Here is a 288,358-nt window from a genome sequence, read left to right as displayed (position 1 = left end):
TTATAGAATTAAGATGGACCAAGGAAATATCAGAAGGAACTGAAGAGTCTTGATATCATTGGAAAGGAAACTAATGGAAGCTTAGACGTACTTTTTAGATCCAGATGGAGACATGGAAGCAGAAACAAGGAGAAACTCTACAACCACCTAGATGGAAGACACTCCTATCAAACGCTGAGAGAGTGCAGATCGTCTTCAACCTCGAAATGAAATCAAGACCAGATCAGGGAGATTGGTCAAGGCACCACAGCAGCTAACCCTGTGAAGTCTGAGACTTTGTGGGGAGACGTAGGAGAATGTATATAGTTGGGACAAAGACTTGGGAGAGATGTAGAGTAAAGGATTAACATCAGGAGCACCTGATGCTGAAGTAACTACTGACGTAACCATGATGCAATGCCACATAACTAAGGGCAGAATTTTTAGGTCAGTGAATGGGCACGATTGGTGTCCCCTGGATCGGCCGGGGAACAGACTGCCAACCGCAATCGGTCCCTGACCACGATTTCGCTCTGGCTGGCCAATTAATGGCCAGCAAGCATGAAATGCACGTTGAGAAGCTCAGCGCTGCCGGGGTGGGGGCAGAAAGAGGGCGGGAGCTGACATCAACGCGGGCGAGGGCCAATGCTGACAGAAAGCTCCCTGAAGGCAGAGAGCTGCCTCAGGGAGCCGAAGACGTGAAAAATCAAAAATAAAGTTTTGAAAAGCAGAAAAAAATGTCCAAGCATCCCGATCAGGCACCTGAAAATATAGATGATAAAAATGCTGTCCACTGATTTTTATTTTTATTTTATTTCATCACGGAAACCTCATCCCGCCTTTGGATGAGGTTTGATGAAAAATGTAAAGGCTGCCTGGCCGATTCGTCCGTCCACCAACTGTAAGGTTGGACAGGCCACATAAAATTAAAGACAATTGTGCCATTACTGACCTTAATTGACCTCTTAATTGTCGGCGGGCATGCTTCCGACTTTTGTGCACACCCGCCGACTGAAATGTTGCGTGAGCGCAGGATGAGGTCGGGGCGCTTGCCCGACGTCATTTCGCACAATTTCACGCTGGCTCAGGCCAGGCACGCACCCGTCTTATCAGTGTAAAATTCTGCCCTAACAGACTGAGATCAAGTGGGAAGCAGAAGTGCAACCTCGCATAGAGTACTGGGATGTGCACAGATCTGTCAATAGACAAGAATGGTTTTTGCAAATAACAATCTTAGGGTAACAGGCAAACCCTAAAGAAGGCCCATCTAGACCCCAATCTCGAGATGAAACATTTACTTCATCCAAAAGATTTCTATAATTTATCATTAATTTATAAATTATTTAGAAAAATTGATTTAATATGAGAACGGGAGGGGCATACAAATCAAAATTATCAACAGTTAATCAGTGAATTACTTTCTCTGAGTAGGTTATACAAATACAGACTTCCAAACACTCATGTTGACATACTTAAGTCAAGGATGTACGCCTGAAATGCAGCATAAATCAAGCACCCAGAACAAGCAGTGAGTCAGCACCTTTTTACCACGCAACTTATTAATGAGTTAAATAGCTGATTATCCTGCTCCATCTGAGGCAGGCTAAGGGGTCAGCTAGTTATATTTAGTAAATTACCAATGTGACAGTCAAAATGCAGTTAAATTGCTAATGGAGAGACCTGATTATGGTGCATCTATCTACAGTGCTTTCTGCAGTGAATGATCATGAGCCAACCTCCTAATTTTTTTTTCAAATGCCAGATTTAAAATGTGAGGTATGAAGAGATTTTGTCAGCAACTGCCAGGTTGAAATCTTTCACTCAACTACCAATATTATACACATCAAAATATATCATCTTCTGGGACAATTTCTTGGCTGCTGGCATTCTCTATGTAGATATGCACAGGGCAAAGCCTAGAGGGATCTAATTCTTGTGTTTTTGTTAATTCAAATTATTCTTGAATGACTCCTACAGGAGTTGTCACTCACTATCAACTGGAGTGTACTTTATTTGCCCAGAATCTAGTTTGTAGAGAACCCAGATACCAAATAGAAAGCCTTCATCAATATAATTTGTCTTCTGGTAGGTATATCATGTGCCATTAAATGTCCTTTTTCCACTTTTGAAGGTGATAGAATAGACACTCTACTGGATCTTTACTTAGGCTATAACTTCCAACAGTTCTATTAAAAAGAAAACAGATAAGGGAATAATATCATTGACATATTTTAGATTTACAGTTGTTAGAGGCTTAACTGCCTCCTTGGAGGATAGAAAATACAGTTACATCTGCTATGCTAGATTTCAATGAGAACTGAACCTGGCCTCGGTAGTAATTGTCAATTTATTTCTGCTATTCCACATTGTCTCTCTGATCTATATTTCTCTCCAAAAGCTTCAGATGGACTATTGAAGGCAGGGTGATGTACACTTTGTTACAGACAGGAGGAGGCTGTAATTTAAACAGCCCTGACTTCTCCATTCATCACCAGAGCGTAAACAGAAAGGTGTTTTTGATTTTTGATTCCCCACACTATAAGCAGTGGCGTATTTCCCAACCTCTCAGCTTTGGTGTGATCCACCTTCTATTAATAACCCCAAAGCAAACTTGATATAGGGTAAACTTAGAGTGTTAGTTTATTCGTGCATACTCAAAACTCGAGAGGGGAGTGTTACTACGTAGCCCCCGGTGCATTCGTACAATAAAAAAGGGATAAAGAAATATTTACAGGGAATAGACCATAGAGCAAAGAATTATTGTTTGACGTGAGACCAGAGTCCAGAATCAAAAATCAATGGTTAATTCCTTCACAGAGAGAAAACTGATGCTGGATAATTCACTTTTCCAGTAGAGATAACCTCCCTGATAAGATAGGCATGCAGAGATTAATTATTCTTGTAGGCGATGATATAGAAGTTCTGAAGTCCCAGTAGAAACACAATAGATGGGGGGGCTGGCACCCACCTGGACAAAGCACTTTTTCTGAGCTGCTACTTGCTAGATGGAAGATGGCAGAATGTCTTGCAACCCAGCTAGACAGTAGAACTGGTTCTTCCAACTAGGCGGGGGGTCATGTCACATGACTCCCACAGCTGCACTCTGGCTTTTACAAAGGTGTATGTTCATTTGTCTGGGTTCCTGAGGTTATTAACGTTCCAACCATTAAGAATTTGAAAAGAGATGCAGGGTCCTTTGTCCTAGTAGACTAGGAGGCTCCAGTGGCCAGGCCTAGCTTATGAAATGTACATGGCCGTTGTATTATTCTCTTTGGTTTTGGTCTCTGCAGCCCACAGGGTCGTTAACATCTCTTCAGAGATAACAGGGCACAAATTTCTTTGATACTGCTGGATTAGTTCCTTTTTTTCAAAGGTCACAGCCAGACATAGATTCAATCGTTTTTAAAAAGTCATTCACAGAATCACAGTGCAGAAGAGGCCCTTCAGCCCATCGAGTCTGCACTGACACGTGAGAAACACTTGACCTACCTACCTAATCCCATTTACCAGCACTTGGCCCATTGCCTTGAATGTTATGACATGCCAAGTGCTCATCCAGGTACTTTTTAAAGGATGTGAAGCAACCCACCTCCACCACCCTCACAGGCAGTGCATTCCAGACTGCCACCACCCTCTGGGTAAATTGGTTTTTCCTCACATCCCCCCTAAACCTCCTGCCCCTCACCTTGAACTTATGTCCCCTTGTGACTGACCCTTCAACTAAGAGGAACAGCTGCTCCCTATCCACCCTGTCCATGCCCCTCATAATCTTATACACCTCGATCAGGTCACCCCTGTCTTCTCTGCTCCAATGAAAACAACCCAAATCTATCCAACCTCTCTTCATAACTTAAATGTTTCATCCCAGGCAACATCCTGGTGAATCTCCTCTGCACCCCCTCCAAGGCAATCACGTCCTTCCTATAATGTGGCGATCAGAACTGCACACAGTACTCCAGCTGTGGCCTCACCAAGGTTCTATACAACTCCAACATGACCTCCCTACTTTTGTAATCTATGCCTCGATTGATAAAGGCAAGTGTCCCATATGCCTTTTTCACCACCCCACTAACATTCCGCCCTCCGCCTTCAGAGATCTTCATTGTCCAGTTTTAAAATTTTAGTAAGTAGCCATGATGATAAATATAGCATTTTCTCATTCACACAGGCCAATTAGACAGACAGCTAGCAGGTGTAATGGCAGTTCCCTGCTGCATTTTCTTTTTTGAGGTTTAAAACTGGGTTATTGCATCAGCAAGGACACTATCCTGTCATAGAAACATAGAAAATAGGAGCAGGAGTAGCCCATTTGGCCCTTCGAGCCTGCTCCACCATTCATTATGACCATGGCTGATCATCCAACTCAATAGCCTGCTCCCGCTTTCTCCCCATATCCTTTTGCCCCAAGAGCTGTATCAAACTCCTTCTTGAAAACGTACAATGTTTTGGCCTCAACTGCTTTCTGTGGTGACGAATTCCACAGGCTCACCACTCTCTGGATGAAGAAATTTCTCCTCATCTCAGCCCTAAATGGCCTACCCTGTATTCTCAGACTGACCCCTGGTTCTGGACTCCCCAGCCATCGGGAACATCCTTCCTGCATGTACCCTGTCTAGTCCTGTTAGAATTTTATAGATTTCTATGAGATCCCCCCTCATTCTTCTGAACTCCAGTGAATATAATCCTAACCAACTCAATCTCTCCTCATATGTCGGTCCCACCATCCCAGGAATCAGTCGGGTAAACCTTCGCTGCACTCCTTTTATAGCTTCCTCAGATAAGGAGTCCAGAACTGCACACAATATTCCAGGTGTGGTCTCACCAAGGCCCTGTACAATTGTAGCAAGACATCCCTGCTCCTGTACTCAAATCCTCTCGCTATGCAGGCCAGCATACCATTTGCCTTCTTTACCACCTGCTGCACCTGCATGCTTACCCTCAGCGACTGGTGTATGAGGACACCCAAGTCTCGTTGCACATTCCCTTCTCTCAATTTATAGCCATTCAGATAATAATCTGCCTTCTTGTTTTTGCCACCAAAGTGGATAACCTCACATTTATCCACATTATACTGCATCTGCCATGTATTTGCTCACTCATTCAGCTTGCCCAAATCACGCTGAAGCACCTCTGCATCCTCCTCACAGCTCACCATCCCACCCAGCTTTGTGTCAGCTGCAAATTTGGAGAGATTACATTTAATTCCCTCATCTAAATCATTAATATAGATTGTGAATAACTGGGGTCCCAGCATGGATCCCTGCGCTATCCCATTAGTCACTGCCTGCCATACAGAAAAAGACCCGTTTATTCCTACTCTTTGTTTCCTGTCTGCCAATCAGTTTTCTATCCATCTCAATACACTACCCCCAATCCCACACGCATTAATTTTACACTCCAATCTCTTATGTTGGACTTTGTTGAAAACCTTCTGAAAGTCCAAATAAACCACATCCACTGGCTCTCCCTCATCAACTCTGCTAGTTACATCCTCGAAAAATTCCAGTAGATTTGTCAAGCTTGATTTCCCTTTCATAAATCCATGCTAACTCTGCCCGATTCTGCCACGGTTTTCCACGTGCTCAGCTATTAAATCCTTTATAATGGACTCTAGAATTTTCCCCACTACCAACGTCAGGCTGACTGGCCTATAGTTCCCTGTTTTCTCCCTAACCACCTTTTTAAATAGTTGGGTTACATTAGCTACCCTCCAATCTGTAGGAACTGTTCCAGAGTCTATAGAATCATGGACGATGACCACCAATGCATCCACTATTTCTAGGGCCACTTGCTTAAGTACTCTGGAATGTAGATTTATCGGCCTTCAATCCATCAATTTCTCCAACACCATTTCCCTACTGATGCTGATTTCTTTCAGTTCTCCCCTCTCACTAAACCCTGTGTTCCCCAACATTTCTGGTATATTATTTGTGTCCTCCTTTGTGAAGACAGAACCAAAGTATGTATTTAGTTGGTCAGCCATTCTTTTGTTCCCCATTATGAATTTCCGTTTCTGACTGTAAGGGACCTACATTTGTCTTCACCAATCTTTTTCTCTTCACATACCTAAACTTTTACAGTCAGTTTTTACGTTCCCCGCAAGCTTGCTCTTGTACTCTATTTTCCCCTTCTTAATCAATCCCTTGGTCCTCCTTTGCTGAATTCTAAACTGCTCCCAGTCCTCAGGCCTGTTGCTTTTTCTGGCCAATTTGTATGCCTCTTCCTTGCATCTAATACTAATGTCCTGGGCTATGGAGTTATTTAGCTGACTTGGGAAGATTCAAATCTGTCTTTCAGAGTTGGAATTCTCAACTTTCCTCTGTTGGGGATCAGGCTTAAGCAAAGGCATTGGTTTCAGAACTCTGCCTGTCTGACCCCTGATCAAGTGTCCTCTAAAGGATTTGGGGGGGGGCGTGTTTACAGAGTGGTTAGCACTCAGGGGGTGAGTGATGGTCAAGATGCTCTAGGCAATCTGCAGGAAATTGCTATCTCACTTTGTGAATGCCAGGTCTTTTGATCATAAGGCTGTGCTGCTCTTATCCAGCTTAACACATGCCTGTCCACTTTGGAGGCTTAGTTGTTCAAACCCAGGGACTGTGGTTAGACTGATTGTCATGAGATTGGGGTGTTTTAAAGAGATTTTGGCCTCTTTAGGGGATTCCAGTTCAGGCACTAGCACAACTGGGGTGTTCCAGCTTCTGTAGCTAGATGCTTCGTGTTGGCAAGGGAAATAGTGGACAGTTGGCTCCTGAACTTGGGCCAGCCTTTCTGGACCCAGAAGGAAGACAGCCTTCTGGCAGGGGCCTCCTCTGCATCCATTCCCGGTAGGGCTACAGTGCTGTAGCCTGGTGGGTTGTTATGGTTTATTTTAAGTGCAGGAGGTAACCCTGTCAGGTCACCTTCCAATTCTGCATTGAGGTGGGTGAGCATGTGGTCCAATCTAGTTGGGGTCCCTCTGCTGGTCAGTTTGGTGGTAGGCTCTATGTCCTTTGGGGCACTGCTGTCCTCTTGTGGATGCGCAGCTCTTTCTGTACCTCCTGGTGGCTTTTCCACTAAGTGAGGCATCACCCTCACTCTTTTTAGGCCAATTTTGGCTTCATCGCTGGGGTCTTTTGTTTTGGAGGGGGTGCTCTTCTAATTTGTTCCCTGTCCCCTGGAACATTTCTGCCCTCAAGTGGAGGGGCAGTTCCAGCTACACTCCTTTGTGATTTTTCAACTGGGTGAGGCCTCTCACTCCCTATCTGCTTATCTGTTTGAGGACTCCCTTTGTCCCTATTTAATATCGGAAAAAGGGTTTCTGCTAGCCATACCTCAGGGAATTCTTTAACCTTTTATTTTCTTGGTTTGAAAGCTGGCTTTCCTTCAGGTTCTTCAACTATGTGGGGCATCTCCCTCACTATCTCTTTCCCTGCTCTGGGACTTCTCTGGTCCCTATTTATTTCTGTGAATCTATTTTAGGCTCTAGTGGCCTTTCCTGGAACTTTTTTTAACTTTATTGGCCTGGCTTCGGCCTTGCAACCTTCAAGCAGCTCTTGGTCCATGTTTATGGGTGCTATTTAAAACTTTTGGGTCTCTTTTCTTTCGCTGGCTAGCGCCTTGCTGCCAGACAAATCGTTCCCAAGGAGGAATTCAACTCCTGCTCCTGGTAGCTCAGGGACAATTCTTACGGTAACAGGGCCTGAAACAAGGTCACACTCTAGGTGGGCCTTGTGGAGGGGTACAAACAAGGATCCTCCTCCTATTCCACTGATCAGTGCTTTGGCTTTCGGGGAGGACTCAGACAGTAGGTTTAAGCTTCCTCCCAACATTAAGGACTGAGTGGCCCCTGTGTTCTCGAACAGTACAACAGACTTGGTCACATCTTGGGACGAGTAGGGGAACACTCTTCCTGAAAACACAAAACTCCAGAAGCTCTCTTGACATTTGTCCAGCTCAGACACACATAGTGCCATACCTTCCAAGGGGTAAGTTTCTGCAGCGTGAGACTCAGCCTGCTCTGCTGCACAACCCATTCAGGGGACTACTTATGTGGAGCTCTAAAAGGCTTTCCTCACAATCTCCAACACTCAAGCCTGGAATGGCCTATTTTATTGCAATGTGAATGCACACCTTTCAGGCTGCAGGAGGGCTTCTTGCATCCTCCTTTGTGTTTTCTTTTCTGGGTGGGGGGGGCGTTTCCTATCTAGGTCAGCCTGTTTATTTATCCAATGCTCATGGGAATGGTGGAAAGGGTCTGCCTGAGTTCCCAGGCTTATGGGTGAGATCATAGCTCTCTGCTGTGATTGCTGATAGCTGTGAGGATTCTGTGTTCCTCCAAGTGTATTCACAGGTTGGAGTGTAAGCAATTTTTGAATTCCTCCAACAATACCAACTCACACAACCCCTCATAGGTGCATGGGATTCTAAGGGATCTTATCCATTACGAACACGATTTGCTTCAACCGTTCAAACTCGATGTAGGTTTGGGTGGGCTTCTCATGAGTGTGCTGGAATTGCTGGCAATATGCCTTCCAGTGTGCTGGAATTGCTGGCAATATGCCTCCCAGACTAACTCGTAGGCACTTAGGATGGCAGCCTTTGTCTGCTCATAATTCAGGGACACATCAGGAGTCAGCATGGAGTAGACCTATTGGACCCTCCCTGTAAGCTGCCCTTGAATTAAAAATGCCCAGATCTCCAATTTTAGCTATCCTGCTATTTTCTCAAAAGTGGCAAAAAATGACTCCACATCGCTCTCTTCAAATTTGGAAATGAATCTCGCATACTTGAAGGCCTCATAGTGGTTCAGGGTTAAAAGGGTAGGGGGTGCTACTGAGTAGAGAGAGCTTTTCCCTGGCAACCTCCAGCTGTCAGGTCTCTCAATTTCTTTGAGCTGCTAGCTCCATTTCCAATTTACGAAGCTGAAATTTTCTTTCTCTTTCTTGTTCCCTTTGCTCTCTTTTTCTCTCTCCTGAAATTCTAACTGCAATCTGAGTTTTTTTCCAGCTCAAAATTGGCTTGGAAAGGGGATTTGGAGTTATGGTACTCTATATCTAACTGCTCTACCAGTAATGTGAGATCCAGATGTTCCAACAGCTGGATCAATTCACTTCTCTCCATTTTATTGGGCAATTTTAACTGTATCTCCCTAGCTACAGCTTTCCGTTGTTCTGTGCTAAAGGCCACCAACGTTTTACCATTCAAATTCCCTTGCTAGACAAACATCTGGGCATCAAAAGTTGCCATTTTCTCAATGTTAGGGAAAAGGAATTTGCTGTGGTAAGCTACTTGTGTTTTAACCTTTGTTACAGCCACTGAGTTTTCACCTTTTGGCTTCCACTTGACTCTTTTATATCAGATTTGGCTCATCCCTTAACTTGGACTCTGGTCAAAATCAAATGGGTTATCCCATGACAGAGAGGATAATTTAACAGCCTTGACTTCTCTTCTCACCACCTGTCAGTAAACAGAAAGGCGTTTTGATTTTTGATTCCCCCCCTGCCCCACCGACCTTTGTAAGCAGCGGTGTATTTCCCAACCTCTTGGTTTTGGTGTAATCCATTTTTTATTAATAACCCCACAGCAAAATTGAGATGGCCAAATTTAGAGGGTTAGTTTATTTGCACACAGTCAAAACCTGAGAGGAGGTTGCTACACACGCCCTGGTGCATTCATACAATAAAAGAGGGATGGAGAAAGAAAGATGTACAGGACAATGACCACAGAGCAAAGAATTATTGTTTCACGTGAGTCCAGAGTCCAGAACAAAGTCCAATCCGTATTTCTTCACAGAGGCTGGCAGGTTGAAAACTGATGTTGGATAATTCACTTTTCCAGTGGAGATGACTTTCATGATGACATAGGTGCGCAGAGATGAATTATTCTTGTAAGTGATGTTATAGAAGTTCCAAAGGACCTGTAAAAACAGTGTAGATAGGAGCTAGGCATTCAACTAGACAGAGCTCTATTTTCTGAACAGCTGCTTGCTAGATGGAAGATGGCAGACTGCCTTGCGATCCAACAAAACAGTATAACTGGTTCTCCCAGCTCAGCGGGGGTGGGGGGGTTTTGCGGGGGTCATGTCACATGACTCTCACCTCTACTTTGGCTTTGACAAAGTATGTATATTCCTTTGTCTGAGTTCCTCAGGTTATTAATGTTCCAGCCATTAAGAATTTGAAAGGAGGTTGCAGGGCTCTTTATCCTAGCAGACTAGGAGGTTCCAGTGGCCAGGCCTGGCTTATGAAATGTCGGAAATGTTAGGTGGCCTTTGTATCATTCCCTTTGAATCTGCAGTCCATAAGGTCATTAGTGTCTCTTCAGAGATAACAAGGTGTAAATTTCTTCGATACTGCTAGATTAGCTCCTATTGTTCGAAGGTCATAGCCAGACATAGGTTCAATCACTTTTAAAGGGATCATTCCCTCCGGGACACCCTGGTCCACTCCTCCATCACCCCCTACACCTCAACCCCCTCCCACGGTACCTTCCCATGCAACTGCAGAAGGTGTTACACCTGCCCCTTTACTTCCCCCCTCCTCACCGTCCAAGGGCCCGAACACTCCTTTCAAGTGAAGCAGCACTTCACTTGCACTTCCCTAAATTTAGTCTACTGCATTCCCTGCCTCCAATCCTCTACATTGGAGAGACCAAACGCAAACTGGGTGACCGTTTTGCAGAACACCTTTGGTCTGTCCGCAAGCATGACCCAGACCTCCCTGTCGCTTGCCATTTCAACACACCACCTTGCTCTCAAGCCCACATGTCCATCCTTGGGCTGCTGCAATGTTCCAGTGAAGCTTAACACAAATTGGAGGAACAGCACCTCATCTTCCGACTAGGCACTCTACAGCCTTCCGGACTTAACATTGAGTTCAACAACTTCAGATCGTGAACTCTCTCCTCCATCCCCACTCCCTTTCCAATCCCCCTTTTTCCAAATTTATATTCTTAAAATATATTTTTCTTTTCCCACCTATTTTTAAACTTATTTCAATCTATTGTTTTATCTCCACCTTTTAGCCCATTTCAATCCCTTTCCCCCCACTCCACCCCCCACCAGGGCCATCTGCCACTTGTTTGTCCTGCTTTCTACCCTTAATGTCACCATTAGCACATTCCTTAGATAATATCACCACCGTCAACACCGCTTTGTCCTTTTGTCTATGACATCTTTGGCAATCTCTTCTTTGCCTCCACCTATCATTGGCCCTCTATCCAGCTCTACCTGTCCCACCACCCTCCCCCCTCAAACCAGCTCATATTTCACCACATTTCTATATCTCTAAGTTCTGATGAAGAGAATATCCCATCAATTCCATCCCTCTCATTAACTCATGTCTCAGGGTGAACTTGACAGTTTGCAACCTTGGCATACTATTTGACCCAGAACTGAGCTTCAGGTCCCATATTCTGCTTTAATCTCCAAACATCACCTGTCTTCACTCCTGTCTCAGTTCATCTTCTGCTCAAATTCTCATCCATGTGATTGTTACTTCCAGACTCCACTATCCCAATGCTGTTAAGGCTGGCCTCCCGTCTTTACCATAAACTTTACCTTATTTAAAACTTTACTGCCTGTACTCTAACTTGTGGAATGTTCTTTTCACCCATCAACCCTGTGCCCACTGACTTGTATTGATTCCCAGTGCACTGACACCTCAATTTTAAAATGCTCATCTCTGTGTTCAAATCCCTCCATCCCTTACTTCTTGCTATCTCTGTAACTTCCTCTGAAAACTCTTACCTATCCCCAATTTCCTGCATTGCACAATTGGAGGTCTTAACTCCAGTTCTGAAATTCCTTCCTAAACAATTCCAAACATTGACATGTCAGCAATTCATTCAAGGAAATATATATATATCAAATTCACTGAACGTTGGCTATTCTTGTTACTCCAGCATAAATTTTGACGATGATTCAAAAACTTCTTCATTGGCCGTAATGGCAAGATGATGAGGACAGGACCCAAGACCAACTCAAATGAAGCTCTGCCTGTCCCTTGACAAAGTTTATCAAATTCGTATGTTACCTAATGCAAAACTGGCAAATTTTCCCATCAGTAATCACTTGTACCTCCCAAAAATGCCTCAGTAGTAAGATGCTGATCCTCTTACATTGAATTAACTCTGTAATCTGTACCTTGTCTAACAGCAAGTGATGAAACTTTAATCTTTTCTTCCATGCTTAACCATTCCTGCTGAATAAACAAGCATTGCCACTATTAGAGAGCAGGCTATAAGTGACATGGCTCAAGCTCTAACATTATTTGGAGCAGGAATTCTTGTACTTAACAATATTCAATTCTTGCATATGTCATGTGACCCAATCATGGTTTTGAGTTTAATTTCTGCCATACAAACTTGCACTTCCCTCACTTGAACTCAAATCACAAACTAAATAACATTTTTCTAGTGTTTCTTTGTTACGTTTTGTAGTGTTTCTCTAGAGTTAATTTGTATTATGTCTGTTAATAAAGATTACTTTATTTGGGTACTGTTGTCTTCTGTTGCCTTGGTGCAATGCTCATTTCTCATCACTTATTTTGAAGTGTTACACATCATACTGATTTATAGATCTAACTTCTACTGCCAAATCTTGTAGACTCTGCACTCTACAGAGACTCCTTCTATCACAAATGAAACTTCACCAGAAGTATAGTAAGCTCTCTTTCAGCACCAGGGTGACTAAAAGGAGCTATGTATTGTGGAACTGTAGGATTCCCATCATGCTGTAACAAAGCGAGACTGAATTATATTTCTGTTAAAATTGAAAAGGTTATAAAACCAACATCTTCATGTCTTGCTTGGATCAGTCTTCTTTGCAACTTCAAGACAAATTATAATTACATGTTTCGAAATCTAGCATGTATTATGAAATAATGTTGATGTCTGTAACCTCCTCCAGCCCTACAACCATCCGACATCTCTGTACTCTTCCAGTTTAGGCTTTTTGTGCATCCTGGCTTTAATTGATACTACATTGGTGACTAGGCTCTGAACTTCCTTCACTTAGCTGTTGCACCTTCCAATCTCCTCCTTTAAGATGGTCCTTAAAATCTACCTCTTTAACCAAACTTTAGGTCTCTTACCCAATACATCCTCCATACATGTGTCAGTGTCGAATCTTGTTTAATAATGCGCCTGTGAAACGGGCAGCTTTACTGCACTAAAGGTGCTTTATTAGTGCAACTTGTTGGTGACGCTATATAATGCACTCTGGGCAATCAGTGGAGATATCCTAAAATATATACACATTCAGTAAACCCACCCTAACTGGCTGGTTCCGATGGAACCAGAATCACTGGGGGAGAAAATTTGTGGTGCTATGCAGGCATAGATTGATTTCCCAGGGGCTGACAGTGCCGCTAGCTTTTACCTGCACAATTTGTGCAGGTTTCCACGTTAAAATAGTTGAAGAAACCCACATGGGCAATGCAAATTACAGCCAGGGGCACTGTCTGCCCGCAGGGACTTAAAGTAAGTTTTTCTCCCATTGTTTTTTGTGTTTTGTGTTTCAGAAACCAGCCAGTACACCAGGGTTTTACAGAATCTTTCTTCTCATGCAGTGTATCTTCACTGATCCCTTGGTGTGCGGGATCGGTGGGATCAGCAGCGCACCGCAATCGTACGCCGGTGGGCCAATTAAGGCCCATCCAGTGTGAGACGCAGCCTGTGAATGAGCACGAAGGGGTGGGGCTTAATGTCCGTCGGGTCCATTGGCGACCCAGCAGCCGATTCAAATGTGGCCTCGGCAGCCCATGGAAGGCTGTCATCGGAGGACGCGGAATCCTCTGAATGAAGACCATAGTGGGTGGACACGACAGGCGGGAGGGCAGGTCAGCAGGGCAGTTAGCCCCGCATTTCTCAGATGAGTACCTTGATGCCCTCCTGGAGGAGGTGGCAGCGAGGAGAGAAACACGTGTCCCCAGAGACGGGAGGAGGAGGCCCCCCCACCTCACCAAAAAGGCCTGGGAGGAGGTGGCATCCAGGGTCAGCAGCCACGATGTGATAAGGCGCACATGAGTGCGTGCCAGAAGCACTTTAACAATCTCCTGCAATGGGGAAGGGTGAATTCTGTGTTGGGTCACTTTGCAGAACAGTTAAGAGCTGCCCATCCCCCCGTGGACTTCAGAGGTGTTAGAGTGTGAGTGTCAAATATCAATGAGACAGGATCTGGCCAAGAGGGGGAGGCCTGGCTGCTTGGACTGAGTGCCTTGTGGCTCCAGGGTCACGAATCGGCTGAGCCCTGCGAGGTGTTCCTCAGGTGGGGTTGTCCAGGCTGCAATGGCGCTGCAGGTAGAGAGTGGACTAATCAATGCTCCTCCATCCTTTCAGGAGAAAACATCCGATAACAATATTGAGAGTTTGCGGACTGGCAAGGGACCCCCACACCTCCTAATCATCAGTCGCTACGAGCAGGAAGCCTTGGGGCTGGATAGGCGCCATGCACCTTGGTCAAGCAGTCGCGGTGAAGTTGGGGTGCCAGACGGAGGTAAGAGTGCAGTGCCCTGAGGTGAGGATATGAGTTTTTGCAACCACTCCAATATATATTGATGTGAGACTCGAACCTGGAATCCTCATTGATAATGGTAAGATGAGGGCACCATGATACATATCTCTGTCTCATCAGGGTGCCAGGCATGCACACCGAAAGTCTAATCACTTAAAATAATGACATGTCCTTCTTCTCCCTTTAGGTTCACCAGCAGGCGGTCATTATGAGCAGCCTGAAGGCCCACTCCTGACCCCAGAGGACCAGCATGCTGAGCATGCACCTGCATCACACCCTGTCAAGCAGGCACCAATGCAGGTACCAGCACCTCGCGGGGCACAAGATCACCGCCTAGTATTTCGGTGCACACTGGTGAGGGCACTTCACACTTGCTTGAGGTGTGGGCGGAGGCAGAGAATGCCCAGGGCACTGGCAGTCGGAGGACTTCTGGGAATCAGGACAATGCTCAGTCGATGGCTGATGATGTGCCTCTGGAGTTGTTCATGAGGCAGCAGATGCTGGATGTCCAGCAGTGTGTGCAGGAGGATCTGTTGGAGATACATGAGGGAATGCGTGGTCTGGTCTCCGTAGTGGAGGGGTCCCTGCAGACCATAAGCACTGCATTGACCCTCATGGCCAAGCACATCATCCTCCTCCATGGAGAGAGTGATGACCCTCGTGGAGAGGCTCCTCCAGGGACTCAATCAGGGCTTCCTAGGGATGGGCACAGACCTGCAATTCCTCACACTGGTAATGACCTCAGCTGGTCAGTGTCAGTGTGGGAGATGGATTGGGTATCCCGTATCCCAGCTAGGTGCCCGTCCATCGATGGTGTGCAGGGAGGTCCACAGTGACCTCATGTTGGCGCGTGGTGAGCTACCTGTTTTCTCTGTGGGCTCCTCTCAGGGCACTCTGGATGATGGCAGCAACTCCTCCGCTGCTCTGCCAGTGAACGTGGCATCTGATGAGGCTGCGGCAACTGGGGAAATGCCAACCATGGCACTGGCTGCTCCTTCCCAGACAGGGCCAGCACAGGCTCCACTGGCCAGAGGATGCCCGCCAAGGCCATCAAGGCCAACAGGACAGCAGAGTCAGCAGGCTGTCTCCAATGCCGGGGCCAGCGAGGGGGGAGCACCTAGACGTAGCACCTGCAAGCGATAGCTTAAAGCACCTTACACACAACACAGTCTGATCATGGGTGATATTTGTTTCCCCCATTTTTGTGTTTTTTAATGGTATCATGGAAAACGCCAGTCAATGTTAATTTTTGCAATATTTGTCAGTCACCAGCAAATGATATGTTTTTTTTGTGCAACTGGCCTCTGGATGCTTCATTTGTTCTGTAGGTGCCGGGTAAGCCATGATGTTATGATGGACGTGTAACTCCTTACAATATGTGCCATTGCAATAAAGTGTATGTTGTTGGCCAAGGAACTGGTCCTGTCAGAGATCGAGTATGGAGCATGAAGTCTGGTTCTCTCTATCACAGCCCTTGTAGAGGCATGGCTTCTGTTGTACCGCTTCTCGGCCTCTGTTCTTGGGTGGTGGAGAGGCGTCATGAGCCACCTTTTGAGTGGATAGCCCTTGTCACCCAGCAGCCAACCATCCATTTGGGCTGGAGCACTGCAGTGCCTCAGCACCTGGGAGCGTCTGAGGATGTAGGCCTCATGGGAGCGGCCAGGGTACCTTGCACAGACTTGTAGAATCAGCATCCTGTGATCACACACTATCTGCATGTTCATGGAGTGGAAGCCCTTCCTGTTAACGAAGGCACCGGGCTCACCCGCTGGTGCCTGGATGGCCACACATGTGCAGTCTATTGCACCCTGGACGGTGGGGGTGGGGGGGGGGGCAGCAATCACTCTGAAGTCTCTGGCTCACTCTGCCTGGCTGGCTTCGTCTGTACAGTAATGAATGAAAGTCATTGCACATCTGACCAGAGCATCTGTCGCCAGTTTGACGCAACTATGGACAGCTGATTGGGACAGTCAACACAGATTTCCCCCACTGACCCCTGGTAGGAGCCAGTGGCATAGAAGTTGAGGGCCACCGTGACATTCAGTGCCACTGGCATGGGGTGTCTGCCCACACAGTCTCCGGGCCGATCCTCTGACAAATGGAGGTCACCATCTGCCTTAAGAGGCGGAGCCTCCTTCGGCACAACACCTCAGACATATTGAGGTAGCTGCATTGCCACCTGTAAACCCTGGCAGCAGGATATTGGCGTCTTCTGCAGGCCCTTCCACCTTGGACTTCCTGTTGGCCCTACGCCCCTTGTGCCTGCGCCTGTCCTCCCACAGGTTGCTCCCCTGGAGGCTGAATAGGGGTACCTGGCCTCCTCCCCCTTCTGGCCCTCTCTCCTCCTCAGAGGAGGTGCCTCCAGCAGAGATCACAATCCCCATTACCAGGGTAATGGAAGGCTGTCTGATACCTGAAAGGGTCCACAAGGTCTGAATCCCCCGGGGGCCTGGAAAACAACAGAGTCCTGAACTGAAGCCTCTAAGTTCTCTGAAGGCAGTGAAATGAAGCTGTTCTGTTCACAGAAGCAAGCAGCAGCAAGCGAAAAATCCTGCCCTATATCATAGTCTAACCATGTGAAAGACAATGCACACTGGCATGTAAACGCTGCAGTGTTAAACAAAATAGTTGGCTCAACATTTTCACCAAGGTATCCAATTTTTTTAGCTCAAATTGAACAACCGGGAAAGTATAATAATGGTGACATTGATTAGGACTGAAATTGTAATTTTACATCAATTTTTAATTCTAATTTTAAACAAATTTACACAATGCTCAGTTGAGATTTTCCTTAAAAACACTAGGTTCTTCAACTCAAGAATGTCATTGGCCCATGGTTGCTAAGGGCAATATTTGGCAGCATTTCTGCTGCTAATCTTCATTAGGTTAGGTGGTTACTGTATAAGGGTGCAGTCATTATTTGACGAAGTTTTTTTTAATTTGCTCTTGTATTGTCAGAATTCCTGGCAAGACCAGCATTTACTGATCATCTGATCATCTCTCATTGCCCTGGAGAAGGTAGCAGTGAGTCTTCTTGAATGGCTGCACTCCATGTGCTGAAGGTGCTCCCTGATGCTATTAGGCTGGATGTTCCAGGAATTTGATCTAACGACAATGAATTTAGTGTAATCATTCTATCATTCTATATTAAATTCATACATAAATATATATATGTATACACATACATTTTTATATATAAATGGATGTTAAAACCTTTTAAAAACAGATTTAGAAATAAAAATTAAGGGATGATGGTTTGAGTTTAAAGGGCTGATATCCCTCTTTGTTGCTTTTGAGAAAAACTTTTTTATTGTAAGCTGCTTATGTGTCATCTTTGACAACGATGCTTATAGGTGCAATTTGAACATCAACATATGAGAACTGTACATAGTATTTAATGCCTAGAAAATAGAGGTAGTTTACCTAATAGGTAATATCCTAATAGGGATAAGGATCTATGAAATGGCTTGGTACAAAGGAAGAGAATGTCAAATTTATGCCACATATTTCATCAGACATAATATTGTCCAAAATAACTGCATGTTTGTGCTTCATGAGCCTTGGAAATATGAAAAACAGCCAATGATATTGGCATGCTATCTTTCTGAACAGACTCAAATTCTAAAGGAAACAACTTGTGGAGGTGGGAATTAGTGTGCCCTGTACTATGATTGTTACTTATTATAAGATTTTCCACATGAATGTCTCAAGTGTGTAGGAGTTAAGATTTCAAGGTTGGATCTATAAAAAAAACTAATTTCTTCTGCTCTTAGTTGCTGCAGATAAAACAACTTAAAGAAAATTGAATCATCTGTGTCACTGCAGCAAAATGTCATTTTTTCTCATTAACTCTATTGAGTTTGAGAATGAATGTTGTGAAACTATTAGTGTTAATATCTGCAGGTTGAAGAACTGTGATTTTTTTTCTCTACCCCAAACAATATGGGAGACTGTTGAAGCTGTTAAACAGATGGTAAAAATGACCTTTTCATTCCTGTGCTATTGGCTGAACTAAAATTAAAATATCTTTTTTGTCTGATCCAATTCACCTAACCATGTATAGAAAAACCCTGGTTAGTTAAATAACTTTTCTTAAATGAATTACATTCATAAATACAAATTCATTCATTTTATAATCAGACTTGAATGTGCCATATAGTAGAAAAATTCATTGGAATATAATTTGGTGCTTTTACAAAAGCTGCTTGTTTAAGTTGCCAACATTTGTCTCACATATGGAAAGTAACTAAATTCAAGTTAAAATCAACAGTGCCCTAATTGATAATTTTCCATAAGTTTGATTGTATTCACTGAAATTAATGAAGGGGGAGTGGGTACAGTCCCCTTAAAACACGGGAGTAAAACTTTGCTCATCATTGAGTAAATATCAGAAAGGGGTCCTTTAATGAATGTTAGGTCTGAATTTATGTATTCAGGGGATCTAAGTCCTGTTTTAAGGCATCCACAGGGATGGCTAGAATGGGCCCCACAAATTTGGCAGTGGGACCACTACCTATGCAGATTAGGTGCAGGCTGTCCCACTGTTAAATTGGTGTGTGTTGCACCTGTTTTACGCTCGAAAAATGGGCACAATGCACTGGACCAACCAACTCCATTGCTTGACATCCTGGACAAACCAATGAGCTATATATTCCTGGTGCCAAATTGAGACAGGTAGGTACAGCCCATTCCAATTGAATATGTATTGTTTGATGATCAGTGTGAGTTGTGGTACCATACAAGTTATCTATGCTGAGTCAAAATGGCGGATGGTTTCTCTCCATTTTTACATTGTCAGGGTTCCAACAATCGTCTCTGTTGTCATCTCCAATGTGCAAATGGTAGTCTTCAAGCCTGGTACCTAATGTATCTGATGACCTCCTCTAACAGAGTGCATTAAAGGGGAGTATCAAATAGATCAAGCATTTTTAAATGCCTTCCAGCTGTCAAAAATGTACACTAATCATTCCACCTTATCCCACCTCATAGAAGGTCATCTTTAGCTCTGATTCTTTTATCAGCTAGTCCATTATGAAATACAAAATGTTATTGTGCCTCTGCGGAAAGGAAATCAGTATTCTGTACACACATGACATTGTCTTCTTAAGGGGCAAGCTCAACCATACTTACATGTCTTCACTGATCAGGTTTTGATCAGGTTTTTTTTTACAAATGTGGCTTTTCATTAAATTAGGCTCACTTTGTTTTGTGACCTCTTAGCCTGCTGACTCCCTTCAATGCCCTCATCACCTCTCAGGTGCAGCTCTCTATTCTTCCCCACAATCATACTGATTGCAAACTTGCAACAGAAATTCTTTTTCCACCTTTTTTCTCTCATCTCTCCCCCAACAACGCTAACTTGCATTTATGTAGTGCCTTTAACATAGCAAAACATCCCATAGTGCCCTGCAGGAACATTATCAAAGAAAATTTGACACGGAACCACACTTAGGAAATATCAGGGCAGATGACCAAAAGCTTGTTTGAAGAGGTAGGTTTTGAGGAGCATATTAAAGGAGGAAAGAGAAGTGGAGATGATTGGGGAAGGAATTCCAGAGCTTAAGGTCTTGGCAACTGAAGGCATGGCTGCCAATGGTGGAGCAATTAAAACAAGGGATGTGCAAGATGCCAGAATGGAGGAATGCATATCTCAGAGGGGTGTAGGGCTGAGGGGGTTGCAGAGTTAGTGAGGGACGAGGCCATGGAGGAATCTGAAAACAACGATGAGAATTTTAAAATCGAAGTGTTGCTTAACCAGGAGCCAATGTAGGTCAGTGAGCACAGGGCGGAGGGGGAGTTGGTGCAAGTTAGATACAAGCAGCAAAGGTTTAGATTATCTTAAGTTTATGAAGGGGGAAGATGGAAGGCTGGCCAGGAGTGTGTAGGAATGGTCAAGCCTAGAGGTAACAAAAGCATGGATGAGGGTTTCAACAGCAGATGACTTGAGGCAGGGTGGAGTTGGGCAATGTTAGAGAGGTAGGTGGTCTTAGTGATGGTGCAGAGAAGTGGTCAGAAGTTCATCTTGAGTTGAAATATACACTAAGGTAGGAAACAGTCTGCTTCAGCTTCAGACAGTTGGATGGAGTTGATGGCTAGGGAACAGAGTTTGCTGCAGGGACCAAAGACAGTGGCTGCAGTCTTCCAGATATTTGACTGGAGAGAATTTCTGCTCATTCGGTACTAGATGTTGAATAAGCAGTCTGACAACTTAGAGACAGTGGAGGTATTGAGAGAAGTGCTGGTAAGATAAAGCTGGCTGTTGTCAATGTACAAGTGGAACATGTCAGTGTGTCTTTGAATGATGCCACTTAGAGTCAGCATATAGATGGGAGGGGACCAAGGATAGATTCTCAGGGAACACCAGAGGTACTGGTGTAGGAGAGAGAAGAGAAGCTATTGAAGATGTTTCTCTGGCTACAACTGGACAGATTAAATTGGAACCAGGCAAGTTCCACTCAGCTGGAAAATAGAAGAACGGCATTGGAGAAGGATGGTGTAGTCAATTGTGTCAAATGCTGCAGAGAGGCCAAGAAGGATGATTAGGTGACAGTCACATAAGATGTAATTTGTGACTTTCGTAAGATCCTTTTCAGAAGAGTTGGAAACCTGATTGCAGGGATTCAAACATGGAGTTCTGGTAAAGGTGGGCATGGACTGGTGACATGACAGCACTTTCAAGGACTTTGGAAAGGAAAGTTGAATGTGAGGCAGTCGTTTGCAAGGGCAGAGATTGTTTTTGAGCAGGGATGATGATAGCAGAGTTCAAGGGAAGGGAGACAGTGCCCCAGGAGAGAGAACCATTAACAATGTCAGCTAACATGGTGGCCAGAAAGAAAGCTCCCAGCTTTATGGGAATAGAGTCGAGGGAATAGGAGGTCTCATGGATAAGATAAGCTTGGAGAGGGCATGAAGGGAGATTGGAGAGAAAGTAGAGAAAGATGCAAGTTCCAGGCTAGGACAGGGGGTAACCTTAGAAGAAAGATACCGCATTGAGTTAGGGGAAAGGGAGGGAAGTGGAAGAGATAGTTGAATGGATGGTCTCAATCTTAGTGACAAAGAAGTCCAGGAGCTCCTCACACTTGTGGGAGAGAAAGGGTACATGCCATGCCTAATTAACGTCCCCTCTCTCCTGACGACCACCCCCCCCACATAGATGCAAAACTTTACTCTCAATTTTTCACAACTTTGTCTGATCTCCTTCTTGTATCCCTTATATTCGTCCCCAAGCCCCACTGCACCAAAATTTTGCCTGATCTTTCCTTTTTCTTTCTTGTTGCAAACTTTCCCAGTCCTTCTCTTGATCAATCCCTCAATGAGTCATAACTCTTTTTAATCTCTCATTTTCCCACATGTTTCAGGTACCATTCAAATCCTCTCGATGCTTCTCCCTCCCCTCTATTCACAAACTGGCTGGTTTGTCGTCAACCTTCAACTTCAATGTTAGTGCTGCCTGGGCACTTCCCTGATTTGCACTTGGCCAGTATCCTTTTTGCTTCTCCTGCTGTCCAGGACCTTTGTCATCAAACACTACGAGACTGCATTTTATCAAGTTTGTAACTATTAAGGCACACAGACTGCATGCAGAGCCTATTCTAGTACAACTCTATTGAAAATGAAATTGCTTGAAACTATGACAACACCCTAGGCTTTCTTTGTATATTGTAGTGCTCAGAAGATAAAATACTGCTTTCATCTACAAACATCAAACACACCACACTGCAGGGAAGGAAAGGCCATTACTGCTGTAACTCTGATAGAGTTTATGATGCACATTCATCATTCTCTTCCATACCTGTTTATTTCTAAACTCCTCTATTTGTGACTGCTTACATCCAAGCAGTAGGAAACAGGAAAACCAAATAGTGCATACTTCATCAAAAAGGGGACAATGCAGTTTGTTTTTCCCGAGTCTTTTCATAGTTCTATACAGCAACTCAAATAGTTTACACTCTGAGTGGAATTGTCGCAGGTTTGCACTAAGTGCGGTGGAGGGCGGGTAAAACGATATTTTACCTGCCGGCCGCAACGGCGGCTTTTTATGCCATATCATCCTAAACCCGCCGCATTAATTACGCATTCCTGGGAAGCACGTCGTTTCCATGGCAGGCAAGCTCTCTTTCGCCCGCCATGCCATTGCCACGCTGCTTCAGTATGCCATATTTAAAGTGCAGCCACACGCATATCTCTGTGCTCCCAGCCCAGGGCTGCCACACAGAAGACAGGATGGCTCTGAAAGCCAAAAGACTGCAGCTCCCAGGTTCAATGATGCATCCCTCGAGCGCCTTTTGGGAGCAGTGGAGGCTCGCCATGATGTCCTCTACCCCGACTCTGGCCGCAGGATGGGCAGGTGCATCACCAGTACAGCATGGGAGGCAATGGCAGCCGTGGTCAGCGTCAATGCCCTGCAAAAGAGGACAGCCATCCCAGTGCCCCTGCAGGATGAATGGTCTCATCCGTTCCGTCAGGGTAACTCACTCTTCTCATCACTCTCAACTCACACACTCACAAACCCAACACACATCCACAGGGATCTCACATCTCAAGGGACAACACTGCTAACTCTCACACACACTCACATCTCCATCAGGCTCATATCCCCTCGAGCTCGTGTCCTCATCATGTCCATGGCTCCGCTCACCACACAAACATTCCACGCGGTGCCATGTGTCCTGCTCCCACTCTCTCCATCCGTTTTCATGCAGGAGAAGGTTGCTCACAACAGCAGACTGTGGGTGGAGTGGCCACATTAGGCCCCTCACTCACTTTGAGGAGTGTGCCATCGTACTGACTGGTGAGGACATGGACCATGGCTGCAGCAACGGTGAGGTCAGCAGCGAACACCCTTGTGAGGATCCTGCACCACATCATCCCTCTCTCAATGCAAATGTAATTCCTTCTCTCCTGCTTTTGATTCTGCTGACATGCACTAATCATCTCTGGTTCACAGGGAGCTCTGCCAAGCAACCGACACCCTTAGCCAGCCAGACCCTCAGCTCCATCCAGGTCCTCACCCCCAGCTAAGAGGACACCTCCACCATTGAAGCGCTGGAAATAAGCAGCCTGGAAAACCTGTCACAGCACTTACCTATGCCCTCCACCAGCGCAGAGACCTAGATCTAGAGCAGGATCAGGTATGCAATCTGGTGGTCACTGCACGGACACGTATCCGCAGCAGGAGGAGGGAGGTTCAGCCAAGTTTCCGGTGCTCGGAGGACTGCTGAGGAAGAGGCATCTATGAGGCCCAAGCCTCTGGATTCAGCCTTCCAACTCATCCTGGAGAGTCAGCAGAAGGTGTGAGAACATCAGGCAGAGCTGTTGGAAGCCCTCAACAGAGTGGTACGCGAGTTAGAGGAGCACGTATGCCTGCTCTCTAATGAAGTGGTGCCCACATGTCCTCAAAAGGAGGTTTCCATGGGGAGGATGGCAGATGCCATGGAGCCCCTAGTCCAGTAGAACATGGAGATGTGTGCAGACCTGCACTCCATTGCAGGAACCATGGGTAGGTTCCTGCAGTGGCAATGCGAGAGGGAAATGGGGTACCCTGACATCCTGTCTCCCCAGGTGCTCCTTCCCCTAAAGGAGTCAGGCTGGGGCCCTGGGCACCTGAAGGGAAAAGGAGCAGCAGCTGGACACCTCTGGGTCATCCACTCAGTAACTTCAGAGGCTGCCCTCTCCCTCTGAGTGCCCTTTACTTGTGAGCCCCTCAACCTCGTCCTCTGTCACTGCAGAGGGAGCAGCTGGCCAATGAGTGATTCCGGAGGGAGAAGTGTGTGTGTGTGTGAGACAGGGCCTTTCGGAGCCTCGTGCAAGCACTCTCCCACGCACGTGGATCCTTCACGTATCACACTCACTTTAATGTCTTAAGCATTTTCAATTCTGCCTGCTGGGGTTTGCTTTTAATTGTCCATCTGAACATTCCTGCTTCTCCGCCCACCCACTGATCACATTACCATGCAGCACAAAAACAAAAATACCTGGAAAAACTCAACAGGTCTGACAACATCGGCAGAAAGGGATACAGTTGACATTTTGAGTCCGTATGACCCTTCATCAGAACTAAGACATATAGAAATGAGATGAAACATAAGCTGGTAGAAGGGGGTGGGACAGGAGAGCTTGATAGGGGGCCAGTGGTAGGTGGAGACCAAGAAGAGACTGCCAAGATGTCATAGACAAAAGGACAAGGGGGTATTGACGGTGGTATTAGCTAAGGAATGTGCTAATGGTGACATTAAGGGAAGCAAGCTAGTGGCAGATGGCCCTAATGCGGGTGGGGTGGGGGGGAAGGGATTGAAATAGGCTAAAAGGTAGAGATGAAACAATAGATCGAAATAAATTTTAAAATAGGAGGGAAGGGAAAAAAGTAGTTGTAAAAAAAATTATTTAAATTATTGAAAAATGGGGGATCGGAATGGGGGTGGGGTTAGAGGAGAGTTCACGATCTGAAATTGTTAAACTCAATGTTAAGTCCAGAAGGCTGTAGAGTGCATAGGCAGAAGATGAGGTGCTGTTCCTCCAGTTTCACTGGAACATTACAGCAGGCCAAGGACGGACATGTGGGCATGAGACCAGGGTGGTGTGTTGAAATGGCAAGCGACAGGGAGGTCTGGGTCTGATCTTGTCCACCAGGACTCTTGTTTCATTTTTGATTTAGACAGCATCGTCATGATTCAGATTTTCATTCGCTCCCCCTTCTTTTTCCCTCCCTCATTCACCCATTTCCTTTCCTCCAACACAGTTGACCCCTCCTGGCATCACCTTCCACCTCCCTTCTGTGACCTACCAGCCAAAAGCCTTTTCCTTCAGTGATGTCCAGGTGAACGTGCGCATTCCCCTCCTCCCCCAAAATCCCATCCCATCCATATTAACCTCCCTGACCTCCTCCTTCCACTTCCAGGGTATGTATCTTCCTCTGGGTCCCCATCAACCATCCTCGCCATCCATTCTGTCACTATTGTCGAATCCTCACCCAACCGCCTCACTCTGCCCTCAGTCATTCTCACCATTCCCTTGTTCTGCACCCACCCTCAGTTCATTCCCCAGTAGGCAATCATGGGCTCACCACCCAATGATCACACCCCCATGCAGCACTTGATCTCGCCCACCACGACTGTCATTTCACTTTGGACTTAGCATGGCCTTGATTCGCTTTTTTGTCAGGTCCCCCATCCTTTTCCCTCCCTCAGTCACCCATTTTCTTTCCCCCGTCACTGTTGACCCTCCTGGCATCACCTTCCACCTCCCCACCGTCACCTATCGGCCACAACCCTTTTCCTTTGGGGAGGTCCAGTGCACATTCCCTTCCTTCCCAAAAATCCCACTCCCGTCTACATTAACCTCCCAAACCTCCTTTTTCTGCCCCCAGGGTCCATGTCTGCCTCCGAGTCCTCACTGTCTCTCGCCGTCCCTCCTATCGATACCGTCAAACCCTCCCCCTCCCACCCTACTGCCTCATTCTGCCCTCAGTCATTCTCACCATTCCTTCGTTCCACACCCACCCTTATTGCCCTCCCCAGGAAGCAGTCATGGACAAATCAGAGCCCTCCCTTGCATGTTCACCTGGACATCCACCCCTCCCCAAGATCCCTCCCTGATTTGGAACCTCTTCCTTCCTTGGAACCCCCTCCTCCCCCCCAGACTCCCCCCCACCTGCATCCCCACTTGGTCCTCACACCTCCTTCCAGGACTTCAAACCTGCTTCTGACACTCCCTCTGACACCCTTACTTCTTCCGCTGCCCTTAGTTCTCCCCGCCTTCCGACTCTTTCCTCCACCCTCCTTCTTCCCCTGGACACCCTCCCCTCTCCGCATTCCTTCCCCCCTCCAAATACCTTCACTTACACCTTCCACCCCTCCTTACACTTACCTCCCAAGTTTCTGTCTACTTCCCTATTACCCCCTCCTCCCCCATACTACGTTCCCCCAGCCTCACCCCATCCTGACAACTTAATTGCCCCTTCCCAACCTCATCCTATCCTGACACCTTTGTTTCCCCCCTCCCAACCTCACCCCATCCTGACATCTTCTTTCCTCACCCCCCAGTACATCTTCCTCTCCCAAGCACAGGTGGACCTTTGTCTCCACCCTCCGACCATCATTCATTGTGAGCAGACCCTCAATGGTGACTTTGCAACTTCCATGAGCTCCTTTGCAGTACTGCCGCGTCCATGAGAATCCACCCAGCATGGCATGGACGTTCCTCCAGTGTGTCGATGCTGTCAGGCTCCAGCATCTTTTGCTCCTCGGATGACCACAATGTGTGCAAGGCCCTGGCAGTAAGTCCCGACCTCTGCACGTCACAGTTGGCAAGATTTTTTCTGCACCGGTGTGCAATCACGCCAACGTGGACGGACAATCCAGTGTTGGGGGAGGATTCCTGCGGGCTGGCTTTATAATGATATACAAATGTACTACAATGAGGTTCCTAACTTCTGATGGCAGGAAACGCAGCCCGCCATCAATGGGCTGAGCGAATGATTGCAAACTGGTTTCACAAATTGTGAAACCAATTTTTGGCCTTCTCGCCATATTGTCCGCTCACACCGCCAAACACACCCGACACCAGCGGGCACGGACGATTCTGCCCTCTGTCCACGTAAGATATTAAGGTCTCTCAACCTATCAACATCTTTTTTGGAGTCTCCATTGTTTTTCCGACATTTGCTGGATCATACTAGCTATGTATCTAAGACTGTGAAGTAGAAGTTATTGTAAGTGATTCTTCAACTTATGGAAAGCTCCTGCCAAGTCCAAAAATGGGTGGTGAATGTCTTCTATGATATAGAATCATCTACAATTTCCCAAACATTCCTACTAGATATGATGGGCATGTTTTGGTTATTGAGGTAATGGAGTCGTTGCTGAGCATCACACCAAATCTCTAGTTACGGCACCAACTCTAGCACCAGCCCACAGGTTTAAGTGAAGGACTGTAAAGGCAGCTTGGTTATGGAGTCAGTTCTCATCTTAAGGTGAATGCTCTTTGTGTTTGTCCAACTTCAGTGCATCAACACAGTCAGGTACCTTTAATTTGTCAAACCTCTTGAGGAAAGTGGCTAGGACATTGATAACCTCCTGGTGGTTCACATTCTTGACTGTCCCATCAAGCAGTTTATCTCTCTCCCAGCTCGTGAAATAAGCTCCATTGTGTGCTTGACCATAGGTGATTGATAGCTGTGTTCCAGAGGGCCTTTTATCTGGGCTATGTGCTGAAAGCTTCCTCACAATATCACAACTTCTATCTAAGAACCTTAACTCTGGAAAGAGAGCAAACACCACATTAGACTATTGCAACCAGGCTCAAACTAATTTATAAGGACACTAGCAATGAACTAAGGATTAAAATATCCGTTTCAGAATGTATTCCTTATATGGCTTGATAAGGATCAGGAATCTTGGATTCCAACTGTTGTTTCTGGATGATACAAATGACCAATCCACAGAGTTAAGGATTTCAGAGATTGTGATGGGTACCTCCTGTGCTCTGGAGAAGTCTGATGGATTTATGGGTGCATGTGTTGGTTATTAGGAAGCTTAATCTACTTATGAAAGATGCCCTTTTGCTGTGAATAAAAGACTAGAATTTAGAACAAAGCTTGAAAAGTAACAAATGTTTCTGACCTTAACAATCTTTACTCATTTTACCAATATCAGCCAGTTTTACAAACTTATTAAATCTACATTTTAGCAAAAGCAAAGATAAAAGTGCAAAATCTGTACTATGCAAGTGTGCTACAGCAGGTATAGTTTCTGTTTAAAGGAACATTTTCTCTGCCAGTTAATATGGAGCAGTTAATAAGAGCAGAGGGTTCCTGCATGCTCCAGGATCTGAAGTGCTCTAAAACTATCTCCCCATGCACCTTGTAAAAGCCACAGAGTCCATGAGGATGGAGAGAAGGTAGATATGTAATTCTCCTGTCCGAGTAACCATTCTTTATGCATGACTCTAATGGAGTTCCAGCAGATTGTTCAGTCATGGAACATTTACTGTCAGTTATCACCCTAATATACTATCTTGAGATGTACAGTTTCCAGCTACTTTAACCATTTCTAGTCTAAGATGTTGTGGTAAAGTGAGGAACTCTGTCGCTTTAAGAAAATGAAAGTGTACTGGTCATGTGATAGCACTGACAAATCACTGTACAGCACGGGCAACTGGGAACTATGGCCTGAATTTTCCCATCGGCAATTTGGGTGCGGGGCCTGCTCGCTGACGGGAAAATGTCACGGGACGACGTCGGGAGGAACCCCCAACGTCATCCCAGTCCCTTTAAATTTTTAGGAAGGCGGGCAGACAGCGAAATTAGCTGTCCGCCCACCGACCTGTCAATGGCCAAATAAGGCCATTGACAGATAATTAAAATAATTAAAGACCTGCCCATCCAACTTTAAGGCTGACGGGCAGGCCAGGAGCCCCAGCGGGCTTCTAATAATGCATGAAACCTCATCCACTGGCGAAGTGAGGTTTTATGTGATGTTTATTAACATGTCCCATCTCGTGTGACATTGTCACATGAGGGGGACATACTAATAATTTTTAAATGTTTCTATTTGTAAAATTTTTTGGACTGTCAGTAGTCTCCCTGAGACAGCACTTTGTCTCAGGGAGCAGTGGGCGAAAGAGTGCACTTTGACAGCTGGGGATTTTCCCCCCCCCCCCACCGGCACAGGAAGTGCATAGTGCTTCCTGTCAGGCAGGCCGCTGGGTGGGCCTTAATTGGCCCGCCCACTCAAAATGGCAGCGGGCCCTGTTTCGGTGGCAGGGGTCAGCTGTCCGCCTGCCACCGAGCTGATGGGCCTGCACGCCCAACAAGGGCAAAATTCTGCCCTATAAGTCTAGTTCTGGGGGTTTCTGAGTGAGCATGTATGGCCTGATGCTTTGCCCTATAAACCATCTGCCTCAATAAACTATCACTGTTTATTCTTGCATCAGTCTCTCCATATTATTGATTGTAAGTCGTAATTGGTGAGAACATGGGAAGGCGTGCAGTTAGAGATTGGTTGATCAACGAACTAATTTACTCAAGACATAAAAGGCGCTGAGGCCATTAGTAGAACCCTAAGATATCACCATTGGTCCCATTGATAAACATTTGGTAACCATGTAAAATTAAACCTGATAAAAAGAAATATTTGCATCATTTAGCATCTTATCAACTCTCAGAACCATCCAAAGCAGTTTGCATCCTAGTAATTGCTTTAAGGTGCATGATTATTTGCGTGATATAGATGACTGCAATAACTATTTTATTCACAGTACTGAGGAAAAGAATATTTGCGAACCCAGGATATCAAACACAAGACTAAGGTCATGGTTTACGGGTGAGCTGTGATCCTCGTGCTGCTTCGGAGACTTGGACAACTTACAACTTGCATCTTAAAGCACTGGAGAAGTACCACCAGCAGGGCCTTCGCAAGATCCTCCAGATCTGGTGGCAAGAACGGCAATCCAACAGCAGTCGCCTCTCCCAAGTCAACTTGCCCAGTATTGAGGCGCTAATCACTCAAAAACAGCCACGCTGGGTGGAACGTGTCATTTGTATGTCTGATACCAGATTCCTGAAGTAATTGCTCCATTCTAAAATCGGTTGTGGCAGAAGATGCCCAGGAGGAGAACGTAAACACTTTAGGGATGTCCTCAAAGCATCCTGGAAGTGGTCAAACATACCCGCTTACTCATGGCAGACCATGACTTGTGACCAACCAAAATGGGGAAGGCTCATTTGGAAAGGTACCGAACATATTGAGAGACTTCATTGGCAATGTGCAGAGGTAAAGTCAAGGCATCAGCGGGAGCACACAAGCATCCAAACAACCCACCTACCCACCCTTCAAGCACCACCTGCCCCACACGTGGCAGAGTATGCAAATGCACATTGGATTTATCAGCCATCTCAGAACCCATCAAAATGCGCTGGAAGCAAGTCATCCTCAATCCCGAGGGACTGTTTAAGAAGGGGAGAGATTAATAATGACTACAGTTTTTATTGTATTATATCTTAAACAGCAAGAGAGGTGTTGAGAGCGTACAGAGAGGCCCACTGGAATGATCAAGGAATATCATCTCTTATGATTGAAGTAGAAAATTCTGTAATTTATATAGTCGTAAATAGGATAAATCCAAATTAAGAAATGCACCAACGGTTTCATCTCAGATGTCAGTGTGAAATTTCTTCTCGTGTGTGACAAATTGATCTGTAGACCATAAAAATGCATCAGATATTTTTCAAACATTATTTCGATGTTGCATATCACTGTAGAGCTATCCAAAGCACAACTCCATTATAAGATCAATTTATGGGAATCTTGTGCTTACAGTTGTATAGTATATAAATTAATTCGTTAGTGTGTTGTAAAACCCAGTTGAGCTGGAAAGGTGTTTAAACCACTGAGACATGATTCAAAAGCCATTTATTGTTTGCTGTGATGGGGATCAGTTCAATTGTGGTTTGCTAAAGACAATCTTCAAAACAGACTAATTCTACAATAGAAGTATAACTCCTTTTCTTCAAAAGCACGGTGGACGTTAAGTAGATTGTGACAAGTGGCTCATTTTCTGACCTTCAAAGCCTATTCAGTATCCAAAAGGCTTAAGTCAGGAGTGTTTTTAAAAAAATCTTTCATTGGATGTGGGCATCGCTGACTAGGCCAGCATTTATTGCCCATCTCTATTGCCTTTGAGAAAGCGGTGGTGAGCCACCTTCTTGAACCGTTGAAGTTCATGTGGTGTAGGCATACATGTAGTGCTGTTAGGAAGGGAGTTCCAAAATTTTGACCCATGACATTGAAGGAACAGCGATACAGTTCCAAGTCAGGATGGTGTGTGGCTTGGAGGGGAACTTGCAGGTAGTAACGTTCCCATGTATCTACTGCCCTTGTCCTTCTTAGTGGTAGAGGTTGTGATTTTGGAAGGTGCTGTTGAAGGAGTCTTGGTAGGTTGCTGCAAAGCATTTTATAGATGGCACACATTGCTGCCAATGTGTGTTGGTGGTGGAGGGAGCTGATGTTGAAGGTGGTGTTTGGGGTGCCACTCAAGTGGGCTGCTTTGTCCTGGATGGTGATGAGATTCTTGAGTGTTGTTGGAGCTGCACTCATCCAGACAAGTGGAGAGTATTCCATCACACTCCTGACTTGTGCCTTGTAGGTGGTGGACAGGCTTCGGGGAGTAAGGACGTGAGTTACTCTCTACAGAATTCCCAGCCTCTGACCTGCTTCAGTATTTATATGGCTGCTCTAATTCAGTTTCTGGTCAATGGTAACCCCCAGGATGTTGACAGTGGAGGATTCAGTGATGGCAATGCCATTGGATGTCAAGAGAAGATGGGTGGATTCTCTCCTGTTGGAGATGTTAATTGCCTGGCACTTGTGTGTGCGAATGTTACTTGTCACTTATCAGCCTAAGCATGAATGTTGTCCAGATCTTGCTCAGATGGGCACAATCTGCTTTAGTATCTGAGGAGTCACAAGTAGTGTTGAACATTGTGCAATCATCAATGAACGTCTGCACTTCTGACCTAATGATGGAAGGAAGGCCATTGGTGAAGCAGCTGAAGATGGTTGGACCAAGGACACTACCCTGAAGAACTCTTGCAGTGATGTACTGGGGCTGAGGTGATTGACCTCCAACAACCACAATCATCTTCCTTTGTGCTAGGTATGACTCCAACCAGTGGAGAGTTTTCCCCGATTCCTATTGACTCAATTTTTATTAGGGCTCCTTGATGCCACACTCAGTTAAATGCTGCCTTGATGCCAAATGCAGTCACCATCAACTCACCTCTAAGTTCAGCTCTTTTGTCCATGTTTGGACCAAGGTTGTAATGAGCTCAAGAGCTGAGTGCAACTGGCGGATCCCAAACTGAGTGGCAGTGAGCAGGTTATTGCTTATTATTGATAGCACTGTCAATGACACCTTCCACTATTTTGCTGATGATCAAGAGTAGACTGATGGGGCAGTAACTGGCCGGGTTGGATTTGTCCTGCTTTTTGTGGACAGGACATACCTGAGCAAGTTTCCACATTGTCAGGTAGCTGCCAGTGTTGTAACTGTACTGGAACAGCTTGGCCAGGAGTGCAGCTAGTTCTGGAGCACGAACCTTCAGTACTAGTGCTGGAATATTGTCAGGCCCCATTGCCTTTGCAGTATCCAGTGCCTTCAGCTGTTACATGATAGCGCTCCTGGGCATGCCCTTGTGCACTCTTCATTGAACGAGGGTTGATCCCCTTGCTTGATGGTAATGGTAGAGTGAGTGATATGTTGGGCCATGAGGTTACAAGTTGTGGTTGTATACAATTATGCTCCTGTTAATGGCCCAAATCACCTCAGTGATGCCCAGGTTTGAGTTGCTAGATTTGTTTGAAATCTTTCCCAATTAGCATGGTGGTAGGGCCAACAACATGATAGAGCATGAATGATTGGATGTTCTCAACGTGAAGACAGGACTTTGTCTCCATGAGGACTGTGCAGTGGTCACTCCTACCAATACTGTCATGGGCAGATGCATCCACGATAGGTAGATTGGTAAGGACGAAGTCAAGTAGCTTTTTTCCAGACCCAGTATTGCAGCTATGTCCTTTAGGACTCAGCCAGCTTGTGAGATGGAATACTCATCAAAAGATGGTTGAAGCTCCTACAACAGGCCAAGATCATCCAAGATAGAATAGTTTGCTTGATTGGCGCTCCTGTCACTCACCTCCAGCATTGGGACTCCTGTTGCTGCAGTACGTTTGATCTATGGGCTGCACTGCACCAACTTGCCAAGTGTACTCCTTCCTCTGCAATCTCTTTGCCATCAAAAAAGTCAAGTACAGTTATATTGTGGAAGCAGCATCCTCTCTAAGTCACATACCATCCTGACATGAACTTATATCGCCCTTCCTTCATTGTCATTGGGTCATTGTCCTAAAGCTTTCTTACAGAAGCAAGATACTGCAGATGTTGGAAATTTCAAATGAAAACAGAAAATGCTGGCAATACTCAGCAGGTCAGGCAGCATCGTTGGAGAGAGACATCGAATTAACATTTCAAGTTAATGACCTTCCATAATTGAACTGCTGGTATATTGTCAATCTTGCTACTTCTGTACATTTTGATCTGTAAGCTATATTAGATGAGTGATGTTAGCCCGTAATGGCATGGTATTTGCTGCCTTTGAAGATAATATGAAAACGTGGTCAACATCCCATAAATTCTTCAGTGAGTGATTTACGACAGTTTTAGGTTATGTGGCCTGAACTATGCTTCCCATGCATTAGCAGAGAGCAGAGATACAGATTTTGGTTTACAAAGCATTTGCTTCAGAAATTGCAGTCTAGTTATGTAAGATGTTGGGAAAACGAGGAAAGCTTGGGTGTGGAAGGGCTGAATTTTATTTCCAGGCTGAATTCTGGATCAGGAAGTGGGCACGGTGGGATCCTGGAGGCGATGTTTCAGGAGGCAGCCAATTAAGAGGCAGCTGCCAGGAGACCTGTCCAATTAAGGATGATGGGAAGGCTTTGCAGCTGGGAGGGCCAAAGGGAATGCCCGAGGCTCTGGGTGGCTGGCAGCCCCACTGGGGGAAGTAGGAGGTGCCACATGGGTGGGGGAGCATGAAGGTGCCTCCTCTGAAGATATGGATGGTACAAAATGTGCTGCAACCACAGCTTTCAGACCATCATTGTGGAGGGAGTGGGGAGCCCAGCAATGGGTTCCTCTCCACAGAATGCCCTGAAGCTACAACTGTGGCGATCACAGACCTGCTGTTCCATGCTGTGCAGAATGCAGCTCTGGCAGCCTCTGGTCTGCCATTGGGAGAATGCTACCATTCCGTCTCTGGGATCCAGCCACATTCGGGGACTGACGGGAGGGGGACTGTACCTGTCTAAAAAATTCAGATGGCATGTGGAGTGCCCTTAATTGGCCTCCCACCATTGGCCAGTATATGGTAGCCAGCTCCCCCAACAGTGCCCTCTTTGGAAATAGGCCTTTGATGGGAACATGGGATCATGCCAGCAGATCGGCATGCCAACTGGCAGCAAGAAAGTGCCAGCATTCCCGTATTCAAACCTGCCTCTTCGTTGGGATGAAAACTCAGGCCAAAATATTTGGAAGATTATGAACTTAAGCTGGTGATAGGGAACCTATTTGAATAATTATTTTCTTTTGTTAATCCCTCCTAGGTGATGAAGTGCTCTTTGGAAATTGTGATGCGGCTAACAATATGCTGGAAATAGTAATGAAGACAATTCATATCAAGATGTCCCTGCACTGCACTATATCCAATTGCAAAGGATTTTTATTAACTAAGAATCTGGTCTATCTTCAAACAATCCCTGCAGAGATGTGAAATGTATTACTGCTCATTTTTCACGAAGAAGTGAATTAGTGGCACTTTCCACGTGACGATGGAGTGTAATAACACTCTTTTACAGAGCTGTGTCCCTGAGGTTTTGAATGCAACAAGTCCAACTGTGAATTCAGGCAAGACAAATCTTCCTATCATTGTAAGGATATTACTAGCAATAGTTATGATGTCAATGATTGCAGTTGGTTTCCTTGGTAATGCAATTGTGTGTTTAATTGTGTATCAGAAGCCTGCAATGCGCTCAGCAATCAACCTGCTCTTAGCAACCCTTGCATTTTCTGACATCATGCTGTCTTTGATATGCATGCCTTTTACCACGGTCACCATCATAACAGTTGAGTGGATCTTTGGAAGTTATTTTTGCCGGATATCTGCTATGCTTTACTGGTTCTTTGTCCTAGAAGGTGTGGCAATACTTCTGATAATCAGTGTTGATCGCTATTTAATCATTGTGCAGCGGCAAGACAAACTGAATCCTCATCGTGCCAAAATAATGATTATCATTTCATGGGCTGTTTCCTTCTGTATTTCATTTCCATCAGTGATTGGCTGGACTGTGGTGGAAGTGCCTACACGGGCACCCCAGTGCGTTCTGGGGTACACAGAGACTGAAGCTAACCGCATTTATGCAGTGCTCTTGCTGGTGACTATTTTTTTTGTTCCTTTTGGTGTGATGCTATACTCTTACCTCTGCATTCTGAACACAGTGCGAAGGAATGCTGTGCGGATCCACAACCATGCGGACAGCCTTTGCTTGAGCCAAGTGGGCTTGCAGCGCCCTCATCAAATAAATGTTGATATGAGTTTTAAAACCCGAGCCTTCACAACTATTTTAATCCTCTTCATTGGCTTTTCCATTTGCTGGTTGCCATACACAGTGTATAGTCTACTCTCCGTTTTCAGCAAGAACTTTTATCACAGTCAGTCCTTCTATACTGTTAGCATCTGGGTTTTGTGGCTCACTTACCTGAAATCAGTTTTCAATCCCATCATCTACTGCTGGCGTATTAAGAAATTTCGTGAGTCCTGTATGGAATTCATGCCAAAAACATTAAAAATTCTACCAAAGCTGCCTGGCAGGACGAGACGGAGAATCCGGCCCAGCACAATTTATGTTTGTAGTGAGCAACAGTCAGCTGTATAAATTAAAACTTTTGTTCAAAATGTCTTTTCAAACCGCCTTTAGAATATTTTGCTGTGATGTGCCATTCATTGTATGAAACTGGCTTTCTTTTATGGAAATTGATTGCTGCCAAAACATAATTTGTTAATATTGCAGACTTGTTTGTTACTGCCTAGAATGGATGTGTTAATGGGAAAATGATTCTTGTATTACCATGGTTTATGTATGATAGTGCAGCAGCATTGAAAACACTCTTTGCACTTTTAAAAATCCTCATTAAAACTGAAATAAATAAGACTTCATGTTTCATTCAAAATTGTCCCATGTAATTGTACAAGGAGAGTATGTAACAGTGGAAATAACATACTTAACGCCTCAAATGTTGTCACCTGTGATTTATAACCTCTTCCTCTTTTGTGAAATGGGCTGGGTTTTCACAATATTCTAATGTGTTGCTCCAACATAAATAGCATCAAACATGCTGTCTTGGTATAAAACTATTGTTGCAGATCAGCCACCCATTCCAGAAACTGCTCTATTTAAATTCCAATCGAAATTAATTAATAAATTGGGCAGTTTCTATAACCAGCAGCCAATCCGCAACAGTAGTAATGATTGTAATATTTAAAAATAAGGGTAGATAAAGAGCCTGTGGACTAGACACGAATCAATACATTCTATCACAGATTAATTGTCCCAGTGTTGAGTTCCAATCTGTTTACCTGCGCAGTGATCTTGAAAGCTAACAGTATTATTTAATTATATTGCTATGGGAAATACAGCAAATATAATTATATTAAAATCTTGACAATTATTAGTGCCAGTTGATGTTAGCTCCAATTTCTCTCAAATAAGCTGTAGTCCTTGTATATCTTAACACTCCAAATATCTGCTGCAGATGTTACTAGAACTGTGAGGCCTGAAAGTTCAATTCCATTTTACTGAGGTTATAGTGAGATGGCACCTTGAGTTGCCCTCCAACATTGACTCCAAAGGGCTTTGCAGAATCAGTGAGAGGGAAATTAACTGTTGATGCAAGGTCATTGAATTAATTTTCTATGCCCAACATTCCATTGCTGCCAGATACTTGAGCGTGCACCTATCCCTGGTAAATAAAGGTTACTAAGCTTCTGCCCCCACCTCACTACTAATCTCTCCCATCAATTTCAATCCCAACCTGAGCCATAGAGCCCAAGTCCCTGATAAAAGGCAATCTGTCCTTTTTTTGTTAAAATAAATCCTTCCTTGTGGTCTAAGCCATTTTCTGATCCTAGACTCCGCTGATAGAACCCTGTTACAAATACGAATCACAGTGCAGAAGAGGCCATTCGGCCCATCGAGTCTGCACCTACATGTGAGAAACATCTGACCTACCTACCTAATCCCATTTACCAGCACTTGGCCCATAGCCTTGAATGTTATGACGTGTCAAGTGCTCATCCAGGTACTTTTTCAAGGATGTGAGGCAACCCACTTCCACCACCCTCCAAGCAGTGCATTCCAGACTGTCACCACCCTCTGGGTAAAAAAGCTTTTCTTCACATACCTCATAAACCCCCTGCCCTTCATCTTGAACTTATGAGGTTTACAAGATTGTTTTTTGGGACTGTCTCTGTAATTTAGGATAAAAATGGAGGAACGGTCACGTGACCTGTTCTGAATTCTGCCAACGAATCTCAAGCAGGATGTTTTATTGAGAAGAAAGTGCAAGATATTCACGCTTGTAAACAATGACCCAGGCAGCTGGCTAACAGTGGATAGGCTGTTAAGCTCTAAGTCCCACAGATGTGTCAGGAAAGCCAAGTTTTGTAAACACTTGTATTTTAAACTGCCTATTTAATTCCAAGATAAAATGAAGTTGGGGGTCTGGAGAATAGCTAATTAGCATTTCTACCTGGATACAGGTTACATGTGATTCATATCGCCATGGAGATGGGCTTTGAGAAGGAAAGAGTTCATCGGGAACCATTTCCAGTCTGGCTACCAGGGCAGCACCACTGAATAATCTGCTGAAGAAGAAAGCAAAATGCGACTGGTCACAAGCCTGTCAGGAAAATTTCAAGGAACTCAAGCAAGAGCTCACTTCTGCTAAAGTCCTGTCACGTTTCAATGAAAAGTTATCTGTCAGCCTGGCTTGTGATGCATCTGGATATGGTATTGGATCTGTCATCTCCCACACATTTCCTGATGGCAGTGAAAGGCCCATTGCATATGCCTCATGCACATTGTCCAAGGCAGAACAAAATTATGCCCAAATTGAGAAGGAAGTCCTTGCGCTAATCTATGGTGTCAAGAAGTTTCACCAATATTTGTATGGGTGTAAATTCACATTAACCACAAGCCTTTAACCTGGTTGCTTAGCCCAAAGTCACAAACCCCGACACTTGCCGCTGCACGCTTACAAAGGTGGGCACTGATCTTATCTGCTTACCAGTATGAAATTACATTCTGCGCTACTGAGAATCATGGAAACGCAGACGCACTTTTCAGACTTCCGTTACACCACAGCTCCACAACCCGAAGTGAAGTCACTGCTTTCCATGTGAACCAGATAGATACGTTACCTGTTAAAGCGCATCAGATTTGACTTGAAATACAGAGGGATGCTTGGCTCTCCAAAGTTTACCTGTACACACAGAAGGGTTGGTGTGTAACTCAAGAAGTGACTACTGAGCTTAAACCTTACTACATGCATAGCTTTGAGCTGACTCTGCAAGATGGTTGTTTGTTATGGGGAATCAAAGTTGATGTGCCTCCAAAATTCCAAACATGATGTTAGAAGAACTTCACCTCAGTCACATGGTATCATCAAAATGAAAGCATTGGCTTGCCTACATGTATGATGGCCACACCTGGATAAAGACATCGAAAGCATGGTTGGTGATTGCCTTCCATGCCAAGAAATAAAGTCTTCTCCTGAACCTGCCCCATTACATCTGTCGGCTTGGCCTGACTATCCATGGCAGAGACTTCATGTGGACTTATTCAGGCCACTTCTTGGACATACGTCCCTGATTGTGGTGGATGCCCACACAAAGTGGCCTCATGTTATTCCCATGAAGTTGACTATTTCAGCAAAGATCATTGATGCTCTCCGAATGCGTTCACTACTTTTGGATTGACAAAGCAGATTATGTCTGACAAAGGCACACAGTTCACATCATGTGAATTTCGAACATTCCTGAAAAACAATGGGGATCAAGCAGATTCTTATCTCGCCTTACCACCCATCCTGAAATGGTAAAGTGGAGTGTTTTGTCCAGACATTCAAAATGGCCATATTGAAGGGGTGGACGCAAACAGATTGGAAGTTGAAGCTGAAGAACTTTTTGATGATGTATCGTAACATTCCGCATTCAACAACAGGCATATCTCCTGCTGAGCTGATGTTTGGAAGACGACTGCATACCAGAATGGATTTGCTGTGTCCAGATTTGAAAGGAAAGATTGGTTCAAGGCATCTTAATCAGAAAAGATCACATGACACAAGTAAACCAGCTTGTGAGTTTAATCTGGATCAGTCTGTTTGGGTCCAAAATTACTGTGAAACACCAAAGTGACTCCTGGGAAGAAACATCAAGCATCAAGGATAGCTGTCTATGATGCTGAATCTTCCTGTGGAATCTGGAAGAGACACACTGGCCAGATTAGAGAAGCCAAATTCAAGGAACCAAATTTCCAGGGATCTCCAGTCACAGTGGAAGGTTTCTGGGAAACATCCGCTCCAGTTAGTGAAACCCGGCTTGATTCAACTGACAAATCTGTAGCACCTGTAGCTGCAACTGTTGAACCTGAACAGAAACAAGTGGAACAGCAGAACCTTCCATTTCTAAGCAAACAAACGGAGATACCTAAGCCAAAACTCCTCTCTAGATCAAAGTGAATCTGCAAACTGCCTGACTGATTTGTTCCTAGCTAAAGGGGGAGGAGATGTGATGTTTGTGTTTAACGTTCATGATTTTTTGTAAAAGGACATTTTAGTTAAAGAGAAGTGTTATATAAAAACTGACTGTAGGGTGTGCTAAGTCCAGAATGTATTGCCTTCTGGTGTAGAATAAGGAATAGAGAAACCTTCTGGTTTTTTTTTCACACACAGGAAGTTGGGGTTCAGAAGCAGATAGCTGTGTGTGTGTATTATTAATTGGTAAGAAGTGACAAGACACTTAATTTAGTGTATAGATTGCCTACTAAAATAGTGTTTAGTCAATTCTGCTTTTAATTTGTCTGTAACAGTAAAAGTTTTAAAATCTGAAATCTTGCCGTGTGATCCTTTCAGTATTCACCGGAAGTTTGAATTTCTTTTTAAAAGTTAATCGGTGTCTACAGGGATCATCGTAAGTTGGGGACTTAACCAGGATTTTGAATCCACACCCTGGGACAAGTACACTGGGATTTGCTAGAGTTTAAATAAACCAGATTTCGCAGTGAAAGTGCCTTGCAACAGTTAATAAAGATTCTGAAGAAGAGTTATATTTAACTTGAAACATTAACTCTGTTTCTATCTCCTCAGTTACTGTCAGACCTGCTGAGTATTTTCAGCATTTTCTGTTTTTAAGATTTCACAGTGACTTTTGCTATATTAATTGAAAAGTTGTCATGGCTATGTGATTTGCTGAAGCATTCCTCGAAAGACAGGATCTGTCTTTCTGTGCTTTGCAGCAGTTAACAAAAGTTAATTTGAAGGTGATAGCAGAGAAGTTGGAAAAAGATTTAAGAGTAGGTGCGAAGAAAGCAGAGATAGTTGAGGTATTGGCTCAACATTTGAACCTTTAGGGAAGGAAAAGTAATCCAGGTAAAATGCAGGTTGAGTTGGCCAGGGTTCAGTTGCAAATGAAGCAACTTAAATTAGAATTACAAAGGGAAGAAAAAGAGAAAAATAAAGAGAAATGGGGAAAAAAAATCTTGAGCTGGAAAGAGAAGCATGAGTAAAAGACCAAGAAAGGGAAATTCCAAAGGGAAGACAAAGGAAAAGACAGGATTTCAAAAAGAGAGAGAGACACCAGAAAATTTGAATTGGACAGAACAGGCTTCAATTATGCAAACAGGGAATAGCAGCAAAACTTGACAATGAGTCAGCTTAAACTCCTGGTTTTGATTTGGCAAGGAAAAGTAAGTATTTTGGTAGGGAAAGAGCTGGAGGTTTATTTGACCCTTTAGGATGAACAGTCTGTGAGGTTATGAAATGGTTAAGACTGCTGTGCTTAATGCATGAGTTAATTCCAGAACGTCACAAACAAGAGTTTAGAAATCTGAGGAATAGACAGAATCAGACTGGAATTTACTAGAAAGAAAGAAATAGTATTTGATAGATGGTATAGAGTGGTGAAGCTTGAGCAAGATTTTGAAAACCTTCGATTTAGAGAGATAAAAAAAATTAAAAACAGTATCCCTTTAGGAAATAAGCTTTCATCTGGAAGACCATAAAGTTTTGAAAATAAGAGAAGCTGCTGTTATGGCTGATGATTACACATTATCCCACAAACACATCGGTGGCAGCAAACCTTTGTTTGCAAGCCCACACAGAAATTGGAGAGATATGAGAAGTGATCATGAACAGGATACTAATTACCATGAGGGGCATGGGAGAAATGAAAAGAAAGATGCTTCTGGAGGTAGTAAAAAAGTCAGCGTGGGAAATGAGTATGATTCAAAGGGACCAACGTTTACTTTTGTCATAAGGCAGGGCATGTAAAAGCAGATTTCTGGAAATTATAAGCTAAACTGGTGGCATTTGTAGGTGTGCCTAATGAATTTTCAGACTATGCTGTACCAGTGAGTGGAGCTTGTGACCAACCGATACCATCTAATGTATTCACAGTGGGTGTACATTGGAACATAAAACATAATGGGAGTTTAATATTTGAGAATAAAGTAACTCAATTTTTGTCTGAAATAGATTTAACGTTTTGAGTCTGTATGACTCCAGAGCTCTGTATTTTGCTTTTATCTTAATGCCAAATAGATTGTTATTCTTTGAGATACAGGGGTCAGTACAATCTCTGATGTTAGCAAAAGATCTGAATTTCTCTCTGGAAAGTTCACTAAATAAAAGTGGATTGATAGAGGACATTGATGGAAATTGTTTACCTGTACCATTGTGTAGGGTGATTTTAAACTGCACTTTAGTCAGTGGTTCTGTTATTATGGGAGTGGTGTCAAGATTGTCTATTAATTATATTGACTTTATCTTGGGAAACAATGTAACTAGAAACCATGTGCTGCCTCCAGACATTTTCACAAAATCCACTGAAGTTGTTAAAGACACAGATATATCAGCAAAATCAATGGACTTGGGAAAACATATGCATGTCTCTGTTGTAAAGAACAATGGTTCAACTTAAGAAGGGTCCGGAGATTCAAAAGCTCAGACTTCTGAGATTAAAAAGATACTGAAACCTCAGTCTAACAACAAAGTTAAATAGTTGACGTTTCGAGTCCTCATGACCCTTCGACAGAACTTCAAGTTCTGTCGAAGGGTCATGAGGACTCGAAACGTCAACTCTTTTCTTCTCCGCCGATGCTGCTAGACCTGCTGAGTTTTTCCAGGTAATTCTGTTTTTGTTTTGGATTTCCAGCATCCGCAGTTTTTTTGTTTTTAACAAAGTTAAATAAACTGGAAACAGACTGACTGTCTGAATTAAGCCTGCCTGCACACCCTAAGCCAAGGTGTCAATGCAGCAGCACTCCAGGCTGATGGAGAAATGCCGTGCTTTAGAACAATGACTTGGCTGTAAATCATGCTGATACTGTGGAACTAGGAGGGCAAATTCAAGTTTTAATTGGAACGTAATTTAAAACTTCAGAAGGATGAAGCTGTTGCTCTTATGAGAAAGGAGTTGAGCAAATTTGTGTTAATTGGGGAAAAGAATTGAAAATAATTCATGAACTGGCTAAAAAAAGAAAGTATCAGAATTTTTTGACTGATTATCGACATGACCCTAAGAAGATTCCTAAAGCCATGGAGGAGAACCATAATCCTGCATTTAAACAGGAAAAGGACACGTCAGTTGTTTGACTGGTTGAGACGTTTTTTTCACCCTGGGCAATAAAAAATTTACTATCATGAAAGAGAATGGAGATCCAGAGTTAAAAGCTGAACAAAGTGGTTCACTGACTGTGTTTAGAAGTCAACACCCTATTGACAATGTAATATCTAATTCTGAGGAAGAATAAAAGGACACACTGAAGCCACATGAGGAGGAGTTGTGACAGAGGATTTTGTCTCAATTTACAGTTAATGGAATTTGAAAATCGAAGGGACTGTCAGCAAGTAACAGTATGTTTCTTTACAAAGTTACCCAGACTGAACCAATTGTGCCATCTTTTAACCAATGACATAGGCACACTGAAATTTATTCAACATGAGAAAGGAGATTTACTGTGACACAAGACAGAAAGTGAAGCTACCAGTAGCAGCATGAGCTCCCATTCAGAGAGCTGAAGCTCTAAAAATCTACTTAAATTGAACTTGGACTCCTAACTGTTACATGCATTTGGCTGAAATAGGTTAAACATTGTGATGCTGCCAAGATGGACTATTTAAAACTGAAATTTGACAAGGAAGAGATTGATTAAGTATGCTGTGTGTAATAAGTTAGTTGTTAAAATGTATAGAATGTTATCAATTGAAATGTTTTGGATAGTGTTTTTTTTTTTAAAACTCATTGCTTTGATGATGACTTTTCAACTTTTAGATGGGAGATGTTACAAGTGCAAGAATTAATAAGATTGTTGTGTTTTGGAACTGTCTCTTTAATTTAGGGTAAAGTGAAGGGGGTCATGTGACTTACACTGAATTATGCTGACAAGAAACCTAGGTGGCTTGGTTAAAGTTGGGGGGGTGCTGGCTTCAGGTTTTAAGAAGGTGCAAGATATTCACACCTGTAAACAATAATCCGAGCAGCTGTGCTGATGGTAGATAGACTGTTATCCATCTGGAAAAGGAACTTTTGGACTGGTTCCTGGAAAATGAAGTATCCATTTCAGGGACACAGTAGCGGATTTTCGGTCGTTGTAAAAGTTAAATGTGGAATCTTTTCTGTAGTTTAGAAGTTGCCTACTAAAATAGTATTTAGTCATTGTTGCTTTTAATTTGTTTGTTATAGTAAAAGTCTTAAAACCTGAAATCTTCTTGTGGTGATCCTTTCAGTCAAATTTCTTTTTAAAGGTTATTAGTCTCTATGGAGACTATAACTAAGCCCATGTGTACTCATGGATACTCATACAATATGTGTCAACTGTGGCTCAGTGGGAACACTCTTGCCTCTGAGTCACAAGGTTCTGGCTTCAACTCTTCCTCTAGCACTTGAGAATAAAAATCAAGGCTGACACTCCAGTGTAGTACTAAAGGAGCGCTGCACTATGAGAGGTGCTGTCCTTTGGATGGGATATTAAACTGAGGTGCCATTTGCCTGTTCAGGTGGCTTTAAAGGATCCCATGGCACTATTTTCAAGAACAGCAGGGGAGATATCCCTGCTGCCCTGGCCAATATTTGTCCCTTAGGCAACATTACAAAAACAGAGTATCTGGTCAATGTCACATTGTTGTTTGTAGGAATTTGCTGTATACATATTGGCTGCTGTGCTTCCTACATGACAACAATGACTGCACTTCAAAAGCATTTCATTGGCTGTAAAGTGCTTTGAGATGTCTGGTGGTCATGTAAAGTGCTATAATAAATGAAAGTCTTTCTTAAATGCCAGCCTCCATATTTTTTGTCTTTATTCTTTCATGGGATTACTGGCAAGGCCAGCATTTGTTGCCCATCCCTTATCGACAGAAAACTGAACTGCTTGCTAGGCCATTTCATAGGGCAGCTAAGAGTCAACTACATCTTTATGGGTCTGGGGTCACATGTAGGCCAGACCAAGTAAGGACGGCAGATTTCCTTCCCTAAAGGGCATTAGTGAACCAGATGGGTTTTTACAACAATCTATGATAGTTTCATAGCTACCATTACTGAGACTAGCTTTTTATTCCAAATTTATTAATTAAATTTAAATTCCACCTGCTGCCATGGTGGGATTTGAACCCATGTCCCCAGAGCATTAGCCTGGGCCTCTGGATTACTAGCCTAGTGACATTACCACATCCCCAGACACACTAGGTCCCAGTGCTACTGGAAGAATGGAAACTCAGTGGTTGAATCTGCCCTTTGGTAGGCAATGGATAGTTAGAAGTTCTGCCATTACAAAACACATTCAGAAACTCCCTGAAATAGTGAAGGAATAAAACCCTGATAATTATGGGAACTTGATTGCATCAAAGGTTATTTCAAACAGATTCATTATTATTTATCTATCTCGAAAAAAAGGTGTTTAAAGCAATTTTGTTCTGGGGTCAATGCTTACATTTAAGTCCCAAAATTGCAATGGGATTCTTCAGGACTGACCTCACAACAAGTTGTGAATCTGGCCCTACAGACTGTAATAGGCTCCCAGCTCTTCTAAAAGTGGGGCAGTGGCTCTAAAAATCTGCTGCTCACCCTAAAAGGTGAATGTAATGGAGCCAATGGATAATGGAGGCTACATCCGATAGACCCCAAAAGTGGGTATAGTAATCATCCTGCAGGGTTAACCTGTGCCTGTTGCTTTCGATGCAGGTAGCATGCCAACTCCCTGCTAATTAATATAATTGCAGGGTGCAGCGGGCATTAGCCACAACGTTGAGTGGATGCATGCCTCAGTGGAAGGCCCAAAACTGTGAGAGGCCATCGCCAGTTAAAGCTGCACTACTTAAAGCCCCTGCTTAAAAGGGAGGTGCTTTGTTGCTAGAGCAGGTGCTAGAAGTCATAATGGAACTCATTCTGACATGGAAGATGTTGTAACAATGGCAGAGGGCGGGCTCCAAGATTTAATAATGCTGCATTAACGGCGGGTCAAGGAGGTAGAGAGCAGGGAAATTCTATCCACAGTGAATGAGGAGGCCCTCCAAACAATCCCTCAGAAGGCAGTAGGATCAGATAGCTGCAGTGGTCAATGCCAGGAATCAAGCCCCAAGGACCTGAATGCAGCACTGCGAAAAGTTCATTGGCCTCAACAAGAGTAGTCAATGTCTTATCCTACCATTCGCACCACACGTACTGCTCAATGTACCACACCCCCAACATTCATCTACCACCTATCTCTATCAATCAGGATTCACAACAAACATTCATTGCTTCATCTCACCCTCACAAACTTAGCATTTCTGCAAGCCTCACAACCATGTCTCACAACTTGCACACACAACCAGCTATTCAACCAAGATGGCCATATCACCCAATCATATTGCAGTATACTCACTGAGACACATCCCTTTCAGGATAAGATAATGTATAACTCACAGGCAAAAACACCTAACTGGTGGGGGACAGGTGCGACTGCATGCCCTCATTCCAATGGAGGAGACAGTGTTCACCATCACTAGAGTAGCCATTGTTGTGGCCAGTGACAGGTATGAGAGCATTGAAAATGCCTAATCGTCCTTCTCACATTCCATTTCCCCCTCATCCCACAATCTCTTCAGAGTTAGAATCTGCAGATGGTGTAAGCATGAAGCTTTGTGTGATTAAGAGATGGCTGGAGCATAGAGCTTCAAAATGTCTGTCCAGGCATCAAATTAGCATTATAGGCCTACTCTACATACTTTAGACAGATACTCACTGTGCACACCAGCCCCAACAACATGACATCTAGCGCCCTTGCACCATAAGTCTACGCATATGCTGCAGATGTCGTTTTGGACCTCCAACATCACTCTTAGTGTCCAAAAAACAGATGTTATGTATCCAAATTTTGCATTAAATTTGTGGAAATTGCTGCTATTCAAGCAGCATTGGATATACCCTTGCAGGATAGGCAAAGGAGGATGACATTCCTTGGAGCAGGGGGCTACCTTCCAATAAAAGCATTGCTAGCTAGCTGCCTGGATGGGGGTAGGGAAAGGGATTCATGGAGTGTTAAAAATCATAGAACCTGGATATAGTTCACCCAGATAAAGTTCATCAAGAATGTCAAAATATATGAGTAGATATACTTTAGTTAACATTTAGGCAAAAAACAAATTTGTGATTCGCAGTGCCTCAGTGGTTGCCTTGCAAAGTATCTAAACAAGTTTTCTCCTTTTCTATACAATTGCAGAAAATGCAAAGTGCAATATTTTTAAGCTGTGACAAAGAAATGTGAAAAAGTGTGCTCCAAACTTACATTACCAACAGATGCCACACATATACTGCTTAGGTTTCATTTGCACTGGAAGGGATGTGTGTGGTTCTCACAGGAATGATTATCTGGGTGACTCTCAATTTCTAACAACTGGATGGCTTGAGTGCACTTTCCGGAAAAGGCTGCTCATGACCACCATGAGTGAATGTATGGAGGTAGTGGATCACTACAACTGATCCAATTTTAGGAGGTGACCATAAACATATTTAACATTAAATCAATGAAGGAATGAGGGAAGGTATGTTTGGAAGGAGAATACATCTTTCCAACAAGTAGCCTTTACTTGCATTCATTATTCTTTGGCAGTGCCTTACAAACCCAGGATCTATACTGCTTAGAAGAACAAGGCAACAGACACATGGAAATGCCATTACCTGCAAGTTCCTCTCCAACCCACACACCCTCCTGACTTGAAAACATATCGCTGTTCCTTCATCACTGGGTCAAAATCCTGGAGCTCCCATTCTAACAGCAATGTGGGTGCACCTACACCATACAGCCTGCGGCATTTCCAGAAGACGACTGATCATCATCTTCTCAAGGACGATTAGGGATGGGCAATAAATGCCGGCTTCACCAGTGACACCCTCCTCCCGTGAACAAATAAAACAAAATTGTAACCTTTACTCTCTCACTTAGTAACATGGAGGTAAACACAGCACAACAGCAGCACAGTGCACATTACATTGGTATTTACATGTATTACATCCCAAATCCAAATATGCTTTTTTTCTCTTCCTGGCTTTTCCAAAAATTAGATTGAATCAGCTGGGGCACCAGGAACAAAATGCTTCACATCATGTTGCACCATACAAACACACCAGTTGCTGTAAGCACCATTACAGGTCCACGCACCCCATAGAATCTAAAGAGAGAGTTTAAGGCGGATTTAGTAGCTTGAAACACTGATCACAAGGAGCAGCAAGTGGAACTGGCAACTGAAGGACAGCAAACAACGGCCATTTAATATCCTACTGAACTACCAACAGACAACCACCTACAGCTACTTCAGAAGACAGTACATGGACGATCACAAACTCATTATGACATTCTTTGGTGCAGTGCCAAACAGCCTGCAAGGGGTGTTAGTGATATGCATGAAAATGAGAAAAGACTTTGGACAGAAATGCCAATGTGCTCTCACCTCCTTCTGCTTTTCCCGGGGCGACTTCTGTGCATCAACAGCAGCCCAAACGGCAGCAGCGGGAAATCAATTGAGTTGTTAATGATGCAATTAGAAGATATTGTGTGAGGGAAGTGGAATTGATATCAGTGGTGCACGGGGCCCCAGCTGTGTCTACAGCTTGTCAACTCACAGGAGATGACTGCATAGCGAAGGTTTGGAATACCATGAGAATAATATGCAATCTGCATGATAACGGTGCAAATCGGCAAGGCTGAGGCCATTCACAGGTAAAGGCATGATTATCACCTGGAGATTGATGTCCTTCATGGATATTTCCTCCAACTGTTTCGGCTCCTCATCATCCCATTCAACACTCTCACTGCAGACACACTGAAGGCTGACGGACACCTTAGCAACCGTGCATGCTGAATTATCCTCCCTCCCACTCAATCCAGCTGTTGTCCCGAATTGGTCAGCGATCCCAGAAGCTTGTACCGGCAGTTCCCCTGCTGCAGTGATCGGGTTTGCAACCTGAAAATAGTACAGAAAAATACTGAAGTGGGGAAATTCATCCCAATATGTGAAGGAATTGCACAGTGCGTGATTCCATTAATTGACAAGATGGTGACTACTTCGCAAGCAACAACGGACAAATATTGTGACTCACTACAGGAGACCTTGGGCTCTCACTTACAGACTGACCTGATCAATTGGTTTGAGAAAGACCTGACAGTAGGATTCACACACCTCAGGTAAACAGCTGCTGTAGACATGTCCAGAACCTGAGACATGGAGGAGAGAAACAACGAAGCTACTTTCTCTCAGGGAATTGTTAAGAGACCTATACTTCTCTTCGGGGGTCGGAAACTCCAGTTTCCGATGAACCTCAGGCCTTGTGCATGCACTGGCCGTGAAATGGCCGGACATGCGCAGTTCGTTAAAAAACCGTCGCTGACCGGCCCCGCGTGCTTGTGCAGAAGGGAAAAAAGAAAATGGCGTGAAGAAGGTCAGAAGAACTGATATGGATCACCATTGTAATCAGCGTGTCCCACGGAGCAGGCTATGGGAGGTGGGCAAGGAGACGGCCCCAACTAGGGAAGGGCGCAGTGAGAAGTCCCAAAAAGTAGTCCCAGGTAAGGTCCTGAAAGAAGTGATGAGTGAGATAGTTGATGCATTGCTTTTAATTTTCCAAAATTCCTTGGATTCAGGGAAGGTTCCATTACATTGGAAAATAGCTAATATAATCCTTTATTCAAAAAGGGAGACAGAAAGCAGAAAACTACAGGCCAGTTACCTTAACATCTATCAAAGAGAAAATATTAGAAGCTTTTATTAAAGATGTTACAGCAGGGCACTTAGAAAAATTTAAGACAACCAGGCAGAGTAAACATGGTTTTGTAAAAAGGAAACCATGTTTAACTAATTTATTGGAGTTCTTTGAAGGAAACACGTGCTGTGCGTAAAGGGGAACTGGTGGATGTACTGTACTTAGATTTCCAGAAGGCATTTGATAAGGTGCCAAATCAAAGGTTATTGTGGAAAATAAAAGCTCATGGTGTAACAGGGAACGTATTGGCATGGATAGAAGATTGGCTAGCTAACAGGAAGCAGAGAATTGACACAAATGCGTCGTTTTCAGGTTGGCAGGATGTGACAAGTGGTGTGCCACAGGGATCAGTGATGGGGCCTCAACTTTTTACAATTTATATAGATGGCTTGGAGAAAGGGACCAAAGGTATGGTTGCTAAATTTGCTAGTGCCACAAAGATAGATCAGAAAGTAAATTGTGAAGAGGACATAAGGAAGTTACAAAGGAACATAGATTAGTTAAGTGAGTGGGCAAAGATCTGGCAAATGGAGTATAATGTGGGCAAATATGAAATTCTCCATTTTGGCAGGAAGATTGAAAAGAAGCTTATCTAAATGGTGAGATATTGCAGGTCTTTGAAATTCAGAGGGATCTAGGTGTCCTAGTACAAGAGTCACAAAAGGCTAGTGTCCAGGTACAGCAAGTAATTAGGAAAGCTAAGAGAATGTTATTAAAAACAAAAAAAACTGCGGATGCTGGAAATCCAAAACAAAAACAGAATTACCTGGAAAAACTCAGCAGGTCTGGCAGCATCGGTGGAGAAGAAAAGAGTTGACGTTTTGAGTCCTCATGACCCTTCGACAGAACTTGAGTTCGAGTCCAAGAAAGAGTTGAAATATAAGCTGGTTTAAAGTGTGTGGGGAGCGGAGAGAGAGAAGTGGAGGAGGTTGGTGTGGTTGTAGGGACAAACAAGCAGTGATTGAAGCAGATCATCAAAAGATGTCACCAACAATAGAACAAAAGAACACATAGGTGTTAAAGTTGGTGATATTATCTAAACGAATGTGCTAATTAAGAATGGATGGTAGGGCACTCAAGGTATAGCTCTAGTGGGGGTGGGGAGAGCATAAAAGGTTTAAAAATATTTAAAAATAATGGAAATAGGTGGGAAAAGAAAAAATCTATATAATTTATTGGAAAAAAACAAAAGGAAGGGGGAAACAGAAAGGAGGTGGGGATGGAGGAGGGAGCTCAAGAGCTAAAGTTGTTGAATTCAATATTCAGTCCGGAAGGCTGTAAAGTGCCTAGTCGGAAGATGAGGTGTTGTTCCTCCAGTTTGCGTTGGGCTTCACTGGAACAATGCAGCAAGCCAAGGACAGACATGTGGGCAAGAGAGCAGGGTGGAGTGTTAAAATGGCAAGTGACAGGGAGGTTTGGGTCATTCTTGCGGACAGACCGCAGGTGTTCTGCAAAGCGGTCGCCCAGTTTACGTTTGGTCTCTCCAATATAGAGGAGACCACATTGGGAGCAACAAATGCAGTAGACTAAGTTGGGGGAAATGCAAGTGAAATGCTGCTTCACTTGAAAGGAGTGTTTGGGCCCTTGGACGGTGAGGAGAGAGGAAGTGAAGGGGCAGGTGTTGCATCTTTTGCATGGGCATGGGGTGGTGCCATAGGAGGGGTTTGAGGAGTAGGGGGTGATGGAGGAGTGGACCAGGGTGTCCCGGAGGGAGCGATCCCTACGGAATGCTGATGGGGGGGGGGTGAAGGGAAGATGTGTTTGGTGGTGGCATCATGCTGGAGTTGGCGGAAATGGCGGAGGATGATCCTTTGAAGGCGGAGGCTGGTGGGGTGATAAGTGAGGACAAGGGGGACCCTATCATGTTTCTGGGAGGGAGGAGAAGGCGTGAGGGTGGATGCGCGGGAGATGGGCCGGACACGGTTGAGGGCCCTGTCAATGACCATGGATGGAAAACCTCGGTTAAGGAAGAAGGAGGACATGTCAGAGGAACTGTTTTTGAAGGTAGCATCATCGGAACAGATGCGACGGAGGCGAAGGAACTGAGAGAATGGGATGGCGTCCTTACAGGAAGCGGGGTGTGAGGAGCTGTAGTCGAGGTAGCTGTGGGAGTTGGTGGGTTTGTAATGGATATTGATGGACAGTCTATCACCAGAGATTGAGACAGAGAGGTCAAGGAAGGGAAGGGAAGTGTCAGAGATGGACCACATGAAAATGATGGAGGGGTGGAGATTGGAAGCAAAATTAATAAATTTTTCCAAGTCCCGACGAGAGCATGAAGCAGCACCGAAGTAATCATCGATGTACCGGAGAAAGAGTTGTGGAAGGGGGCCGGAGTAGAACTGGAACAAGGAATGTTCCACATAGCCCATAAAGAGACAGGCATAGCTGGGGCCCATGCGGGTACCCATAGCCACATCTTTTATTTGGAGGAAGTGAGAGGAGTTGAAGGAGAAATTGTTCAGTGTGAGAACAAGTTCAGCCAGACGGAGGAGAGTAGTGGTGGATGGGGATTGTTCGGGCCTCTGTTCGAGAAAGAAGCTAAGGGCCCTCAGACCATCCTGGTGGGGGATGGAGGTGTAGAGGGATTGGACGTCCATGGTGAAGAGGAAGCGGTTGGGGCCAGGGAACTGGAAATTGTTGATGTGACGTAAGGTTTCAGAGGAATCATGGATGTAGGTGGGAAGGGACTGGACAAGGGGAGAGAGAAGGGAGTCAAGTAAACGAGAAATGAGTTCTGTGGGGCAGGAGCAAGCTGAGACGATCGGTCTACTGGGGCAGTTCTGTTTGTGGATTTTGGGTAGGAGGTAGAAGCGGGCCGTCCGAGGTTGGGCAACTATCAGGTTGGAAGCTGTGGGAGGGAGATCCCCAGAGGAGATGAGGTCAGTGACAGTCCTGGCTTGATGTTCAGTGGTGGGGTCATGGTCCAGGGAGAGGTAGGAGGAAGTGTCTGCGAGTTGACGCTCAGCCTCCGCGAGGTAGAGGTCAGTGCGCCAGACAACAACAGCACCACCCTTGTCAGCGGGTTTGATGACAGTGTCAGGGTTGGACCTGAGAGAATGGAGTGCAGTAAGTTCAGGGAGAGACAGGTTAGAATGGGTGAGAGGAGCAGAGAAATTGAGACGACTAATGTCGCGCTGACAGTTCTCAATGAAAAGATGAAGAGAAGGTAAGAATCCAGAGGGAGGGGTCCAGGTGGAGGGAGAATATTGGAGGTAGGTGAAAGGATCCATTGAATGGGGAGAGGACTCCTGCCCAAAGAAGTGAGCCCGGAGACGAAGACGGCGGAAGAAGAGTTCAGCATCATGCCGAGCCCGAAATTCATTGAGGTGAGGGCGTAAGGGTATGAAACTAAGTCCTTTGCTGCGCACTGAACGTTCAGCATCGGAGAGGGGAAGGTCAGGGGGTATAGTGAATACACGGCTGGGGCTGGGATTGGAAGATGGGGTGGGGACGGAGGGACAGGCAGGGGTGGAGGGTCCTAGATGGGTGTTGGTGTCGATGAGTTGTTGGAGCTTGCGTTCCTTAGCACTTGAGAGAAAGAGAAAAAGTTTCTTGTTGAGGTGTCGGATGAGCCAAAGAATAAAATGAAACTGGGGGCACGCGCAGCTTTGAAAAAGGGTACGGTGGTGCTGCTGGAGGGAGAGGTCGAGTGTGTTCGTATGGCGGCGCATGGCACTGAATGTGGATTTCAGAATGTGACGGGAACAGCAGTCCGAGAAACGTTTTATGTCCCGGAGATAGCTGTAATCCTGGGTGGGTTCGAAACATGAGGGGTGGAATTTCAGTTGAAATCCACGTGAGGTAAGTCGGAGACGGAGACAGTCACTGAGAAAGGAGATATGGTTGTGAAAGCGGGTTTTAGTAAACACCTTGTCAAACACCAGGAGGGAAATGGAAAGCAATGAAGGTGAGCAAGGCAAAAGAGAGGTACGGAAATCTTGTCACAGAGAAGAACAGAACTTCTTCAAGGAAGTAGGCATTTCTTGAAGAGCAGTGGCAGTCAATTAAACACAGAGATAAAAACAAAAAAACTGCGGATGCTGGAAATCCAAAACAAAAACAGAATTACCTTGAAAAACACATCTCCTCTGGGGATCTTCCTCCCACAGCTTTCAATCTGATAGTCGCCCAACCTCGGACGGACCGCTTCTATCTCCTACCCAAAATCCACAAACAGAACTGCCCCGGTAGACCGATCGTCTCAGCTTGCTCCTGCCCCACAGAACTCATTTCTCGTTATCTTGACTCCCTTCTCTCTCCCCTTGTCCAGTCCCTTCCCACCTACATCCGTGATTCCTCTGACACCTTACGTCACATCAACAATTTCCAGTTCCCTGGCCCAACCGCTTCCTCTTCACCATGGACATCCAATCCCTCCACACCTCCATCCCCCACCAGGATGGTCTGAGGGCCCTTAGCTTCTTCCTCGAACAGAGGCCCGAACAATCCCCATCCACCACTACTCTCCTCCATCTGGCTGAACTTGTTCTCACACTGAACAATTTCTCCTTCAACTCCTCTCACTTCCTCCAAATAAAAGGTGTGGCTATGGGTACCCGCATGGGCCCCAGCTATGCCTGTCTCTTTATGGGCTATGTGGAACATTCCTTGTTCCAGTTCTACTCCGGCCCCCTTCCACAACTCTTTCTCTGGTACATCGATGATTACTTCGGTGCTGCTTCATGCTCTCGTCGGGACTTGGAAAAATTTATTAATTTTGCTTCCAATCTCCACCCCTCCATCATTTTCACGTGGTCCATCTCTGACACTTCCCTTCCCTTCCTTGACCTCTCTGTCTCAATCTCTGGTGATAGACTGTCCACCAATATCCATTACAAAACCACCGACTCCCACAGCTACCTCGACTACAGCTCCTCACACCCTGCTTCCTGTAAGGACTCCATCCCATTCTCTCAGTTCCTTCGCCTCCGTCGCATCTGTTCCGATGATGCTACCTTCAAAAGCAGTTCCTCTGACATGTCCTCCTTCTTCCTTAACCGAGGTTTTCCACCCACGGTCGTTGACAGGGCCCTCAACTGTGTCCGGCCCATCTCCCGCACATCCGCCCTCATGCCTTCTCCTCCCTCCCAGAAACATGATAGGGTCCCCCTTGTCCTCACTTATCACCCCACCAGCCTCCGCCTTCAAAGGATCATCCTCCGCCATTTCTGCCAACTCCAGCATGATGCCACCACCAAACACATCTTCCCTTCACCCCCCTATCGGCATTCCGTAGGGATCGCTCCCTCCAGGACACCCTGGTCCACTCCTCCATCACCCCCTACTCCTCAACCCCCTCCTATGGCACCACCCCATGCCCACGCAAAAGATGCAACACCTGCTCCTTCACTTCCTCTCTCCTCACCGTCCAAGGGCCCAAACACTCCTTTCAAGTGAAGCAGCATTTCACTTGCATTTCCCCCGACTTAGTCTACTGCATTCGTTGCTCCCAATGTGGTCTCCTCTACGTTGGAGAGACCAAACGTAAACTGGGTGACCGCTTTGCAGAACACCTGCGGTCTGTTCACAAGAATGACCCAAACCTCCCTGTCGCTTGCCATTTTAACACTCCACCCTGCTCTCTTGCCCACATGTCTGTCCTTGGCTTGCTGCATTGTTCCAGTGAAGCCCTACGCAAACTGGAGGAACAACACCTCATCTTCCGACTAGGCACTTTACAGCCTTCCGGACTGAATATTGAATTCAACAACTTTAGGTCTTGAGCTCCCTCCTCCATCCCCACCCCCTTTCTGTTTCCCCCTTTCTTTTGTTTTTTTCCAATAAATTATATGGATTTTTCTTTTCCCACCTATTTCCATTATTTTTAAATATTTTTAAACCTTTTATGCTCTCCCCACCCCCACTAGAGCTATACCTTGAGTGCCCTACCATCCATTCTTAATTAGCACATTCGTTTAGATAATATCACCAACTTTAACACCTATGTGTTCTTTTGTTCTATTGTTGGTGACATCTTTTGATGATCTGCTTCAATCACTGCTTGTTTGTCCCTACAACCACACCAACCCCCTCCACTTCTCTCTCTCTCTCTCTCTCTCTCCGCCCCCCCCCCCCCCCCCCCCCCCACACACACACACACACACACACACACACACACACACACACACCTTAAACCAGCTTATATTTCAACTCTTTCTTGGACTCGAACTCAAGTTCTGTCGAAGGGTCATGAGGACTCGAAACGTCCACTCTTTTCTTCTCTGCCGATGATGCCAGACCTGCTGAGTTTTTCCTGGTAATTCTGTTTTTGTTGAAGAGAATGTTATTGTTTATTGTGAGAGGAATTGATTACAAAAGTAGGGAGGTTATGCTTCAGTTGTACGGATCACTGGTAAGACCACATGTGGAGTAGTGTGAATAGTATTGGTCTCCTTATTTAAGGAAAGATGTAAATGTGTTATCAGTTCAGAAAAGGTTTACTAGGCTAATATCAGGAACAAGTGGGTTGTCTTATGAGGAAAGGTTGGACAGGTTAAGCTCATATCCACTGGAATTTAAAAGAGTAAGGGGCAACTTGGTCAAAACCTTTAAACATCCTGAGGGGTCTTACAGGGTGGATGTGGAGAGGATGTTTCCTCTTGTGGGAGAATCTAGAACTAAGAGTCAATGTTTAAAAATAAGAGGTTGCTTATTTAAGTCAGAGATGAGGAGAATTTTTTTCTCTGAGGATCGTGAGTCTTTGAAACTTTCTTCCTTAAAACGTGGTGGAAGCAGAGTCTTCGAATATTTTTAAGGCAGAGCTAGATGGATTCTTGATTAACAAGGGAGTGAAAGGTTATCGGGGTAGGCAGGAATGTGGGATTGAGGTTACAATCAGTTCAGCCATGATCTTATTAAATGGTATAGTAGGTTCGAGGGGCCGAGTGGCCTACTCCTGCTCTTGATTCATATGTTCGTATGTATTTCCCAGGAAACGGATGATGACAGAGGATGGGAATAGGTCCCGTTAAGTAAAGTTATAAGAAACAAGCAGAGTAATAGGCTTCAAATTCAAGAGCAAGCTGCAGGGAGCAGGCTTTGAGCAAAATGGGCACGAAAGGAGCCCTTAAGATCAGAAAAGGCAGCCAAAGGTTGGTGATTCCATGCTGTGGGCCTTTAGCGTGAAGAAACAGTGGTGTTCTGCTTGGCACCACTGAAGATCTGAGATTGTGTATGGAAAGTGAAGCTTCATTGTACTCGGAGATCCAGGGGAAAACAATCTCAGAAGGTAAGATTGAAGCCAGGCGAGGTGGGTCATTGCTGAAGATGTCCGAGTGGTAGCAACTTTTGAAGAAAATTCCAAGGCAAGATCTTCAAATGTGGAGATTGGAAACCCTTGTGAGAAAGACGAAGTTTTAACAGATTGGTTGGCTCACAATGTGACAAACGTCTGAGTGGTTTGTTGGGAAATCCATGCTATCTATTTTGGTCGCATTTGTTAGCTATTGTGTAGTGTGGTGTGTCTAACCACTGTTCACCTGTTAATTCACATGTAAGTCATACTTCCCCTGTATGTTAGAGGATAAGATAAATATTGTAAATTGTTTTATCTTTCTGAACTTGGAAAGTTTATTTTTGTTTGTTCCAAACTCATGGAATCTTGTGGCTTTATTTACTTTAAGTGTCTTGACTCTCAAACTTAATCTACTTTAAACAAAGTGTTATTGATTTCCCTCCACGTCCACACCTGGCCAAGGATCATAACAAATCACATATCCAACAAAGCACAATGGTAGACAGTAGAAACATAGTTTTATTTAAATTTCAGCTGATAATTTTTGAGCACTTTGTTTATCTTTATGCTTCTGTCTGGTGGTAAGTTGTTGTAAAATGTTTTTTAAACTAGAGTATACACAAATGTACAACTTATTGTTTGAATGCACTTTATACTGCTTCATTCATTTACAATATTTGTAAAAGCTTCTAGAAATTACAGAAACAGCAAGCAACACCTGTGTACTAATCTTCCAGGTGTAATCTTCCTCTACTACTACTGTACCCTAGGCCAGTTCATCCTGTTTCATGCTGGCACCTCTTTGGTTTGCAAAGCTGTGTAACATGCAGCAGGTGACGTTTTTGTGGGCCAGCTTTGTACAGAGACAGAGAGGTCCACTCCTGACTTTTCTAAATAGCAAACTCTTTGCTTCAGCAATAGTGAACGCCCTACAATTTCTCGTTGAGGCACGCACTTCAATGCAGTCACATTTCATTGCTGTTCAGGAGTTTCAGTGTGATGGCAGTTAGCAGAGTTTCAAATATTAGGAAACTAATATTGGATTGGCTTGTCTTCCAGTGGTCCTCTATGACTCTTCATGTAATGCTGACATTGTTGGCTGCCTTATAATGAAGACATCATGGGTGTTGCCAGAATAACAAACAGACTTGCATTAGGATGTTTCTGTGGTCAGACACCACCTGCAGATTAATTGAATGAAAACACTTCCATGTCAGAAGTAGGTTTACTAATCTTTTTCTAAGTTATCCTTAGAAGTGTAAAGAAAAATGCAAAAGTGACATTTTAAAAGGTTACATTGCTTCAAATACTGGCTTTAAAGCTCAAAACCCATTGGCAGGATTTTCCCAAATGAGAGGAAGTCCCGAAACCAGGGCTAAATTCAGGTCCTGCAGCCGCGTGGCCGAGTACCAGGACATACTCCAGGATTTTCCCTGTCTGTAGCTAATTAACATCCGTCATGTGGGAGAGCCAGCTAATATCAGATGGCGGGCAGGAGAGAAGGGAGGCACCAAATTTAGTCAGCAGCATTCATCCAGGTGGCACACGGAGAGCAATGGAAGGGAATTTGAACAAGGGAGACTGAGAAGCAATGGCTAGAGTCAGAGGAAAGATGGTTCCAAGGTTCAGTGATGTCTCCCTGAAAGTGCTCCTGCTGGTGGCAAGAACACAATCAAGTGCTCTTCCCAGTGAATGGGAGGAGGAGGCTAGTAAGTCTCATGAAGAAGGCATACCTTGAGGTTGCTGAGAAAGTCAGCAGCCACGGGATGGTTGCAGAAACATGGGTGCAGTGCCAGAGGCATTTCAATGACTTTGTACAGTTTGGCCAGATGAGTGGTTTTTATGTTTATAAATTCACAGCCCTGCATGGCATAAATGGTACCTATGACACATGAGACAAGATGGCCAACCCATTCATTAGGCATAACCAGGGGCCAGTGCCCACAGTTAGATGCGGAGTTGACAAACACCAGAGGTCTGTGGTCAGTCAATCACTGCATTGACAATACTGAGTAGGCACTTGCAGTCGGCCTCCATGTGGCACAATTCTGGAATGGAAAGTGATAGGTTGATCGGTGCAGCTGGGCTAAGATATACATTGAAACAAGAGTGACACTATGTTTGCAGGAGAGGCATACTCACAATGTAATGGAGAAAAACTGGAGGAGGTGTGCAATTCATAGCATTGACTCTAATGGAGGAGGAAGCAATGGAACTAAGATGAGTTACAGAAGGGCACACTGTCAGTGAGGTCAAGGCAGGCGTGAACACCATAGAGAATAAGCAGCACGATGGATGCTGGCATCTTCTGATGAGCACTAACTATGGTGCACATGCGGGCCTTGAACACAAGGAACTCCAGTTCAAAGACCTGATCAAGGACAGCCAGCTGGGGTTAGTTGGAAGCACAGCATCCTAACATGACCAGTGCTTTCCGCAGGTCCAGTAGCGGATAAGGGAACCAGTAATTTCTCAAAAATCACAAAACCTCAGAGGAGAATCCCCTGTTTGAGGAGAAAGTGTCACATCAGTCCAGCACACCCTCCACAAGTACAGATACTTTCACGTCGGTGGGCTTTGATGTGCCATTAGAAAGTGCGGCGAGCACAACATAGATGCGCAAGGGCAGCTAACAGAGGCAGTGACAGCTGTGGCCACTCTCATTGGAGGACTGAGGAGGGTCCAGTGATGCTCAGCTTCACGTCGATGCCGAGTCTCGGGAGTCACCAGCAAAGTGGCGGATGCTGGAACAACAGCGTGAAATGTGTGGATATCTGTCAGCGTTTTGAGGCTGTTCACTCCCATGCACATAAAATGGAGGAGTCTCTGAGCACATGGCAGCCTCCATTGAGATAGTGGCAACTCTCATGAAGAGCCATGTGCAGCAAACTACCCTGTGGACATAGGACGTGTATGCTGATCTGCATACTATCAACTTATCCAGAGCTGTATTAAGCGATGAGTGGGTGAAATGGGCCTGAGACACTGAGCTCCATTGCCAGTTGCTCAAACAGTTCAAGTGCACAGGATAGGTCAGATGGGCCTCAAAGGGATGGAGGAGAGACTGCTTGAAGCCCATGGTGGCTCTTTGTATTGTTAGTGAGCCCTTGGGTCCTTAGATGGTGACACAAAAACTCCATGAAGCCACGTGACAATGGCAGCTCCTGAACAGGTGAAGATGGTCCCCCATGTGCTGGGGTGCTTTCGGGCACAGGTGCCCAATGACCATCCAAAATCATTCATCTCCAGCACCAGAGCAGAAAAGACAGCAGCCTGTCTCCAAATCAACCACAGGTGCCAGGAGATTATAGTATAGAGGCACACGGAAAGGTTTGTATAAATCTACCCACCTGTTCTTGGGGTCACACTGGATGGTAGTTTCTTGTTGAATGTCAAAACCATAGATTTACATGTCAATTTAAAGGTCAGTTATATAATATAAAGTCTAGTTTGCTCATTTCTGCATAGTGGACCCTTCTAGCTGATGAACACTTGACAAGGAGAGCCTGAAAAGAAATGCTCAGAATGAGGGCGATGGTGAATTATGTAATGACAGGGTCACTGAAATGGTTAGGGGATTTAATGAAAGACCACCAAAGTTACCTCAGGGAGATGACTGAATCATTTCCAGCGTCCGGAGAAATGTACACTTATCAGTGAAGTGCATATGTTCCCTGGTATGCACGTCAATGCTGTTGGCATCAAATTCATGGTTGTATTCCTATTGGCTACATGGTTTTGACCCATGTCCAACTGTTCCCCCTCCCAAGAAGAGGAGGTGGTGTGTTCAATGAGATTACCCTCTTCCAATGCTATTCCCTTCTAGAGCACCAGTTTGTGCAGAACACAGCATACCACAATGATATGCGAAACCCTCGCTGGGACATATTGCAGGGTTCCTCCAGATCTATCTAGGTATCTGAACCTCATTTTCAACAGATCAATGGTCTGTTAAATTGTGACTCTTGTAGCCACATGGCAGGTGTGTCTTCAGCCTGTGTTCGGATTCTGCACAGGTGTAAAATACCATGTCTTTATAGCATAGCCCTCGTCATCCAATATCCATCCACGAAGCTGAGGCATCTGGGACTATCTCATGATGGACGAGTTGTGGCAGCTTCCCAGGAACCCTGCATACACCTGCAGGATACTTTTTCCACCTGAACATTCAGAGAGTGGGACCCTTTCCTTTTGACAAAGTTCTTAATTACTCTTGGTGGCCACATATATGCAATCATTTCCCCCTTAATCTGGAGTAATCCTGTGATGGCCTTGAATCCCATCACTCCTGCAGTTGGCTGGCTTCATTCATCTGACACTTGATGTATTGCCCTCCCCTCTGGTACATGGCATCCTTTACCTGCTTGATGCAGCAATGTGTCGCTACTGGGAGATCCCACAGATGTCTCCAGAAGATCACTGGAAATGATCCTGAGGCATAAAAGCTGAATGCCACAGTCACCTTCACCACTACAGGCAGAGTGGCCACTACACCCTATTGACCTCAACACTGCATCCAACATTCCCATACAGGTCTGCTACCACTTGCCTGGACAGAGGCAGATTTTCAAGGTACTGGAACTCCAACATCTCCATGAAGCATAGCCTCTATATGTCAACCCTTTCTGGTGGGTAGAGTCTTCTGCATTCTAGGCCCTATGCACCCACCTTGATTGCAGACCCTAACCACCTCATGAGGCTAGTGCTCCTCTGGCTTTTGCAGCCTCACTCCATGTGGTTGAAGCTGTCTCTCTCCCTCTCACTGGGGTAGAAAATCTAGAGTGAATGCCACCCATTGAGAACTGAAGCCCTTAAGGGTCAAAGCCTCTCAATCCTCTTGTGCACTATAAGAAGTGAACCTTGAGGCACTCTTCCATAAGCAGCCCTTGATATGGGCTCACACTGTACAATCCCTCCAATTTATCAATCCTTGGTTGAATGAACTTTAGCCTGCCTGTTTCACAATGCAGCTGAACTCAATTGGATGTCAACTCAGCCAGCACTCACCTGCCACTGAGGCGAATGTGGTGTAGGTAAAGCACGTTGCAAGAGTAATAGAGAACTTTCCTCGTGATTTAGAGGTGAGGTTCGGCCCTTTCACCGCCGTGGCCCGGACTCGATTCCCGGCCAGGCAATGAAGGTTTATTGGTCTGGTACAAACTGTTAAAACAAGCCTGCCACTGCACTCTCGCCTCCTTTCAGCAGGCGAGCCACTAATGCTCGGTGGAACCTGTATGCCCCAGGGAAAATTAAAAATGCACCTCAAAATTGCAGTCAATTGGCTGATTAACAGCCCCAATTGTCTGCTCACAAATGCCCTGCACATTCGCAATCCCACTGCCTGAATGGCCCTGGTGTTATGATCTCCGTAGAGACCATTGACTTTTAAAAGGGGATTCAAATTTTCAGTTATTAGCTGAAAGAATGAATGATAGGATTTCACATTCTAAAACTTTTACTGTGACAAATAACAAAAAAAACACTAAACACTATTTTCTTTATGTAGATAACATACTTTAAACTAGAGAGAGGAAACACACTCAACAGAATTTCAATTTTACAGTTGCTCCCAGCTTCCAATGGGTTCTTGTACCTCAGCTTTGCCGAGTGGTAACTTTGAGTGACTGTTTCCAGGTGCATTACTCAGTTTTTGTAAAGTTTCTTAAACCCACAACCGGCAGTAAAGCCAGTTCCTATGATTCTTCTTACCCTAGCGATGCCAGGAAAAATCTCCCAAAATCCTTAGGTGGCTGCAGGATGCATCTCTTCCACCATTTTCCTCCCACATCTGACTGTGGTAGCTCATAAAGTCAAGCAGCCTTTTCTTTGCTGACCAGACAGAATCTATGCTGGGTTTCTATGATAATTATTGATTTGTATGGAAGCCTGCAATCTGATCTCAAAAAATGGCTTTCTCTGCCCTCTTCCCCATGGTAACATGGATCACATTACCCTTGCATCCAAGTAGAAATGTTAAATAGTTATCCTTGATACCAGCTCCCTTTCATCTTAGGCTTAAATGGACATCTTACAGCATAAGCGTTTTCAATCCAATAGCAAAACCACTTTTCTGGGACTTTGGGAGACTCAGCATCTATTCAATGCAAACACAGACTGTTGTCATTATCTCCGAGGGTAAAATACCTTGCACCACCTTCTCAGCAAAATGATCAAAACCTTCCTTTGATCTCTAATAATCAAGCCACCCAGTCTTACTATCAGGCAGACTTCAGAATAGGTCACATGACTCCCTTCATTTACAGGGTAATTGGGATACAGGGTAATTTGATAAGGTGGATTCAAAATTGGCTTAATTGTAGGAGAAAGAGGGTGATGACAGAAGGATGCTTTAGTGACTGGAAGCCAGTGTCCAGTGGCGTACCACAGGGATCTGTGCTAGGTCCCCTATTATTCGTCATTTATATAAACGACATCAATGACTATGTGGGGGGTAGGATTAGTAAATTTGCAGATGACACAAAGATTGGCCGGGTGGTTAACAGTGAGGTTGAGTGTCTTGGGCTACAGGAAGATATAGATGGGATGGTCAAATGGGCAGATAAGTGGCAGATGGAATTTAACCCTGGAAAGTGTGAGGTGATAACACTTTGGAAGGAGTAATTTGACAAGGAAGTATTCAATGAACGGCATGACAGCAGGAAGTTCTGAGGAACAAAGGGACCTTGGCATGTGTGTCATAGATCTCTGAAGGTGGAGGGGCATATTAGTGGGGTGGTGAAAAAGGCATATGTGACACTTGCCTTTGTCAATTGAGGCACAGATTACAAAGGTAGGGAGATCATGTTAGAACAAAAACAAAAATACCTGGAAAAACTCAGCAGGTCTGACAGCATCTGCGGAGAGGAATACAGTTGACGTTTAGAGTCCGTATGACTCTTCATCAGAACATTTTCGAGTCATGCAGACTCGAAACATCAACCGTATTCCTCACTGCAGATGCTGTCGGACCTGCTAAGTTTTTCAAGGTATTTTTGTTTTTGTTTCAGATTTCCAGCATCTGCAGCATTTTGCTTTTATCTTAGATCATGTTGGAGTTGTATAGAGCCTTGGTGAGGCCATAGCTGGAGTACTGTGTGCAGTTCTGGTCACCACCTTATAGGAAGGATGTGATTGCACTGGAGGGGGTGCAGAGGAGATTCACCAGGATGTTGCCTGGGATGAAACATTTAAGTTATGAAGAGGGATTGGATTGACTTGGGTTGTTTTCATTGGAGCAAAGACTGAGGGGTGACCTGATCGAGGTGTACGAGATTATGAGGGGCATGGACAGGCTGGATAGGGAGCAGCTGTTCCCCTTAGTTGAAGGGTTAGTCGTGAGGGGACATAAGTTCAAGGTGAAAGGCAGGAGGTTTAGGGGGGGATGTGAGGAAAAACTTTTTTACCCTGGGGGTGGTGATGGTCTGGAATGCAATGCCCGGGGCGGTGGTGGAGGCGGGTTGCCTCACATCCTTTAAAAAGTACCTGGATAAGCACATTATAACATTCAAGGCTATGGGCCAAGTGCTGGTAAATAGGATTAGGTAGGTCAGGTGTTTCTCACGTGTCAGTGCAGACTTGTTGGGCCAAAGGGCCTCTTCTGCACTCTGTGATTCTGTGATTTACCCTAAATTTAAAGCTACATTCTCAAAACATGATCTTATAAACCTCATTCATAACATTGGAAAATTTTCCTGGTGTTAGGAAGCTACTGTTCCTCTCCAATGCATTCTCCTGCCATTTTACTGACCCCCAACCCTTCCCCAAGTCTGTCACCAAGGTGTTGGTAAAATTCCATCCATTAATTCGACCAAATTTTCAGTCACCTCTCCTAATTTCTTGCACTATGCCACAAAGTCCATTCCTTTATTTTTATTGCTTGGGGACATTTTTCTATAGTGGAAAAGGTAAAAAAATGCAAGTTGTTATTGTTGTTGCCCTGTTCCATTTGAATTTGTATTTTGCTGATCCTGCATGTTATCATTTTACTGAAAAATGAAAAATCTAAATATTGTGAACTTCATGTGGTTGGAACCTTAAAATGCTGGATAGGTTAGCATCCACACAGAAATATAAAAGCATCACCGAAAAAGTTCCATTCACTGCAGCCACCCCCCACCCCCCAATACTCTAAATCACTATCTGCTGCTGATTATAAATTTAGTGAGTTTAAATGTTGTACAGAAAAAAGTAAAAGTATCTTACACATTACCGTCTAATCATTTAACAGCCCATCTTGACAGGAGCAAAGCAATGTCATGTTATCATGTAGGTTTATAGTGAGGTCAGGAAAGCAACTTTTATCTGCAACATTGTAAAATAACTATTTCAAATAGTTTTTTAAAAGGTTTTTTTAAAGCGGTGATACAGTAATGGGGTGATTACATTAATAGGGGCAAGAATTGGCAAAGCAGCATCGAGTTTCCAGTGGCTGAGGGGAGACCTGATAGAGGTATACAAAATTATGAGGAGGATAGATAGGAATAAATTTGTTCCCTTAGAGGGGGTGTCAATAACCAGGGGCATAGATTTAAGGCAAGGGGCAGGAGTTTAGAGTGGATTTGAAGAAAAATTTTTTCACCCAGAGAGCGGTTGCTATCTGGAACACACTGCCCAAGGGGGTGGTAGAGGCAGGAACCCTCACAACATTTAAGAAGTATTTAGATGAGCACTTAGAATGCAATAGCATAAAGGGCTACAGGCCAAGTGCTGGAAAATGGGATTATAATAGATAGATGCTGAATGGCTGGCATGGGCACGATGGGCTAAAGGTCTGTTTCTGTGCTGTATAACTCTATGACAATCTATGCCAGTGAGGCCTTGAAGAACAGCAAAGGTGACGCCTAAGTTGAACATCTTTCACCAGCTCTGTCTATGTAAGAAACTGGGCATCACATGGAGAGACAGCATAAATGAGGAAGTGCTATAGCAGACTGGTCAGAGGTGCCTGCAGGACATTGTGACGGAGAATTAACTGATGCTGGCAGTAGACATATTTTGCCTTCTGGACATACACCCCACCAGAGTGACAGTAGATTGGACACAACCAAATGGCAGAGGAAGATGACAGGGCTGGCCAAAGAAGACTTGGCAAAGTACATTTGAGGACGACCTTCAAGAGCAGGACATCACCTGGGCTGTAGTGAAAGAGATTGTGATGGACCTGGGCCGGAAGGAGTCCTGCTGCCCATTGTCCTGCAAAGGACCTGAGGAACTAAATCTAAGTCTAACTAAATATGTTAATGGACCAATAATCACAAAAAGCAGTTTGAGAACTTGAATTCAGTTTAAAAAAAAAAACAATCTGGAAGTAAAATTCTAGCAGCAGTAAGACTGACCAGAAAGCTGTTGGATTGTTTTATTCACATCGAGAATGAGAAAAAAGTGAAAAGGTAAAGGCATTATGTAAAAACTGTGTAGCTTAAAATGTTAAGCGATTTAAGGGCAATTTTTTTACATCATAACATTTGATTAAATAGTGCAATTGCTATTAAATATGTTTTATGAACTGAATTATAGTATATTAGCAATGCTAGACCATTTTATGTGTAAACAATTTACAATGCTGTGCTTTTGGACCCACTAGAGGTTTCAATCTCTGAAGATGTAGGTAGCGTATACTATTCCCTCTCCTTCCATTCTGCAATATTGCTGTGGTTACATTTAATAAACAAGGTGGTATGTTTTTGTCATCACCATCTGGACAGTAATCTGGCAGGGAAGATTGCTGGCTCTTTATAGATTTTCATTTTGGCAAATTAAAAACTTAGGTAGTAAACAAAAAACCAATTGTCTAAAAGAAGCACCAAGTGGGTCTTTCAGTATCAACTTATTTCATACAGTCCGTATTTTCCTTTAATTATAAATGGGAATCATTATTTTAAGTTTATCGACTAACATTCAGAGAATGCTTCAAGGAGCAGATGTTAGGCCCATTTGTTTTTAATCAGGTCCCTTACAAACACAAGAATCAGGAATGTTCTAATAGTGTGTTGGTTATGATGGAGTGAAAACAGCATTCTATATACACATACTTTTGCGGCCACATCATTCTAACAATACAGTTGGACCAAAATTTACTTAAAAAATAAGTACGACTTTAATTCTGCCCGCCGTTATTAGTATCTAAATCAGCGAGAAGTGTAGTGAGAGATACCCCCATGAGTTGCAAAATGCAATAAATTGCTGGATAATTTGAACTGCTCAGCTGTCAACTTTTTTGAAAACAGCACCTCACTGTGAACGTGCCCATGTGTTTCAAGAAATTTTCTGCATTTGCACATTAATTACCAATTAAACTTGCCGCATGTTAGGGCTAGTATGAAACAGAATTAAGTACCCTTTTAATGATAAAATTTGTGTTCATGCAGTGCCACTCAACCTCTCCAGCTCAGAAAGGGAACAAGTGAAACTGTGGAGTTTCATTCTACAGGTAATAAATTGTTCATAGAAACTTACAAATGTTACAATTTCTTCTTAATTTTCTTTGTCTCTCCTGGTCCAATCTTTAATTTCCTCTTTCTTTCTCTTTCTGTACCTGATTTGACTCTAATTCATCCTATTTCCTTCTGTTTCTTTCCCAATTCTTAAACTTATTTGCATAAGGAGACACATTGTTGGTCCTACCATTCACCTGTTGACCTTGTCATGCTGTTCCGTCTCGCACATCCAACAATTTGAGATGCAAAGATTTTTTGAGCTGAAGGATGAAAGAAAAAATCTAACAGGCTATGCTGTGAGATGCCCTGCTCTAGAAAATTCTGGGCTAATAAATAACAAATGGCTGAATGTTGGCTGTGCTGGAGTGATCCAAGGATGATGGAAATTCATCTATCTGAAGTGTTTCAACAATGGTACATTACACTATTTTAAATTTTTTCGAATATGAACTGTGCTTTTTGCTATTATGATTTTCTCTTCCGTAGTGTTCACTTTTTACTTCAACAGTTTGCTTCCTATGTATAAAAAACTTTGGGAAATCAGAAACAGCTAACAAGAAACCACATATGCAAGGCGTACCAGTAATCTTGTAAAAGTTCCGAGGGAGGTTGTTGGAACGCTTTGTTGAAAGTGAAGACTCCTGTGGCACAATTGGGCTGCCAGTCTTCCTTCTACAAAGCTTGCATTCTGTCCTACTTTTAGTGTAGAAAATTGAGTTGAGGAACTTCAGAGGCAAAAAAATATCGGTACTGAGTCAAGGAAAGAGATGTTAGGACAACATGACCAAAAGCTTTGTTGAAGATATAATGGAGGTTTGCGTGTACAAGTACAAGTTATTGTTGATGATGAGTTGGTAAGGCAGCACTGTACATTTAACTCATATCCAGATTGTCTGAATTACACATTACAGAAGACTGGGAATGATTGAGGAGCAGAAACTCAACCCATCACCAATTGAGAAATGCAGAGCTTTGGTGGCTGAGAGCGAGAGCAGTGCTTCAGGGAAAGAAAAGTGGCAGTACAGGGAATTGAAATGAATGCCCTTGGACCTGAATGCACGAAATGAAACCATGCCCTCAGAGAACAAAAGTAGGAGTCTAAGAGAAGAGTGACATCTCAGGCAATTGATATGGCAGCCCATGGGCAGACAAGCAGATGCTGTAGTCAAGGAACCATCAGGACAGAACAGATGTAGCCACAGGTAATTTGATGGTTTCTGGTTTGATTTTAATTTGGAAATATTTATCACCAGAAGGAAATCATTTTGGTCTCTCACAGAAGCACATTTGGAAATGGAATAACATGCTTAAATACTTAAACATAACAGGATAGTTTTGTTCTAGTGGGAATGTTTTTCAATGCAGTTCATCATTCAAAACTATGCAGTAGAATAGAATTTACACTGAAGTTACTGATACCATGTTATTTTTCAAACGGAATGCTTGAATGCTAACATAGGCAGTGTTATATAGATTTTAGTTACACTGCAATTTCTATAGTTTAAGTTCTTTTTGTACTAATAAAGGGATAGGTAGAATTCAGTGGCACAACAGTACTGTGAAACTATGAACCGATCAACAGGAAATACTACCACTAGGACTATAAAGCCATGTTTACGCCAAGAATACAAGACTTGCTGGACCTGCATGACAACATCATGTAATTCTGTACATTATATTGTTGTAGCATATTGTTCATAATTTATGTTTGTGGCACTCAATCCCAAACAATTATTTATTCAGTTAGTTAGCATAAGAAGCCTTGCTGTATTCATATTAAATAAGCAGTGCATCATTGCAATTAAAATACTCAGTCAGCTACCAATTCTGTACAGTATCAATGTTATTCCTTTTTGTTAAACTGGTATTACTTTGCCAAATTTGTCATCATTCTAATTTTAAGTCTGAACAAACCAGCTATCTGAAAATGTCCCCATAATTCTGCTATTTAGTAGAGAGATGCAAAATGAATATAGTGCATAGGATAATTGTCACGTGATTCAACAGTGGGACTGCATGAATCACAGTGATAGGGGACCAATCCTAGAAGGATCTATCAACAGTTGGTGCAATGTTAGCTTTTAATAAAATGTACTCCCATGTACATGTGGAATGCTAGAGGTAAAACGGCAGAACCTGTTTTAGAACCCCAACGTAACCAATTTGAGTACAGCTGGCCCTATTAACATGGGCTGTCACAGTGAGACAGTTTCACCAGCCTATTTAGCATATTAGGAAAAATGGCAGGTGTGATTTGTGCCCAACATCATCTTGCTGACCATTCTGTTGCCAGGCAACTTTGTTTAATGCCATGTTTCTATTGTAAAAACAATTAACTTCCAGAATCAAATACGCATAGAGTTGTGGAGAGGGATTTTCTGCACCAGCAGGCCTCTGGGAAAATGAGTCTGCTTGCCACCAATTTCACCACAGTTTGAATTATTGCTGCATTTAGTACCTTAGTTGAGAGCTGCCAAAATTGCCTGCCAACAGTGTGGCAAGTGACAGGCATTTCTAGAGCCCATGACAATCTGGTTCGGTGTCTCAAGGCAATTGTATTCAGGTTAGCCAGCAAGACGACAGTTGATTATTTTATCCCTTTTAAAAATTATTTTACAGAACATGGCCATACTGGCAAAGCCAGTATTTGTTACATCGTTCTAATATGTAATTCTATGAAGGTGGTTGTGAGCTGTTTCCTTGAACTGCTGCAATCCGTGTGATGAAGGCTATTAGGGAGGGAGTTCCAGGATTTTGACCCAAAGCTGAAGAAGGAACAGCAATGTATTTCCAAGCTAGAATTGTGTGTGACTTGGAGGGGAACTTGGAGATGGTGATATTCCCATGTACCTGCTGCATTTGTCTTTCTAGGTGGTAGACACCCTGGATTTGGGAGGTACTGTGAAGCAGCCTTGGCGAGTTGCTGCAGTGCGTTTTATAGATGGTACACACTGCTACACTGTGTGCTGGTGGTGGAGGGAGTAAATATTTAAGCTGGTGGATGGGGTGCCAATCCAACAGGCTATGAACAAAGAAAAGTACAGCACAGGAACAGGCCCTCCAAGCCTGCGCCGATCATATTGCCCATCAACTAAAACATTTTGCACTTCTGGGATCGGTATCCCTCTATTCCCATCCTGTTCATGTATTTGTTAAGCTGTCTCTTAAACACCACTATCGTACCTGCTTCCACCACCTCCTCTGGCAGCGAATTCCAGATACTCACTACCCTCTGTGTAAAAAAACTTGCCCCGCACATCTCCTCTATAGTTTTCTCCTCTCACCTTAAATCTATGTCCCCTAGTAATTGACTCTTCCACTCTGGGAAAAAGCTTCTGACTATCTACTCTGTCCCTGCCACTCATTATAAACTTCTATCAAGTCGCCCCTCAATCTCCATCGCTCTAGTGAGAATAATCCGAGTTTCTCCAACCTCTCCTCATAGCTAATAACCTCCAGAGCAGGCAGCATCCTGGTAAATCTCCTCTGCACCCTCTCCAATGCCTCCATATCCTTCTGATAATGTGGCGACCAAAATTGCACGCAATATTCCAATTATGACCTAACCAAGGTTCTATACAGCTGCAGCATGACTTCCCAGCTTTTATACTCAAAATCCCTGCCAATGAAGGCAAGCATGCCATATGACTTCCTGACAACTAATCCACCTACGTTGCCACTTTCAGTGACCTGTGGACCTGTGTACACCTAGATCCCTCTGCCCATCAATGCACTTAAGTGTTCTGCCATTTACTGTATAATTCCTGCCTGTATTAGATCTTCCAAAATGCATCACCTCGCACTTGTCCAGATTAAACTCCATCTGCCATTTCTCCGCCCAAGTCTCCAACCGATCTATATCCCTTTGTATCCTTTGACAATCTTCTTCACTATCTGCAACTCCTCAAACCTTAGTGTCATCTGCAAACTTACTAATTAGCCCAGTTACATTTTCCTCCAAATCATTTATGTATATACAAACAGCAAAGGTCCCAGCACTGATCCCTGCAGAACTCCACTAGTCACAGCTCTCCAATCAGAAAAGCACCCTTCCACTGCTACCCTCTGTCTTCTATGACCAAGCCAATTCTGTATCCATCTTGCCAGCTCACCTCTGATCCCATGCGACTTTACTTTCTGTACTAGTCTGCCATGAGGGACCTTGTCAAAGGCCTTACTGAAATCCATGTATATAACATCCACGCCCTTCCATCGTTGATCATCTTTGTCACTTCCTCGAAAAACTCGATCAAGTTAGTGAGCCATGACCTCCCCTTCACAAAACCATGCAGCCTCTCACTAATATGCCCATTTGCTTCCAAATGGTAGTAAATCCTATCACAAAGAATCTTCTCCATTAATTTCCCTACCACCCGCGTAAGGCTCACCAGCCTGTAATTTCCTGGATTATCCCTGCTACCCTTCTTAAACAATGGAACAACATTGGCCATTCTCCAGTCCTCTGGGACCTCACCCGTAGCCACTGAGGATGCAAAGATTTCTGTCAAGGCCCCAGCAATCTCCTCCCTTGCCTCCCTCAGTACTCTGGGGTAGGTCCCATCTGGCCCAGGGGACTTATCCTCCTTAATATTCTTCAAGACGCCTAACACCTCTTTTTTGATCTCAACATGATCCAGGCTATCTACACACACTTCCCTAGATAAATCGACCGCTAGGTCCTTCTCTTTGGTGAATACTGATGAGAAGTATTTATGGCCTGGATGTTGTCAAGTTTCTTGAGCATTATTAGAACTGCACTCATCCAGGCAAGTGGAGAGTATTTCATCACACTCCTGACTTCTTTGTAGATGGTAGAAAGGCATTGGGGAGGTGAGTCACTTGTGGTTACAAGAGCCAACACTTCCCATTAATTGTTTAGTTATCCACGAACATTCATGACTAGATATAGCAGTACTGTAAAACCTGATCTTTTGGCTGTGGGATTGCTTAGTTCTGTCCACAAAATGGTGCTCCTACTGTTTAGCATGCACGTAGTCCTGTGCTGTAGCTTCACCAGGTTGACACCTCATTTTTAGATATGGCCAGTGCTGCTCTTGGCATGCTCTTCCACTAGTCATTGAGCCAAAGGTTGGTCCTCTGGCTTAGTGGTAATGGCAGAATGAGGGATATGCCTGGCTATGAGGTTACAAATTGTGGTTGAGTACAGCTCTATTGCAGTTGATGGCCCACAATACCTCAAGGATGCCCAGTTTTGAGCTGCTAAAGCTGTTTTGAATCTATCCAATTTAACACAGTGGCGGTGTCACACAACACAATGGCAGATGTCTTTAGTATAAAAATGGGACATCACTACAAGAACTGTACAGTAGTCATTACCATTAATGCTGTCACCACAGATGCATTTGTGATAGGTAGATTGGTGAGGACGAGGTCAAGAAGGTTTTCTTTAAAACTCATGTTGGTTCTCCCACCACATGCTGCAAGCCCTCAAAGAAGATCCAAATAGCTGATATATAGAATTCTGACTCATAGCGTTCATCAAATCAGAGTGCACATTGTTATGGTCCCCGTGAAGAAACCATAAACCAGAGTAACAATTTATGGAATGACCTCCAAATGAAGAGATTCCCAACAAGATTCCACATTTTGTAGTTTTTACTTTAACACATCAGAACCAATGCAAATTACACATGAACTAATTGGCAACGATACTTCAAATACAACAGTTAATTTCACTTTGAATAGTTGGTACAATAAAGATATGTCTTACACAACCATAAACATCACTCCCTGCACAAATGTGGCACTAAGTACCTACATAGTTCCACAATATGATGTTCTTCATTCGTGCAGGATAGGTCAGGAGTCCTATCCAACAATAGCTATCACCTTTGAGCTTCATGGGTGCGATTATCATCAAGTACAAACTGTCTCTCCCTTGGGTCATGACAGCCCTGATGGTGTAGCTTTCCAGAGTGTCTTTTCAGCCGATCAACTAGTTACATCCCAGTTCACTGTTCGGCCACTTCTCGGAAAAGGCCCAATCCTTAAGGTAAAAGCAAAATTCTGCGGATGCTAGAAATCCAAAATAAAATCAGAAAATGCTGGAAAAGCGCGAGGCCTGGCAGCATCTGTAGAGAAAAAAAGTTAACATTCCAAGTCCGTGGCATTTCAAGTCCATATGACTCTGAAGAGGAGTCATATAGACTTGAAACATTAACTCTGTTTCTCTCTCCACAGATGCTGCCAGACCTGCTGAGTTTTTCCAGCTTTTCCTGTGCTTAACCCAGTTCTTCAGTATCTCAGAACTAAGCGCAGAAGCTTTCCAGGTTTTAGGCCTTTTCAGTCAACTGACAGTATCTCAAAGAACTGTCTCCTTTTCTGCCAAACAGAAAAACCGGCCTCTTCCTGAGAGTGATTTGCTTCTTCTCAAGAATTCTGTGTCCCTCTTTCTGGCTCTGCTGCTTTCTCGTTATCTGAATCTGTGCCTTCTCTGCTTGTCGATCTCCTTTGTGTCTGCCAGCCACATGACTTCTGGTCTTAACTTCCTTCCTGTTGGTACTAGGGCAAGGGTTGCCAGGTCACATTGACCAGTATTTATTATCTAAGAAAATTACTACTGATCTCTTTATAATTGATACAAACTCTTAAAAGTGCTTTCCAATCATTTTTAAAAACAATTACAAATTCCCATAGACATTTTAAAGAAATTACCAATTTTCCTTACCATACTGCTTCCAAGTCAAAGATCATCACAACATCTACTTTGAACTCAAAATGGTAGGATGATTTGCACTTGTTGCTATATTTACATTGTTACCAGCACTTTGTAACCCGAAGGGGTTTTCATCATGTCCGAATAAACTCAGGTCACTGAATTCAAAGACCAATATTCTAACTCAATTTCCACCCTACATCATACTTTAATCTACTGTTACCTCATCTAACCTAAATATTGCTGGGGTTCTCATTACAGCAATATTAAATGAAACTTGGAAAAAAATGTATTTTCTCTAGGAATAGTTAAAGTAAAAAAAAAAACCTGCTAAAACATATAGTTGAATGAGTGATATTTGGGCTTGTGGTCTAAGTAATTGGAAGCACATGTGATAATGCAAGGAATAGCTCAAATTCTGCAGCTTTTGTTAACTTGCATTTTAATGCTAACTACAGGTCTGACCTTAGGAACAACAGAACCAGGTGGAATTGTTGAGATTATGATTTATGTAGGATGTTCATTATAAAACATGGGGTAAACTGTAGAAAATTAAATTGATAGCTGATGCAGTTAACACTCTTGAAATTGAATAAGTTTATTTGGTCTAGGTTAGAACAAGAAATTTCAGTTTGTACTTAGTTTCTCACTACATTTCTCCTTCAATACAGTACTTGGGCATATCTGGCTGGATCTTACCAGGCTACAGGTCAGGACAAGTTATACTGATCGTGCACTAAGGGGAGACCAATTCTGGATTAGGGAGTGGAGTTTTGGTCATGGCACTTCAAAAGAAAAAGTTTCATCAAGTGAAGCTAAGGATGAATTTAGGCTTTAGGAAACTCGGTTTTGAAGACAAGATCTGGTGACTGCTTTCCTCGAGAAGGATACAAAGATGATCCAAATGTTAAAATACAAAAAGCTAAAGAAAAAAATCAACTAACATGAACAATAGACAAGAGAATACAAGATTCATAAGACCCAGGCAAACATTGGAGATGGAGGGTGGTATTTACATTATTTTTTCCCAGAAGAGATAGTGGAAAGAACTTAATGTTCTTTAAAATACAGAATCACTTGGTGGTGATAGTAACGTTGATGTTGGGTTCAAGAAGTAGGATTGTGCAGAGAAGTTCTCGTTCATTCTGATTAATAACTTGGCATGGGCCTCAAATATAGCTAACTTGATGGACTGAATGGTCTTCTCATTTCAGTTTACGTTCTTAACTTTCACAGTTTATTTCTAGCTTGCTGCAGAAATTCAATTAAATAGTTTTCAATTTCATCTCAACTGAAACATTTGTGCGGAAGTGGTACTATAACTTTTTAAATTTAGTATGCATGACAGGAATGCTACAAGAATGCAACATTTTAATTGTGTAGAAGGACTGCAAGAAACTGAAAGAATTCAGTAAATTGTGGAAGCCACAACTTAAATATGGAACTTTTAAGGTCAATGTGGGAGGATGAGCTCCAAGTTTAACATGAAAAACTAGTGAAAGTCATCAAGTGGAATTTTTTAAAAATTCTAATTATTTCATTATTGCACTGCTGCCATTATGGAATTTTTGGGGGCAAATGGCTGATTGCAAGCTTCTCCACAGATTCAGGGATGGTGTGGTGGGGGCTGACAGGGAAGGTGGCGAAATCAAATAGCACAACACTCATGCACCTCCTCAAAGCTGCTGAGGGCATTTGAGTGGGATAAGTTCTTATAAGCTACAATTATATAAAGGAATTATTTTAAAGAGTATCTGATATAAGTATTAAATGCAGGCATGAGTAATTGCAGCCAGGTTCTCTAATACTCTTAACAAAGGTCCTTAAACTGAACTGTTTCTCTCTCCATAGATGCTGCCAGATCTGCTGAGTACTTCCAGCATTTTGTTTTTAATACCTTCTATTTGGGCTGAATACAAAGGTCAGTTTACACAAGCAAGTTCCTATTAATTGTCAATGGTCTTCTGGGAAATGTAGCACATCTGAGATAGGGGACTTCCAGAGGACCTACCAGCCTTATCATTGAAGTGTGCTATGTATTGTAGATAATTAGATACCGCTGTATATTCCCAATTTCTCTACCTGACGAGAATCATATTGACAAAACTGCCAGCTCAGATGAAAATTCTTCATTTTTTTATTAATTGGTAGGATTAAGCAAAAGAACAAGTCAGAAAATTAACACCAAGTGCTTACTGGCCTAGATTTTGCTATGGTAGTGACAGTAAAACTGTCAGTGTTCGCCATCGTTACTTAACTGAAACAGACAAAAAAAAGTCTGGAAACTGCAAATGTGCAGAATGATGTGGAAATCCTGAAGTCACTGTCAGTGGTTCTACACTTTCCTAGAGGGTGCACTGTTAATGCAAGCCCCTGAATGCGATCAAACTAATGAGAACTTTCACTCTTGTTGTTCTCACTGTGAAAATTGTTCCTAACACATCAACATAAGCGGGTAGGGATATAGGTCCAATATCTTAGCAACTCTCTTCAGCAGCCAGAGAAGTCACCAAAAAAATTTGCTTGGAGAAATGAACATCATGAAGTCCCTCATTCAGCCCCCAAATCATTTAATGGCCATAACAAAGATGCTATGATATGGTAGGTGGTAATTGCTGGGCTGACCAAATCTCAAAGGTAAGCTTGGTCAAACTATCACAACGATTTGCAATTTGTATTTATTACAAGGAGGTGTGTATACTGAAGTCAGAAGTAAAGATTCCACTACCACTTTTGGAGATTTTAAATATTAAATTAAAACATTAAAAAGAAAACTTAAACAAGATTACAGTTACACAGTTAAATTTAGTCTTATAACATTTCCCAAAATATTTCTGCTTAGCTAGACTCAAATAAACATCCTTTTCCAGGCAACATTCTCTATAGATTAACCTAGAAAAAATCCAGTGATATTACTGCAAGGCACCCACTGTTTGCTATGGGGTAGATATTTCACAGGCTTCTCTCTCCCTCTCACCTGACAATGGAAATCCAAGGCTTGTAACAAAACCTTGCTTTCTGGACCAAAAAAAACCCACTTTTCTGGGGTGGCTAAAGGCTGCTTACTTCACAGGCTTGTCCTCGCACAGCTCACACTTCAATAACACATGGCCACACACCCCATACAGTTTTCAATCTTTCTTTAAATATATTTTTTTCTTTCATCTTTAAACCCACTGTCCTTAACTTTCTTTGGAAGTTACCTTTCCCAGAATAAAAAAATCTTTCATGTTGTCTTCATGGTCATTACTTTCGGGAAAAATAAACTTAACTTTACTTCACTCATTTATGATATTTGCCAGTTGTAAAACTTCATTTATGTCTCTTTGAAATTCAACAGCTAAAAATTCAATTCCTCATTTAACTTCTAATGCAAATTCCTATTCATGCTGTATTTACTGGTATCCCATCTTAGCTTGTTCATCTCTACTTCAAAATGCCTGCTTTTACACCTAACCTTTTGATGATTTAAACCTTGCAGTCTGACTGTCTTCAGTTTAATTAACTTAGTCACACACACAAATATACACAGTCCCCACATGCTTCACAGTATCTCACCGTAATATTAGAAAAAATGATATCCTCTTTAAAAAGAGGAGAAAATGGAAAACCTAGGACCACATAGCATTCTTCCTGTTGATCTTTTAAAAATCTGTAGTGTTGGTTTGGTAATCATTTCCCAATTAAAACTTTTGCCATAATAAAACAAGGGAGGCCCTTCAAATTCCTGACTTACTCAAACATTCAGGATTGCTTAAAAATAACTATTGACTCCCTTGCCAATCAAAAATCTGAATATATTCAAGGTTGAATTAGACAATGACCCAGTCTCCACTGCCCTCTATGGATGAGAATTCCAAAGATCAACAATCCTCGAAGAAATTCCTCCTCATATCCTTAATTGGGAGACACTATTTTTAAAATGTGCCCCCTCCAGTTATAGATTCCTCCATGAGAGGGAACATTCTCTCAGCATCTATCATGTCAAGCCCCCAAAATCTTATATATTTCAATGAGATCACCTCATTCTTCTAAACTCCAATGACTATAGGTTCAACGTGCTCAACCTTTCCTCATATGGCAACTCCTTCTTGCCAGGAATTAGCCTAGTGAACTTTCTCTGAACTGCTTCCAATGAAAGTATATGCCGCCTTAAGTAAGAGACCAAAACTGTACCAAGTTCTGCAGCCATAGTCTCACCCAATGCAGTGAACAGTTGTAGCAAAACTTCACTACTTTTATATTTAATTCCCCTTCCAATCAATGGCGAACATTTCAAAAATAAAAATACCTGGGGACATTTCGTTTGCTGCCTTAATCACCTGCATGCAAACTTTGAGATTCATATACAAGGACACCCAATTCCCTCTGCACCACAGCATTATGCTGTGTCTCTCCATTTTAGTAATATTCTGCCTTTCTATTCTCGCTGCCAAAGTGGACAACCTCACATTTCCACACATTTTACTCCTTCCAAATTTTTGCCCACTCACTTAATCTTTTTATATCCCTTTGCACTCCTCCTATTCTCCTCACAACTTGCTTTCCTACTTATCAGCAAAAATTTGACTAGAATACAGTCTCTGCCTTCATCCAAGTGATTACTACAGACAGTAAATAGTTGAGGCCCCAGCACTGATCCCTGCAGCACTCCACTACTTACAGTTTGCCAACCTGAAATTACTCATTTATTCTGACTCTCTGTATCCTATCTTTAGAGGATAGAACCAACCCTATATCCATTACTAATTCCCCAGTCTCACCCTCTAAGGCTAATCTTTTTCTTTACATTTTTAGAAGCCTTTATTGTTTGATTGCGTATTTCTTGCTAGTTTTTTTCTCTTACTCCAATTTCTCACTATTATTCTTTTAGTCTTTTGCTGGTTTCTAACATTTTCCCAATCTTTTGCGCTACTACTAATCTTTGCAGCACGTATCTTTTATTTTATTTTTATACATCCATAAATTAGTTAGCCATAGATGGTAAGCCTTCTCAGTCATTTTAATGGAATATATCTTTGTTATGAAATGTCTCCTTCAATGTCTGTCACTGCTTCTCTACCATCATACCTTTTAACCTGTTTTCCCATTTCACTTTAGCCCGCTCTGTCTTCATACGTTTGTAATTGCCTTTAAGACACAGTTTCAGATCCACATTTCTCACCCTTAAACTGAATTGTGAAATTCTATCATATGATGATCACTTTTACTTAGAGGATCATTTACTGTGAGGTCATTCATTAATCCCATCTCATTACACATTAGCAGGTCTAAAATAGCCTGTTCCCTGGTTGGCCACAGAATGTAATGTTCTAAGAAACTATCCCAAACACATTATGAACTCATCCACCAGGCTACTTTTGCCAATTTAATTTGTCCAATCAAAATGAGGAATAAAATCTCTCATGATTATTTCAGTATCTCTCTTACAAACCCCCATTATTTCTTGATTTATTATCTGTCCTACAGGTATTTTGCTTTGGTCTTCACTAAAGAGGACACAAGTAACATCCTGGAAATAGCTAAAAATCTGGAAATGAAAGGGGGGGAGGAACTCGGAAAAATTACAATCATTAGGGAAGTGGTATTAAATAAATTGTTGGGGCTGCGGGCTGACAAATCCCCAGGTCTGGATAGACTTCACCCTAAGGTCTTGAAAGGAGTGGCTAGTGAGATAGTTGATACACTGGTTTTAATTTTTCAAAATTCTTTAGGTTCGGAGAAGGTTCCATTAGATTGGAAAATAGCAAATGTAACTCCTTTGTTCAAAAAGGGAGACAGAAGGCAGGAAATTACAGGCCAGTTAGCCTAACTTCTGGCATAGGGAAAATGCTAGAAGCTATTAAAAATGTTTTAGCAGGGCACTTCGAAAAACTCAAGGCAATCAGGCAGAGTCAACATGGTTTTATAAAAAGGAAACCATGTTTAACCAATTTGTTGGAGTTCTTTGATGGAGTCACGTGCTGTGGATAAAGGAGAATCGGTGGATGTACTGTACTTAGATTTCCAAAAGGCATTTGATAAAGTGCCACATCAAAGTTTATTGCAGAAAATAAAAGCTCATGGTGTAGGGGGGTAACATGTTGGCATGGATAGAAGATTGGCTAGCTAACATGAAATAGAGTTGGCATAAATGGATCTTTTTCTGGTTGGCAGGATAAGATGAATGGTATGCCACAGGACCAAGCTGGGGCCTCAACTTTTTACAATTTATATAAATGACTTAGATGTAGGGACCGAATGGTTACTAAATTTGCTGAATACACATAGATAGGTAGGAAAATAAATTATGAAGAGGATGTAAGGAGGCTACAACATGTAATAGATAGGTTAAGTGCGTGGGCAAAGATCTGGCTAATGGAGTATAATGTGGGCAAATGTGAAATTGTTCATTTTGGCAGGAAGAATAAAAAACATTATCTAAATGGTGAGAGATCGCAGAGCTCTGCGATTCAGAAGGATTTGGGTGTCCTAGTGCATGAATCACAGGTTAGTATGCAGGTATAGCAGGTAATTAGGAAAGCTCATAGAATGTTATCATTTGTGAGGGGAATTGATTACAAAAGTAGGGAGGTTATATTTCAGTTATACAGGGCGTTGGTGAGACCACATGTGGAGTATTGCGTACAGTACTGGTCTCCTTATTTAAGGAAAGATGTAACTGTGTTAGCAGTTCAGGAGGTTTACTAGACTAATACCAGGAATGGACGGGCTGTCTTATGAGGAAAGGCTGGAAGGGTTAGGCTTGTATCCCCTGGAATGTAGGTGTGTAAGAGGCAACTTAATTGAAACCTTTAGGATCCTGAGGGGTCTTGACAAGGGTGGATGAGGACAGGATACTCCTTGTAGGATAATTTAGAACTTGGGGTTACTGTTTAAAAATAAGGGATTGCTCATTTAAGATGGAGGTAAGAATTTTTTTCTGAGGGTTGAGTGTCTTTGAAACTCTCTTCCTCAAAAGATGGTGGAAGCACAGTCTTTGAATATTTTTAAGACAGAGCTGGATAGATTTTTGATTAACAAGGGGTTGAAAGGTTATCCAGGTAGGCAGAAACGTGGGGTTGAGGTTTCATTCAGATCAATAAGATCACGATCTTATTGAATTGTGGAGCAGGATTGAGGGACCAAGTTGCCTACTCCTGGCTGCTGTTAGGGGCCCAATTAACTACTCCCACGAGTGACTTCTTTCCTTTGCTATTACCTCCATCCAAACTGATTCTACGTTTTGCTCTTCTGAACCAAGATAATTTCTCACTGCTTGACCAATCTCATCCTTTATTAAAAGAACTACCCCACCTCCTTTTCCTTTCTTCCAGTCCTTCTGAAATGCCAAATACCCATGAATATTCTGGTCCCCACGGTGGTCACTTGGCATCCATTTCTATGTAATGGCTATCATATCATACTCATTTATTTCTACTTGTTCAAGCAATTCATCCATCTTGTTGCAAATGCTGTGCGCACTGAAATAAAGAGCCTTTAATTGTTTTTTTTTACCATTTTTCCCTACTCTGACCTTATTGCCAGTACACTCTTATGTTTGTACGCTCTGTCCCTTCTTGGCCGACTCGAGTTGTCATTACCTGCATCATGACCCTGCACTATTGCCTTGTACTTCCTCTTTAACTTTCAAGATCTCCCCCTCATGTGAGCACCCTGCCCCCACTATTTAAAATCCTCTCAACAGCCCTAGTTAGATAATTCTCCAGTATGCTAGTTTGAGCATGGTTCAGGTGAAGTTGTCCCAAAAGTATAGCTCCCTCTTTCCTCAGTGCTGGTGCCACAAATTGAAACCCATTTCTTCCATACCAATCTTTAAGCCATACAATTCAACTCTATTTACCCTATGCCAATTTGTTCGTGGCTCAAGGAACAATCCAGAGATTGCCAGCTTTGTGATTCTGCTTTTTTAATTTAGCCCCTATCTGCTTATACTCCCACAGTTGAACCTCTTTCTTAGTCCTAGCTATATCATTTGTACACACGTAGACCATGACAACTGAATCCTCTCACACCAAGTTTTTCCCTAATACTGAGGGGATATCCTTAAACCTGGCAATGGGCAGGCAACTCATCCTTTGGGGCTCATGCACTTAGCTGCTTGGAACAATATCCACCCCCCTAGCTATACTGCTCTCTTCCTTTTTATGTCCTCCATTTGAATAGCCCCCTGCACCATGGTGTCATGGTCAGTTTGCTCATCCTCCCTGCAGTCCTTGCCTTTGTCCACACAAGATTCAAGAACATGGAATCTATCAAACAATTGCAAAGACTGAGGCTCCTCCAGTTCTACCTTCTAAGTCCCCATTCCTGCCTCAGTCATGGTCACACTCTGGTCCCTGACCATGGACCAAATCATAAGTACTTAGGCTGTCTCCTGGGAAAAAAAAAGTGACCAGGTAACTTTCCCCCTCCCTTATACATTGCAGTGTTCAAAGCTTGGGCTCCAGCTCATTAACTCACAGCCACGGTTCCTTGAGCTGCAGACATTTACTGTAGATGTGGTTGTTGTGGAATACACAGGGCCAACATGCAACAGCTGCAACACTTCACCGGATCTGCCATCTTTATTGTATTTTATCTAACTAGTTAGATTTCAAGTTTAGATAAATTACCTAACTGTAGTTATAGTTATATTAAGTAGCTTAACCTGTTATGCTAGAAATATAATTAATAGTTACATCTCCACAGTCCCAATTTAAATTACTGCCCCTGTTTAGAGGGATAAAATCTTAAAACTCACCAATCACCTACCAGTTCACCTATTTAATGCCTTCAAATACTCACCTGCTACTGGAGGCTGAAAGAATGTATTAAAAAAAATGCACCTCCTTTCCTCTCTGCACCAATTTCCCAAGTTCTCAAAATACTCAAATTGCATTTGCTAAATCAACTTCCCGCTACAGTAATTAACATCTATTCAGGCAACCACTTTCAACTGATTGACAGATAACTGCTTTTTTTAAAAACTAACTTTCAGTTTTAAAGTTCCAAGTCAGAGTCTGACTGTTAATCTAAACTATGGGGAGAATTTTCTCCCCGTCAGGGGGTTAAACGGGAGCAGGCGCGGAGACGATTTAAGCAACAGACAGTTATATCTTCCTCAGTACAGGGAATCAAGAAAATTTCTGGCAAAGTGAAATCATAGAAGCTATTTTAAAGTTGTCACTATACTGTTATAGCTACAAATTCCTATTAAATGTATAAAGGGGTCTTAAGATTTGAAACAAGAAGGATGGTCTATCAAAGCAACCTTATCAGCTTTGCAGGTTTATACCACATCCCATCATGGGACTGTTCATAAGGAAAAAATAGTGCTGATGGAGCAAACAGTTACTTTCCAACTGTAGCAGTCCAAGGGTAATTGCCTCCAGAATGATCCAATTGATAAACCTTTGGATTTTCCCATTTGCAATATTGCTTGTAATTAAACTAGTAGCAATCTTAAGTAGTGGTGCTTTTCCTTCAAACAGCAAAGAATACAGGCAGCTAAGGGCAAGCTGGAAAGAATGGGCAATACCAACAAAATCAGAATTCATCTCTGTCGGCACAGTGGAAAGCCATGCATGTCTGCAATCAAGCCCTACCGCCACATTAGAATGCACAACAGATGACACGACGCAGGCAAGAAATAGACATCTTCAAATATGAAGGGAAACCAATGACCAAACAAGTAGTTCAAAATTAGTCAAATTCAGACAACATCCCATAGAGAATCAGCTCGGTGCACATAAATATAACGGATCATCTTTATAAGGAAGTTTTCACTCAGTAACTTCAGTACAACAATTTTGAATATGAAAGTTAAATTTCCTTTCACGGGTTAACCAAGAAATAATAGTTTGAACAGGATTACTAATTAGGAGTGAAATGATATTTCAACAATTTTTACACCCCCAAATTTAAAAGGAAAATTGATGTCAGGGCAGCAATTAAGATGAAAGCTAGATGGTGACTTGAAGGCAAGATCAAAGTTAGAGAAATCAAGTTCACATTCCCAAGTTTATGGCAATTTTTAAAGGAAAACTGGGCACAATTAAAGTTCATTTTTCTTTAAGTTCATATATAGAAACTACATATGCAAGAAATTGCAAACTAAACATATGCTTCATTAACCCTTTCATTTTTTAAAAATTCATTCATGGGATGTGGGCATTACTGGCTAGGCCAGCATTTATTGCCCATCCCTAATTGTCCTTAAGGTGGTGGTGGTGGTAAGCTGCCTTTTTCAACTGCTGCAGTCCATATGATGTCAATACACCCACAGTGCTGTTAGGGAGTGACTTCCAGGATTTTGACCCAGCGACAATGGAAGAATGGCGATATATTTCTATGTCAGAATGATGAATGTCTTGGAGGGGAACTTCAAGTGTCTGCTGCCCTTGTCCTTCTAGGTGTTAGTGGTCTTGGGTTTGAAGGTGCCATCTAAGGAGCCTTGGTGAATTCCTGCAGTGCATCTTGCAGATGGTACACACTGCTGCCACTGTGCATTGGTGGTGGAGGGAGTGAATGTTTGTGGATGGGATGCCAGTCAAGCAGGCTGCTTTGTCCTGGATAATATCAAACTTCTTGAGTGTTTTTGGAGAGTATTCCATCACACTCCTGACTTGAACCTTGTAGATGGTGGACAGGTTTTGGGGAATCAGGAATCAGTTACGCCTTGCAGGATTCCCAGCATCTGACCTGCTCTTGTAGCTACAGTATTTATAGGGCTAGTCCAGTCCAGTTTCTGGTCAATGGTAAACTCCCAGGATGTTGATAGTGGAGGATTCGGCAATGGTAATTCAGCCATTGAATGTCAAGGAGTGATCGCTAGATCGTCTCTTGTCGGAAATGATCATTGCCTGGCACTTGTGTGATGCAAATGTTATTTGTCAGCCCAATCCTGAATATTGTCCAGGTCTTGTTGCATTTGGACATGGACTGCTTCAGTATCTGATGAATTGCAAATGTGCAGTCATCAGCAAACATCCCTGCTTTTGACCTCATGATGGAAAGAAGGTGATGAAGCAGCTGAAGATGCTTGGGCCTAGGATACTACACTGAGGAACTCCTGCAGTGATGTCCTGGAACCGAGATAATTGGCCTCTTTTTTGCGCTAGGTATTATAGTTTGTACTATTAAGGCTGGAACATACAAACAATATATATTTGAATCAATGACTCAAAAAATTATTGATCAAATGGATGTACTGAAACAATCATAATCCACATCTTATACTGCAGAATTTAATTTTTAAGCACTGGTCAGACTTAACGTTTCTTGATAATTTGGTGATGTCCATAAACCCATGTTCATCCAAAACCCTGTTGCCTTTATCCTAACCTACAGCACACTTGACTTGCTGGTGTACGCTGACTTACATAAGCTCTGGTTCACTAATGCCTTAATTTTAAAATTCTCATGCAATTCTATTTTCCCAATGAAAGAATTTATTAAAATTGCCATCTGTACATTTATACAATTAAGTGTGTCACCAAATATTTACAGTGCAAAGTTTAATAGAAGCAGAGCAGTTGAATACAACAATTAAAGTAGAAACTACTTCACCGCATTAGGCAATTTGCAAAGGTTAAAATGTTTCCACTTAGATGTCACCAGGCTTATGTGAGCACACAGAGGAAACAAAGTTTAGATCATAGTCCAACATATACATTACTGCTACAAGCACTAATGCATATGCGCACACACTACAAAACCACAGAAACAATAAGTGCATATCTGTGATTCAATAGTAAACATGCACTTTGGTTCAGTTTTTCACATTTGATTACATTGTCTAAAACTTACTGAAATTTTAAACTTGGTTGTTTGCTATTTGAAACAAAAGTTTTTATGTTTTCCCTTTTAAAATTGGTACAATTCACAAATTGTAAAAAATATGCACTTTTTAGTAGAAAATCTTTCACTAAGTTTAGAATACACCTTCTAAAGTATGATGTAACAGAACTGGAAGTTATCATTGATTAACATTTTTGAAATGTATATCAAACAAAATGTAATTGGAGATAGGAGGTGTTAATGAAGATTTAGTTGCAAAAAAATTGGAAGGATATGGAGGAAACACTGTAAAGAAAGTGCAAATCTTGATCTAATTATCAGTAATCAATATGTTCAAAACACTCTTATCCATTACTGCAAACATTTAAAAGGTGTAGTAGGGATGGAGTTAAACTGCATCAAATCTTTCATCCAATACTTAATAAATCCTTCAGCATTTGGTGATACAGAAACACCTGAAAAAGATACATCTGACCAGGGTGGAGGCTCTCTATAAACAAGATTTATAAATTAAATGTTTACTTACTATGGAAGTATAATCAATACAAAATGGAAGATTACTTAAACAAAACTCAGCCAGTTATAAGTTAATTGAGTTACGTTATTATGCTAATAAATTAATGGCATCATTGATAAATATATCGCTGTAGATTAAACAGATGGTTATTAACAGGGTCAAAGGGGTTATTTATTCTCATCTTTATAGACTTAATAGGCAAACATTTTGTTTCATGAAATAATGCTCCAGATCATTTAGATAAATCAACATTCTCAAAGTAGCCAAAATGCTATCTTTCTGAACTGAATAGAATTAGGTGAACTAAAGTCGAGTCAATCAGCTTCTCCCCATCCTTTCCCTTTAAAATTCTGTAGAAATTACATGCATATGTCAGAATATACAGATTCACAAGCTGAGCATATTGGAGATCAGACAATCATTATTCTCATGGGTTTTTTTATGTTCTCTCCACCCTCTTCCTCCACCCATTGTTCATCAACAGCCTGCAATATATCATCACTGGTGGGAAAATCAGATTAGAAGATGGATAAGAAGGAAAGTGTAATGCTTGCAAATTCATTATGTAAAACAGCTGGTCAGGACTAAGTTAGATACAAATAGGACATCATACCATTAGCCTGTAAATGGACTCACAACCCTCCCGCTATATACATACTGGCCCAAGTGTGACACATACATCTATAGTTCACCCCTATCAGTTATTCTACAAATGGTCAAAAAGTTGGAGTTCTTTCAGGAGCAGCACATATCCAACGGAAGGCCAAAATTCAAGGGATAATGTATGATACTTGCACATTCAAATAGAACAATATTCCCAAACCATCAAGAAGTACAGAACCGAAGTCTAAGTCATCATACTGTGAAGTTAAACATGGCCAGATCATCAGAAGATCAGTGTGTTTTCTGCATGTTGCATATTACTGCTAATAGCATCACCTTTAGTATTGGGGAATTTGAAAAGTTTAAGTAATTCTTGGCTGCATTTCCTTTGTAAATCAGTGCAGTCAGTTTCAAATAATGCAAGTTGTTGGAAATCTCTAGCAGATGCAGACTGGTTTCTTTTTCTTCTTCCTTCTTGATTAGCAGCATGTTCCTCTTCCTTACTGTGATCTTCAATAAGGTAGTTTTTAAACTGACCAACTGCCTGGTTGTGGCCAATATTTCATGGCTGATTTCTAGGGCTGGCAAAGTTCTGATCAGTGGCAGACAGGCTGTGGACTTTTGTAGCACACTGGATGTGAGCAAGACCACCATCTGGGTATCGCACAAAGACTGGCTCAGTGAAAAAGTCCCGGCATACTTGGCAAACTTTTTTATCTGAAAGTGTAATAATGTTTCCTCTTGATTTTACCTGAAAAGTGAGGAATAGAAAACAAAACAAAACAGGGGACTATGTTTCAGCTCATTTCAGTTTAAGATCTTAAAACTTGAACTGGAAAAGTATCTAATAAACTGTAGGATACAGTACAAGGCCAACTTGTGCGCCAAAATTGAAACAGTTAAAAATTTTCTAGTATTGTACTATACAAAACAAATATAGCAGGCATTATATTCGTTCGTCATGCCCTGGATTTTGAAAATTGACTTTTTGGGAGCTGTTGTATGTAAGTTTCAATTTAACTCATGCAAGCAGTTGCTGCACTCCCTGCTCAGTCTGTACCTGCTATTGAGGCTTGCCTATCTTAAGGCTGACAGAATTAGAATAAAATATACTTTGTGCAACATTAGGGCGCAGCCAAAGGCAACAGTATAACAGACAACATTTTATGGCTTTGTTCTGAATGAAATTTTATCCTGGCAGCACAGAGAGATATTTCTTAAAGTCTAATGTGTACTCCATACAGAGGTAAAGTCAAGACAAGGCCTCTCATATTGATGCCCAGAACAGACAAGTGTGAATTGTTGGTTATCCCACTGCTGCCACTGTGCACTGGTGGTGAAAGAAGTGAACATTTAAGACATATGAACATACAAATTGGGAGGAGTAGGCCACTCAGCCCCTCGAGCCTGCTCTGCTATTCAATAAGATCATGGCTGAATTGATTGTAACCTCAACTCCACATTCCCACCTACCCCTAATAACCTCTCACCGCCTCGCTTATCAAGAATCTGCCTTAAAAAATGTTCAAATACTCTGCTTCCACCAGGGTGCCAAAGACTCATGAACCTCTGAAAAAGTTTCTCATCTGGCCAAAATGTCACCCCAAGTTGTAGATACTGTCACAAGAGGAAAAATCTTCTCCACATCCACCTTGTCAAGATCCTTCAGGATCTTGTATAGTTCAATCAAGTCACTTCTAACTGTTCTAAACTCCAGTGGATACAAGTCTAACCTGTCCAAACTTTCCTCATTACACAGCCCGCCCATTCCAAGTAATAGTCTAGTAAACCTTCTCTGAACTACTCACAATGCATTTACATCTTTTATTAAATGAGACCAATACTGTACACAGTACTCTAGAAGTGGCCTTACCAATGCCCTGTACAACTGAAGGATAACCTCCCTATTTTTGCATTCAGTTCCCCTTGCAATAAACAATTACATTCTATTAGTTTTCGTAGTTACATGCTGTACCTGCATACTAACCTTTTGCGATTCATGCACCAGGACACCCAGATCATTCTTTATCTCAGAGCTCTGCAACCGCTCATCATTTAGATAATATGCTTTTTTATTCTTCCTGCCAAAATGGACAATTTCACATGTTCCACCATTATACTTCATTTGCCAGATCTTTGCCCACTCACTTAATGGATCTATATTTCTTTGTAGCCTCCGTATATCCTCTTCACAACTTACTTTCCTAGCTAAGTTTGTGTCAGCAGCAAATTAGCAGCCAAGCCTTTGGTTCCTTCATCCAAATCATTTATACAAATTGTAAAAAGTTGAGGCCCCTGCACTGACCCCTGTGGCACACCAGAGTGTGCCACACACTACTCACCACAGCCAACCAGAAAAAGACTCATTTATGGCTACCCTCTGTTTCCTGTTAGCTAACCAATCTTCTATCCATGCCAATATGTTACCCCATACACCATGAGCTTTTATTTTCACAATAACCTTTAATCTGACACCTTATCAAATGCCTTCTGGAAATCTATGTACAGTACACCCAGTACTTCCCTTCATTCACAACACGTTACTTCTTCAAATAACTCCAATAAATTGGTTAAACATGATTTCCCTCTCATAAAACCATGTTGACTGCCTGATTACCTTGGATTTTTCTAAGTGCCCTGGTATAATGTCTTTAATAACAGCTTCTGACATAACCCCTATGACACAAGTTAAGCTGTAATGAAGAGATTAATATCTATAATGTTATAGGAAATTATTTTAAAATTGGACTTGTAGTAGGGTCCGTGTCTGTGTGTCTGTTTTTTTTTGTTTTCTTTATTCATTCATGGGATGTGGGCTTTTATTGCCCATCCCTGGTTGCCCTTAAGGTAGTGGTGAGCTGCCTCCTTGAACCGCTGCAGTCCATGTGGTGTAGGTACACCCACAGTGCTGTTTGGGAGGGAGTTCCAAGATTTAGACTCAGCGACAGTGAAGGAATGGCAATATATTTCCAAGTCCGGATGGTGAGTGACATGGAAGGGAACTTCCAGGTGGTGGTGTTCCCATCTATCTACTGCCCTTGTCCTTCTAGATGGTAGTGCTCAAGGGTTTGGAAGTGCTGTTGAAGGAGCCTCGGTGAATTTCTGCAATGCGTCTTGTAGATGGTACACACTGCTGCTACTGTGCGTCAGTGGTGGAGGGAGTGAATGTTTGTGCATGTGGTGCCAATCAAGTGGGCTACTTTGTCCTGGACAGTGTCAAGCTTCTTGAGTGTTGTGGGAGCTGCACTCATCCAGGCAAGTGGGGAGTACTTCATCACACTCCTGACTTGTAGATGGTGTACAGGCTTTGGAGAGTCAGGAGGTGAGTTACTCATCGCAGGATTCCTAGCCTCTGACCTGCTCTTGAAGCCATAGTGTTTATATGGCTTGTTCAGTTCAGTTTCTGGTCAATGGTAACCCCCAGGATATTGATAGTGGGGGATTCAGTGATGGTAATGCCATTGAACATCAAAAGGCGATGGTTGGATTCTCTCTTGTTGGAGATGGCCATTGTCTGGCACTTGTGTGGAGTGAACGTTACTTGCCACTTGTCAGCCCAAGCCTGGATATTGTCCAGGTCTTGCTGCATTTGGGCACGGACTGCTTCAGTATCTGGGGAGTCACCAATGGTGCTGAACATTGTGCAATCAGCAGCGAACATCCCCACTTCTGACCTGATGGAAGGAAGATCATCAATGAAGCAGCTGAAGATGGTTGGGCCTAGGGCACTACCCTGAGGAACTTCTGCAGTGATGTCCTGGAGCCGAGATGACTGATCTCCAACAACCACAACCATAGTATTTATATGAGGATGAGATGGATCATCCACTCGGCACTTCTGGCTGAAGATTGTAGCAAATGCTTCAGCCTTACCTTTTGCAGTGATGTGCTGGGCTCCTTCATCATTGAGGATGAGGATATTTGTGGAGCCTCCTCCTCCAGTGAGTTGGTTAGTTGTCCACCAGCATTCACGACTGAGTGTGGCAGGACTGCAGACTTAGATCTGATCCGTTGGTTGTGGAATCGCTTAGTCCTATCACTTGCTGCTTATGCTGACTGGCATGCAAGTAGTCCTGTGTTATAACTTCACCAGGTTGACACCTCATTTTTAGGTGTGCCTGATGTTACGCCTGGCATGCCCTCCTGCACTCTTCACTGAACCAGGGTTGATCCCCTGGCTTGAAGGTAATGCTAGAGTGGGGGATATGCCGGGCCATGAGGTTACAGATTGTGTTCAAGTACAATTCTGCTGCTGCTGATGGCCCACAGTGCCTCATGGATGCCCAGTCGAGTTGCTAGATCTATTCAGAATTTATCCCATTTAGCATGGTGGTGTGCCACATAACACGATGGAGGGTATCCTCAATGAGAAGGCAGGACTTCATCTCCATAACGACTGTGCGCTGGTCACTCCTATCGATACTGTCATCGATAGATGATCTGCGGCAAGCAGGCTAGAGAGGATGAGGTTAAGTATGTTTTTGCCTTATGTTGGTTCCCTCACCACCTGCTGCAGACCCAGTCTAGCAGCTTAATTGCGTGGCTTAATTGGATTAAAGCCAACTAGTCTGGGTGCTTTGATATATAATAGTTTGGTATGTTAATTCGATAAATGTAAATTAAAAAGTAAAGAGTATATTTGCATTTGTTGAATAAACCATTCAAAAGAATGGGTAAAAGCTTGCGTCTAGCTGGGAGACACCAAGCAATGTGTTTATATTACTAATAAAGTTGGTGGAATAAAAGGATTATTGTTAGGAGAGGTAAAATATTTTTTTTAACTAGTAATGCAATGGAAAATTTACATTCAAGGGAAAGCTCGGTATAAATCAAAAGGAGGGTGTGTGTGAGAGTCAGAAGCATGTATGATCTAACCAGCCTGTAAGCCAACAACTGTCTGCAAAGGAACCAAATTGCAAGGGACCTCATTTTGAACTCGTAAGGTCAAATGTACTTTGCCTGGTGTCTGTTTAAAGTCTATGGGTTACTGTTGCCTTGGTGAAGATTTATCTGGGAGTGATTAATTTGGGGATTTGCTGAAAAGTTATTGTGGTAGTAGTTTGTTGACTGTATAGGTTTAATTTGTTGTTAAAATTAATAAATGTTTAACTTAGTTTTATATAAAAACCTCTTGAGGCTTGACGGTTTTACTCCTGAATTCAGAGCTGTATCTCAAACATGCTAATTGAAAGTATAGGTTATGCCATTTGTTCAAGTTTCCCGCTGGGACTTAACAACTCAGCCTTTATCAACTGCTGTGGCATTAAAAGCTAACTGGTCTATAGTTTCCTGCTTTCTGTCTCCCTCCATTTTTGAATAAAGGAGTTACATTCACTATTTTTCAATCTAATGGAACCTTCCCTGAATCTAGCAAATTTTGGAAAATTAAAACCAACACATCTCACTAGCCACTACTTTTAAGGCCCCAGCGTGAAGTCCATCAGGACTCGGGGACTTGTCAGTCCACAGCTCCAACAATTTGCTCAGTACCACTTCTCTGGTGATTGTAATACAATTAGGCAGAGTTAGCATTTTTTGAAAAAGAAATAGTGCTTGACAAGTTTATTAGAGTTCTTTGAAGATGTAATAAACAGGGTGGAGAAAGGGGGACCAGTAAATGCAGTATATTTGGATTTCCAAAGACATTCAATAAGATGCCACATAAAAGGTTATTACACAAGATAAGAGGTTATGGTATTGGGGCTGATATATTAGCTTAACTAACAGGAAACAGAGTAAGGATAAAAGAATAATTTTTAGGATGGGAAACTATAACTAATGGTGTGCAACTGGGATCAATGCTGGGGCCTCAACGATTTAGAAACTTAGAAAATAGGAGCAGGAATAGGTCATTTCGCCCTATGAGCCTGCTCCGCCATTCAATTAGGATCAAGGTTGATCCTCTATCTCAACATCATACTCATGCTCTCTCCCCATACCCCTTGGATGCCTTTAAAATCCAGAAATCCAACCATTTTGTTCTTAAACAGTGACTTGGAGTCCACAACCTTCTGCAGTAGAGAATTCCACATATTCACCAGCCTCTGAGTGAAGAAGTTCTCATCCCAGTCCTAAATGGCCTACCCCATATCCTGAGACTGTAACCCTTTGTTCTAGAGCACCCCCCCGCCAAGCCAGAGGAAACATCATCCCTGCATTCAGTCTGTCCATCCCTGTCAGAATTTTATACGTTTCAATGACATCCCCCTCTCATTCTTCAAAACTCCTGTAAATACAGACCCAGTCGTCCCAATCTCTCTTCATATGACAGTCCTGATTCCAAGAATCAGTCACGTGAACCCTTTCTGCACTCCCTCTATGACAGGTATATCCTCTTTTAGGTAAGAAGGCCAAATCTGCACACAATACTCCAGGTGTGGTCTCACCAAGGCCCTGTACAGCTGCAGTAAGACGTCCTTGCTCCTGAACTCAATTCCTCTTTTAACGAAGGCTAACAGACTATTTGCCTTAACTACTTGCTGCACCTGATTTCTTGCTTTCAGTGACTGGTGTATAAGGACACTCACATCCCTCCGCACAGCAACATTTCCCAATCTATCGCCATTTAAATAATACACTACCATTTTATTTTTCTGACCAAAGTGGATAACCTTACACTTATCCACGTTATGCTGCATCTGCTATGTATTTGCCCATTCAATCAACCTGTTTGAATCACCTTGAAGCCTCTTAACACACTCATCATCGCTCACATTCCCACCAAGTTTCATGGTATCAGCAAACTTGGAAATATTACATTTGGTTCCCTCATCCAAATCATTGATATATATCGTGAATAGCTGGGGCCCAAGCACTGATCCGTGTGGTGCCCCACTAGTCACTGCCTGCCACTGAAAAAGACAAGCTCATTCCTACTCTGTTTCCTGCCTGCTAAACAATTCTCAATCCATGCCAATATATCACCCTCAATCCCATGGGCTTTAATTTGACACTCTAACCATTTGTGGGACTTTATCAAAAGCTTTCTGAAAATGCATATACACCACATCCACTGGTTCACTCTTATCTATTCTGCTAGTAAAGTCCTCAAAAAACCCCAATAGGTTTGTCAAACATGATTTCCCTTTCATAAATCCATACTGACTTTGTATAATCCCGTTCATTTTTTCTAAGTGTCCTGTCATCACATCCTTTACAATGGACTCTAGCACTTTCCTTACTACTGATGTTAGGCTAACCGGTCTGTAATTCCCCGTTTTCTCTCTCCCTCCCTCCTTTTTAAATAGTGGGGTTACATTTGCCACCCTCCAATCTGCCTGGGCTGTTTCAGAATCTACAGAATTTTGGAAGATGAAAACCAACGCATCCATTATTTCCATGGCCAACTCCTTTAGTACCCTGGCATGTAGATCATCAGGCCTTGGAAATTTATCAGCTTTCAGTTCCATTAATTTCTCCAGCACTATTGTTTTAGTAATTCTAATTTCCTTCATTTCCTGCTTCTCAATAGACCCTTGGTTCCCTAGCACTTCTGTGAAGCAATTTGCACCTTCCTCCGTGAAGACAGAGCTGAAGTAGTTGTGTATATGCTCTGCCATTTCCATTCCAAATGGAATCCTTGTTCTCAATTATAAATTCTCCCGTTTGGGACAGTAAGGGACCTACAATTGCCTTAGACTGTAAGGGACCTACATATGCCTTCTTTTAGCATGTAAAAAGACAAAAAAAAATTAGTGAAACTTTTACAGTCCGCTTTTATGTTCCTTGCATGTTTACTCACGTACTCTATTTTCCCCATCTTTTGGTCCTCCTTTGCTGAATTCTAAACTGCTCCCAATCCTCAGAATTGCTACTTTTTCTAACAACTTTATATCACTCCTCTTTAAATCTAATACTACCCTTAATTTCTTTTGAGAGCCATAGTTGGGCCACATTTCCTATTGTGTTTTTGTGCCAGAAACGAATGCATAGCTGTTGCAATGCACACATTTGTTCCTTAAATATTAGCCATTGCCTAACCACCATCATGCCTTTTAATGAAATTCCCAATCTAGCTTAGCTAACTCTCGCCTCATACCTTCGTAGTTTCCTTTTATTTAGGGTGCCAGTTTCAGATCAGACTACTTCACTTTCCTTCCTAATGAAGAATTATGTTATGGTCACTGTTCCCTAAAGGACCCCGAACAACATGATTATTAATCCCTTCTCATTGCACAATACCAAATCTAGGATAGCCTGTTCACTAGTCGGTTACTCGACATACTGGTCCGCCATAGTATTATTGCCAATTTGGTTTGCCCAGTCTATATGTAGATTGAAGTCACCCGTGATTACTTTAACACCTTTGTTAGATGCATCTCTAATTTCCTGTTTAATGCCGTCCCCTACCTTACCACTGCTGTTTGGAGGCTTATAGATAACTCCCACTAATGTTTTCCGCCCTTGCTGCTTCTTAGCTCCATCCAGACTGATTGCACATTTAGATTTTCTAAGCCAATATCCCCTCTCACTATTGCACTGATTTCATCCTTAACCAACAAAGCCACCCCACCTCCTTTTCCTTTTTGTCTGTCCTTCCTAAAGAGTACCCTTGGATATTCAGGTTCCCTGCCTTAGTCACCCTGCACCCAGGTCTCTGTAATCACAATCATATCATACCCATTTACATCTATTTGTGTTAATTAATCTACCTTATTGCGAATGCTCCGTGCATTCAGATACAGTGCCTTCAGAGTTGTTTTTCTAATACTTTTACACATTTCTTTTGTACTATGACCCAATTTGCTGCCAGCCCTTGTTTCCCTTGCCTTTCACTTTTGCTTTCTACTCTTTTGTCTTTCATTCCTATCCCTGATTCCCTCTCGTGTCTCCCTGCTCAAGTTCCCACCCCCCCGCCAATCTAATTTAAGCCCTCCCCACAGTACTAGCAAAGAGCCCTGCAAGGATATTGGACCCAGTCCTGCTGGGGTGCAACCTGTCCAGTTTGTACAGGTCCCATCTTCCCCAGAATTGGTTCCAATGCCTCAGGAATCTAAATCCTTCCCTCCTACACCATCTCTCCAGCCATGCATTCATCGGGTTTATTCTCCTGTTCATGATCTCGCTAGCACCGAGATTTTGAGGCCCTGCTTTTTAATTTATTTCCTACCTCTTTTTATTCTATTTTCAGGACCTCATCCCTCTTTTTACCTATGTTGTTGGTACCGATATGGACCACGGCCTCTGGCTGTTCACCCTCCCCCATCAGTATGCCCTGCAGCTGCTCAGAGGCATCCTTGACTCTAGCACCAGGGAAGCAACATACCACCCTGGTGTCATGTCTGTGGCCACAGAAACTTCCATCTGTTCCCCTTATGATAGAATCTCCTAACACTATTGCTCTCCCACTCTTTTTATTCTCCTCCCCCCATGCAGCTGAGCCACTCGTGGTGCCACGCACTGGCTCTTGCTGCAATCCCGAGAAACCATCTCTCCCAGCAGTATCCAAAATGGAAAATCTGTTAGAGAGGGAGATGGACTCAGGGGACTCCTGCACTAACTACCTAGTGATTTTACTGTGTCTGGAGGTCACCCATTCCTTTTCTGCCTGTGCAATCTTTACCTATGGTGTGACCACCTCACTGTACATGCTATCCATGAAGATCTCATCCTTGCAGACGCACCACAGTGACTCCAGCCGCAGCTCCAACTCCGAATTGCGGGTTTCGAGTAGCCATAGCTGAAAACACTTCCTGCACACGTCGTCGCCCTGGACGTTGGAAGTGTCCCTGACTTCCCACGTCGCACAAAAGCAGCATTTCACTTGGCTGAGCTGCCCTGTCAAGGCTTACCCTTAAATTACTCCCTTTAGTTTTACATCCTCTAGTTTAGAGAATATTAAGGACAGAATACCCACCAGGTTCTACTTACCAAGGTCGCTGCTCTTCTTACTGAGGAAAGATAGAAAATGAAAGGATTCCTCCTTCCCTCTTCACCAAACTCCCTCTCTCACCAAACTCCAACTTAAGCACTCTATTGCAGCCCAAAGCAGACAAAAACAGCACTGTATATGGCTTGCTTTTATGCTGTCTGAAGCTAGCTTCTGAAAACCTGTTCAACTAGTTAACTAGCTGCAGCTGCAAGCAGAGCCTGTCTAATCCCATTTTTATAGATTGTCCAAAACTCACTTTCTCCCAACCCAAAGCGCAACTTTTAGTTAGTTGATAAATCAAAGAAAGATTAGGCTTGGATGATGGGGTCGAATGTATTATGACCAAATTTGATGCAGAAGTATGTGGGAAAGCAAGTTGTGAGGGATACAAAGCATTTGCAAAGGGACGTGGATAGGTGAAGTGAGTTTTTTTTATTCATTCACGGGATGTGGGCACCGCCGACTAGGCCAGCATTTATTACCTATCCCTAATTGCCCTTGTTCAGAGGGCATTTAAGAGTCAACCACATTGCTGTGGGTCTGGAGTCATATGTAGGCCAGACCAGGTAAGGACGGTAGATTTCCTTCCCTAAAGGACATTAGAGAACCAGATGGGTTTTTCTGACAATCGGCAATGGTTTCATGGTCATCAGACTTTTAATTCCAGATTTTTATTGAATTCAAATTTCACTATCTTCCATGGTGGGATTTGAACCCAGGTCTCCAGAGCATTTCCCTGGGTCTCTAGAATACTAGTTCAGTGACAATACCACTATGCCACCACTTCTGCAAAGATTTGGCAAATGGAGTATAAAATGGGAAAATGTGAGCTTGTCCACTTTGGCAGGAAAAACAGAAAAGCAGAACATTATTTAAATAGAGAGGGACTGCAGAATGCTGCAGTACAAAGGGACCTGGCTGTCCTATTACATGAATCCTGGAACACTGTCCCTAACAGCACTGTGGGTGTACCTAGACAATATGAACTGTAGTAGTTCAAGAAGGCAACTCACCACCACCTTCTCAAGGACAATTAGCAATGGGCAATAAATGCTGGCCCTGTCAGTAATGACTACATCCCATGAATGAATAATTTTTAAAAAAGTCAGCATGCAAGTACAGGAACTAATTATGGCGTCAAATGGAATATTAACCTTTATCACAAGAGGGGAGAGAATATAAAAATAGGGAAGGCATGTTACAACTGAGATCACACCTAGAATACTATGTACAGTTTTGATGTCTTTACTTAAAGAGGGACATACTTTCATTGGAAGCCGTTCTGAGAATGTTCACAAGGTCTATTCCTGGGATGAAGGAGCTGTATTACAAGGAGAGGTTGGGCCTATGTTCATTGGAGTTTAGGAAAAAGAAAGGTGACCTTATTGAAATGAGATTCTAAGGGGGCTTCAGAGGCTGTTTCCCTTCACGGGGGAATCTAGAGTTAGGTGCATGGTTTCAAAATAAGAATCTCCCATTTAAGATGGAGAGGGGAGGAATTTCTTCTCTCAGAGGGTCATTAGTCTTTGGAATTCTCTTCTCCAGTGAACGGTGGAGGCTGGGTCCTTGAATATATTCAAGGTTGAGTTGGACAGATTTTTGATCAAGGTAGTCAAGTGTTATGGGGAGACAGGTAGAAAATTAGAGTTAAGGCCACAGTCAGATCAGTCATGATCTTAGTGAATGGTGGAGCAGGCTCAAGAGGCCAAATGGCCTACTCTTGCTCCTATTTCTTATGCTCAGTTGACCAAACATAACCCTTAACCGACATCTCAAACAGATTATCTTGTTTGTGGCACCTAGGGTGCCAACTGGCTGCTGCATTTCCCTACATAACAACATAGAGAACACTTCTGAAGTAATTCAATAGCTATTAAGTGCTTAGTTCCAAGTGTGTGGAAGGTGCTATATGCAATGCAAATTCTCTATTTTTCTCCTTTATCATTTTAAACATTTTGATTACAGCATGATCTTGAACCTCTTCCAATAATTTAACCCTTTAAACCCAGGTATAATTTTACTGAATCTGCCTTACAACCTCTTACGAGGCCAATATATCCTTCCAGTGGTGAGATGTCCAAAACTGATTGTACTTCAGATGGGGTCTGACCAAAGCATGGCACAAACAAAGCACAACTTCTGCTTCTTTTTAAGGCTCCTTGGGATAATGGCCAATATTAAATTAGTCTTTTAAATTAATTTTGCACCTGTACATTTGCTTTTTGTGATTTGTGTATCTTGACAACTAAATTTCTTTGTTGCTCCTCAGTTGCTAGCCTCTAATGATCAAGAAAATATTCTGATTCATCTTTCTTGGATCCAAAGTTGATTGAACTGCACCTGCCAGTTTTCTTCAATCACTTAATCCATCAATGCTCCTTTGAAACATCCTGCTGCCACTTATGCAACTTACTGAGCCTCCTCATTTATTGTCAACTGCAAATTTGGATGAGCAACACTTGACCTCTAGCCAAACTGTTCCAGTACAGCTACAACAGTGTCATCTACCTGGCAATGTAGAAAATTTCCCAGGTATGTTCTGTCCAGAAAATGGTCAAATCCAACTCAGCCAATTACTACCCCATCAGTCTACTCTCGATTATCCAGCAAAGTGATGGAAGGTGTTGTGACCGTCTATCAAGTGGAACTTTCGAGCAATAACCTGTCCACTGATACTCAGTTTGGGTTCTGCCTAGGCCTGTCAGCTTCTGACCTCAATACAGCCTTGGTCCAAACATGGACAAATGAGCTGAGCTCAAGATTTTAGGTGACAGTGGCTGCCCTTGAAATCAAGGCAGCAGTTGGCCAAGTGTGGCTTTAAAAAGCCCTAGCCAAATTGGAGTTAATAGGAATCAGGGAGAAAACTCTACAGTGGCTGGAATCATACCTAGCATAAAGGAAGATGGTTGTGGTTGTTGGAGGTCAATCATCTCAGTCCCAGGACATCACTGCAGGAGTTCCTCAGAGGAGTGTCCAAGGCCCAACCATCTTCAGCTGCTTCATCAATGAACTCCCCTCCATCATATGGTCAGAAGTGGGAACGCTTGCAGATGATCGCACAAAGTTCAGCACCTTTCTCGACGACTCAGATACTGAAGCAGTCCGTGCCCATATGCAGCAAGTCCTGGACAACATTCAGGTCTGGACTGATAAATGACAAGTAACAGTCATGACACACAGGTGCCAGGTACTGACCATTTCCAACAAGAGAGAATCCAACCATCTCCCCATGACATTCAATGCCATTACCATCAGTGAATCCCCCACTATCAACATCCTGGGGTTACCATAGGCCAGAAACTGAACTGGACCAGCCATATAAATACTGTGGCTATAAGAGCAGGTTGAAGGCTGGGAATTCTGTGGAGATTAACTCACCTCCTGACTCCCCAAAGCCTGCCCACCGTCTACAAGGCACAAGTTAGGAGTGCAATGGAATACTCCCCACTTGCCAGGATGAGTGCGACTCTAACAACACTTAAGAAGCTCGACACCATCCAGGACAAAGCAACCCATTTAATTGGCAATCCATCCACCACCTTCAGCATTCATTCCCTCCACCACAGACACAGTGGCAGCAGTGTACACCATCTAAAAGATGCACTGCAGCAACTCACCAGGCTCCTTCGACAAGACCTGCCAAACCTGTGACCTCTACCACCTCAAAGGACAAGCACAGCAGATGCATGGGAACACTACCACCTGCAAGTTCCCCTCCAAGCTACACGCCATCCTGACTTGAAACCATATCGCCATTCCTTCACTGTCGCTAGATCAAAATCGTGGAACTAACTCCCTAACAGCACTGTGGGTGTACCTACACCACATGGACTGCAGCGGTTCAAGGCAGCGGCTCACCACCACCTTCTCAAGGACAATGAGGGATGGGCAATAAATGCTGGCTTAACATTTATCGCCCATGAAGGAATAAAAATTTCTCTTCATCTAAGTCATTGATATATGGTATAAAACTAATGGCCCAGTAAGATCCCTGGGGAATGCCGCTGGTCATATCCCTCCAATCAGATTATTCCTATTTCTGCCCCTAACTCCCAAATATAAAGCCTTGTTCACAAAATTACTTCCAATTGTTGTTTTACTAACAATTTCCTGTGGAACCTCATCAAATGCCTTCTGGAAGTCCATATAGACACTTTCCTACCCACTCTGTTAGTGACGGCTACAAAAAATTGAACTAAATTAGTTACACATGACTGACGCTTCATAAATCCATGCTGACTTTCTGAGTGCTCTAATAGTTCAGCTGAACAGAGGGCCAATATTGAGGTAGTTGAGAATTTCAATAAGTGATTTTGTGGGGAGCTTTTCTCAGGGCAACACAGAAAAAAGTGGGATATAAAATGGTGAGGGATTTAGGGAGGTGATCAGTGATAGTCCTGTCTGTGACTAAAATAATGGGAATACAGAGGACAAGATAGCAAGCTTGAGGCAATGGTTAGAAAAATGGGTGGGAGAGTTCAGGCGCAGGAAGAGGTTAAGGGAAGCCAAAAGAGTAAAATTAAAGGAGAGAGGGCAAGATGAGTTGACATGGATTAAAATTACAAACAAGCAATTGTTCAGAGTAGAAAGTAAGGAAATCATTAAAAAAAATTGTGGTGGGGCTTGGGTGGGCAGCAGAGAACAAAATTCTGTTCAAAATCTTTAGGGGTGGAACAAAGTGAGGTGCTCAAAATTGAAAGTGCATGAGCAAGAGGAGGATGAAACTGAGGTGAGACTTGATAAGGATCATGGCAGTGATTTGGGTGTGCGAGGTGCTGGAAAGTATCCAGGAGGATAGAGTTTAATAACAGTAATGATGTTGTCGCCTATAAGCCAAGTTTCCATTAATACAATTATGCATGCATGATGCCAATGCAATCATCAATTTTAAAAGGTGGTGAATGACAAAGACAAGTGACAAAGGGAGATGCAGAGGGGTGATAATTACTGATCAGCTGGCAGAGTCCATGAAATCAGTGGTGGAAGGGATCAGCAAGACGCAAAGGAGTTAGGCAAGATTAGCCCAAGTTCTTTGGGAACAATACAGAAGCATATCAACAAATAAAATATTACCTTTCAAATATATTGGTTCTGGAATTATATTAAAGCCACTATGGAAGAGTATAACTAAGATAAAGAGGACTACATTGGTATGTTATGTAGATATTGCAGCTTATTTTTAGTTATTACCTTAATACAGAAATTCAAATGCAAATTTAGAATAATCCTATTCATAGCATTTGTTATTTTAATTTTTTTCTAATTCACCTAACACATGGAAGATTGAAAAAATAGCAAGTAATTTAAGTGCAAGGTTTCCTTCTATTGGAAGCTACCCACCTTTGCATATTTATAATTTAAGTTTTCGGATCTTGCCAAGCCTGATGAAAGTTCTGCTGTGCATTTGGAATGGAAGCTCCCTCTCATCGCTCTAGTTAGGAATGGTGAAAGTAGTTGTATTGACCAATTTTCAGGGACCAGCTGTAAAACGCGAATTGCATCAAACTCAACAGCACGGTTATTTAGAAGGTCCACACCAGCCATTGCTAATGCATCACTGGTGACACCTGGGTGCAGGTAAAGTGCTAATAACATGTGGAAGAGCCTCTGCCGGCATGAAGGATCCTTTCCATGAGAATTCCACAAACAGTAGTCCTCAGCTGCTTGGAAATCCTTTAACTTGTGAACCAGGATTTCAAGAGCTTTCTCGTGCTCTTCCAGTTTTCCGTGTAAAATTGCACATTCCATGTAAAGGTCAGTGTCTTTAATTTTGCCTGCAAAGAGAGGAGGGGAGAACACATATTAGTTTCCAAGTTAAGAAATAAAATGCTGCTTCTATCCTTCTAGATGGCATAATGTAAAATGATCACTTTTCAAAACTATCTAAGTATACCCTTTTATTATACCGTCAGTTATAAAAATATGAATACAAAGTGCTGCACACAAGTCAAGTACAGGTCTCTGCTAAGAAATGCTCTACTGCTGCCAGCAGCTTGATAAAAATCCAATAGGTGGGACCACAGTGTGCACAGATTTCTCCTATTCAGGAATTTCCTGATCTATACTCAAGGGAAACCTAGATATCAGTCCATGCTTACCTATGTAAAGCTACTCGTTGGCCTTCCAGCTGTAGGCATCAGTTAATGTCATGAGGGTAGCTCACTACTGAAGGGATGTCTGAAAATTGTGGGTCGCCTTAGGTTTGAAAAACATGACTGGCTCTTGCCAAGATAGTTAGATAAATCTAGCATTTAGGTTGGAAGAAGCAAGGTTGTACATTGTAAGTATTTAGCCATTTTTTCCCTTCTTTTATGCAATGAAAGCACAGGTTATGTAAATAGATTTCTTTCAAGCCAATAAGACAAGTTTAAATATTACAAGTTTTATTTTGCATTGCTTTAAAGTGTTGAATGAAGAGCAATATGTTGGCAGGTATTACCTAGCAAAAGATGAACTCTATAGAGATTAGAGTGCTGAAGCAGGTTCTTGAGACTGTGACGTGCTGAAATTAGTTCCTCTGAAATGTTCCCTGCCTGGGAGTGTAATCCTAGAACCTTGTCCAGGTACAATACAGCCAAATGAGTGTGGTACTTCTCCTTCTGTAGATGTAAATATATCAAGGATAATTCACTCCAATGACAAAAACAAGAAATAAAAATTAACAGAAATTTGATGTACAGTTTGGGAGCTATCAAATAGCCAGATAGACCACCATTGTCTTTTATAGTCCATAAATTCCTAAATGCCTATCAAACCAGATTTAGACAACTAGAACCGTGGCCACAGCAACATATATAGCAACTGAAGATGGACTGTTAAATACAAGGAGGCAATTCTGGGAATAGAGTAGGAATTAGACAAAATAGGTAAGTGATTACATGGAGTCAGTTTAATAAATATTTGTTTAAGATTACTATTACAAAACAGGACAAAAAGGACACAAAAACACAAATTCAAACTAGTCAAGGGAATATTTCAGATTGATGTCAGATCTTTTTTCACACAAATGCTGAACAAATGGAATAGGCTTCCAAGGTGGAGTAATGCAGGTGATCCATTGAATGTTTAATCATTGGATTCTGTGACGGGATGGAGGGGAGAGACAAGCATGAGACTATGACCTTTCAGGGTGCATAAGGTATGCAGGGTCAAACTGTCTTCCTCTTCTAAAAATCAATCTTGTAGTCAACTATGCTAAAAAGCAATTTCCAGCATTAAATTTCTAAACTGAAGGAATACATTCCACTAAAAGTTACTTCAACAGTGACAGCTACTTAACTGGCACAAAGGGATAACTGTACAATTCAGTTTTCTATCAGGTGTTTGCATAGCTTAAATATTCCAGCAAAAACTATGGCCCACGTGGTTGGGGGTTGGGAGTTTGGGGAGGCTGACCCCCAATCTAGAAGCAAAGTCAGCGTGGAGTCCACTCCTCCACACCAGCCCAACCCACAGCCATAAACATGCTGTGGTGGGCTAAATAGGTGAAGTGTGGGACTTCTGCCCTTAATGGGGAGGGAGTCCCACTCTCAGGAGCTGCTACACAATCAGGCTTGCCGGCAGCTCCAGCAGTCCTGGCAGGACCAAGAGCACATTAGTGGGTGCTGCGTGGACTGCAATCAGGAACAAAGCGGAGGCAGCTCATGGATCTCAGAGCAAGGCAACCCCCCATCGTCTTTGGGGGGGGGTGCAGTTTAAGGAGTGGGGACGGGTTGGATGGGCATGGTGTGTTTAAAGAGCAGGAGCATAGGAAGAAAGGGAGGATACTATCTTGAGGAGCTGCCCCAATGCACAAAGTGCACCCTCTGAAGATAGTGCCCCCACTTCCTTTCTCACCCTTTTAAAAAGTTTTTTAAAAAGGCGGCTTGCCCATTTCCGCCCAACTGTCCATGCTGTGTTCTAGTGTGGGCAGCATGATTGGCTTGTTAACAAGCTCAACTGACCCTTGATTATTTAAATATGGCGGGCGGGCTGTCTTTCAGCACCCGCCCACCCCCCGTATTATGGGGTGAGCTCGGGGGTAGGTGGGAAAGTGGTGGTGATTGGTCCCTGCTATATTTTGTGTGTGTCCCCTCCCTCCACCTGCCGGAAACATGCCCAGAGTGGGCACGTAAAATCCAGCCTTAAGTTGCAAGTTGGGTTTTTTGATCTTGGGTTTTCCCAAATAAAGAACATTGTGCCCCATAAATACCGGGCAATATTTTTCAATTTCCCAGCTGCATATTCAAACTATAGGTTTGCTGAAGATTTACCTGAACATTTCTTTCAAATACCAAGTGTTCCAAGTATACAACAACAGCTTTCTTGTACTTGTGAAGGTAGTTGACAATGTCATCTGGATTCATACAGCTTGTCTGGTTTTCATCTAAAGGGCGCCTTGTGAAAATTTGTATGCCAACCTACACCGCAACAGCAAAACGATAACTATATCACTGCAGGGATCGTTAATTTACCTCATCCTGAAGACTTCCCACTATCAAGTTTCTGCTAACTTATCACAGAACATAAGCTTTGGGAATTTCTCAGTTAAACCATTAAAAATAAGCTTACAATTGCTTGACAGATGATGTGTTTACAGGGAATAAAAAACCCTCTTTCTTTCCACCCCAGTGTGCTAGCAGGCTTGCTTGGCTGGACAAAATTCACTCAGGAGTGGACTTAAATGACAGTCATAGGTTGAGTTCCCAGAGCTTGTCTATGTAGCTCAGAAGTATACAATCTCCAACTTGTTCAGGTAAATGAGTATTTTTTAAAAGAAAATATCTTCCAGAGATTTGTTCAGCACCAATTCTGAAGCCAGTTGGTACTTAATTATAAATTTTCTAATTCATAAACAGGTTGTGACTTTTAATTTAAACCTTGCCATACATTTTTATGAAACAGATTCACACATTGTGGAGAATATTGTTCTATTTTTCAATTTTCAAACTAAAGATAAACCATTATCTTTTTAGCCTCTATTTCGTTCATCCAATAGGTTCTTGCATTATTTTCTCCAATACACTGTTGGTGCTTACAATAGTAATTAATAAATATATCCTTCTATATAAGCTAAACCTGTGAATACAAGAAACTCAAGTTCAACTTGTGCTACAAGAAATTAATTCAGTGTTAGTTTTTTAAAAAAACATATATTACATATGTACACATTAAAATCAGTTGCATTTGTAAACTATTATGGGGCAGTTGCTCTTTGTAAATTATGCATTCAAATTTTCAGATGAGACCAGATTGCAAAATAGTAATAATAAACATTAAGACAATGACAACTCATCCAGCACCTGCATCCATGAAATTAAAAAAAGCAAACCTCTTCATTTTTCAGCAAGGCCCAGTCTGCATACTTCCACACCAGTTCATGGTTAGGGCAGAAACTAAGAAAATCCACAATATACTCAAAAAGATCTGAACGGGTTGCATCTTGGAGCTGTCCATCAACTATCTTCACCCACAACTGTTAGGAAAAGAAAGGAAAAAACTAGTTGTATAAATGCCTCAAATTATCAGACATAATGGGCCAGAACTTCTGAGGAGTGGCAATCACAGTCAGATTGCCACTCGTTTTTACTTATCTCAGTCGGGAGCTGCACATTTCTCTCCCGCTCTTCCAGCTCTGGGCCTAGTGAGAAGTGTGCAGCGCAGCAAGTTCCTGAGGCATTCAGCCTACTGCAGCACAGTGGAACAGTGAAGAAGGGCAAAAGACGAAGGTTAAATTGGAGTGGGACAGGTAACTGAATTGATAACTGATGGGAAGTGAAGCCACATCCCTGATTTACGGCGTTAGCTGCCGTAAAGCAGATAAACCTAAAGGTTCCAGCTACTTTGAGAGGCCAGGGAGAATGTAAGTGTATAAAGTAAGTGAATAGGCTGTGGGGGGATGCAGCATGGGTGTCACTTGTATAGTTACCTAGGAGCTAGAAGTGGTTTTAATTCTAACTTTTCCTGGGTAACTATTCTGCTAAGAGTTGGAACCCTGCAAAGTCTTCAATTTAAATCATAGTATTGGATGGTTCCAGGTGCAGGATAATTGCCCATCAGAAGTTTAAACTTCCTGGGCAATTCCCATGCAGTCCTTGTATGGGGACTTCTGGGGGATCCCCCAGCACAGCTTCTGCATACCTCCTGGGTACGACCCCCCACCGCCCCCAGAGATCGGAAGCTCTAGGCTGAGTGCATAATTTGAAATAGAAAAGGCTGGAGTTTGCAATCTATATACTTATAATTTTTTTTGACCAAATAAAGCTAAGTATAAAATTACAAACTCAAAGGCTTTCACCATGTGCACAGTCAACATGTCAATGTTAAACCTCCAAACTGCTAAACCATCACCCTTAGGAGGACAACTGGTGCATTGAAGAAATCAGAATCTAACAGCCTTGTAATTAATGGCTGACTGAACAGTGGAAACTGATGAGGTAAATGGGAGATACAAAGTCCCTTAATCTTAAACACCTCTACCTGCTCTCTTCTAAAATGGAGACAAACACAGATGAAATGGCTACTTTGCCAAACTCACATTCTATTCACAAGTATGACTCAACCTTCCTGTCAGTTGTCAATTTAGTTGCCTGTCCTACTTCAATTTAACTTCCACCTTTTGCCCTTCTTTACTGTTCCAATTGAGCTCAACACAGACTTGAGGAACAACACTCTCTTTGTCCTGTTTCTTTGTAAAAGTTCTGCAGCAGTAATTTCTTGGTTCTGACAAAAGGTCTACGCCTCAAATGCTAACACATCCATTCTCTCCAAAGATACTGTTCAGCTTGCTTAGTGTTTAACATTTTCAGGTTTTGTTTCAGATTTTCAGCACCTGCAGCATTTTGCTTTTTCTCCTCTTAATCTTCTTTGTTGTAACAAAATGTCTGCTTATATTTCATCATCATCCCTGGTACTTTAGTAAATCTCACTTACACCTACACAATGACCTGACCATTGTTCCTGAAGTGAGGCACCCAAAATCTAACTGCAGCCCAATCACCAATTTGTACAGATTTAACATTGCTTCTTTTCATTTGTAATTCAGTTCCCATAGTAATCCAAGTACTCATCTTAAAAATATACCAAATTAATTTTTTGAAATTAAATGAGGATTATGCTGGCAGCCAAGACTAGATTAAGATACAGATTTGTGCACTTGTTTGAGAAAGCTGATGAAGACAGTGACCTTGATCTGAAAGCAAGTTCCTTGACCTAAACCTCTTCATCACCCTCTATTTCATTAAGACATGTGTTAAAAGACACCTCTTTTGATCAAGCTTTTAGTCATCCCATCTTCTTGTGCTGTGTGCCAATTCTTTTTTTTGATTACACTACCGTGAAATACAGTTTTGCTCTGTTAAAGGCACTATATAAATGCAGGTAGCTACTGTCATTAACTTTCAAAAAAATATTTGTTGAAAACAAATATAGCACAAAATAGGGGTAGCTTGAATCAGGCTGCTATTTTCACTCAGTTTCTGAAGTTGAGTGTGGTACAATGACTTGGTTCTCTTTTTAATGATTAAAGAATGAATCTCATCTTTAACATAGCTTCAATTTTACATTCTGTAATCATTACATCAAAATGGAGCATGACAAAGAATAACATGATGTGCTAAAATATTAAAAATTAACAAGACAAACAATAAATGAAATCCTGCAGTGAGTGGCATCAGAATTTAGTGCATTTAAAAATGACATAAAGGTGGCATAGTAAACTGCCAAACTATGCAGATAGCACTGAACTGGGTTTCAAATAAATTGGGAAATCTATTACTTGACAAATGAATATTCATTAAAAACTACTTCAAGTCAAGTCAGATTTATGTTAATTATATATGGACAAGCTGACAATCAGTTCAGAAATCTGCAACGTTCTGAAAAATGATAACAAGCCACAAAGGTATGAACTGAGCTATACCCAAGGGGCACATTTACTCATACTTGATTTCCTTCATGCCTGTTGGGAATTTTAAATTGATTCTGCATTCACAGTCACTACTTTCCATTACAGCAAAGCCTGCATGCCCCTGACTGCTCAGTGAAGGTGACATTTCTTAACACAACCACAATCTGTATAATCACATTAACTTCTCCAAAATTTGCAATCTTTCCTATTGTTGTTTTCCAGAGTGCTAAGAAATATAAAAAATGTCATGAACAGAATGTAGTGAGACACCACAGAAAAACAAAAGGTTGAGTGTTCATTTTAAATCACAGACATCAGTTTAAACAAACTACTGAAGGCTTCCACGCCTATTTACCAATTATGTTTTAATTAAATTTTGATAAGGCTGAAGCCATTGTTTTTTGGTCCTCACTCCAAAATCCATTACATAATTACTGGACTCCATCCCGCTCTCTGGCAACAGTCTGGGATTAAACAAGTTTGTTTGCAATCTTGGTGTCACATTTGATCCCAAGATGAGCTTCTGACCTCATATCCGCACCATCACTGAGCGCACCTATTTCCATCTCTAACACTTTGCCTGTCTCAGCTCATTTGCTGCTGCTGAAACCCTCATTCGTGCCTTTGTTATTTCTAGATCCAACTATTCCAACACACTCTTGGCTGGTCTCCCACATACATCTTTCCATTAACTTGAGGTCATTCAGAATTCTGCTGCCCATGTTTTAACTCACACCAGGGACCATCCAGTTATCACCCCATAAATTTGCTGACCCAGATTGTTTCACAGTCAAGGAGCACCTTCCTTTAAAGCTCTCATATTCATTTTCAAATCCCTCCATGGCCTTACCCTTCCCTATATCTGTAATCTCCTCCAGTCCCACAACATTCATACCTGCACTCTTCTCATTCTGGCCTCTTGGGCACCCCCGATTTTAATTGCTCTACCTTTGGTGGCCATGCCAACTACCAAAGCCCTAAGCTCTGGAATATCTTCCCTACTCCTCGCCACCTCTCTACCATGCTTTCTTCTTTTAAGGCAGTCCTTTGAACCCAGCTCTATTACCAAGGTTTTGGTCATCTAACCTAATATCATCTTATGTGGCTCGGTGTCATGTTCTGTTTTATAGTGCTCCTGTGAGGTGCTATGGGATGTTTTATGTTAAAGGCATTATGAGTTATTGCCATGCTAGCCCATATTATGATCACTTAAGATGTACAGGGTTATACATTAATACACTGTGTTTGCATTCAGAAACCCTTTCTTAGTTAACGTCATGGGCCTGCTGCATCTATAGTTGCTATCCAATACTAGATTTGGAGGACCAATCTTCACACCAATCTTACTGGATTGCCCCTTTTATGGGCAGTGGTCTCCACCTGGGGGAGGGAGGGGTAGATGTTAGGGGAGGAGAAAAATCCCAATGCCTCTAGGCAGACCTTTATATTGCTAGACTCAACTCGCATAAGCACTTCACCTACAATTGCCGTGGGAAGGGATTTGCATTACATACTATGGTCAAAAGGGCACATCGTTATATATAATTGCACATTTTAGTAAATTCTCATAACCAGCTATGTTGGACAGCAGTGAATTTCTCTGTTGATCCCAGTTAGAATCAGGAATTTTAAATAGATGCTCTTCCTAGATGAAGTATTGACTGACCTTCCTAGATGAAATTTTCAATCTCATTGCATTTACTTGTGCTGTTCTAATTCCATAACCAGTAAAATCTCCAAGTCAGAACATTAGGAACAGCACTGACATTCAATGCCACTACCATCGCTAAATTCCCCCACTATCAACATCCTGGGGGGTTACCACTGACCAGAAACTGAACTGGACTAGCCATATAAATACTGCGGCTACAAGTGCAGGTTAAAGGTAGAAAATCTGTGGTAACTCACCTCCTGACTCCCCAAAGTCTGTACATCATCTACAAGGCATGAGTCAGGAATGTGATGGAATACTCTCAATTTACCTGGATTAGTGCAGCTCCAACACTACTCAAGAAGCTTGACACCATCCAGGAAAAAGCTGCCCACTTGATTGGCACCCCATCCACAAACATTCACTCCCTCCACCACCAATGCACATTGGTAGCAGTGTGTACCATCTACAAGATGCACTGCAGGAACTCACCAATGCTCCTTAGATAACACCTTCCAAACTCGCCATAGCTAACATCTAGAAGACAAGGGCAGCAGATGCATGGGACCACCATCACCTGGAAGTTCCCCTTCAAGCCACACACCATCCTGACTTGGAAACATATCACCGCTGTTCTTTCACTGTTGCTGGGTCAAAGTCCTGGAACACCCTCCCGAACAGCACTGTGGGTGTACACAGACCACATGGATTGCAGCGCTTCACGAAGGCAGTTCACCACCACCTTCTCAAGGTAAATCAGGGATGGGCAATAAATGCTGGCCTGGCCAGCGACACCCAGATCCCATAAGTGAATAATTTTTCAAAAAAGCGTTCCATCGTAATTACATGAAAATTCTCTGCAGGAATCCCAATAAATGTTCTCACAGCAAGTGATTTACACTGGGCTATTTCTAAAACAAGTACTTATCATACATTTCATAGCAGCACCATCTACAACAGTGAACTTTCACTTACCCTCATAATTGCTCGCCCTCAACTGTGAGAAGAATCTATTTAATATCATTGTAAATGGACCCATCAACACATCATAGTTGTAAGCAATTTCATGTTGCACTAAGACTACTGTGTTCCCCAATTGTGGGTGCCCTGCAACCAGCTGCAAATGAAGTACGAATTTGCTTTGATTCGTCAAGATTAGAAATCTGAAATAAAAGCAAAATACTGCGGATGCTGGAAATCTGAAACAAAAATAGCTGGAAAAACTCAGCAGGTCTGACAGCATCTGCGGAGGGGAAGACAATTAACATTTCGAGTCCGTATGACTCTTTATCAGAACTTCATCTGATGAAGAGTCATATGGACTCAAAACGTTAACTGCATTCCTCTTTTAGAAACCTGAAAGTCTGGCTGAGTCCTGCACTATATAAAAGCACCTACATCAGTGATATGCTGTTAACCACCACAGCTTCCATCACTATTTCCACCCATTTGAGTAGCTAGAAGACAAATGTAAAAAAAGTCTGGATTGCTCAAATTTAGCAAGCTTCATGACACATGCACAGAAGGCAATGAAATATGGAAAATTAGCCAGCCAAATCGGCCAACTTATGATGGCAGTGCTCCTGGGCTATATAGCTGAGTCATTATTTGTATTTCCCCCCTCCTCACCCCCACTAATTGAGAGACTTCAATCTATTTCCTTCAGTGAGTCGCGCCAATTCAGAGATTATACACAGTGAGTAACAAAGGTATTTAAATAAGGTGTGTAAGCACCAATTTACCTGTAGTGCTGCTTCATTTTGACCATTATGATGGTAAAGAAGGCCAAGTGCAAAATACCTATGTTCAGAAAAACACAAGTTAAAATATTTGTTCACTTACCTTAAAAAATTTCAAGTGTTATAGCATTTAGCTGGATTTCAGGTGTGCATATCTTTTGTACTAGACATCAGAAAACACTCAAAACTTTTTAAAAAAGATACATTCGAGTTGCTTTCATGGTGTTCCTAACCTTGGGTACAGGCAATCCTTTCATCTTATTACACTATCACTTTCTATAATACCCAAGTCAAGTGGCCATTTAAGTGGCCCAAGTGAAGCAGCTTTAAACTGTGGAAGATTGGGGGAATGGAGGGAGTTGGATATGGGAGGAGTCAGAAAAAATTAAGCAGTTTAAATGAAGGATTTAGAAGATTCAGGAAAAAGGGTAATTCAGAAGTTGTAAGAGAAAAGACAAGTTTGTAACAGTAACAGTTTGGGTAGATTGGGCAAACAAGATCTGGAATATTAGAGGAGAGGAGTTCATGGAATGCATACAATTTAGTTATCTAGGTCAATGTCAAGGAACCAACTGGGGAACAGGCTATTTTAGATGTAGTTTTGTGCAATAAGACAGGGTTAATTAATAACCTTGTAGCAAAGGAAACTCTGGGGAAAAGTGACCATGATCTGATATCGTTAAATCCAAAACTAGGGTACAAAACCGGAATAAAGCAAACCATGTAGGTACAAAGGGCATGGTGGCTAAGGTAGGTCAGCAAACTAGATTAAATAGATATGATAGTAGATAAGCATTGGCAAACATGAAGAAATAATTCATTTTCTTAATGATTACATCTTCTGGAGGAATAAAAGCCCACAGGAAAAGTCATCCAACCCTGGCTAACAAGAGAAGTTAAAGATTGTATTAGATTAAAAGCAGCTGATAATACACTGTAACCTCTCCAGTCCGGAATTGGGACCAAGACATTTCTGGATTACAGAATGACATTAGAATGATGTTAGAATGCCTAACCACAAGATTGTAAACCGTAGATATGAATATTTACCTGAAACATAAAACAGTGATAAAAATTATAAAGCAGTACTAAAAGCTGTTTTATTTATCCAAATACTGTATCTTCCATTAAATTAAATTCCATTTAAAAAATTTAAATAGTTTTTCATGCTGCTTCTTGATGTCATAAACTGTCAAGTTGCTTGGACTGCTCAAAAAAATTCCAGACAACTGGTGATTGTGAACAACAGATTTCCAGATTGAAGAAGTTAGTGTATTGACAAAAAAGTAGCGAGAGCATTGCCAAAAAAGAGAGAAAGAGAGAGAGAGAGAGAGAGACACACACACACACACACACACAGAAAACAGAATTGGAGTAGACCAGCAAGAGATATAGAGGCTTTTACAATCTGTGTTTATTAGGTATATAAATAAAGTGGGGTTGATGAAAGTAAACTTGTGTCCCCTAGAGGGAGGGAAGGAGAAATAATAAAGGGAACAAGAAAATGGCAGAGACATGAATTAATACTTTGCACCTATCTTTTCAACAGAAAGACACAATGAACATTTCAGAAATAGTGGGGAATAAAGATCTAGTGAGAATGAAGAAATTTTTAAAAATTTTAAAAAAAGTTCGAGAGAAATTATTTAAAAGTTGATAAATCCCCAACATCTGATGGGCTATTCCTTGAGCTTTTAAAAGAGCTAGCTACAGAAATCGTGGATGCAGTGGTTTTCATCATTCTGAATTTCTTAGATTTTAGAACAGTTCTCATGGATTAGAAGGTAGCAAACATAACATTGCTATTCAAGAAACAAGGGAATAAATAAAACGGAACTGTAGGTCAGTTAGCCTGACCTATAATAAGGAAAATACTAAAATCTATTATTAAGGACATGGTAATAGCACACATTGAAAATCATAGTACGACTGGGCAGAGTCAATATGGATTTGTGAAAGGGGAATGATATTTAACATCTCTTAAGAAATGCAATTAACAGGGAAGGTAAGAGGGAACAATGGAAGTAATGCTAGGTATGTAGGATGTATTCCCAAAGACTGGCGGGTAATATGAAACAGCATGTCCCTACTTCTGTTTGCAATGGGCAAGTTATGGCCCATACCCAACCAGCCCGTGCTTGCAAAACTCAAAACACAGCGTCCAACATTAGAAGCGTTCTGCAATTGGACAACATTGCTAAATAATCCTTAGTGTGCTAAGAATTACACTGCCAACCAATTTGAGTTGGACTCGCAGTGCGGCACATTTGCATGTACTGGAAGCTACATATATTAATACACAGGGCACTGGTCTTTGCAGGCAGAAAGAACATTTACACACACGGCACCTGTTTCAGCTAAATAAATGACATCCATTTGCTGGTTCACTCCCTAGGGCAATGACTTGACCAGAGTCAAGCTGCCTGGTTTAAATTTCAAAAATGCTTGGCAATTAACAGTCAGTCACCATCAACTGGTGCATTCTCCATCGCAACACTTCTACCAGTTGGCAATCAGTACTATTCTCATGCAGTATAAATATGTTGTGTCGTATGACATTGGTATTTTCTTGTGAATTGTCCTGATGAGCGCAACTCCAAAACCTTTGACAAAAAAGTCTATTTTTTCAGCAAAGGGAATAATACGTTAGCCTTTATTACTGTTTTTGTACCACAATCCCTTTGTAAAGTCTTACGAGAATTTTATAGGACCTTGATGAGAACACACCTGTAATTTTACGTACAGTTTTGGTTTCTTTACCCTAGGTAGAATACACTTGCCTCCAAATGGGGATGCAACAAATGTTCACTAGATTGATTCCTGGGATGACAGATTGTCATATTCGGGGAGATCATGTAGAATGGACCTATATTCTCTGGTGTTTATAAGAATGAAGGGTCATCTCATTGAAATAAAAAAATTCTTAAGGGGCTTGACAGGATAAATGTTGGAATGATGTTTCCCTAAGCTGGGGAGTCTAGAACTAGGGGATGCAGTCTCAGAATAAGGGGTTGATTATTTTGGACTGAGAGGAAGATAAATCTTTTTCACTTAGAGGTTTATGGTTCTTTGTAATTCTGTATATGGATGATTATTGAGTATATTTGAGACAGCAATTGATAGATTTTTGGATACTGAAGGAATCAAGGGAGTTGGGAATAGTTTGTGAAGGTGGAATTAAGGCTGAAGGTCAGAATCTCGCACTGAATGGTAAAGCAGGCTTGAAGAGTCAAATTGCCTATTCCTGCTCCTATTTATGTTTTTGTTCTTTATGCAGGAGTTTAAGCATCGAGTGGTTTGTAGTCAATCTCACCATTGCTATCAGGCTGACTTCAAAAGCCTTTAGAATATTTAGTATGCTACAGAAATTGGATAGCACATTGGATACTTTCTTTAATGAATATTCAGTAAATATAGTGATTTAATGTTGCAACTAATTTATCCTTAATTTTACTGCAGTTTTTAAAGCTTTGAATTCTAACTTCCAAACTAACTGCTCTCATATATCACAAGAACCTTTTTGGGCTTTGGGTTCACTATATTTAGCGAGCATGATCTCTTGGTCTTCTTTACACACTACATCTTTTATCCTGTTTAAATTATTTTACTCAGTGTCTATTACTTTATTCTCCTGTAAATTTGACAATTTTATAATTTTTTTCCACACTTCCACATGATCTATTCGTCCGTTTTGGACATTGCACATTTAGCATATGTTCAATTTTCTTGGGCAATTCTACTTTATACTCAACATTATATCGTTTTGGAAATATTGTATTTTATTTCCGTTGAGTAATCACTAACATTTCCCAGTTTCTTTCATTTAATTCATTCCTCATACCTTGGCCATCAATCCTTTCATTTATTAGCCGAGGTATAGAATATAACAGCAGGGAGGTTATGCTGGAACCATATAAAACATTAGTTAGGTCACAACGTGCGTACACTGTACAGTTCTGGTCACCTTATCGCAGAAAGGATATAATTGCATTAGAGAGGGTACAGAGGAGATTTACAAGTATGTTGCCAGGACTGGAAAATTGCAGCGATGAGGAAACATTGAATAGGCTGGGGCTGTTCACAATGGAACAGAGGAGGCTGAGGAGAGATTTGACTGAGATGTACAAAATTGTGAGGGGCCTGGATAGAGTGGATGGGAAGGGCTAATTTATTTTAGCAAAAAAGTCAGTGACTAGGGGGGGTCATAGGTTTGAAGTGATTGGTGGAAAGATTAGAGGGGAGATGAGGAAAAACTTTTTCACCCAGAAATCCGTGGGGGTCTGGAACTCACTGCTTAAAAAGGGTCGTAGAGGCAGAAACCCTCAACTCACTTAGAAGGCATTTGGATATGCACCTGATGTCCCATAACCTGCAGGGCTACGGGCCAAATGCTGGAAAGTCTAATTAGATTGGATAGCTCATTTTTCGGCTGGAACAGACACGATGGACCAAATGGCCTCTTTCTATGCCATTAACTTTCTATGATTCTACATCCCTCGATGTAATTTTAGCCAGGCTCAGCACAGTCCACTGGCAAAAGGCTACATTTATTCACACTCAAATTGAGAATCTATTTTAATGTGTAAGCAGCACGACCATCCCAAGAAGAAGTAGGAAAATCAGTAACTGTTAGATCATCGGAATGGAGGCAGGGCTTATTTGGATTCTGTTTCTAGTCTAAATAAAAGCTAACCAAACTTGTCAATTCTATTGATTGAGTAAAAGGAAGACAGGGTACAAGATTCATAAAAATCACATTATTTTGATCCCTGTGTAATAAGCATCCAATGAGCAGAGCTAAAGATGAAGAAGGTAGCTTAGAATGTGATATGGAAACCCAATAATTAAAATGTCTCTTTCATTGTCTGATAAATGTGGAAAATCAATTGAAAAGCTAGAACTCTAGGATAAGAAACAGAACAGTATAATGTAAATCTATAGAAGTCATGCTGCAGCAGTGCAACTAGTCAGATTGCTTCAGAAGTGTATTCAGTCTTAGTCACCATACCATTAAAATATCTGTCTGCATTGCAAGAGGTACAGAACAGAAGTATAAAACTAATCCCAAATGTAAAGTGCATGAGACATGGGTAAAGATTAAAAAGGTTTACAGCCTTCAAAGAAAGCAGTTAAGAGGAAGGCCTCAAGTAATAGTGTACATGCATTACAAGCAAATGATTACTTCACTAAAAGCTAAGAAAGCAAGGTCATTGGAAATAAATAGAAATGAGGTAAAATTTCATTTAATTCAGATATCAGGAAGAACTTTTACTCAGAGGCCATTTTTGGAATGGTCTGTTAGGCAGAGTGGGAGGGTCAAAAGCAAATTGGAGGCAGGAATTACAGGATTCATTTGGATCCTACTTTGAGATACTTAGGGATGAACATTGTTTAGGCCAAATGGCTTTTCTCATCCTTGACTTTTCTTATGTTCTTCAAACACAAAAGGCTATGATACCCACCAAATTTTATGAAATACAAGACAATTGAGTTACATACTTTTTGTGTTTTTCCAGCCAGGGAATACTGTCCACTAAGAGACATGAATTTTCAGAAACCAACAAATCCAGCAAACTGTCATGATTAGCTTCAGCATACAGTTTCAGCAAAGCTGTATCTATATCTTCTTTATAACCATTTGCTACTTCAGTGCTCCGAATCTCATTCAAGTAGCTCATAAGGAAGCGCTTGCACTTTGTAATCTTCTCTTGGTCACCCTGCATTAGTTGATTTAAATCAGCATATTCATGTAATGGGGGGTGGGACCGTATAAACGTAGAGGTTGAAGGAAGCAGTAATGGATAAAGAGACATCAACTCTCTTACATCAAGTTGGCCAGACCTGTTGACAAAGACAAAACTAAAATAAACACAAGTTATCAATGTTTAATAGAATATGTTCATCTGGATAGTAAAATGTCTCAGGCTGTCTTAAAGGAACTACTTCGTCAATAAAAGGCATTAAATAGCTAGATATGAACTAACAATTGACACAAGTATGAACTGGAGGAGTAGGAGCAGGCTGATTGGATAGCTCTTTCAAAGAGCACATACACAATGGGCTGAATGGCCTTCTCCCGTGCTGCAAGATTTTATGACACTTAGAGCCATAGTTCATTTAAGGTTGTTTGACAGAATTGCATAATTGGGTTAGATCAAGTTGAACCTTTAGATGAACAGCAGAACAAATAGAATTCTGAAAATTTTTGATAGCAACTGCAATGGTTCATTAAACACCATTAAAGGCAATGGATTGCATGACACTGAACTAATAGATTGGCTACCCAGAGCAGACTTGAGTAGCTGTCGTAATTATACTGAATCACGTAAAGCAAATACCATAACGGAACAAATTGCAGTTTGTATGTAACAAGGATGGTTATTGCTTTCCTAAATTTGATATTTGGACACTCCTCCCCTCAACTATTCTTTAAATACAATTGGTTGTAGAATTTAGTAAAATTAAAACAAAAAAACCAATATTTTAAACATAACAGATTTAGTAGGTAAATAATCGTGTGTGTGATGGTTAACCAATTTGCCAGATATGATATTTGTTATTTAATTAATAGAAAAAAAACAGCCTTGTGAAACATACAACAGATATGTAATGCACGATCCTTAACATTGGGATTAATGCAAACTATTAAAAGAAATTAGATTTGTGTACCAACACTTCAGAATTAACATACAAAATCAGGCAGCTATTAACTGATTTTACACAGTACCAGGAATGCTCAAACCTGAAGAGTTCTTTAGCTTCTAAAAATTGAAGCTGGCCAAACTGTATAAATCCTGCTTGCTGCAGAATTCTTCTGTGCAAACCCTGCATATTATAAACAAAAATGGTTAGTGAAGTATCTATGAACACCATTGAGTAGACATATAGTTAGCTAAAGCCTTACAACAATCAACATGGACTAACGACTGGAGCTAAAATCTTAAAAAACAAACAATTGGAAGAGTTAATTTTTTTTAGATGCAATCACCACAAGCTGTGCATGCATCATCTAGAAATATAAAACCCCATGGATGTTGGTTATGCTCTAATATCTGATCATTAATTATTCATATAAATGTTTTGAAGATTAGCATATTGGGGCTAGTGAGACTTAAAAACATATTTTTCTGCAAGAAGAATACTGCTTCAATCCATAACAAAATCATGCAATAAAAGCCCTCTAACCAAATACTACTGCATCCACCTCAAGTATTTTGCAACGTGCAAAACAAAAGCAATACACTTCATAACATTAGCAAAGTAAATGTGTGATGCAGTTTTATTTTGGTGCATAAATTTTCACCATGCACTGCACTTTTAATATTTCACTCCTAATATATTATTTATTAGTAACTGCCCCTGGGACAAGATGAGAACATAGAGGAGTACTTAGTTCACAAAAAGCATATTTTTTTAAATACACAGACTTGATTAGAGTAAAACAGCTAAACATAATCATAGTTGAAGAGAATATAAATGCACCACATTCACTTTCATATTTCAGCAAGTTTGTAGGAGGCCTGGGGGCAATAACGAACTGCAGCAACGATAAATAGTAAGGCAACATAGATCTGTGTTTGTCACCATGTCAGTAATGGGTGGTTATTGGGGGAAAGCCATGCTTATTTTCCAAAATTGCAATGGGTAGTACTTGATGCAGACGATGAGATATAAGTGGAACAAACAAGAAACATTATAAACCTCTGGCAATAAACAATGAATGACCCAGATAAATATAAGTCCAATATTCACCATTTGAATACATTAAACAAACAATGGTCTTTACATTTAACAGAATAGAGTTAGCAGTTTCCCCGCTTAAAATCCTACTAACCTGGAATTTCTCTTTTGGAATGTTCCGTCGAGCTCCTTTTGTTAGAAGTAGAAGTGCTTCTTCTACTCTTTCGCTGGCCAGAAGATCTTGAATTTGCTTTTCCAAAGGCAAAGGTACCAGGATATGTACTTGTTTACTTGTGGCTAAAATCAGTTTCCCTATTGAGTAACAGACCTAACAAATCAGTCTGCAAATTCAGCTAATATACTGCCAAAAACACAAGTGAATGCAAATAACTAAATAGCATTTTTGTCATGGTCTATGTTGTTCAATTAAGAGAAAATGTAATTCATTCTGATCTAATCTGGACATTCAAGGTTAAACTAAAGATTTGAACTAAAGCAGAAAATACTGGAAAGACTCAGCAGGAAATACAGCATTTGTGGCAAGAGAAAGAGTCAACTTTTCAGGCCACCTGAAACATGAACTGTTGCTCACTCCAAAGATGCTGTCTGACTTGCTGAGTGCTTCCAGCATCCACAGCATTTTGCTTTTGTTCTGAAGATTTGAACAATTATTAAAAAAATCATTAGCTCCAGAAATTGCAAGCTACGTAATAGATATTGGTCAACAACCTCAGGCAATCAGTTATTAGGTATACATTTACCTTTCCAGGTAATTCTGTTTTTGTTTTGGATTTCCAGCATCTGCAATTTTTTGTTTTTATTATTATTATTATTAGGTATACATTGTCCTTTTAAGCCCAAACAGTTGATAAATTGACTAAAATATGCACACTGAACAATTCTCATGCCATATCCTCTACAATGTAATCTTCAACAAGTACCTTCATTTTGCTGTATCTACCAATATAAATATTCATTACTTTGAAAACTCTAGGAACACAGGAGGTGAAACTTTTGCCTGCTCATGACATCATTAGAAACCCAGCTGCTCTTGACTGACTTAACACCACTGGGAAGGAAGTAAATATGGTGCTAAAAGTACAGAAAAACAAATGTAGAAAATACATAGAAAGTGCATATTGAACAACAACAAAGGTAGCTTCTGTTGTGACAAAAGCCTCCAGATTGTTAGATCCTTCCACAGATATACTGTTGATGGAGGAAGGGAAGGGACAGACTGGCTCTTTGGCATTCCCGAAAAGAAGCCCCAGGAATTATGGAGGGATTCCAAGACAAAGCAGTCTGCTTGATTGGCACCCCATCCACCACTTCAACATTCACTCCCTCCACCACAAGTGCACTGTGGCTTCAGTGTATACCACATACTAGATGCCCTCCAGCAACTTGCCGAGCCTCCTTCAACAGCACCCATGACCTCTATCACCTAGAAGGACAAGAACAACAGATGTGTGTGTGGGAACACCACAAGTTCCAAAGTCCCCTCCTAGTCTCACACCATCCTGACTTGGAAATATATCACTGTTCTTTCACTGTTGCTGGGTCAAAATCCTGGAACACATGGGTTGCAACAGTTCAAGAAGGTGGCTCACCATCACCTCATCCAAGTGTTAGGCAATAAATGCTGACCTTCCAAGCAATACCCATTTCCCATGAATGAATGAAAAAAGATTGATCTCAGTCAGTGCCCAAGATGAGATTGCAGCATAGCCTGCAACTGAATGCAATAATCCTGTAACTGCTGCAGACACCTGATGTGTTAAATGTGTCATTCAGGGATCTTGAACAATATGTATTATCCTTGCAAAAAGAAAAATCAATCGCATAATCAGTGTTAAAAATGCGTTGGAGTGGTTGGGGAGGTTGGAGGGGTGGGGTCGGGGAGGAGAAAGAGAGGAAAGGAAAGGAGCGAGAAGGCAGAGCAACTTTCAGATCTTAAAGTGTTTCAACTTCTCAGTGACAGAAACTGATGTGTATTGCTTGATTTTTTGCTAGTATTAAGTGGACCAGAAAAAAAACGAATCCAGAGTATGATTACAAAATAAATCATGAGAGAAGGAAAGAGACATTGGTACAAAAGACAACTTAAGGAATCATGTCAGGATGCATTTCTACAGGAGGTGATTAATATTTGAATGGTCTCCTGGATAGAGCACTGAAGGTAAATACTCAATCCATTCATAAGACAATTAGACGATGTAAAAGCAAAATACTACGGATGCTGTAAATCTAAATTTAAAACAGGAAATGCTGGTTCGAGTCATATGGACTCGAAACATTAACTCTGTTTCTCTCCCCACAGATGCTGCAGACCTGCTGAGTTTTTCCAGCATTTTCTGTTTTTCATTAGATGAGGTAGATGGGCCAAAGACCTCCCCTCATTTATATTTCCTTATCTGCATTAAAAACAAGTTATTGTACCAGCCTATCTCATTTGTACTGATCCTCGTTAAGTATTGTTTTAGTTTATTACTGTGGCATAAGTTGTTCTGGACCCTCAAAAGTTACTCAATCAAGTCCATTCATTGAATGAGCAACTTTCCCCATGTAGAAAAATATCATACGGTGGGGAAAGAGGTAAATTAAATAGCTGCTTGTTGGAGAAAATGTGTTAAAAAGGCTTTTAAAAGAACAAGCGGTGGGCAGAATTAGGGGAGGGAGTTTCAAAGAGTTGAGCTAAGGTGACACTCTCATCTGAAACCACAGCCCTCTTTTTCTCCCTAAATCTCTCTCTCCATGTAAACTCCCCATCCCATATTCACAGCCTTCCCCCCTGACCTTGTCATTCACTTGGTTTTGTTAGCCCCATTGTATCAATTAAAGATAAGACCATGTCTGATCACTTCCTTGCATTACTCACCACTCACATCTCCCTTCCAGGCCTCTTCCACCTACCTCCTGCTGTATCCATCCCTGGAAAACCATCCCCCAATTCAACTTACAACTGCACTTTCAAAATCCGAACTATATCGCATTTGGCTCACTGTTCACCACAACATTTCTGCAGCTACTGATTTACTCAACTGCACCATTATCTCCATCTTTGGTGCCCTAGCTTCCAATTAAACCATTGCTCTTTCCATCTCACCCTGGCATGGCCTTCATCTCCACTCCCTTAAATCCAAGGGCTACATACTTGGAAGGACATGGTAGTTAACTTGATTAAGTATTCACCACCAGATCTGCCTGGACCACCTAAAACATCATCAGATCATGCTCTCATTTGATAAAACTGCTCGCTATTTCAACATCATCCCAGAGTGCAAATACACTAGTTTCTTTTCTCAACTGCATAGAGTCTTCTTAAACCACTCCCTCTGTCCCCTCCTTCAAGTGTAAGAATCTCATGGACTTCTTTGTCAATAAGATTAAGACAATCTGATCAGCTGCCTCTGCTGCGTCCCTCCCTTCAACTAGTCCACCTGGACAAACTTCCTTTAATGCTCCCTCCTGCCCTAGCCCTGAACTTGCATCTTTTTCTAGATCCTCTATCCCCCTCATGCCCCCTCTGAGCTCATCCTGTTCATGAGATCCTCCTCCTGTTCCCTCGATCCTATTCCCACTAAACTGATCAACCAACTGCCCCTCCTGATCTCCATGTTAGCTGCTACTGTAAACAGTTTTCTCTCTTCAGGTGTTATCCCACTCTCCTTTAAAACTGTTGTCTTCACCCCTCTTCCTCCTAAAAAAAAATACTCTTCATCCCACTGAACTTGCAAACTACTGTCCCATCTCCAATCTCCCTTTCCTCTCCAAAGTCCTAGAACATGTTGTCACCTCCCAAATCCATTCCCATCTTTTCCAGAATTCAAGGCTTGAGTTAAACAGTTCTTATCAAAGTCATAAATGACATCCTACGTGATGGTGATAAAAGTAAACCTTCCCTCCACATCCTTCTTGACTTGTCTGCAACCTTTGACAGAGCTGACCATACCATCCTCATCCAATGCCTCTCCACTCTTGTCCAGCTATGCAAGACAGCACTCTCACATGGTTCCATTCCTATCTATCTAATCATAGCCAGAGAATCACTTGCAATGGCTTCTCTTCCTGCTCCACATTGTTACAGAATCACAGAATAGTTACAACACAGGAGGCCATTTGATCCATCATGTCCGTGCTGGATCTCTGAAGGACTAATTCGCCCAATGCCACTCTCCCACCATTTCCCCATAGCCCTGCACATTCTTCCTTTTCGCATAACAATCCAATTCCCTCTTGAATGTCTTGATTGGTCCTGCCTCCACCACACTCTCAGGCAGTGCATTCCAGAATTAAGCACTTGCTTAAAAAGGCTTTCTTGTATCATCATTGCTTCTTTCACCAATTACCTTAAATCTGTGCCCTATTGTTCTTGATCCTTTCATTAATGGAAAGTTTTTCCCCATCTACTCTGTCCAAACCCATCATGATTTTGAATACCTCTATCAAACCTCTCTCAACCTCCTCTTCTCCAAGAAAACAGTTCCAGCTTCTCCAATCTATCCATGGAACCGAAGCTCCTCATCCTTGGAACCATTCTCGTGAATGTTTTCTGTGCTCTCTCTAATGCTTCTACATCCTTCCTAAAGTGTGGCACCTGGAACGCAATACTATATAATAAACCAGTGGTCTATACCAGTTTAACGTAACTTCTTTGCCTTTGAACTGTCTGCCCCTATTAATAAAGCCTAGGATGCTGTATGCTTTATTTACCTCCTCTTGCATTCCTCAAGGGTCTATCCTTGGTTCCCTCCTATTTCTCACCTACATGGTGTCCCTTGGTGACAACATCCAAAGGCACAGCTTTAGTTTTTACATGTATGCTGATAACACCCAGCTCCATCTCAACACCAGCTCTCTTGGCTCCTCCACTGTTGCTAAATTATCAGACTGCTTAGCCCACATCCAGTACTGGGTGTTAATAAGAACCAAGCCAGTTGGTGAAGTTGAAACCAAGACACAGAACTTTTCTTTATAGAGAGTTTATTGACTTTGTTCAGTCTCACAGCTCTCCTCACACCCCCAGTGTTGTGTATCCTAACAATATAATTAACATATCATTAACACTGGATGAACAGAAATTTTCTCCACTTAAATATTGCAAAGACTGAAGAAATTGTTTTAGGTCCCTGAACCAATCTTCATTCACTAACTACTGACTCAATCTCTCTCTTTGGCAACAATTTAGAGATTAAGCCAGCCTGTTTGCAACCGTGGTGTCACGTTTGAACCCAAGGTGAGCTGCTGACTCCATTTTCGCGCCAATGCCAAAAGTACCTATTTCTACCTCCGTAACCATGCCTGACTTTGCCTATCTCAGCTCTTGTGCTGCTGAAACCCTCATTCATATCTTTGTTACCTCTAGATTCAATTATAACAACACACTAATGACTGGCCTCCCACATTCTACCCTCTGTAAACCTAGGGTCACCCAAAAGTCTGCAGCCCATGTCTTAACTCATAGCAAGTCCTGTTCCCTAACATACCCTAAACTTGCTGACCTACATTGGCTCGCAGTCAGACAACATTTTAATTTTAAAATTCCCATCCTAGTTTTCAAATCCCTCCATGGCCTCACCCCTTCCTATCTCTAATCTCAATCAGCCCACAACTCAGATATTTGCATTCGCCTAATTCCAGCCACTTGTGCACCCCCAATTTTAATTGCTCTACCATTGGTGGTCGCAACTTCAGCTACATTGTCCCCAAACTCTGGAATGCCCTACCCACACCTCTCCTCCTCGTTACACCATTCTATTGTGCTTTCTTCCTTTGAGATGCTTCTTAAAACCAACTCCTTTGGCCAAGATTTTGGTCATCTAACCTAATATTTCCTTATGCGGCTAGGGATCATACTGTGTTTTATAATGCTCCTGTGAAGCAACTTGGGACTTTTTGTTAAAGGTGCTATATAAGTTTTGGTGTCATATGACAGTTTCTCCAAGAATCAGAAGCAATACATTACTGAACTTCATAATAGAGGAAAACAATCTTTACAGAACTCAAATTTTGTTCTGAAACTGGTGGCAGTGAAATCTAAGCTCAATGTGTAAATAAAGTTGCAAAATAAGTTAAAATAAGTCACTGTCACTTACCAAGGAGGCTTGCATAGCCTTTGATTTTTGACGTTGGACACAGCTTAAATATGTAGCAGAAAGTGCTCTTCCCCTTACCCTTAACTTTCAAGTTCGTAAAAGAGACATTTTTGAAGCACAATAGAGTAACTTACTAATACTAAAGTAACTGAACCCAAACAAGCCAAAAGGTACTTCCTTTGAATTACCTTCAAAGTCTTGTAGTATGCGGCCATCTCGGAATGGAATAGTCTGCTTCTTTTGCTGGTCGAGCATGCTGTGCACAGTAACAAATTCCTCATCCAGAGCTACCACATAAGGAAAACATACAGCTGCTCCAATCACATTCTCTGACCATTGAACAGGTGCACGTTGGGAGATTCCTGCGGCTGTCACAAACATTCCTGCAAAGGAAAATTTTTTAAAAGAACAGAAATTAATGAGTTGCAATTACCATATCCCCAATGCCTTGCAGCAAATTTGCTGCCTGAATGGTAGGCATTTGTTAATAATTGTAGGACCTACACTATTGAGAATAAAAGTGTTAATTCACACATTTAATTACAAGCAATGTTTCAATCCTTTCCCATTCCCAAGGCTCCTGGCTAGTGCAGATTGTATTAGAGGTGGTTTTCTTTACTCCTCAAAGAAAGGTGCATGAATTTTATCAGCAAAATATGCAAGACCACTTGATGTGCTGCTTTTGTCCATTTGATCAGGATAGCAACCAAGTGTTGCATCTCTCAACAAAGTCAGCTTAGTTCAAAATTGTTTAGTAGAATTACTGGAAAACTCATTTTTAGAAGCACAAAAACACCAAATTATCAGTAATCTTGAGTAACGGTTGATAGAAAAAAAAATGATTTCTGCATGAACTTCTGCAGGTTATTTCCACACGTTAAAAAGTTGATAATATCTTGCAAACCTTAAGTCCAATTCTTGAGTTTGTTTTGCTTGTATACAGGAGTGAAACATTTCGGAAGGGAAAAACGCAACTTTTTCCATTCAGGCCAGCCAACATTTTTTCTTCAAAGGTTGTCTGCAGTAAATTGTGATTGTCCTGCCAAGAAGGCACGAAGAAAACGAAACATCCAAAATAAATTTGTTTCTCTTCCATATTCTTTTGTTTAAATTCTGATTTTTTTTAAAAAAAGGACAAATGGCTGGACTGATAAAATGGCTGCAACTAACATGATTGTAGTTCTGGAAGTTTCTGAGCAGTTTAAAATTGGACAAGGACTAACTCATCAAACTCCTGGAAAATAACACTCCTTGTATTGTATAAACATTCCAGCCAAGCTAATACAAAGGATTAGTAGATGAGACCAGCCAGCTCTGGGAAAAGGCAGAGGTATTGGGGGTCCTCATCTCCAACATTGTGCTAATGGTTCTACAGCTACCTGCTCAAAACACACTGGCCGGGGTTTTCTGGCCCTGTCCCATCGTGGGTGAGGCTGCGCCCCAGCCAGAATTCCATTGACTTGCGGTGGGTCCAGATGATCTCGGCAGCGGGCAGGTGCGGAAAATGCCACCCAACGGGTTTTAATAAGGCCTCATTAGCTGAATGGCTTAACCTGAAATCACCCTATCACATGACCAAGACTTGAGGTGTTTGAATTGCTTTAATTATGCAGCTTTTGAATTCTGTCTTCAGTCACGAACATATGAAATAGAAGTATGCCATTTGGCCCCTCGAGCCTGCTCCGCCATTCAATAAAATCATGGCTGATTTGTGTGTTTCGAATTCCACATTCCCATCTACCCCCAAAAATCTTTGATTCCCTTGCCTAACAAGAATCTATCTACCTCTAACTTAAAATATTTAATGACCCCACCTCCACACCTTCTGAGACAGTGTTCCAAAGTCACACAACCCTCAGAGAAAAAAGCTTCTCTGTCCCAAAAAGGCAACCCCTAATTTTATCACAGTGCGCCCTGACCCTGGACTCGCCCACAAGAGGAAACATCCTTTCCACATTCACCTTGTCAATACCATTCAGCATCTTATATACTTCAATCAAGTCACCCCTCACTCTTCTAAAACTGGGCTTGTTTCCACTGGAGTTATCTAACCTTTCTTCATAAGAAAACCCACTCATTCCAGGTATCAATCTAGTAAACCTCCTCTGAACTGCCTCCAACGTATTTACATCCTTCCTTAAATAAAGAGACCAAAACTACACACAAAAATTGGACATGTGGTCTCACCAATACCCTGAATAACTGAAGCATAACATCCTTATTTTTTATGTTCGATTCCTGTTGTAAAGGATAGCATTCCACTTGCCGCCTTAATTATTTACTATCCCTGCATACTAACTTTTTGTGCCTCATGCACTTGAACACCTAGGTCGCTCTGCACCTTGGAATTCTGCTGCCATTCTCCATTTAAGCAATACTCTGATTTTTTTACTCTACCTGCCAAAGTGAACTTCACATTTTTCTACATTATATTCCATCTGCCAGACTTTTGCCCACTCACTCAACCTACCTTTATCCGTCTGCAACCTCATGCCCTCTTTACAACATATTTTCTTACCTATCTTTGTGTCATCCGCAAACTTAGGTACCATGCCTTCACTCCGCTCATCTAAATTATTGATATAAATTGTAAAAAGTTGAGGCCCCAGCACAGTTGTGGTTTAATCTCAAAAGAGAAAACCAGACCAAAGCTAGCAGCCTGCCTCTGTCTGCCATCTTCCATCAACAAAGCAGTAGCAGAAACAGAGCTCTGTCTAGATTTAAATTGCCTGGCCCTCATCTACACTGTTTTCTACTGGAACATCTGAATTTCTGTACCAGCGCCTACTGTAAAACTGATTCATCTCTACATGCTTCTCCCATCGAGGAAGTCAGCACTACTGGATATCAGTTTGCCAGCTAACTTCTCTGAAGGAATACCCCATTGGACTTTTGATTCTGGACTCAGGCAAAACAATAATTCTTATTTTGTCTCTGATCTTTGCCCTGTACCTCTTTCCCTTATCCCTCTTTTGTTGTGTGTGAATGTACAGGGGTTACAAAGCGACACCTCCTCCCCACGTTGTGTGTGTGTGTATAAAGTAAACTAACCGTCTGATTTTACCCTATCTCAAGTTCGCCATGGGGTTATTAAAAGCAGATTGGATCACTCCAAAAATTGAGGAGTTGGGGAAAATATGCTACCACTTATAAAGAGAGAAATCAAAAATCAAAAACACCTTTTTGTTTACAGACAGGTGGTAAGAAGAGAAATTAGGGCTATGTTAAATTAAACCCCTCCTCCTGTCCATAACAGTAACACTGTCATAGTAATTAGCTCTTGGCATTAGGTGGCACTGTTAAAACGCCTTTCAAAAAACATTAGCCTACTGGCAGATTTGTACTACCAGGAGCTTTACCATTAAATTGTGATACACTTCTAGTATCTTTTATTAAAATAATGTGTTTAGGTAATGAGTGAGATTTTTACTACAAATATGTTACAATGACTGATTTTAATATCACCAATCAGTTCTATGCATCAAAAATGTAGAGCACTTAAATCCTAATACTCCCTGTTTACACAAACTAGCTACATTCTGTCCACTGAATGAGGGAAGTAACTTCAAATACTGCTCTTTGGCATGACGTCCCGGATAATTAGTGAAAAATGCTGACAAAATTTAATCATCTACTTTCATATTTTCCATGACACTTATCTGATTTGCCTTTCTTCTCCCTCCAATACATAAACAGGAACTCCCAAATGAGTTAGTAGAAAATGGTCAAATAATTTAACACCACTTGATGAAAACAAAAACAAATACATACACAAAACTGAAAATCCAATCTCAAATTCTGCAAGCAAAATAAGGTAAAACCACTTAATGTTGTCTTTGGAAATCATGCATGTATTTTCTAGAATCTTGGTTCTGGATTAATAGAATTGGAAAGCAGGGATATTATGTTAAAAACATATAGACCTTTGGTTAGACCACATTGAGTACTGTGCACAGTTCTGGTCTACATATTACAAAAAAAGGATACACAGGCACTGGACAGGATGTAAAAAAGATTTACATCTGGATTTACCTGAACTAAGAGGTTAAAACTATCAGGAGAGGCTCAACAGGCTTGAACTCTTTTCACTAGAAAATGGAAGGCAGAGGGTTGACCTACTAGAGGTCTTTAGAATTATGAAGGGGTTTGAGGGGGGTAAAGGTATGGATATTTCCACTTGTGGGGCTGTCTAAAATTATTCTAAATGCAAGACAGTCACTAATAAATCCAACTGGGAATTTAGGAGACTCTTCTTTATCTTGAGAATGAGGAGAAGGTGGAACCTGCAACCAGCTGCCGAGGTTGAGGTGGATGTACTTAAGGGGAAGCTAGATAAACACTTGAGGCAGAAAATAATAGAAGAGGATGCTAATAGGGTTAGATGAAGTAAGGTGGGAGAAGGCTCAAGTGGACCATAAACATCAGAATAGACCTGTTGCTGTGCTGTAAAGTTCTGTATAACTGTTTTTTAAAAATGCATAAATTTTCAGAGTAGAAGTTATTACAATCATATACATGGAACACAAACACTGCTTTAGCTTTCAAAATACATTTTTTTGTTAGGAAATAGAGATAGTTTAAGTTAGTTATATTGGTATCTGTAGGCATTAGGAATAAGTTTTACTTTAAAGTTTAAATTTGATTGTATTTCTGTGTTAAGAAAGGTCAAATTAAGTTTTAGTTTCACTTTAAAAAGGTGCCTGCATTTCTAATAAGGTTTTTTATGACTAAGCTATGCTAAATAAAGGGTGGAAGAATTGGACTGTTGCCTAGAAACAGGGGTCCAGTGAGGCGGGTCCCTCCCACAGACACACAGAAAAGCTAGAAACAGCAGTTTGTTTTAGAAGCTGTTGGAGTTCAGCGGGTTTTGAAGACAGCTGCCAGGCAGAAGCAGCCCAGGAGACAGATAGTCAGTCCCAAGCTAAGGAAAAGACCCAAAAATCCAGGGGAGTGGAAGTCCCAAGCAGACCTTCTAGTCAAGGGAAGGACAGGAACTTGGAAAAGGTCCCGTTAAGTGAAGTTGAGAGTGAGGGGCAGAAAGGCTCCAAGCTTCAGAATCAAAGAGACAAATGCTGCAAAAAGCAGATTTAAAATTAGAACAGCTTACAAGAGGAAAGAAAGTCCAGAGAGACAACTGAAGGTCTGTAACTCTGCTATGGGCATGTGAAGCAATATGTACTATGGACGGCTGAGTCGTGAGAGAGAGTGCATGGAAGATAGCTTGAATGCATGCGGTGACTCAGGGAACAGCAACATCAGGAGAGTTCAAAACCCTGGAGGTGAACCTTGCAGAAGGCATCTGAGAGAAAGCGCCAGTTTGGGAGAAGATTTCAAGGCGAGGTCTTGGAGAGTGGAGATTGATTATCCTCTTGTGAAAGATGGAGTGCAGTGAGACAGGTCGGTTCACTGTGTGACAATCATCTGGGGGGAGTAGAGGAGAGACCCATAGCATCTGGTTGAGGTGGCATCTGTCACTTAGTTTCAGAGTGTGGTGTGTCTGACCACAGGTGCCTATTGGTACATGGGCAATGTACTTACTGTACACATGAGAGTATAAGATAACTTTTGTAACTTGTTATCCCTACAAATCTGTATATCTGTAAAGGTATAGTTGTAGGTGAAGGAGTATTGTAATATAGTTCATTTTTCTTGTTTAACAAATGTTTTATTCTTTTATTAAAACTTCATCAGCTGACTCCTGAGATTCTGTTCAGTAGTTACTCTCCACGTACCTAAACAAACAAATAAAAGTTAGGATCTATCAAATTGGGTTCCACTCTGGGATCAGGCTTGTTCAGGGATAACATAGGGTGGAGATCATAACATTTTTTAAAAAGCCTTTTTCCCCCAAACAATGAAGCTGTTAAGATAGATGTCATATGGAAAGCACCAATGATTTGCTTATAGATGCCAGGAAAGGTCTTACAGTATGGAAGTCAATAAAGATTTGCAGCCAAAGATAACCAAGATTTTGAAACTTTTCATCTTTATTTCTCAAGGTCCAATACACCACACACCATTCTCAAGATGACTGATGTGTAACCTGCGACAGGAATATGGCAGTACATTTCAATAACCAGCAAGTAAACGACGATCTCCCAGAAGGAAGAGAGAAGAAAAATTAAACAAGTACTTGATTGGCCAAACTGGGAACTCGTGTGTAAGTATTTCCATTAAAGAAAGCTGGAAATTCAATCATCAATCCCCTTCTCTTATTGATAATCTCATTAAAGTCAAGGGTTTCCTTCAAAGCCCACTTAATGTCACTAAATGATCTTCTGCCTATCCCTTCAGCAGCTATAACGTGCATTAAATGCAGCCAACATCGTTCTGGAATTAGGTGCCTCATTTTGCAGTGTATCTGCTTCAGCCCAAATTAGTGTTGCATTCAGTCTTTTTGACTAAAATCTCCCATTTTTTGGCATGGGGTGGGGAGAAAAAGAGGTGGGGGGTAGGGGAGGAGTAGTGCGCAAGTACACAGCAAGCAGGCAGAGTGAGAAATCTCTAGATTACTGTAGACAATGTTTTCACCTGACTAGATATCTAGATGCTTCCAGTGTAACCATTAAAGTCAAGATGATATGGTTAGTATTGTTATGGTGAAGAATTACAAACAGATTCCCTAAAATATATTGAGGATTGGGACAAAAAAAAAAAAGCTGCCACAAAGCTTCTGCCTGCAACAGATGGTTTTTGGTATTGCTACGGCGGAAGCAACTTTCTCATTTTGTATCCCCACATCACATGCTAAAGTCAATGAGTCAATGTCGATTAATTAAAAGCTCTTGAATCATTCCTCATTTATATCTTTACTGCTGTAGGCATCATAGTCTCACCTCATCATATTTATGGTCACATTGATTGTAATGTGTTGCTGAAAGACGCACTTCTGTATTCTTCAATGATTGAAAGGCTGAACATCACTTGTCACATTTGCAGCTAAATAGACAATTGCTCAAAGCTGACTCCCTTTTGTCTGAGATAACGATCCATTATCAGCATAAACATTTATTTTGCCTGGACAATTCTCAGAACCGCCAAGAAGTTGATATCATCCAAGGGTTATTGTTGCTTTTGTATGTCATCGAATATAGGCTCCTGAATTGCATCCGTTTGCAGATTTACCAGCCCAATTAGTACATAAGCTGACACACTAGAAGTGTGCACAGGAATGAATAAAAAGAAAATATTCCACAGCCTTTCTGGCTGGTCTTAAAACTAATACATCTTTCTTGAATACCTACCCAATTATCCCTTTCACTTCCACCACCCAACCGCACACCTCAAACTAATCCACCACCTTCTGCATAAAAGTAATTAAAACAAAACTGCCTAGACCTACCTTGCTCTTTTTCTCCACTTATTTCCCATAACCTGAAGTTAAGAGATTTGTTTAGTGAGAGTTGGTAAAACAGACTAAACTCATCTGCATGGCTTAGCTTGATGTGGTGACAATTTTCAGCCATTTTTAGCATCACACACTACGAAATCTTCAATTTTGGCTTCCAACCCACTCAACAGCACAAAGGTCACATTGGTCAAGATCACAAACGATATCCTGTCCAACTGTAGCTCAGTATTGTTCCTCATACTTCAGCTTGTTTCTGCTTATTTAGCCTTGTTAATATTGCATCTTCTGCAGTTCAACTTTGTGACATTGCTTTCTTGGGTTTCCAATTTTACCTGTTGCAACATCAACATATCTCTCTTAAATGTTCTTCCCCCTGCAGCCCACAATGCGCCTCGCAGAGCTCCATTCTCTTTCATCTTATTTGAATGTTACTTCAACATCATTCAGGAGTACAGGTCAGGATCCAGCAGCATTAACATTCAGTTTTATCTTTTCGACTCTATCAATTCCAATCTATTATATTGGGAACTGCTATTGACATCAAGACAAGGATGACCAGATTTCTGCCAATTTAATATTATCAAAACTTAAGCCAGCCTCTTAAGTTTCCCATCAGCACCTATCATGCCTCCATCACCATAAGTTAAATCCAAACAACCACATTACTGTTCTATTCAGAAAACTGTTATGGTTTACAGATTAGCTGCTGAAGGGTATTGAGACACAACTGACAGTTCATCAAATCCATTGACCTGAAACATTAATTCTTCCTCCATAGGTGCTGTCTGAGCTGTAGTATTTCCAGCATTTGTTTATTTAAGATTTCCAGCATCCACATTATTTTGCTTTATTAGACATGCATTGTAGAATCATCTAGAAAAAGCAGTTTAGTAGAGAATCACAGCATGACACTGGAACAGGCAATCCTCTGTCTTAACAAATTTATCTTTTTTGGGGGGTAGACATTGTGTTTCTTCATTTTTGAAAAGCCTTTTGAGAAAGTGTTGCATAGAAGATTACCAAGTAGTTCTTGTAGAACTGACAAGCAGATTTTAGGTTAGATAGTGAATCAGTTGCATTCACACAGAGGTCAGATAATAATGATAGTAACCGCGTGTGGGGAGCAGTCACTAGTACAATTCAGCTAGGATCCACATTAGATTTATTGTCTTTATTAATGATCTGAGTGGAGACAAAGTAGTGGTCACAAATTTGCTAATGTCATCAAAACCCATGCAACAGTGAGAAATTTTGGGGAAAAGAATTAGTCCACAGGTGGATCTAGATGGATTTAGGGCATAGGTTAAAGTTTGGTAGATGACTATCAAATGTAGGCAATGCTGCTGTATGATAGGTATATATAAACTACAAACAGATGCCAATTCAATACTGTGGAGTAGAAAAAACAAACTGCAAGCCATAGTTCATTAAAAAACTGAAAGTCCATAGCCAGTATCTCTCAACTGCAACTCATGCGAATAGGCTGCTTCAGTATATAGTTCAATTAAGTATAAAAACTAGAAGTACAGTTCTTATTGTGTACAAGGCCTTGCTAGGGCCATAACGATATTACTATGGCTAGTTTCTCACTTAGTGAGGGATACTGGGATCTTGATCTTGGAAAAGGTTCAGAAGTGGACCACTTGATGGATACTTAGTTCAGTCATCAGGATAGGCTTAGGAGAACAGGAGCGGAGTGGGATGGGAAGGGGGAAGGTAGTCAAGTCTGGTAAAATACATTGAGAGTTATCATTTAGGCCTTTGAAGTAATTAAGGAATTATATTCTGTCCAAGTGTACAAATTATGTGAGCTAGATAGGCAGGGGAGGACAAGGAGGCATCAGTTCAAGTTACAAAAACAGTTAGGTGAGACTTTTTTTGCGGCAGGTCTTCAATCTCTGAAGCAGTGTGTCATAACATGAGGAGAGAGTGGATTTGCTGCAGTTAAGTTCCAGCTAGTGGAAGATAACGCAAGTTATCAAAGTTAGGTAGTTAGTTAAGACTAGTAATACAAATCAATGGTCTCCAAAATCTTGCTTGATTACAGTCAGGGGTTGAAGAGGAATTGCCCACTGATTTTTCTGACTGATGTCAGATTTCTTAGTTCATTTGCCTATCCCAGGCAAGTATAATGATCAAGGGCAGTGCTGATAATATGTTTGGCAGTTGCAGCATATAGGGATAGGACAAGCTTAATGGATCAGTTAGTCTTTTTTTCCCCTACACATTCATGTTCAAAGTCAGCTTCTTCCTCCACGTCCGATCCATTTCTAAGGCTGGTCTCTTAATTTTAAAGTGTAGTCACTTTCTGCTCCGAACTTTCCTTCACTTGTACAAAGACAGGAATACAAATTGATAGAGGCTCCTTTGCTTTTCAGTTCGTCTGGGAGAACCTGATGCTGATACTGAATGGAACAACTTGATTTTCTAGCAGTGACTTCCCTCATTATGAAAATAACACAGTAATCTTCCACTCACTTGAGTAAGTAAAGCAAGAATAGGACAGGAAACAATGTAGGCTCCACACAAACTGTAAAAACAAAAATCTTGGCAATAAAAGGAGACAAATACCGAAATGAAAGCTCAGAAAATAAAATCACCTCAAAAGAACAGACAGCCACTAAATACATCCACGGATATGGCTAAAAACATGAGGAAATATTGAGGATTGGCATTTCCAAGTTTTTGCAATGACTCTGCCTCAACACTACAACTTACCTATACAAAATCCTACTCTCCCACAGTCCCTGTACTGCCCACGCAAACTGACTCCACTAGCTCTCCATGCCCCAAAACAACTTCATTTTCTAGTCTCCATGGTCTCACTCCACCCTATCCCAGTGATCTTCTCTAGACCTGCATTCCAAATGCACTCTTTGATCCTATACCCCAACCGATTTACGTCTGGCTTCCTATTCTCTCTAAGCGACCATTGGTAACTGCTCCTATCTACTGCAGAAAATCCATCACAATCACTCTGCCTTGCTACCCACTTCCTCATTTCAAAAGTCTCCCTTTCCCCGCACCCCCTCCCAACCCCCATCATTTCCTTTATCTTCCTAATACAAAAGCAAAACATTACAGACGCTGGAAAGCTGAACAAAAAACAGAAAATACTGGAAACACTCAGCAGGTCAAGCAACATCTGTGGAGAGAATAGGAGGTCACCATAACTCAGTTTCTCTCTCCACAGATGCTGTGCAACCTGCTAAGTACTTTCAGCCTGTTCTGATTTAGAGTCATAGTTAGCTGTACACAAATTAGTTGTTACGTTTCCTACATTAGTGACGACACTTCAAAATGTACTTCATTGGCTTTGAAGTGCTTTGAATCATCCAGTAGTGATGAAAAGAACTATATAAATGCAAGTCTTTTCTTTTTGCCTTCATTGTAAAGTAGTAAGACATCTTTCTGAACGGAACTAGTGCTATGGAAATACAACAGTCATTGACAAAGTTTTTCCTCATTTACCAGCCATATCAACAGATGTATATTCTTCTGTAATCTGAGAAACCTATTCAATTTTCCAAATTTAATGACTGCAGCTGAGCTCTTATCCACCTCTCACTTTAATTCGTTAATCGTAAAAGAAAATTTCAGCTTGTTTTCACATTCAAAGAAACTATGATTGAAATCAGTGTTCTACACTGAATGGCATTCCAATCATGATCAAGAAAGCCTTAAAACTTAATCAAAGCCAATTACATGGATATGGCGATGGGAGGGTGGGGAGGTAAGAGAGCTGGCTAAGGTTGATTGGTAAAAAGACAAAGGTACAATGGTTAATAAACTGTGGGAAACACGTAAAGAAACAATTCAAAATGTTCAACAAAAATATATTCCACTGAAAGACAAAAACTCTGAGTAAGATCCATCTGTGGTTTACGAAGGTGGTGTAGCATAGTATTAGATTAAAAGGAGAGGCTTATAATGTTGCAACAAATAGTAGCAAGTCTGAGAATTGACAGTGTTTTAGAAACCAGCAAAGGACCACCAAGAAGTTGGTAGAATAGGGAAAAAAATAGGAGCATTAACTAGCCAGGAATATAAAAACAGATTGGAAGAGCTTTTACAAGTATATGGGGAGGCAGTACCGTAGACGACTGATCCAGAGGCCCAGGCTCATGCTCTGGGGGCACGCACTCACATACCACCACAGCAGCTGCTGGAATTTAAATTCAATTAGTAAATCTGGAATTGAAAGCTAGTCTAATGGTGACCACGAAACTATTGTCGATTGTTGCAAAAAATGATCAGGTTCACTAATACCCCTTAGAGAAGAAAATCTGCCATCCTTGCCTGGTCTGGCCTACATGTGACTCCAGAGCCACAGCAACATGGCTGGCTCTCAACTGCCCTCTGAAATGGCCCAGCAAGCCACTTAGTTGTATCAAACCACCACAAAGTCTAAAATGAATGAAACCGGACTGACCACCCAGCTTCAACCTAGGCACTGGAAACAATAATGGCACACCCAACCCTGCTGACCCTGCAAAGTCCTCCTAACTAATATCTGGGGGCTTGGGCCAAATTTGGGAGAGCTGTCCCACAGACTAAACAAGCCAAAACTTACATAATCATACTCAACGGAATGATACCTTACAGACACCACGATCACCGTGCCTGGGTGTCTGTCCAACCAACAGGACAGACCCACCAGAAGTGGTGGCACAGTGTTATACAGTCGGGAGACAGTTGCCCTGGGAGTCCTCAACATCAACGTTGGGCCCCATGAAATCTCATGACATCAGGTCAGACAGGAGCAAGGCAACCTCCTGATAAAAGCAAAATACTGTGGATGCTGGAAATCTGAAATAAAAACAGGAAATGCTGGAAAAACTCAGCAGGTCTGACAGCATCTGTGGAGAGAGAAACAGAGTTAATGTTGAGTCTGTATGACTAATCTTCAGAGCTCTGAAGCACTAACGCTCAATTCCGGTTTTGCCAGGGCCACTCAGCTCCACTAACACTCAAGAAGCTTGACACCATCCAGGAAAAAGCAGCCCGCTTGATTGGCACACCATCCACCACCTTAAACATTCATTCCCTCCACCACCAATGCATTATGGCAACATTGTGTACCGTCCACAAGATGTACCGCAGCAACTTACCAAGGCTCCTTCAACAGCACCATCCAAATCTGCAACCTTTAGCACCTCAAAGGGCAAAGGCAGATGCATGGGAACACCACCACCTGCAAGTCCCCCTCCAAGCCATGCACCATCCTGACTTTGAACTATATCGCCATTCCCTTACTGTTGTTGGTTCAAAATCTTAGAACTTCCAGCACTGTGGGTGTTCCTACAACATATTGATTGCAGCAGTTCAAGGCAGCAGCACACCGCCACCTTCTCAAGGGCAATTAGGAATGGGCAATAAATGCTGGCCTAGCCAGTGACACTCATATCCCATGAATGAATAGAAAAAAATAAACTGGAATAAATAAAAAAGAAGAGAGTAGCTAAAGAAAGAATTGGAGTCTTGAAAACAGAGATAAGAGAAATTATTATTGGGAATGAGGAAATGGCTGAGACACAGACAAAACATTTGTGTAGTCTTCCAAAGTAAAAGACACAAGTTACATACCAGAAATTGAGGGTAACCTAGGTGCAAATAAGTGAGGATATTAAGGTAATTAATGTCAGCAGAGAAGACATAATGGAGAAGCTCAAGGGACTAAAAATCCAACAAATCCCCAGGCCCTGAAAGCCTACCTCTTAGGGTTCTAAAATAGACAGCTGCAGAGATAGTCGTCGTGTTTTCCAATGTCCCCAAGATTCTGGAATGGTCCCAGCAGATTGGAAATTAGCAAAGTCAACACTACTTTTCAAGAAAGGAGGGGGAGAGAAAACAGGGAACTACAGGTCAATTAGCCTGACATCAGTCATCAGGAAAGGGCTGGAACCTATTAAGGAAGTCTTAACAATGCACTTAGAATAGCATAGTATGATTAGAAGCCAACAGGGTTATACGAAATGGAAATCCTGTTTGGCGAATTTATTAGAATGTTTTTGAGGGTGTTAACTAGTAGGGTAGATAAAGAGGAACCAGTAATGTAGTATATTTGGATTTCCAAAAGGCATTCGATAAGGTGCCACACAAAAGGTTAATATGCAAGATAATGGTGCATGGAGTTGGGGGTGATTTATCAGCATAGATAGAGGATTGGTTAATGGACAGGAAGCAGAAAGTAAGTATAAATGGGCATTTTCAAGTAGACAGGCTATGACAAGTGGAGCGCTGTAAGGGTTAGTGCTAGGGCCTCCGCTATTAGTCTCTACTAATGACTTAGACACAGAGACAGAGGGTAATGTGCCCAAGTTTGTTGACGACACAAAGCTTGGTTTGAATGCAAGCTGTGAAGAGGACAAACAGGTTGCAAAGAGATATAGACAGGTAAAGTGAGTGGGCAACAAGATGTCAGATGGAGTATAATGTGGGTAAGTGTGAAGTTATTCACTTTAGACACAATAATAGAAAAGCAGAATATTTTAAAAAATGCATGAAACTTGTAAACATTGATGTTCGGAGAGACTTGGGTGTAGTCGTACAAAAAACACAAAAAGTCAGCATGCAGGTACAGCAAGCAATTAGGAAAGCAAATGGTATGTTGGCTTTTATAGCAAGAGGATTTGAGTACAAGAATAAAGAAGTCTTGCTACAATCTTATGGAGCTTTGATAATATCACATCTGGAATACGGTGTGCAAGTTTGGTTTCCATGTTTAAGATTTAAGGAATTGGAGGTAGTACAGTGAAGGTTCACTAGATTGGTCCCTGGGAAAAGAGGGTTGTCTTATGAGGAAGGGCTGAGTAAATTGGGTCTATATTCTCGGCAGTTTAAAAGAATGAAAGGTGATCTCATTGAAACATTCAAGATTATGATGGGGCTTAGCAGGGTAGATACTGAGACATTATTTCCCCAGACTGGGGAACCTAGAACAAGGGGTGAGTTTCAGGATAAAGAGCCGATTATTTGAACTGACTTTGAGAGAAATTTCTTCACTCAAAGGACTGTGAAGCTTTGGAAAATTCTATCCCAGAGGCTGGCCATGATTGAATATATTTAGGCTTTGGTCTCATAGGAAATCGAGGAATATGGGGAGTGGGTGAGAAAGTGGAATTGAAGCCCAAGCTCAGCCACGATCATCCTGAATGGTGGAGCAGGCTCAATGGGCTGTATGGGCTTCTGTTCCTATATCTTTTGTCCTTATGTTCTTAATCAGAGACTGGACAAAAGGATCAAGCATACAGCAACTAGCTACTTCCACAGATGGCACAAAAATCAAGTAGCACAATGACAAGAGCTTAGCTTTTTACCCCCATGGAATTCTTTCCACAGAAAATTACTAAATTCACAAGAAACATTTATAATTCATTGCATACATTATACAAGCAGTCCCATACTTTAGTGCAGAAATAGGAAAGCCTACAAATAGTTAAATAAAGTGGGACAACTCTGAACAATTAAACGATAGCATAGAATGAGAATGATATTGAACAGAAACTTCACTTGACCTAGTCCTCTACAGAAAAATCATTTAGCTGATGGATTTCAAAAATTACATTGAGTGTAGATCCCAGATTTTTCCAGGAGTTTTATTAAAAATTGCTGGATCCTTTGTATCAATATGTTACATGTCTCAAAGTTTCCCTCAGATCATTTAAAGATTAGTATACTAGTTGAAATGTTAAACAATATTTTGCACAATGTGATTTGCCATTTTTCTATAGTTTACTTTTTCTAATATTCCTCAACATACACTGAACCTTTTAGCATGCTTTTTTACACTACAAATGAATAGAAAATAGAAAAAAAATCTAAAAACATGTTTTACTCAACCTACGGAGTTTTATCAATTAAACTAATATGTGACTCAGCAACTATTCTGAATAATTTTTTGAGCAACTATTTATTAGGGTCTTGCAGGGCAGCACTAATTAATCAAGCGTTCATTATTAATTGGATCTATTTTAAACATAATACCTTAAAACATAATTCAAATACCTATGCAGCTATACAAGTTCCAGAGAAATCAGTTTTGAGCCTTGCATGACAAAATTGTCCCAAAACTTTGTCACATAAACAACAAAATATTCTTTGTACCTTGTAGATTTAACTACATAGAACAGGACCACAGCCATTTCCGGTCCACCCAGTATTTAAAACATGTTACAGAGTTAATATGCAACGGCACATTTCAGCAGAAGGTTTTCTTTAGACAGGAGAGATAGTGGAGGTTGCAAACGAATATGTTATCCACTTTGGAACAAAAAAACATTTGCCAGCATTATAAGTGTAATGAACCACAATTACACATCTTTTGCTTTACTATATAAACTCTGCATTTGATTAATTGATGAATTTGAACATGAGATGCACTTAAAATTCTGTCCACACTTTTAACACAAATACATCAGACTATGAATCTCTACACAAGGAGTATGCAACAAAGAGGAATAAATCTACAGAAAAAAAAATCTGATGTGCAAGAATTATAGAGTGGTGATATGAAGGGAACTTTAATTATCTAAATATTGATTGGAATAATGTTAGAATAGAAGGAAAGGAGAAAGGATTTATGAAATGTATTCAGGAGAACTTCTTTGACCAGTGCGTTCTTGGTCCAACTAGAAAGCAGGCACTGCTGGATCTGGTGGGTAATGAGGTGGGCCAAATGAACCAAGTGTCTGTGGGGGAACAGTTGGATGAGACTGATCAATGTAGCATAAGGTTTAAATTAATAATGAAGAAGAACCAGGAACAATCCAATGTAGAACTTCTAAATCGGAGAGGACTAACTTCAAGGTGATGTGAGGGGGAACTAACCAGGGTAAAATAAAATGATAACTAATATAAGGGAGCCTAAAAATCTTCTACCGGCATGTAAATAGTAAGTGGGTAGTAAAGCAGGGTGGGTCCTACCAGAGAGAGAGGGCGAGATATGCTTAGAAACAAAGGGCAAGGCTGGAATGTTTAATGAGTACTTTGTGTTGGTGGTTATCAAAGAGGAAGCTAAGCTGGTAGAGGTAATGGGTGGGATGAAAATTGAGACAGGATCTTTTGGAAAGGCAGGCTGTGCCATAATCTTCTAAACTTCCCTAGATACAGGGGTGGTGCCAGAGGATTGGAAAGTAGCAAATGTGGCACCCTAATTCAAGAAAGGGTGCAAGGGCATTTCTAGTTACTACAGACTGGTCAGTTTCAGTGGTCGGCAAGGTTTTAGAAACAATAATTGAGGAACAAACAAAAATCAACAGCACTTTGAATTATTTAAGGAGAGCCAGCACAGATTTGTAAAAGGCAGATCATGTTTGACTAATCTAATTGAGTGTTTTTGATGATGTAACAAAGAAGATTGATGAAGAGAATGCAGTGTATGTTTTCTCTATAGATTTAAGAAACCAAACCATTTGACAATGTACATAAAAGACTGAGTAACAAAATTGAGGCTTATGGAACAGCGGGATCAGTGCCAGCTTAAAAAATTAAGGATAAAAAAATTGGCTTAAGGAAAGAAAATAGCAAATTGTGGCAAAAGGTTTTTGTCAGATTGTAGGGTGGTAGACAGTGGAGATCCAAAGGTCAGTGCTGGAACCACTGCTTTATGACTTGATTTTGGAACAGAAACATTACCAAATTTGCCAATGATATCAACCTTGGAGGTGTGGCAAAGACGGTGATACCAACCGACTGCAACATAGATTGGTTAGCAGAAAGGGCAGACAAGGGGCAGATGGACTTTAAAACAGAGAAGTATGAGATAATGCTTTTTGACAGAAGGGATAGGAAGATGCAACACAGATTTACTAACTGAGGGTGGTGGAAGCAGAGATGATCAACTATTTAAGAACAAAATTGGATAGGCACTTGAGGGAAACAAATTTCTAAGGCCACAGGATAGAGTTGGGAATGGGATTTACTGGATTGTTCTACAGAGAGCCAGCAAGGACTTGATAGCTAAACAACCTTCTTCTGTGCCTTTAGGACTCTATGACTGTGCTCTTTGACTCTATGAAAGAGTTCTAATTTTTTTTACAATAGACAACCCAATTAGAAATGTACTCATTGTTTGGTGATGTTTCAAAATCAATTCAAAGAATCTTTTGTTCATTTAATTATTTTTAACAAGCATGACACAGAATAAGGACATTCAGTGCACCATGCCTATGCCAGCTCTTTAAAAGAATTGCCCGACAAGTTCCCTTTAATTTTTGCTTTAAGTATATATCTAATTCCATTTTAAGTTACAGCTGAATCAGTTTCCACCACCCTTTCAGGCAGAGCATTCCAGGTCATAACTTTCTTCTCCTCTAATTCTCTTTCTGAAGGCAGGTCTTGGCAATCATTCGCCAAAGTGCAGTGGTGTTTTTTTTAAAACTACAGGTAGGTCGAGAAGGCAGGCTCCAAACCTCTCCTCAGCTGGAATGGTATCAAACCCAGTGTTGTTGGCATTAATTTGATCCACATAACAGGTGGCATCCCACATAACTATCTGCGTAAAAAATTTTTTTTTTTTTTTTTACATCTCCCCGTCTTTTTTCCTAATTATATTAAATCTTTGCCCTCTGGTTACAGACCTTCCTGCTAGCAGAAACAATTTCTCTCCATCTACTCTATCAAACCCCCTCATTAATTTTAAATACCTCTATCAAATCTCCGTTTAAGCTCTTTTCTGCTCAAAACATAATCCCAGATTCTCTAATCTCTTCATATAACTGAAGTCCCTTCTCCTTCATGCCATTCCGGTAAATTTCCTTTGCACCTTTGAAAGAATGCCAAGGCATTTTTAAAAAATATATTCCCCAGAAATGGGTGCATTAATGTAGCTGATGTCTAACCAGTGACTTGGAAAAGGTTTATCATAACTTCCTTGCTTTTGTGCATTACTTCTCTAATTCAAAGGACATTGAATGCTTTAGCAGGGTTAAAGTATTCAAGTTAGTCTGCACCAAATTATCCTGTCACCTTCAGGGATTTTTGTATGTGAATTCCAAGATCTATGCTCCTATACCTCCCTTTAAAATTTTACAACTTAATTTACATCGCCACTCATCCTTTTTACCTAAACACATCACTTCACACTTGTCTGCATAAAATTTCACCTGTCATGCATCTCCCCTTGTCCTCAGGTCTGTGTTCAACTCCCTCATTGTTTACTACATTTCCAACCTTCGTCCCACCTGCAAAGTTTGAAATCACGTCCTCTGTCCCCAAGTCGAAGTCATTAATATATCAAAAAGAGCAGCGGTCCCAAGACTGACCTTCACGGATACTACTGCACGTATCTATCTACTCTGGAAAAACAAACAATTCACCATTCATCTCTGCTTTCTGCCTTACAGCTAATCTCATATCCATGCTAGTACTGTTATTTATGGATCTATGGATCCATCGTTGTTTATGGTTCTATGGATTTCACGTTTGTTAACAGATTTATTATGTGGCAATTTATTAAACCTTTTGAAAGTAAATAATAAAGAGGGAGAAAATAACCTTTGAGGGTAAACTAGTAAGTAATATAAAAACCGACAGTAAGGACTTCTTTAAAATATATAAAAAGGAAGAGAGAGGCCAAAGTGAACATAGAGCCCTTACAGAATGAGGCTGGGAAATAATAATGGGGAATCAGGAAATGGCAGAGGAGTTGAATAAATACTTTGCTTCAGCCTTCATGGTAGGAGATATGAATAGCATACCGAAAATACACTGGTTAGAAAGCACTAGTTACACATCTAGAATACTGTGAACAGTGACATAGTCTACTTGGGTTTCAGCAAGGCTTTTGATAAGGTCCCGCATGGGAAACTGATAACGAAGGTAAGAGCCCATGGGATCCAAGGCAGTTTGGTAAATTGGATCCAGAATTGGTTGAGTGGCAGGAAGCAGAGGGTGATGGTCGAGGGTGTTTTTGTGACTGGATGCCTGCGTCCGTTGGGGTTCCACAGGGATTGGTATTGGGTCCCTTGCTATTTGTGGTAGCCTTAGGTTACAGGAGGATATAGACAAGCTGGTCAGATGGGCTGATCAGTGGGAAATGGGCTTTAATCTGGATAAGTGTGAGATGATGCACTTGAGCAGGGCAAACAAGGCACAGGAATACACGATGAATGGGCTTGGCCTAAATAGCCAAGTGGTTATGGTACTGGGCTTGTAGCCCCAAGATCAAGAGTTCAAATCTCACATTGGCAAACTATGAAACAATGTAACTTCATCTGAAACAGATGGAACCGTGTTTGTACTCGAAAGAGTTACACGATGAACGGTAGGACCCTGGGAAGTACCAAGGATCAGAGGGACCTTGGTGTGCATGTCCACCAGTCCCTTAAGGTAGGGGGGACAAGTAGATAAGGTGGTTAAGAAGGCATGTGGGATACTTAGCTTTATTAGCCGAGGTATAGAATATAAGAGCAGGGAGGTTATGCTGGAACTGTATAAAATGCTGGTTAGGCCACAGCTAGAGTATTGCATGCAGTCCTGGAATCTGCATTAAAGGAAGGATGTGATTGCACTAGAGAGAGTGCAGAGGAGATTTACCAGGATGTTACCTGGGCCGGAGAGTTTTAATTATGAGGAGAGATTGGATAGGCTGGGGTTATTTTCCCTGGAGCAGAGGTGATTGAGGGGGGTGTCATGATTGAGGTGTATAAAATTATGCCATAAATAGGGTGGACAGGAAGGAACTTTTCCCCTTGGTGGAGGGATCAATAACCAGGGGGCGTAGATTTAAGGTAAGGGGCAGGAGGTTTAGAGGAGATGTGAGGAGGAATTTTTTCACCCAGAGGGTGGTGGGAATCTGGAACTCACAGCCTGAAAGGATGGTAGAGGCAGATACCCTCATGACATTTACGAAATATTTGGATATGCACTTGTGATGCCATGGCATACAAGGCTATGGGGCCTAGCGCTGGAAAATGGGATTAGTTAGTTACTTGTTTGACCAGCGCAGACTTGATGGGCTGAAGGGCCTTTTTCTGTGCTGTAGACCTTTAAGGCTCTAAACAGCTTTGGTCCCCTTATCTAAGCAAAGATGTACTGGCATTGGAGGCAGTCCAGAGAAGGTTCACTAGGTTGATCCCAGGTATGGAGGGATTTTCTTATGAGGAGGGGTTGAGTCGGTTGGGCCTGTACTCATTGGAGTATAGAAGAATAAGAGATGACCTTATTGAAACATTTAAGATTCTTAGGGGGCTTGACAAGATAGATGCTGAGAGGTTGTTTCCCTTTGTGGGAGAGTCGAGGACCAGAGGGCATAATCTCAGAGTAAGGGGGTGCCCATTTAAAACAGAGATGAGGAGGAATTTCCTCTCTCATAGGGTACTCAATCTGTGGAATTCTTTACCAGAGAGGGCTGTAGAGGCTGGGTTGTTAAATATATTCAAGACTGAGATGGACAGTTTTTAATCAGTAAGGGAATCAAGGGTTATAGGGAAAAGGCAGGAAAGTGGAATTGAGGATTATCAAATCAGCCATGATCTCATTGAATGGCGGAGGAGACTCGATGGGCCGAATAGCCCACTTCTGCTCCTACGTCTTATGGTCTTAAAAACTCAACGACGTTTGAGAGACATGATTATTGCCTTTAACAAGTCGGTATTGGCTGTTATTTATTAAGCCCCGATTTTGTAAGTGACAATTTATTGACTTGAATTGATATCATACACTCACTTTGCCTCCTTATTTTTCTTCTGTTCTCCTCTGCACCATGCAGCCTGAGAGATTCTCTACTGTAATATGAATCTCATTTATCACAAACCTCTTTCATTTTAATCTCAGTTTCTTTTGTCGTTTGGGACCTTTAGCTCCTCCCTCATAGGAGTGCTTTGAGTGTACACCAACCTATCACCTCCTTGAAAGCCTCCCATTGCTTACTTATTGTTTTACTCAATTATGTGCTTCCACTCCACCTGGTCCAGATTCCTTTTCAAGACTGGTGCATATGATGCAGAAAAGAATATTGAGGCTCTGTGGCACAGTTGCTGCAATAGCAAGGCGCATTGTCAATTTTTCTTTGCATTACCCCCTAAACTAAGATCTTCTCTCCCCTCCAGTTCATTTAGGGTTCCAGAACACAGTATAGAATCAGAATATTAGATCACAGAAACATTTGCCTTTCTCCTTAAGCAGGCTAGTTGAATTCCACTCTTTTGAGTAATAGTGAATTAAATGTGCTTTTATGAGACTATATAATGGATTCAAAACTGGCAACACTTATTAAAATTGATAACTTATCCACCATTTTATCTGGAATAATTAAAAGCCACATCAATCTATAAAAATAGTAATCATATACACCAAATGACATTGAATATCATAATCCAATAAACTTACCCAATGCACCTGGACCAGCTAACAGAAATTCCTCTCGACCAATCCGCTTTACAATCGGTCTTTTGTCCTCACTATTATATGGAAACAGGTCCTGTGAAGTTCCTGTGTTATAACTCAAAATAATATATTGGGTGCTCATTGCCAAGCAAAGGAAGTACCCATCTGCGGCTATAGCAACAGGCTGCTCCGGTGTGGAAACTTCTTTTATTAACTGGACACGGTCCTCATGCACTGCATATATTTGTACAGTTTTCCGCTTCATTGAAATGGCACAAACCTCAACACAGAAAGGATCTCCAGTCACTGGGTTCTCGTTCACAGCAAATGCAGTTATTCCTCTGATTTTAGCTCCTGATTGTACAGGCTCCAGGTTGATCATATTCAATAAAACCACAGTATTGTCACATAGAACCATAAGTCTATTCATAGCAGACGCTGCCTTTAGCTCATTCACAGCTTTTTTTAGCCCCAGATATTTGTGTAGCTGTTTTGTTGGAGTAAACGCAAGTCTCCCTGAGGTGGATGCTTTTTCTTCCAATAGAAAGTGATAAATACAGCAGTCACTTGTTCCTACATAAAGATTCTTCCCACAACATTCAATGCAGTCAATGGACATCCAAGTTTTGTCTCCTATCAGCAGATCCTGCCCAAGCACAGGAACAAGTTCAAATGCCTTCACACTCATTGTGTCTTCTCAGTCATCTAAAAAGGGACAACAATATAATGAATCATAAAATACATGCACTATCAAAACAATACAGCCTCAAACCCCTCGAAATTAATGCCATCCTTAGCTATTTTTTTAAAAAAATGTTGACTAAAACTAGTTCTATAAGGTGCCCTAATTCAACATACAAAAAGAAAATCATCCCACGATCCTATCCACAAAAGCGGTATCTAAAACTTTTCAACAGAACTAACAGCAACAGAACTGGTGAATTCATTACTGCAGTGGTAACTACACAGCTTAGGTTTTAATAGAAAAATTATGGAACTTGTGATTTTGGTAACATGACTATTTAATGCACCACAGTTAATTCACAAACCTCAAAATACTGAATCGCATCCTTAACATTAGGTGAAACAGCAGAGCACAGGAAAAGAGAAGGAACAAAAGAGTGACAATGTGTTATTCAGGTCATTATGGCCAAGTCTCTCTGGCATGGAGTCAACTCCAAGACAACACGTGACAATGGAAGTGAATCAACCTTCAAACTTGGCTCACTAAAGGAACCTGAATATGTAGATCTGTCATTGTGGGCTCTGATTCTTCCTAATCATAGGAAATAATTCTATAAGCCAATGCCCCAACAAGTGTAGTCATCCTGGCTGGAGAAGCTTATTAATACTGTAAGCTACTAGACAGCATGGTTGTAGCTAGTAAAACTCCACAGTATTTCTACATTCACGTAGAATTCCTGTTGCTTGGGCATTTGCAAACCTGTGCCTCAGTTATTAGGGCTCATTAGATGTTTATTTTATTCATGATAAACCCCTTACAGACTTAACCATATGTGCTCAACTCACCAGTCATAGTAAAAAGATAATGTCTGACTACTGACCAAGTCATCTGGCAACAATTTCAAAAATCACCAAGTTTTTTCCAATAACTATGATGTAAAAGATAATCTGTAAAGTAAATGACAGTAATGGGTCAATATACAGCTTTGATGAAAAAGCCTATGTAACTATTCTGACAACCTTTAAGTCAATGCCAACATGATTGTGAAATTAAATGCTGGATATCAAATCAATGCAATCTACACTGGAATTCTATTGAAATAAAATCTTCACAACATGCTGAAACACTTAGTCACAAATGTTTTGAATCAACTACTAGCCTTTCCTTCAACAGCTCAATAAGTAAATGTGGTGCAGTGCTCAGCTAAACAAACAAGCAGAGTCCAAGATTTAATTCTTTCCTGAGCCGAATTAGCTTATCTCAGCTGGAGTAGCAATGCAGTAAATTATGTCTCCAGTTGGAAGTGCTACATGGCTGGACTCAGTTGCTATGTACCCAGCAGCTAATACTCATTGTTATGAAGCACAGGAACAGGAGTAGACTATTTAGCCCCTCGAACCCGGTCTGCCGTTGAGATGAGATCATGGTTGATAGGTTACTTAACTCCATATACCTGCCTTTGCCCCATATCCCTTAAAACTTCTGTTTAATGAGTCTATCACTCTCAGATTTATTAACAATTGGCCTGGGCTCAACTGCCATTTGTGGAAGTGTTCCAAACTTCTACCATCCTGTGTGTGGAGATGCCTTTCCTAGCCTCATTCCTGAAAAGTCTGGCTGTAATTTTTAAATTTTTAATTTGAAACTATGACCCCTAGTCCTAGACACCTCAACCAGCAGAAATAGTTACCATCTACCCTAAGCATTCCCCTTAATATCTGGAAAACTTTGATCAAGTCACCTAAGCTTCTAAGTTTGAGGGAATAGAACACTAGTTTGTGTAACTGCTCCCTGTAAATTAACCCATGGAATCCAGGTATCATTCAAGTAAATCTACACTGCCAATATATCCTTCCCAAAATGTGATGCCCAGGACTGCTCACAGTACTCTAGGTGTAGTCTGACCAAGTCTTTGTATAGCTGAAGCACAATTTCTGCCCTGTCGTATTATAGCCCTCTAAATATAAAGGCCAGCAATCCATTAGCTGTTTTGATTGTTTTCTCCAAATGTTCAAGACATTTTAACGATCTATGTACTTGGGCCCTCAAATCTCTATAGGTCGCCATTTTTTTCTAGAAATAAACCTGATCCATGCAATCACTTGGCAATATAGAACTTAAATATTGTTGAAAAGAGAGACATGTTATCGAAGCTTTTTGTCTTCGAGTGCACTCATCAGGACAAATGGAAGAATGCCAAATTTCAAATGATCACACAATTCATACAACAGGAAAAGAGGGTGCTGATTGGTTGGCGAGTCAACTCTGATTGGCCGAGACTTTGCCACTGACAAAGCAACGGGGAACTATAGGCTCCCCAAGCTAATTCAAAGGTAACTTCAAGGTAATTCAAAGCTTGAACATAATCTTTTTTTTTGCAGAGAATAAGCCCCTGCATATGAATGTATGTCGTTTCTAACAAATTAGCCTGGAAAGGCAAAGCATCTCAAAAATTTGAACAACCAGTTAAGCAAGCTGTTTCACACTGCTACTATGCAGTGGCTACTCACATGGCATTTTCTACTAACAGGGTGCTGTCGTCAGTCCAAAGCTGTCAGTTTTGCTTATTTGCTTAACCTTTTGACATCTTTATAATTTTATGCTTCCATCTGCACTGCTTACAATGCCACCTATCATTGTCATTGACAAACTTGGCTATGTAGTTTTCTACTCTGAGTCGTTCATAAATACAGTGAATAATTGAGGCCCCAAAACATCTTGCAGAACACCACTTATAGTAGCCAATATTGGCTGCCCAATATCTCTACTCTCTTGCTTTCTGCCACTCAGCCAATTTCCTAAACAAGTCAATAATTAGCCTTCAATTCCATCAGCTTCTGTCTCTCTTCGGGGGCTTTATCAGATGACTTCTGGCAGAACATATAAATAACATCCATAGACACTTGCCTGCCCACTACTTTAAGTCACTTCTTCAAAAAATTTGATCAGGTTCATCAAGTGTGGCCTACCCTTTAAACTCCATGTTGGCTCTCTTTAAATCAGTTGAAAAGTTAAGGTGTTCATCACTATCCTTAATTGTAGACTCTAGTAATTTCCTGACAACAGATGACACAGGGCAACACAGACCTAATGGTCACTTAAGAGAAGTATCAGAGGCCTGTTGGCGCTCATGAAACTAACCTTGTATGGATCACCACCTTCTGCAGAAAATAAAATTGGAAAAATAATTATTGACCATGTAAATAGTTAGAGCCAATCCAACATCCATTTATATACTGACATAGATATTTGTGACCCATTGCACAATTCCAAGTACAACCATACAGTTTAAATGTGACAAAGCATGAAATGTCTAAAATGCAGCTATCTTACAAAAAATTAATAAGCTCTTAACAAAATGAAATGTCCCAAGGCGCTTTACAGGAGTGTTAAACAAAGTTCTGAAGTTCTGTGACTGAGGTTGGAGTGATTTTGGTTTTGGATTGTGTGGCAAATTCAAAAAAAAGTGCAAGGAACAGCACAAAGCATTGTACATAGCCTTTTGTGACCTTACCAAAACTTTATACCATCAACCATGAAGGCTTATGGAGTATCTTTGTCAAATTTGACTGCCCTCAAAAATTTGGTATCATCCTTTACCTATTCTATGATGATTTGCAATCTGTGATCTTCACCAATGGAGCCACCACAAACCTTATCACTGTAAAACAAAAACAAAAATACCTGGAAAAACTCAGCAGGTCTGGCAGCATCTGCGGAGAGGAGCACAGTTAACGTTTCGAGTCCGAACGACCCTTCAACATAACTAAGTAAAAATAGAAGAGAGGTGAAATATAAGTTGGTTTAACTGGGGGGGGGGGGGGGGGCAAGTAGAGCTGGATAGAGGGCCAGTAATAGATGGAGATAACCAAAAGATGTCACAGACAAAAGAACAAAGAGGTGTTGAAGGTGGTGATATTATCCAAGGAATCTGCTAATTAAGGGTAGAAAGCAGGACAAGCAAGGTACAGATAGCCCTAGTGGGGGTGGGGTGGAGTGAAGGAATCGAAAAAGGCTAAAAGGTAGAGATAAAACAATGGATGGAAATACATTTTAAAAATAATGGAAGTAGGTGGGAAAAGAAAAATCTATATAAATTATTGGAAAAAAGGGGGGTGAAATCGGAAAGGGGGTGGGGATGGAGTTCAACAATTTTAGATCATGAACTCTCTCCTCCATCCCCACCCCCTTTTTTCCAATAATTCATATAGATTTTTCTTTTCCCACCTACTCCTATTATTTTTAAAATGTATTTCCATCCATTGTTTTATCTCTACCTTTTAGCCTTTTTCGATTCCTTCACCCCACCCCACCCCCAACTAGGGCTCTCTGTACCTTGCTTGTCCTGTTTTCTACCCTTAATTAGCACATTCCTTAGATAATATCACCACCTTCAACACCTCTTTATTCTTTTGTCTGTGACATCTTTTCGTTATCTCCACCTATCACTGGCCCTCTATCCAACTCTACTTGCGCCCCCCCCCCCCCCCCCCCCCCCCCCCGCCACTTAAACCAATTTATATTTCACCTCTCTTCTATTTTTACTTAGTTCTGTTGAAGGGTTGTTCGGACTCGAAACGTTAACTGTGCTCCTCTCTGCAGATGCTGCTGGACCTGCTGAGTTTTTCCAGGTATTTTTGCTTTTGTTTTGGATTTCCAGCATCCGCAGTTTTTTGCTTTTATCTCTGAAGACTGGGGTCAGACAACGCTGTATCATTGCACTAACTCTCTTCTCCATTTTCCTAACTGCAATACTGCATCCCACCACCAGCAAATTAGCTACAGGAATGGAGATAATCTATAGAACAGACAGGAAGCCATTCGGCCGCCTTCAATCCAAAACGAAAATCACTCCAACCTCAGTCACAGAACTTCAGATGACGCTTGTGTGTGTGCTCACTCAGAAATTGAGCTCCAGATTATTGTTGACTCCTCCTGCGAAGCATAAGAAAATGGGTCTTCCACTAAACACCCAAGAAACTAAGGTTCCCTTCCAACCAGCTCCCAAAGCACAACACCTCCCCCCATCAATCAAGATCAATGGCGATATTATGGAAAATGTGGGCCAATTCCCATATCTCAGGAGCCTCCTCCCAACAAAGGCAGACACGGACGACAGAATTCATTATCACCTCCAACGCTCAGCCTTTGGCCAACTGAGGAAAAGAATATTTGAAGATCAGGATCTCAAACGCAAGACTAAGGCCATGGTTTGCCAGGAAGCAGTGATCCTTGTGCTCCTCTATGCTTCGGAGACTTGGACAACCTATAGCAGGCACCTCAAAGCACTGGAGAAATACCACCAGCGGTGCCTTCGCAATATCCTTAAAATCCAGTGGCAAGAAAGATGGTCCAACAGCAGTGCCCTCTCCCAAGACTACATGCCCAGCATCAAGGTGCTAATCATTCAAAACCAGCTCCGCTGCGCAAGACAAGTCGCTCATATGCTTAACACCAGACTTCTGAAGCAGCTGAGCCACCCAGAACTCGATTGCGGCAGGAATCGTCCAGGAGGATGGAGGATACGCTTTAGGAACGCACTCAAAGCATCCTGAAGAGGTCAAACATCCATGTCCCCACCAACTCAACGGAGCCCCTGACTTCTGACCAACCAAAACAGTGAAGGCTCACCCCAGAAGTCACTTAAACATTAAAAGACTTCAGCCAGAACTTGCAGAGGCGAAGTCCAGGAGTCGGAGAGACCATCCAACTTCTAAGCAACCCATCTACCCAACCCTCCAAGCTGCACCTGTCCTGCATGTAGCAGAGTCTGCAGATCACACATTGGATTTATCAGCCATCTTAGAACTCGTTGAACCGGAATGGAAGCAAGTCATCCTCAATCCGAGGGACTGCCAGAACTGCCCAAGAAAACAAAATCAGGAGATATTAGGTCAGGTGACAGGTAGATTTTAAGTGCCTTAAAGCAGGAGAGTGAGGTAGAGAGGCAGAGTGGTGTAGGGAGGGAATTCCAGAGCTTGGGGCCTAGGCAAGTGAAAGCATGGCCACCAACGATGGAGTCATTACAATATGGAATGCACAACAAGCCAGAATTAAAGAAGAGTTGTGGGGCTGGAGGAGATTACAGAAATAGAGAGGGTCAAGGCCTTGGAGGGATTTCAAAACGAGGACAAGAATTTGAAACTCTTAATGCAATTCTATGATAATTCCAGCCCTGGAGTTTAGAGGAAAAGCAGAAAATGGGCCAGGGGGTGGGGGGGAATAAAGAAATAAAGGATGCCAGCTGTTGCTTGTCCCAGTCTCCTCAGCGTAAACATGGAATTGTTGAGACCAAAAATGTTCAGTAATGAGGAAGATTGACTGGTGTCTCAACTGGGGCATAACTAAATGAAAATGCTAAACTTCTTTAACCGTATTTGTTAATTGTCAAGCTTTTGTATATCTAAAACCATAACAATGGTGAAAAAGACCATTCTCCCCATCCTGCTAATTGTTTTCAAGAGGCCATAGAGTGAACTTTACTAATCCCCCGATATGAACAATTTTCCTGTTGAAAATTTCTGCTCCAGCGCCCTACTTGACTCTGAGCCAAGCTTCCAATTCTACATCCTCTCCATCACAAAAGACGACCAATTCCATCTCCCTAACATCACTCGCCTCCAGCCACGCTTCAGACCACCTGCAGCTGATGCTCTCAATCAAGTTCTTGCTCCTTTCAGACTCAGCTATTCAAATACTCTGCTGGCCAGTCTCTCAACTGCTATGCTTCCTGTACATAAGCCTTGTACTGAGATTCTGATATTTCACTTCATTTTGGAGGGGGAGTGTGGGATAGAAACAGGGAGAACTTAAATTGTGCCAACTTTGGCTGAAAGATAATGCTCTTGCTTGAATCATAAGACCCTGCGTCCAAGGAGATAATCTAGACTGATAATTCAGTGCCGTACTGAAGGAGTACCGCACTATCAAGGGTGTCAAATATCAGATGCAGCTGCAAACTGAGGCCACATAAAAGACCCAGAGCAATATTTATAAATTAGGGGCATTCTCAGTATGTCCTGATTTATTTTATGCCTCAGCTTGCTCCACCAGGACAGCTTCTCGAATCATATCTTATTGATGTTGTGTGGGATCCAGTTGTGCAAAGGTGGGCACATTTCCCTACATTACAACAACAACTACTTCAAAAGTTACTTCATAGGCTGTGAAACACTTTCGACAACCCAAAAATATGAAAGGTGCTATATAAATACAGGTTACACATAAAACACATCACATTATACAACAGTTTCCAAAACTCATGGTTGCAATGTGGCGGGCTGCTGTATCCAACAGGTAATGCCTACATAATGTATCTTCTCCATTGGTAGTACTGTAGCATTCCCCTTAACTGGGGTTTCTGCTCTTTCTTCAAATTATGTCCCTGCAAACAGTTCCAACTTTTATGAGTAATTTTAATACTCAGTTTGAATGCATTTTTCAGTTGCGCAACTTCAGCTCAGAGGTTTGTCATACAGAAATAAACAATCTGCACCCAGTCAGTGCCCCTCTCAGCTTTGCTTTAATAATCTGTTAATTGGTTCTTTGCCCCACATTATTCAGGTCTGTCTGGATATCAAAGTCTCATGACCCCTGGGTTATGACATGAAGAGTGAACAAATAAATAGCCCAGGAAAGAATATGGGAGGGATACCAGGGTGCACAAAATACTGGGAGAGACAGATAGCACGAGTATAAGAAATAGTAAATTAATAGATGGAAATGGAGTAAGAGAGAAAGTCATGAAGTCTAAGTCAGTGTTACTGTGCATGTATGTGAACGCACAGAGTATAGTAAATAAGATAAGGAAGTTACAAGAGCAGATTACTGTGAGGAAATATGATGTGGCGATAACAGAGACCTGGCTCAATGAAGGGCAGGACTGGGTGTTAAATATTCCTGGCTGTTAAACAGGCGTTCAGAAAAGATGGGAAAGGAAGAAAAGGAGGAGGGGTGGCAGTATTGCTTAAGGAGAGCACGGCACTGCTGGAGATAGAGGATGTCCCAGAGGGTTCAAAGACAGAATCAATTTGGCTGGAGCTAAGGAACAAAAAGGGTGCAATTATATTGCTCGGTGTAGTCTATAGACTGCCAACTAGTGGGACAGATGTAGAGGAACAAATCTGCAGGGAAATTACAGAGAGATGCAGATATTATGGAGTAGTTATTATGGGGGACTTTAATTACCCGAAAGTAGACTGGGACAGTAGTATTGTAATGGGCGGAGAGGGGCAAGAGTTCCTAAATTGCATTCAGGAGGATTTTCTACAGCAGATGTCCAATCCAACAAGAAAAGACGCACTGTTGAACCTGGTTCTTGGAAATGAGGTGGGCCAAATAAATCAAGTGTCAGTGGGGGAACATTTAGAAGACAGTGATCATTGTATCGGTGTGTTTAGGTTGACGGTAGAAAAGGACAATGTGCAATCCAGAGTAAGAATAATTAACTGGGGGAGAGCCAACTTAAATGGGGCATGAAGAGGACTGGGCCGGATACACTGAAACCAAGGGTTGGCAGGAGAAACTGTGGCTGAACAATGGGCTATCTTCAAAGAAATGGTTCAGGGACAGTCAAGGTATATTCCCTCAAAATGGAAAGGTAAGGCAAACAAATCCAGAGCTCCCTGGATGAAAAAGGAGGTAGAAATTAAGACGAAGAAGAGGAAATGTGCTTATGACAGGTGTCAGGTAGGAAATTGAGAACCAAGTGGAATACAGAAGCTTCAGAGGGGAGGTAAAAAAACAAATAAGAGAAGCAAAGGGGGATTATGAGAAAAGACTGACAGCCAACCTAAAGGGGAATCCCAAAATCTTTTTTGACACACAAATAGTAAGAGGGTGGTAAAAGGAGGAGTACGGTTGATTAGGGCCCAAAAGGGGGTTTACATGTGGAGGCAGGGGTCATGGATGAGGTGTTAAATGAATACTTTGCATCTGTCTTTGCCAAGGAAGTAAATGCTACCAAGGCCATGGTGATACAGGAGGAAACTGTCACTAGAAGGGTTCAAAATTGATAAGGAGGAACAGTTGGATAAGCTGTCAGTACTTAAAAGTTGACAAAGCATTGGGACTGGATGAGATGCATCCAAGGATATTGAAGGAAGTAAGAAAGCATATTGCAGGGGAACTTTCAGTTTTCCCTAGACTCAAGGGAGGTGCCAGACGACTGGAGAATTGTGCCCTTGTTCAATAAAGGTTGCAAGGATAAGTCCAGCAACTACAGACCAGTCAGCCGTGGAGAAGCTTCTTGAAACCATAATTCAAGATAGAATTAATAGTCACATGGAAAAACGTGTGTTGACTAGGAAGAGCCAGCATGGATTTCTAAAGGGGAAATAGTGTTTAACTACTTGGAGTTTTTTTTTTGAAGAGCTAACAGAGAGGTTTGATGAGGGTTATGCTGTTGATGTGGTGTACATGGACTTTCAAAAAGCATTTGATACAGTGCCACATAACTGACTTGAGAGAAAAGTTATTGCTCATGCAATAAAAGGGACAGTAACAACATGGATACAAAATTAGCTGAGTAATAAGAAATGGAAGATAACGGTTAATGGATATTTTTTGGGCTAGAGGAAGAATGTAGTGGAGTTCTCCAGGATCGGTATTGGAACCCTTGCTTTTCCTAATATATATTATGATCTAGATCTTGGTGTGCAAGGGACAATTTCAAAATTTGCAGATGATGTGAAACTTGAAAGCAATGTAAACTATGAAGGACAATATAGAACTTAAAAAGGATAAATAAGTTGGTGGAGTGTACAGATAGGTGGCTAATAAAGTTCAATGCAGAGAAGTGTGAGTTGATGCATTTTAGTAGGGAGAACATGGAGACACAATACTACGTAAGGGGTACAATTCTTTAGGGGTGCAGGAGCAGAAGGACCTGGGTATATATGTGCATAGGTCATTGAAAGTGGCAGGACAGGTGGAGAGCAGTTAATAAAGCATATAGTATCCTAGGCTTTATTAATAGGGGTACAGAGTACAAGGGCAGGGAGATTATGCTGAGCTTATATAAGACACTAGTTAGATCTGGGCTGGAGTATTATGTACAATTCTGGGCGCCACACTATAGGAAGGATGTGAATGAACCGAAGAGAGAGTGCAGAAGAGGTTTACAAGAATAGTTCCAGGGATGAGAAACTTCAGTTATGAAGATAGATTGGAGAGGTTGGGGCTGTTCTCCTTGGATAGGAGAAGATTAAGAGAAGCTTTGATAGAGGTGTTCAAAATAATGAGGGGCCTGGATAAATTAGATAGGGAGAAGCTGTTCCTGCTTGTAAAAGGATAGAGAACAAGAGGGTACAGATTTAAAGCGATTTGCAAAAGTAGTAAATGTGACGAGAGAAAAATCTTCTTTCACACAGGGAGTGCTTTGAGTCTGGAATGCATTGCCTGGAAGTGTGGTGGAGGCAAGTTCACGTGAGGCATTCAACAGGGTATGAGATGATTATTTGATTGGAAACAATGTTTCCAAAGATACGAGGAATAAGCAGGAGATTGGTCCTAAGTCATAATGCTCATTCGGAGAGCCGATGCAGACATGATGGGCCGATTGGCTTCCTTCTGCGCCGTAACATTGTGATTCTTTTAAAAACCTGTAACAGCAAAAAAATACTTTATTGTCCAGTGCTGTGCAATTTCAACAAAGTTTCTTTTGTCTTGATAGAATTTTGTTACTGGTTGCTCAGCATCATTTTAAATAGAGAAATAAATTAATAACTGCATCCACACTTATGTCTTTGGTAGAGAAAAAAAATACCTTGTACAAAGGAAGCCAACAATTCATTACTCTTTGTCCCATTCCCAATCAACCTATTGCAGCTGGTGAGCACTTTCATCCACCATGCTCACATGTCCAATCCAAAGCAAGACAGTGCCTACACTTTTCCTTTCAATAAAATGGTCAGTGGTCAGGATTATCCTCAAATCTGCTTCCACTTCACTGGCGCTACATCACTAGCAAAGTGGGAGCAGATACAAGGAATTTCCCAGTGAATGAGTTCCAATAATATGACTGAACTTCATATTAAAGCCCAAAAATATACAGCAGCAGAATTAAACAGTTTTGTCATTCTAGTTATTTTAAGTATTTAGGGTTACCAGCTACCAAATCATGAAGCCTGGCAGATGTCATCCTCATTGAGGGACTGATGATAATAACGACCACAACCACTTATACCTACACTCACAGTAATGATGCAAAATGCTGCTAGAAAAAGGAGGCACTTATGGATTAAGAATCCATGAAGGAGGCAGCTCAGCAAAACAAATCTGATATGAGTCAGTTTCAGTGACTCGCCTCTGAGTCAAAGTTGTGGGTTCAAACCCCTCCGCTGAGACTTGAGCACAAAATCAATGCGATAGAATGCTGCACTATCAGAGGTATAATTCTTCAGATTAGAATTGAACAAAGGCACCTTCAGATAAATGAAAACGATTCAATAACACTACTTGAAGATCAGGGGAGTGGCCTCGAGAACATTTACAACTCAACCAAAATGAATCAGAAAAAGAAAGAATCATAGAATGGTTACAGCATAGAAGGCTGCTATTCGGCCTGTACATCTACCGTGGTTCTCCGCAAGACTCACTCAGCTAGTCCCGCTCCCGCACCTTTCCCCCATAGCCATGCAGATTTATTCACTCCAGATAATTATCCAATTCCCCTTTGAAAGTCATGATTGAATCTGCCTCCACCACACTCTCAGGCAATACATTCCAGATCCTAACCACGCACTACACAAATTTTGATGGCAGCACCGTTTCTCATGTTGCCTCTGGTTCTTCTGCCTTTCACATATTATGTTTCCTCTGCTTCTCAATCCTTCTGCCAACAGGAACAATTTTGCCTTATTCAGATCCCTTGTGATTTTGAACAGGTCTATCAAAACTCCCTTCAGCCTTCCCTTCTGAGGAAAACAGCTCAAGCTATCCTCATGACTGAAGTCCCTCACCCCTAGAGCCAGTCTCGTAAATCTTTTCTGCACCCCCTCTGGTGCCTTCACATCTTTCCCAGGTGCCCAAACCTGGAGATAATGCTCCAGTTCAGGCTGAACCAGTGTTTTATACAGATTTATCATAACGTCTTTGCTGCTGTGTCTTTATCTAAAAAGTCCATGATCTCATATGCCGTATTAATTGCTTTCTCAAACTGCCCTGCCATCTTTAATGATTTGTGCACATATACGCTCGCCAGGTCCCTCTGCTATACCCTTTATTTTGCCTCGCCTCATTCTTCCTACCAAAATGAATCACTTCACATTTCTCTGCATTAAATTTCATCTTCCACCTGTTTGCCCGTTCCAACAGCCTATGTCCTCAAAGTCTATCTCTAACCTCACATTTCACAGTACTTCCAAATTTTGAAAATTGTGCTTTCCACACTCAAGTCTAATCCATTAGCATAGATCAGAAAAAGCAGTTGCTCCTAATATCGAGTCCTGGGGTACTTCACTGTATACTTTCCACTAGTCTGAAAAACAATCCATTTACCTATTCACAACTCTCTGCTGTCTATCACTCAGCAAACTTTGTATCCATGCTGCCACTGTCCCTTTTGTTCCATGGGCTTTATCTTTGATGATAAGCCTGTTATGTGTCACTTTATGAATTGCCTTTTGGAAGTCCACGTACAATACAATAGCCTCATTACCCTCATCAGCCCTCTTATACCACATAAAAAAAACTATTTACCCTTAACAAATCAATGCTGGCTTTCTTACTAAATCTATACTTTCCCAAGTGACTTAATTTTGTCCCGGATTATCATTTCTAAAAGCTTAGTCATTAATTAGCTTAGACTGACTGGCCTATAGTTGCTGGATTTATCCTTACACACTTTTTTGAACAAGGGTGGAATATTTGAAATCTTCTAGTCCTTTGGCACTACCCCTATAGCTAAGCAAGATTGGAAGATGATGGCCAGCGTGTTCACAATTTCCACCTTTACTTCCCTCAGTATCTTCGGATGCTGCCATCAGGTCTTGGAAACTTACCAATGTTAAGTACAGCCAACGTGCTAAAACTTCCTCCTTTATCAAATTTTAGACCAGTCTCAACAGCCTTCTTTTTCATTATGAAATATGCAGCATTTTCTTCCTTGGTAATAACAGGTGCAAAGTATTCAATTTAGTTCCTCACCCAGGTTCTTTGCTCCATGCACAAATCTGCTTTTTGGTCTTTAAGTGACCCCACTCTTCTTTTCACCACCCTTACTCTTCACATAAATATGGAAGACTTTTGGATTCCCTTCAATGTTAGCTGTCAGTCTCTTCTCATACTCTCGCTTTGCTTCTCTTATTTCCTTTTTCACTTCCCCTATGAACTTTCTACATCCTGCTTCTCACTTGTAATATCGATCTGTCATATGTACCTTTTTTCTGCTTCATCTTACGCTCCCTTTTGTCATCCACGGAGCTCTGGCATTGTTTGTCCTACCATTCTCCATTGCAAGAATGTACCTTGACTGAAGTCAAATCATCTCGTTAAAGGCAGCCCATTGTTCTGTTAAAGTTTTGCTTGTCAATTTTTGACTCCAATTTACCTAGGACAGATCTGTTCTCAGCCCACTGAAATTAGTCCTCTCCCAATTAATTCTTTTTACTCTGGATACCTCCCTGCCTTTTTCATAGCTGACTGAAACCTTATGGTACTATGAACACAATTTCCTAGATGTTCCACCACTGACACTTGATCCACTTGACCCACCTTATTTCCCAGGTCCAGCAATTCCTCCTTCCTTGTAGGACTGGAAACACACTGATCCAGAAAATTCTCCTAAACCCACTTCAAAAGCTCTTCTCCCTCTCTTCCCTTTACGCTATTACTATCCTAGTCTACATTAGGATGACTAAAAGTCCCCATTTTAACTATGCTACAATTTTTTTTGTATTTTTCTGTAATATCCTTGCAAATTTACTCTTCTATATCTTCCCCCTAGTTGGTAGTTTCAAGAAAATATCTCTATTGTTTCTTAGTTCTAACCAGAGATTCAGTCCTCAATCCCTCTCTGACATCCTAACTCATCAGCACTGTAATATTCACTTGAGTCAATATTATCACATCTCCTCCTTTCTTTCCTTCCCAATCTTTTCTGAACATCTTGTATCAAGGAATATATAGTACCTAGTTCTGCCATTTTTGAGCCACATTCCCTTTATCACCATAACATTACAGTCTCACTTGACTATCTGCACCTGCAGCTTACCAACCTTATTCACTACACTCCATGCATTTATATACATTACAATAAACTTAATTTACCCTTATTGCATTCCTTCTTACTCTGACCCCATCACTCACATTATCTGTCTCTCCCAATTCTTTACGTATCTTGTTTTTTCTCCCTGTTACACACCCCCCCTGATTCCGATCCCCTGCCAAGTTAGTTTAAACCCTCCCCAATAGCACAAGCAATCCAGCCCACAAGGAACTAAATACAGATTCTGTTCATTAGTATATGGCTCTTTCTGGGACCTTGCTGCACATAAATTATCTGCTCTATTTCCTACATTACAACAGTTTTTGGTAGTGTGTTCAATAGTTTGGGCAAACATGAATGCCATTTTATAAAGCCTGATTTTTTTTCCTTTAAAACATAACAAAATAATTATTTCCTCCCAAAAGACAAGTTGAATACACAAACTCAGTCCAGACAGACAGAATTGTCAAACAGATACAACATGAAGAACCAAACCTCCGCACTGACCCAACAGCAGAACTCTCTGGCTTCATCCTCTCTTGAAAACAGTGGACAGCACACAACCAAATCTGCACAGGGCATGGATAATGCAGCCACTTGCTCCATAAGTAGATGGCGAGGGATATGTGAAGTGCAATTGTGGCCACAAGCCCCAGACCATGGTACACATCACATTAACCAGCCTATTTAAGATCTGTTGTGAGAAGGACCTTATTTCACCATTCAGCATCTCAGGAGGCCATTGAATGGATGGCCAAATTAGACACTGCGTTATAAGTTTCTTTCGTCGTACGGAACTAAAACTCAATAACAGAATAAACCTGTGGCACCAATATTTAACTGAAAATGATTCAGATTCACCTATGGACGTGTAAATACAGCTGGTTTCTTAATCCCCACTGAATCGACGCTGTCCCTTTAACCCTTCCTCAACGCGACACCGAGTTCTGTTTTTCATCCCTCTCAGTATTCGGTAACCCCTACAGATTTTAATCCAATTAGATATCGCCAACTACCAGGTCCTCAACCCCAATGACCTCCTTCTCTTACCCAAGCCTCTCGATCCCAGCCCCACACCTGACGTCCTCCTGCTGACATCCGGCGCCCTCCCATGTGTTTCCGATCACGTGATATCTGATATCTGAGGCGAGCCCAGTCCGGGGTGTCACGTGATCTTGACTGTTAACGCCCTCCCCCCCCTTTCTTCCTCCTCCTCCTCTTCCTCCCCGGGAGGCGGCGCTGCCGGCTCCCTTGGACTGGTCTGCTCATTGCCCAAAGTCCCCGCTGGGCGTCGCTCACTCCCCCTCCCCTCACTGGGAGTCAGGTTCGCGCCAGCGCAGTATCTCAGAACAGGCGGCTCCCTGGCTGTGACGTCGAGCTCTGTTTGGTCGGAGTGTAGATCACGTGGCACTAGCATTCTGGGAGATTTGGAAGATGGCGGTTGCAGTGGCTGGAATGAAGGAGTTTGATTCGCAGCTGCTGCTGCACCCGGAGCTCCTGTCTGGGGAATTCCTCCTGCACCTTCTACAGCAGGTGAGGCGATGAGGAGTGTACACCGCTTTACACTCCTATACTCTGAGCCACAAAAGGAGGTTGCAGACGGGCAGTTTTACAGGGCCTGGACCCTGGGAGGGGGTGCTTGTTGTCGTGTTTGCTGGTGTTTCCTATGGGAAATTGGATCCAATCCAGTCATCACCTGAAATAAACAAGCGAACCAACGGACCACTAAACCTGGGACAGTCGCCACTGTCACTGGACAGGTCCGAGATTGGGCACACTGGCAGCAATCCATTCTTGAACTAAACTAAGCTTGTATATTTATGACAAAAACAGACTTGGTCGGTGACAAAGCAAACTCATCCAGTTTGGATAGTACAAAAGCAAAATACTGCAGATACTGGAAATTTGAAATAAAAATAGAAGGATGAAGGATCATCGACCTGAACCTCAGTTTCTTTCCACACATGCTGCCTGATATGCTGAGTATTTCCTGTTTTTATGACCAATTGGAAAATTTTGCCTTAGTTGTGCTTTTTCAAAGTCTCAAGGAGCACAACTAAAGATTGGATTCTTGCAATTTTAGTGATAAGGTTAGGTTGGAGAAGCTGGGGTTGCCTTCCTTGGAGAAAAGGAGATTGAGGGGAGATTTGGTAAAAGCATACAAGATTATGACAAGTTTAGATAAGATAGACAAAGTAAAGTTGTTCCCTTTAGCTGGCAGTACAAGGATTAGCGGATACGGATTTAAGATTTTGAGGGTTTAAGGGGATGTGAAGAAAAACTTTTTATGCAGCAGATGGCAATGACCTTGATCTCACTGCCCATGAGGGTGGTGAAAGTAAAGAAAATGATTTCAAAAGAAAATTGGATGAGCGTTTGAGGAAAATAAACTTGTAGGGCTACAGGAAAAGAATGGGACTGACTGGATTGCTTTACTGAGAGCTGGCATGGACTTGTTGGGCTGAATGGCCTTCCTTGTGCCACCACGATTATGACTGATTTGAAAATTTCCTCATGTTTTTCCTTTTGCCTTGATATTTCCTTCTTAATTAAGGTGGCAGTCATAGAGTGCAGTAGTTAGGAAAATACAATAATTAACTACTGAAAGAGGGCAAGATTAGGTAATGATGTCCTGAATTTATGTTGTAGACGTCTGACGTCTAACAGGTTCTGTACTAATAGCCAGATATGAGGGTCTTCACTCAGTATTAAATATCAATATTAAATAAAATGAGTTACTAAGGATGATCGTTTAACACATTTGATATGGGCTTATTTCCCTTCAAATTGTTCCAACTGGGTTTCCTTCAGTTGTGATTTAGAATGAGTGCGAATAGATCAAAGTCATTGCATTTTGCAACTATGAAATATCACACTAAACCTGTGGATTTCAGCATGGGGCCTCAATCTCCACATTCTGTTGAATCTGAGGCATTACTGTTTCATCAGTTACTGTGTCATCAGGGAGTTGATAACGTTGAATTTGTTGGAGCTGCACTTTACCCGACAAGTGGAGAATATTCAATCGCACTCCTGACTTATGCCTTCTAAGTGGTGGACAATCCTTGGGGAGCCAGGAAATAAGTTGCAGAATTCACTGCAGAATTCTTAACCTCTTGTAGTCACAAATTTTATATGGCTAGTCCAATTATGTTTCTGCTCAATGGTAACCCTCCCCCCCAGGATATTGATAGTGGATAACTGAGCAATGGTAATGTCATTCACTGTCAAGGGGAGATGGTTAGATCCTTTCTTATTGGAGATGGGCTTGGGGTTGTGTTACAGTGAATAGTTGGCAAATAACATGTACAGTATTGCAGTTATCAAGTACAATTGTTTGTGGAATTTAACTAGATCTGCATGATTTTCTTTAGAGAAAAATAACCACCGAGAACCTGCATGATGCAGAGAAGGATCAGATTGTGGAAGTCTACATTCAGCATGTCATTCCACTGCCGCAGAGAGAGCTGCCCAAGAATAGATGGGGAAGAATGATGGCTGAGAAAAGAGGACAACAGTCCATGTGTGCTACAGAGAGTAAAAGGCATGTAATTTGTGTACTGTGCAGTGAATCAAAAGCATTCATCAGTTTCTTTGATATTGTATGAACTCCTAACCATATCAGGTTACGTTTTTGTTTTAAACTGAATCGGGTGATGATCATCAGCGATGGTTTCCGCACACAATCAGCATTAAGAAACTGAAGTGCATACTATGGCAACAAATATTTATTTGGATGTGAATGATGGTCTGCTAACTTCAGAATTGGTCAATTAACTTATTTTTTAACTAGCAGTTTTAAAAGTTCTTTCTGTTCCAATCAGCTTAGTAAAATTCTCTTCCATTTGTAGCTGTATGAATATTACAGAACACAAAAGAAAATTGTTTGAAGTTACTAAATTATCTCTGAAATTCAAGTGGTTTCAATGAACAAGAAACTTCAGCTGCAAATTTTTGATTATGAGATTGCGGTATTCATGTCTTGCCATTTTGTTCAAGAATGCTTCAGTGCTTATTTGAAATCTTAATGAGTAAGGTTATATTACGCAATTTTGCTGAATATAAATTTGGATATGTTCATGTGTTTGGCCTGTCGTATTTGTATTCATTAAGATTGTGCCAGTTGTTGCTTAATATTTATAATTCACTCATGCAAACATGGCATTGCTGACTATCCTTTTCCACTTCAGTGTTATCTGTTTCAACCTTCAAGATAATCTATTTTGCTATAAAATAATTTGTTTTGCAGTGACTTGTGCAAATACTTGGTATTATATGTAGAAAAAGCTGCAATTTATTTTAAGCTGATAAATATCCTAAACACATTTTGTGTAATGGCTACAAGTAAACCCATAATGTCATGGTACTAGGTGACAAAGGTGTAACAATGTTTTGATTGAAGCGTGAAGCATTTTAATTTGACTATGTACAGTTTATGTATGATATCAGGGAATTGATTATCAACATTAATGTGTCATACACTATTTGCAATTCATTTAAACACAAGTAAGTTCATGGTACTATAGCATCAACTACTTGTAAAATATCTTTGTAATCACATTTTTTTTTAATTCTTTGATGGGTTGTGAGCAGTGTTGGCAAGGCCAGCATTTGTTGCCCATCCCTAATTGCCCTTGAGAAGATGGTTAGCTACTTCTTGAACATCTGGTAATGGAACTTCCATCATGCTTTTCGGAAGGTAGATTGTTTTCTCACCCAATGACAGTGAAGACAATATAGTTTTAAGTCAGGATGGTGTGTGGCTTGGAAGGGAACTTGCAGGGAGTGGTGTTCCCAAGTGTCTGCTATCCTTGTCCTCTAGGTGGTAGAGGGTCTGGGTTTGGAAGGTACTGTCAAAGGAAGTTTGATGAGTTACTGCAGTACATCTTGTATATAGTACACACTGCAGTCACTAGTAGTGGAGGGAGTGAATGTTTAAGGTGTTGGATGGGGTGCCAATCAAGCGGGCTGCTATGTCCTAGATAGTGTTGAGCTTTTTGAGTTTGTTGGAGTTGTCTTCATCCAGACAACAAGTGGAGAGTATTCCATCACACCCCTGACTTGTGCCTTGTAGATGGTTGACAGGCCTTGGGGAGTCTGGAGATAAGTTACTCACTGCAGAATTCTCAACCTCCGACCTGCTTTTGTAGTCACAATATTTATTTGGCTAGTCCAGTTATGTTTCTGGTCAATGGTTAAACCACCCCCCCCCCGCCCAGTTGTTGAAGGTGGAGAATTAAGCATTGGTAATGCCATTGAGTGTCAACAGGAGATGCTTAGATTCTTTCTTATTGGAGATGGGCATTGTCTGACACTTGAGTTATGCGAATTTGTTGAAAACCATTAAATAATTTCTCAAGGACATGCTTTCTATTGATCAATATTTTATACAGAAGAAAGAATTTATGATTTTACATTTCAAGGCACTCCTTTTTGCCATTTTAATATACCATTCAGTTTACAACCTTTTATGACTTATTTTGCAGACCAGCAACAGAGGGCTCGAGGAAAAGGCCTCTAATTGTGTTTGATGGCAGCTCTACAAGTACAAAAATAAAACTCAAGAAGACCGAAAATGCAATGGCTGATCAAGTAAAGCAGTTGCCACCAGGGATCATAGGCACCAGCCCCACGAATAAACTTGCTGTCCAGCCAAGTGGCACAAATATTCTGACCGATAATAATGCAGTCAAAAGTCCAATTCGAAATGTTGTACCTAGCAATGGTATGGCTGCCACGAAGCATGGAGGCAATATGCCTTTGAAAACCTCACCATTGCCTTGCCCAACATCTGGAGGCACCAACTCCATAAAACTAAAGCGAGCACTTGCAAAAGATGGAGAGGGAGATGCACCAGTAAGTTTTAAAATTTACCGTTTTTAGCAGACCTAACAGGACATGCAGGCGTAGATTTTTTTGCACGCTTGTGTAATTGAGATGTAGTAGCTGTAATGTAACTTTATGGAATTTGCTTAAATGAATATGAACTATATCAGTGGAAGAACAGGTCCTGCTGAAGAATGACATTAGGTCAGCTTGTCTGTTATATTAATTGGAAATGATTTCATAAAATAGCATTCTGTAATGGTTCAAGTTAGTGCATTTGGTCCAATAAACATAATCGTGTTTGAGCTTACATTTTGTTTGTTGTTTTTTCCGACTGATATTTATTACTTAGCATAATTAGACATATTTGAATAAAAATCGATACACAAGGCATCCTAGTCCAAAGCTCACATTCCAGCATCAGTTCTCACTGCAGCCTCCTAGTCAATGTGTTATAAGTTATAATTCTGTTGTTCACTGGATGCCCTTGTGCATACATGTAGTCTGAATCTTTAGTTCTGTTCAAATCATGTGTGCCTCCTGCTGGTTATTACTCAGAATAGCCCTTGTACCACTGTCAAGTGTAAGTAAGCTGATATAAATTCCTTTTCACTCTCCCTGCAATTTATTTTTTAAAAGGAAAGCTTAGTCAGGATTTAAAAAGTTTACAGAAGTACTGCAGAGCTAAGTACAGTTGTAAAAGGTGCACTATTTCAAATTTTCATCTGTGTTTGTTGCTGCTGTGAACTTTTAAAGTAACCTGTTGCTGCATTCCAAGAGGTATTATTAAATCTTTATAGAATAACAACTTCTTATGAGGTTATCTTCAAATTAATGTCTCGTGGTGGTGAAGCATTTTTAGGTGCTAGAAGCCTCTAGAGTAAGGTCTGAAATGTGGCCCATGAGCTACATCTATCCCTCTATCACTAAGACTGAGGAATTCAGTCCTATTTCTGCTCATAGCTCTTATTTGTTTCCTTTTTCCCTGTTTACATTGTGGGCCTAGGGTTGGAAAGGAATGGTTATAGCACAGCTGTCTCATTGATAGATCTTACATTGTAACACTGAAATTTCTTAATATCTGCGAACAATGATATGAAAATTAATGGGAAAATGGATGTAAGACTTATGGGAATGATCTCCCTGCTCTCTGGTGCTGAACAGAATCGGCACACCAGGTGTGTGTGAATTTCCTCTCCCTGCCATTTGATCAGGCCCAGGCCAGAAAACTGGAACACAACTACAATCCCTGGACCCCATAGTCTGATGTTCTGCTGGAGAAAAGTTTATACTTAACTTGGAGATCTTCAGCTTGCTGCTTTTCCCCTTGGATCCTCTAATTTAAGCAGAGTCCTCATGCAAAGCACCTGTGCTGGTTGACACCAGCAATGCCAGTTTTTGCTTACATTGTTAAAACATTATTGGGTCTTTCCTGTGGCTACTGCAGGCTCTGCTCCACTATCTGAGGAAGCCCTGGAAATTCAGGTGCAATGTAAAGAATGCAGAGACCTAGCATAGCTAGTCTTCATCTCTTTATTTTTCTTAAGCTTTATTTCTGGAGTACGGGTTTTCTGTGGGCACAAAGGTAAGGAATGATGGCCCCTATTTAGAATCATAAGATGATTCAATACAGAGGGAAGCCATTCAGCCCATAATACCTGTGTTTGTTCTGTGATAGAGCTATCCAATTAATTCCAACATCCTGCTCTTTCCTGATAGCCCTGTCAATTTTTTTTGTCTTCAAGTATTTATCCAATTTTTCTATCAATATTACTATTCACTCTGCATCCATCATTCTTTCAGGAGGTGCATTCCAAAACCCTGACTCTATTGTACGCATCTGTGTGCCTGTGAAGACTAGTATTGGAAGGCTATTTGGTGACAGTGGGCATCATGTTGAGGCGCAGTACCTCATACTTCAGTTTTTCTACTTGCTGACAGAATGAGTGAACATAGACATAAGATAAAATGTAAAAGATTTAGGACACAGAATAGACAAGACCCCTATGCAGACAATTGTGAGCTGTGGAGTGGACTGTCAGTGCAAGTTATTGAAACAGACTGTGTCAACTTTTAAGAATAGACTAGATCCATACTTGTAGGAAACAGGGTAGGCACATGTGATTAGGACAACTGCTTTTGTAAAGAACAAACATCAACATGAGCTAGAACATTGATTTCTGTCACCAGTAAATGGATTTTCCATGTGCAAGTAGCCGTTTGGTTCCCCATCTCTTGAGCAAATCAGCATTGCTCGCATCACAAATCTTCCCTTAAAGACTGTTTGGTACTATCCTTACAAATGATCAACACCTTAATTAGAAGTGTAGATGAGTGGAGGGCCTGCCTTCAGTTAATAGGAGAAAATTACTGGACAGCTTACTTTCACATTAAGTGCTTGACCTGCTTTCAGTCAATTGACTGCTAAGTTAAAATGACAGGAAAGAAGGTTGACAAAGAAATTAATCCTAACAAGAAACCATCAGAAATCAAAATAAAAAATGAAAATGTGTATCTGACCACCTGCATCCAGACTGTAGTGTCATTAAATATGAGAAGATGACTGCAAAGCATGTTTGACTGGAAAAGCAAGGACCACCTTGGTGGATTAGGCAGTTAAAATTTGATGAGTCTTTAGTCATATCATGGTAAGTTTACTGAGGTAAAGTAATTCATCCTACTGGACAGATTTTGAAGATAAGATTTGTTAAAGGAAAATAAACTTTAGGTTTCAGGATGATTTTGGCCACTTATTTGGATATCCATGAAGAGAGCAGAAAATCATTGGCTGATGCTAAACTTTTGCAATAATTGTAATGGCCTCCATAAAGATAGCCTTCTAATCAAAGAATTTTAGTTCAAAACAAGGAATAGCTTTAAGAAGCTTGAAGGGATGTTTTAAGCTGTAAGTTGACTAAAGTAGGACAGTATACGCAAACAAACTTTCCTAAAAGTTTTGACATGCATCCAAGATACAAATAGCTTCTTATATTGGATTTTGAATCACATGGATAGGCCATTCAAGCCTACAGTATCATTCAATAAGATTGTGGCCGGACCCGTACTTAAATGCATTTAGCTCTACACTTTGATGGCCTTGCCGAATGAAAACCTATTGATCTCAGGGTTGGAAATTTGAACTGACCCAGTATTTACAGCCTTTTTGAAACAGAGATTCAGATTTCCACTACCTTTGCATGGAAAGTGCTAATTTCACTCCTAAATGACTTAGCCCCTTATTCTATATGTGCATCAAAAGAAATACCTTATCTGTGGCAGCACATCAAATCACTTTATGATTTTAAATGCCTTGATTAGTTCACCCCTCAACCTTCTAAACTCAAGGGTATGCAAACTACCTTAATGCAACTTGTCCCTATAATTTAACCCTTTAAACTGTGATGGAATCTGTATTGTACCTAGACCAAAATACCCTTCTTGAGCTGTGTTACGCTAAACTGAGTGTAGTGCTTCAACTGGGGTCTGGCCAAGGCTCTCTGAATCTGAAGTATAATTTCCTCAATATTTCAGCCCCTTTCAGATAAAGGCCAACAGTCCATTAGCCTTTTTGATTACATTCTGTACTAACTATTAATGATTGGTTGTACATGGACACAAGTTCCTTTGGTGAGTTCCTCGTGCCTCACCATTAAGAAAATGTTTCAATTCAATCCAAAATGGATTATCTCTTCCTTCCCCACATTTAACACCATCTGCCACAGTTTTTCCTCAATCCATATACATTTGTAACTTCCTGCTTCCTTTGACATAACTTTTTATGCTTTCAAGCTTAGTATTACCTGTAAGCTTGGATAGCCAGCTCTGTTCCTTAATTGCAGTCAATGAAATATATGGTGAAAAGTTGCAGCTATTCCTTAGGGAACCTGCCTTACAGAAGCGTACCGTAAAGGAGAAAGCCATTTTGTCCATTGTTCATTGCTGGCTCTTTGAAATCAAATTGGTCCTACTCCCCTGCTGTTACCCATTACCCAAGTAATGTTTTTCATTTTCACATATACATCCAATTACCTAATGATAGCATTGAATCTGCTTGAGCAAATTTTCAGGCAGTGCATTCAAAATCACCATATCTCAATGCCTAAATTATATTTTCACTCGTTCATGGGATGTGGGAGTTGCTGGCAAGGTCAGCATTTATTGCTCATCCCTGTTTGCCCTTGAGAAGGTTGCAGTGTGCCATCTTCTTAAGCCGCTACAGTCTTCGGTGCATGTATCCCCACAGTGCTGTTAGGGAGCTCCCAGATTTTGGTCCAGCAATGATGAAGGAATGGTGATATATTTCCTAATCAGCATGGCATGTGACTTGGTAATGGTGTTCCTAAGCATCTGATGTCCTTGACCTTCTAAGCTGTTGAGATCACAGGTTTGTGTGGTACTGTTGAAGATACTTTGGTGAATTGCTGTAGTGCAGGTATTAGATGGTCCACACTAAAGCCTTGGTGCACCAATGTTGGATGGGGTACCAATCAACCAGGCTACTTTGTTGTGGATCGTATTTCTTGAGTGGTTTTGGAGCTGCACTCATTCAGTCAAGTGGAAACGATTCTATCATATTCTTGACTTGTGCCTTGTGGTTGGTGGAAAAGGCTTTGGGCAGTTGGGAGGTGCCTCACTCGCTGGAGGCCTACCCTTGTAGCTATGAGCAGTTATGTGACTGGTTCAGTTAAGTTTCTGGTCAATGAAATTCCCCAGGGTGTAGTTGATGGGGCATTCAGTGATGGTAATGCTGTTAAATGTCAAGGGGAAGTGGCTGGACTCTCATTTGTTGGAGATGGGCGTTGCTGGGCACTTGCATGCTGCAAATGTTACTTGCCACTTATCAGCCCAAGCTTGAATGTTGGCCAACTTGCTGTTTGTGCTTGGATGACTTAATTTGCAAGGCATTGTAATGATCAGCAGACATCCCCTCTTCTAACCATATGTTGGAGGAAAGGTCATTGATGAGGCATCTGAAGATTGTGGGGCCAAGGACATTGCCATGAGGAAGTCCTTCAGTCAAATCCTGGGACTGAGAAAATTGGCCTGCAACAATCACAACCATCTTCCTTTGTGCTAGATATGACTCCAGCCAGCAGAAAGTTTTTTCCTTGATTCCAATTGACATCAATTTTACTGAGCTCCTTGATGCCACATTCAGTTAAATGCTGCCTTGATGTCTCAGCACTGGAATTCAACTCTTTTGTTCTTCTTTGGAGCAAGGCTGAAATGAGGTCTGGAACTAGGTGGTCCAAGTGGAACCCAAACAGAGTATCTGTGAACAAGCTGTTGGTGAGTAAGTGCCGCTTTATAGCACAGTTGACAACACTTTCCACGTTGATGATGGGGTGTTATTTGATCATATTGCATTTGTCCTGCTTTTTGCGGGCAGGCCATACTTAAGCAATTTTCCACTTTTCTGGAGAGATGGTGGTTTTGTGGCTGAACTGGAACATCTGGATTAGAGGTGCAGCTGGTTCTGGAGCACAAGTCTTCAGCACTACAGCCTGGATGTTGTCGAGGTCCTTGGCTTTGGTTGTATCCAGTGTTCTCTTCTGTTTCTTGATATGATGTGAAGTTAAGTTGACATTTCTCCTAAAGCGTTGCCCAGAATTAGACACAGTACTGCAGCTAAGTCCCAACGAGTGATTTTAAAGATTTAGTCTAACTTGCATTGTACTTAATGGCCTGGAATTTTCTCTTTGCTACCTGCGCAGCCTGCATGGATTCACCATTAATATCATTGAGGAATGTAGTGCAGGTAGCGGCTGGTAGTGCTGTCTGCCCTTGGGGAACCTGTGTTGTCTACATAGTGGTGCTATACAAACAAATTTTTTCCTCCATAATTTACAAATCTAGAGAGCGTTGGAAAATTATAGCTAATGCATTTACAATATCTTTGCCCATTTCTTTAGATATCCTGGCATGGAAGTTGTTAGGTCCTGGAAATTTGCCCATCTTAAAGTATATTATTTTCACCATTATCATTTTTGAAACTTACATTTGCACCTCATTACTTTCTTCCTATTGCCTTTTTGTAGCTGTCCCTGGATTTTCATTTTTTCCTTACATTTGTGTAAACCTTTTCTTTGTTTCCTTCACTACCTTTATGAATCAGTTGCAAAGGTACTGAAGAGCTAAGTTAAAACTAGACACAGACATCTTGCTAAAGCTAACTTGCCCTCTAAAGCTAAATTGTCATTTGTGGCCTTAAAAGGGAAGTAAAGCTCTTCTTTCGTGTACTGAAATTAGTTGTTGCCCTTGAATGGTTTGGCCATGGTTTGTTTCCTTCATGGATGAAAACTTATTTTGGATCTAGGACCAATGGAAGCACTCCCCTCAACCTCACTCTCGTTTTTCTCTTCTTCTCTCCCCGATTCACCACCACCTCAGGTTCAGATAAGTAGTTCTATATCTATGGTGTATAGAAAGCAATAACCTTTCCGGAAAACAGAGATCATGACCCAAGCCATCACCCCACAGTCCACATATTTGCTGATCCATCTTTTGCACTTTGTGCAGGAGATCTGAGGAAGTTGTAAAGTTAGGTTTTCAACCATTTTCCAAAGGGGATTGTATTTCTGAACAACATTTCATGGGTCTAGGAATGTAACATTCTCCAGTGTATTCTTGGGGTCTGGATGAGAAATCTAATCATCAGCTGCTTTCAGTTCATGATAGTAGTGCTGTAGAAACTGAGGGATTCTTTCTCTGGCTGGGCAAAAAGAACCTGATGAAGGTGATCGATCAGTGCTAAAACTGCAGCATAATTCCTGATTTTCATTTCTGAGGGAAGTGCTAATGACAGATTTGGGAATTTTTTTGTTCGTTTTAAAACTTGAGTTAATGATTAACTTAGTGAGTTCCTCAGACAGTCTCTCGAGCATCTTTCTTTCACTAAGAGCATTGGTGCTGATTCTACTGTCCAAACTACAAAGCAATCAAGCTCTGTATCTGTAGCACTGGTGTTGATTGAACTGACACCAATTCCATTATTTTCAAGAAGCCAACTTGCAGACAAGGCAATTACCCGGAAAATTCTAGGAGGAAAAATGATCTATTTTACCAGCTGGGTACTTCCATCATTTTCTGTTTTTATTTCTGATTTCCAACATCCACAGTATTTTGCTTTTGTGAAGATTAAAGCATTGTTGGTCAAAATTATAGGGAGAGGATATCAGCATTGTGCATTGACAAACACCTGCTTTAGTTGTCCAACTTAAGTTTTGTGCTTTACTAGATTAATCCAGGCAGTGGGCACCATATGATTGAGACACCTGGGGTGCATGGCATGGTCTTCCTTATACACCAACTTAATACTCTATCAAACAAATAGGCAGAAAATCTGTTTGTGTTTGCTTATGTTTGTTTGATGTTACACTGCACAGTTGGAAACTGTATTTTGCTCATACCTAGTGCTGAAAAGACATTCAAAGCATTTGTGAAACCTTTGTAAAGTTTAAATGCAAATTGCATTCAGCTATTACAAACGTACTTTCAATCCTGGTGCCAAATTAATGAGTACATTATTGCGGTTATATACATAGGCACACAGAACAATTGAGTAGTATTTAGTATTGCAAATAATACTTTGTTTTTGCCTGCAGGTGGAATTAAGATCTACAGAGCCAAAGAAAAAGATTCAACATGTTACCTGGCCATAAGGTCTGACAGTCCTATTACTACATTTTTCATTTACATCTTATGATGTTGCCATGCCAACTAACCTGTTGGAAGTGGCAGGCTGGAAAACCAACTGGGAATGAGGCACCCATTAAACAATTAAAAGAAATCCATGATCCATTTTGGTTCTTTAAAATAGACCAACCAGTGAAATAGCACCTTTCACTCAACAACTTTATACTACATGCAATTTATAATACTACTTTAGAACAATGGATTTTTTGTATGTAGTTACTTTCTATTTGTGAAAGGACCCAATTTCCTTTTTGAATAGAATTAGGAATATTATGTCACATCAGGTATAGTACATTGTTTTATGCACAATTTACACACGTCTGTATTTTAATATGTATACGTTTGGTCTAAATTTGGGACTCATTTTTTTAAAATTGAAAGGTAGTTAATGCTCATAAATCTGACTTTGTTAATATTGCGCTGTATTTTCCCTTTTAACATGTCAGTTTTCAAATTTAACTCATGATAGGATATATGGCATTTTAGAGTTGCAAACTAAAGTCCGTGAAAAAAGCCTAATAGTTGATGTTTCTGTTATGTACTAATGGAAACTTGTGTATGCCAAATGAATAAATCCAGTGAAGACAAACTTCAGGATAGGCAGTTTTTCATTGGTTCCACTATTCTGCTATAAATGTAATTTGTTACTATCAATTACTTTATCAATGGGCCTTAAATTGCCAACTCAAATTTTAAAGTTCCACGTGTGAAAATGGGGAAAGTTACGTCAGTAACTTGAAACCTCTTTTTAGTTGTTCAGTGTATCTGTCTTCAGCTTCTGGGTTCATATCATAACATATAAACTAAGTCCTCAATGCATCAACCAGGAATCTGTTCAAATCTTTTCTTCATACAATAGTTTGTCCATTAAATAATTCCAATGGAGGACCCACATACAATAAAAGTTCAATTTATTATAGCATATGATCACTTCTTAGAAATGTCGCAATGCCCTTCACAAATGTTGTTACTTTACAATCCCATTGCTGTTGAACAATTCACACATTGAACATAATACATTTAATAGTTATGTAATAAGCAGCTCTGACTAATGTGTAAGAATCAGGCTTGAATTTATTAGGACAGGGGTACATTTTAGGTAATTAGCAGATGTGATGTATGTTTTTAAATTTTGTTGAATTATTATGTTGTGCCCATCAAGGTAATGGATATTAGTACAGTGTTAGGATATGAAACAGTTTCCCATTTTGGGTATCCAGTGTTAGCATCAAACACTCCACGGTCAGGTATATCACAGCTAGTTGCAAAGTCTTTGCCTCAATAATCTGTCTCTCAACAATGTGCCTTACCTCACAGAAATACAAAGCAATGTGATATTTCCAGTTTCCTCAGTAACAATCTTTATGCCCTTAGAGATTGCCAATTAGTACCAAAATAGGTGTAATTAAGTGGAATGGCCCATGAAGTTTAGACTGCCAAAGATTTGGTTTTATAAGAAAGTACACAAAGCAAGAAAGACAGGATACCTTCATCCCGGCAATTTGGGTTGGAATCAATCACAGCTGCTAGAGGTGAAAAGCATTCATACCATTAGTTGCAGTCAGAAATTTATACACATGCTACTTCATATAACTTAGAATTGACCAGACAGTATGATTAAACCTGTGGTGCATTTGCTTTGTATTCCAATGCTATTATATGTAGATGTAATTGGTAGTGTTGAGTCCATGTAGATGATATGAGACCAGCTGTGTAATATCTCCCTTAAATTTTAGTTTGCACAGCACTGGACCTCGACAATTATCTGTCAGTAAAAGAAGCAGTTTTATTAAATTATCAAATTAGAAATCGTATCCCTGAGAAGAGAATTTAAAAAAAAAACAAAAAAAATTTGACTACATTATGTAAAGAAAGAATTTGGGTTCACATAGTGCCTTTCTTGACCTCAGACTGTAGCAAAATGCTTTATAGGCAATAAAATGTTTTTTGAAGTGGGTTCACGGTTGTAACATAGGAAATAGAGCAGCAAATTTGCACACTGCAAGGCCCCACAGACATCCAAGTGATAAATAACCAGATAATCTGTGGTTGCTGATGGTGTTGTCCGAGGATTCTCTGGCTCTTCTTCAAGTAGTAGCGTGGGATCTTCTACATCCACCTGAGAAGGCAGACAAGACCTAGGTTTAATATCTTGTCCAAAAGATAGTGCAGCATTCCCTCAGTATTGCACTGACGTGTCTTTTGGTTTATGAGTTCTGGAGTAGAGCTTGAACCCATGGTCATCTGACTCAGAATTGTGTGCGCTACCATTGAGCTATGGCAGACACCAGGAATGGGCCACTTGTGTAATGTCCTGGATGGGAACACTGTGACAGTTAGCGCCTCGGCATCTAGAACACCGATGCTGTGGTGGTGTAGATGTTTCTGTTGTCTGTTGGCACCAAGAAAACAAAAGACCCAAACTCTTTGGGAATTAAAATCGGAGAACAGGCAGGCAATGCTTAAGGGAGACATTTAAACACTGGAGTCAACAGGAAGGAGAGCAACAAGGCTGATTCCTAATGTTAGAGGGAGTGTGTTATGATAAGAGACTTGTGGGACAATTATAACCTAACCCTGTAGTAATATATTGTTTTTAATGATTGTAATTCGTATGCCAGGCTCCACTTCTCAACTAAACAACCATTAAATTCTGCATACAGATTTTATTAAAGGGAGGTTCAGATTGCTGTATATATTATTAATCTCCAGATTGGTCAGTAAATCCATAGCTATCTTACATTCAGCTTTCGGAATTAATTGTAATAATATAATTGTGTACAAAGAAATGTTCCACCACCGATATTAGATTAAAATTCCTGTCAAAGTATGAGCTCCAGATTACCAAACTATAATATCTGTTATCTTTGGATTCCTCTTGATTGCTGTTACAGCAATTCTGTAATTCTGTAAACCACTTATTGTTTTGTTGGATATAGCAGAAGTTTACAAAATATTGTCTTAGATGTGAGTCATTTTTGTATGAGAGGTAAAAAATAACCATGACTAAATAAATATTTTTGAACCTTTAATCTTCCCTCTGTACTTTCCCCTCAACATATAGTTAAACATAATTGGCACCATTCGCATATTCTTCACACTTGGTTGATTTAGAGCTCAGTGCAGGTACCTGATATGTCCTGAATACATTCTTAGGAGACAAGTGTATTTTAACAGATGATTTCCACAAGTCCTCCTCAAAAGAGTAAAGTTCAGATATTTTTCTTCTTTTAATTCTTTCTGGGCAATGTTATGAACTCTGTATAGCTGTAACTTTATTTTATAGATGCCTCAACTGAAAAAGGTGTTTGCTGAGTGAAAAAATGGCCCTAAAGGATGTGTGCCATTTTTGGCTATTCTCTTGCTTTGTGGCCAAAATTATATACAAATGATTTCTATTATATGTTAAGAGTACATTTCAGTTTTCAAAGTCAAAATATATTTGTTACAACATGTAAAAAAAAATTGCCTTTGTTTTGTGCACTGAAGGATGAAATTTAATGCAAAGCTATATGTTGAACTAACTCTTGATTTACCAAGGCATTGTGCAATAGAGTACTGGGACAATAGATTTGTAGCTGATGTGAGCATTTCTCCTGTCAGCTGGGCTTCCAAGGAGCTGTGAATTCCCACAGGAAGGGAAATTAATGTAAGTAATTCTCTGCCACTTGCACGCACATCTTAGCGCTGCCAATTACCACATGGGTACCCCAGTAGAGGCCTGGGGTAAACCAAAAATCTTAATTCAAACATTTTGAACCAAAACATGTACAAATTTAAGTATTAACAGTTTAACTGATAGCGCAGGTTAACTGCTCACTTGACTGATTTAGTGGGCACTGGTGAGTTGCATTTTATGAATGTTGATCGCTATGCAAATTTAAGAAACAGAGTTCTCAATTTTAACAGAATACAAATCACCAGATACAAATCAGAAGTTGCCGCTGAAATATATAGTGCTGTAATTAGACCAACACATTAATCAACATTGAATTCTGCTCACCAAAATGTGAGGGAAACACCCAAGTCCCCAGAGGCTGTGTAATAAGGCTGATTCTTACCCATGGAGTTATAAGGACAAACCAGAACAACTGAACTCTTGAATAAAAAAGTAAGGAAGTGATGTTGAATTTGTACAAGACATTGGCTTGACTAAAGTTGGAGTACCGCATGTGGTTCTTTACATTTCATTGTAGGAAGAATATTTCAGACATTGAATGGGTACAGTGAAGATTTGCTAGATTTTTTTTTACAAAAAGCAGACCAGAAAAATGGGTTTATTCCATTAGAACAAAACAAATTAAGACAAGATCTAACAACAAAGATATTGAAGATTATTAACACTTTAGAGAGGGTAAAATATTACTTCCATTGGTTGATAGATTGTTAACAAGGGGGAAAGACTCAGGATTATCATTAAAGCAACAAAAGAAAAAGTGTTATGGTAAGATCATTTACTTACTTAAATGGTTAATAAGGCATTAAATGTACCATTATAAAAAGGAATTGGATAAGTATATGGAAAGGAAAGGCATAAAATATATGGAGAGTGGAGTTAAGAGTAAGATAGCTTCAAGTGAAGGTCTAACATTGGCGTAGAAGCCGTGGGCCGAATGGCTTTCTGTGCTGCAATTTCTAGGAATTCTTTAGCCTTGAAAGATGCATGAGAGAAGCTTTCTAGAGCTATGTGAAATAAGATGGAGGAATAATAGAGACAAATCTGGAACATTATTTATTGTTAAGCCACCACTGTAGGGTATGTGGCATGTATCAATTATCAATAAGCAAACTTAGAAATGCTGCCAAGAAGCGCAGAGTGTTTAAGTCTCCAAATAGCCTTGTAGGTCAGAAATTAAGGAGAAAACTCTGAAATTTGGGATACCACAGGGATTAATACTGGACCATTGCATTTTTCACTGTATTTAAAAGATTTGGAATCAAGGAAAGGATCAAAGCTGAATTTGCAAATGATGTCAAATGGGGGTAGTGGAATTGAAACAGTAGGTAAGTGGCAAACCAAGTAGAATAGTATTGCTGAAACTCTGTACTATCATTCTGTACTACCAAATGACTACAAATAGAATAGGTTGGGGAGATTGGCTAGCAAGTGGAAAAAGTCCTTTAATAAGGAAAATTGCAGGGAAGGAAAATGGTTCCAAGCTGCAGGATTCAGCATTGGAAAGGTATTTGAGTATTAGTTGTATAGCTTACTAATGTCAACAGCACATTTATGGCAGCAATAAGGGAGAATGTTTAGATGACGAATGTATAATCTGTGTAGTTAGCACAAATTCCAATAGCTGATTACAAGCATTTTCAAGGTACTAGTATGGCCTTGCCCATAGTACTGTGAGCAATTCTGGTCAGCATACTTCAGAAAGATTATTCAGGCACTGGTGTCCAGCTTAAAGCCTCTGAACAAAGGGGAGATTTTTTAAAAGCCTGTATTGTTTACTCTAGAAGAAAAGGTTCAGGCAAAATATCATTTTAGCAATTGTGATCCTTAAATGATAGACAGATTGAATCCTGATGGGACATTTTAGATTGCCATAAAGTTATACCTAGGGGACACACACTCAAGTTTAGAAGTGCACAGAATTTAAATTTATTTCCTTTACACAGAGGGTGATCAACATGTGGATCAGTGGAGGTGAACACTATGGAAGAATTGGATAGGTTTTTGAGGGAGTGATTATTGCAAGGTATTCATTTTTGGAATTGCTCAGATGGGCTGCCAGCCTTGTACTTTCCTCATGTGATTGATTCAAACGGTCATTAAATGCTATAATAGGTTTTTAATGGAAGGATGAACTTTAAGAAACAAATAGCCTCCATCTTCTGTACTTACATTTGTATTACAATGACTTTCTACAATAAGTGATTTCAAAATACTACCGCAACGAACGTACTTAAGACTCCTTAACACCCATTATGTGACTGATAAAAAATGAAACTGGCTTTGTATGCTACACATCAGTAGGCTGGTTATTATTATACCATTTTGTTACAGACACACAAACAAGATACTAGGTCTTGTGGAAAACAAAACTTTGTGATGACTTTGACTCAAAATTTCCTTCAGATATAGAAATAAAATATTTCACAAATATGTAGGGCTTGTTATTAATCTAGGAGACTGCTGTAATACTCAGATTTCACCACTAGATGACACAGGAATTGCATATAAAATCAAATGGGCTTTAGCAAACACGTTTTCATTTTTTGATTCCAATCAAAAGCCGCATAATTTCTGCTTAAGTGGCATGTGATTGAAGCGTATGTGCTGGTTGTGTTGAATTCAAAAGTGAATTATGGCAGCTGGAATATATATTTGAGAATCCCAGGCAAATAATCAGTTGTTGATGGTGGAAACAGCTGTGGGACAATTGAAGTGATAAGATAGATTTGGGCATCATCAGCCTATAGGCAAAATCTGGCCTCATTCTTCTAAATAACACACAAAAAGGGTAATTTATGAATGATGAAGAGGAGTGAGCCTAAGACAGAACACTGCAGTACCCAAGAGGTGACTGAAGATGAGGGAGAAGTCTTTTGAGACAAAGTAATGTCTACAATGTATCAGGTAAGGATGGAAGCAGCAGTGCTGTGAAGATCGACTGTAGAGACACTCAGAGAGACTGTCAAAAGCAGCAGAAAGACCAAGGTATTCGATGAGGATCAATGAACTATGATCAGTCAGCTTAGAAGAGACTTGACCAGTCGAATGCATTCCTGGCCAGCCTCCCATGATTTACCCTCTGTAAACTTGAGGTCATTCAAAACTCTGCTGCCTGCGTCAAGTCCCCTTTACCCATCCTCCCTATGTTCACTGACTTACATTGACTCACAGTGAGGAATTATCTTGAATTTAAAATTCTCATCCTTTTTTTCATATCCCCCCATGTCCTTGCCCCTCTCCAGGCCTACAATCCTCCAAGGTACCTGCACTCCTGTAAATCTGGCCTCTTGAGTATCCTCAATTTACTTTACCTAATTTTCCTCTTTTAGTTTACTCCTAAAACTTAACCTTTTTTGTCTCTCTATGTGGTTCTGTGTCAAATTTTGTTTTGTAATGCTCCTGTGAAGTTCTTTGGAGCATTTTGTTATACTAAAAGTGCTTTATAAGTTGCAAGTTTTTGCTGATAATTACTTTGCTGAGCATGGTTTTAGTGCTTTAAGATTTAAGTGGAGGCATAGATGTGAGGTAATAACATGATCTACAGCTTTAAAAAAAAGGTGTGAGATGGGGCAATAGTTGGCAAGGATGGAGGTGTTGAGAGTAAGAGAAAACATTGTTCACATCCAAAAATGGGCAGGGAGGTAGCACAGGGAGCAATCCGTGTGCTTGAATGGATCAGCCTGAGGAATGCTTAACAATTGGCCTCATTCCCCATCATCATCAAACTGACCTACTGGGGACTTATAATGAATCCTTAACAAAGGAGGAGGCTCCACAAATATCCCCATTCTCAATAATGGGGGGAGCCCAGCACACCAGTGCAAAAGACAAGGCTGAAGCATTAACAACAAACGAGTGGATGATCCATCTCGGCCTCCTTCAGAGGTCCCCAGCATCACAGATGCCAGCCTTCAGCTAATTCGATTCACCCCATGTGGTACCAAGTAACGGCTGAAGGCACTGGAAAATGCAAAGGCTATGGACCCTGACAATATTCCAGCAAAAGTACTGAAGACTTGTGTTCCAGAACTTGCTGCACCCCTAGCCAAGCTGTTCCAGAACAACCACAACACTGGCATCTACCCAGAAATGTGGAAAATCACCCAGGCATGTTCTGTGCACAAAAAGCAGGACAAATGCAACCCAGCCAATTATCATCCCATTAGTCTACTCTTGGTCATCAGTAAAGTGATGGAAGGGGTCATTGCTATGATGTGGCAAATGATGTGTGCCAGGCAGATCAAATTCATGAGTGAAACTTGGTCATACTATTATAACAGTTTTGCAATTTGTATTTATTACGAGATGCGTAAACTGAATTCAGAAGTAATAAGTCCACCAAGACCTTTAGCGATTTTAAAATTAAATGAAAATATGTATTAACAAAATAAAAGATGTCAAGCACATGCATAAGACTACAATGCCTATAATAATAACTCCTAAAATTCCTAATTAACCTGACTCCCAGTTACATTCCCTTTAAGGCAATGATCCAACATAGATTTTATGTTTAACACAGACTCAGCAAGTTAACACAATACCCTGGACAGTGGAATTCCAAATGGCTTTTATCCAGCTTTCATTTCAGTAGACAGCAGACTTATGGACAAATGCTGGAGGCTTCATTAAGGCTATTTCACACACCCCTGTTAGATCTTCTGAAACACAACTTTTCATTCTCCTTTATTTATGCTCCTCTCTTTTTAATACGTAAATTCTATTGTTCTGTATGTCTTTGAAACTGTATTTTCCTCATAACATAATATTTTGGCGCCTTGAAAGTTTTTATCAGCAACTTTTGGGAAAAATAAACACAAGAGCAGGTCTGAGGCTAGGAATCCTGTGGCGAGTAACTCACCTCCTGACTCCCCAAAGCCTGTCTACCATGTACAAGGCACAAGTCAGGAGCATGATGGAATACTGTCCACTTGCCTGGATGAGTGCAACTCCAACAACACTCAAGCAGCTTGACACCATCCAGGACAAAGCAGCCTGCTTTATTGGTACCACATCCACAAACATTCACTCCCTCCCCACCAATGCACAGTGGCAGCAGTATGTACCATCTACAAGATGCACTGCAGGAACTCACCAAGCTTCCTTAGACAGCACTTTCCAAACCCACGACCACTGCCATCTAGCAGGACAAGTGCAGCAGATACATAGGAACACCACCACCTGGATGTTCCCCTCCAAGTTACTCACTGTCCTGACTTGGAAATATATCACCATTCCTTCACTGTCGCTGGGTCAAAATCCTGGAACTCCCTCCCTAACGGCACTGTAGGTGTACCTACTCCACATGGACTGCATGGTTCAAGAAAGCAGTTCACCACCACCCTCTCAGGGGCAATTAGGGATGGGCAACAAATGCTGGCCCAGCTAGCAATGCCCACATCCCATGAATGAATTTTTAAAAAGCCTCACATGTTGGGCTGCTGCATTACCAGCAGCAGGTCTTAGGCAAGTCTGTAAAGGGGACCAGGAGAAGCAGGGAGGACAACCACAATTTGGGGGTGGGGGGAAGGTGGACAGAGGTGGCAATTGGGAGAGGGGGTGTGGGGTTTGACCAGCAGGGAGTGTTGGCAGGGATCATGGAGGGTGATGCTCAGTTTTCGGTAGCTCAGGCAGGATATCAATTCTTGAAGGGAGTATAGGGGAAATTTCCCAGACTTAAAGGGTTAGAAGGATAAATTATGAGGACAAGCTGCATAAACATGACCTGTGTGCCCTCAAGTTTAGAGACAAAGGGGGTGATCTATAAAAGGTAATGAAAATGATAAAGGAATTTAATAGGGTAGAGAGAGAAAAACTATTCCTTCTGGTGAGAAAACCCAGAATAAGGTGGCATAATTGTATAATTAGTAATAGATCATTTAGTGTTACAACCGGGAAGCATTTGGAAATCTGGAGGTTGACTGATTGTTTTTCCTTCCGGCAGCCTCTCTTTTCCAACATCTGGTCATTTCTTTAGACCTCTGCTTTCTCCACACCCATCCTCACTGCTGTCTCCAGGAACTCCGGTCACCATGCATTGACTCCAATCCCAGTCAACATGATCCCTGCCAACATTCCCTGTTGGTCAACCCCCCACCCCCTCTCCCAATTGCCACCTCTGTCCAGCTTACCCCCGCCCCCCAAATTGTGGTTGTCCTCCCTGCTTCTCCTGGTCCCCTTTGCAGAGTTGCCTAAGAGCTGCTGCTGGTAATGCAGCAGCCCATCATATGAGGCTTTTTTAAAATTCATTCATGGGATGAGGGCATTGCTAGCAGGGCCAGCATTTATTGTCCATCCCTATTTGCCCCTGAGAGGGTGGTGGTGAACTGCTTTCTTAAACCATGCAGTCCATGTGGTGTAGGTACACCAACAATGCTGTTAGAGAGGGAGTTCCAGGATTTTGACCCAGTGACGGTGAAGGAACGGCGATATATTTCCAAGTCAGGACAGTGAGTGACTTGGAGGGGAACATCCAGGTGGTGGTGTTCCTATGTATCTGCTGCACTTGTCCTGCTGGATGGCAGTGGTCGTGGGTTTGGAAAGTGTTTCTTGCTTGCAGACATGCTTGTATTACAGACCCAGGCAACCTGTTGATCTCGTGCCGATAGCAAGCTTGCCATAAAGCAGGTTTTGTGGTTGCAGCCATCATCTGTTCAGCTCACATTATTGTTGGATCCAGTGCCCTTGGTTTATAGGGGCTAAAGGATCTGAGTTGCACACTTGTTTTGGGGTGACTGAGTTGGTACCAAGACAGAGAACATCCGGAGATCGTTGCTAGAATAAACACATGCTGTTTATTTACAAAACTCAGCACCTACATTTATGTGTTCACAACTTAAATCTCTGACTTCACTCATCAGTGACTAACTCAAGACTCTCTCACATAGAGGTTGCCTGCGCTACTCTGCTCTTGGATATTAAGATCATGTGACCTTACATTGCAATACTTGTCTTAAAGGCATATTATATATCAGATTACTACAATTATGCAGCCAACAGCGTTGCTGCTGACTCGAGAGTAAACATGCTGGGGATCCCTGCATGCTGGTGAACTTGTATATGTGCACTCTGTCTTCCCAGAAGATGCCCAATACTCATCTAAGGCAGCAGAGGTGGAAGCTGTCCAGCCGCTTTTCTTGGCTAACATTAGTTGTCCATTCTTCACCACTGAACAGGAGGGTGCTGAGGACACAAGCCTGGTACACATGGATCTTCGTATTTTCAGTTCGTTTGCTGTTTGTCCACAATCGACTTCTCAACTTTGACATGACAGCTGTGGCCTTGGTAATCCTGGTGCTGATTTTGGCATCAAGGGGGAGATTGCTGTTGATCCAAGGTATGTGAAACTGTCGACTACCTTCAGTGAGAGGTTGGCGGTGTTGCTGAAAGGTGGAGTCCATAACTTCAATATTCCTGAATCTTATTGTTCGTTCAAGCATCTTGCAAGCCCAGGAGAACCGACCTGCAAGTAGTTGCAAGGGAGCTTCAGTATAGGATGCCAGCATGGCATCAAGAGTAAACAGCAACTAACAGACTAGGACATTACACGCTTTGGTCTTGGCATGCAGTCTTGCCAAGTTGAACAGCTTACCATCAACTCTGGCATGCAGGTAGACACCCTCATTTGAGTTGCCAAAAGCTTACAATAACAGCATAGGGAAAAATATGCCTAAGAGAGTTGGCGCCAGTTGCAGCCCTGCTTTACCCTGTTGCTGAATTTGAACGTGTCTGATATTGTGCCATTGTAACAGATGAAAATGTGCATGTTCTTATGGAAATAAGAAATGATGCCCAGGAGTCCAGTCGGGCGGCCTATTTTGCAAAGCAGTTTAAAGAGTCCATCTCTGCTGATGAGATCAAAGGACTTGGTGCAGTGTATGAAAGCAATACAGTGTGGTTTGTGCTATTCGTGGCACATTTCCTGTAACTGCCAAAGAGATGAAATCATGTTGACTGTCAATCTGCCAACTCTGAAGCCACACTGAGATTCAGGGTAGATGCGTTGCACAGAGTTTGAGGTAATACTCCACCACCTTTCCATCTGCTCACCAGGTACAGTGATGATCATCCCTATCTCTGCCTTCAAGGGAGCTGATTGGTTGCTACTTGGCCCATTGCTTTCTTAATTTCTTCTTTTATCCCTCTAGCATCCTCAGATTCAGCAGCAGATTATATGCTGTTGCAGAGTTTCAACCAACATTGACTGGTGCAGTGCCGAGCAGTCTGCTGAGTCTTGATTCTGGCAGCTCTGAAAGCATCAAGGTTTTTATTTGCTGGGAATTTGCTTGTCATGAGGGCTCTCCTCTTGGTTGCGGTAACTGACTCCATTTTAGTCCAATAAGTCTCAAACCTGTCAGCATTCCTCTAATCTATTTCCCTGGACACAATGAGAGCAGGGTTATAGATGGTGATGCGCTGATGATCCCACTTTGATACCACACTCTAGCCTTGGATATTGTTAAATGGAAGGGTCTGATCAGGGATGTTGAGGAACTTCTAGATCCTTTCTGGGTCTGTGGTACAGCAAATGTTGACCCAAGGATGACCTTTCTTGTTTGAGTGGTATAGCTTCCTTGATTGAAGTCTGACCTTGCTACACACCAGAAAATGGTCATTGTCACAGTCAGCGCTGTGATGGCTATGACTGATAAGGACATTTTTTTACATCTGGTGATGATGAGATCTAGCTGGTTCCAGTGGTGTGATCTCGAATGTCTCCACGACACATTGTGGTACGACAAAGTAACTGTTTGTCTGTTTGTCAAAGAGTCCATGGCAAATGCATATCTCCAGTAACCTCTGTCTATTTTCATTCATCTTACTCATTCCCTGGTGCTCTATGAACATTGGCCAAACTGTGTAGTCAGTGCCTATCATTGCTTTGAAGTGCCCTAGAATGCACAGTCTCTTGGTGCTGGGAATCCTGTTGATGGCAGCGCCAAGCATCTCATGACATTGATCCTTGGTATCTGGGTTGGAAGTGAGTGTCGAAGCATAGATGCACATGAGATCAACCGGGCTCACGCTTGATGCCAAGCGAAGAGTAAGAAGTCTCTGAGCCTTCTGTGGGGGTTGGGGTGTTCAATCATGCAAATAGAATTTTTTTAATACGAAACCCACTCCATGCTCACGTATTTCCTCTTGAGTTTTCGCCTGCCAGAAGAACATGTATTGTTTCTCTTTAAGGGATTCATTTTGAGCAAACTTGGTTTCTAGCAGCACAACAATGTCCATATTGAGACTTGTAAGTCCTTTGTTGATCACATCTGTCTTGTGTGCGTGATCAACCTGCAAAAGGTCATCACTAAGGCCAGAACACACGGTCCTTACATTCCAGCTGGCAATGCAAAAGACTGGTTTCTTCATTGTTGAGTTTGTCTTGCCTGGTGTATAGATTAGCAACCTGCCTGTCAAAAAATGACTCTTTAAGCTCCAGGCACCCATTGAAGCAAGTGGACCATGGCAGGACAGCACATAGCTGTCTGAGGGCTGCCCAGCTTGAGGCAGGTGGTGGTTATCCAATGACACGCAATGATCTCTCCCACCTTGTGGAGAGAAGAAACCCTGGCTCTCATACTCTACGCCAATCGAACAAGAGCTTATAACCAGTCACTGTTTCTTCCCATGTGTAAAGCCAATGCTGGAGCATCCTCTCCAGGTTGCAGCCTTGGCAAATCTTACAGAGACCCAGAGTTTTTTCTTTATTTTTTCATGGGTTGTGGGCATCGTTGGCAAGGCCAGCACTTATTGCCCATCCCAAATTGCCCTTGAAGTGAATAGCCTTCTCTGACCATGTCAGAGGGCATTTAAGAGACATGAGGGTCTGGAGTCACATGTAGGCCAGATGGCAGAGTTCCCTCCCTAAAAGACATTAGTGAACTAGGTGAGTTTTTTAAGACAATCAATGATAGTTGTCGTGGTCACCACTCCAGATTTACTAATTGAATTCAAATTTTACCAGCTGCCATGGCGGGAACCCATGACCCCAGAGCATGAGCCTGGGCCTCTGTAACATCACCACTAACCCATCACCTCTCCCTGGAGAGTTGTCTAAACATTAGGAACCCGTCTCAGCATTCTTAGTATTGTCCAAAGGAAAGGATGAAACCAGTGCCTTTTGGTACCAGCTCTGCTGTCAGAATTACTGGAAAGCTGCCTAATAGATGCCAGGTTATCATCTGCGGGACAAAAACAGAATTACCTGGAAAAACTCAGCAGGTCTGGCAGCATCGGCGGAGAAGAAAAGAGTTGACGTTTCGAGTCCTCATGACCCTTCAACAGAATTCTGTTCTGTTGAAGGGTCATGAGGACTCGAAACGTCAACTCTTTTCTTCTCCGCCGATGCTGCCAGACCTGCTGAGTTTTTCCAGGTAATTCTGTTTTTGTTTTGGATTTCCAGCATCTGCAGTTTTTTTGTTTTTATCATCTGCGGGACTCCACTCTGGATTTTCTGTCAGGGTTTACTCCCTTAGCCTTATTCTCTCCTGAGACACCCACAAGGCATTGAGGCTTTCTATCTATAGTTGTGGCAAATTAGTTTTATTTATTATTCAACATAGTGAATAGTTTAAAGGGGCATTACTGTAGAATTCCATGGGCAGTGAACCTGGTTGTTATATTGGGATTATATCTGCCAGTGCCCTCCAACTAAAATTCCCATTGAAGTATATGGGGTAAGTGAGAGGGCATCTCATCTGTATGGGGTGTGTGCACAGACAACATTTGGGGCATATCTTTGGAAACCTGACTGCCCCCATGTCAGTAAAAGTTCAACCCTTCGAAGCCCATCAGTGACGGGGAGGAGATGTTTCTCAGGCCATTGTTCCCACCCTTACAATAGTCCTCAAGCAAGTGAGATAATCCAGCATAACATCTTTTAAAAGTTTTTTTTTTTGTTAGGCAACTTGCCATGCTTGGACCTCAAAAGTAGGGACCCTATGCATGTCCAGTGGAGGCTGGTACAATTCATGGGTCAAAGCTTCTGGTCTCTGGATCTTCGGAGACCAGATGTATGACTGAAGATGACATGCGGACCTACATGGGAATTTCCCGGTAGTATAAACTCCCAATGGGCAATTCCCCTGCTCCCCCGACCCTCCGTGAATGTCTGCAACTCTGAGTTTGAGCCAGAGACTTGGGAGAGATCTGCAGTACTTAATAGTTACCCAGAAAATGTTAGACAGATTAAAACGTGGTCTAACACCTGGGTAATTCCACAAGTGACTTCCCAACCTGACCACCCCTGATCACCCGACTAGCCACCCCACTCCAAAGACATAACCACGCAACTAACCCCCAGTGCACCACCCCACCCCCATCCCGCCCCCCCACCCCCACCCCCACCGACTGGCCCCCAACGACCAACTACTCCCCTCCGATCACTTGACTATCCCCTGACTCAACCCAACTACTCCCTGACGCAACAACCCCTCCCCAATCAGATGCAACTACCCCCCCAACCGGCTGACTATCCACTCAACCCAACCCAACTACCGCCTGCTCCCAACTATCCCTCAGCCCAACTATTCCCCAACCTCAAGACAACCCACACCCACCTCACCCACCTACCCATCTCACCCACCTACCCACCACAACCTCTTACCCAGGCCCCACCCACCCACCTAGCAATTCACCCACTCACCCATTAACTCATGCCTTCACTAACCATTCATTAAAAGATTGGGTCTTTAAACATACCAGACAGATTATGCACAGTTAGTGCCATAAAAGAGGAGCAGGTCCTGTCTACCCTCGACTCTACTCCACTCCAACAAAATTCCCTGGAAGATGCTGCGATGAGCATTTCTTTGACAGTTAGGGCCAGCAGATCCCAGAAGATATGCGCAGCATCATTAGGTCGGGAGAACATTTGCACGCTGTGCAATACAATCAGCTTTGCTGTTGCTTGAAAGATTCAGGCTCATGTTTTTTTATTCATTCATGAGATGTTAGCATTGCAGGCTAGGCCGGCATTTTTATTGCCCATCCCTAATTTCCTTGAGAAGGTGGTGTTGAGCTGCCTTCTTGAACCGCTCTAGTCCATGTGTTGTAGGTGCACCACAGTGTTGTTAGGAATGGAGTTCCAGGATTTTGACCCAGCGACAAGTACTGATTGCCACTGCTATACTAGTTCACAGTGAGTATTGGAATGGAAACTCTAGCTTACAGGCCCTCTCACTGGGGCTTTTCCCTCGGACCCAATCATTTGCCTTATTTCCATCCTTTTCAATTGAACCAAGGAATTCGTGGAAATAGTGGAAACATGACAAATCCAGGTGTCCTAAGGGGTTCTGCTGACCTCCCTCCTGAGTTATTGCAGGAGACCTGTTGAATTCCTGTGGAATTTCAGGGCCATTGTCAATATCTATCGCTATTGTTTGACAAGCAACCGACTGCTCTGCCACAGGTAACTCTGTATAGTTTTCTGTCAACAATGGAATATATGAAATAGTTGCTTCTCCTCCCCAATAACAGCCTATACCTTGTCCCATCCCCTGAAGAATTTTATTTTGCACTTAGCTGAAGGACGCCAGTGTTGTGAACTATTTTTTTCCATTCTGTGTGTTCGATGCCAACATAACTTGCGGGGTGAGTAAGACTGGGGATTACATAAAGGAGAAGGTTCTCTCAACAATCTGCCTGTGTGTCACATTTGATGTCCCATTCTCACAGCAGACATCTCTATGGCCTTCTTTATGTCATATTACTTTATTGTCAATTAGTTTTGAACTATTGACTCTTTCTTTCTTTCCCTGATACAGCAATGGTACAGTAAATCCTCACTTAAAGTTATAGTTGCATTCTTGAAAAGTGCGACTTTAAGGGAAACAACTTTAAGTGCATCAGATTTTCCCATTACAACCAAGGGAAAAGCTGTAGTTAAGTTTTGCATGTTCTTTCTCATCAGAAAAACACATAAAAAAATTATAACCTGTAAATTGAAATACTTTACATTGCTAAATTCCTATATTGGTAAATGAAATAGCATTTAAAATCAAAAAATAAAATAAATATGCAGACTCTTTCTACTAATGTCCTGTTTGCTGCCTCTCCTGCTCCCTGACTATAGTAACTGTAGCTTCAAGGAATGCAGCGACTATAGCTTTAAGACTTACTGTACTGTGTAGTATCACCCGACAGTGTGAATGAATCAGCCAGAAGTACGGGGAACCTTAGGGTTGAAGTTTTTATCTAGTTGTGGTTCTTGATGGAAGCGTGTAACTGCAGCTGAAGCCCTGTAAATAAAGTTAATTTGTTTTTTATGAGAAACCAGCCTGGAAAATCAAGCCCATAACAACTGGCGATGAGGATAAATTGGTTCCGATGCTGTCCCTTGCCTAGTGAATGTGAGTGTCTTGTTTTAAACAGAAGAAAGGGAAAATATACTCACCGGTTTGCCACTTTTTGGCAGGATCAACCCCTTTGACTCATCCACAGAGGATTGGAGTCAATATATCGAACACCTTGGTTTCTTTTTCAAGCAAACAAAATAACGGTGGAGGAAAAAAGGAAAGCAATTCTCCTTGGCGTCTGTGGAAGTAAAACTTATAATTTAATCCATAGTTTGACGGCCTCAGATGCTCCCGATTCGAAGACCTTCAGTGAATTGGTAGACCTCGTAAAGGGTCATTTTCAATCCAAACCGTCTGTACTCTGTAATCATGCAGACGTTCAAATTTAATTTAGGAGTAGGAGCGCCAGGAGAGACCATAGCAACATACGTAGTGAAGTTGAAGCGGCTAACTGAACATTGTGATTTTGAGGAGACCCCAAAAGATCTGTTAAGGGATCGTTTGGTCTGCAGTGTGCACGATGATACCATTCAACGACGGTTAATAGCTGAAGTAAATAGGTTCAACACCTTCAGAATTATGCTGCCTTCATATGAGATTAAGCCTGGTGCTTCCCAATTTGGAGAGGAAGGTAGAGAACAGTCAAGGGAATGAAAAAGGGACTCATGATTGCATAGTCAAGAGCAAGAATTTACTGTAGGTGAAACTGTATTTGTACGAAACGTTGGTGGTAGATCGAGTCGGTTACCTGGTGTAATAATTTCTGCAGGTGACCATTGTCATCCCAGATAGAAGCGGAGGGCTGGATCACCCAAAAACACGCGGATCATTTTAGAAGAAGGGAGATTCTCCAATAAACTGATGTCCCACCTGTCACCATTGTAGAACCTGTGGTCCCTGTTGTGATTGATCAGCCAAGAATAGACATATCAGATATTTCTGTCAGAGTGGATAACACTGAACTGCCTGTGCCTAAGGGGATACCTGATGTTGCTGTTGTTTCAGAAAATAAAGACTCAGTAAGAGATTCTAAAGTTGTGGAGCTACGATGTTCCACCCAGATCAGGAAACCACCTGAGAGACTCATATAATTTCATAACCCGTGTATATATCTATAATGCCATGAATGTAGCTGTTCTTGTAAATACAAATCAGCCCGAAGCGCGGGGAACCTTTGGGATGGAATTTGTGTCTAGTTGTGGTTCTTGATGGAAGCATGTAACTGCTGCTGAAGCCCTGTAAATAAAGTTAATTGATTCTTTGGAGAAACCTGCCTTGAAAATCAAGCCCATAACACTGACCTTCAAATTCTCCCCTGATCCTGCTCACCCACCATCTGGCTCGCTCACATCCTGCTCCCTAACACTTCGTCTCACCACTTCTCCTGCTCACCAAACATCCTACTCCCTGCTCCCTTCTCCCAAACCATCACTGAGTGAGGGCTCTGAAGATGAGTGGTGAGAAGCAGGAAGAGGAGCTTCAGCTTACAGGAGTTAAGAGGGTCAGTGAGAGGAAGGGTCAGCAATGAACAGGAGAGTCAGGAAAGAGGAGAAGCCACAAGCTGGAGGGTCGGCAGCAGCCGAGAAGGCCAGAGAGAGGGACTGGCCACTCCAAAATTGCGCCAACCACGTCATGGGACCTTAAGTCAGACTTGGCACAAAGCAACTTTAAAACAAAACCCCCAATGCTAAACGCAAATATGGGTCCCATTAGCAGATCGACATTAAAGTGGAGTGACTTAAAATGGGGCAACTTAAAATGGTGACTTACTGTATTTGGGGCTGAATGCAATGAGTTGGGGCTACCTTAGTAGTTTGATTTGGGAAAAGGATGCACTTCTTCAGAATGCAATGGTGTTACTTTATTACTGTAAGAACTTTGGCTGATACATGTCTGGAGAAAAATATATCCTAGGTTTGCTGATTCTTGACATTGACTGATTTACTTTTATGCTTCAGGCTCAACTGTAATATTTGTGGCTCTAAGATAGGGTTTCTGCTGCCGTCTGATCATGCTCTAGTGACTTTGAGTGCTTATAACAAACTACTACTTAACTCATGGACTTAGAGATTGAATTTTTTTCCTGCATATTAAATTTGTTCTGTTCAGCCAAGCTCAGCTAACAGCATTTCCGAACATCAAACAGGGCCTTTGATATTTCACCATAAGTTTTCTTGTTGGATTGTGCCAAGACAAATAGCAGCCTAAATTTGTAATTGAACAAGAATGAAGGCGAAATGGTAACCATGCTCATATAGCATGCCTGTTTTCATGGGCTTGGAGGTTGAACTAAATTGGCCCCTGTGCCTGTTTAGTATGATATAAGAGAACTGCCAACACTTCTCAGGCCTTTATTAACAACTTGCCTAACAAGTGGCTGATAAATTAAATGTCATAAGCATCAGTTAAAACCAACTAGTTTCTCTTAAAAGGGAACTGCAAGTAACTGGTGCTGATGGAGGAGGTCAGTAGGCGAAGAAATCTCAACTGTCCGGCTAGCAGCAAGAAAGTATCCTGGCTAGCTACATGGCAGCAAAGGTGGCTGAGCAGGTCAGTGCCAAAGGCATTGCCCCAAGGACCTGACTGCTTAACCTTTTATTATTTGTAGCATCATTGCTCACAGTGCTTCCCTCTCCCACTTGCCAATGCTCTCCGCCAACCATCCAGCGCACTTCGCACCATCTCCTTCTGCTTTTACAACAGCGCTCTAAACCTGCTCCTGTCCTCATCACTTCCCTCAACTCCTTCACATACCAGCAACCCTATTCTACCCTGACATGCACATCTTCAAAACTTTTCACAGGCTAACACTAACACAGTCCCTTTTTCTCTTCAGGGGCCATTGCAATGTAATAACAGAAAGCGGGCAGTCACAGGAGGAAGCATAGCATCTATATTCATTTTGTTCCCTCTAGATGAGAGCATAATGGATATTGTGTATAGGGGGTTGTCAGGAGTGTGGCTTCGGGAGAGGCTGAAGGAGAAGCCCTGCAGGATATTTAGTCATCTCATTATCTATTCCTTCTCACTGAAATCTCAACCTCATACATTATGCGTGGCAAAGGTCTGCTGCTTTCTGAAGTCACTCATATGTCTCTGCTTCCCCTTGCCAATAAATGCTAACCTTTGTCCTTCTCTTACCTGATAGAACCTGAAATTCTAGAGGGCACAACAGAACTAGAGGAAGAGGGGGATATCCTTTCAAAAGATCCAGTATTACTCAGTGTGGCTCAAACTAGCACCACCTCAAAAATTGGCACTCTGTGTAGTTTAGTGGTTATATTAGAGAGGTTTGCATTGGGAAATTCACTGAACACAAATGTGCAGTGCAAGGGCAGGTGGATAGGATCGCCTAGGAAACAGGAGGGCAAACTCACCTGATGTCGAAGATCGTGCTGAAAACCATGAACAACCAGCCTACAAAAAGTTATTGTTGGATATATAGCACAAACGTCTATTCCAATGGGCAGACTGTCATTGAATTTCAGTATAACAGCATGGAGCATGAGGAATCTAAATTCAACTTGAGCTTGAGTCTTCACAAAGAGCATCCAGACCACACAGTCAAGCATTGAGTGAATGGTCGACTGTATGAACACTCAAACTATATGAGCACTGCAATGGGACGCACAACGATGAAGCCTCTGGTGGCAGCTATGACAGCTTTGATAGAAGTTCATACTGCTGACAGCTTGACTCTAAGTTCCGCCATGTCCTCTGACTTGCAAAGTATGAAGAGTGGCATTGATATTTCGAGAGTGACTCATTACTCCTGCACTGTGTTCAAGCATAGAATAGTGGGAGTGCTGAGGAACAGCTAGAACAGCTCCTTGTGAAAAGCAGGTCCTTTTCTCACTCAGGCTGACAGCACACCTGACAGAAGCCCTGCCACACTTCACACAGTGTCCTTGCTGATCCAGGACAGCTGGCTAGACCTGGATGCCCTGGCTGTTGCTGATATATTGCAGTCTATATGGTCAGACTTATTTGATGCCATCCAATGTGGCTATCTCAAGAGTCCTTTAGCAGCCTTCCACCTTCCTGTGTAGCCACTGGAGATACAACTTTCAGAAGCATTAGAGTACAAATTAACATACATTCAAACGTATGAATTAGTAGCAGGAGCGGACCATGGCTCCTTCAGCCTGCTGCACCATTCAATAAGATCAAGGCTGATCTGAATGTAAACTCAACCCCACATTCCTACCTATCCCCGATAACCTTTCACCCCCTTGTTAACCAAGAATCTATCTAGCTCTGCCTTAAAAATATTCAAAGGCTCTACTTCCACTACCTTTTGAGGAAGAGTTCCAAAGACTCACAAACCTCTGAGAGAAAAAAATTCTCTTCATTTCTACCTTAAATGAGCGACCCCTTATTTTTAAACAGTGACCCCTAGTTCTAGATTCTCCCACAAGAGGAAACATCCTCTCCACATCGACCCTGTCAAGACCCCTCAGGATCTTAAAGGTTCCAATTAAGTCGCCTCTTACTCTTCTAAATTCCAGTGGATACAAGCCTAACCTGTCCAGCCTTTCCTCATAAGACTACCCATCCATTCCTGGTATTAGTCTAGTAAAACTTCTCTGAAATGCTTCAAACGCATTTACATCTTTCTTTAAATGAGACCAGTACTCTACATAATACTCCAGATGTGGTCTCACCAGTGCCCTGTACAACTGAAGCATAACTTCCCTACTTTTGCAATCAATTCCCCTCACAATAAATGATAACATTTTATTAGCTTCCCTAATTACTTGCTGTACCTGCATACTAACCTTCTGTGATTCATGCATTAGGACACCCAGATCCATCTGAATCTCAGAGCTCTGCAATCTCTTATAATTTGGATAATAAGCTTCTTTTTTATTCTTCCTGCCAAAATGAATGATTTCACATTTGCCCACATTATACTTCACTGGCTAGATCTTTGCCCATTCTCTTAACCTATCTATATCACTTCGTAGCTTCCTTACATCCTCTTCACAATTTACTTTCCTACCTATCTTTGCATCGTCAGCAAATTTAGCAACCATACCTTCAGTTCCTTCATCCAAGTAATTTATATAAATTGTAAAAAGTTGAGGCCCCAGCACTGATCCCTGTGGCACACCATTCGTCATATCCTGCCAACCAGAAAAAGACCCATTTATGCCACCTCTCTGCTTCCTGTTAGCAAGCCAAGCTTCTATCCATGCCAATATGTTACCTCCTACACGATGAGCTTTTATTTTCTATAATAACCTTAATTGTGGCACTTTATCAAATGCCTTCTGGGAATCTAAGTGCAGTATGTCCACTGGTTCCCCTTTATCCACAGCACATGTGATTCTTTCAAAGAACTCCTAAATTGGTTAATGGTGATTTCCCTTTGAAAAAGCCAGGTTGACTCTACCTGTTTGCCTTGAATTTTTCTAATTACCCTGCCATAACATCTTTAATAATAGCTTCTAACATTTTCCCTATGACAGATATAAGGCTGACTGGCCTATAGTTTCCCGTTTTCTGTCTCCCTCCCTTTTTGAATAAATGCGTTATATTTGCTATTTTCCAATCTAATGGAACCTTCCCCAAATCTAGGTGCAGAATCCCCGACGCATAAAATGAAATGCGGTGATGTAAGGCGTGCGTCCCGACGTCACCGCGCATCATTTAGATTTTCAGTTTGGTGGGCACGCAGCCGACTCGGCTGCAAGCCCGCCAAAATGTCAAAGGCCTATTTGAGCCATTTAAATATCAATTAAGCTAATAAACTGAGCTCCCAACCATCCTGAACATTGGCAGGCGTGTGAAGAGCCCAAGCAGCCTTTGCATTTTTCATGGAACCTCATCCACAGACGGGATGAGGTTTCATGAACGTTTTAAAAGTGTTCTAAAAGTTTTTGATGAAATTAATGGACATGTCCCAGCTCATGTGACAGGGGACTTGCCCTTAAAATTTTTATTTACTTTTAATCAATGTTTCATAAGTGAAAGTAATCTCCCTGAGGCACCTCTGTGCCTCAGGGAGATTTCTGTGCTTTTTTGCATGCATGTGCGAAAGAGCGCACTCCCGGCTCAAGGAAGCCCTCCCACCGCCCGCACAGGGAGTGCACAGCGTTTTCAGGTGCGAGTCATGCTGGGCAGGCCTTAATTGACCCGCCCATGTAAAATGGCAGCGCGGGCCCAATCGGGGGCGCCGATCAGGTCCGCACCTCCCCACGCCCGCCCCCCACATAACCCTCCCCCAATGGGGGGAAAATTCTACCCTGGGGAATTTTGGAAAATTAAAACCAATGCATCAACTATCTCACCAGCCACTCCTTTCAAGACCTTAGGCTGAAGTCCATCCAGACCTGGGGATTTGTCAGTCCGCAGCCCCAACAGTTTGCTCAATACCACTTTGCTAATGATTGTAATTTTCCCAAGTTCTTCCCTCCCTTTCATTTCCTGATTTACAGCTATTTCCGGGATGTTACTTGTGCCCTCTATACAGAAGACCGAAGCAAACTCCCTGTTTAATTCGTCCGCCATCTCCCTGCTTTTCATTACCAATTCCCCAGGCACACTCTTTATAGGACCAATGCTCACATTTTTTAAACTCTTTTCTTATTTAAATATCCATAGAAACTCTTACTATCCATTTTTATATTACTAGCTAGCATTCTCTCATACTCTAATTTTTCCCTCTTTACTAATCTTTTTGTCATTTTTGCTGTTCTTTAAATTCTTTCCAATCTTCTGACCTGCCACCCGTCTTTGCCTACCTATATGCTTTTTCTTTAAGTTTGATACTGTCTTTAACTTTTTTTTTAGATCGAATCAAAACTTTTATGCAAATTTAAGTAACAAACATTGTAGGCTTGATGAAACTTTCAGTCCATAAATTAAAGTGGAATCCAATGGCATCTCGTGTGATTTTCCATTTTATTCAGGACATTTGTGTCACTGAAAGCTGTCCTGGAAACATATCAGAGAAGCTGGTACACAGCACATAGCTGGAGGAGAGCAGGAATTCCACAGAGTTTCAGGGCCTCAGCAGACCTGAACCATCATGCCCAAAATCATGTTACCAAAGACCTTGGACTGAATCAGTTCTCCCGGGTTGTAGAATGGATTGCACAATACATCTGTGTAGGAGTTAGGGAGTTTTCTGAACATGCTGCGGATTTCGTTGTCCCTCAGCGTGATGTTGGAAGAATCTACAACAATAACAAATTTCACTTTAGTGTTGGTGACAAAGCCATATACTTTATAATCTTCACTGGGGTAAAGCAGCCCCAAGTAGAGTTCCCTCTGATCCACAAGTGCCTTCCCAACTGCCGAGATCTTCTCCTCCACGACATCCAGCGAAGTATGAACCGTGCAGTGAAACTTCAGCTCATTCTCCATTGGAACTGTTTTAATGTACAGTGGATAGTTCTCCTTGGTGATGACTGCCACACACAGCACAATCTTGCCCATAGTCAGTTAACCATGGATGGTGAGCCCTCCACTTGCTTTTATTCTTTCTCATTGGAATGTAGGTATTCTATGTATTCAGAAACATCCTTTAAACGTCTGCCACTGAAGTTCTATTGACATATCCCTTAACCTCATTTGCTAGTTCACTTTAGCTAGCCCTCATAATCAACCTTATATAAGTTTAAACCTTAGTCTTGGGTGCACTTCTTTCTCCCTCAAAATGAATGTAAAATTCAATCATATTATGATTGCTGCTCCATAGGGGTGCCTTTGCTAGAAGGTTATCAATTAATCCTATCTCCTTGCTCACTGCCAGGTCTGGTATAGCCTGCACTCTGGTTGGCTCCAGAACCTGCTGTACTAAGAAACTATTCTGAAAACATTATATGAACTCCTCATCTAAGCTACCTGTGCCCATCTGATTTTTTTCAGTCTATATGTAGATTAAAATTCCCCATGATTATTGCTCTACCTTTCTGGCAAGCTCCCGTTATTTCTTCTTTTATACTCTGCCCTATTGTGTAATTACAATTTGGAGGCCTGTAAACCACTCCCACAAGTGACTTATTGCCTTTACCATTCCTCATCTCAACCCAAACCACTTCCACATCCTGGTTTCCTGAATTTAGGTCATCCCTCTCTGATGTGTTTATACTATCATTAATTAATAGAGCCACCCCTGCATCTTTTTCTAACTTCCTGTCCTTCCTAAATGTCACATACCCTTCAATATTCAGGTCCCAATCTAAGTCATCCTGTAGCCAAGTCTCTGCAATGGCTATCAGATTGTACTTATTTATTTCTCTTTGTGCTATCAGTTCATCTATTTTGCTTTGAATGCTATGTGCATTTATATACAGAGCCTTTAGTTTTGTCCTTTTATTATTTTTGCAGCATCTAGCCTTATCTGCTGATTTTCTGTTAGAATTGCACTCTCTGTCCCTTCCTGTTAATAATTTCTCATATTAATACCTTTCTCCCTTGTCTTGTCTCTATTCTTTGGTTTACCTCATCTTCCCAGATGTGATACCTTGCCTCCATTATTCACTTTAATACCCTCTCTACTTCCCTAGTTGGGCGGCTCGTTGAGACACCAGCCCCAGCATGGTTCAGGTGTAGACCATCCCAATGGTACAGATCCCATTTCCCCCAATACTCATGCCAGCGCCCACAAACCGGAACCAACATCTCCCGCACCAGTCTTTGAGCCATGCATTCATTTCTCTACTCTTATTTGACCTATGCCAATTTGTACATGGCTCAGGTAATAATCAAGAAATTATTACCTTTGAGGCCCTGTTTCTTAATTTGGTGCCTAGCTCATCATACTGACTATGCAGAACCTCCTTCCTCATCCTGCCGATGTCATTGGTACCTACATGGATCATGACCACTGGATCCTCCTCCTCCCACTGCAATTTCCTCTCCAGCACTAAGCAAGTGTCCCGAACCCTGGCACCGGGCAGGCAACAAAACTGCCTGGACTCTTGCTTTTTGCTACAGAGAACAGTGTCAATCCCCCTTACTATACTGTCCCTACTACAGCTACATTCCTTTCTGCTGCCCCCTACTTGGATGGCTTCCTGTACCATAGTGCCACGGTCAGTTTGTTCATCCACCCTGCAGCCCCCACATTCATCAAAACAAGCTGAGAGAACCTCAAATCTATTGGACGATTGTAGAGGCTCACAATCCTACACTCCTGCCCTTTGGGTCCCTTACCTGTCTCACTCACACCCTCCTGTCCCTGGCCATTGCCCAAATCAGAAGACCCTATCCTAAGTGGTGTGCCTCCTGGTATAAAGCATCCAGATAACTTTCCCCCTCCCTGATGTGATGCAGTCTGCAGCTCAGCCTCCAGCTCAATGACTCTGAGCCAAAATTCCTCAAGCCACAAACACTTACTGCAGACGTGTTTGCCCTGGATCACAATATCACATGCTACAGCCTTGACACATCATCTGTCCTACCATCCTTAATGTGTTTTAAATAATTACTTAACTATATTAATCACTTACTTATGCTGCTTTCTTATATATTTTATTAACTTTACCACCAGATTGTGCACTATTTTAAACCTTAGGGATAGAATAGAAGTTACCCACTTACCAGATTGTCACCAAACAGCTAGCCCCTTTCCCTGCAGTAGAGCAAGAATCAATTTCTATGGGATGAGAAAGATAGGAAGAGGAAATGAGCAACTCCTTCTCCCCCTTCACCAAACTTCCCTCTCACCAAACTCTAAGTCTTCACACAGTAGGTAAGCACACAAAACTGGCACTAGAGTTTTTTAATTTATTTGATCATGGGTTATGGCATTGCTGGCAAGGCCAGCATTTAATACCCATCACAAATTCCCCCTAGAAGGTGGTGATGAGCTGATTGCTTGAACCACTGTAGTTCACATGGTATCGGCACAACCACAGTGCCGTGAGGTAGGGAATTCCAACATCAGTGAAAAAAGAGCAACATAGTCCCAGGTTAGGATGGTGTGTGGCTTGGAGAGGAACCTGCAGGTGGTAGTGTTCCGATGCATCTGCTGCCTTGTTCTTTTAGGTGGTAGCGGTAATGGGTTTGGAAGGAGCTACAGTGCAATTTGTAGATGATAAAAACTGTTGCCACTGTGTGCCCAGGATGGAATGGGTGAATGCTTAAGGTGCTGGATGGAGAGCCAATAAAATGGGCTGCTTTGTTTTAGATGATGTTGAGCTTCTTAAGTGTTGTGACTTGTGCCTAATAGATGGCATACTCTTCTTTATTCCCAAACTGTTGTTCAAAGTCTGCCGAAGATTACACTTACTTTGGTAATTCTTGCATGTGTCTCGCTGTCAATACGAACGGCTTAGCCATATTGACTGAGTGAAATGGAGTGGAACCTTGGGCTTGAGATAGGGCTTTCCTGGAGCAGGCTGGTATATTGCTTTGTGCTGATTGTAAGCCTGAAGTTGTCACATGCATTGGCGGACAAGTCCATGCTGCATAGCGTATCCAGCCCTGAACCAGCAGCTATGTACAGTCATCAGCAAACAGGAAATTGTTGTGTCAACCACTTTCACTTGAGCTGCCTTCAGAAGCTTCTGAAGATCAGATGACAGGACAGAATACCAGACACTGAGGTGCTCATCCAAGCAGGCATGCCAAACATCCACATCATATTGAGCCAGTCACAAATGAATTGGTCTGATCCTGTAGCCAGAATATCTGACACTCGCTTATCAAAGCAAACCCTCTATGAGAGCTTGAGTCTGGGGCAAACTCTCATGGTGGTCAAAGGAAATGCTACAAGGACACTTAGGACTTTTAGTATCGGCTTCACGTCCTGGGAGAAGCTTGCCCAGGAATGCTGCACCTGGCACAGCCAAATAAGAAACGTTGCAGCCTCCTTCAAAAGCAAGCACATAACAGAGAGAGAAAATGCAAGGAGTATAAATCCAGAACCAGCAGCTCATCCAAAACTCAGCTGTATCCTGTCCTATTGCAGAACCTTCCAGGCCCAGATTGGCTTTAGCAGTCACCCACCAGAACCCTATCAAACATCCCAGATGATGAACATGGTCACCTTCGCCTCGAAGGATGAACGTGATCATCTTCACCTCACAGGATGAACAAGAGTTGGCAGGAAGACTTTGGAGAATCCGGAGATGAGTTACTCACTACATAATATCCAACTTCTGACCTGTTCTTGCGGCCACAGTATTTATGTGGCTGGTTCAATTTAGTTTCTGAATGCTGTTGAATGTCAAGGGAAGGTGGCTAGGTTCTTGCTTGTTGGAGCTGGTCATTGCCTGGCAAATGTGTGGCACAAATGTAACTTGCCACTTATTAGCCTAAGCTGGAATGCTGTTGAGGTGTTGTTGCATACAGGCACAGATTATTTCAGTATCCAAGGAGTTGCAAATGGAACTGAGCACTGTGCAATCAGCAGTGAACATTTCCACTTCTGACCTTATAATGAAGGGATGGTCATTGATGAAGTAGTTGAAGATGGTTGGACTCATGACACTGTCTTGAGGCACACCTACAGTGATATCCTGGGATTGAGATGATTGGCTTCCAACAAGCACAACCATCTTTCTTTCTGCTAGGCTTTCTCCTTGATTTCCATAGACTTCAGTTTTCAGTCACTCTCATCTCACCTCTGGAATTCAGTTATTTGGAACAAGGCTGCAATGAGGTGTGGAGCTCAGTGACTCTTGCGAAACACAAACTCCACCTCACTGATTATTATTGATCAGTAACTACCATTTGATAGCACTATCAATGACAATTTCCATCTCTTTGCTGATGATTGAGTATAGACTGATGGGCACTTATTGCCAGATTATTTTTCTCCTGTATTTTGTGGGCAAGACATACCTGGGCAACTTTCCCCATTGCCAGGTAGGTGCTAGTATTGTAGCTGTATTAGAACAATTTGGTGAAGGCACAGCTAGTTCTAGAGCGCAAGTCTTCAGCACTACAGTTGAGATGTTTTTGGAGCCCATAGCCTTAGCTGTGTCCAGTTCACTCTTGATATCAAATCAAGTTGACTGAAGGTTTTTCACAAAGGTGACTTTTAGTTTGGCATGTTCAGATAAGCAATTGTAAAATGAAGAGAGATGAAGCATCTTTATAAACATTTTTCTTCTTGGTTTATTGCTGATCCTGATACTCTTAATTTCAATATCATGGAATACGTTAAAGAATATAAAGTTAATGGCAGCCTCCAATATTAGCATATAAACATTTCAGCCTGCTGAAGGTGAACTGAAAGTTGTAACACTTGAGTTGCATATGGACCAAGTAGACAACCAGGTTTTCCCTTTACAGCTGACCCTTTATTTGCTTCTCCAGGTGCTATGTTTTACCATGTCAGCGATCATGGTTCTCCAACTTTCATAGTCCTTGATAACAGACAACATCTTGGTGTGTTCTCAAATCTTACACCTGATTTGCTGAAGCTGCCAGTATATTTCTTCCTTTGTCTTCCTCTTGCTCTGCTATCCTCAGTTTTACCAGTCAATACCAGATATTCTAGTTTCTCTCTCCTAAGTATGCACCCAAGGAATTGCAGTTATCTCTGGGTGATCATTTGTAAAAGTTCTCTGTGTGCCTGCTTTCCTCAAAACTTCCTCATTAGTTATTTGTATTGCTCAACTAATCCTCATCCGATGTCTCAGAAACCACATCTCTGTTTCCTTTATCTTCCATTTTCTTGTTTATATTCCAACTTTCATATCTATATACTAATGTTGACCAGATGTAATATTTTAGTAATCTCATTCTGCTTTCATAGAAATGTCCTTATTTCTAAAAAAAGGTCTTAACATTTTTGTAGAGGGTTGTTTTCCAAATTTCATGTGCTTCCTGATGTCTTAATCACTTTTCCCATCAGATGTTGTTAGGCTACCCAGTTAAGAAAATTATTCTACTTGTTTTATTTATTTTACTTGCTTATTGGACTCAATAAGAACAAAATATTTTCCTGTCATGAGAAAACCTGACCTTGCATCAGTTGAAAATAGCTGGATGATAGTGTGGTCATGTTTCTTTTGAGAATTAGAACCAGCAGTGATAGTTTAATAATTGGGGTCATCATTAATATTCCATGGAACCCTGAAATGAACTATTGCAAATTGGTGCACTTTTGGAAATATGTTACTGTTAGCATTTCCTGATCTCCAAATTGATGGTGTGCTGCTCTAATGTAATTGTTAGCCATGGCTTAGAGATGGAAATCTTGCCTCTGAGGTAGGATGTTGTAGGTTCAAGTCCTCTAGAGACTTAAGTACAAAATCTAGGCTGACACTCCAGTGCAGTACTGAGGAAGTGTTATGCTATCAGATCTACTCATCTTTCCGATGAGATGTTAAATCGAGACTACATCTTCCCTCTCAGGTGGATGTGAAAGATCCCATGGCATTATTCCAAAGAAGAGCAGGAGATTTCTCTCCAGTGTCCTGAGCAATACATATCTTTCAACCAACATCACTTGAAAAAAACAGATTATCTGGTCATTATTATCACATTACTGTTTGTAGGACCTAACTCTGTGCAAATTGGTTGTTATGTTTCCTTGATTACAATAATGACTGGACTTCAAAAGTACTTCACTTTTGGACATTCTGAGATTGTAAAAGACATCCTGCTCATGGAAAATTTAGGCCATCTGAAAATCTTTCATTTTTCTTCATAAATACATATAACTTCCTGTGGGTGCACTTTCCGAAATGTGCTATGCATTGTGCTTTTTGGACTGGATATATTTCTGAATGTAGGCTATATATATAATATATACCTGGCCCACTTTATTTTTGTAGAGTTCTAAATTTGGGTGATTGACAGCACTGAGAGAAGTAATTTTGTTCCCCCATTCACAATTTGTTACTTACCATTTACTGCATAGACACGAGCATACAGAGACTTTCCACCAAGGTAATACCACAAACAATTGGAGTTAACCTGGCTTGAATCTGTATTTGATTTCCAAATCCACTGTATAAAGTTTGGTTAAACCTTAGAAAATAATTTTTTTTGCAGTATGTAAGAAGGCAATTCAGCCCATAGCGTCTGTTCTGTTTCTTTGTTATAACCAATCCAAAACTAAACTCACCGTACTATCCCTTTGGTCCTGCATTTTCTGATTCAAATATTTATTCATATTAGCCTTAAAATATGCAGTAGCCTCAACCATTCCATGATCCAAAATGTGTAGAGAATTTTTTCTTAGCCTTTCATTCTTTCAATTATGGTTTTAAATTAATTACTCCTTATCATTGGCTCCTAGAGAAAATTGAAGAATCTTGCTTTGGATGCCGTGAAGTAGGCTTCATAGTCTTGAGTATATTAACAGCAACTCTTTATTGACAACTCATAGCTAAATATTTTATATATATATATAAATATATATTTATGTATGGGAGCTAGAGGTACGAAGCTGACACCATCCTAGGCATTTACACATCTCTGTCCATCTCTAGACTGACTCTGGCACTGGGTCATGTGCCTTCTTACATTACTGTGTGGGCAATACTGTACTCTGTCCAACACTAACCCTGTATGTACCAGACTCTCCTACTACAGAAATAGTATTTCCCTATTCACGCTACAAAAACTTAAAAACCTCCATGAAATATTTGCCTAGTTTTTTTTCTGCTTCTGTGCACATTCTAAATGTAATTTCCAACATATTAATAAATTTTCTGTTAGCTCTTTATTGGCACACTCAGTGCTCCTGCTTACAGAACCCTAATTCTGTTGGCCTAAGCTATGCATTTAGTTTACTGAACTTACATTTTCAGAAAATTATGTATTTGAACTCCAAGGATGTTCAAAGTCCCTTCATCAATTATATACAATATGCAATTTCTTGTTTTTATTTCTAAAATGTTTAGTAAACTGTTGCTGCCATCATTCTATCCATCCCTTTACCTTGCCCATGTTAACTGAACTCTTTATAGTGTTCACTGCTTGCCAAGTGTTATTTTTGTGAGTATTAGCAAGAAATATTTCAAGACTGTTTTCACTGTACCCAAGTCTGAGTCATTTATATTTACTGAAATCCCTGAATATATCACTTTCTAATCAAGGAACACCATTTTACTCTTAACTGCTTCCTGACAGTCAAACAACTTTCTATCTCTTCTACTACATTTGCTCTTATATTAGATCCCTCAATTCCTCAATCCCTAACAGGCCTCTTGTGAGACATCTTCAAAATGCCCTGAAGATCCATTGATACATTTAATCCATTCCCTTTCACTAACCAATTAATCACTTCTTCAAACAACATCATGAAATTGACAAACACAACTCATCTTTTTTCTCCAATAATTTTCTCTTAAAATTCTGCTGCTGTATTCTTATATGACGATCTTGTACTCCTATGTAGTCTCAAATGTAACATTTTCTCACAAACTTACATATTAGTCAGAATTTTGGGTTGGTGTGTGGGGGTGTCGGGCATGCATCCCAATGTCACCGCATGTCATTCAGATCTTTAGCTTGGTGGGCGCGCACCAGAGTTGGCTGTGCACCCACCGAATTGTCAAAGGCCAATTAAGGCCATTTAAAAACTAATTAACGTAATTAACTGAGCTGACTGTCCAACCTTAAGGTTGGCGGGCAGGCGAAGAGCCCAGACGGCCTTTGCATTTATCATGAAACCCCATCCACTAATGAAACTTTTAAAAAAAATTCATGGAAATGTCCCACCTCATGTGGCACTGTCACATGAGGGGACATGTCTGAAATTTTTTTTTCTTCTTTATTAAAATTTTTCAAAATGTAATTAAACTCCCTGAGGCAGCTCCATGCCTCAAGGAGATCTCTGCACTCTTTCTAGAACCAGGGGACACAGTTTCAGAATGAGAGGTAGGCCATTTAGGACTGAATTGAGGAGGAATTTCTTCAGTCAGAGGGTGGTGAATCTTTGGAATTCCCTACCCCAGTGGAAGATCAATCATTGAGTATATTCAAAGCAGAGGTCGATAAGTTTTTAGATACCAATGACATCAAGGGATATGGAGATAGTGCAGGGTGATGGCATTGAGGTAGAATATCAGCCATGGAAAAGGCTTGACCGGCCAAATGTTCCTATATTCCTGTGTTCTAAGCCAATCCCTTTAACACAGTCTTCTTTTCAGAAAGTGCTGCAATGTTCCACAAATATGATCTCTTTCTTCCTGCTCAAGCTCTTCCCAATCCTCCTTCATTTTTCCAGTATGGGTGTAGAAAGCAGAACATACCACCCCTTAAAGCCTTGTTTTATGATCTGCTCGAACTCTTGCTGGGTATCCTCAGGCAGCCAGCCAGGAAATCAGAATTAGATTTCAGGCTGCTGCATCAGGAAGGTCCATCATGGGTTGGGGAGGGAAGGAGAGGGATGAGGTATGGAGGTGATCAGGAGGAGTGAGTCAATTGGACGGTATGAATGGGGCTGAGCCGGAGGTATAAATGGTCTGCACCACTGCAATAGAGCAGGGAGAAACCAGAGTGCTCCTCCAAGCTCCATATTCTTGTTTAAATATTTTTTTTAAACAAATTTACTTTTTTTATAAAAGCAAAATACTGCGGATGCTGGAAATCTGAAACAAAAACAAAAAGAGCTGGAAAAACTCAGCAGGTCTGACAGCATCCACGGAGAGGAATACAAGTAACGTTTCGAGTCAATATGACTCTTTATCAGAACTAAGGAAAAATAGAAATGAGGTGAAATATGAGCTGGTTGAGGGTGGTGGGACAGGTAGAGCTGGATAGAGGGCCAGTGATAGGTGGAGGCAAAGAAGAGATTGCCAAAGATGTCATAGACAAAAAGGACAAAGGGGTGTTGACGGTGGTGATATTAGCTAAGCAATGTGCTAATGGTGATATTAAGGGTAGAAAGCAGAACGAGCAAGTGACAGATAGCCCTAATGGGGGTGGGGTGGGGTGGGGGGAGGGGATCAAAAAGGCTAAAAGGTGGAGATAAAACAATGGATGGAAATAAACTTAAAAATAATAGAAATAAGTGGGAAAAGAAAAATATATTTTAAAAAAATATATATATATATTAAAATTATGGAAAAGTGGGGAATTGGAAAGGATGTGGGGATGGAGGAAAGAGTTCATGGTCTGAAGTTGTTGAACTCAATGTTTATCATTTATAATTTTTGAATAAGTTTTTAAATTTTTTTTTCGATCCCTTCCCCCCACCCCACCAGGGCCATCTGTTACTTGCTCGTCCTGCTTTCTACCCTTAATGTCACCATTAGCACATCCTTTAGCTAATATCACCACCATCAACACCCCTTTGTCCTTTTGTCTATGATATCTTTGGCAATCTCATCTTTGCCACCACCTATCACTGGCCCTCTATCCAGCTCTACCTGTCCCACCACCACTACCCCCCCCACCCCCAACCAGCTTATATTTCACCTTAGACCTGCTCAGTTTTTCTTGCTATTTTTGTTTATGTTTCAGATTTCCAGCATCCGCAGTATTTTGCCAGGCCCAGAGTTCTTTCATTTTAATATGCACATGTACTATTGTATTATGAAAGTCAGTCTCCCTTTGACTCCACATCACTTCTTACTCTTCAAGGGGCATTTGTTCAAGATTACCTTAATCAAAGAGAAGAAAAGCCTCATGGAACCTGACTAGAGATCTGAACAGGAGAAAGGTGAATCCAGGGAAGGGTAATAATTTATATAAAGTAGCTGCTGAACTGGGGGGAATTGGTTGTAACTGGCTCTTTCGAAAAATACTTTGAAAAGTACATTGAACCTAATAGACAGCACTACTCCAAAGAACAACATTAAACAATGCATTGCATGAAAAAATCTTTATTTTAAAGCCATTTTTAAAGTTTGGGGCATTTAAGAACAATGGGAGAGTCAGTTGTGACTTTGTTAAAAAAAAATCACATACCATCCATTATGTACCACAGCATATTTGTTGTGTATGTTTTAATTCTTGTACAATAGGATCAATGGCATGATGAACCTAGTCAGGAGTCTAGGTTCAGATGCTGTAGTTATTGATACTTTCTTCACAAATTCAGGATATTGGAGAAATATACAGGAGCATATTTCTCCTTTGGCACACATTATGTATCGAAATACTTAATAGCTGAGAAAAATATTGAGATGCATGGTGATGCCTTCAACCAATATTCACTTCACACATATATTCATGCAGTATAATAAAAATGTTACTTTCAAATTTGTTTTTACTAAATGTGAATGCATACAGCAGGCCAACATTAGCTTAGTAATAAAGTCTGCAGATGGACCTTTGTCACTTCTGTCTGTTGCCAGGTGGTTCAATTGGTAAAGTCACTATTTAAGTTTAGGACAAATTTATTGTCCTAAACTTTTTAAGTTTCATCACATTACTTTGATAGTTTTTTTAAAAAAAACTCCCAACAATAAAGTTGAATCTTTACTGATATAATGTACACTGCTATGTTTTGGTATTCTTATATCATTATGTTATAGGGATATTTAATTTTGCTTGCTCATGTTGGTGCCTGTGTACAAGATTAAAATATTAAACTTTCACTTGGAAACATTCCAGTGCATTCATACAAACCATTTGTGAATTCATAAACAGTTTGTAAACTGTTTTTTTTTACCAAATTGTCAAGCAAAGTACGAGAAAGTACAATTGTGGATAATTCATAAAAGAGTAGGTGATAGATAGCCAGATAGTTTTGCTTTAATGCAGCTGCAGTCAAAGTTGCCATAAAATCTTTTGCTGCCCAATTTGTTCTCACAGATTCTTGCCACACTCAGGGCAAAGGATGTCATCTCGTTCTGTGAGGAAACCACGCCCCACTAGTGATATAGCACATTTTTTACAGTTGAAGCAGTCATTATGCCACTGGCGCTCCTCGAATGAGATGTATTTGGTTCCTCCAAGGCCTGGAAAAAATTAATTGCAAAAGGAAGGTAAATAGATAGATAAGGTTTAACCACATTACACAGAGGGTGATAATTATATGAAACAGATCGCCAAGGAAGCAGTGGAGGGAGATGGTACCAGGAAACTGCATAGGTATTTGACAAAACACAATTTTGGGTTGTTCTGCTTTCATGCCTTTAATGCCAATTCCATGACTTGATCAGACTAAACCAAAAAAATGCACAACTTCCTTATGCTGCTTAAATCTGAACTCAGTTTCAATCCAAAATTCATTCCATTACCAAGATCATCTATTTCCATTTCCACCATATCATCTGCCTCACCCCAGTCATTGTTGAAACTCCCATCTGCATCTTTGTCACCTCCAAGCCTTTGTGCCCTCTGAGCCAAGCCTCAAAAACAAGACTAACCTGCCTCAAACCTGCCCATAGGAGGCAGGATGGGGATGGGGGACAGGGCTGCTGGAGGCAGAAAACCAACCTGTGCAGAGGAGGTGATTGCTTTTTAAAATATTTTGATGAGACTGCGTACATCCGATTTTGTCTCTGGCTCATCTTTAACACTGGCCAGCTGGGTTTCATGGGCCTTAGGAAGCCTGATAGCTCAACAAAGGGGAGCACAGCTACACAGAAGAATTCTACACCATTGCTTGATGGCCAGGATACAAGTGTCCCCCCCACCACCCCACCTCCCCCACCGGCCCATCAGGCTAATCTGGTTCCCACTCCACTTTATCATACACACCTTCCCAAAAATCATTGACTCGTCCCAACCCCCCAAAAAAATCACTGATCCCTCCACAATTATTGACACCTCCCAACAATCACCAACTCCTCCCAGCTATCAACGATTTCATCCCAACCACAATCATCGACCTCTCCACAATCTCCAACCACAGCCCCGTGATCACTGACACCAGATATCGCCGATCCCCACCCACAGTCATTGACCTCCACCTGTGATCACCAGCACCCACACTGTCAATGACCCTCCTCACAATCACTGACCAACACATGTAATCCCAACTCCCCTGAGAACAAACACCCCCACCTCACTAACCCGCTATGATCAGGGCTTTCCTCAACTCCCCAGATTCTGACCCAGGCACACGATCATTGATTCCCCAGGCCATCACCAGCCTCACCCCTGCACCCTCCGCATTGGAATTCCCACAATCACAGACCTCCTCCTTGGCCATCAGCCATCACCGTCAATCAGGCCGACCTCTGAGCAGGGAATTGATTAAAATATAACCACACGTTATGGAGTTAAAAAGATCATGCCATTTGGAGAAACCTGATCTTCCTAAAAAGAATTCCTCCTCTACATTTGGAAATCCTGCCCTAGTAAATTTCCAGGCCATTGCAGCAGTCGTTATATCATATTGCCTGACTTTTGTCAAATTTAATGAACTCTATTTTAAAATAAAGCAATACAATGGTATTTTACTACTGAAAAAACCCTCATCACAGAATCACAGAGTTGTTACGGTGTAGGGGGAGGCCATTCAGCCCATCGTGTCTGCACCGACTCTTTTAAGCATTTTAACTTCGTGCCTTTTCCCCGTAACCCTGCATGTTGTTTCTATTTAAATAATCACCCAATGCCCTCTTGAATGCCTCAATTGAACCTGCTTCCACCATACTTCCAGGCTGTGCATTCCAAACCCTAACTTTTCACTGTGTGAAAAAAAATTTTCTCACCTCGCATTTGCTTCTTTTGCAAAACACTTTAAAACTGTGCCCCCTGGTTCTCAATTCATTTAAGAGCAGGACCAGTTTCTCCATATCTACTCTGTCCAGACCTCTCATGATTTTGAAAACTTCTCTCAAGTCTCCTCTTAGCCTTCTCCTCTCCAAGGAAAACAGTCCTAACTTCTCCAATCTTTCCTCATAACTAAAGTGTCTCATCTCTGGAACCATTCTCGTAAACCTCTTCTGCAATTTCTCCAATGTGTTCACATCCTTCCTACAGTGTGGCACCCAGAACTGTACACAATAATCCAGCTGAGGTCTTATATAAGATCATCATAACCTCCCTACTCTTGCACTCTATTCCCCTATTAATGAAGCCTAGAATACTGTATGCTTTAGAAACAGCTCCCACTACCTGTCCTGCCACCTTTAATGACTTATGTACATATACACCCAGGTCTTTCTGCTCCTGCACACCCTTTAGAATAATATCCTTCATTTTATACTGTCTCGCCATGTTCTTTGTACCAAGTGTATCACCTCACTTCCCTGCATTGAACTTCATCTGCCACCTGTCTGCCCACTCCACCAATGTGTCAATGTCCTTTTGAAGTTCTACACTGTCCTCCTCATAGTTTACAATTCTCCCAAGTTTTGTGTCATCCGCAAACTTCAAAATTGTCCCCTGCACACCAAGATCTAGATCATTTATATATGTCAGGAAAAGCAAGGTTCCTAATATCAACCCCTAGGGAACTCCACTATAAACCTTCTTCCAGCCTGAAAAATACCCATTAACCATTGCTCTCTGTTCCCTATCCCCAGCCAATTATGTATCCATGTTCAAAAACAGAATTATCTGGAAAAACTCAGCAGGTCTGGCAGCATCGGCGGAGAAGAAAAGAGTTGACGTTTCGAGTCCTCATGACCCTTCGACAGAATTGAGTTCGAGTCCAAGAAAGAGTTGAAATATAAGCTGGTTTAAGGTGTGTGTGTGGGGGGCGGAGAGATAGAGAGAGAGAGAGGTGGAGGGGGGGCGGTGTGGTTGTAGGGACAAACAAGCAGTGATATAAGCAGATCATCAAAAGATGTCAACGACAATAGTACAATAGGACACATAGGTGTTAAAGTTAAAGTTGGTGATATTATCTAAACGAATGTGCTAATTAAGAATGGATGGTAGGGCACTCAAGGTATAGCTCTAGTGGGGGGGTTTTTTAAATAATGGAAATAGGTGGGAAAAGGAAAATCTTTATAATTTATTGGAAAAAAAAGGAAGGGGGAAACAGAAAGGGGGTGGGGATGGGGGAGGGAGCGTCCATGTTGTCCTTTTTAATTCCAAGACCCATAACTTTCCTCACAAGTCTGTTGTGTGGCACTGTATCGAATGCCTTTTGGAAGTCCATATACACCACATCAACAGCCTTGCCCTCATCAACCAACTCTGTTACCTCTTCAAAATCTCCAGCGAGTTAGTTAGACACGATTTTTCTTTAACAAATACATGCTGACTCTTCATTTTTCCATGTGACTATTAATTCTATCCTGAATAATTGTTTCTAGAAGTTTCCCCACCACTGATGTTAAACTGATTGGTCTATAATTGCAGGGCAGATCTTTACAACTTTCTTTGAACAAGGGCATAATGTTTGCAATTCTCCAGTCCTCCAGCACCTCCCCCTAATCTAGGGAACATTGAAAGATTATTGCCAGTGCCTCTGCAATTTCCACCCTCACTTCCTTCAATATTCTTGGATGTATCTCGTCCAGCCCTGGTACCTTATCAACTTTAAGTACCGACAGCTTATCCAATATCTCCTCCTTATCAATTTTAAACCCTTCTAGTCCCCAAGTTTCCTCCTCTGTCACCATGGCCTGGGCAGCATTGCCTCATAGATAAAGACAGGTCCAAACTATTCATTTAACAACTCAGCCATGCCTCTTGCCAATCCCCTTTTTGGTCCCTAATCGGCTCTATTCCTCCTTTTACCACCCTTTTACTACTGATGTGCTTATAGAATACTTTGGGATTTCCTTTTATGCTAATTGCCAGTTGTTTTTCATAATCCTTCTTTGCTTCTTGTATTTGCTTTTTCACATCCCTTCCCAACCTTCTGTATTCAGTTTGGTTCTCAATTGTATTTGCTACCTGACACCTGTGATAAGCACACTTTTTCTTCTTTAACTATTTCAGCTCCTTTGTCATCCAGGGTGCTCTAAATTTGTTTATCCTACCTTTCCCTTTTGAGGGAATATATGTTGACTGTGCCCAAACCATCTCCTCTTTGAAGGTAGCCCATTGTTCAGCTATTGTTTTTCCCGCCAACTTTTGGTTCCAGTCTATACAGCCGAGCCCCGTTCTTGCCCCATTGAAGTCCACGCTCTGCCAGTAGATTATTCTAACTCTGGATTGACCAATGCCATTTTCCAACATCATCCTAAACCTTATGATACAATGATCATTGTCCACTAAATGTTGCCCCACTGTCACTTGATCTACTTGGCCCACCTCATTCCTAAGAACCAGGTCCAGCAGTGCCTCCTTTCTTATTGGACTGGATACATACTGCTGTAGGAAATTCTCCTGAACACAATCTAGGAAGGCTTGTCCCTCACTACCCCTTACACTACCACCACCCCAGTCTACATACGTGTAATTAAAGTCCTCCATTATAACTACTCTATGATGTTTACACCTCTCCGTAATTTCCTTGCAGATTTGTCCCTCTAGCTGTTAGTCTATATATTACATCGAGCAATGTAATTGCACCCGTCTTATTCCTTAGCTCTAGCCAAAATGATTCTGTCCTTGAATCCTCTGACACATCCTCTTTCTCCAGTGCTGCAATACTCTCCTTAACCAAAAACGACATCCCTCCTCCCTTTTTCCCTTTCTTATCTTTTCTGAATACCTTATAACCAGGAATATTTAACACCCAGATCTGCCCTTCCTTAAGCCAGGTCTCCGTTATCCCCAAAACATCATAATTCCATAAGGCAATCTGTGCCTGTAACTCCCCAATTTTATTAACTATACTCCATGCATTCACATTCATGCAGTGTAACCCTGAATTAGACTTCATTACTTGCTCCCTTACTCTGACTCCATCTATTAACTTACTATTTTCTATTTTAGTACTAGCTACCTCTCCCAGCATTCCGTGCAGCCTGGTATTACTTTCTAATATTGTCTCCTGGTTCCCATACCCCCGCTGAGTTAGTTTAAACCCTCCCTAATAGCACGAGCAAAATGACCCGCAAGGTACTCAGTCCCAGCTCTGTCCAGATGCAGCCCATCCGGCTTGTACAGGTGCCAACTCCCCCAGAGCCAGTCGCAGTGTCCCAGGAATCTAAAGCCCTCCCTCCTGCACCATCTTTCCAGCCACGCATTCACCTGTCTTATCTCCATATTTCTGCACTCACTTGCAAGTGGGCACTTGGAGTAATCCAGAGATAACTACTATAGAGGTCCCACTTGCTAATTTTCTACCATCTCTCTAAATTCCAATTCAGGACAACACCCCCCTCCCTACCTATGTCATTAGTACCAATGTGGACCATGACCTCTGGCTGTTCACCCTCCCCCACAAGAATGTCCTGCAGCCGTTCTGTGACATCCTTGACCCTAGCACCACGGAGGCAACAAACCACCCTGGAGCCAGGTTGATGGCTGCAGAAACACCTGTCTGCTCCCGTAACTAAAGAATCCCCTATCAGTGCTGCTTTTCTGCTCTTCCTCCACACCTCCTGTACAGCTGGGCCACTAGTGGTGCCATGGGCTTGGCTCTTGGTCCAAGGATCCACCGTTACCCAGAATGAAAAACTGATTTAGTGAGCGGGACCTCTGGGGACTCCTGCACTACATGCCTGTTTCTCTTGGATTGCCTGATGGTCACTCATTCCCTATTTGACTGCTTCTCCCTAACTTGAGGTGTGACCACCTCTCTGAACATTCTATCCACGTAGTTCTCTGCCTCATGGATGAACTTCAGTGACTCCAGCCACTGGTCAAGCTCTGAAATGTGGAGCTCAAGCTTGTGCAGCCGATGACACTTCCTGCACATGGGCTCATTTGGGTCACGAGAAGTGTCCACGACTCTCGACATACCACAGGATGGGCATTCCACTTGGCTGAGCTGTTCTGCCATGCCTTAACCTTAAGCTTTTAAATCACTTTTTTACTTTAGCTTTAGTTACTTTTACATACCTTAACCTTATTCTTGTACTATTAACTATAAACTGGTGATTAGTAGAAAGTAGAAATTCTTTGCCCTTACTCACAAATCAGCTCCCTTGCCTGTACCTATAAATTCTTATTTTCTATGTGCTCATTTAGAAATTTACATTTCAGTACTTGCACTGTTTTCAATCTCCCGACTATCTCTCCACTCTCGCTGTTTTACCTCCCGAACTCCCACAGTTTTGTCCCTTGAACTCTCGCTCAGGGGGGTTATTTTGGGAATCAATGTGAATTTATTTTGTAATTCACTACATATATCAATTCAATTAGGATACCTGATCAGTGTTAAATGTAGATGCAAATTTACCATACATTATCTATCATAAGTGAGAGGGCCCATGCTGCATTATTGAAACTGTCAAATAATCAGGTGTTCAGCTTTTAGTCTAAACAAATAGTGCAATAGGAAATGATATTAAACAAAGCATTTTGTAGTTTTAGTCACCAAGGAGATGAAATAGAGTCAAGTGACTCTTAGCTGTGCAATGAAGTTCCATTGTAATTTTTATATGCAAAATAAATAGATTACAAACTAGAATTTATTTCACAATTCTTGTGAGATAAAGGACTTTCTTGTAGATTCTCACTGGAACTTATTTCTGACACCTCCAGCATGATGTCACCATCAAACACATTTTCCCCTCCCATCCCCTTTCAGCATTCTGAAGGGACCATTCCCTCCACAAAACCCTGATCCACTCCTCAGTAACCCCCATCACTCTCCTCCCTTCCCAAGGCACCTTTCCATGCAAGCACAAGAAGTGCAACACCTGCCTTTTTATCTCCTCCATTCTCATCGCCCAAGTTCATAAACACTCCTTCCAGGTGAAACAGAGATTTACTTGTCCTTGTAACTTATTATGCTGTATTCTCTTCTCACATTGTGGTCTCCTCTACATTAGGGAGGCCAAACGCAGACTGGATGAATGCTTTGCAGAACACCACTGTTCAGTCCGCAAACATGACCCTCATCTTCCAGTTGCCTGTCATTTTATTTCTCCACCTTACTCCCACTCTGACCAGTCTGTCCTTGGCCTCCTGCAATGTTCCAATGAGTCACAAGGCAAGCTCAAGGAACAGCACCTCACCTTTCGACTGGGCACTTTACACATTTTGGACTCAAGACCAAGTGCATCAAGTTTAGATAGCAAACTCTGCCCCACTTTGATTCCTTTTTCTTTGCTGGTTGGGTTTTTTTCTCTCTTATTTCTCTGTTTTAACCTTTACTCTGCTTTCAGGCAGCAGCTGTTCATGACCCTGCTATTCACACCTCCTCCAGACACATCTTTTATTTCTTAACTTGTCCAATTGCCGATCCCTTTGGCTTTGCCATTTAATCTCTCCTGTCTGCTATTCTACCACAGAGCTTCTCTTTTCTTTTTTTCACACCATCTCTCTTTCATTTGCTCAATACCTATTAAGTTTTAAAATTTCTACAGTTCTGAAGAAAGGGCACAATTGTGATTTGGTTTGGACGCTGTGGTCCCCGTCCCATTCTGACTAAAATGTTGGTGTTTGGGGTGGGGTGGGGTTGGGGGAGAGAATGCCCCAGGTCCCGATGGCTGCTCCAATGTTAATGCGTTAAACGGCTGGAGGTGGTACAACCACTATCTGGGGAGGAAGCAGCACCTCAGAGAGCTGCTGGCCTATCAGGTGGGTGACAGCTCTCCAGTCCCAGCAGCACCACTGGGAAAGGTGGCCACTGCTGGAGCTACAGCCAGTCCTGATGAAGAGGAGCCTGGACTCGGAGGTAAGTCCAGGGTCTTGCTGAAGTCAGGCTGGCAGGCCTCGATGAGGGGAGTTGGGGATAGGTTTGACAGGCTGGGGGAGAGCAGGGTAAAGGGAAGGATGACTTTGAGGTAGTGGTCTCCAATGGGCCCAGTGGGACTGCAAAAGAGGCTGCCCTCACCTTGCCTGACACCAGCCCAAGCAGCTAAAGCTGCCTGGCGCCCTCCCTGGCCAACAGTAAAATACCTGCGGCAGCAGGATGAGACCGTTAGGTGGTCATTAATTATGTGCCAAAGAATGTCAATTGACCAAAGGGTAGGCGGGTCACCCAACAGGTCCACCATCCCATGTATATTTGTGGAGGGGGCAAGATTGGGCAGCTAGCTGGTGGGCATGGGACCCGCTGGATTTTATGTGCCCTCCCCCACCTTCCAGCAGGCTGACGGGAAATTGTAAAATCCAGCCCATTACCTCTCTTTCTCTCTTCAAAGTTGCTGCCAGACCTGCTGAGTATTTCCAGCATATTTTTAGTTTTATTTCAGATTTTCAGCATCCACGGTATTTTCTTTTTGTATAAGTAATCAGACGTGATGCTTTCACAATCAACCCACCTAATGGTTCTCATCGTCAAAGTTTACATTAATTCTGGAACTTTTTTAGTATACAAGAAATAGGAGCAGAAAAAGGCCATGTGACCCTTCCAGTCTGCTCTGCCATTCAATATGATTATGGCTCTTCTGCCTTAACTCCACTTTCCTACCCACTCCACATAGCCCTTGAATCCATAAGAGACCAAAAATCTGTCTATCTCAGCCTTATAAATATATATTCAAAAATGGAGCATCCACAAACAGCCTTCTGGGTAGAGAATTTCAAAGATTCACAACCCTTTGAGTGAAGAAATTTCTTCTCATCTCAGTCCTAAATAATCGGTCCCTTAGCTTTGAGGAGATAAACTTTATACACCGGCAAGAAACGGCACAACTTAAAAGAGAAAATTAAACACAAATAAGGGGAAAAAGCAGCTTGCAGATGAAACAATGAGGGTAATTTACACCTTCCTCACCTGAGCAGTAACCTGGCAGAACATATTGTCAATGCATTGTGGAACCAGGCTGACATTTATCCCTCCCTGCCTCTCAACTTCTCTTTCCCCCTTTGAGACGCTCCTTAAAATCTTTGACCAAGCTTCGATCATCTGATTTATATCACTTTGTGTAGCTCAGTGTCATATTTTGTTTGATAATAGTCCTGTGAAGCACCCTTGGGACAATTGATTATGTGAAAGGTGCTATATAAATATAAGTTGTTGTTGTTATTGCTTTTAATTGAATGAAAACTTGGTGAGTTCTACAAGAAGCAACCGCTTAACTCCGCTGAATTACTGCCCAGGTGGCAAAGGTGAAAATTACTCCGCAGACATTACAGGAATCAGATTAAATCTAAATATTTTTTCTGTACCAGATGTCAAGTGAACATGTCTTACTGGGTAAGCAGTGCAAAGGTTCATTTGAACTCTTAGTGATAATTTCCTCCTTCTACGATCACATTATAATGAAGAACTTACCTGTAATTGGATTGGCACAACCAGCACATTTTTTGGCATAGAGATTGCTGAAGCAATCTAGGCAATAGGCAAATTCATCCCGTGAGGTGAAACGCTGTCCAGCCAGTGGCATTTTACATCCTGTGCAGAGAAAGCACTCTTTGTGCCAGGGTTGATCATGGTAAGTAACACCTCCAGTTGTAATAGCCTGGGTGGCAAGATGAAATATTGGCAACGATAAGTTACTTCATCTTCAACAGGTGATAACACTATACCAGATCTTTTGTTAAAATATTGAGCATACAATGGGGAGGGGACAAACTATATTCATTTTATTGTATAGGTGAAAATTTGTCCACATAAAAGAAGAAAATTGAAATTAATTTTAAAAGTTACTCTTATTTATGGGAACAGATGTCAGACTTTTACAATGTCATAGCAATGTTGGTAAAATGATTCAGTACACTATTTCACTGCAGTTAATTAATAAATTTGTGATACACTAGCTTTAAATATTTGCATATTTTCCCACAGCATTGCATCAACTGTTCAAGTTTTCATTGAAGAAAAAGAGTAGACCATTCAACTCTACTGCACCATTATTGGAAATGGCAGCTCCTTTGCTTAAATCTCAATTATAAACTCTTCCTCCATGTCCCTTAATACCTGTACTTACTTTGGAAGTACCTGTCTCTCTTTTCATCATCACCATCAACATCTATGATCTTCAGAGACAGTGAGGGTAATTTTCACTTTGGGTGAGAGCAGTAAACACCCATCTGCAGATTGATTGTGGAAAGGAAATTCAGGCAGAGTATATAACAGGTGACCAAACTGAAACTGCAAATGTTTCAACCCACCAAAAGTTGAAAATCAGCCCTGGTCAATGTTACAAATATAGGAGAAAAAGAAATCTGGATTTACTTCACAAACTAACTTCAAAATTCTAAGATTGCATCCATTTGTTCTGGATTCAGCAGCTAGAATAAATCATTCCCTATCACTTATTATCTATAAAGATTTGCTGATCGTCAGTATGTCAGACTGCGATGATTTCACCGAGCTGTCTTCTTCCTTCAGGCTGCTTATCACAGAGCTTTCTGCACGTACCTTTTGGAAGAATAAACGCGAGCACATCTCATCCTACTCCATAGAGCAGGCTCTGGACTGGAAGATGCCTTTGGAGGCCTCCGAGGCAAAGTGCGAGGCTTGCTGGCTCCTCACCTCTTGGAGATCCTCCTTGACATCAGCCCCATCAACCACAGGAATAATAAGGCACGCACCATGCCCTGTATCTCACTCAGTGAGGTGTTCTGTAGGTGGGGGATACCACTTCCAGTGACCGACGACCAAGTTTCACACTTTTCAGGGGAAATTTTTAAAGCTGTACAGCAATTGCTACAAATTCAGCATAAATTGCACATAACCCACTATCCGCAATCCTTCGGGGTCACAGAGGGAGGAAATAGAACTATAAAAACTATGCTGAATAAGGTATGTACAGAATACCCCACTAAACGGGCAGATATGCTTCCATTGTGTCTAATTGCAAAATGATCTCCCCCACATAAGACCACAGGTGTAAATCTATATGAGGCCATGGCTGGATGGCAAATGAAAATCCCAGGCTGCTTGACTTAGGGAGGGAACACTCCATTAACATCACAGCCATGCAGTCAGAAATGGATACAAAATTCGACTGAACACACAACTGGACTAAACAAACTGGTGGCGAGAAACACAGGCAAATCACAGAACCAAATTAAGAAATATTTTGACAGAAAAGTAAACCCATTTCAATATAATATAGGATATCACATGATGTTGCAAAACTACACTCCCAGGAAATGGTCTTGATGTGAAATGTACAGGACTGTACACAATTATGGACAAATTTAATCCTGCCTATTAAATGTTGCATTTGGGCCTAAGCAGGAACCAAAGTTGAAATGGTTCCACATTAACCATTTAAAAACTGTGAAGCGTGAATGCTAGGCTTGGTTTTCTTTTGTTATAAAGGTAAGAAAGATGAAGTGCCTACTAGCATTCTAACTCATTCTTGTAATCGCTACCGACAGTCTGGGACAGTTGCAATGAGGTCACTATGCATCCAGGTCAAGAGCCAGCAGGAAAAAACTGGGAGGATAGAGAAGACAGTGATGTCTTTGCCTCTAATGAGATACCAATAGCATCACCGGTGACCAAAGGGGTAGAAAAGCCATGGAATTTTACAGGACAAATCAGAGGCTTCGTATGTACTCAGGAGCTGGGAAAGCCTCTGGGAATCATGCGCCTTTGATTGCACACCGAAAGATATGGGAAATTAAAGAGGAACACAGAGTACGCATTAAGTGCAAGTTTAAATGGAAGACAGATAAGAATTATACCAAAATGAGAAGCAGTGAGGTGTTTTTCTTTAGACAAAGACATGGGAAAAGATGAATAGGAATCAGTAGGAAACTTATGGGACCCTAAAACCACTCCAACTCGAATTGCAATTTCAGCCCCTAATCGTTACAAATTATGTGGGCCTCATCGATGGTCCAAAATAGATTCTGGAAACTATATGTGTTTGCTCAGCGATAGATTTAGAGAATAGGTATGCACTCTCCAGCTACCCAAGGGATGGAAATCCATATGGTATTGGAGATCAGGTTAAGGATGTAATGGGGTGTAAGAGTTTTAAACACTGTGAGGGGAGAGATGGATCCATAGCAGCTGGAGGAACCTTTCAGACGAACAAAACAAGAGAACCGAAGCCCTCCTATATTAAATCAGAAGTGAAAATCTTTGCTTGGGCCCTACCTGCCTGTCACCTCTCTATGGGTCACACAGGTAGTAAAGTTATTATCAGAAAGGAAACAATCAGCAGGGAAGGAGCAGAGCATTATTAGTAATGAGTATATCCAATGTTCTGAATGTCAACCTGGTCCCCAAAATGGGTTTGTTGTTATTCCCATGCATAAGGTATATAATAATGTACAGGATGAAGTTCTATCTGTCACTATCAATTTGACCGCCCAAGGCCTACCAAACTGGTGTCCCCAGGAAACTATGGAACTGGTGGATAAAATGCTAGAGGTGTTATATTGTGGGACTTTTGGAAACAAGCAGGAATAATGGAAGAGGAGGATAAGGTAAAAGAGATATATGATGTGTATCAATGGAACAGGCAGAGTAACATGAGTGAGTTAAATCTCACCAGAATGATGGAACGAGCAGAGCACAAAAAGGTCTTATAAATGATGATGCCACAACTTTTAACTCCGGAACAGCTGGGATATAGCATCATTACACTATTCAGTTAAGCAAGTGAGGAATAAGTTAAGGAAGATATTGACAAAAATGAATAAGGTAGAGAGGAGAGAGTTGACTGAAGATAGAACCATGACAGTATGCTTAACAGATATCTTAGAAACTTTAGAGTCCCATGCACATACAATTACCAAATTAATAAGGGAAGATAGAAATGCACATGATAAAGTGATGTGTGCATAATGTATGGGTCATTGTTGATAGAACATACATTTCTAACCTGTATGTTCTAACCCATGTAAAGTATTGAGTGGCTAACTGCCATCCTGGATCTCAGACAATCATTTGAGGGCATTATCAAAATTTAATCTCAGGAACATTATATGTTAAGTAAATAGGCTAGCTCACATCTATCCAGTACAACAAAGATGTCATCAGTATTCTAGCAAGACCAGATTATTAGGTCTGGTGTTACATTACCCCATTCTAAGTCACTTAACTGGGCAAAACCCCATCTTTAGAGTGGAGAGTACTGGTGTAGTAAAGGATGAGCATGTTGTCCAGTCCCAAGACCACCCTGAATATTTAGCATAGATAAAGGATAGCACTTGGGTGTCCTCAGATCTGAAAAGATGAGAGGAAAATAGAGATGTTATCTGTCCATATAAATGTCACAAAGTGAACGGCCCCAGCTTGTGGATTCACTTGGGATCAGAAGTACCCAATTGCACTTGAAAGTGACAAGGGGAAAGGAATTTTCAGCTAGAGTAGCATACCAAGGCAACAGGGAATATTGTGTTACCACCGTAGAGAAAAGTATATATATGGAGGACAGACATGTGATTGCAGGATTCAGACCTTCTGCTTAAGACCTGAATATCATGTTGTGGTTGGAGGGAGAGTCCTCCAATCCTTACATCGCCATGATGATCTGATCACCCAAGCCATGGATGAGATAAAATAATCATTACACCAGTATTTATCAAAGTTTGGTTATGACATTCCTCCGCTCCCAGAATACCTAACACAGTTAAGAAATTTACCATTCCTCTGAATGGTATTATGTATTGAGGCAAAGGAAGCAAGAAATGGAAAAGGAGATAGAGGAAGTAGATGATAGCAGCTGGTGGGACAGCAGTTCAAATATTGAGGTAACCTCCTGGATAAGAATAACATCACATATGCTATTGTATGTTCAGCTGGTTATTTATGTGATATTGGCAATCACCCTCAGGTATATGAGAGGTGTAATTAAGAACCTGAGAATGAAAATGTTGGTCACTGACACTATTAAAAAAAGAGAAATTACTGTGAAGAAGGGTATGAAAGGCACTGGGATTGAATGTAAAATTGTAGAAGGTTGTAGCATATTGTTATGGAAAACTTTACAATATTTCCAAACCTTGATTATTGAGGGATCAGATTCCTTTAACTTTAAAGTGAGAATGTTCTATGATTAGGCTTTCTTTTTATAATTATAATACTATAAGGCTTGGCTGTCATATCCTTAAATATATTCATTGACATTGTATTCTGTCTGTAACATAACATATCCATCATGTTTTGCAGTTAAGTTAAATATTAATTAAAGTTTTGTACAAGTGATATGAAATGCTGAGAAGCAATGTAAAATGGTTAATTCAGTTAATATAAAACTTTACTGGAAATGCTTTAAACTATGGACAGTCTCAGGGAAACTTCTCACCCTTTGCCCAGTAAAAGACAGTAAATATACCTATCCAGTAAAAAGTTGTGAAAACAGACTGTGCACATTGACTCTTTTAAGCTGACATTATTGGGTAAGTGACCACAGAGCCACAGCAGCAGAAGATGTGACCTTTCGGCCTAAGAGCTGTGAAAGACAAAAGGCATGAGTTGCATTGAGTTAACAGTATGAAGGAAGTGTGAGACTGAAGCCCATGCAAATGACAGAGACATGAATCATATGATCATGAGGGTCTTGAAATACATGTCAGCTCAAGGTATAGCTTTGGTAGAACAATGAGGTAATTACCAATCAATCAAGTAGTTAGGAAACGAGTTTTACCTAATATGGAACAGACCCAGGGTTGGAAAAGGGTATTAAGTAAGAACTTGTAAGACGCCAAAGCACACAGCATTATCGAGAACAGAAAAAAGAAGATGGGCTTCAATCAAGAGATGAGTGCCACAGTCGACCGGAGATTGAGGAATGGTATTCCACAGTGAATGCGACTGCTTACTGCTGTGTTTTGATAAGTATCATGATTTGTACTTATTGTGATAAACTTAATAAATTCTATGAAGCTTGTGAAAACGCGTTTATACCCGACATGGTCTATGGCTAGTCTGAACTGACAGTCTCTTTTAGATCAGCTCCCCCAAATTAATATGTCATTGTAATTGTAATTGACCTAAGTCTAACAACTAAATTAAAACAAACCCCAGACCTTACATAAACACGATGAGCCAAATGGCCTCCTTCTGTACTGTAAAATTTCTATGATTATATGATTCAATTATAACAACATAAAGACAGTGGAAGGGTCAAGAAAGGTGGTGGAGAGGTAAAGCTGGGTGTCAGCAACTTAAATGCAGAATCAACACCCATGTCTGCAGATGATGTCTCAAAGGAGTAACATATGAAAAAAGATGAGGGTGGGGGCCAAGGGTAGAATCCAAGGGTTACAGTGCGGGAGTGGGAATAGAAGTCATCACTGAAAGTCAGCTTTCTATGATTGGATAATTATGATTGAATAAGGATTGAATTCCCCCCGAACCTGACAATGGAGGAGGGCCATTGGAGGAGGGTGTTGTAGATGATCATGCCAGTGGCTTCAAAGAGGTAAAGGAGAACAAGAAGGGGTAATGCAAACAATCATAGAGATTATGCCATTCATGACCTTGGTTAAGGCCATGTCAGTGCAGTGGGAGAAATGGAAATTTAATTTGGGAGGTGGCAACATGCAGAGCAAAGAGAGACTGGAGTAGGAGTGGTAGTTTGCAAAGACAGAGGTTTTTGAGAAGGAATGTGAAGGTGGTTTTGGAAGAGAGTGACACTACCTGAGGAGGAGGAGCCATTTATAATCTATAGCTCGCCTGGGGACCAGGAAACTATGTTGGGTGGCCAACAGTTTAGTTGGAATGGGGTCAAGGAAACATGAGGTGGGCCACATGGACAAAATAGGCCCAGAGAGGGCGAGGGCAACATGAGAAAGAAATTGAGAAAGATGTGGTTCATGGCTGGGTAGGGGAGAACTTGAGGGGAGTATTAATTATTGGGCAAGGGAAAGAGGGAAGAAGCTGTAGACGGGGGGCACCTGAATAGGGACAATCCCTAGCTTGATGGTAAAAATGTCCATGGCTTCCTCACCATGGGGAGACGGTGGTGAAGTGGTGATGTCACTAAACTAGTAATCCAGAGGCCCAGGCGAATGCTTTAGGTACATGGGTTCAAATCCCACCATGGTAGCTGGTGGAATTTGAATTCAATTAATAAAAAAAAACTGGAATTGAAAGCTAGTCTCAGTAATGGAGACCTTGAAACTATAATTGATTGTTGTTAAAAACCCATCTGGTTCAAAAATGTCTAGGGAAGGAAATCTGCCATCCTTACCTGGTCTGGCCTACATGTGACCCCAGACCCACAGTGGTTGACTCTTGACTGCCCTCTGAAATGGGCTAGCAAGCCATTCAATTCAAGGGCAAATAAGGATGGGCAAAGGCCAGTGATGGTCACATACCATGAAATGATAAATAAATTTAAAAATCACTTGTTGGAGGCAAGGGCCAAAAAGGCAGCAGAAAATGGTTGGTACCTAGTGCATGGTTGAGTTATTTTAATTTCCAAAAGTTTGTCCTAATTTCCTGCCTTTGCATGCCAGCAGCCATCTGCTGTCTTGGCTAATTAACAATTCTTCACCAGTGAAATCAAATTGTGAATGGCCTTGGGATCCTCAACAATCTGTTTGATGAATTCCAAACTCACTTAACTACTCTCAACATTTATGTACAAATTTCAAGTAGGAATTGCTAACCAACATTCGGGAATGGAAATCCTGGAAGATTTTTCTTTTCCTTAGGTTTAATGGTGCTGAAGTCAACTCTGGTGTCCCTGGTGCTTGCCACTGGATTTAATTAGCTTAACACAAAGAAAGCTGAGCTTTCTTGATTTGAATGGCCCCGTGCCGCATCACACAATTGGTTTAGATCCATTGAAAGAATTACCAGCCGCAGACTTTGCAATACGTGGCTCACCTTCTTGCACTGCACACAGTGCATGGCAAACTGCTTTTCATAACAAGGCACACAGTAGTTCTCATTGTCCTTAGGAATGAAGCTTTTTGTGCCCATTGGTTGTTGGCAGCGGTGACAGATGAAACAAGTCTCATGCCAGCTGTTACCCTTGTACTCCATCTTGCGACTGCCTATGTTTTAGTAAGAGGTGCAAAGGAAAGTTAAAATCCAGATGTTACCTCTCCTATTTCTACCGAGAAATTTTTGAAAAGTAAAGAATATGCAATAGATCTTCTTGTAAGCCGCCCATGGAGCGTGCTGTACAAGGCATTATTATTAGATCTTGCCAGCTGAAGCTGAACTGAGCAAATGACCTGTAATATAATAAAATTAAAACATCTATTAAATTACATTTTCTCAGAATATGTGTCAGCTAAAGATGCTAAACCATGAAAAAATAATTCTTCTCCTACCATCTGTTTGAAAGATAGCAAAGTTTACCCAATAAAGATCAACTTTATTGATACTAATGTTGTGGAGTCATTCTGCTGACCTCAGCTCATTATTCCTGGTTCAGTGACAGCCACAAAGAAAGATCAATGGCAGAAAGGACTACCAATGCATTTCTGAAATTAGTATCTGTTGCAGACATCTTCTTTCAAAAATATGACATTTGGAGCATGGCTTTTCTCAGCATTGAATCTCTTCAGCTGTTACCTGCACATGTGTGTGTGTAGCATGTGTATGTGGTACAGTGGGCGGGTAGTGGCATTACTTGGGGAAGGGCAACTTTGAGTTTATGACAGAACTGTTCTAGTTTTATTTTTAAATGAGTGATCTCAATCCCAATGACTTTCAATTCAGCAATGGGACTAAAATCTTTATGTGACAGTAACCCTCTCTATGATCATTCAACATGGCATAACATTCATTTTTGACAGTTAGCAGCTGGGCCAAATGATCATCAACTTCATATGATAGTTGGATATAACATGCAGCATGTGGTGGATGCACCATGTGGTCATCATCTATTTGCAATGGTTGAAGTTGCATATAACAGCCATATCAAATAAACAGTAAACAGTTAAAATGAAATGTGTTATGCAAACAACACTTTGCTGTGGCAGGCCTGTGATGAAGTTGAAAGGATGATTGCCCAACATTAGGTTTGATAATAGGTCTGAGGTATCGGCTTAGCAATATTCCAATATTGCCACATATGCAGAAACAGAATTAGTCAACACTGATGCAGTAAATTACATCGGGCAGATGTAAAGACTAATAAGCCAGAGAATGAATGAAAACATTTTCTACCAGTGTCCAAAGAAGAAAGAAAGAACTTGTGTTTATTTAGTAATTTTCCTGACATCACAAAGCTAATGATGATTTTTTGATGTGTAGTCAAGGTTGTAATGTAGGGGAACACAGCAGCTAATTTGTGTACAGCAAGGTCCCACAAACAGAATGAGATGAGTTGTTTTTGGTGATGGTTTAAAGATAAATATTGAATAGGATAGCAGGAAAATTCCCTAGCTCCTCTTTGAATAGTGCCATGAGATCTTGTATATCCACTTGAAAGGGCAGACAGGGTACCTCATTTAAATATGTCAGTACCTCTGCCAGTACAGCTCTCTTTCACTACTGTGTCATGTCTCAAAGACATGGAAAGGATCATAAACTGTTTAAATCAAACTTTATTTTCTGCTTATGTGAAAATGGATTTTGCTGGACCAAAATATGGCTGATACAAGTCACATGATTTGCAAATTGGCTACAGTTCTGGAAACTTCCAACAGTAGTTATAGGACAAAAGCTCAACTCTTATCCTTGTGGAACCTCATGCCCATCATTGTGTGGACCCATTAGAATCAATAAAACCAGGGACCAGCAGGTGGTCTGTCAACCCCAGCCTTGACTTATAGCAAAGTGAGAGCCATCGAAACTTGTCATATCTGTGGAGGTGCTAATAGTCACCATCTGTCTGCTAAGGTGAATAGTGGATTTTGACTAGAGGCGTAGGAATTGCTCATTAACCTGAAACTGACTCATCAATGGGCAACAACTCATGATCTAAGCTCTTCTGGCCTTTGGAATGTCTTAATGTTACATTCTGAGACTCCCAACTCAGTTTGCTGTAACATCCAGCCTGTCAGCACAAAAGCAGGGCTCCAGACTGACAAAGTCTGCCTCAAGCCATCACCTGCAGAGCAGACCAAGTCTCTGTATATCAACCTCATCTCGCTGAGAGACCACCAATTTTAAATGGCTTCTGCAACTCCTGTTTTCAGCTAACTGAACTCGCCTGAACTTCACCTCCTACATGAAGGAACCCTCACTGGACACTAACACTCTGAACTCTCGCATTCACTTGAATTAATATCCATATGCTTCCAGTTAACTGTCAGTTACCATTAACTGGTGCATTCTCCATGGCAACGCCTCTACCAATCAGTGTCCACTTGCCAACCAATCAGCACTCTCTTCCCATACAATATAAAGTTGTTGCTTCCCCTGGCATTGGTATTCTTGCGATTATCCTGATGAGTGGAAGACGAAAAGCTTCGACAAAATGTCTTTTTCAGCAATACTCAAGTTCTGCACTACCAAATGACTATTAATATACATATCTTTGATCCTTTCTTCTTTTAAGTTATTTGTATTGCAAAACTCCTTTTTCCTATCTCCTACTTGTGTGCTTGTGTAAGTATGTAGTTGCGACCATCCCCCAGGTTTGAACGAATGAGTATACTATAATCTGATTTAACCCTAAAGATGGTTTGCTGTGGTTCACTTTAAAATTGACTTCACAAACAGAGGGTTTCAAAAAATGAAAACACTTCCGCTCACGGACAAACAGCGGGAAAAATAAAAGAGTTCAGTTTGCCTTTCTCCCCTGTCTGTAATGATTGTCAGCTTAGATTATGTTTGGGTCTCTGGAATGGGGTGTTTGAACCCATGATCTTTTGACTCTGAGGCAAGAGTACTATCACTGAGTCAAGGGTAATACTTGAAACAGAGTTGTCTTGATGGTACATGAACAACAGCTACATTTTTGGGAGTACAGCAGTATCAATAACCCATGTATACATATGAAAGAGTAATATAAAGCTTATTAATAATTGAATTTTAACAGTTTTGCTGCAGATGTTAATTTACTTCTGCTATCCTGCTGACATCGGTGCAAACAGAACAGAAAACTACTACAGTCCTTCAGCCAAATATTTAACTCAACAGTTTACAGAGAAAGAAAACCACAATGATTTCAGTTGTCAGTCTTTATTATTGGGAACTTCTTAGTCTATTTTGTGACCTTTGAGATTTGTGCAAATCACAGTCATAAGAAAGCCATTGTATGCAGAACTGTCAGTTTTATTCTGATATAGATCACTCCAACTAGCAGCATAACTTCTAATTCTTAAATTCATTGGCTTCAAATTGAGATCAATTTTATTGCTGGGTTCCAGAGTTTTGGGATCAGCTAGAGGGTGGGGTTCCATGTGGGTGCAAGAGTCACAATGGGCGCATCAATGGTGCCTACCTGCTTCATGTAGCTGAAAAATCAAATGATTATCAGCATGGATGATCCCCCTCCCTCCCCCTCCCCCCACCCCCTGCCCCATCCCTCCCCCCACCATCCTCACTGGTGGCTGCTACACTTTATCTCACTTGGCATATCAGCTTCCAGTATGCTGCTTGATCCCAACAGTGCCAGGCAAGTACTAACTCCCAGCATGTGGAGTCCCCGATGATATTTACCAAGTAAGAAGTAGGAGGAAGTTCTACCCCTTATGAGGCATGTAAGAAAATGCTAGAGATGGCACAACTCCACAGCAACTCTCTCGTTGATAGCTGCGCAAAGCTACAGTGAGCAAGACCCTGCAAATATTTGGAATCATCATGGGTGGAATTTTACGGCCCCTCCAGGTGGCAAGATTCAGTTTAAGACCATAAGACCATAAGACATAGGAGCAGAAATTAGGCCATTTGGCCCATTGAGTCTGCTCCGCCATTCAATCATGGCTGATAAGTTTCTCAATCCCATTCTCCCGCCTTCTCCCAGTAACCTTTGATCCCCTTACCAATCAAGAACCTATCTATCTCAGTCTTAACTACACTCAATGACCTGGCCTCCACAGCCTTCTGTGGCAATGAATTCCATAGATTCACCACTCTCTGGCTAAAGAAGTTTCTCCTCATCTCTGTTCTAGCCGTGCCCTACCAATGGAAACATCTTCCCCACGTCCACTCTACCCAGGCCTTTCAGTATTCTGTAAGTTTCAATCAGATCCCCCCTCATCCTTCTAAACTCCACCGAGTATAGACCCAGAGTCCTCAAACGTTCCTCATATGTTAAGCCTTTCATTCCTGGGATCGTTCTCGTGAACCTCCTCTGGACCCTCTCCAGGGCCAGCACACCCTTCCTGAGATACGGGGCCCAAAATTGCTCACAATATTCTAAATGTGTTCTGACCAGAGCCTTATAAAGCCTCAGCAGCACATCCCGGCTTTTATATTCTAGTCCTCTCGAAATTAATGCCAACTTTGCATTTGCCTTCCTAACCACCGACTCAACCTGCAAGTTAACCTTAAGAGAATCGTGGACTAGGACTCCCAAGATCCTTTGCACTCCAAATTTCTGAATTCTCCCCCCATTTAGAAAATAGTCTATGCCTCTATCCTTCTTATCAAAGTGCATGATTTGGCAGGAAGAATAAAAAAGCTTATTATCTAAATGGTGAGAGATTGCAGAGCACTGAGATTCAGAGAGATCTGGGTGTCCTAGTGCATGAATCACAAAAGGTTACTATGCAGGTACAACAGATAATTAGGAAAGTTAATAGAATGTTATCATTTATTGTGAGGGGAAATGATTACAAAAGTAGGGAGGTTATGCTTCATTTGTACAGGGAATTGGTGAGACCACATCTGGAGTATCGTGTATGTTATTTAAAGAAAGATGTATATGCGTTAGAAGCAGTTCAGAGAAAGTTTACTAGACTAATACCAGGAATGAGTGGGTTGTCTTATGAGGAAAGACTGGACAGGTTAAGTTTGTATCCACTGGAATTTAGAAAGTAAGAGGCAACTTAATTGAAACCTTTGAGATCCTGAGGGGTCTTGACAGGGTGGATTTGGAGAGGATGTTTCCTCTTGTGGGAGAATCTAGAACTAGGGGTCACTATTTAAAAATAAGGGGTTGCTCATTTAAGAAGAGATGAGAAATTTTTTCTCTCAGAGGGTTATAAATCTTTGGAACTCTCTTCCTCAAAAGGCAGTGGAGGTAGAGTCTTTGAATATTTTTAAGGCAGAGCTAGATATATTCTTGATTAACTGGGAAGTGAAATGTTATTGGGGTAGGCAGAAATGTGGGGTTGAGGTTACATTCAGGTCAGCCATGATCTTATTGAATGGCAGAGCAGGCTCGAGGGGCTGAGTGGCCTACACCTGCTCTTAATTCATATGTTTGTATGTAGGTATGTTCACATCAGCCAACTGTCAACATTGCCACCACCCATCAGGTGGACACTTCCAGTTCATTCCCTTACCATAGGTGGTGAACCCTGTGGCTTAAGGGAACCTGTCTGAAGGAGCAGGGAAAATACTATTAGGAACTGTTTTCCTCTGCTCTGTAGAAATTAGAAGCAACACAGATGGTGACCCAGGTGTTTGTCTGGCGCCTCCTCGACTGAAGGTAAGACTGGGATTGTGCAATGTATCAGTGAGGAAAGGAAATGAAAGAACATTTTTACCATACCTACTGTTTTGAAGAATCAAACTTCTATTAGAAAATGTGTTACTCTTAAATCAGAAAACTCCTGAATCACCACAGGTCTAATATATGTAAACTTTGTTCTAACCTGGAATTATTGTCTTCTTGCAGCTCTGACACTTGGAGGAGTATTCATTTGAATAGCATTCTGTACAGAGCAATTGATCGTCCTTGGCAGCAAAAGGCTTATCCACCAGTGACCGTTTGCACTGGAAGCAATGGAAGCAGGCTTCATGCCAGTGGCGATCCTTATAGGACAAGTCCTGTGGGAATTAAACAATACAATAAAGATGCAAAGCTGAAGCATCTCAAATTGTAGATTAAATGTTTAACAGTTTACATTAAAGTTCATGTTCCTTGCTTCCATGGGGTAGGGAGAATTTTGGATGTGTCCTGTAGATAACACAGATGTTTCTGGTTTACATTTTTGTTTGACAATTAAACGCATGAGCTGTACAAAAATGATCTTGCACATATGACAGGAAGTGCTGCAGTAATAACTTAAAAATGTAGAAGTGCAGTAACTCCCGTGGAGATTTATCTTCATGGAAAATGTGAGCAAAAGCTAGCAAACTACTTTAGAAAACATGCTTAATGTCAAGAAGGTATAATAATTCTCATGTTATTGGAGTTTATTGTAAAATAGAGTAATAGTGGGATGTGTCTGTGTGTGTGTGTGTGTGTGTGTGTGATTTAATTGAATTAGAGGCAGCTAATCCGGATACTTTGATCTAAGAAGAGAGGGTAAGTTTGAAATGTTACTTAGATAAACATGGGGAAGTTTACAAACATAGGTGTCAAGGGAACATTTGCTTCTTGAAATAAACCAGACTAGATTGCATTCAAAGAAGGCGTGAAATGTGTCACCTAGCCAGGTGAAGTTTAGAAATGGTACATTTATTTTGCCCAAAGTTTGCTGGTAAAACTTATTGCTATGAGAGGGTTTTATTGTCAGGGAGATAAAGTCCAAAGACATATGAAACAATGAGTATTTGCATTCAAAGAGGAAGATATGTATGAAGAAGAGAAGACTATATTGTAAGGGAAAACATTTTAAGATCTTACAAGTGTGTGAAAAGCCTTCAGCATCTATGTCTCAAGCTGCTGTCTTCAAGGGACTGAAGTTAAGAGAACTGAATTGGACTGTTCAGAGTATTGCGTTCTTTGCCTGGGTCTTTTAAAATCTGTGTGTCTTACTGTTGCCTTAATGAAAGTATAACTGGGAGTTAGATTGATTAAGGGGATTTAGAAGTTATCATAGTGGTAATTTGAGATCTATGAATGTATTTAAAGTCATTTCTTCCATTAATAAATGTTTAATGTAGTTTTTTAAAAACCTATAAGACTTGGTGGTCTTATTACTACTGAATTCAGGGCATGCATCTCAAAATTTATACAAATTGCAAAACAAGTTGTGGCAGTTGTTTCAAGTTTCCCTTTGGGATTTGAACAACTCAGCATTTGCCATCGGCTGTGCTATAACACTTAACCATAATGAAAGTAAAGCTGGAAAGTAGTTTTCCTTTAAAACTGATCCCTTTTATTGCACTTTATTTTACTGTTACAGCACATGCACACTTAGTTGGTGTGGTGCATGTGGCTCAGTCTACATTTTATAGAGACAGAGTGATGGATAGCAAACATTAAAAAGTGGTTCATAGATGGCTCAGGAGACTGCTCTGGTCAATTTGCTTGCTGTCACCTCAGTGGGTGGGCACTGTCAAGCAACAGCTGCATGAACATAAAAAAGACATGAAAATACCAACTGGTCCAACAAGCCTCTCCTGCCCTACATGGTGCAACCTACTGACACAATTAAACCCATCTCACCCAGCATATCACCCCACCATAACCAAACAATATGCTGGGAGAGGCAGAAAAGCAGAGAAATAACACCTGAGGGCAAAATCTCAGTAAAATTCCTCTCTGCCCCCAGGAGCAATCAAGCAAACTCCAGTAGATGATGGTGAGGGTGTACCACTATTCCACATAAACCCAACTACTTCTGTAACTCAAGTTTAGCCCACTTATAGGAACTTGTCTAATTCCATCTTGAACTCTTGTTGGAAATCACACCCACATCTTGCATTGATAACTTAATCCAGAGGTCAATGACTCAGTGCAAAAAGAACCCCCTGACACCTATCTTAACTCTATAGTTTACAAGTATATTGCACAAATAGTGCCAAATATGACATGTTTCGTGTCAAAGCATTGTCACAAAAGGGAAGCTTACTTCATTACCCTGATGATTTAAAGAAACACTGAAATAAATCAAATAAATTCAATGGAAAAATCATCCTGGCATCATCTCCCAAATGTGAAATATAATTTGTGCTCTAGCTTGTCAGAGTTCCGAAGAAGACTTGAGATGTTAACTCTGTTTCTCTCTCCACAGATGCTGCCAGACCAGCTGAGTTTTTCCAGCACTTTCTGTTATTATTTATAGTCTCCTGTTTTGAGTTGATCTTGACCAGAATGGAAGTGTGAGTGGTACAATTAGCCTATACCTTTCTTTAATAAAATTAGCAAGTGTTTATTTATTAGCCAATCATTGTCCTGCTAAAAATGAGAATGAATGATCATCAGTTGAGTACTGGGCTGGCCTGCACTATGATGTAGGCCAGAATCATGTGCTCTCACTGGTGCCAAGCTTGGAGGCAGGGAAGGCATTTATTTAAGTGGGATAGTAGTGCACTGGAACCACGCTGCCTTCCCTCCTCCACCAGAATTAACTCTGGACAGGAAGGCCCATGGTTGACCTTCCTGCCACACCACCAAATAAGGACAATAAATGGCCAATTAATGATCATTTGAGGACAACACCCCGCCGCCACTGGTATTAACCCAGGTCCAGGAGGGGCTGTCACCATACAGCATGCAAGACAGGTAAAACCGTGAGACCAGTTCATCAACTCCAGGGTGGAGGCAGGTCCCTCAATCAAGGGCACTCAGTGCTTGATTGCAAAACTGGACATCGGGGAGGGGGGCCCGTTGAAAGCTATACCCTGACCCTTGCTGCCAACCCCCTCACCCCTCTCTGCACGGCCACCACCTTACGAAACTGCACCCCTCCCCACTCAACCCCCCACCTACTTTACTTACCTGTGGCCTGGGTAGTTCTACAATGCTGGAACTCCAGTGCTTGTCCTTCCAGCAGCAGCCACTGCCTCCCCAGTGATGCTGCTGAGCACAAAAGCTGCTGGCCTCTATTGGCCAGCAGCTCTTGTTAGGCGAGTCTTCCAATTGGCTCTTGATTCCAGGAAAAAGCCCGTGGCTGGCCACACCACTGCCTGGTTGGTGGCTGGTTCGACAGGCCTTCCCAAGAAAGTCAATACAGGTCTCTCGCCAGCTGGTAAGCGAGTTCCCCGATGCCTCAACAAGATTCCACTCATAGTCTGTGGTAAACCAACCTGTCTTGACTCACAGTTCAAACTCATACATAGTGGATAACTATTTGAGTGACATAGTAGAGGGCAGCTGTCACATGGTGAAATGAGTTGTAATCTTAAAAAGAAAGTAATAGAAAGAGATAATCAGAGGAGAAAATGGGATGAGAAAATAAAAGTTATACCAAACACTTTGACAACTACATAGTTTATGACAATATGGCCTCATGTACCCATTTTATTTATTTTTTATTTAATAACCTATTATAATATAAGAAAAGGAAAGTGGTGGTGAGTGAGATAGAAACATGACATAAATCTCTGGGTTTAGAAAAAATTTGAAAAATATTCAAACTTCAGGCCAGGAACTGCTTCATTGTGTAGACTTGCTTAACAGCTGAAAATATATAAAGACAACCACATTTCCACAATATAATATCCCAAAGCAAGGTACCCAAGTGAATTTCTTGGGACAAAAAAGGCACACAAATAGCTTAGCAGGCAGTGCATGGCATGTTCTGGTACAGAGCCCTACAAAAGGTATAAAGTATGAGAGTGCGAGAAGTGTGCGAGAAGTGCGTGAATTGTGTGAGTGTGTGTAAAATGTGTGTGTGTGAGAGTACGCATGCATGCATGTAGTGTGAGTATGAGTGGCCTTCATCAGGCTTGGCAACACCAACTTTCTATGGTCAGATATAAAGACTATCTGCTGAGGCAAGGCATTGGAGAGTTGTGGCATGCTATGGAATTATGCCCAACTAGAAATAATTTTCAGAAGAACAGAAGAGAAATTTAGGAAGAAAGGTCAGAAATCCTTCTGTTTAACATATGATCAACAAGTTATTCAAAACATGGCCATCTTGTGATATGAGAAATATCTCCAGAAATTCATTCAACCTCACTTTGGAGACCGTGTCAAATCAAGATCTGGTCATGCTGTACCCTCTGTGTTCCTTGTTGCAGTTTGAATTGTAAGTAGATATTAGTGCTATTATTCAGCTTTACTTCTTTTTTAACTCTAAAAGGAGAAAATAGGTCTGTATTCAGGGAAACAAACATACAGAAACTGCTGATAAATGTGCCTCGTCTGCAGTCACTCTGATAAACATTTAAAGCTTCTCTAAAGTCTGTCATGTGTCTCCTGTGGTTTGTCTCAACCAGTCAAGATGTGTTTTTTATGACAATCTGTCAAAGAGTTATATTTCCTGAAAAGTTTATGATAGGTGATGGACTGATACTAAGATAATCTTAGCAACACATGTTGCAAGGGCCTTTTAGCTTGTGATCTCAAGTGAAAGGCCACATTTTCCATCCAATCTAACAATATGACATGCCTTACTATGGTTAACCCTCAAAAGAACACCATTTATGAGTTTAGTCAGTTAATACAATGAATATGACCTATGATCTATGTTTTTCTCTTTTACAAGATTTAACATGCCTTAGCATCGGTAGGAGTGACCACTGCACACAGTCGTTGTGGAGACGAGGTCTCATCTTCACATTGAGGATACCCTCCATGGTGTTGTATGGCGCTACCACCATACTAAATCGGATAGATTTCGAACAGGTCTAGGAACTCAAGACTGGTCACCCATGAGGTGCTGTGGGTCATCAGCAGCAGCAGAATTGTACTCGAACACAATCCGTAACCTCATGGCCATTCCCCCTCTGCCATTACCATCAAACCAGGGGATCAACCCTGGTTCAATGAAGATTGCAGGAAGGCATGCCAGGAGCACCACCAGGCATACCTAAAAATGAAGAGGTGTCAATCTGGTGAAGATATAATACAGGACTACTTGCATGCCAAACAGCATAAGCAGCAAGTGATAGACACGGCTAAGTGATCCCACAACCAACAGATCAGATCTAAGCTCTGCAGTCCTGCCACATCCAGTTGTGAATGCTGGTGGACAATTAAAAACTCACTGGAGTAGGAGGCTCCACAAATATCCCCATCCTCAATGATGGGGGAGCCCAGCACATCAGTGCAAAAGATAAGGTTGAAGCATTTGCTACAATCTTCAGGCAGAAGTGCCGAATGGATAATCCATCTCGGTCTCCTTCTCAGGTCTCCAGAATCACAGATGCCAGTCTTCAGCCAATTAAATTCACTCCACGATATCAAGAAACGGCTGAAGGCCAAGCTGATAGTGCCAAGGTTGTGGGCCCTGATAATATTCTGACAATAGTACTGAAGACTTGTGCTCCAGAACTTGCCACACCACTAGCCAAGCAGTTCCAATAAAGCTATAATACTGATATCTACCCAGCTATGTGAAAAATTGCCCAGGTATGTCCTGTACACAAAAAGCAGGACAAATCCAACCCACCCAATTACCCCCCCATCAGTCTACTCTCCATCATCAGTAAAGTAATGGAAGGGGTGATCAACAGTGCTGTCAAGCAGCACTTTGCTCAGCAATAACCTGCTCACTGACACCCAGTTTGAGTTCTGCCAGGGCCACTCCTCCTGACCTCATCACAGCCTTGGTTCAAACATGAACAAAAGAGTTGAACTCCTGAGGTGAGGTGAGAGTGACTGCCCTTGCTGCATTTGATTGAGTGTGGCATCAAGGAGCCCTAGCAAAACTGGAGTCACTGGGAATCAGGGAGAAATCTCTCCACTGGTTGGAGTCACACCTAGCACAAAGGAAGATGGTTGTGGTTGTTGGAAGTCAGTCAGTCATTTTGGGGGAGGCAATGGCGCAGTGGTATTGTCACTGGACTAATAATGCTAGGCCTAGGTTAATGCTCTGGTGACCGGGGTTTTAATCCACGGCAGATGGTGGAATTTGAATTCAATAAAAATCTGGAATTAAAAGACTAATGATGATCATGAAACCATTGTTGATTGTTGTAAAAACTCATCTGGTTCACTAATGTCCTGTAGGGAAGGAAATCTGCTGTCCTTACCTGGTCTGGCCACATGTGACTCCAGACCCACAGCAATATGGTTGACCTTAATTGTCCTCTGAACAAGTGCATTTAGGGATGGGCAATAAATGCTGGCCTAGCCAGCGATGCCAACATCCTATGAATGAATAAAAAAAAACTTAGCTCCAGGACATCACTGCAGGAGTTCCTCAGGGTACTGTCCTTGGCCCAACCATCTTCATCTGCTTCATCAATGACCTTCTTTCCATCATAAGGTCAGAAGTGGGGATCTTCGCTGATGATTGCACAATGTTCAGCACCATTTGCGATTCCTCAGATACTGAAGCAGTCCAGGTCCAAATCATCAAGACCTGGGCAATACCCAGGCTTGGGCTGATAAGTGGCAAATAACATTCATGCCAGGCTAAGACCATCTCCAACAGGAGAGAATCTAACTATTGCCCCTTGACGTTCAATGGCATTACCATCACTGAATCCTCCACTATCAACATCCTTAGGGTTACTATTGACCAGAAACTGAACTGGACTAGCCATATCAATACTGTGGCTACAAGAGAAGATCAGGGGCTAGGAATCATGCGGCAAGTAACTCACCTCCTGACTCCCCAAAGCCTGTCCAACATCTACAAAGCACAAATCAGGAGTGTGATGGAATAATCCCCTCTTGCCTGGATGAGTGCAGCTTCCACAACATTCAAGAAGCGTGACAGCACCCAGTACAAAGCAGCTGGTTTGATTGGCACTCCATCCACAAATATTCTCCACTGATGCACAGTAGGGGCAGTGTTTACCATCTACAAGATGCACTGCAAGAACTCACCAAGGATCCTTAGACAGCACCTTCCAAACCCACAACTACTACCATCTGGAAGGATAAGGGCAGCAGATAGATAGGAGCATCACCACCTGGAAGTTCTCTTCCAAGTCACTCACCATCCTGACTTGGAAATATATCGCTGTTCCTTCACTGTCACTGGGTCAAAATCCTGGAACTCCCTTCCTAACAACACTGTGGGTGTACCTACACCACATGCACTGCAGCGGTTCAAGAAGGCAGCTCACCACCACCTTCTCAAGGGCAACTAGGGATGGGCAATAAATGCTGGCCTAGCCAGCTAAACCCACATCCCCTGTATGAATAAAAAATTATGGAAAATGACCAGTAAAAATGCTGTGCAATAAAATGATTGTTTTATGAAAACTGCATGCAGCAAGTTCGGATTGTTTGGCCACTAATGTTTGCTATAGTTTTGAACTCCAAATTAATCAGAAAAGATTTTTTGAACATAATAACTTATTCTGTTCAGTAGAAGCAGAAATTAGAGAAGATAAGTTTTTGTTTTAGAATAGCATCTGAGTCTTAAATAATTAAAAGTGCAAATTATTAAGTATTGTCTATTGCAGCAATAAGAAAATAGCCACATGGCTGGTAGAGAGCATTGTTCACCATAGCCTGATTTGTAATTCTTTGGGAGGCAATTCATTTAACTAATTCAGTCTTCAATTATCAACAGAAAAACAATTTCCTTTGCCAGTTAGGAGAGTGACATTTGCAGGACTCCTCTAATGACTAAATCTTGCCAAGTCAGGACCCAGGAAACTTCACATTAGGTATGTGATTATGCATACTAGATACATACATTATAAAATGTGTACGACATTAGACAATATACATAGGTAATTGTGCAAAGTGAATTGGTCAATATGCAATGTGTATATGTCATTGCACAACATGCATAGGTAATTGCACAATGCCATCAGTCATCATGCAACGTGCCTAAGCCATCACACAACAGACATAAGCCATCATGAACGGAGCAGCACAAAACATAGCTAAAAATGAGGTGCCAACACAGGACTACATGCATGCTAAACAGCAGAAGCAGCATGCGATAGACAGAGCATAGTAGTCCTACAACCAACAGATCAGATCAATTCACTGCAGTCCTGCCACATCCAGTCATGAATGTTGGTAGATAATTAAAGAACTAACCAGAGGAGGCAGCTCCGCAAATATCCCAAACCTCAATGATGGGGAAGCAAGAGACAAGGCTGAAGCATTTGCAACCATCTTCAGCCAGTAGCGCTGAGCGACAGATCCATCTCGGTCCACTCCTGAGTTCCCCAGCATCACAGATGCCATTTTTCCACCAATTTGTTTCACTCTATGTGATATCAGGAAATGGCCGAAGGCACTGGAAATAGCAAAAGTCCTGACAATATTCCGGCAGTAGTAATGGTGCTCCAGAACTAGCTGTGGTCCTAGCCAAGCTGGTCCAGTATAGCTATAACAGTGGCATTACTGAACAATGTGGAATATTTCCCAGGTACGTTATGTCTACAAAAAGTAGGACAAATGCAACCCAGCCAATTATCACCACACCACCCACTCCCCCAACAGCCCCCTACCCCCATCAGTCTTCTCTCAGTCATCAGCAAAGTTTTGGAAGCTGCCATTGATAATTTTCTCAAGTGACTCACAGATGCTCAGTTTGGATTCTCGACTCCAGACCTTAATACAGCCTTGGGTCAAAATGGTCAAAGGACCTGAACTCCAGAGATGAAGTGAGAGTGAGTGAGAGTGACTACACTTAATATCAAGGCAACATTTAAGTGAGTATGGGCCCAAGGAGCCCTAGTAAAATTAAATTCAATGAGAATTAGGGTTAAAAACTGTCCACTGGTTGGAGTCATAACTAACACATTGGAAGGTGGTTGTGGTTATTGGAGGTCAATCATTTCAATCCCAGGACATCACTCCAGCTGTTCCTCAGGATCGTGTCCTAGGCCCAATAATCTTCAGCTGCTTCAACAATGACCTTTTCTCCATCATAAGGCCAGAATTGCAGAAATTCACTGCAGATTACTGAGTGTTCAGTACCATTCACAAATATTCAGATGTTAAGTTCCAATAGCTGTTTGGCAATAAAAATCGAGACCAAAACGCACTCCTTCAGATGGAATTTTTTTTCTGGTGCATCAATCTCTACAGACAGAACTTGCCTCGCTTGTTTTCCCTTTTACTCTTTTGAGTTAATCAATTATGTTTTCCCTTTTATACATCCAAATGGGTACTTAGGTTGTTAACTGATAATTAGCAAATGAACTCCTTGTGAGTTAACTGTTTCCTTTCCCAACATCAGGTCCAAAGCCATCCATGCCCATATGCAACAAGACCTGGATGACATTGAGGCTTGGGCTAAATGTGACAAATGGCATTCATGCCACAGAAGTATCAGACAATGACAATCCCAACAATAGAGAATCTAACCATTTCCCCTAGACATTCAATGGTATTACCATTGCTGAATCTCTCACCATCAACATCCTGGGTTTACCATTCATCAGAAACTAAACTGGACCAGCCATATAAATAGTGTGGCTACAATAGCTGGACAGAGAGTGGGAATTTTGCAATGAGTAACTCATCTCCTGGCTCAGAAAAGCCTGTCCACCATCTATAAGACGCAAGTCAGGAGTGTGATGGAATGCTCTCCATTTGCCTGGATGAGTGCGACTCCAACAATACTCAAGAAGCTTGACAGCATCCAGGACAAAGCAGCCCATCCACCACCTCAAACATTAACTCCCTACACCATCATAGCAGCAGTATGTACCATCTACAAGATACACTGCAGCAATTCACCAAGGCTCCTTCGACAGCACCTTCCAAGCCTGTGACCTCTACTACGTAGAAGGAAAAGGGCAGCAGATACATGGGAACATGACCACCTGGAAGTTCCCCTGCAATTCTCTCACCATCCTGACTTGGAACTATATTGCTGTTCCGTCACTGTCACTGGGTCAAAATCCTGGAACTCCCTCCCTAACTGTGGGTGTACCTGCACCACATGGACAGCAGTGGTTCAAGAAGGCGGCTCACCACCACCTTCTCAAGGCCCAATTCCATCACATCCCAGAAACAGATAAAATAAAATGCACATAGATCATCACACAATGTACATAGATCATCGCACTACATGCATAAGTCATGTGATGTACATAGATCATCATGCAACATGTATAAGTCATCATGCAACTTGCATCGATCATCATTCAATGTGGGTATGTCATTGCACAATATAAATAGATCATCACATCACATGCATTGATCATCACAAAACATGACCCAAGAGCAAGGAAATTCAGGTTTTGGAAAGTGAAAAACAGGGGAAAAAATTATTTTTATCCATTTATCAATCTCGGAAAATTCAGGGACTCATCAACAGAGATTGTTTAAAGAAGAAAACATTTTAAATGTTGCTATTGATGTGTGGGCCAAGACAGTGCCCGCAGGCTATTCTACCATATGGGACATCACACCTAAAGCAATATCCACAACAGGAATGCTCCTCCTTGGCCCACAAAAATACACTGTGCAAAACAGATTGTCTGCTCATTATAACATTGCTGTTTGTGGGATATTACTGGCCTGCGAAAGACCTGCACCCCATTCCCACAAAACTCCACCCAGTTTTTGGTGGGAGTTGTGAAGCCCTGGATCATGCTCCTGAAAGCTTTGTCACTAAGTGAGGAAATTAAAACAGCCTCACTTAAATTTGTCGCCCTTAATTAGAAGAGCAGGAGGTATGACCAAAATGGAGGGCTAGGTTGCTGAGATAGTGTTGAACAAGGACATGAAGGATTTTTATAGAAAAGGACAAGGATTTTGAAATCAACGGTTTGGGACATGGGCAACCACTGAAGGTTGGCAGGTCAGGGATAATAGGTAAGCAGGACTCAACATAATCAAGATTCAAGAGGCAAAGTCCTGATTGAGCTTGAGCTTGTGTAGGAAGCTTGGGAGGCTGGCAGGGGTAGCATTGCAGAAAACTAGCCCAGAGATGATAAAAAACATGAAAGGGGAGAAAATTGCAAGAAAGTAAACAATGTCAGTGGTTTAACACTTAGCATATGGTTCATTAACATATAGTCACCAAGTAATAATAAGCTCAAGCTTATATCTGTGATAGCTTCTCAAGAACATTGCATTCCCCAGTTCTTCAAAACTCACATGGTTTCTGAATGGATTTGATAATCTTTTAAATGAAAACCAAATCAACAAAATTGGGAAAAATCAGGCACAGCCCCTAATTCAGGTCAGCTGTAAAACCAAGAACAAAGTTTTAAAGGAAACTTACAAACTTTAAATCAAAATGTGATTAAAGGGGTCAACAAAACACCCCAGTCCCCGCGGTGCCCACCGAGCACGGAAGGCCTCGAGAGTGCCAGCAGACACCGCGTGCTCCTTCTCCAGGGACATCCGGCAGCGAACGTAGCCGCGGAAGAGGGACAAACAATCGGGCGGGATGAATGGATTTGATGTTTGTGCACAGGAAGAGAACATCAATGAATGAGTCATTGAATCTAATTTTGTGTACATCATGAGACTCACTTTTAACTATTCACCATCAATGTAACCTGATTTATCCCAATTTTGTTGATTTGGTTTTCATTTAAAAGATTATCAATGTAACCTGATAATCTTTTAAATGAAAACCAAATCAACAAAATTGGGATAAATCAGGCACAGCCCCTAATTCAGGTCAGCTGTAAAACCAAGGACAAAGTTTAAAGGAACCAAATCAATGTAACCTGATAATCTTTTAAATGAAAACCAAATCAACAAAATTGGGATAAATCAGGCACAGCAATGTAACCTGATGGAGCCCATTGTCTGCTCTTTGTTGAATCTGCCCAATCTTCATTCCATTGATTGAAACATAAGGATCAGCCAGGTTCTGCCACAGAACCTGCTCATCACCCAGGTGGTGACCTGGAGCTCCACAACCACAACTACACACCCCAACCCTCCAATCCCTCTGCCTCTATTGAATTTGCAAACAATACTGAAGTAGGCCCAAAGATTGATTAGTGTCCTGATCTATCAAACTGTTAATAGTGCAGGATACAAAGAGCAACCTAAAGAAGTTAGAAAAATGTGAATGACTTTGCATGGAAGATCCAATTGAGAAAAGGGGGAAGAAGAACTCGGAACAGAAAAAAAGAGCACCCACGCTGGCTCAGCAAGTAGCTGAGACATACAGACCTGAATGTTTCAGGTTTCATCATCAATCTGCGTTGAAGTAACTCATCTCTATTGTGATGTTTGTTGAAGAAGTAATTGACCAAATTGCTGCCTTGTTCAGGATAAGAAATTTGGACAGTGTGTTTGCTCCTGATCGATATTCAGTAAGCCCTGCTGGAGGTGCACATGTGAGTATTGAATCATGATGCAATTGAAATTGGCAGCAAGATTTGTTTGACAGGGACTGCCATTCCCACTGCTATTGCTCATGTTAGTGAGTCTTAACAGTAGGTTTCTAGCATCCATAGAATTGTACCCAAATATTTTCAATACTTTCATGGGGTATGAGGGAGAGTATTTTGGCTGAGAAAATTGGTGAGATAAGAAGAACAATGGTTCCCTGATGCTAGAAACTCTCAAATTAAATACAGTTGAAATTGTGATGTGTACCAGGTAGAACGATTGCAAATATGAAGAGGCGCATGGCTTCAAGCATTGAAATACTAATGCTGAGTGTCACAAACTAGATTGATTGTTTGTTCAGTCCTCATTCAATTAACTTTCCAAATGGATGTGCTAAACTAGTGGGGCACTGAATGGAGACTGTGGCAGCCTTCTACAGCATGAAGGCAAATCCAGAAAAGAGAGTTACACCAAGACGGTACAGAGCACATCTTAATGTAGGAAATAGCAATTGTGAGAGAAAGACCAATGGCCATCTGGTTTGCCCTCTTCTATCCTGGTAGCCACATCACACAACAAAAGTTGATAATGGCTATCTATCTCTGTCAATTATCCCCAACAGATCCAGACATGACATGAGAAAAACCACAGTAGTAGAGTGCCTTGGAACCCATAGGTTCAAAGCCACCTGTTCCTCCCAACTATGCTACATTTTGCTCCACATATCAAGTCTCAAATTATACTTGTATACTGACAGTTACTAGTAAGTTTTCAGTACCGGTGGTCTTTGCAGCAGCTCAGTGTTGCTGCTGACAGTGCAGGTGCATATGAAAGGCAAATTCATCTGAAGACAGTGGCTAAGTTACAAAGAAAAGGCACATGACAAAAGAAAGTTTGAATAAACTTCAAATGCTAAACCAACAGGCTACAATCAGTTCTTGATAATCTGAAGTAGGTTTTTGGACTAAAAATCTGAATTATCCAATAATTCCAATTAAGCAGCATAAATAACACAGCAAAGTGAGAATTTAGTATGCAAAGCATTTGAATTATCAGACAGCTTGAATTAAGCAACTTTGAATTAACCAAAATAGACTATAGTTAAGATGCACAATATGTTTCACAAGTTACGCATTTGATTTCCACAGGTGAAAAATTCTCGTCTCGCCTGCACTATATGTCTTGTCAATTCCTGCCCCCTAATAGCAGATGGACAGTAATTGCTGTTGTTCTTAATTTTTTTTAATGCTGCCATTGAGCACAGCACAATAATGAAACAGCTAACTCAAACTGAATTAATATTATCAGCATTTTTGTATGGCAGTATCCATTAACCCAACCCAATGTACAGAACGGAGACAAGTATTGTTAAAACATCAGACCCCTACATTGCATTACATGCAGCCACACCTCAGTGAATGAAGATGATGGATCATATACCTTATTGTCACATGCAATTGGTTTCTTGCATTCCTCACAGGTATTAGAATAAAGGCTTTCGTAGCACTTCACACAATAGGGATTCTCTTCTCTAAGGATGTATTTCTTCCCAAAGAGGGACTCCTTGCAGTAGTGGCAGTCAAAGTGTTCTGTCATTGTGCTTTCTGGAAAGCTCTAAGCACCTAAAATTCAAAACAAGAGCAGGAAATTGAAACAGCCCTGATTATCTCAATGCATTTCATCACAACTACATTTGACTCAGTTCAGTCATAACAAAACTAAAAGCATTTAAAGATCAACAGTTCTCAGTGTGAGGTCAGAAATGTAAATTGTGGCAGATTGTCAGTCACCCACCGTTCCGCTGGTCAGACACGAGCTAAGGTGTTAGATCACAAGCTCCTAGAATTCATGTAGTTTAAACTGCTGCACATCTAGTATCTGGTGAGTGTCGTGTTGAAGCAATTGAGTGGCTGACTGCCTAATAAAATCCTGTGTCATTTTACCATATAAGGATATAAAAGCTAGGAAATCATTCTCTCTCAGAGCTTCGCTACAGCTGGCAGCTGACCCTTCTTCTCCATAGGTTTATTGTTTTCCACATTGCCTTCTGTAATTTTTCCTAATGAGTAAATCACCAGACTCATTTTAAAGAGCACAGAAACATAGCAGGCCTTCACAAGGGCCTTGTAAATATATCCTAAAATAATTTATTAAAATAGGTGAAGGTATCATGAAATTATTATGACTTAAATGAATTTCACATTCATTGTGTACGAATAAGTCATCTTGTTCTGAATGTAGCCATTCAACCCATAATGTTGTAGCACTGTTGTAAAATTATATAAAATGAAGAAGGTTAAATTCAGGACTTTGAGGAATTTCTTTTTTACTTTCTAGGTGGATAGTCAAATAAATGGATTAATATAGATATACATGCAGGTTTATTTTTTATTACCTGTTTCCTGAGTGAAACCTACTGTCTAATTATTGAAAACCACTAAACTGCTTTCAATATTACACAGGATATCCTAAATTGATTCCTGGTTCCTAAATTGTTTGGCCTTTACATTGGGATCAATCTGCATTTGTACTGTTAAATTTGATTTTAGGGCAGAAGGGGGAATGTGAGAGCTTGAGTGTCCAACAGAAAATGACCCCATTACAGCGTGTCCATACAAATATTAATTTATTAACCCTTAAGGGTTTAAATCCAGTTCAAAATAACTTTAGCCATAATCACTAAAGGAACAGATTCACAGGACTGTGTCTCAAATGAGGTAAAGCATTCATTCCTCATAAATTTTCAGTACTGTATGAACGAACCAAACCTGTAGTAGCTTTAACTTTGTGCCACTAATTGCATTCACAGAGGATGAGTTGTTCCTGGTAAGGATTTGGATGGCAATCCAGGGTTTTCCTTCCAACTAGTTATAATAATGTATTAACATTTTAGGATCCTATGGAAGAATTTACTGTTATTGTTTCTTCAGCTGTTGTACCAAGCCTGCTTAGGAGACTATTAATCCATAATGTAAGGCTTTCTGCAGGGTTAATCACTCCTTCAACTCAATTACTGGATAGAACTTTCTTTCCAGTCCAACTTCTGGTCCCTTCAAGCTCTTTCAGCCAGTGGAAGTTCGCACTGGAACCTCTGCCACCAAGGATGTCTATTCCCATTTGTTACACCAGTGCCCAGGACATATCTAAAACATTTATTAATCTTTTATTTTGTACCAGTTTTGAGGCGCACTTAATACCAGTAAAATCATCTTCAGTCCTGAAGATGACTACGGGCACCATGGGGGAGATTTTGGTGCCCAGGTGGTAGGCTAAGCCGGGGAAGGGGGTGTGGTAAAATGCTGGGAAGCCACATCAGGATAACTCCCCAATGCAGCCCTGCTGCCAAGGAAGTTAGCCAGCGGTGAGAATGGCAGCAGCCTGGCCTTCTGCTGACAGACTGCAGAGGGTCAATTTAGACAATTAATGACCCAATGGAGAGCTATCTTCCAGGATCGCTGGCATTTTGCTGGTGAGATAGTGGACTCCGCTGCATGGGGACAATGCCAACTGCATGGAGGCAACCACCCTGCAGTCTCTCAGCTGAGTCTATTGGAGGCTCCAGGTCCAATGGATGCCTCTGGGATCAATGGTTATTCTGTGGCCTCCGTACCACCACTCGGTGGGACCCCCCTCTGAACTCTGGGGCCTAAGTGCTTGGCCTGGGCAGAATAATGACATCTTCCACCATTTCAAGGGAGCCTCAAGATGGAGGCATCCTTTTATTATCCTAATGGCCTTACCATTGGCCACTTGACACGGTGCTGCTGCTGAGACTTCGGAGCTGACAGTCCTCTGATTGGGCTGGAAACATGGAGCACCCACCCACTGTTCTTAATTGGATGGCAGGCCGGACAATAGCCAATGAAAAGGCCGTCCTCCAGAAGATTGCCGCTGCGGTCCCGCTGTCCACCCATGGGATATTGAGGCCCCCAAATCGTCCTGGCTTTTGGACTTACTTGCTTCTGAGAAAATCCTGGCCCATCTCATTGAATGGTCATCATTGAGTTTCTAATAAAGGACGTACTTGTTGTGTCTTCGAGATCTTAGAAAGTTGACCAGCAACTCAAAACTCATGAAAAATCAGTAGAAAAACAGTCACGGGTCACATGAAATGTTTGAATGTTATGATAGAGTTTGTTTCCTGTTTGAAAATTGCTTGCATTTTTAGTCTACCGTGCTTTTGCATTTCTTTTGTATTTTGTTCTGATTTTATTTTGTACTTTTTATCTTTTATTGTGGAGGTTTCGCATTTGGTCTTAAGCAGTTCTTGTTTCCTCCAATAATTGTGCTTTGCTCCCCCACAATCATATACTTAGATGTCAGTTCATGGGACAATAGTCCATAAATCTCTTGTCAGTTCTAATAGCAGAAGTAGCAATGTTGTGCAGCATCAGCCAGCTGACAGCAGAAAGGCTAACGATGACTATGCATTGCAAAACTGTGAGGTGCATTTTCTTATTTTAATTTTCCAAACTCAGAATAATAATTGTAGCTTTAATGTTGGATGCAGCAGTCTGGACAGTTTATATGCCTTTCAACAACAAGTGTTCATCTGAGTTGTTGCAAAACTGCAGAAGTGAAATGCTGATATTTGACTGACTTTCTGGCGATATATATATTCAAATATGCAATGACATAGCAAAGGGCCTGCACAACTGACAAACAGTATCATAAATTCCAAATTTTCTAATAATGCTAATGTTGACGTTATACGTAGTTCCAGAATCAAAAACTATAGAAGAATTTTTCACTGATTATCCAGGGACCTCTGAAATCATAGTTGTCAATAGTCCACATTTAAAAACACAATGGGTGGCATTTTCCATGTCTGCTGGTGTTGGGTGAGTTCGGCAGCATGAGCAGACAAAAGGTGAGAAGGCCAAAAATTGGTTTCATGGCATTGTGAAACCAATTTGCGATCATTCGTTTAGCCCGTCAATGGTGGGCCGCGGTTCCCGCTATCGGACATCGGTAACCTCATTGTAATACATCTGCTTATCATTATAAGGCCAGCCCGCCGGTCTCATGCCCCCGCGCTGGATCGTCCATCCATGTCGGTGTGTTTCACAACAGCACATAAGTGACATGCAACTGGTGAGCTACACTTTGCTTGGGACTTGGCAGACAGCACCACATCACTTTTAGGGGAGGCTTACAGGGAAGTCTGTACCTACCAGAGCAGCCATAAGGTGGGTGTGGCTTTGTATGGCTAGGGCTTGCTTAGGGAAAGGGGAGAGGCTGCAGGGTGAGGGCTATACTGGGGAAGGGGGGGTATCTCAGGCTGTGTGTGGGGGCATAAGTTGATCTGTGCAAGTGGCCTCAAGATGGTGAGGGCTGAGGAGGCAGTCTCCAGAGGAGATGATACCAGATGGCGATGTGAGAGTGTGTGTGAGAGAATGAGTGGTGATTTCCCTTGAGCTGGCAGTGAGTGAGATGCCAGTGCATTTGTGATGGGCTTGAGTGTGTGAGTTTAAAGTGCTGAGATGGTTGCCCTACGCTGGTGGCACAGATGAAATCATTTGTACTCTAATTGCATTGGATGGCCAACCTCTCCTGAGCAGCATTGGTACTGATTACTATTGCCATCGCCTACCAAGCCGGAATGGTCGTTTTGCTGCCCCTCCTGCAGCCAAAGCGGGGGTAGAGGACATTATGGCGGGTCTCCATAACATCCAAAAGTTGTTTGAGGGACATGTCACTGAATCAGGGGGCTGCAGTCTTCTTACCTTTCGGGGCCATGTCATATTTACAGCAGTCGTGGGCTGGAAGCCCTGAGAGGTGTGTGAGCATCTGTATGTTAAATGTGGTGCCCTGCGTGATGAAGCAGCGAGGTGACAGCGTGGTGGGCAAATCGGAGCCCGTCCGCCATCGAAGCGGCGTGTTTCCCAGGAATGCAAAAAAAATGCAGCGGGATTGGGATGAGAAGGCGAGAGAAGCCATCATTGCGGCCGGCGGGTAAAACTACTTTTTTACCATCCACTTAGTGCAAATCTGGGACGATTCCGCTCAATATTAGGAATTGCATGAAATGCTTTTATAGAGAGCGGTAGACCATTCAGCCCTTTCAGCCTGTTCTGCTATTCAGTTATATCATGACTGACTAATCTGTACCTCAATTCCTAATCTGTACCTCAATCCCATTTACTTGACTTTGATATTATCCATTAGTAGACTTATATAACAAATATCTCTTAATCTTCATTTTGAAAATTTTAATTGATCCACCATCCGCAACCTTTTGGGGAGAGACCACCTGATTTCCACTATCCTTTATGTGAAGAAGTGCTTCCTTATTTAATTCCCATGGCTCTGCTATAATAAGACCATGACCATTCATTCTAGATTCAATCGTCAGAGGCAATAATTTCTCTGCAAGCTCTGTTTCAAATCCCGTCATCATTACAAAGACCACAATTTGATCCTACCTCAGATTTCTAAACTCAAAGGAATACAAATCTCTTCATGCAACCTGTCCCCATAATGTAACCTTTAAATCTGAAATAAAAACAGAAAATGCTGGAAATACTCAATGGGCAGCATCTGTGGAGCAAAAAACAGAGTTCACATTTTTGGTCTGTGATCTTTTATCAGAACTGTCTGACCTGATGAATATTTCCAGCATTTACTGTTTTCATTTCAGATTTCCAGCATTCGCAGTAGTTGGCTCTTGGATCATTCTGGTGAATCTGCACTGTATTTCCTTCAGGGCCAATATATTCTCCTTGAGCTGCAACACTCAGTCTGAACATAATACTCCAGAAGAGGTCTGACCATGCTCTGTACAACTGAAGAATCACTTCCTTCACTTTTTTCAGCCCCCTTGAGATAAAGGCTAACACTCCATTAGCTTTCCTGATTACTTTTTGCACCGTGCATTAGCCTTTACTGATTTGTGTACTTGAATAACCAAATCACTTTCTTTGTCCCTCACCATTAATAAAATGTTCTGCTTTGTCTTTCTCAGAATGAAAGTGGATGATCTCAATCTTCCCAAGTTCAAACACATCTGCCATTGTTTTGCCCACTCATTTCAGGCTCACTTTCTAAATTTCTGCTCCTATCTGCAATCTTGGATATGCAACTCTCTATTCCTTTGGGCTCCCACAAAACACCACTTGTCACATCTCACCTGACAGAATGCAATCCCTTTATTCCCACTCTCTGGGCAGAATCATCCCTCCATGTCCCCGTGGCAGTAGCTGGCAGATGTGACCAGCCAGTTCCCTAGACATGCGCAGTGTTCAGCGACACAGGTTCTCGGCTATCTGCAGGAATGCAAGGCAGCGTCCATAGACCCTGGGTCTGGCCAGTGATGGCTTGCTATGGCTCTGCAGCAGCGTATGCGGGAGCCCCAGCCTCCCCTTCATCCAGAGGGTGCTGTTCCTCCCTCTGCATAGCCAGGTGCCTCAATTGCTCTCTTCTCAGTCATCTTTGCTCTCTGTATACCATGAGGTGTACAGCTAAGTCACCAGGCTCCATGATCCTGATGTACTCCTACTGCAGGATGAAAGAGAGAGATTCGTGTATTAGCATGGGTGCACAAAGAACATGTCTTGGTCAAGTCTGATGGCCCCTTAACGCATCCCAAAGAGTGCTGGCCACCATTTGGATGGCCAGAGGTTAGTGTGCTGCATGGCTGCCCGAAACCCCACCCACCTCCACCTCACTCCACCGAATGATTGGCAGCAGCTTTTCCCATTGGACTGTATGTTGTACTTTCAGCTCAGGCACAGGCATTCCCCTAACCCTTGCTGCAGGGCTGTGCTGTTAGCTTGAACCATGGGGGAGACTGATCCAAACCGGGATGATGACAGTGCAAGGGGCTGTGAGCACTTCCACCAGTGACTGCTCCATAGCCAACTTTAGCAAGGAGATTGTACAACGTGTCCAGTTGTCCAACTGTTCTGCAGTCCACTAAAACACTCATTACTTTGCAGTCCATGCCCGAGGGGTGAAAAGCTCTGGAGCACTTGATGGCACTTTGATGCCTCTGCATTGCTTGAGTGGGCAGAGAAGCTAGAGGCCGACTCCAGCCGTATCAATGTAGCTGCGCCTGAACTGTCTCAGCTGCAGGGGAATGGTCACTTCATACAAGGTTTCCCTAATGCATGGCCGCTTCTCTCAGTCACCAACCCCCCGCTGCACATGTGCTTCAACTGCAGAGTAGCCCTTTCCCTACCCCCTCCAAGTCGCCTCAACCGCAGGGCAGGCCTTGCCACCCACCCCCCTCTACCACCACCACCACCACCACCACCCCCCCCAAACCAACAACATGCCTCAGCCTTGAAGTCCACAACAGGTGACCTGGGCGAGTGCTCCACAATGTTACTGGGCACTCACCTCTGAGTTCCCTTCAAAGTGTTGTCCAACAAGTGCACACATTTGATAATCTGTTATATGTGATTGCATGCTGACGTGGGCGGATGATCCAGCGGTGGGGGGGTGGGGGGGTGCGCAATGATCCCGGTGGGCTGGGTTTATAATGATATGGAGATGTATTACAATAAGGTTTCTGATGTCTGATGGTGGGAAATACGGCCAGCCATCAGCAGGCAGAGCAGGCGACATCGTGAAAATGATTTTTGCTCTTCTCACCATATTGTCCACTCACACCACTGAACACGCCCGACGCTAGCGGGCATGGACAATTCCACCCTCTGTCTCCTACGTTCCACCCAATGACTGACACAACCCACAAAGCAATCTTCAATTCTGGGCACTTATATTTTTGCTAATAATCTCTTGCGGCAGGCCTTGTTAAATACCTTCTGGAAGCGCATATAGAAAATGTTCATAGCATTTTCCTGTTCACTGTTTTAGTGAACTCCTCCAAAATATTTAACTAGATTAGTCAGACAAGACCTATCCTTCATAAATCCATGCTGGATCTCTTTTGATCATCTTGTATATTTAGTGCACAGGTCCTCATAATTCATCTAGTTTACAGGTATTAATTAATGCTTTCGCACATAGGACAAAACCTAGTTCCTTGCTTAATTTCCAGATCAATTAATCTGGCCTAGTTGAGTAGTCCCTGGGTGCTTTGTGCGAAAGACGCATAGGTGTATATTGTGGAGCACCAAGACCCAAAGATCAAGTTTGAATTCATGTTCTTAATTATTTGCAAAAATCTCAAGCTACTGATACAAAAAAATCTTGAGGTAGGATCCAAGGAGATGTTGGAGACAAGGCTGGGAAGGCATTGTAATTTGCAGGAACCAGCTTTGGCGTAATCCCAACATCTAGCTGGAGGACATTTTGACCCATTTGAGTCTTAAGTCAGATAGCCAATTGGAAAGATATTCTAGGAGAAATAAGCCTGAAAACCTGTTATCATCATCATGTGATATCGTAGACAAGCAACACATGGCAATTTTCACATACATTATCTCAGCGTATAAGCTGATGGAATTTAAATTCAATTACTAATAAATCTAGAATTAAAAGCTAGTCTCAGTCACGGTGACCACAAAACTACTGGAGTGTCATTAAAAACCCACTTGGTTCACTAATGCCCTTTAGGGAAGGAACTCTGCTGTCCTTACCCGCTCTGATTCCAAATCCACTGCAGTATGTTCGATGCTTAACTGCCCTTTGAAATGACCCATGTACCAAACCACTACAAAAATGTTGAAAAGGAATAAAACCAGATGGAAAAAATCTGGGTTGTGCCAAAATTAGGAGAGTTGTTGCACAAACGAGTCAAGCAACAGCCTGACATAGTCATACTCACGGAATCATACCTCACAACTAATGTCACAGACACCACCATCACCATCCCTGGTCAACCAGCAGGACAAACACAATATAGGTGATGGTATAATGATATTCCAATGGGACACGGTGATCATGGGAGTCCTCAACATTGATTCAGAACCCCATGAGGTCTCATTACAAACATGAGCAAGGAAACCTGCTGATTACCACATACTGTCCTCCCTCAGCTGATGAATCAGTGCTCCTCCATGTTGAACACCACTTGGCAAAAGCACTGATAGTGGCAAAGGCACAGAATGTACCCTAGGTGGGGGACTTCAATGTCCTTCACTGAGCCCTGAAGGACCTATCTGCCTGATAGGGCCTGGGGAATCAGCAAGAGGGAAAGCCTATTTGACTGGCCCTCACCAATCCACCTGTCGCAGATTTGTATCTGTCCATGACAATTTTTATAAGAGGAACCATTGCACAATCCTTGTGAAGACAAAGAACTGAATCTTCCTTTTGCCTCAAGGATCCTGGGAATGCGCTGCACTTCTGTCCAGAAGGCAGAGTAGCTGGCCACATACAATCATACAGCAGCTAACCTATCAGGTATATAGAAACATGGGTCCCATCCAATCATGCGTCCGGGATGGGTAGGAAGTTGCTGGCCCTGACATTACCTCACAAGGTCGAAGGTCAGGGTGCCATATTTAAACAGCACCTGAACAAGCATCCATTCCTTGCAATTCAGCAGCATCAGTCTGACAGTTTGTGAGGAGTTTGTAAATGTGAGCAGTTTGTAAATCTTGGATCTGCTGGCACCTAGACAGCAACATTTCATGGGGAGACCAAGAGATCTTACGGGTGTCTCATTCTGGGTGGAATTTGGTTGCACTGAGAGTGACACCAGCCTGTCTGCCAAGTCACTCGATCATCCTGGCATCTGCAGCTGGAGCTGCACTATCCGCTCCCTCATTAACATTAGCTTATTCCCCTTCTTCCTTGTCTGAGGAGGCATCCAGCTCCTCCATCTCCCAGTCTGCAAATTCATCACCCCTTTGCTGCGCAACATAGTGTAGGGTGCAGCAGGCCCAGTGATCCTGCAGACTCTCTGTGGTGGGTATTGAAGTGCTCAGTCTGAGTGGTCCAGGCAGCATGGAACCTCATCTTCAGCAGTCCGATGGTCTATTCCATTGTTGTTCTTTTGGAGGCATGGAAGGCATTGTACCTCTCCTCTGCTGGGCTTTGTGGGTTCCACACAGGTGTCATGGGCCAGGTCTTCTATGAATATCCCATCCCCCAGGAGCCACCTCTGCAGTTGCTGAGGGGAAACATACAGCTGTGGCACCTGAGAGTGACTGAGGATGTAAGAATCATGAGAGCTCCCTGGGAAACGAGCACCTGCAGGATTCATTTGTGGTGATCACACACCAGCTGCACATTGATAGAGTGAAAGCCCTTTCAGTTTATGAAGGCTGTTGGATGATCCCAGGGAGCTCTTAGCACCAGATATGTGGAATCAATTGCACCTTGTACCTGTGGAAAACCATGATGGCACCGAATCCCACAGCTCTAGCTGTCTCGCTTTCCGTGTCTGTGATGAATTGCACAGAATCATCAGCTCTACTGAACAGGACATTGGTGAGTTCCCTGATGCATTTGCAAATGGCTGACTGTGAGTTGCCACACATGTCCCCGTGTAGAGCACTGATAAGGTTCACTGGCATAGTAATTCAATGTGGTGATGATACTGAAGCTACTGGCTTTGTATTGCCTCCCAGTGCATGAGGTCTTCCATGAATGATGAAATCCCTTGACATCCCCAGCCACCTCTGACATTTGCAGGGAGTTATTCAACCTGTGGTATATTCTATCACAAGCCATTGGTCGACGCCTCACTGGCCCCTGGTTGCCAGCATCCTGAGCTGCCTGACCCTCTGCTTGCACCCTTGGATGGTGTTCTGCCAGTTGCTGTGCCTATCTCTGGGCCATCCTCTGCTGGTTCTTCTCCAGCTGCACCAAAGCTAGCAGAAGCATTAGGTGCACTTGACCATTCTTGTCTACCGGAGGTGAACTGCAAACTGACGGCAGGCAAAGATCTAGTCAGCATAGCCTTTAAGGCCCTCCCTCCTGTTCTGAACACTCTTCACCAAAGCGAAGCCCTATACTTTGCATTGGCCACACTCTGGTCTCCACTCACCCCACCATGGACAACTCCATCCTTGAAGTTTACTCCAGAGAGCTTTTGGTGTTGTCGCAGCCATGTCCGTGGACACTAGCACAATGATCCTGGAACTAGAAGCCATCACCTCCCTCAGTCACCTTTGACCTTCTCTCCATTACCTGCCACCCTCACTTCATTACCCTTGCCCTGCCTTCGGTGATCCCCCACTCACCCTTGACCAACAATCATTCACCCTAGAGCTTCCCCTTTCACCATCAAGCAGCTCCCCGACATATTGGAACTGCCCCCCCCTTACTCTCAACCTGCCATCTGCCATCCTTGACCCTCGTTCCATCCATTATCTTTGACCTGCCCTCTGTTACCCTTGACTCTCAGGACCTCACCATTGACCTTCCCTGAATAACCCTTGATCTCCCCACAATTATGTTTGATCTATCCATAGACATTGATCTTCCCTGTAGCTTAGTTTCCTCCCACTGTCCTCGATGATCTTTTGTAGGTCTGCTACCTCCCTCAGTCAGTTTGTTCCCCCTTCACAGGGACCTCCCTCCCTCCGTCAGCCATGCCCCTTTCCCCTTTCACATCCACCACCTGATCGCAATGTATCAAAACATGCTGTCCTGTAGTCCAACAAATCTGCCTATACAAAAAAAGCAACTCCTATTATTCCAAATCCACCAAAAAGACTACCTCGCCTCCAGCATGCCACCTTTAACCAGTCGTGAATCTGAAGGCACGTTTTTCTCATTTTCTGCACATTTAATTCCAAAGGTACAACTTGATTTGGTGATGTTGTGTTTTAATGAGCATATAAGACATGCTAATGCATTAAAAATAGCTCCCACTGCTTGCTGTCAAGGTGTAACCTCAATCCGGAGGGCAGAGAGCATACCAGGAGCAGCATCAGCCATACCTAACAAACAGGTGTCAACCTGGTGAAGCTACAACAAAGGACTATATGTATGCTAAACAAAGGGAGCAACATGCAACAGACAGAGCTAAGCAATCCCAATGGGTCAGATCTAAAGTTCTGCTGGCCTTGATAGGAACACTCACATGCCATGAAAAAATTTTTGGAAATGAGCCAAGCTAATATGTACATAAAAAAAAGTCAATAATTCTTCTCCCAGTTAGGAGAAAAGTTGTGGACTCTTTCGATTCATAAGATCATAGAACGGTTCCAGAATAGAAGGAGGCCATTTGGCCCATCATATCTGTGTTGGCTCTCTGCAAGAGCAATTTACCTCGTGCTTTCTCCTCCCAATCTTGCAATTTTTTTCCTCTTCAGATAATGATCCAACTCTCTTTTGAAAGCCATGATTGAATCTGCCTGTACCAGGCTCTCAGGCAATGCTTTCCAGTTCTTAATCATTCGCTGTGTAAAACGGTTTTCCTCATGTTTCCATTGCTTTTTTTGCCAATCAGAGTGCCAAATCGGTGTCCTCTCATTCTTGATCCTTCCACCAATGGGAACAGCTTCTCCCTATCTACTCTGTCCAGAGCCCTTGTGATTTTGAATAGTTCTATCAAATCTCCTTACAACCTTCTCTTCTCTAAGGAAAGCAGCCCCAGCTTCCCCAATCTATCTAAATTACAGCCCTGATGGTATCTCGTCATAAATGATGTAAACAAACAAGCCTGTTTTTTCTGGAGGACCAGACAGCCAGCTCAAGCCTTGCCAACGCCATCAGTAAATATTTAATGCATTACAGTACCCAATATTCCATTCTACTAAAGATTCATATTTACTTGAAGTACATCAATAATGTAAATGGATTTCAGTTTGTAGCACCTAACCTCCAGATCCTGAGACATGCCATGTTGACTCCATGAAAAAAGAGAATCACTCTACTGTGGGGAAACTAATGACTTCTATCTTAGGTGCCAATCCGGAAGGTATCAGCAAACAATCAATGCACAGCAGGGCAGGTACAACTATTATAAAATTGGTGATTTTTAAAAAAATAAATGCTTCCTTAAGCCTGGCCGCAGCAATAACAAGACTTAAACAAAGCAGAAGGAAAGCTGACTTGCAGTAATACAGCAGCTAAGGACAAAAATCCACCAACATATTTCTTTGTTTAAATCTAAACAATTTCTTAAATTCATTATAACTAAGCAGCCCAAGGTGGACATTTTGCATAGATTCAGTGTAAGGTATAGCTTTGTCAAGAAACATGTGGAAGAAAACACTGACAGGAACTAAGGGTGCTTGTGCACTCCAAAAGAAAGCTGGTGTCCAGCACTGTGAAATGCAGTCCTGAAACAAAAGGTTTAGCCCTCTAGCAATGAATTGAGCAGCACTCTTGTTGGTAGTTGCCATCAGAAGTGTTGTGTGTTGCTGCAACTCTATAGTTCCAAATTAACCGCGGCATCAGAGAATTATAATTTGATATAGAGAAGCTTTTAAACTGAGCTGATGTTCTCACCTTTCTGTTTCTTACTCTAATTAGCACTTTTCATAGCTAAATCTCTTTGTTACACAGAAAGATATTCTGGAAAGTCAGAAATTTATTAAACCTTTCATTAAAACAAAAGGGCAAATTGCAACCCATACATCCCTTAGTGAAATGAGGTAATTCCCTAGGAGCTGCAGCATTCCATGCTGATATCATTGGCATCTATGCAATGAGATGAATGCTGTTGAAATGTACTGTTATGTACCGAGACAGGGCACAATCTAATTCTGGTTTGAACTTTCCATTTTCCCAAAGGACTCCTTGTTTCAAGTCTTAAAAGACAGCTTGCCAATAATAACACAACAGGTGCCGATGCGGTGTTTTGATTGTGTCCACTGCCTCCCGGTGGTCTAAATGTGTATGTCATGACAAAATGTGACTATGAAACAATTATGGAAATGACACAAGTGGACTTAGTTCAGTTAATCTCACCCATTTATATAATGTTTGACTGTTTTAAATACCTTAAGTAAAGTATTTTGTTGTAACTGTTTACTTTTTGTACTTGCCCCATTTTACCCCATATTTTCTTCTGAATAGTGATGTTTTTCAGTAAGGTTACAGCTTTCAGATCAGTAGGTCCTAGGGTACTCTGTGATCATCCAGCAGGTTAACATCTGTGAGCTGATGTGTGTCAGCCTTTTCTCTTCTCAAACCTTAGGAACTCATTTGAAGCAATCAAAATCTATCTTTTTAATGTTATCCCTAACTTCAAAATGGAAAATTGAAAAAAAAACAGGAGAGTATGAGAACAACAGATGGGGAAGTGATAACATAATTGTGCAAAATGAAAATGTAATGTTTCCATTCAATTACATTTTAAAGAGTTTGTTTTTTGTTTTAGGTTTAACATTTATTATTGAATTAATTATATTAATTGAAAGCACATTCTTCCCTCAAGCAACAGTACCAAAAATGCAAATTAACTGGTCATGCATTTCACTGAGATTTATGCCATGTTGCTGAATCAAAATAACTGTTGTATTTGCCTACATTTCAACAGTTATTACACTTTAAAAACATACTTATTTAGAATGATTTGAGACATTTGAACAACATAATAAGGTACTAAGTACAAGAAGTATCTTTTTCAATAAAAGACCTTGTATTAACTCTATGGCTTGTGCTTTAGTGTTTGTTTAATGTGTCACAAAACATAAGATTTACAAAACTTACATTGCCACGGAGACAGTCAAATGCACCTGCTGGCAGTTTAAAGGTTAATGCAGTTATTTCTTATTCAATGCATCCTGCTTAAACAAATGAATTCAAAAACACAATAGCTGTAAAAAGACAGAACAAAAGAAAAAGATACGAATGTAAATGAGAAATCTTTGTAAACTGTGGAAAATAGACCTGAAACACATTAAGAGGTGTTATTAAATTGTAGTCGGCAGTAAATAAATTGAACATTCAACTGCCAGTAGCTGCAGGGGAATAAGTACCTCACAGGTTTTGTAAGTTTACACTTCATGCATTGTGATCCAGAAACAAACAGTAATATTACAGCAGTAGAACTAATCAAAAGTGATCTATTGAAAATATAAAAGATATACTTACATTTATATCATGTTTATCATGTTAATAAGTTCCAAAAGAACACTGAAGCTATTTTGGAATAAAGAAAATGTTTGCATTTATATCACAACTTTCACATCCACTAGACACCTCAAAGAACTTAACAGCCAATGAAGTATTCCTGAAGTGTATTACTGTTGTAATGTACTAAACACAGTGGCTAATTTGGTGCACAGCAAGCTCCCACATGCAACTATGTGATAAAGACCAATTAATATGTTTTTGTGATGTTAATTGAGTATTAACCAAGGCACCAGGGACAACGGCACTGCTCTTCTTCAAAATAGTGCCATGGGATTGTCCATGGAGATAAACATCAATCGCTACTGGAGGACCATAAACTGAGTGAAAAAAGCTCTTTGGCCTTCCCAAAACTTGCTGGCTTTCCAGCTGTTGACAACTGAGTGTTCCAGGCTGGAACATTCCAAGGCACAGGACAATGTGCTGAGGGAAGCATTAAATTTTGGGGCAACCGGCACAAATGCTCAATGGGAAAAGGCCATTGTCCAAGCCTTCCACCATAGTTCACTGGGGGGGCCAGAAAGCGTATAAAATCCCAGAGAACGTTTGAGGTGAAATATAAACGTACACTGTAAATATAATGCATAATGACAAGTGTAGTGAAGCACCTCATGTCCTGTATAAAAAGAAAGTGATCTGTATTTCACTTTATATAATGTCAAATTTGAATGATTATGTACAAATTTTTACAAATTTTATGAACAAGTATATTTTTGTGAAACAAATTCCCTTAGAGAACCTTCAGTTTAACATCTCATCCAAAAGACTGCATCTCCAATATCTCTGCAACTATGATATTTTGTGCTGCAGTGGGACTTAAATGTGACACCTTATGATTTTGAGGCAAGGGCGCAACTAACTGAGCCACAGCTGGTACAATATGCAGGTGATATTGTTACAGAAGTGAAATATTATAGCATCTGTGGGAGAAACAGAGTTCACATTTCAGGTCTGTCATTGACCTGAAATATTAACTCTGTTTTACTCCACAGATGCCTCCTGAGCTACTGAATATTTCCAGCATTTTCAGTTTCTATTGTTAACAACCATTTGGCAACAGTAACACCACATAAACAGCAATGAGATTTTAAAAAATCATAATCTATTGATCTATGACACAGAACTACTTTTACAACATAAATGAAAATGAGTGTGAGAGGAGGACCCCAGGACAGGCAGTCAGCAGCAACTTGAGGAGAGTGCAGGGGGAGGACCCTGGGGCAGGCAGTCAGCAGCACCTAGAGGAGAATGCGAGAGGAGGACCCTGAGCCAAGCAGTCAGCAGCACCTAGAGGGGAATGTGAGAGGAGGACCCTGTGTCAGACAGTCAGCAGCACCTAGAGGAAAGTGTGAGAGGAGGACCCTGTGACAGGCAGTCAGCAGCATCTAGAGGAGAGTGCGAGAGGAGGACCTGTTTCTACCTGTTAGAGCCCAAGTGTGATTCCAAAGGAAAACAGGTAGGTGACCCTAGGTGACCAACCTAAAACCCTTCCACGTCAGGAAGGTCAGTGGACGAGCAGTGGCAGACATTTAAGCAGAGAGTTCATAACGCTCAGCAAAAATTTACCCCATCAAAAAGAAGGACTCATTGAGAAGGGTGAATCACCCAGGGTTGACAAAGCTGGTCAAGGAGACTATCCAATCAAAAACTAAGAAATGCAAAGCGGTGGAACTAGTAGTAGTCCAGAGAATTGCAAATTTTTTAGGAACCAGCAGCAGGTGACTAAAAAGCAAATTAAGAGGGAGAAAATTGATTACGAAAGTAAATTTTCAAGAAATATAAAAAACAAACACCAAGAGCTTCTACTCAAGGGTATATAAAAAGAGAATGGCTAAAATGAGCATGGGCGCCTTGGAGGAAGCAACTGGAAAATTGATAACGGGGAACAGGGAAATGGCAGATAATTTAAACCAACATTTTGCATCAGCCTTCACGGCAGAAGACACTATAAACATCCCAAATAAATCAGATAAGCAAGAAGCTAATGGAAGGAAAGATCTTGTAACAGTCTCTATCACAAGGGGCAAAGTATTTGTCAAACTAATGGGACTAAAGGCTGGCAAGTCACAAGGGTTTTAAAGGAAGTGGCTGCAGAAATAGTGGAGACACTGGTCAAAATATTCCAGAACTCACTGGATTCCGAAGGGTCCCAGCGGATTGGAAAACTGCTAACGTGGCGCCCCGTTCAAGAATGGAGGGAGATAAAAAGCAAGAAACTATAGGCCAACAGACAGCCTAACATCTGTTGTTGGGAAAATGCTAGAGTCCATTAATAAGGAAGAAATAGCAGGGCATTTAGAAAAGCTTAATGCAATCAAACAGAGCCATGGTTTTGTGAAAGGGAAATCATGTTTGACAAATTTGCTGGAGTTCTTTGAGGATATAACAAGTAGAGTTGTTAAAGGGGAACCAATAGATGTAGTGTATTTGGATTTCCAGAAGGCATTTGCTAAGGTGTCAAATAAAAAGTTATTGCAGAAGATTGGAGCTCACGGTATTCAGGGTAACGTATTAGCATGGATTGAGGATTGGTTAACACACAGAAGACAGAGAGTCGGGATTAATGGGTGTTTTTCAGGTTGGAAAGACATAACTAATGGAGTGCCAAAAGGATCAGTACTAGGACCTCAATTATTTACTATCTATATTAATGACTTGGAGGCGGGGGTAGAGTGTAATTTATCCTAATTTGCTGACGGTACAAAAATAGGCGGGAGGCCATATTGTGATGAGGACATAAGGAATCTGCAAGAGGATAAAGATAGATTGAGTGAGTGGGCAAAAACTTGACAGGAGTTTAATGTAGTAAAGTGTGAGGTCATGCACTTTGGTAGGAAGAATCAAAAGGCAGACTATTATTTAAATGGAGAGAGAGTCCAAAAAAGTGCAGCACAGAGGGATCTGGGTGTTCTTGTGCCTAAAACACAAAGAGCGGGATTTCCCGCACCCACAGACTGCAGGGATCTTCCGGTCCCGCCACAAGTCAATGGACTTCTGGCTGGGTCACTGCCTCACCCACGGCGGGTCCCACCCACAACAAGACCAGAAAATTCTGGCCAAAAAGTTAGCCTGTAAGTGCAATCAAGAAGGCAAATGGAATTTTGCCCTGTATTGCCAGGGTGTTGGAGTTTAAAAATAGGGAAGTCTTGTAACAACTGTACAGTGTGTTGGTGAGGCTACATCTGGAGTACTGTGTACAGTTAAGAAAGGATATACTGGTACTGGAGGCAGTTCAAACAGATTCACTAGGCTGATTCCTGGGATGAAGGGCTGACTTACTGAGAACGGCTAAACAGGTTAGGCCTTTATTCATTAGAGTTCAGAAAAATGAGGGGTGATCTTATGGAAACGTACAAGATTCTGAAGGGGCTTGACAGGATAGGTGTTGAGAAGATATTTCCACTAGTGAGGATATCTCGAACTAGGGGACATAGTTGCAGAATAAGGGGACACTCATTTAGAAGGGAGATGTGAAGGAATTTCTTCTCTCAGAGGGTAGTGAATGCCTGGAATTCTCTACCCCATTGGGTTTTGGAGGCTAGATCACTGAAAGTATTTAAAGAGGAGGTAGGTAGAATTTTGAAATATCAGGGAGTTGGGGGCTATGAGGAGCTGGCACGAAAGAGGCGTTGAGGCCTGGGGCAGGTCAGTCATTATCTTATTGAATGATGGGGCAGGCTTTTGGGGCCGAATGGCTTATCCCGATGCTATTTCTTATGTTATTAACTATATAATTTAAGGTGATATTGGGCCAAAAAGCTTCAGATTCAATTCTTGGTCCAGCCTGTGTTAATTGGTTTCGGTTGGGAAGGCAGTTATGGGTGTCTAAGTTATTGCTTCTGGTTGAACTTGGTTATGACATCCTGTGGTTGAGCAATCTGCTGACAATGTCTAGACTAGCCCATTAGGAATGGCTACTTTTGCGAGGCATCAAAGTGCTGCTGATAGCCATGGAAACAAAACTCAGCATCTCCTGAGAAATGGGGAGAAAATTGAAGGTGGAAAATTGTGAATAATGACTAAATATAAGACATTTAGTGATAAGAGCATAAAGCCATATTTTCAAGATTAATAATCATCGCCATTTAATTACTGAAATACTGGAACTATTCATTCATTTCTCTAAATTGACTTGTAGTTCATGATGTAAATACCCAGATCTGAAAATGCGCAATGATCACTGAGGGTGAACAGTCTGATTGTTACTTATAATCAGGGATTGCCTTACCTAATAAGAGAAGTGTTACAATGGATAAAAAAAACCATAAACCAATCTTTTGGATTAATTTTCATGGATGTTCCAACTGGACTAATTATGGGGAGAAACCAGATGCAGATCTATTCGCAGTATCAAATTTCTAAATTACCCAGTAACTATTTAATAGATCTTTTGCTTTATTAACGTGTTAATTGAATGACCCCAGAGAGTAGGGACAGCAGTTTGTTGATATTTAATTGGACCATGCACCTAAAGCTATCTATTTAAAAGGACAATGGAAGGAAAAACAATGACTAAATAAAATAATTATGGTAGAAAAAGTCAGTGTAAAAGTTGGAGAGACACCAGTCCTTACCTCAAAGTTGACTGCAGCGGTCTTCACTTCCAAGAAAATGAATGATAGAACGACACAAGGGGAGAGACCCACTGCTTTATTTGACTGTCAAAGCTTCATATTTGGTAGATGACACCAGCAATTAAGCAGATAGGGATTCTTTTGCCAAACAGTCTATAAATACAATATCTCTCAAGCAACTGCTGTCCTCTGGAGATAAGAACCACTATTGCGGTGCACAACTCCCTACCTTTTAAGGTATCAGAAATTTAACAACACATGGCCTGCAATGGAAAGCCTGTACGGTTAGAACGTGTAACCACTTATCCTGTTACCTCAAGGACATACTATAAAGTGGGAATAAACTATGGTCATAATCAATTATCACGTCTTATTTCTATAACTTTACTGTTGCATAAGCAACTGAATATTTCAAAGAAGAAACTCAATACCTGGTATTTAGACTCATAGATACAGAATTGTTCCAGATTATGAAACATCCTTAATGAGCTCTGCTGGTGACCTTCAGGCTGATTGTTCTAATCTCTAATCAGTAAACCTGTGCAGTCGTAGTCATGGTCAGGTTTAACAATTGTTCTCACTGTAAGATCAGTGTAATCAAATATAATGAACTTTCAGCAGAAAAATTAGTAAGAAACAATCACAGAAGCTGCAACAGAAGAAAAAATTTCCATTCATTTTAATACAGGAATGAGACGTCACAGGGCTGGATTTTACCTGCCCCGCTGGGCGTGTTTTCGGTGGGTTGGGGAGGGGGGTGGGGGCATGTAAAATATGATGGGTGCCCACCCCAGCATCTTCCCACACAGCCCTGAGCTCACCCCCATAATGCAGGGAGTGGATGAGCCCCAAAATCAGCAGCCCACCCAATAGATAATAAAGGATCAATTGTGCTTGATACCCCAAGCCAATTGACTCTGATAATGCACACAGCCCACATCATAAAATGGTTGGCGTGGGCAGTCAGGTAGGAGTGGGCAGCCTGCTTTTTTGAAAATGTTTTAATTTTAAAATTCTTCAAAGGACAAGAAGAAAAAAGGGGGTCTAGATTCAGGGGCTGCGCCTTCCAGATTGGGAGGGGCACCCCCAACCCCCCACCCCCCCGCCCCCCCCCGCCACCACCGCTAAGATAGAAACTCCCATTTCTTCCCACCCACCTGCTACATTAAATTCACCATCCCCACCCCACTCCATCCCCTCCCTTGCCTGCCTAAGACCCCAGACACCTGTCTCCAGGATCCATTGAACCTTCTTCTCCTACCTTGTCCCGGCAGTGCCCACTAATGCATTCTTGGTGCTGCTGGGACTGATTGAGCTGCCAGCCAATCCAAATAGCCGCCAGCTCCTAAGTGCAGGATTCCTCCCCAGTGAGAGGCAGAAGTCACCCACTGGTCCTGTTTAGCCTCAGCGAGTTATGGATGTGTGGTGGGCTAGAGTAGACAAGTCAGCTTGCTTCTGTTTGGGGGAGGGAGAGGGGTGGTGATCTGTCCACCCACCCATAATATTGTGCCCACAGACTTAAATCTACCAATCCATTTTTTAGATGGCTGCTATCTATTAAACATTGTGCGGCTGGTAGCATAGTGCTAATGTTACTAGACTAGTATAGCAGACATCCATCTGATACTTCAGAAGTGCCAGTTTAAATCCTCCCATAGTAGTTTGTTGGGTTTAAGTTTAATTAATAAATAATTTATTATTATCACCATCAGTAATGGTGATCATTAAAAATGATTGTTGTAAAAAATACCTGGCTCACTAACGTCCTTTAGGGAAGGAAATCTGCTGTCCTGACCCGATCTGGCCTACATGTGAGTTAAGGCCCATAGCAACATGGTTGACATATAACTGTCCTCTGAGAGGTCCTAGAAAGCCACTCAGTTGTACCAAACCACTGCAGGAAAATTAAGTAAGAGGGAAAAAAAAATCCAGATGGACAATCCAGCAGCATCCCAGGCAACAGAAAAGACAAAGGCACACCCTGCAAGTCCATCTTACTAACATCTGGAGATTTGTGCCAAAATTGGGAGCGCTGACCCACAGACTAGTCAAGCAGCAGCCTGATATAGTCATACTCACTGAGTCATACCTTACAGCTAATGTCCTAAACTCCCCTATCGTCATCCTTGTGTATGACCTATCCCACCAGCAGGATGAATGCAATGCAGGTGATGGCATAATGATATTCCATCAGGATAAAGTGACCCTGGGAGTCCTCAAGATCTGGACCCCATGAAGTCTCATAGCATCAGGTCAAACATGGACAAGGAAACCTCCTGCTGATCAGTACTTACCATCTTCCCTTAGCTGATGAATCACTACTGCTCCATGTTGAAAACCATTTGGCAGAAGCACTGAGGGTGACAAGGGTAATGCACTCTAGGTGGGGGATTTCAATGTCGATCACTGAGAGGTGACTCGGTAGCACAGCTGCTGGCTGGGTCTAGAGGGACATATCTGCCAGACTTGGCCTATAGTTGTTGGTGAGGGAACCAAAAAAGGGAAAAGATATTTGACAACAACAGCATTTACATCTATATAGCACCTTTAACATAATGAAATGTCTCAAGATGCTTCACAAGAGCATTTAAAAAAAAAAAGAATGAAAGCGAGCCACATAAGGAGATATTAGGTCAGCTGACCAAAAGCTTGGTCAAGGAGGTATGTCCATGACAGAATTGGTGGGAATGACCATTGCAATATCCTTATGAAGTCAAAGTCCTGCCTTCGCAGGTATCCTCGGGTTGTGTTGTACCACAGTCCTAAATGGGGCAGATTCAGAACAGATCCAGCAGCTCAAGCCTGGGCATCCATAAGGCACTGTGGGTTATCAGCAGCAGTAGAATTTTATACAACCTCAATCTGTTACCTCATGGCCCGGCATATCCCTCCCTTTACCATTACCATTAAGTCAAGGGATAAACCCTGGTCCAATGAAGAGCACTGGAGAGAATACTGGAGAGGCACGAGGCATACCTAAAAAAAATCAGGTGCCAACCTTGTAAAGCTACAACACAGGACTAAATAAGATCATAAGATTGTAAGCAAAAGGTGCTGGAGTAGGCCATTCGCACCATCAAGTTTGTTCCACCATTCAATAAGATCATGGCTGATCTGATTTTGGCCTTATCTCTACTTTCCTACCTGTCGCCCATAACCTTTGACTCCCTTGTCAATCAAAAATCTGTCTAACTCAGCCTTGAATATATTCAATGACACAGCATCCACTCTGGAAGAGAATTCCAAAGATTAACAACTCTGCGAGAGAAGAAATGTCTCCTCATCTCCCCCTTAATCAGAGACCCCTTATTTTTAAACTGTGTCCCTAGTTCTAGATTCCCCCGCAAGAGGAAGCATCCTCTTAGTGTTTGGCCTGTCAAGCCCCTTCAGAATCTTATATGTTTCAATAAGATCATCTCTTATTCTTCTAAACTTATACTAAATATGAATGCTAAACACTGGAAGCAGCATGCAAAAGAGCTAAACGATCCCACAAGCAACAGATCAGATCAAAGCTCTGCAGCCCTGTAAATGATGGTGGACAATTAAACAACTAACCAGTGAAGGACGCTCCACAAACATCCCCATCCTGAAGGATGACAAAGCCCAGCACATCAGTGCTAGAGACCAGGCTGAAGCATCTGTAACAATCTTCAATCAGAGTGGATGGTCCATATTGGCCTCCTCCTGAGATCACCAGCATTATAAGTGCTAGTCTTCAGTCAATTCAATTCGCTCCACATAATAGCAAGAAATGCTGAAAGTACTGGATACTGCAAAGGATAAGGTTCTGACAACATTCCAACAGTAGTACTGAAGACTTGTACCCAGATCTAGCTGTGCCTCTGGCCAAGTTGTTTCAGTACAACTACAACAGTGGCATCACTGACAAGGTGAAAAATTGCCCAGTTATGCCCTGTCCACAAAAATCAAGACATATCCAATCAGGCCAATTACTGTCCCATTAGCCTAGTCTCAATCGTTAGCAAAGTAATAGAAGGTTTTGTTGAGAGTGCTAACAAACAATGCTTACTCAAGCTGTTAATCTTACCTGCTCACCAATGCTCAGTTTGGGTTCTGCCAGGGTCACTCTGCTTTAGATCTCATTACAGCCTTGGTCCGAACATGGACAACAGAGTTGAACTCAAGAAATGAGGCGAGAGTGACTGCCCATGACATAAAGGTAGCATTTGACAGAGTGTAGCATTAAGGATCTTTTGCAAAACTGGAATCAATAGGAATCAGTAGGGAAATTCTCCACTGGTTGAAGTTGTACATAACACAAAGCAAGATGATTGTTGTTGTTGGATGTCAATCATCTCAATCCCTGCAGGAGTTCCTCAGGGTAGTGTCCTAGGCTCAACAAGCTTCAGCTGCTCTTTTCTGAACTTTTTTACGTCATGCATCATAACGTCAGAAGTGGGGATGTTCACTGATGATTGAACAGTGTTCAGTGCCATCCGTGACTCCACAGATGCTGAAGCAGTCTGTGCCTGCATGCAGCAAGACCTGGACAACACTCAAGCTTGGGCTGATAAATGGCAAGTGACATTCGCACTGCACATGTGCCAAGCAATAACCATCTCCAACAAAAGGGAATCTAACCACCTCCCCTTGGTGTTCTTTGGCATTATCATCACTGAATTCTGCACCATCAATATCCTGGGGGTTACCGTTGACCATAAACTGAACTGGACTAGCCATATAAATATTTTGGCTACAAGAGCAGGTCAGAGGCTGGGAATCCTGTGATGAGTAACTCACCTCCTGACTCCACAAATTCTGTCCACCATCTACAAGGCACAAAATTATCAACAACTTTTCTTTAGATTATGCCCCCTCATTCTAGACTCTCCAACCGGGGAAACACCCTCTCAGAAGCTACCCTATGAAACACTCACAGAATTGTGGGCCAGATCTTCCAAGGAGTGACAATCACCATCAGATTGCCACTCTGCTCAATCTTCCCTCTGCCATTTTTGCTGGGTCTTCCAAGCCTGGCTTTACCAGAAATGCAGAGTGCAGTATCCCTCAGAGAGCTCCTTTGCAGCAGTGTAGTGTCAGGGGAAAGACAGGACACGTCCCCTTTTATGGGACTAGCTGCTGAATGGTAAGTTTAAAGATCCAGTTTGAATGTTCGTGAATAAATGTTGATGGATGGGTGAATGGGTGACCGGATGAATGAGTGAACGGGTTGGGTGGCAGATGGGTGAGCTGGTCAGTGCATGAGATGGAAGCTGGATGAGGTGGTAGGTGGTTAGGGTGGCAGGTGAGTGAGGTGTTAGGTGGATAGGATGACAGGTGGGTGAGTTGGCAAGTGGGTAGAGTGGCAAGTGTTTGAGGTGGTAGGTGGGCAGGGTGGCAGGTGGGTAAGGTAGTAGGTGGGAAGGGTAGAAGGTAGGTGAAGTTGCAGGTGGGAAGGGTAGAAGGTTGGTGAGGTGGCAGGTGGGTAGGGTGGCAGGTGGGTGAGGTGGCAGGTGGGTGAGGTGGCTGGAGAGTGAGGTGGCTGGAGAGTGAGGTGGCTGGAGGGTGAGGTGGCTGGAGGGTGAGGTGGCTGGAGGGTGAGGTGGCTGGAGGGAAGAGTGGCAAGTGAGGGAGGTGGTAGCTGGGTGAAGTGGCAGGTGGGCGAGATGGCAGGTGGGTAGGGTCGCTGGTGGGTGAGGTGGTCGTCACAACTGGGGGTAGTCGGGTGGTCAGGGTATTTGGGGTGGAGGCTCAGGGAGGTAGTTGGAGCATTGGTATGAGCGATTGGGGTATCTGTTCTAGAATTACCCAGGTGTTAGACTAGGCTTTTCCTGTCCAACCTTTCCTGGGTAACTATTCAGGTAAGTAAATTGGAGTTTTTCGAAGTCTCTGACTCCAACTCAGAGGCAGAGACATTCACGGCAGGTCCCAGGGAGCAGGGGAATTTCCCATCAGAAACTTCCTGGGCAATCCCCATGTAGGTCAGCGTGGCAGGACTCCTGCAGGGTCATGATGTGCATCTCGGATGTACGCCCAGTCTCCGATGATCCGGAGACTATTTCAACATTTCAGTGAGATCACTTCTCACTCTTCTAATCCCCAGAGAGTATGGACCCATTCTACTCAATCACTCCTTAGTCAGCAAACCTCTCATCTCAGATTTCAATCTCAGGAACCTTTGCTGCACCACCTCTAGGGCAAATATATCCTTCCTTCAGTGCAAAGACCAAAATTATATACGGTGCTCCTGGCATGGTCTCACCAAAGTCCTGTCACTGCCACTATCAATTGTTGGAAACAGTTAATATTTATATGTATGTCATAAGAATAACGCATATCGAAGTGTGACTCTTGCCAGTGGAACATCTGTCAATTGTTCAGTCAACCATGAAGAGTATTATAGTTTATCCTCATTCTTGACCCCAACCAATGTGCACAAGAATTTTGTAGCACAGGTCACTGGATAGTGATCAGGAATTTAATCTTGGTTTATTTTATTTCTTTTTTGCTCCAGGAGTGCTGAGGAAAATGATAGCGCTCCTACCATCCCTTTGATTGAAGATTGACAGAAGTCCACAATACCTTCATAGCTGAGTATATTTTCTATGCTCACACATGAAAAACAGCTTCCTGGTAAGATATCTGTGGGGGCCCAACAATCAACAATTGTTAAAAGGAAGAAACATGCATTATTCCAGTGCAGCTACAGTACAGGTATGTCCTGTACACAAAAAGCAGGTCAAATCTAACACGGCCAATTACTGCCCCATCAGTCTACTCTCCATCATCAGAAAAGTAATGGAAGGGATCATCAACAATGTTATCAAGTGGCACTTGCTTAGCAATAACCTGCTCACTGATACCCAGTTTGCATTCCACCAGAGCCACTCAGCTCCTGACCTCATTACAGCCTTGGTTCAAAAGAGCTGAATTCTTGAGGTGAAGTGAGAGTGACTGCCCCTGACGTCAAGGCCGCATTTGACCAAGTGTGACATCAAGGAGCCCTAGCAAAACTGGAGTTAATGGGAATCAGGGGGAAAACTCTCTGCTGGGTTGAAGTCATACCTAGCATAAAGGAGGATGGCTGTGGTTGTTGGAGATCAGTCATCTCAGCTCCAGGACATCTGTGCAGGAGTTCATCAGGGTAGTGCCCTAGGCCCAACCATCTTCAGCTGCTACATCAATGACCTTCCTTCCATTATAAGGTCATAAGTGGGAATTTATGCTGATGATTGCACAATGTTCAATACCATTCCCGACTCCTCAGATACTGAGGCAGTCCATGTCCAAATGCAGCAAGACCTGGACAATATCCAGGCTTGGGCTGAGAAGTGGCAAGTAACATTTGCGTCACACAAGTGTCAGGCAATGACCATCTCCAACAAGAGAGAATCCAACCATCACCCCTTGCTGTTCAACGGCATTGCTATCACTGAATCCCCCACTATCAACATCCTGGGAGTTACCATTGACCAGAAATTAAATTGGACTAGCCATATAAATACTGTGGCTACAAGAATAGATCAGAGGCTAGGAATCGTTCGATGAGTAACTCACCCCCTGACTCCCCAAAGCCTGTCCACCACCTACAAGGCACAAGTGTAATGGAAGACTCCCCACTTGCCTGAATAAGTGCAGCTCCCACAACACTGAAGAAGCTGAACACCGTCCAGGACAAAGCAGTCCGCTTGATTTGCACCAAATCCACAAACATTTGCTCCCTCCATCACTGAGGCACAGTAGCAGCAATGTATACCATCTATAAGAAACACTGCAGGAATTCACCAAGGCTCCTTAGACGGCACCTTCCAAATCACAACCATTACAACCTAGAAGGACAAGGGCAGCAGATAGATGTGAACACCACTACCTGGAAGTTCCCCTCCAAGTCACTCACCATCCTGACTTGGAAATATATCGCTGTTCCTTCAATGTCGCTTGGTCAAAATCCTGGAACTCCCTTCCTAACGACACTGTGGGTGTACCTATACCGTATGGGCTGCAGCAGTTCAAGAAGGCAGCTCACCACCACCTTCTCAAGGGCAACTAGGGATGGGAAATAAATCCTGGCCCAGCTTATGAAGCCCACATCCCGTGAATGAATTAAAAATATATATAGTACAGATTGAGTTACTTATTTGATAAACTGCATCAGCATAGATGTATAGAAAACTGCTGTTTATTAAGGGACTATCACCTCAAATACTTCACACATTCATTCTAGAAATGATTTTGGAATAAGCCTGCCTGCATTCCAAAATCATTATCACAGAATCACAGAATTGTTACAATGCAGAAGGAGGCAGTCAGCCCATCGGTCAACACCAGCTCTTCAAGTGAGCATTATGACTCAGTGCCATTCTCCTGCCTTTACCCTATAACCCTGCACATTGTTTCTATTTAAATAATCATCTAAAGCACTCTTGAATGCCTCGATTGAACCTGCCTCCACCACACTTGTCAACTTTAAGTACCGATGGCTTATCCAACACTTCCTCCTTATCAATTTTGAACCCTTCTAGTGTCACCATGACCTCAGTAGCATCTGCTTCCTTGGCAAAGACAGATGCAAGGTATTCATTTAACATCTCAACCATGGCCCCGCCTCCATGTGTAAATTCCCTCTTTGGTCCCTATTCGGCCCTACTCCTCCATTTACCACCCTCTTAATATTTGTGTGCTAACAGAAGACTTTGGGATTCCCCTTTATGTTGGCTGCCAGTCTTTTCTCATAATCCCTCTCTGCTTCTCTTCTTTGGTTTTTCACCTACCCTCTGAACCTTCTGTATTCCATTTGGTTCTCAACTGTGTTTTCTACCTGACACCTGTCATAAGCGCACCTTTTCTTCTTTATCTTAATTTCTGTCTCCTTTTTCATCCAGGGAGCTCTGGATTTGTTTGCCTGACCTTTCCCTTTTGAGGGAATATACCTTAACTATGCCCTAACCATTTGTTCTTTAAAGGTAGCCTATTGTTCAGTTACAGTTTGTCCCACCAACCTTTGGTTCCAGTCTATCTGGCCCAGCTCCGTTCTTGCCCCATCGAAGACAGCTCTCCCCCAGTTAGTTATTTTTAATCTGGATTGCATAATGTCCTTTTCTGTCCTTTTCTAGGACTGAGTGCATGCAGTTGTTGAGTAAGAAAGTCTAAATTTTCATTTTGTTCAAACCTAATTTAGTTTGTAGTGGGCATTAAACTGAAAGCTACAGTTTAAAGGTTGCCAGCCTTAAACAGGGTTTTTCAAGGGTTCCAGTGAAAGAGCAGCTTAATTAAGAACCAGCTGAAACTGGATCCTCATTAAGTGACTCAGATAGGCCTTTTGTGTTAGGAGCATGTATAAGTAGCCAACTTAGAGTCCGAGCTGCAGACATCGCGCCATACCAGGGAGGGGGAAAGTTACCTGGACACTTTGCTCTAGGAGGCGATCACCCCCCCTCAGGTAAGGTCATTCAAATTTGGTTTGTGATCAGGGACCGGAGGGTGTGACTGCAGGTGATGCAGGTATGGGGATCCAGGGGTAGCGTTTGAGGAGCCTCGGCCCCTGCAATTGTCCAACAGTTATGAGGTTTTTGCAAGCTGTGTGGACGAGGGCGGGAACTGCAGAGAGGATGCGTGAACTGACCAAGGCACCCTGAAACAGGGAGACATTCAAGTTGTGGGAGGAAATAGGAAAGTAGTAGTAGTAGTAGGGGACAGTATAATTAGGGGGATAGATACTGTTCTCTGCAGCTGTGAACGTGAGTCCTGAAGGCTGCGATGCCTGCCCAGTGCCAGGGTTAAGGACATTTATTCTGGAGAGGAACTTGGAGTGGGAGGGGAGGGATCCAGTTGTCATCGTCCATGTTGATACCAATAGCATTGATAGGATTAGAAAGGCGATTCTGTTGAAAGAATTTGAACAGTTAGGATCTAAATTAAAGAGCAGAACCTCCAAGGTAATAATCTCGAGATTATTACCTGAGCCACGAGCAAACCGACATAAGGTAAATAAAGTCAAAGAATTAAATGCGTAACTCAAAGATTGGTGTGGGAGGAATAGGTTTCAGTTCATGGGGCACTGGCACGAGTACTGGGGTAGAAGGGAGCTGTCCCAGTGGGACAGTCTTCATTTGAACCATTCTTGGACCAGTGCCCTGGTGAATCGAATAACTAGGGCTGCAGGGAGGGCATTAAATTAAAGACAGCAAGGATGTAGGCTTACAAAGCAAAAGGATATGGCAACATTGCAGGGCAGCAATTTAGGTAATGATACCCAGAATGTAACAGGAAGGGACAGAATGTGCAAACATTAAACAAAAAAGCAAATAGAGTCAAAAGGGAAAAAACATAAAAAGGCAAAATTAACGGCTCTTTATTTAAATGCATGTAGTATTCAGAACAAAATTAATGAATTAACAGTACAAATCGGGGCTAATGGGTATGATCTTATAGCCATTAAGGCGATATGATTGCAAGGAGGTCAAAGCTGGGAGCTAAATATTCAGGAATATTTGACCTTTTGAAAAGACAGGCAGGAAGGAAAGGATGGTGGGGTAGCTTTTAGTACAAGAGGGAATAAGTATGATAGCAAGAAATGACCTTGGATATGAAGATGTAGAATCCATATGAGTGGAAGTAAGAAATAGTAAGGGAAAGCAGACAATGGTGGGGGTAGTCTATAGGCCTCCTAACAGTAGCTATACTCTAGGACAGAGAAGAACTCAGGAGATAATGAGGGCATGTAAAAAGGCAGTGCATTAATTATAGGCGACTTTAATCTTCATGTAGATTGGGAAAATCAAATTGGCAGAGGTAGCCATGAGCAAGAGTTCGTAGAGTGTATTTGGGATAGTTTCCTAGAAAAATATGTTGTGGATCCAACCAGGGATCAGGCTATTTTGGATCTGGTAATGTGTAAGGCGTCAGGTTTAACAAATGATCTCAGAGTAAAAGATCCCTAGGAGACAGTGCCCATAACATTGTAGAATTTAGCATTCAGATTGAGAATGAGAAACTTGGGTTGATAACAACTGTGCTAAACTTAAATAAGGGTAATTACAAAGGAATGAGGACAGAGTTGTCTAGAGTGGACCGGGAAAGGAGTTTAGAAATGATGGTTGAACAATGGCAGATGTTTAAGAAAATAGTTCATGATTCACAACAAAGATATACCTCAGTGAGAAAGAAGGATTCTAGGAAGGGGCCAAACCAACCATGGTTAACCAAGGAAGTTAAGGATAGCATCAAATTGAAAGAAAAATATACATTGTGGCAAAGATTAATGGTAAGCCAGAGGATTGGGAAAGTTTTAAAAACCAAAAAAAAGGGGGAAAATAAACATTGAAGATAAACTAGCAAGTAATATAAAAATGAACAGTAAGAGTTTCTTGAAACATATAAAAAGGAAGAGAGAGGCCAAGGTGAACATTGGCCCCTTAGGGAGTGAGGCTGGGGAAATAATAATGGGGAACCAGGAAATGGCAGGGGAGTTGAATAAATACTTTGCATCAATCTTCATGGTAGAAGACACTAATAGAATTTCAAAAATACTAAATAATCAAGGGGCAAAATGGGGGGAGGAACTAAATACAATAACTATCATCAGAGAAAACATACTGGGAAACTAATGGGGCTAAAGGGCAATAAGTCCTATGGACCTGACGGGTTGCATCCTAGGATATTAAAGGCAGTAGCTACAGAGATAGTGGATGCACTGGTGGTAATATTCCAAGAATCCTTAGATTCTAGAAAAGTCCTAGAGGATTGGAAAGCTGCCAGTGTAACACCCTTATTGAAAAAGGGAGATAAAAAACAACTAATTATAGGACAGTTATCTTAACATCTGTCACTGGGAAAATATTAGAGTCTATTATAAAAGATGTATTGGCAGAGCATTTGGAAATACATAATATAATCACATAGAATCAGTACGGCATGAAGGGGGAATCATGCCTGACAAATTTATTAGAATTCTTTGACAGGTAACAAGCAGGATAGACAAAGGGGAACCAGTAGATGTACTATATTTGGATTTTCAAAAGGCATTCGATAAGGTACTGCACATAGAATAAGATAAGAGTCCATAGTGTTAAGGTTTGTATATTGGCATGGATAGAGAATTGGCTAATAGAAGACAGAATTGGGATAAGGGGCGCATTTTCAGGATGGTAACCTGTAACTAGTGGAGTGCCACAGGGATCAGTGCTGGGGCACAATTATCTACAATATATATTAATGACTTGGATGAGGAAAGTGAATGTACTATCACCAAGTTTTGCAGATGACACAGAAATAGGAGGAAAGGCAAATGGCAATGATGACAGAATCTACAGAGGGATATAGACAGATTATGTGATTGGGCAAAAACTTGGCAGATGGAATATAACGTGGGAAAATGTGAGGTTATGTACTTTGGCAGGAAGAATAGAGGAGCTGAATGTTATTTAAGTGGAGAAAGACTGCAGAAAGATGGAGCAGAAAGGGATTTGGGGGTCCTCGTGCATGAATCACAAAATGCTAGCATATAAGTTCAGCAGATAATAGGGAAGGCAAATGGAATGTTGGCCTTTATTTCAAAGGGAATGGAGTATAAAATAGGGAAGTCTCGCTAAAACTATACAAGGCACTAGTTAGACCACATATAGAATACTGTGAACAGATTTGGTCTCCTTTTTTAAGGAAAGATAAACTGGAATTGAAGGCAGTTCAGAGAAGGTTCACTAGGCTGATCCCGGGTATGGAGGGATTTTCTTATGAGGAGAGGTTGAGTAGGTTGGGCCTGTACTCATTGGAGTTTAGAAGAATGAGAGGCAACCATATTGAAACATATAAGATTCTTAGGGGGCTTGACAAGGGTAGATGCTGAGAGGTTGTTTCCCCTTTGCGGGAGAGTATAAGAACAGAGGGCATAATCTCTTAGTAAGGGGTCACCCATTGAAGACAGAGATGAGAAGGAATTTTATCTCTCAGAGAGTAGTCAATCTGTGGAATTCTTTACTGCAGAGGGCTGTAGAGGCTGGGCCGTTAAGTACATTCAAGGCTGAGATAGACAGATTTTTAATCAGTAAGAGAATCAAGGGTTATGGGGAAAAGGCAGAAAAGTGGAGGTGAGCGTGATCAGATCAGCTATGTTCTCATTGAATGGCTGAGCAGACTCGATGGGCCGAATGTCCTACTTCCGCTCCTATGTCTTATGGTCTATTGTCATCCTAAACCTTACAATACAATGATCAACTGTCTCCTGAAAGTTTCCCCACTGATAATTGATCTACTTGGCCCACCTCCTTTCCAGGAACCAGATTCAACAGTGTATCCTTTCTTGTTGGACTGTACACATACAGCTGTAGAAAATTCTCCTGAACACAGTCTTGCCCTTTTCCACCCTTTACACTACTACTCTCCCAGTCTACATTCAGGTAATTGAAGCCCCACATTATAACTGCTCTATAATGTTTGCACCTCTCTGTAATTTCCCTGCAGATTTGTTCCTTTAAATCCTTCCCACTAGTTGGCAGCCCATAGAGTACACCTGGCACTGTAATTGCACGCTTTTTGTTCCTTAGCTCTACCCACATTGATTCTGTCCTTGAACCCTCTGGGACATCCTCCTTCTCCTGCATTGCAATGCTCTCCTAAACCAGTACTGCCACCCCTCCTCCTTTTCTTCCTTTCCTATCTTTTCTGAACACCTTGTACTCAGGAATATTTAACACCCAGTTCTGCCCTTCCTTAAGCCAGGTCTCTGTTATCGCCACAACATATTTCTACATAGCAATCTACGCTTGTAACTCCGGTATCTTATTCACTATACTCTGCGCATTCACATACATGCACAATAACCCTGATTTAGACTTCATGAATTTCTCTCTTACTCCAACTCCAACTATCAACTTCCTATTCTCAATACCAATGCTATCTCTCCTAGTATTTTGTGCACCCTGGTATTCAAACCAGAAGTCTATGTGAAAGATGTGACATTCACAAAGGAAGAGTATATTCAGGACATTACTTAATAATATAGAGTCCCTGTTTTAATAGCAATCAGATCTTTAAAAAAATGTATAACTTGTGTAACATTTTTAGGGGCTTATGGATTCATTTGACCCTTTAGATTTTGAAAGGTTAGTGAGTGGTTTCCTGAAAAATAATATTTTCAGCCTGGTAGGGAGACTTGAGACAGAACAGCAAGTACGAAATTAGATTCAAAAAGTAAAGTTACAAAAACATATAGTTGTTCATTTAATGTTTCACCCCAGAAAAAAGATAGAAACTTTATTTCACACATATATTAATTTCATAACATATTTCAACTCCTTGGCTGGGATTTTCCGGCCCCATCATGGGGGGAGCCCACCGTGGGAGATTCGGCAGCTCAGCCAAAAGTCCATTGACGTTCGGCAGGACCTGGCAGTGAGCCGGGCTGGAAAATTTTGCCCAACTTGGCTTGCAATAAAAATCTGCAACATACTTTAGTCTTATGGCCAGGATTTTACTGCCCCTCCCACCTGGCGGGACATTAAGATCCCGCTGAACTGAATGGAGATTTAAATGGCTCGCCACATCCTCCGGATTGAGGGGGGGTGGTGGGGGAGAGACATGCTGCAGTGGGGCCGTAGGACCCACTGCTCTGGTTTGGCTGTTTCAGAGATTTAGACTGGTTACTATAGAACTGAGGATTGCCTACAGAATTGATCTAACTAACCTATAATAATCCAAATGACCAAATTAATCCATCAGCCTGTAAACATGTTGTACGAGTCACGAATTAAAAAATTCTGACCACTATTAAAATAGGAACTTCATATTATTCAATATACTCTTCTCTTTGTGTGTCACATCTTTCACATAATGTTCTTGGCCACAACAATTTGGGAATGCAGCTAGGATTACCATAAAATAAATTTAGCACAACATATTTTCGCAGGAAGGTGTGAAATATTGCAGGGATGGTCCCCTACTAAGTATTAACTTATCATACAGTCACTATCGATATCATTTAGCACAAATGAGCAGTAATTCAATCTGCAGTAGTTTACTATCCAATGCTGATAGCTGGATGCTGCAGCACTAACTCCCTTCGGAAGGTAACTACAAATCCTCCAAATGGTGCAGAGTTTCAACCAACTGGAAGCTTGACAAACATTGTAAATGATGATAGATAGATTCACACATAATTTTTCAGCTTGTATTAGGCAGAATAGCATGAGTGTGTGTTAGTTTTTCTTGAATTTTGCAGTGGTAATGTTATTTTATAAAATACTTCCTGCAAAAAATAAATGTAGAATGAAGCAGAGAGCATAATGGGCTGGATATTGCTGGAAAAAGGCAACTCGGTGCATGTGGCATTAGTTAAATCTTTTCCTGCACTTTCTGCTTAAAAAACATTTGTACCATAAATTGCTACACGTGTGCTCATAAGAGCAAAGTTATGATAATGGCATATCCGGGATTTCAGTGCCAACCCTCCTGATATAGCGGGAAAGCTACTGGAATCGGCACCTATCTCCCTGTACCAAAGAAAGCAATCTGGGAGATTTTAAAATGATATTTTAAGCAAATTGTTGTAGTATGCCTTTAAGGGGTGGCAGCATGCCATCACTAGAGTGGAAGTGTGTCTTGTGATCTAGTCTCAGTTTCACTTTGTCCTGTGAACAGAAACAGCAGACCCAGCTCTGCTGCTAATTTCTTCAAGCTTTCTAACCATGTATATATGCTCTTATGTGCCTAGTTTAAATAAATGAACCCACAACATGTTTACACAATTCTTTATGAGTGATTGGAGTCTTTATATCATTATAACAACATGGCATGGTGTTCAGTGGTGATCAAACAGCATGGCAGCAAGATTGAGTACAGGTGCGACATGGTGAACAGCCTTCGATTGTGCTGCAAGGCATGAGGCAACTCTTGAACTTTTCGTCAGACTGCAATGAGTTCACAGCATCAGACAGTGTTAAAATTGCAGCTTGGTGACTGCACAGAAAAACTTTGAAGACGAAGGGCCAAGACAGTGATCAAGTAAAGAGCTGGTAAGCAGATTGATCACTCAGGGTGAGAATGCAGCGCATAGCCTGTCAGCTTTGTGAGTGGGACAGTGCATTGAGATGACCAACAACAGGTTAGCTCAGTTGGGAAAGGCGAGTGACCAGGGTATGGGCTGGATCGATAGCATGAGTGGGAAAATCAAAAATAAAATCAAACAAAGCTGTCATAAAATCAGGCTGGAGAAGGCTGTGATTATAATGTGTAGCTTCAAGAGTTGCTGAACAATAAATTGAATGAAACAGGGAGAAAGGTCAAAGGAATATGTCAGAATGTTCACAAAATTCCTCAGTTTGAATTGGGCTGCAGCTGACCTACTATCAAATTCAAAATGTTTAAACAGCATATAGACCTATGGTTCTTGATTAAGGTGTGTCTGAACCAGACAAGCGAGCCATAAAAATTAGCCAATCAATTGGGAATGAAGGCCTACACAGGCTGAACATGTCAGGATTAACAGAAGAGTGAAAAGATCCCCAAAAGATATGGACTACATTGGAAGGTGCGTTCAAAAATCAGGATAAACTTCCATATTCATCAACTAGAGTTCATGTCATTTCGACAACAGCCTATAGAATCCATAGACTACTTCCTCAGCAGATGCAGAAAAAAGGGTATGTATTGTGATTTTTCAAACGCAGAGCTAGTAGACAGAATATTTGAGTTGATGATCATATCCACTCCTATGGAAGTGTTCCAGCAAGATCTACTAGACAAGCCCAAAGTGTATAGCATCAAAGAGCTACTTAAGGATGGACAAAAGTATGAAGCGATCCTCACAAGTCAGCGAGGCTTATAGGCCATAGGTATAACCCCAATTGTTGATGCACTCACTAGAACACCTAAACCTAGCAAGACATGTGGAAAGTGTGGTCTTTTGCATGCACCAAGGAAATGCTCAAATTTCCAGCAATTCTGTAAGGCATATGGCAGAAAAGGCTATTGGCAAAAGCTGTACACTACAGCAAAAGCTGATGCAGCTGCAAAGAGCTGTGCACTGATCCAAACAGATGTACACAATGGGTACCTCCAATCTCCTGTGAGAAACACACATGAGGTGATTGACAAACTAGAAAATGATGGTGGTGTAGGTGGCGAGACGAAGAGCAGTGAACACAGGTTTCAGATGGTCAATCCCGTGGGAAACAAAGACACTGTCACACCATCCGAAGTGTTTGTCAAGATTCAAATTATCTGTTCTAAGAAAGTTGGTAACTATTCATTATTGACCAAGATTGTCACAGGAGCAAGCGCTAACATACTACCCCTGTAAATTCTAAAAGTCATGCATCCAGAGACATGGAAGGTCATGGCAAAACCTACTGCTGTGCAACTTTGTGTGCAACAGTTCACTAATTTGATGTGCAGGTTCCATCATCCTAGAGTGCAAGTTCAATCAATTTTCCTAGATGCCATAGATGTTCTACACCATGGAGACTAAAGGCCCAGCATGCAGTGAACTCACACTAGTGACAATCCATGAAATTATTCATATCTCATATGCAGATCAACTTCAGAAACTACCCCAATCACCTCAGTTCATAACCTAACATTGAAATATCCAGCATGTTTTGACAAAATTGGCAGTTTCAAGGGAGCTACAACATTATGCTTGCAGGAGAATGCAAGTCCATCAATTGATTCACCAAGTATGTGCAGTGTCCACGTACAAGACAAACTAAAGGTTGAACTAGACAGAATGGACAAAATAGAGTAGAAGAGCACATCGATTGGTGCAGCTCAATCACATGCCATAAAGAAAGATGGATCGTTGAGAGTATACCTCGATCCACAATATTTAAACATGGCTTTGAAACATTGTCCTTACAAAATATCCACACTAGCAGAGTTAAATCTGAGATTTGCAGTTGCAAAATTCTTCTTGAATCTTGATGCCAAGCATGGTTACTGATTGGTACATCTTGCAGAGAAGTCCCAAGAGCTTATTACAGCAGCCCTGTTCAGACGATACTGTTTTCAATGACTTATTTTTGGGCTGTTAGCCAAGATCTCTTTCAAGCTCACATTGACCGCAATACATGCACTGTGCTAGGATGCATCTGTGTCACCGATGACGTTGCAGTTGTGGGAAGAACAAAGCAAGAACATGATTGCATTTCACGCTGGCGGGCCTTAATTGGCCCGTCAGCGTGAAATTGCCTTCCGGGCCCAAACTCGGGCGGCAATCAGCTTTTCGACCGCCCCCACCAAGCCTGCACACCAAGGGCAAAATTCTGCCCATGAACATGTATTGCAAATAGTACACTTCTTTGGAAGGGGAGAAAGTATATTTAAAAAGGAAGGGGGATGTTGTAATGCACCTTTAAGGGATAGCAGCATGCCATCACTAGAAGGGAAATATGTGATCCAGTCTCAGTTTCACTTTGGCCTGTCAGCATAAAACAGCACACACAGCTCTGCTGATGTTCTCTATTCGTGTATATATGTTCTTATGTGCTTAGTTTAAATAAATGAACCCACACTGTGTTTACATAATACCTTATGAGTGATTGGTGCCTTTAAAACATTATTAAAACAAGACACAAAGTAGTCACATAATTCGTACTTCTGAGGCACAGCTGAACCAAACAGTCATCAAAAAAAGGGAAGAAATACAACTCCCATCATGAGGCATTGCCACAAGGTGACATCACATCCTGACAGTGCAGCCCAAACAAACTCAAACCTTAAACCAGAAAATAAAAGCCAGGAGAATTCTGATAGGTTAAAACTTTGGTGGGCTGTGATGGGATTGGTGGAGTTTGAATTTCACTGAGGGGTCGGACATTAGTCTGAGTGCAATCAGTGTGAGTGGGTGTTCAGATCACTTCACCTCTTATCTTTTCATTAAAAACAGAGATAGAGAGAAAAGAAACATTTATTTTCTCCTTAGTTTTAACAGCTTTTAATATTCTGGTTTGGAACCATGGTGTTGGATCTTGCATCAAGCCCGTTAGGAGTGAGTAAAGCTTTTAGTTTCTTCCAAACATTAATTGTTATTCACTCGGGCTACAAATTTGACCCATTTGATTAACTAAAGTTGGTGTGTTTCCCTCTCTTATGCTCCCCCAGAGCCCACTCGTGCCATGCTGCCGACTTTCTATGTCACTTCCACTGACATCTCCCAGAATATCTCCAGCCAAAGTTGGCAAACCTAGGTGGGGCCAATGTATCTCTTTAACCAATCAGATTTAATGATTGAGGAAAAATGAAAAGGGAGTAGAGTGAATTTGAGTCAAATCAAAAAGAGAAATAAAGAGAGGGAAAGAAAGCTTGGGTTAATAAAAAATATTGAAAGGAGAAATGAGAATATTACTACATTTTTAAATCTCTAAGAACAATTTACTATCTATAGGAATGAGACTCAACGGTTTCATGCATTCTCTTCCTGCGTTAGAGGTTGAGTGGCATTGTAGGAACATAAATTTCATCATTTAAAAGGTAGTTATTTTGTTAAGTACCAACCATAACTTTTTATGTTGCTTTACTTACCACTGAAATGTACAAATGCAGCAATCTTTGAGATATCAGGAGGTTGACAGTGGGCTACGGTTTTTGTGACATAGCACACATCATTTAGCAACAGACTTCCTCACCAAAAATTCCTGGACAATTTATATGTTAATAAAGGCATGTGTATTAATTATGCCATTATTTTGCCAGCAATTCTGGTTTGGTATAATCCTGGAAGTCTGGCAACTGTACAAAAAGTGTTAGCATCAACTGCAGAATAAAGCTTCCCTTACTCTACCCTAATAATGGAAATGCATTTAAAAATGCCGATCCTGTCTAAGTAGCTCTTGGCTTCAGAGTAGCAAGAGAAATGTGTAATAATGAGAGTCTGAGTGAAACTGTTGGCTTTTTGGGAGATATATTATAGAATTGCTGGATTCAAATCCTTCATTAATCTAGTTCTCAACAGTTCATACCTGAGAACAGCTGAGTTCATGGATTTTGAAATTCAAGCTAAACAGAAATTCAGGATTTTGGAGTTTACAAGTCACCCCAGCAGTTCAAATTACTGCTTACGCACAATCTAATACATATCAGGTTAATGAAGGAATGGCATTGCTGTATTTGGTTGTGGTGTTATAATGAGATTCTATCTTCAATGTTAAACATTTATGGCTTGTGCTGAAGTGTAGTTTTAGTGCTTAACCTTACATGGGCCTCTCTCTATTCGTCCTTTAGGTATTTAATGAGGACTTCCCTCCCTGCAGTGTGGGAGGCCAAGCATCATGTGGAGGCTTAGTAACAATACAGTTTTCCCTATGGATACCGGAGACCTTGGAAACAATCAAGCACAGTGGCAAATTAACTCTAAAGGATTAGTCTCTTGTTCTTAAGTAATATGATTTGATATAACTCTTAGCTTAATTATAGTTGGCAGCTCACAGTACTGTGCAGTTTATATGTCAGTTGGGTATTCATTGGCATTTATTTTAGAAATAACTTGTGTTTTCAAATAGATTTTACCAGTGAGTTAAAAACCCGTTACTGTGCACTGAAGAATGAACAACATTGCAAATCACTGTTTCTCTTTAATTGTCAGTTGATCACATGATTTATCTGTGTGGTTGCATTAGAAGTAATCATTTGGTTACTCCTGGTGAACCTTGGAAGTTTTTACATATCTTAATTTATTACCCTTCAATAAATATTCACAATATAACTCCATAAATAACCAAAGAATTTAACATTCAATGTAAATTGGCATAAATATAGTTCATTTACTAATAACAGTGAAAGTTATATTACTGCCATTATTATTCTAAATCTTAGTGTTTAAACAGGCAACTTTATTTATAAGCTGACTTTACCAGTCTTAACAACAGTGAGTCCTAAATCAGATTTGGTTTGCATAATCGGCTTGACCATGAGTGACTGAACACCATTGAACTCTCAGACAGAATAAGCTGCTAAATTTGTTACTTCAAAAAGAAACAAATCCACTCTCCAGTACAAACTGAATAATTTTCATATTAAACTGATCTCAAAACTGAGCAAAGCATTTTCTTTCCTTTCAAGCCTGATTCCATTGGCCAGGTTGGATTTCTGTTCAAATCAGGACTTGCTTTTTGTTGATGTGGAGTTAATATTTTGGCTACTGATGAAGAGAACATTGCAGGGCAGGAGAAGTGATCCCACCATTCTCTTGAAATCACTTTCTTTGCTATACTACTCTGGTAGAAAGTCCTTCCTCCTAAGACACAATCAGTGGAAGAATTGCAGTCACAGTTGCGGAGTGACTTTGACC

The 288,358-nt window shown here is 41.8% G+C and overlaps 5 protein-coding genes across 15 annotated transcripts; 2 read left to right on the top strand and 3 right to left on the bottom strand.

Annotated features, from left to right (window-relative positions):
- Positions 1 to 34,851: 34,851 nt before the first annotated feature.
- Positions 34,852 to 35,955, top strand: gpr45 (G protein-coupled receptor 45). The gene has a single exon (XM_041199669.1). The coding sequence runs from the start codon at positions 34,852 to 34,854 to the stop codon at positions 35,953 to 35,955; it is 1,104 nt and encodes a 367-aa protein (XP_041055603.1).
- A 31,378-nt stretch (positions 35,956 to 67,333) lies between these two features.
- On the bottom strand, positions 67,334 to 163,471 carry tgfbrap1 (transforming growth factor, beta receptor associated protein 1). Of its 8 annotated transcripts, none has more exons than XM_041199395.1 (14): positions 163,386 to 163,438; positions 151,271 to 151,290; positions 148,975 to 149,076; positions 147,448 to 148,149; positions 125,954 to 126,148; positions 119,825 to 119,982; positions 118,733 to 118,815; positions 117,490 to 117,831; positions 111,994 to 112,051; positions 106,024 to 106,167; positions 104,966 to 105,112; positions 103,153 to 103,312; positions 102,054 to 102,487; positions 67,334 to 67,525 (listed from the first exon to the last, which is right to left on the bottom strand). In XM_041199395.1, the coding sequence occupies exons 4-14, from the start codon at positions 148,130 to 148,132 to the stop codon at positions 67,472 to 67,474; spliced, it is 2,460 nt and encodes an 819-aa protein (XP_041055329.1). In that variant the 5' UTR covers positions 148,133 to 148,149; positions 148,975 to 149,076; positions 151,271 to 151,290; positions 163,386 to 163,438; the 3' UTR covers positions 67,334 to 67,471. The 8 variants fall into 8 exon arrangements, with proteins under 8 accessions (XP_041055329.1, XP_041055321.1, XP_041055322.1 ...); XM_041199387.1 differs by lacking the exon at positions 67,334 to 67,525 and adding an exon at positions 85,361 to 87,593; XM_041199388.1 differs by lacking the exons at positions 67,334 to 67,525; positions 163,386 to 163,438 and adding exons at positions 85,361 to 87,593; positions 163,197 to 163,358.
- Positions 163,472 to 163,723: 252 nt separating this feature from the next.
- Positions 163,724 to 178,888, top strand: c11h2orf49 (chromosome 11 C2orf49 homolog). The gene is made up of 4 exons (XM_041199535.1): positions 163,724 to 163,868; positions 165,710 to 165,879; positions 167,822 to 168,191; positions 175,766 to 178,888. The coding sequence occupies exons 1-4, from the start codon at positions 163,770 to 163,772 to the stop codon at positions 175,820 to 175,822; spliced, it is 696 nt and encodes a 231-aa protein (XP_041055469.1). The 5' UTR covers positions 163,724 to 163,769; the 3' UTR covers positions 175,823 to 178,888.
- A 20,950-nt stretch (positions 178,889 to 199,838) lies between these two features.
- On the bottom strand, positions 199,839 to 200,267 carry LOC121283891 (trafficking protein particle complex subunit 2-like protein). The gene has a single exon (XM_041198693.1). It carries the CDS (start codon positions 200,265 to 200,267, stop codon positions 199,839 to 199,841), a length of 429 nt encoding a protein of 142 aa, XP_041054627.1.
- Positions 200,268 to 210,552: 10,285 nt separating this feature from the next.
- Positions 210,553 to 267,248, bottom strand: LOC121283852 (four and a half LIM domains protein 2). Of its 4 annotated transcripts, XM_041198643.1 has the most exons (7): positions 267,118 to 267,238; positions 262,505 to 262,552; positions 248,039 to 248,220; positions 234,186 to 234,360; positions 228,349 to 228,518; positions 220,879 to 221,065; positions 210,553 to 211,648 (listed from the first exon to the last, which is right to left on the bottom strand). In XM_041198643.1, the coding sequence occupies exons 3-7, from the start codon at positions 248,192 to 248,194 to the stop codon at positions 211,497 to 211,499; spliced, it is 840 nt and encodes a 279-aa protein (XP_041054577.1). In that variant the 5' UTR covers positions 248,195 to 248,220; positions 262,505 to 262,552; positions 267,118 to 267,238; the 3' UTR covers positions 210,553 to 211,496. The 4 variants fall into 4 exon arrangements, with proteins under 4 accessions (XP_041054577.1, XP_041054578.1, XP_041054576.1 ...); XM_041198644.1 differs by lacking the exon at positions 262,505 to 262,552 and having other exon boundaries at positions 267,118 to 267,248; XM_041198642.1 differs by lacking the exons at positions 262,505 to 262,552; positions 267,118 to 267,238 and adding an exon at positions 248,393 to 248,495.
- Positions 267,249 to 288,358: the final 21,110 nt, after the last annotated feature.

The sequence above is a fragment of the Carcharodon carcharias genome, chromosome 11 (genome assembly GCF_017639515.1).
Source record: "Carcharodon carcharias isolate sCarCar2 chromosome 11, sCarCar2.pri, whole genome shotgun sequence".
Classification (NCBI taxonomy): Eukaryota; Metazoa; Chordata; class Chondrichthyes; order Lamniformes; family Lamnidae; genus Carcharodon; species Carcharodon carcharias.
This window is presented reverse-complemented; position numbering and strand designations above follow the sequence as displayed.

Bases quoted from the DNA above. Each gene is read 5' to 3' on its own strand.
- LOC121283891 (XM_041198693.1), bottom strand. From the start codon at position 200,267: ATGGGCAAGATTGTGCTGTGTGTGGCAGTCATCACCAAGGAGAACTAT.
- LOC121283852 (XM_041198644.1), bottom strand. From the start codon at position 248,194: ATGACAGAACACTTTGACTGCCACTACTGCAAGGAGTCCCTCTTTGGG. The intron at 221,066-228,348 runs GTGAGCCACGTA...CTTGCCACCCAG, and splicing joins ACTGTGTGCAGTGCAAGAAG to GCTATTACAACTGGAGGTGT. The intron at 211,649-220,878 runs GTAAGTTCTTCA...AATTTTTTCCAG, and splicing joins TTGTGCCAATCCAATTACAG to GCCTTGGAGGAACCAAATAC.
- gpr45 (XM_041199669.1), top strand. From the start codon at position 34,852: ATGGAGTGTAATAACACTCTTTTACAGAGCTGTGTCCCTGAGGTTTTG.
- tgfbrap1 (XM_041199389.1), bottom strand. From the start codon at position 148,132: ATGAGTGTGAAGGCATTTGAACTTGTTCCTGTGCTTGGGCAGGATCTG. The intron at 106,168-111,993 runs GTAAATTGGTGC...TTTTCCTAACAG, and splicing joins AAAATGAAGCAGCACTACAG to TTGTGGGTGAAGATAGTTGA. The intron at 87,594-102,053 runs GTGGGTAGCTTC...CTCACTTTTCAG, and splicing joins TAAATTATAAATATGCAAAG to GTAAAATCAAGAGGAAACAT.
- c11h2orf49 (XM_041199535.1), top strand. From the start codon at position 163,770: ATGGCGGTTGCAGTGGCTGGAATGAAGGAGTTTGATTCGCAGCTGCTG. The intron at 163,869-165,709 runs GTGAGGCGATGA...GATTTTCTTTAG, and splicing joins TCCTGCACCTTCTACAGCAG to AGAAAAATAACCACCGAGAA. The intron at 165,880-167,821 runs GCATGTAATTTG...CTTATTTTGCAG, and splicing joins TGTGCTACAGAGAGTAAAAG to ACCAGCAACAGAGGGCTCGA.